The sequence below is a fragment of the Thunnus albacares genome, chromosome 17 (genome assembly GCF_914725855.1).
Source record: "Thunnus albacares chromosome 17, fThuAlb1.1, whole genome shotgun sequence".
NCBI classification, from domain to species: domain Eukaryota; kingdom Metazoa; phylum Chordata; class Actinopteri; order Scombriformes; family Scombridae; genus Thunnus; species Thunnus albacares.
This window is the reverse complement of record NC_058122.1, coordinates 29,051,328-29,289,816: the sequence shown is the minus strand read 5'-3', so window position 1 is coordinate 29,289,816 and position 238,489 is coordinate 29,051,328. Positions and strand designations below refer to the sequence as shown.

The following is a 238,489-nucleotide window of genomic DNA, read 5'->3' as shown; positions in this document are numbered from 1 at the left end:
GCTCATTGAACTAACTCCTTCTGCTGATGAAGACCATGATATGTGGTTGACTGCTCTGGGAAAAGCTAGTAAGTAAAACTTGTTTTAAGATTATTTTGTCAAACCATTATTTCCACAAACTTTCTGTCTGGTTTGATTCTGTCCCCAACACTGAATCTGGACACACGGAAAATGTCTTTCAAATGAAAAAATCTCCAACAAGCAGCTTCTACACGATCTACACGTAAAAACACAAGCTAACGTTACTATAGCATGCTAAGCGACGGAGTCTAACAATAGCGCTGGCGTGTAATACAAGAAAGTTAAAAGTGTGCGTTGAGCGGGAATTTCCAGTGTGTCTGTGTGAAACGTTAAATGTAATATATGAGGCGGTCACGCATGTGCTATGTTGTGGATGCAGGTGAATGTGTGTGCGTCACACCATCCACAGAGAAAATCCACCAATAGGAAAAGCCTCTCCTGCTCAGTAGCACCTGTGTAACGCAGGCATTTAAATAGTGTGAATTAAATATCACAATCCTCAAACACACACACACACACACACACACATACACACTCATACACCTGGACGGATGCAGGGAGGACACAGGCGAATGCATCAGACTGAACAGGAACTGCTAAAAGATGTCCGGCCGATACGTCACAGGACACGTCACGCACGCACTAAAACAGCAGCACCACGAACAACGAAGCAACACACGTTCCCCATTAAAAAACCAAAAAGCAACGACATCACTGCAACACTTAGGTAACCAGGGCACGCCAGCGTCTTCAGGGTTTTAATACGTTTTCTGTCTCATTTGTTGTCTCGCTTGTTTGTTAGTTTTATAATGTTTTGGTCGATTTTTTCTTCTTTACTTTTTAATGTGTTCTCTTCATTTTTTAGAATCTTCCAGAAGAACAGTTGTGACAGCTTGGAGATGACAGCCGGCCTTGACCAAGATATCTCTACGGAGATCAGTGTGATGAGCCTTTTTGCGAGACTCTCAACAGACCGCTATGACCTACAAGGAGGAGCCGAGCTAGCAATACCGCTAGAGAGCTAATCTGCTCGCATATTTATGACTAGCTGTAGGTTTGACAATCCTGTTTTACAAGTTTTTATTGGAAAAAATGGTACAATGGACACATTTCGGTAGGAAATTATTATCGACAATTAGTATGAGCTGTGTCCTCTTCATTATCTGATATTTCTGATATTATGAGCGGCTGGAAGTCTTCAGATGGGCGACAGACCAAGTTCTGTGAGGAAAGATTCTGCAATAACACAGCTGTCATATACTGAAAACATATTTTGGAGGGAGGTTAGCTTGCTACGTGTCTGTTACTCTTATAATCATAGTTTTTATATTTTAAAAATTCTTGCATCCTTCAAATAACAATTTGGTTGATTGCCCACTTTACAGCAGTGTTTGTCTTTGCTGCTGAAAGTTTTGCTAATGTTAGCTAGCAGGGCTATCAAAAAGTATCGTCTGTCACCTTGCAGGTCGTAGCTGTCCGTCAAGAGTCTTCAGAGTCTTTTGGTGCAGTAACGTGAATCCTCGATCCTCATTGGCTATCTCAGGTGGGGGAGGCGGGACGAGTCGTCTTCCTCTTATCTAAACTGCATAGATTGACTGTCCATCTCCTCCCACCCTACTCCTACCCCACCGTCCTTCCCACCTTTCACCTGTCAGTCAAATGTCACATTTTCTGCCGCTGGCCGATTGAATTCAGCAGGAAAACCAGAGGCCCTCCCTCCCCCTGCTCTTTGGTTGGATGGGTGTGACAAGAAGGGGAGGTTGTTGTCATGGAAATCTGCCACATTGCGAGGACACCCCCCCCCCCCCCCCCCCCCCCAACCAATCAGCTATCTGTCAACTCAGCGAGTAGCATGTCATGCGCTTTCCTCACTGGTTTATAAACAGCATGTGGCAGGTTGGGCTTGCCGTTCTAAGCTAATTTTAATAGGCTGACTGAGGTGAATGACAGGAGTGAGCAAACCAATGAGAGGTGGTCTAAAGAGGCGGCTGAGCCAAAGGCGAGGGAGGCCCCTCCCTCCCAGAAACAAGGGGACAAAGTTGGTTCTAGAGCGCGAGGGTGCTTGTCCTGTGGGACAGCGTTACCAACAAAGCGTTCCGGAATCACTGGCAGCGTTCCGGAACGTTCCGGAGCCACCGACAGCGTTCCGGAACCTCCCTCTGTTCTCGTCTGCGCTCCGGAGCCCTTCGGTTCCGGAACGCAACGCTGCAGTTCTAGAGCTGCCGGAATATTCTGGCGGAGCTGTGGTCGGATGATTCCCAGCACGTTTATTAAGAATGTGTTCTTAAGAACCTCTTAACAGGAAATAAATGTAAGAAACTACCGAACAGGATTGGTTCTAGAGCGCTCGCCCCACAGAACTCCCACCCAGCAGCGGTCACCATCACTGTCCTCGGAGACTCCCGAAAAACGAAAGAAACGGTTAAAAAATAAGAAAAAAAGGCAAAACAAACAAACAAACAAACAAACATGTCATATTATAGGTCATAATTTTTTACAGGTAGCTAACCCATGTGTTGCTTCATATGTTCAATACATTTACATGTACATCTGTAATAAATAGTAGGTTTATTTGTACCCTCTTTTTGTATATGTTATGTATTTAAGTCAGCTATAATGTGATGGCGTTTTTATTGTGTTTTTTTTTTGTCTTTGTTTTTTGAACCCCACCCAACCCCGTGGTGTTTCCTCTTTTCTGTGATTGGATTGTTATCTCTTCCTAGCTGATTGGTTATCTGTCTTGCATTTGTGTTTCAAGTTTTTGTGTTGTTGTCGTCGTTGGTGTTTGTTTTCTCTGCTGGCTGTCGGTCGGTCGGTGTCAGTCGTCACAGCGGCAGGCGGCGGAGCGTCTTAGAAGCCCAGCGTGCCGCCGATGGTCGACGCCAGGACCACGCCCAGGATGACGCAGCAGATGATGATCATGATCTTCTTCTGCAGGGTGACAGGAGAGACGCACAGGTTGGTAAAGACAGAACAACAGAGCAGAGTTCATCTTATAATTTGACTGTAGTGTCTTAATGTGACCAGTATAGCATCTTTTTACACTTTTACTATGTAATTAGTCAAAAGAATTCAACATTTTGGGAAATACACTTACTGTATATAGTATAGGAAAATCATTTTACACAAAAAAACAAATAAAATAAAAGCAACTTATGCAAAACATTCTTTCTGATTGAGCAGGCATTGTCCAAATACTTGCAGTTTGTGTTTGCATAATTTAAATGTCTTCCATTAAAAAGTAATCTTTTGAACAATCTCTTTGTGATGTTTTCATACAAAAAAAAGAACAAAACAAAATATGTTTCATTTTCTGCTTCTTTTCTGCAACTTTCCAGATGTAATGTAAGATACCACATCTCCGTTGGCACAAAGAGATCTTTTCTTTTTATTTTATTAAAAAATGATTTCAAACTGTCGGACAGCTGTGGACTATAAAAGTATTTTTTGTAATTTTGGAGAAGTCTGTGTATGTGCTTGGTCCAACTAAAGCCCAACAAACTGTTATGCTCTCCATGATGTTTATGGACCAATCTTGGAGATGGAATATGGAAAGACACCCTTAACTTCAGCCAGCAGCATTTAACCAACAGCCAACAACTACTGTATTTTTCATTAAAGAGTGGCTTCATGGCTTTGTTTGGGTGGCAAGACAGAAATTCAATTAAAAGTGCAAATTAAAAATAAAATCAAGAGCAGAACCTAAGTAATCTGTCTGCAGGAATGATTAAATTGAGGGCGGTGTGTGCACGCTATATTTACACAAAGATTCAGAATTTCACTATTTAATGTGCCTTTAGCATCAGTTTCAATTATAACCCACAAGTCATTAACATTAGCATTAGCTTGGTGTCTTTTGCTCTCATTAGCGGCTAAAGTATTGTTTTTGTCAAAACTGATATGCCTCCTACAAAACGGGATGGACATAAGGAGATTTTTTTTTACAAAGAGTCAAGAGCTAAATAGTGTCAACAGCAGCTACATGTTTGTTAGCTTTCTTTACTTAAATAATTAACAGTGCTGCTAGCTAACCAGCTAATGTTAGCCCTGAGTTTAAAGCCTTTCCACTCACATTTTCTTGTTCAATATTGGTATTAAATTCAATATAGTGTTAACAAGTATCATTCAGTTATAGTTGTAGATAGTTACTGATAGGGAGGTGGTTTGACCATAAACATAGAAGCCAAAGCAAACGATTATTGCTAGCAACTTGGTTTAGTGTGAACATCAACATATGCATTGTGAAACTTTGCCTGAGTGCACACTAATTATTAAATTGAGAGCACAAATTAAGTGATCTTCTTAATAATAAACCTCCTGGGCTCCATAGGATTGTGGACCTTGTATCTAAATATCCAAATACGTATCAATTCGTCTGAGTGGAAGTGATAAAACACTTATTAATTCAAATATCAGAATAAGTGGTTCAACAAAGATGAACCTCACCCAAATTTTTACAGCAATGCTCTCTGGGAGTTGTATTTCTGGACACAGATCTTTGAATTTATTACCTTTATATTAAAATTTTAACATTTTGTTACCTTGCGAGCCTGGCTCTGGTATTTGACAGCCTTCTTGGTGTCGGAAACGGCTCGTTCCACGTAGTCGACGGAGTGTTCCACGTTGTACTCAATTCTGTCTATCATCTCTCCCTAAAAACCAACGTACATTGTAAAGTTCAACATCAAAACAATCACTACTACTTTCTAATAATTTTCTGGTTCTCCCGTCACGTACCTGGCTCTCGACCAGCATGGCCATGTCGACGAACATGTCGTGCAGCTCGCGGATGCTGTTTTCCAGCTTGATGATCTCGGTGTGTCGGGTCTCGATCTCGTTCAGGGCCTGCTTGGTCATCTGAGAGTCCATTTTGATCTGCAGGGGAGGACGGTTTATAACACAAACATTGTTTGACTCTGACAGTTTTGTCATACCCACCACTCTGCTGCTGAGATTTTTTTTCTCAAATTTTGCAGTTTTGTTTGATCAAAGTTAAACCGCCGTCGATTAAACTCGACACTTCCTGCAGGGTTTGTGCTATTTGAGCCTCTTTGCAGAAACTGTTGAGTTTCATTGATGGTAGCTTAACTGCCATCATAAAAAAAGCAAAATGGCAGGAAAATAAATAGCGAATAACGAATGAGAACTTTCTCATCTGTCCATTTCTGAACAGGCTTATAAAGGATTTTGGGAGTTGGTTTGAGTTGCTGATGATACCAAAGCCAGAATTTTAGAAAAGAAATACGCAAGTCCCCTTATTTAATAAATGCTTTATAATTCACTATAATGAAGTTGTTAGCAGATATAAGTGTTTATTAACGTATTAGTCAACAACTATAACTCCTTCTGTGGACAACCAGAAGTGTTTCTGTATAAACAGATAATAAATGAAAATATTGAAAACAGCTAATATTAGCCCTAATGATAGCTGTAATAATATAAAATGTCTTCATGGGAGTTAAATACTTAATAAACCCTTAAAAATGTCCATTATAGTGTGTTATAAGACATTTATTTAATTGTTATATACTGATTAGAAATACTTAATAGTAAAAACAAAAAGTCCAAATTTCCTAGTGGAATGCCTCCCATCTAAAAAAATTATATTTTAAAAAATTAACTACATTTCATAATTTTGTTATTCATGTAACCGAATTATATTTTTTCATACATTTTTACCTCCCTCCATCATAACCTGGTGCCAGGTATGTTTTTAGAATATTAAAACTGTCAGCCTTTAAAAACCCAACATGTTAATTTGTAATGTATATAATTGTAATTTTGAGAATAAAGTTGTAATTTAAAAAAAAAAATAAAAAATTCTAGAGCAAAGTTGTAAGTTTTTAATAAAATATTTTGGGAACAAAGTTGTAACCTTTTGAGTCAAAATATTTCAAGAACAAAGTAACTTTTAGATGAAAAAGAAAAAAGAAAAAGAAAAAAAGTATGTTCTTGTCAATGTAAACTCTTCATGTCATTATATTACTGAGGACATGACCTCGCTGTTCTCAATGGTTGCTACGGCCCTGGTTGCTGATTACCAAAAATAAATACGTCTTAAAGATTAAAACTCAGGTTCCTGTTCTGGTGTTTCTGGCTGAAAAGTCTTTTGCCCTTTGACGTCCAGTTTTTACTGGAAGTGTTGGGAAGTAACTGACTGACTTACCTGCTCACAGAGAGAATTAACACCAGATGTAAATCGTGTTTTTTCTGACCTCCACTGGTTGAAGTGTACTGGTCGGTACACTGTGACATCACAGGTGGGTGTGGTTTCAACCAGAGCAGCTCAGTGAAACATTTTGATTTTCAGCTCAGTGTTAAGTCACAGCACTGACCACAACATCAGGTCACATGACACTCGAGTCATGTGACCTCAGCTTTGGCCAGTGGCAGCGGCGCCCGCAAAATATGTGAGCCTTTAATTTGAAGGACCAGATCATAACGTGAGGTAACTCCTTCAAAATAAAAGCTCCTGTGGCGCAGCGGCTGGTGTCTCACTCCTCCTCCCATCATCCCCCCTTTGGTCATGTGACACTGGCCGTATTCACTTGATGTCTCAGCGCACCTCGTGGCCATTTTGCATCCCACTCATTAACAGATGCAGCATGGCGCAGGTTAAAGTGACCCGTGGCTACAGCCAAGGCTCAGGTGCGGTGCTTACATCATCGGTGAAGATGGCCAGCTTGCCACTCTCCAACATATCCTCCAGCTCCTCGTTGGTGGTGGTTCTTCCAGCTGCAGACAGAACAGACAAACACAGAGATGGTTTAGAGCTGAACACCTGAAGAGTCACCTGAGTCACATGGTACATCATGTGACCAGATTGGAGCTGATGTTGATGATGACACCGACATGGGTTCTTGTCCCTTTAGGATCTGTGGTTATTACATTACAATAATCTAAAATAGTACCCAGACTAGTGGAGGAGATGGACTGGGTGTGTGTGTGTGTGTACATGTATCCCTTATATCCCTTATGACTTCAGTTTACACAGTCACATGTGGGGACTCGCCTCCCTTTAGGGGACAAAACTCAAGTCCTCATAATGTAAATAATGAATTTTAGGGTGAAGACTTGGTTTAAAGGTAAGGGTAGGATAAGTCTCCAGGAAATGAATGTAAGTCAGTATAACGTCCTCTGAAGTGATGGAAACACGACTGTGTGTGTGTGTGATTTGAAGGTCAGCGCTCCACTGCCGAGAAATAAAACGCTGCACCGTCTCTGCAGTCGGTCTGCTGGTGTGTGTTTATCTGTCTGCATCAGCTCAATGTGTGTGTTTGTTTGTGTGTATTCTGCCTATTAGTCTAATTTGCTGTGTGTGTGTGTGTTACTACGATGTTTATCTGTCGACTGAGTCAACCTCGTTTATTATTTACAAGATGGACGAGTACAAACTGGAATCAGTTCAGACATTTTCTACCTGACAACCAGGAAGAAGACTGAACAGTTTGTTGTTTTGTATTAGATTCAGTTTGATGTTCTTCAGACTGAACAGGATGAAATCTGCTGGTAATGAATTCAACATGTCTCTAACCCTAAAAAAATGATGTTTATATACCTCTGACACCGCAGTTTGTAGGTGGAAGCAAAACATTAAGAAAGAAAGAAGAAAAAAAAACCTGCAATATGTCAAAGTTGTAATATTCAGAATAAAGAAAAGTCATAAGATTATGAAAACAAGTTGTAATATTTTTAGCTGCTTGGTGTTTGTATGTGGTGTGTTTGTGTACTCACTGATCTCCAGCTGTCTCTGGATGCGGTCCTTGCAGCGGTCGCGGTACTTGGACTGCGTGGTGTTGTACTCAGTCATCACCTCCACAAACTTGCGTGACAGCGTTGAGTGCTGCAGGACGACAAGACGGAGAGAAAACACAGAGAGAGAGAGAGAGAGAGAGAAGACGTTAAACTCTGTCATCTATCAAGAAGGAAGGAGACTGATGGAGAAGTGTCTTCATGTACAGTACAACTCGTTATAAAAAATGATGATTACACTGTGTATGAGTGTTCCTATTTAATCTAGATCATGATGAATTGTTCCTGTCTTGTACTGCAACTCTGCAACATCAGCAGACTCATGAGCTCAGGTTAAAGGAAGTCCAGTATTATATTTATAAAGAGGAAGATGTAGAAATTAAAACTCGTTGGAGAAAGGGTGAGACATGTCATCTGGGGGTCAGATGTCTCCTGGACAGGAGAACTGAAAACAGCCATGATGTTATCTATAAGTTTGTATTTGATAGATTAAGAAAAGAACTGCAACGCCCACTTAAGGTGTATAAAACCCTGTTATAGGTGTTTCTCCACTGGGAGCCTTTTTCTTTGTAACCTGTGAAAGAAAATTAAATAGTAGTTTATCATTTTATAAATCTTTTGTATAGATGTTACAAATGTTTTCAAACTAAAGAGTCAATGTTTGTTATCAACTGAATGTGATGTGATGTCATCATCATTTTGGGGACACATGTTGGTGAAGAAATCCTGCTCCTAGTCTAGTTGAACTCTTGAACCTGTTTCTATCTGAGGGTTGCTTGCTGACCTCTGGGGTTAACTAGAGATATCTTTGTCTTAAGTCTACTGTTTTAGAGACCATACTTGTTTGTAAGAAGGTGTAACGGTTTGTGGAAGTGTCCATTTAGGGACCAGACTGTTTGTAGCTTTGCTTCTGGAGACGTATAAAGCTGTCTCTTTAGAGAAAGGACCAGCTGAACAACAAGCTTTCTCTCCAACAATACAAGATGATTGTATTTTTGTTTGTGTTTGGACATTTGTATAATTGTTACTGATGATGTGATGGATTGTACAGCGTTTACAGCTTCAACAGGTAACAATGTTTAATGTTTTCTTTATGTCTCCATGTGCTTCTTTCCACAACAAACCTCATCCTGTGTGTTGTATTGTGAAATTTGTCTCTATTGTTTAATGGTCATTAAGAAGAAATTTATTTAACACAACTAATTTGCTTATTAAGAATTAAACAAACACAAAAAATCAATATAATAACCAGCAAACACACACACACATACGCAGAGTTCTCCCAAAATCCCAAAGCACTACACAACATGAAATTAAATTAATTAACAACTGCCAGACAGAATAAAATGATGTTGATAATATTGCTGATAAACTAAAAAAAAGGTAGAAGAAAGAATAAATAATTGAGAACAAAAATAGTAAAAAGAGATGAAGGTAAATAAGAGTCCAAAATAAGCAATATTTCAGGTAAACAAGCAAAGAACTGAGTGAGTCTGATGATGTTATGAATATAAAAGTCTCCTAATGACAAAAAGTTAAAGAAAATACATTAAAAACCAAAAAGCAAACAATAAAAAATGTCTCCTGTTGTTCAGATTAGACTCCCAGAAAACACATCTACAGAAATGACACATTTAAAGGATGAAACTGACATCAGCATGATGTGTAACAGGAAACAAAAGCTGTGAGACTGTTTTTAAAACAATTAATTGAGTCTGGAATTAGTTTCATTTATAATAAAATCAATACGAGTATTTAAATAGATCAACTGCTATCAAACATGATGTATTTATCTTTTATATTGATAAAAAATGGCTCCATGTGTAAATTATTAACGAGCTGATGTGTTTGTGTTGTTATCTGTTGTGTAAGCTGCAGTTCTCGTCTCCACCACCGAGAGGCAGCAGAGAGCGGAGCGGTGCTGAGGAGAGGCGAGGCAGCAGCCAATGACAGAGCAGAATACTGCAGGGTCACATCAGACAGAAACACTGACATGTGTGCATTTTTTTCTGTTCATGTGTGTCCAATCACACGCTGAAGCTCTGCACATGCTCAGTAGAGGAAAACAACTCAAAATCATTTTTTATAAAAAGAAGCTGTTTGATGTGTTTAATGTTGTCGGGACATTTGAGTTCCTTTGATGATTGATCTGTTGTATCAGTGATGAGATGAGCAGTGATAGTTTTAGATTAAAGTGATGAAATATCAGGTTTTAATTTGTGAAGACTGAATTAATCTTTAAACTGAGACAGAATTATTTTGCACAAAAAAGTACAAAAAACAAGAAATTAAAGTAGTAGTATCTACTGTATAAACTCTAAAGGTACAATTTTATTTAAATTAAAAAATATATATATAGTAAAATACTAAATGTCAAAAGTTGTTTCTTGTTACTAGATTGTGTTGTGATAATTGATTTAAAGGTTGAGTTTGGGGAATTTAACTTAATTTATATAAACAGTAAAATATAAAAAGGGGACAAAAAAGAAAAAACTGTTGGTATAAAAAAGTCGACACAGAAAAATAATAATTTTAAGAAAGTTGTTTTCAGCTGAGTTGTACGTCATCATGTTGTGTTGTGATAATAGATTTAAAGGTTGAGTTTCTTCTCCTGTAGCGGCTTTAAAATAAAAACTTTGGTCATGACTGAACATTTAAATGTTCATATTTTTATTGCAACATGATATAAAATAAAAAAATGAAACCTTCATGTAGTTGTTAACGAGCAGATATCGTGCAGTAAGATCCAACAAACAGGATCAGAGTCACACAGACAGACAGGAAGACCTGGACCAGACTCACCTGTGTCTTACGGATCCTGAGGTCCGCTGATGATCTGTTGAGACCTTCTTCCTGCTCGATGCTCTGCTCGATTGCTGCAGGAAGACACACAAACACACACAAACACACACACAAACAAACACACACACAAACACACACACACACACACAAACACACAAACACGATCAGTCACAGAGTCACAGTAAAACATCTGATGTTCATCCACAGAGTGATTATTTAATCTCAGATTGTTTTATTTTTATTCTCTTTTTTAGGAACATGAAGAAAATTGAAATCATCCGGTAAAAAAAACAACCTCAATCTTGAATCGTAGCTTCGCTTTCACCTCCCTCCTCTGCTTTCTATCTCAGTGTTTAACCTGCCTGCCGCCCACCTGCGTCTCCGAGGAGACGACAGATGAAGGTGAAACACAACAACATCTCATCATCGCACGGCTGAAGCTTTAATACTTTATTATTCAACCGGGGGGAGATGCAGGTTAATAATGTGAGCGGAGATTCTGGTCTCAGGACCCCTAAAGATCAGCGAGATCACTGCGCTGCTTCAGGAAGACGAGAGTCAGCAGGAAGGACGAAGACGACGCTTTATAAAGTAACAGGAACAACTTCCAGATGAGTTCTGGACAAAAAAAAAAGGGTCCCTGAACGCCTCCTAAAGATGCAAACCTTACCTACAGCTTTAAGTCCTGTAGACTGAGTGAGTAACAGCTCCAACATGAACAGACTGGGACTCTGTGGATGAAGGAATAAATCTCCATCAGCAGCCCAGCGAGAGATTTAAAATTCTACTTCCAGCCAATCAAAACTCTCTAAATTAGACTGAATGACTCCCTTTATAATAACGCTGCGTCCGTCTGAACTCTGACACGTCTGTCGGTACGACTGTGACCTCCTGACCTTTTCTGTGGCGTCGCCATCAGGACAAACTCAGACGGCGGTTATTCGGTCCGACGGCCTCAGACCGAGACGACGAGCGTCTCTGGAAGCTCGTTAAGAAAAGTGTGATATAAATAAAGATTATTAATAAAGTCGACGCTCGGCAGGTGACGTCCTGTGAGGTCAAAGTGAAGAAACTGCTGCTGCTAATGAACTCATCAGCTGGAACTGTGTGTGTGTGTGTGTGTTGGGTTTGGCTGCCATGGTAACGGGCTGCAGGTCTGTCCTGGTGCGTCACGTGACTCCATGATGTCGGCTTGTCTCCAGTGAGTGATGACATGAACTGAAACGCTTATATAATGTTTTCCACTGTGTATATGTGTGTGTGTGTGTGTGTGTGTGTGTGTGTGTGTTTCCTGGCTCGTGGCCCAGCTGCTCTCTGCTGGATCCACGATGACTCAGCAAAAATCACACAGCAGTGATGGTGTGTGTGTGTGTGTGTGACAGTGAGACGAAAACTGGGTGAGTAAGCAACAGATTGCGAGTCCTCATGTGTGTGTGTGTGTGTGTTTGTGTGTGTGTGTGTGTGTGTGTGTGTGTGTGTGTGTGTGTGTGTGTGTGTGTGTGTGTGTGTGTGTGTGTGTGTCTTCAGCATCTTTAGCTCCAAAAAAAACAAACTGATATTTGTTTGTTCTTACATAAAAATCTGTTTGTGAGACCAAGAAGAAGCAACATGCAGCGTCCTGTGTGATACATTTTAAAGGACACATATTTCCAGCTTTATATTTATATTCTGCGGCTCTGCTGGAATATCTTTACATGATTTACGATTAAAAACTCCTTATTTATCTTCTACTGGTCCTTTATGCCACCTGCTTCAGATGTTATCGTTCCATTAAATGGCTGTTATCAGTCGTCGCTACAATTACACTGATGGGAGAAAACACACGAGGGGGCACTGCGTCCTGGTGCCCCCTCGAGAAGCCGACTCTGCTTTAGTGTGAAAATGTTTTTACTAATCTGACAGATGGAAAAATGCTGACAGCAACATGTCGGCCTGTTTGAACCAATCAGACGTGGCGCTGTGACGTCGGCTGCAGGTCGTCAGACGTGTTTGTTCACGTTGAGACAGTCTCTATTAAAGTCGTGTGAATCAGCTGTTAGCAGTGTAACTGTCATACTGAAGAATCTCTGCAGTTACCGGCAGATTGTAAACGATGACATCATCAAAGAGGAAACCGTGTCACTGGGTGGTAAAGAGTTAATACAGAGATATTGATTATAGATACTTTAAATGAATCAATCAGTACGTCTTCTTATCTCCACAGATTAAACTCAGACATGGTGAAAACCACTTTTTTAAGAATGTAAACGCGCCCTCGGTACTGTGGGCGGAGCCTGTCTGCCCCCCCACCCCACCCCCCCACCACCACCCCTACAGTAGACACACTGCAGCTTGCGTGTGAGTGTGTGTGAGTGTGTGTGTGTGTGTGTGAGTGTGTGTGCGAGAGGACAATAACAGTCGTGCCTCGTGGGGATTCCAATTATAGCTTTATCTCCACCATCACCACTATTCTCAGACTGCATATGTACAGTGTGTGTGTGTGTGTGTGTGTGTGTGTGTGTGTGTGTGTTCACCCTTTCACACACGTGTATTAACATAATGTGTGTATGTACATGTGTCTGCAGGCCTGTTAGCGTGTGTGTGTGTGTGCGTGTGTGTGTGTGTGTGTGTAGTCCAACCTCTGGCTGTTCACATTAAAGCAGTGATGTCCTTGAACCCTCAGCATGAACCACCGCTGCTGCACGACTCTGTGTGTGTGTGTGTGTGTGTGTGTGTGTGTGTGTGTGTGTGTGTGTGTGTGTGTGTGTGTGCGTGACACTGTCGCAGCGATTACAGCTTGATAAATCACCGGGACTGTTTTTCTGAATATTTTTCTTGTTCTGAAGGTCGACGTGCGTTCTCGTCCCGTCACAGGAATACCGTAAATCCTCTAATAAAAGTCAGATCAAAAATAAACACCCTGAGGGAGGCGGAGTCACCTGCGCCGTGATGTCAAACTCACCGCCGCCGGCAGCGCTGTAGTGACGAGGACGGAGCGGCTACGTTACCCTCAGAGAGACGATTGTTTTTACCTACAATTTTGAATTTTTACATTATTACATCATAATTAAAGTATGAATTATTGCTGGCTGATCAATAGTTGTATTTATTTAAAGGTTGGTTGGTTTGCATTGTCTTTGTACAAGGCAGGATTAACGCTACACACATATTTACAAATATAAAAATATTTTAATTAGAATTAAAAAAATCAATTTGGTAATAAAATAGAACAAGCTACATAGAAAACAACCACATTTTATTGTTATTTTTAAAGTTTATATCTTTTTCTATCTATTCATTTTTTCCTCTTTTAACTGTCCAGACAGGTGTGAACAGTGAGTTTCATGGAGATCTGACTTGGATAAAATGTGGATCTATTAGACGTTCAGTCGTACTGTTGAAGATGAATCGTCAGTGAGACGCGTTCAGGTGCGTCGATGTTACCTTTTAATTTTGAGCGAACTTTATTGGCTGTCTTCTTGATGTCAGCTGTGAGGTCCTCCAGCTCCTGCTTGGTCTCTGGAAAAAAAAGGAAAAATAAAAACGAGTCAGTTAACAAGCTGGAAAAAACGTTTACCGTAAGTTCTCTAATAGAGGCCTTTATTTGAGGACAGGCTTCTATTAGAGACATCTTCACTTCCTGATGTGCGTTTCTCCATCAGTGCAGCTCAACGCTTCCTCCGAAATGATCAAAGTCGTTTAATTGATACTTTTCTGATCCTGACGGTGTGAAGAGTCGATGCAGTAAAATACAGAATAATTCACATTATTAGTCACTATAGTACAAATAAAAATATACAATCAGGTAAAATTAATCTATCGATTATTTCCTCGATTAATCATAAAATATCAACGGAGACATCAGACAAAACACAAAATATATTCAGTTTGCTGTAATTTATCACAAATAAAAGCTTCAAATCACATTTTAGAAGTTGAAACCAGCAAATTTTCAGTATTTCTGATTAAAAAAAATGACTAAAACAATTATCAGATAATCAAAAAAAGTTGCTGATTAATTTCCTGTTGATCAACTAAATGTTGCAGCTCATTAAAATAACAATATAACTACATCAAGCTCATAATACTTATGTACTTTTACTGTAGTAGGATTTTTCATGCAGGACTTTTACTTATAATGGAGTATTTTTACTTGCTGTATTAGTATTTTTACTGCAGTAAAGCATCTGTTTATTTCCTAATATTCAACAATCATAGATGGAAACCAACATTCACGTTTTCTTTTGACCATTTTCTGGTAATTCAGATAAATTTTAGCAACATTTTGCTGCATAAAAAACTAAAGGAGACGACGATGACTGGACTTTAACATGAAAATGAAATAAAAGCAGAGGAATGAGGACGATGTGGTGATTATAAATGAAGAAGAGGAGCGATGTGAGGTGCGTGTTTGATGATGATGGTGTGTGTGTGTGCAGGAACAAGTAACATCACATCATGTCAGCCATGTTGGAGGAGGAGGGGTGAGTGTGCTGCTGCAGTAGTGCAGCTCAGATTTACGAGCGCTGCAGTGCCATTCAGACGCTGCAATCAGCCTTTCTACCTCTGACTCACCCTGCTCTCTCTCTCCGTCTGACCGCCTCCTTCATCCTCTCTTCCCCTCACAGCACGCTCTGTTAGCATGCTAAAGCTCAGTCATGATACCACAACGACAATAACAAAAATAGATTTTATTCCAGGGAACACGAGTTAGTTGAGTTTTTTGTTTTAGTATTTTTTTAAATTTATATATATATTTTTTTGAAATTCTTGGGATTTTTGTCCCTTCATGTCACCATTATTTAAGAAAGTGTAGTTAAATACAACACAGTTTACTGGTCCTGGTTATATGATGTCTTCTGTGGCCTGATGATGTCATAGTGATGTCATCAGCAGTGGTGGAGGAAGTATAAGTACAAATGCAGCAATGTAAAAATACTCCATTACAAGTAAAAGTCCTGCATGAAAAATCCTCCTGCAGTAAAAGTACATAAGTATTATGAGCTTGATGTAGTTAAAGTATTGCAGTAAAAGTACATAAGTATTATGAGCTTGATGTAGTTAAAGTATTGCAGTAAAAGTACATAAGTATTATGAGCTTGATGTAGTTAAAGTATTGCAGTAAAAGTACATAAGTATTATGAGCTTGATGTAGTTAAAGTATTGCAGTAAAAGTACATAAGTATTATGAGCTTGATGTAGTTAAAGTATTGCAGTAAAAGTAGTGGTTTGGTCCCTCTGACTGATATATTATTATATATGACATCATTAGATTATTAATAGTGAAGCATCAGTGTTAGAGCAGCATGTTACTGTTGTAGCTGCTGGAGGTGGAGCTAGTTTACACTACTTTATATACAGTTAGCTAGTTTAGTCCAGTGGTTCCCAACCTAGGGGTCGGGGCCCTCCAAAGGGTCAGCAGATAAATCTGAGGGGTGGTGAGATGATTAATGGGAGAGGAAAGAAGAAAAAACAAAGTTCTGATACACAAATCTGTTTTCAGTTTTTGGACTTTTTCTCTAATCTTTGATTTTTGCTGAAATATTGGATCATTTGAACATTTATTGAAATGAAAGCATGTGAGAAGTTTAGAGGGAAAAATCACTATTTGGTGGAGCTGTTAACAACTCATAGACATGTGAAATGTGACCCCGACTACACACTGCTTTTTGTAAGACGTCAAAAGACAAAAAGGTTGGAAACCACTGGTTTCATCTTTAACAATGTGTTGTATTTTAAAAGCTTGTTATATTATCCATTGTGTCAAATCTTCATCTGAAAAGTAACTAAAGCTGTCAAATAAATGTAGTGGAGTAGAAAGTACAATATTTCCCTCTGAAATGTAGAAAGTAGCATCACATGGAAATACTCAAGTAAAGTACAAGTACCTCTAAATTGTACTTAAGTGCAGTACTTGAGTAAATGTACTGAGTTACTTTCCAGCACTGGTCATCATGTATGGAGAAAAATAATTTATAACAGAAAGTTTGTGTTACAGACTGTAGGTTTGGAGTCGACAGATGTTGAAAGACACTATTCAGGTGCATTATGGGAAATGTAGGATCCAGTGTTTTTGACCCAAACTACAGTTTAAAAATCAGAATCCCTCCATCTCTGCTTCATAGATGATCTTTGTGAGTCCTTCCTTCTTCCTTTTTTATTTTTATTTGACTAAACATGTAGCAGTGGTAGCTAGCATGTTCTCCCTCTTTGCTAAAATGAATCCACAGTGTTGTTTCCCCCAGCTCCGCCCAGCTAATTTGCATATTGATCACAATCACAGTGTGGGCATAACTGAGATAACGAGAACACAGTGTAACAGACTCGGATGTCTTTATCAGATACTGATCACATGATGACACCAGGTGGAGACGAAAGTCTCAGACTCTGTTCAGGTTGTTGATGTTCATCACAGCCAGACCTGATGATTTGATTGGTGGAACGCCTCCGTTAACCAATTAGCATTAATAAGCTGATAATGAACGATGCAATTCCACCTGATATCAACACACACACACACACACACACACACACACACACTCTCTCTCTCTCTCTCTCTCTCTCTGCTTAATGTGGGACTGACAGTGAGGCAGATTTAGTATTTGTGAGATTTATGAGTATTTTAAGTTTTGTAATTTCTAATTTTTTTAATTTTTTAATACTGATGTTATTTTCCTAATGCTAACATTACTTTTTATGTTGCTGACGTTACATTTTTATTGCTAACATTACTTCTTTTTAATACTGATGTAACGTTTCTAATGATAACATTAGTTTTTAAATGCTAACATTACTTTTTTCAGTGCTAATGTTACTTTTTTAATGCTAACATTACTTCTTTAACGCTAACTTTCCTTTGTTTGCTAACATTACTTTTTATAGTGCTAACATTAGTTTTTTAATGCTAACACTAAGTTTAGTAATGCTAACATTACTGTTTTGATGCTAACATTACTTCTTTAACGCTAACTTTCCTTTTTTGCTAACATTCCTTTTTTTAATGCTAACATAACTTTTTAATGGTAACATTACTTTTTAAAATGCTAATATTGTTTCTTTAATGCTACTTTTCCTTTTAACGCTAACATAACTTTTCTTCAATGCTAACATAACCTTTTAACGCTAACATTCCATCTTTAATGCTAACTTTCCTACATTTTGCTAACATTCCTTTTTTAATGCTAACATAACTTTTTTTTTTTTAAAAAATGCTAATGTAGCTTGGCGCTGCTAGCCTCAGCAGAGATGAGGAGCAGACTGCAGTATTTGTGTATTTTGTTTTATGTCTGTGAAGCACTTAAACTGCTAAACTTGTGCTATATAAATAAAGTTTATTATTATTATTATTACTATTACAGAGATCTGGTGACCTCACTTCTTTCACTCCAGCGTTTTGTCTATTTTTCCTCTTCCTGATGAAAATGGAAATCTTGTTTATTGACTTCTGTGAAACCATTGAAAGGTTTGGCTGCTGACATGATGAACAGCCGATGAGATAAAGAGTCAGAGAGAAATGAAATGAGGCCATGGATGTATAAAGAGAAGAGAAGAAGATGTATAAAGAGAAGAGAAGAAGAAGAAGTTCTCTTTATACATCCATGAATGAAGCGAGGATGAAGAGGAGAGTCTTCATGAATGGCTGTGGTTTGGAAGCAGAGCTACAGCTCTCACTACAACTCCCATCATGCATTATTCAGGCAGGAATACTGGGATGCATTTTGTATGACGGTCGGAGAGCGAGTCGACCCAGAACTGAGGAGGAGAAGAAGAAGAAGAAGAAGAGACAGCTTTTCAGCAGGAGGAGGAAGAAGAGTCTGAATGTCGAGACGTTTTCACACAGAAAGATTTGTTGCTTTTTTATCATAGTTTCATCTCATATTTTTAATTTAATCTCCTCTGAATTTCATTATTTTTCTCTTTAAATCTGATTTAATCTCGACTGATTTCTTTTAATCTGATGTCATTTCATGTTAATGTTTCATCACATTCTTTGTGTCTTTGAACATTTCAGCTTTAATTTTAGTTTTTCATGATCATATTTTGTATTTTGAAACTGTTTTTATGTGTGTGTGAATGAATCATTCGTATTTCCAACCTGCCTCAGATGTTGTTCTGAGGGATGATTAACATATTTTATTTACACATTCAGAAACAGACAGACGTCACTCACATGTCCTCAGTGGTTAACCTCCTCGTTAACTGGGCTTCATGCAGATTAAATACGTCAACCAGACGAGGACGGACTTCAGTTTCAGCATGCAACAGAAAAACACCACGACAAAGGAGGGAGAGGAGGTGAAAGAAAAGATGGAGAAAGAAAAGAGAGAGGAAGGAAGGAAGCGAAGGGGCGAGAGGAATAAAGACAAAGATAAAAGGAAAACATCGGAGAAAAAAACAAAAAGAAGAAATAAACATCATATGTCATGCAACAGAACAGAAAACATCATGCAGGAACGTCAAATCAAATCCTGACATCATGCAGAACAAACAGAAAACTGTCTGACAATAAAATCAAATGACAGACGACAACAGAGAAACTCCTCAGGTCTCAGATTCCAGTCTGAAGGATTATGATGTGGTGACACCTGACAAAAAAATACCATAAAAATAATCTTAAACCAAAACAGCGCAGAGAAAAACGTCCAAATGTGACGACTGTGGTGTCAAACTAATGTGATGTTATGAGGAGCGTTTTTTTCATCTTTAAGAGGATTTATGGACGTTTCATCCATGATGGACGTCAGAGATATTGTCGAAAAGTCTAAATCATACATCAGTGTGATGTTTGTTGTTGATTTGATCATCGGGCCGATATTGTGTAGTCTGACCCGACATTAGCGCCACTTCATGCCGATCCGATGAACTGCAGCTCATTTACATTTCTAGTCTCAGTAAATACCACGTTAAATTAAAAAACTGCAGTAATGCAAAATTTTGGCCCTGATGGTAAATTGTGAAAGATTTGATAAATATTCTCAGAACTTCTACTTTACTTTTTAAAATGCTGACATTACTTTCTAAATGCTAACATTACTTTTTTACGCTAACATTACTATTTCAAGCTAACATTACTTTTCTAAAGCTAACATTACTTTTTCAAGCTAACATTACTTTTCTAAAGCTAATGTTACTTTTTTAAGCTAACATTACTTTTTCAAGCTAACATTACTTTTTCAAGCTAACATTACTTCCATGCTAATGTTACTTTTTAAAAGCTAACATTACTTTTTTAAGCTAACATTACTTTTCTAAAGCTAACATTACTTCCACGCTAATGTTACTTTTCTAATGCTAATGTTACTTTTCTAAAGCTAACATTACTTCCACGCTAATGTTACTTTTCTAATGCTAATGTTACTTTTTAAAAGCTAACATTATTTTTAAAATGCTAATGTTACTTTTAAATGCTAATGTTAGTTACTGTTCATGCTCATGTTGTCTGGATGTAAACAGAACTTTTGTTTGTCAGTCCAGTGAATCCTGTGTGTTTACAACAGTCAATTATTTCCTAATTAATGTTGCTGTAATGTTTATGTTATGTATTCTTGGTTTCAGTTCACTGTCATACGCTCTCAAATCAACTCACAGATAAATATTCATTTGACAACAATAAAAGTTAATTTAAGACTGCAGTCAGCGAGTTCTCACATACAATGAAACTGTGGAGGATAAAAACACAATAAGGCTAAAAGCTTATTTCCATTGTGCTTCTCTCAAGGTGAAAAATAGCAGATGTTCAAGTCACATGAAATAACAAAAGTCCTCAGTCTGCTGCTTCAGAGATCCTGGACTCTGTGTCGCTAATTTAACTCTTTAATGTAAACTACTTGAGACTATAATGAAACACGTGTCTGTGCTGGTTTTAGAGTTTTATTGGTGTTTTGCGGTCTGTGAATCCTTCCTGCTGGAGCTTCAGTGACACTGAAGAAGGCTGCTGCTGACACATCATGTCACTAACGTACGAGCGGTTGTCACTGAATGAAATGTGGAATCTTCATTTAGTGCCAAGTATAGTGCAGTCTTAAAGGTCATTCATCACTACAGTCAAAACGATTTAGACACAACAGCCAACTGATTAAAGAGATATAAATAAATAGCAAAGTTTAACCATTTAACCTCATTTCAGCTTAACTTGGTACAAAATTACACAACAGAATATTTATGAAAACTCTAATTCATCAATTAAATATAATTATCGTAATATACGTATGTTTTGGTGAGTGAAGGTTAAAAAATTCTGCAAATTACTACGAAAGCTGAAATATGGCTGCAGATAAACATGTAAAAACACAGGTCTGCTCCTTTAAAGTGACCGTAAAGTGAGTTTTAAAGGCTTTAAACTTTTTGCAGCGTGGTGTTCCTGTCAGCTCAGACTCGGCTTCGGGCTTCAGCGGTGACATTGAGTCATTATTGCTGAGTCACGGTGTGTCGGGTCACACTCTCAAACTGGAGACTTTTTCACTGATCTGTCAGGAGGCTGCGACTGAAGAGACCGATGATGATGGACGTTTGCCAGCGGGCTCATCAGTGAGCCGTTAACAGGATTAGATTTCACTCCGAGGTTCAGGGTCGTGTTACTGGCAGAATATTCAACACTTTTATCTTTATTTATAGTCTGAAAGTGTCTCAGATCAGCGCACACGTCTCTACAATCACAGATCTGCATGTAATCTGGACGGTTCACCAACATCTGGCGTTACCATGGAGATTCTACCTTCAGGGTTGGATGTAAACAAATGTAAATATACAATAAAAGCAGGTTTGATCCCAACAAACACTGTAAGACAATAGTGACAAAAACAGATGTTACTTTGAGTGTTGTTGCAGTTTTGGAACCATTTTGATCATTTTTACTTTCTTTTTGTTTCTATTTTGACAATTTTGTTTTATCAATAAATCATAAACCACCAGCTGTTGTCATGTGTTCTCCAGATAAGCTGATAAGAGTTAGGGCCCTATTTTAAGGCCAGGCGCACGGTTCAAAGGGGTTGTCCTTAGTCTCCTCATTAATCATGGGTGTGTTTTCAGTGTAACATGCAATAAACCAATCAGAGTGTCGTCTCCCATTCCCTTTAGGAGCCAGGTGTGTTTACACCTTGGCGGATTGCTATTATGACGGCGCATTTGACAAGTAGTACGAAGGAAGCTTCTCTGCAGAGGAAACGGATCCATAACGAGCACACTGCTGCTCCTGGACCCTCCCGTGGCCCCAGACCACCAGTTTAAGGTCCTGTTCATTAATTTGTTAATTAGTTTTGTTTGGTTTCTTTAAAATCGTTTTGTTCAGTCATGGAGTATCAGGTCAAATCAGCAGGGTTTTAATTGCTGAAAGTATATAAACCTGATCACTGTACTCTCAAAAATGTTAAAGAATATTTGTTAAATATTGTTCAAAAATGAAATCATTAACTTTAATCATGTAAAGAATCATTAACATCTGCTAGAAGCTGTGCAGGTTTATTTCCTTCGTTAGTTGAATCATGTATTAATGTAGCAGGAAAGTCGATCTGTGTTTGATCCGTCTGATTAAATACCAACAATTTGCAGCAGGCGTTAAGATAAAGTTAAAGGAGCTGTGTGTAGTTTTTTTTGTCCTCTAGTGTTGCTGTGGAGACTGCAGCCTCGTAAACATGGACGTAAACAATACAGGAACCAAACTTTTAACAAAAATGTGCTTTGCAAATGTTTTATGAGGAAGGAAATGCTTCCAACACGTTTCTTAGACGTCAGTGATCAACGTTCACATCGAGGTTTTACGCTGGTAACATAAAAACATCAGTGCAGACTGAAGACTGCAGCAGGAAACTGATGCTGCGTCTCAAATTGCTTCACTTCTGTACTTACACTGAACATTTTGAGTGCATAAGTGCGTTCACACTGAGAATTATGGGAAATGCAGCGTACTGTGAGAACCCGGATGGTGCACTCAAAACGGTCAAAAAGTTGAGTGTGGAACTATGGACACTTCTCGCCCTCAATGGTCGCCATCTTGGCTACGTAGCAGAAGGGGAGGGACCACTTTTCAAACTGGAAATGACGGCCGAGGACGTTGTAACTACAGTGAACATCACCACATTATATAAATGTGAGTTATACATGTGTGTTTTAGCACTAAGCACCACTATACTGCTGTCAGATATAAACTGTCAGTATGTTTTTGGGTTAATTTAGCAGTCTGTAATGATTTGGTTGCGCGAATGCTAACGCTAGCTAATGCTAATTTGCGATCGTCATTTCCAGTAAGTGCACAGCAGCTGTGTTTGATTGGAGATGACACTACACCAGTGATATATAGTGCACACAGTGTACTACATGAAAGTGTACGAACAGAAGTATTTGGTTTGAGACGCTAGCTAACGTCTGAATGTTAGCGTCTTCTGTTCTCTCGGTGTGATCTGACTGAAGCAGACAGTTATAGTTATTAACGTTATTTATCATCTGTTTACTAAAACAATCTTGTTAAAGGAGTTTAAAGGTTTGATCAGAAATCTTCCTCTGATGTTTCAGAACTCATCCGATCACCGATGTTATTGTTGACATCATCAACACGTTTAACTCAGATTTCCTGACATACGGGATGAAAACACGCCGCAGGTCCGAGTTTCTGCTCTTCATCCAGGATTCTGTCACTTCCTGCCGGGACTTTTTCTGTTATGTTTGGACTCTTTGTGTATTTGGCCCTGGACTAACCCTGGTTAGCCCAGTTCTGCTCCCAGTGTCTTCCCCAGTTTATCTGCTCCCAGTCTGTCTCGTGAGTTGTGTCACTTGTCTGTTTACTTTAGTTCCTGTTTTATTTTGAAATATTTTCCCCTTGTGTCTAGTTTGGGATCACTCTGTGTATTTATAGTCCAGTTTTCAGTTTGGTCTTCGTCAAGTCGTCTGCTGTTTGTACCGCGTTTGTTCCCGTAGTTACCGTCAGTGTCTCCTGTGACTCTTTTTGAGTTCATTCATTAAATATTCTGCATCCTGCCTGCTGTCTCTTGCATTTGGATGCACCTGCTCCACAACAGTTCAACAGCAGTAAAAACACTTTTATTTGCGCTTCGTTCCTTTTCCAGACGTGAGCGACACACATCGTTTCCAGTGAGATGATGACAAAGTCTTCAGGATGAAGGTTAGTTAGCAACTGTGGAAGCAACTAGTGATGGAAATCTCTCAAGACTATATATACTTATACTCGGGTTGTGCCCGAATACAAATACGTTATTCAGCAGAGCACAAATAGTGGGGTATTTATACGAATATGTGTTCCATACATATATTTCAAAAATTATTTGTTTTCAGGAAGAAAAATAAACCACCAGCGTGCAGGTCGGTTACATCACTATCTCAGTGTCTCTCCTCTGCTCCGCTGTGACGTCTATCCACTTATATACAAATACAAATACTGGACTCTCTGCACATCCCTAACTTATACTATATATATATATATATGTGTGTATATGTGTGTGTGTGTGTGCGTGTGTGTGTGCGTGTGTGTGTACGTGTGTGTGTGTGCGTGTGTGTGTGTGCGTGTGAGAGTCTTACTTTCGTCAGGGTTGGGTGCGGCCAGGATGGCGCTGTGCTGCTTCTTGACCTGCTCCACATCCTCCGACAGCTTTTCTATACAGCCTCTGATCTCCTCAACCTGGAACACACACACACACACACAGGAAACGCATCACAGTGATGTCATCACAGGAAACACACAGGCAGAGTATCTGAGTGCTGATTTCAAACAAACACAAGGTGACGGATGAAGCTTCTCCCCTCAGGTGGAGATCAGCAGATCTCTGTCGGTCGATAACCGTCAACCGGCGGCGTCAAGGTCACCGTTCTCCCACAACACACACACAACACACACACAACACACACACAACACACACTCAACACACACACAACACACACACAACACACACACAACACACACTCAACACACACACAACACACACACAACACACACACAACACACACTCAACACACACACAACACACACACAACACACACACAACACACACTCAACACACACTCAACACACACACAACACACACACAACACACACTCAACACACACTCAACACACACACAACACACACTCAACACACACACAACACACACACAACACACACACAACACACACTCAACACACACTCAACACACACACAACACACACTCAACACACACTCAACACACACACAACACACACTCAACACACACTCAACACACACACAACACACACACAACACACACTCAACACACACACAACACACACACAACACACACTCAACACACACACAACACACACACAACACACACACAACACACACTCAACACACACACAACACACACTCAACACACACTCTTCATCTTCTATCCATCAAATCATTTAAACCTCCTCAATTAAAGTTTATCAGGCTGCTGAACTTTATTAATGTGTCCAGTTATTGTTTCTGCTATAAAGAGTTAAAATGTTTAACTTATAATCTTTAGTGAATCCTTATTTATTTCAGAATATCTTAATTATTAGTTCAGCCTGGTTCATCTTCTTTATCTTATTAAACCCTGGTAAGAATAATAATAATATGACATAAATAAATACAGATATGTGTGTTTTTATATATAAATATAAGTTTCTCCTTCATCAAATTAATTTTCTCTCGTTAACGAGTCAGCGTTAAACTGCTCACGTTTACTTCATGTCTAATTATTTTATTTCTTCTTTTCTTTTTTTATGATCTTTGTCAGCTGATTGGTCTGTTTTGTTTTGTTCTCATATTTAACGATGAAAACTTAATAAAAGGAACAATCGAACGCTTTCATGTGTCTGAACTTTGATTCTTTGTATCAGTGATGTCACATTATTTGATCTTTTATTATCACACTGCAGCTTTCTTTTGCTTTTATATTGTGAATTATCCTGTCTGGATGTTAGATGACATTATATTTAGTGATTTATGTGTTTGGTCTCTGATTGGCTGATGTCAGTCAAGTAACTTTTTATTATTATTTTATTCTAATAAGACTGTTTGTTGAAATAAATACATTAGAGTTATGAGTTTGAAGCTTCTCCAATTTTTTTCCATTTTCTTTTAAAAATCTGTACAAACAAAAAAAAACACTCAACCAGAAGACATGGAGACGCTGTGTGTGTGTGTGTGTGTGTGTGTGTGTGTGTGTGTGTGTGTGTGTGTGTGTGTGTGTGCGTGTGTGTGTGTGTGTGTAGAAGCATAAAGAGGATTCACATACACTAATCAATGAGATAATTAATTTCTATTCAGTTTAAATTGTCCAATTATCAGCAGCAGGTGGCTGTAAATGATACTTTCATTCACAGGATTATATAGATTATTATATTTATTATTCTAAAGAATCATTTCCAACCACTATAGACAACAATGGGAAACATATATCAGGATGGCCACCATGATGTTTTCACTGTAATATGAGATGAAACTGGGTTTTATTCTCCATTATGTGTTTCTGAGTGATACTGAATGAGACTTCAGCTCCGTTCTTGGTGCTTGACAGTAACAGAACATATAATAAATTCAACAGGCCGTCAGTCTCTTTATACAACAAACAAACTGCCTGTAAACCTTCAACAGCAGCTGCATCCGTCCATGTAAAAGTCTGATCACCATAAATTTGAATCGAGGACTTTCTTCCTCTTTAACGGGCTCGTTTCAAGGTTAATGCAGCTTCCTATAATTTATAACGAGCTCATCAAGATTCAGTCCGGCTCCGATGGAGGCTGTAAACTTTGCTGTCTGAGTAAAAACGGTTTGACAGGTTTGTCCTAAAACCTGCGACACTCCCCCAACTCCCCCAACTCCCCCAACTCCCCGAACTCCCCGAACTCCCCAAGGACGCCGGCGTCCTCGGCTGACGTTACTGAGTAGTAGTGACTCTTTAAAGCAGCAGTGAAGATACTGGTGACCAGACGCATCCATTGGTACCAGAAAAACTGGTCTGGCCATTTTCAAAGGGGCCCTTTGACTTCTCAGCTCCAGGTATCTGAATGAAAATGGTTGCTATGGTTACCCTCGAGTCTCCTCTTTATGCTGATCCTGTGCAGTATTTGCATGCAGTATAAACGGCGTATCTGGATATTTCTGCATACTGGGGAACTGCATAACTGTATTCATGTGTGATGATGTTTGTCCCCATGGTAACCGTTTCATTGTAGTGAGACCGTTTGTTTGAAACTTGACCTCACTGTATAAAATGACCTATAGTGACCTCTAGGATGATCACAGCTTCATGAACCTTTACAACCACAAACTAGAGACCGATGGTGTTCAGAGGATGTTAGACTGTCCAGGTTTACTGACAATAAGGAGGTTTCTGAGCAATTTCCAGAACCATCCACCATCCAATTGCCAAAAAGTGCAGAAATCTCCAAACGTGAAAAGTTTTCAACATTTTCACAGCATGAATTTTTCTGGTGTTCCTCTTGGTGTCTTGGTGTCTTAATGTGGTATTCTGGAGGGAATTTTTGACAATTTTTTTATCAATTCTCAAGTGGTCAATAATGGTTCAATTTTGCACCAAAACAGCCTCATGAAACTTTACAACCACAAACTAGAGACTGATGGTGTTCAGAGGATGTTTGGCTTTAGGTTTATTTACAGTAAACGGTCTCTCCATCCTTACAGAAATCTACAAATGTCGAAAGTTTTTGAAACCAAATCACAGCATGAAGTTTCCTATGATGTTTCTTGAGATCCTGGTGTGTTCATGTCATATTTTTGGGGATTCTTGACCATTTTTATTAATTCTCAAGTGATCAAAAATGGTTAACCAACAACTTATGAGACGTAACTGATCACGTGAATGTCCATCATATACTTCCATCATAATGTTCTGAGCCTTTATACCAGTGGTCCCCAACCCCTGGGCCGCGGACCGCTACCGGTCCGTAGGTCATCTGGTACCGGTCCTGATCTGTGTGACGGAGCAGACTGGACATAAGCGACATGTTACCACTAGACGAGACGTCATCAGGGCTCCCACTGATTCAGCGTTATGTCCAGTTGTATTTTTCATGCTTTTTATATTTGTTTTTTGTGGTGTATCTTATTTTGAAGGCATGTTTAAACGTTACCATAGCGACCAGAGAGTGTTAGGGGGGCAGAGAGGATCATGTTATGTTGTTGGACGCTGCTAATAAAGTTGCGTACGAGTACACAGTGGATTCAGCTTTATTATTATATTTAGAAAATATCACAGTTTTTATGCCGGTTGTATCATTTTAGTTTGATGTATTTATCCGCCGCAGCTCAGAGTCCAGTCTGACATTAAACGGGTCCGTGGCGTCTGCTTTATACACTCTAAACCTTCAACATCTGGATTTATGAGGAGAAAACCTCGACACACACTGCTGAGCTGCATCTCACATGAATCTTCAGGTTCCAGCTGTCAGAAGATGAATCATCACTTCTCTGTTGGAGATACTGTTGACCTGCTGACCCCCCCTGAAGACCCTCCCCCAAAAGAGACAAACATGGCTCTGTGGTGGGGGGGGGGGGGGGTCAGAGGTTAAAGTATAACTCTGGTGATATTCTGGGTCACATGTTCCTTCATCACCATGAACACACTGTAGTTTATTTTGGCTCAGTCTCACACACATCGTCCTCACTAGAGAACCAAATGTAGATTCATCCGCCGCTGAAAATAGTCCCCAACAAATGCTCTGTTTCCTGTTTGTTGGTTAAAAACTGCAGCAGCCGAAATAAAACTAAACATTTGACTTTCTTTGTTTCTAAATACTTGCAGGTGATTTTTCACTGGTTTTCTTATTATTATTATTTATGATGAGAGAGATGTTTCTATATAAAAGTTCACTGGCAAAATTGTCAAATCAAAAGTATTTAGTGAACAAATTTCAGACAATTCTGCTAAATGTTTCACTAAAGTTAAACACCAAGAAATGAGCTGATGATGAGACAACAAACCAACAGCTGGTCCAGTTTTTAATCATGTAAATAATAAAACTTCCTGTCTCCTGCTGCAGGCTACATGTCTGTAACTATGTATCAGCATGTTGACCTTTTACTGCCGTTCTTTAGGTTTTTTATAGACTTTACAAAAGAGATCAAAGATGTAAAAAAAATAATGTAACAGGTTGAATCTGAATCTTATTAAGAATGTTTGAATTTTTGTGTTGTTTTTAAACTTTAGTGATATTTTGTGTTTTTTAATGAGATGCTCTAAAAAAATGTCCTTTATGTAAAAGGACATGATGGTTTAAAACATCCATCTGAACGTCACAGTGCCTGATGTTACAGGTTAATAGATATAATATAATATAATATAATATAATATAATATAATATAATATAACAGTCTGTTAAATTCATGGTCTGTAATATAATCATGTGATGAAGTTCAAAAGATCAAACATTCATGAGAAATAATTAATGATGTGTTTAAAACTAAAACATTATGTTTAAAATTAGTAAAAACTCAAAATAGTTCAAATAGTTCAAATGTTTAATTCATTGTGTTCTTTATTGTTAAAGTCGTGTAAACGTTCTCTGTCACTTTTCAGCTTCGTCATCTGTGTTTTGTTACGTTTCAGGTGTTTGTGTTGTGAGTGAGTTCAGGTAAAGTGTGTTTGGAGTCTTCGTTTGTTAACTGAGTAAAAGCTGCAGCGACTGCGAGCGCGTCCGCCATTTTGTGTCTTCTGTGAATTCACTTGTACACATATGTAAATGTGTTTTGCACACTTGTTTGTATGTTGTGAATTTTTAGCAATTTTTGTGAGTTTACTGAGTCACATGACCTGCTGCATCGTCCCATCACCTCGTCTACACATGTAACATCTTTCTGTGATTGCAGCTGTTTTCCAGCGCTGCTACTGGTTGGAACTGGTCTGCATGCAGCTGTGTGTGTGTGTGTGAGTGTTTTCATGTCTCACCTGTTCGAAGAACTCATCCATGAAGTGGTCCCTGTCGACCTGCACCACCTCTTCATCATCATCGCTGTCCTTAGCCTGCAGACACACAGACGGAGAGATTCTGTCAAACAACACGACACCGAGGAGTCAAAGCGTCTCAGCGTTTGATGGATGAAGACAGACGGACGGAGACGTCATCACTCATTTACACTAAAATCACATTTTAAAAGCCAACAAACACTTTTACAGTTTGATGTTTCTCTGATGATATGAACCAGTCAGTGTTAGAAACATGTTTTAACTTCCTCCTGATGTCCTGATGTTCAGTGGTTCTGTGGTGAACCACAGATGAAGCTGAGAGGACGACCAACCTCCATCCTCAGATCATCCATTCACATAAACAAGAATAAACAACAGTCAGTCTCTCATAAAACCTTTAAAAGGTTTGATATAAAACAAACAGGGAAGCGTTTCTTGTATCTGACGGTGATGTGACAACAAACAGGTGGTTTTAATGCACAAGTAAACAATCAAAGTCCACAAAAACAATGAAAAGACCTTTAATTTAAAAACAAGTCAGCGTTTTAATCTCACTTTTAATCTTTTGTGCTTTGAGTATTTTATTCATATTGTACTGGTGCAGACAGACAGACAGACAGACAGACAGGTGTGATTAGTGAGGTCAGCAGGTGAGTCAGACTGAACGAGTCGCTCAATGACAGTAAACGGTTTCCAATTACACTGATTGGATTTCTGTTGCCGTTGAGACGAGTGTGTGTTCACATCTGATATGTTGATTGCAGATAATGAAAAACTCCTCGACTGTCTGTGATGTCGTTTCTAACAGACCAGTTCAGCAAAACTGGGAGAAAAAGAATACAACAAACACTACTGGTTTCCACAGGCTGAACACCTGATGGAGACAGACAGGTAGAGACAGACAGGCAGAGGAATAAAAACAGAACATAAGACGGGTAGAAAGAGATAAATAAAGGCTAACATCTCCTCCTCTCATCCCCATTACAACTCATATAAAACAAAAGCTAACAGGCTAACAGGCTAATGGCCTCTTTTCTCATCTCCAAACAAATATATATATTGAGGCCACATTTTATTACATCAAGTGCTCAAAATACTGTTTTTTATACCATCCTATTATACAGTATAACAATATAATAGGATGTCGTTCCAATAAAGGAACACAGCAGAGATTTAAAAGCACAGGTGGAGCTAATAAAGTTCACCATGAAAACGGTCTAAACACTTTTATTTTAGTGTTCTTCCAACTTTGTATCAACAGTTTCAACATGACCCCCCTGTTGACCTGGAGGTTATAATTAATATCATGATTGTAGAATCTTAATTAGCAGCTTTGTCGGATGATAAAAGCTTCACATACAGTCTGTCACGATGTTTCATCTCAGCATGTCATCTACAGTGTGACTGCATGTCTGTCTTTAGCCATAAATCTGGCCGTTTTCAGTGTGTGTTTGTCCTTCCCTCCGTCTCTGTTTCTGTTTTTGTTTCTGTCTCCTCTGCAGAGTCAGTGTGACGCAGGGTGGGGGGGGTGGAGGAGGGGTGGAGGAGGCATGATAGCTGCAGTCTGACCAGAAAGATGCAGAACAGGAGCCACAGACGGAGAGAAAGAGATGGATGCTACTCCATGCTAACCGGCTAGCTGCTATGCTAACCTTCATTGCAGTTTGACCTGGAAGAGGCTGAACGGACGCCTCAGTTAGATCTGGTTCACGTTTACGAGCAAACTGAGAGGCAGCAGCCAGCGGAGGAAATACTGATTGATCATATTCTTCAAAACATGGTGAAATTTATACAAACAGCAAAGAGAAGATGTTAGCATGCTGCTATGCTAGCTCCCACAGTTTATTTCCTGTCCTGCCTGTTTTTCACCTCATCACACGAGTAAATTTCACCTGGTGAAATCTAGTCTGCACCATAACTTGTGAACAAGACCCAGAAAAATAAAAAAAAACTTAAAAATTCTCTTTTCTAATCCTGTCGCTCATGTTTCACTCACACCTGACCTCTGACCCGACGTCCACATACATGAGCATCCACAGCTGGACCCTACAGCTCATCCATGTAAAACATATTTTGGTTGTTGAGATTTAAAAAAACACCAAAGAAAGAATTCACTTCCTGAAAAAAAAGAAGTAATTTAATGGCCCATTAATCTGAATGGAGATGATCTAAAATACATTCTTCCCTTCACGCTCTGAAAACACACAGATTAAGTGTGAAGCAGGCGAACTGCAGGCGTGCACGTACAGTAACCTGGTGTCATGAATAATGTGGAGGGGATCTGAACGAGGAGCCACAGTGTTTTTCCAGCTCAGCTGTGCAGAAAATTCACCTTCGTAGACGTTGATTGGCTCCTGGACTGATCTGAGAGCAGCCATGTTCCTCTCAGCAGGTCAAATAAAAGCTAAACAAACGTTATAAAACTGCAGATATAAATAGCAGCCGGTGACGCCATGACGCTGCAGGAGGAGCTCCGGACCCCATCTGCACCGCTGCTGCAGCTGAGCAGCTAGCACCTGAGGCATCATGGGAGCTGTAGTTCAGCTGTAGGTATGTTTCAAGCCTCCTACAGTATTTCAAATTGTAGTTTACCTGTAAATACAGCTGCAAACCAGCAGCAAAAAAATAAAATAAAATAGAAAATAAAAAAATAAAATATACTTGTAGTCAGGATTTGAGATGAAAAGTGGATTTTAGAGAAACACATAAACAAATCTGAAGCTTTTTTCTCTTTAGAAACTTCAGTAACACAGTATTTAAAATGTGTTTGTTTATAACTGGATGTTATCGTGTCTGTTCATTGGTCGACTTCTCTGCAGCTCTCAGAGATCCGATCAGATCAATACAGACAGAAATAGACAGATATCAGCCTCACTGTTGTTTATGTGTGACAGCTCCGTCCTCTGAGCTACTACACACAAACTACACACATCTAACTACACACAAACTACACACATGTAACTACACACAAACTACACACATCTAACTACACACAAACTACACACATGTAACTACACACAAACTACACACATCTAACTACACACACCTAACTACACACATCTAACTACACACAAACTACACACATGTAACTACACACAAACTACACACATCTAACTACACACACCTAACTACACACACCTAACTACACACATCTAACTACACACACCTAACTACACACATCTAACTACACACATCTAACTACACACAAACTACACACATCTAACTACACACACCTAACTACACACATCTAACTACACACAAACTACACACATCTAACTACACACACCTAACTACACACATCTAACTACACACAAACTACACACATCTAACTACACACAAACTACACACATCTAACTACACACACCTAACTACACACATCTAACTACACACAAACTACACACATCTAACTACACACATCTAACTACACACATCTAACTACACACAAACTACACACATCTAACTACACACACCTAACTACACACATCTAACTACACACAAACTACACACATCTAACTACACACATCTAACTACACACACCTAACTACACACATCTAACTACACACACCTAACTACACACATCGAACTACACACAAACTACACACATCTAACTACACACAAACTACACACATCTAACTACACACATCTAACTACACACACCTAACTACACACATCTAACTACACACAATCTACACACATCTAACTACACACACCTAACTACACACATCTAACTACACACAAACTACACACATCTAACTACACACAAACTACACACATCCAACTACACACAAACTACACACATCCAACTACACACAAACTACACACAAACTACACACATCTAACTACACACAAACTACACACATCTAACTACACACAAACTACACACATGTAACTACACACAAACTACACACATCTAACTACACACAAACTACACACAAACTACACACATCCAACTACACACATCTAACTACACACATCTAACTACACACAAACTACACACATCTAACTACACACATCTAACTACACACATCTAACTACACACAAACTACACACATCTAACTACACACATCTAACTACACACATCTAACTACACACATCTAACTACACACAAACTACACACATCTAACTACACACATCTAACTACACACAAACTACACACATCTAACTACACACATCTAACTACACACATCTAACTACACACAAACTACACACATCTAACTACACACATCTAACTACACACATCTAACTACACACAAACTACACACATCTAACTACACACATCTAACTACACACATCTAACTACACACAAACTACACACATCTAACTACACACATCTAACTACACACAAACTACACACATCTAACTACACACATCTAACTACACATCTAACTACACACATCTAACTACACACAAACTACACACATCTAACTACACACAAACTACACACATCTAACTACACACAAACTACACAAATCTAACTACACACATCTAACTACACACAAACTACACACATCTAACTACACACATCTAACTACACACAAACTACACACATCTAACTACACACATCTAACTACACATCTAACTACACACATCTAACTACACACAAACTACACACATCTAACTACACACAAACTACACACATCTAACTACACACAAACTACACACATCTAACTACACACAAACTACACAAATCTAACTACACACATCTAACTACACACATCTAACTACACACATCTAACTACACACATCTAACTACACACAGTATCACACTGTAAATATTCTGTACAGACTACGATCAGCTAAACATGAAATGTAATTAGGTTGTTGTTGTTGTTTTATTGTTATTTTTGTTGGGATTTTGAAGGGATCTGTTGTTGTTTATTTTAATTTTAATCTACAATAACATGTGAGATAAATGATAAATGTAAAGGAGTAAAAAGTTCAACATTTCCCTTCTTGAAGTAGCTTGAAATGGAAACACAAGTAGCTCATATTTGTTCTTATAATGTTTACAGTTCTGTACGTTGTTGTTTCCACTGCGGTGCTTCATGTACAGACAGCACTGATACTGATACCATCAATCACAATATGTATAATCAATAATAAAATCATTCAGTTAAATGTGTTTATTTTCAGGACTGAAGCAGCTTCATGTTCACATGAAACTGGTGTTTCTGTGGAGTCTGTTTGATGTTCAGGCTGCAACTATCAATGATTTCCATTTATCAATGAACCACTAAGTCTGTGATAAATGTCTCACCAACCGTCCAAAACATAAATAAATTCAATTACTGTCATGTAAAACAAAGAAAAACAGCAAATCCTTGTATTTGAGACATTACATAAAAAACAATTAAAACACAAAAATCCAACTTATGATCATGTTCAGTTTCATTGAACCTGCTGATGATGTTTGTTAACGTGATGTTTGAATCGTATTATCAGGAGAATATGAACAGCAGTGCAGCTCAGAGCAAAAACAAAGAAGCTTTAAATGGTTTTAATTCTTCTTCAGGTGTTAATATGAAACGTTTCATAAACGACCTCCAGGTGAGTCTCTGGGTCTCAGCTGGACTAAAATCCTCTCTGTCCTGCTCAGGTGTCTCCACCTGGATCCGGAGTCTCCCACAGAGACCGATGGCAGCCTGTCCTGCCAACAGCGCATGTGTGTGTGTGTGTGTGTGTGTGTGTGTGTGTGTGATGCTAATGATGTCATGCTCACAGTCCAACAATGCCAGAAAATTCCACCATCCCTCACACACACACACACACACACACACACACACACACACACACACACACACACACACTGGAGAGTAACTAAGTACAGTTTAGAGGTACTTGTACTTTACTTGAGTATTTCCATGTGATGCTACTTTCTACATTTCAGAGGGAAATATTGTACTTTCTACTCCACTACATTTATTTGACAGCTTTAGTTACTTTTCAGATGAAGATTTGACACAATGGATAATATAACAAGCTTTTAAAATACAACACATTGTTAAAGATGAAACCAGTGGTTTCCAACCTTTTTGTCTTTTGACGTCTTACAAAAAGCAGTGTGTAGTCGGGGTCACATTTCACATGTCTATGAGTTGTTAACAGCTCCACCAAATAGTGATTTTTCCCTCTAAACTTCTCACATGCTTTCATTTCAATAAATGTTCAAATGATCCTATATTTCAGCAAAAATCAAAGATTAGAGAAAAAGTCCAAAAACTGAAAACAGATTTGTGTATCAGAACTTTGTTTTTTCTTCTTTCCTCTCCCATTAATCATCTCACCACCCCTCAGATTTATCTGCTGACCCTTTGGAGGGGCCCGACCCCTAGGTTGGGAACCTCTGGACTAAACTAGCTAACTGTATATAAAGTAGTGTAAACTAGCTCCACCTCCAGCAGCTACAACAGTAACATGCTGCTCTAACACTGATGCTTCCACTACGTTTCGCTGCCGTCTGAGCTCACGATGGTTCAACTTTTACAACTTCCTGCCGCGTGACCATGGCAACCAAAGAAACTACAGCGAGGGGAACGATTCAAGACCTGGTTTTACAGGTATCTGAGGGTCTAGCAGGGTCCAACAGTCACCTGACAGGTCTCCCCTCTCCACCTCTGCTGCAGATGAACTCTCAGATGAACAGATGGCGTTCTGTACGTTTTGCCGCTGAGGCTCATGGGAGATGGAAACAAGAACATGTCTGCTGGCAGCAGATAAGCTCCGTGACAAAGAGACGCCTCCGCTGACCAATCAGCTGCTGCCATCAACAACAACACACAGCGAACCGCCGCTCGGTCTGTCATCTGTCATCATCGGCGGACGCGTCTCTAAAGCGTTCGCCACCTCTGGAGCGAAGCAGGGGCTGATGGGAAACAACAAAAAACTCCTCTTTACGTCCTCTCTGCCTCTGTGTTCAATCATTTCACTGTGTTACACTGTGTCCTTTATCAGGTCGTGACCTTTGAACTCTTCTGTTTAGTCCACATTAATCAGACTTTTACTGCAGGAACCTTAAAGGACCAGTTCAGTGTTTCCAGTGTTTCCAGTTCAACCAGCAGCCAGCAGTATGAACAGGAGGAATAATTACAGCTTTAATGTTCATTTGATGACTGACTGTTGTTCTCAGACAGACTCGTAAATATAAAATAGATAAAATATGCGGATGTGTGTGTTTGAGGAGGAAGAGGAGGGAGGAAGCAGCAGTGTGTGTTTGAACGTGCAGACATCCTCCCTGAAGGCGTCTCTCTGCTCCTCCCGGTGGAAATCTTCCACTGAGGTTTTGTTTTTTTGCGTGTGTGTCGATGTGACAGCCGAGGACTCAGTGACCCTCAGAGAACAAACGCAGAGAAGAAGAAGAAGATGATGATGATGATGATGATGATGATACTGTCGCCGCGATACGATACGATAGTTTGATCTGTAACGACTATCAGGTCCTGATTTGAGGAAGAATCATCATATCTTTTGATAATTGTAATAATAATTGTTGTAATTGTAGCGTAAATAGTTAAAAGTGTAAAGAAACAAGATTTCAGCTCAGCAGAGTCGACTTCTTCTTCTTCTTCTTCTTCGTCTTCCTCAGCGTGAGACGGAGGGCGGGCCTGACTAATATCTGAACACTGTTACATAACAGCAGAGGCTGAGAGCCCATCTCTTCATCCAACGATCTGAAGACGAGATGGAGAGATAAACTGAGGAGGAGGAGGAGGAGGAGGAGGAGGGAGAAGAGGAAGAGGCTGCTGCTGTCTCTTAACAAAAGAAGAAAAAACACGACCGCAGAGGAAGACGAGGAGGAGGAAGAGGAGAGATGAAGACTTCCATTAACAACCACTCAGACTGTCTGCAGTGGAAAAGCATCAATAAATATGATTCTATATTATTAGAAATGATTCAATAAATACAATATAAACGTTTTTATTTTTATTTTTTATATCTATTTTGTGTTTTAAATTTATACATTTATTTTTATTAGTATTTTGTTATTATTGTATTTATGATGTCATCAGCATTCAACAACTACAGGCAAAGAATTATGGGAGATGTAGTAGAACTTTAATACTAATAACATGAAAACAAATTCATAATTATAAAACATTTATAATATAAAATCAAATATTAATAAAAATAATAAAATACAACATACAATTAAAAACAAAACAAATAAAATAAAGACTATAAAATCTAAATGAAATTAAAAAACTAAAATGATTCAATAAAATACAAATAACATGTAAATACAAAACAACATTTGAAATGAAATAAGTCTGATTCACGACTCAATAAATCAACAACAAATCTATTTAATTCTATTTATATGAAAAAAATGATACAAATATAAAAAATAAAATAAAAATTAACGGTTAAAACTGAAATAAATATAAAATAATAAAATAAAAAGAGCATGAATCAATACATAGATAATGTGCTGTAGTCGTCTGTAGCTGCCGTTAACACATCTGTATGACATCAACCGGCCGACGTCGTTTGACCACGAATCATTTACAGTGTAAACGCCAACGTGTCCTGATGCGTCTCCGACGGCAACGTAACAGCAAAACACATCATCAGCACCAACGACACATGACTTTAGAATAAATGAGTGTATTAGTTATTAAAAACATTTATGTTTTCTTGGCAGCAAATCAAATGTGATGTCATCACTGTGGGCGGAGCTCTTTGACCTTGAAGTCTGAACACAAGTGGTCAGCTGACGCCTCGGAGACGCCTGGCGGTGTGAACGGCGACGAGTTTAGATCACGAAACACATTTAAAACCAACAGCCTCAGTGTGTGTGTGTGTGTGTGTGTGTGTGTGTGTGTGTGTGTGTGTGTAGCAGGTTTACAGTGTTGCATGTAAATCCACCAACACACACACACACACACACACACACACACACACACACACTAATCAGTTCCTCCTCCAGCAGCTGTAAAAACATCCATCAGTGTGAGAGCCTGATACCAATATGGCCGCCACGCTCACACACACACACACACACACACACACACACACACACACACACACACACACACACACAGAGTTTGATTAACTAGCCGTTGCAGTGTGATTGATCTGATGCAGTTTGATTGATTATCTGTTGATGGTTGATCTGATCAATAAGAGGTCGGTGTGATTCTTCACATACAGGCAGGAAACTGATAATCAGAATATTACAATATTTATTATTGATATAGTTTGATGTTATTACGATTTAAACATTATTTCTAATAATAACCAGAGAAATAAACAAAACAACAAACTACAAAATCAACGTCTAGTATAAATATAGAGAAACATCTTAAAGTACGTTAACTACAGTATTAAATATTGTATTTGAGTAAATGTGGAGAGTTTTGATGACTAGACTGAATATATGAAATCAATAACTGTGGATCAGTTATTGATCAGAGCAGGTTGAAGCCCTGAGTTTTGACTTGCAGGCAGCGTTTCTACACACGTTCACCTTCTGAACTTTGATCACATTTAAACATCAGAACAGAAATAAATAAAAGACGAATATGAAGCCTTTAAGTTTGTTTAAGTGTTTGACACTTTTTACGATGACGATTACATCATTTAATCAATTATCTGTTTATTTAGCTAATTGAGCTGTTTAGCTAACGTGTGGACCAACAGAACTGATAAAGAAACAACAAACGACACGAACGACGTCTCGTCCTCACAGCTGAACGACGTCTGGAGGAAATTTGGAAACGAGGTCAGGAGGTCAGAGACGGAGGAGACGAGTATGACATGAACTTATTATTAATTATAATAAACAGAGAGCTGATGATGATAAAAAAAGCATTTTCTGTTGGTTTAGTTCATTTAAGAACACATACGTGTACACGTGTGTGTGTGTGTGTGTGTGTTTATGACCAAATTAATCTGATTAACGCGACTGAGTGAACAGTGACGCCCTGCAGCCTCAACAGAGAGAGAGGAAGGAGGATGAAGAAGAGGAGGAAACCGAGAGAGGAAGGAAGGAGGATGAAGAGGACGAGCGAGAGGAGAGAAATGGTGGATGATGAGGATGAGGAGGTGGGGGAGGGGAGGAGGAGGAAGGCGGGGGGGGATGGGTGGTGATGGAGAGAGCAGGACGGGGGGAGGGGAGAGAAACGACCGCACTGCACTGTAAAAAATCACTGCTGCACCAACTGACACTGAAAAACACTACAAATACATGAAAAACACTGTTTATATTTATGATAATTATTATGAGCAGCTGTGTTTTATGTTTTAGTCTTCAGCCTGTTGAAATAAACTACATTTTGCTGCTAATATTTATGCATTTTTACTTAAATAAAGGATCCGAACCGTCTGTTGCTCAAACGTAAACTCATACTTTTGATTTTCTCCAAAAACACAATATTGGTTTATAAATCTGACTGATTTTATGTTATTTTTACCTCCAGAAGAAGACGACTGTTTGTTTCTTTTAATTTGCTCGTAGCAGTTTTGCAAAAATGTCAGAAAACAAACAAATAAATAAACAGAAAACAACAGAAAAAGAAAAAAAACACACAGAGGAAGAGATTTAACGGAGTGATTTTTTACAGCGTGTTTGATGGACTGCAGGTTAAATTTACCCCGTTACCCAAATCTCATCACATGACCAGGTCAACGCTCCATCCATCTATCACTCCATCATCCATCCCTCCATCCATCCATCTTGATCTTTTATTCACTTCCTTTTCCTTCCTTTCCTGTCTTTTCTTTCCCTCCCTCCATCCTGACATCTTTCCTTATTTCCTTTCTTTTCATTTTTATTAATTTCCTTCTTATTTGCCTTCTTTCTTTTCTGTCATGTCCTCTCCTTTTATCCTTTTATCCTTTTATCCTTTTATCCTTTTCCTTTTCTTTCCTTTCTTTTTTGTCCTTGTCTTTTATTTTCTCCTTTCCTTCCCTTTCAGTCCTTTCCATCTTTTCCTTTTATTATTATTCCCGTCCTTCCTTTTCTTTCTTTCTTTATTTTCTCTTGTTCTTTCTCTCTTTTTTCCTTCCCTTTCCTTTCTTGTCCTCACTTGCCTTTTTCATTTCCCTTTTTTATTTATTTCCATTTCCTTTCTTTTTATTCCTTTAATTTATTTTATATTTCCGTACATCTTTCCTTACTTCCTGACCCTCCCTTCCTTTTCTCTCTCGTGTCACGCAGACTTAAATCAGGACGTTGACCTCAGGTGTCAGAGTGTGTTCGGATGCCAGCAGAGTGTGTGTGTGTGTTTATTTGCATGCATGAATACACACTCTGTTTGTGTGTGCTTGCGTGTGTGTATGTGTGTGTGTGTGTGTGTATGTTGTAAATCATGCCAGCAGCGAGCTGTGTTACCCACAATCCACTGGGATCTCTGGCTCTACCCAGAGTCCATCTGTGCTCTCTGTGACTGGTTAAACAACATTTTCTACTTTTCAGGAATATTCTGTCAGATTCTGCTTTAAATACGTCCACAACAAAAAAAAATAAAATAAACGTGTTCAGCAACAGACGCTCAGATTTCAGACACTCTTATCAGCACATAAACGCACCATAACTCTGCTGTAGAGCTTCTAGTCTGAAAATCCAACATTATACAGATGAATGATGATGAATGAACTGTCCCACTGTTATTACAGACACCTGAACTAACCACAGACACTAGGGCTTATGGGTAATGCTGTTTGTACAGATATGTACTCTGAATTTTTAGTTATTTAAATCATTAAAAATGTCAGGAAGCAGCAGTTTCTTCTAATTAACAACTCTGTAATTCAACCACCAGCTGTGTTAATTAACCAAACTTCCTTCCTGACCACAGAGAGAGAGAGTAGACACACAGTAGAAACACAGTAGTGACACAGTAGTGACACAGTAGACAGACACTAGAGTCGTCTGTCTTCTTTCTTTGCTTCTATAAATACACAGTCAGACGGCTGTCGACTTGTTGTCCTCTGCTGAGGAGACGCCAGAGGGACACACGGAGGAAATAAAGAGACAGAGGAGATAAGAAAAGGAAGAAAAGGGGCTTTTATAGCAGGGGGGGGGTGGGGGGGGGGGGGTTAATGGAGGGAGGAGGGGTTGATGGAGGTGACAGAGGAGGAGGAGGAGGCAGATAAATATTTGAGCAAAGAGGAGAAAAGAAAAGAGGAAGAGGAGGGAAGACAAGATGGAGGAGATGAGAGAGAAGCAAAGGAGGAGAATGATGAAAGGAACAACAAGATGGAGGAGAAAAAGGAGAAAGAAGGAGAAGATAAGAGTCTGCTATTAAAAACATGAACTAATGTAATCTCTGCCTGACTGTGTTTGTTCTAATGAATGAAGCTACATCTCTGTATCTGACTACAGCGGCGGGTCAGAGGTCAGAGGTCAGAGGTCAGAGGTCAGAGTGGATGGTGGATGTTGAATCCCGTGTGTGTTCAGGTTTAGATATGAAAGCTGTTTTTCTTGCTGTAATCATTCATACTGACCAGTAGAAGATCCTTCATGATGACCTCACAATGTAAATCCACAGTCTGAAGCTAATATGAAGCTTCAGCATCCAAATGAGTCAAATCAAGTAGATATCTTTCAACGTTACAGTCTTTTTAGTGCCAAAGTTCCTCTTTTTGTTACTATACTTCCACCTGCAGCTCAACAGGGAAACACTGTCCGAGGAAACACAAAGAGGGAATTTGATGCTAAAAAGACTGTAAATGTGTCAGATATCCACTTGATATGACTTTCACTGTTCATATGGACGCCTGACTGCTGGTTTAACACACTGGAGAGATCACAATAACCTGAACCAAGAGTCTTCTGTTGCAAGATCAGATATTTTGGCAAAAAAACACAAATTTCTAATCAACATTTTACTGATATGTACGGATGCCAGTTGAGAGACGAGAGTTAAGTTCCTGAAGAGTTGCAGAAGAAGCTCTTTTATCTAATTCAGTCAATAGTGAATACTGAGAGCAGAGCTGTTTACACACTTTAGTTGTATGAACTTACATAAATGAGGTCGTTGTAACCTGATATCTTTACATGATTTCCAGTTAAAAACTCCTTATTTATCTTCTACTGGTCCTTTATGCAGCCCCTCAGTTCAGCCTCTGTCTCTAACAGGCCGTTTTAGCTCCTGTCTCTTTAAGGCCCCGCCTCCTGATGAGCCCACTCTGTTCTGATTGGTCAGCTTCAGGAAGCTTCCTCCGGCTCCGGAGGCTACGTAAACAAACTATAGTAGCAGGATTTCACTTCTTTTTCTCTTATGAGAGTGGACAACGTGACCAACACATGGAAACACCTTAGCAACCACCTTAGCAACCAAAGCTACAGAACAGATGGCCGTTTATGAGCATGTGCAACAAGACAACGTCAGCTCGTTAGCAAGGTTGATAAAAAATGAGGCAACCAAAGAGTTGAGAGCAGATTGAAGTCTTGACTTTTGACTTGCAGGCAACAGAAACCACTAAAAGCAGAATATGAACCCTTAAAGAGGAGTAGCCGAGTGTGAGAGCTGCATGATACGTTATATATACATTATATATATACTGAGAAGTTGTTTATACAGGATGTCCTCATAAAAGGAAGGAACGCAGCAGAAACAAACCTCTTTAAAGACGAGCGTCTTTGTTTTGGAAATAAAATCAATTTCATCTTTTGTTTCAGTTTAACAATTAATACTGAAGCATCAGTGTGTCAGCAGCGTTTTACTGTTGTAGCTGCCTCCTCTTCCTCCTCCTCCTCCTCCTCCTCCTCCTCCTCCTGTGAGAGATGAAGGACAGCACTGAGGCACTCTGGGTAATCTAACCGTTTTCCCAGGATGCAATGAGTCATGGAATCAATAGATAATCTTCTTCTTTTAGTCGGGTGGCGGCTGGTAGGCGGCCTGAGAAAGAGAGAGAAAGAGTGTGTGTGTGTGTGTGTGTGTGTGTGTGTGTGTGTGTCTGTGTGTGTGTGTGTGTGTGTGTGTGTGTGTGTGTGTGTGTGTGTGTGTCCTCATACCAGCACACTCCCTGTGGTTTGGAAACCTCGTAACCTACCGGCTCCTCTCTGCTCCTACATGAGGTTTTTCTTCTGAACCAATCAGGTTAAAGTCAAACGTTTTACCTGCACTGAGGTGAAGCTGTCAGCTGATTTATAAAACATCATGTTAAAAAGAAAGAATCTGGTTTCTGTAATTAGGATTCAAGGAGCAGAGAAACTCTACAGAACGTCTTCTTACGTCATTCCTTCATAAAATATTTAGTTAACTGGAAAAAGTAGAAAAATCTGCTGGTTCAGAGAGTATTTGAATCAGTTTTCAGAACAAATCATCTTGTTTAAATGTTTTGTTGTAAATATATTAGTGTCTGTATCTTGAAACAAGACAGAAGAAGACAGTTTGCAGCTCTAGAATCAACAACAATGTTGAAATAATCTGAGCTACACTGTTTTAAGACAAATATCTGGCTCCCCATTGGTTCACATAGCATGTTGTTCATTTCTCACATATTTGAGGAGGTCATGTGACCTCATAATATTTCATTATTATATCATATTCATTACTGTTAATGATCACTAAACCATCAGCTTTTTAAAATGTATTTAACAACATGAATTCAAACCTTTAATCCTAATCTGTCATATAATCTGTTTTAAATACTATAATTCAGAATAATCAGCTTGTTCCACAGTATTAACTGGTAAACTGGACTGTAGATGAAGAGATGTTGTATTAACATGTTTTGACAGCTTCTGTTCTGTTATCATGTTGTTATAAACAACAGTCACCATGACTGTTATAGCACTACGGTACATTAAGTATAACGCTGTACGTTCACAAGCTGCTGATCACAAGCAACAAACACAAGCAGTCAACCGACACAACGCCACACATTCGTACTTCCTATGTAGGCAGGAAGTTAAAAGACAAAATAAGTGAGTCAGAGCGCTTCCTTGTTGCTGAAATGCGTAAGATCAATACACCGAATGACAGGATATCATCTCTATGCATCCGGACACACCAACATGACGTGGAGTTCCCCAAGGCTCTATCCTGGGTCCTCCTGATTTTTCATTTTTAATTGTCTAGCATTTCTTTCTCTCATTTTTTAAAAATCTTTTTTTATTTCTATGATTTTATGAAGAACACTTTGAAGTGTATCTGTGTATGAAATGTGCTGTAAAATGCCATTTTTCAGGAAATTTGAATATGAAGTTGTAAAAATGTGGTAAAACATTGAGCTCACTCAGCAGGAACCAGTCGTCCACTAACACAACCTAACAACAAATAAAATAAGAGACCATGTGTTTCACCAGCTTTAGAAGCTGCTAAATTCCACCGGCAGCACGCTTGACAAGGCTTCAATAAAGTATTGATCAAGTATTGATGAAGCACACCAATAAGCATCAAGGCTGCACTTCACAATCAGGGCTCCTCCACTGAGTATTGATTGGTGAACGTGGTTATATCTGTGATTTATTTAAAGCTATAAACCTGTTTAGTTTGCATTGTTTAGTGTTTTGGTTTTCTTGTAATGTTCTTCATAATGATGTTCTAGAGAAGATAAAAGGTTGAAATTTGACACAAACATTTTCCTCCAATGTTGTATAATTAAAATGTTGCTATATTTTCCAAAATGCATTTATGTCATATCTACTAAAGTGGGTAAAGTGATTTTATCAGCTTTGACCCTTCATGATGATCATAATGACACCAAACAAACCCTAAAAAAACCCCCCCAAATATTCATTTAACTTACTACTTAAATCCTCATTTAACTAATTATTCATTTCATTTGAATGCTGAAAAAGCAGCAGACAGAAACAGTGAAGATGAATTAAACTCGAGTGTGTGTCTGTTTCTAACAGAGAGCAAATGGCTAATTAACAAGATGAAGCTGTATTGGTTTATTGACTAACAGGATCTCTGCACACAAAACACACACACACACACACACACACACACACACACAAAAGACACAGCATATAAAAACACAGCAATACACAAAGATGCACAAAAACATGCCTGTTCTACACTTGTGGGCTCAGATATATTGATAATTAGTTGATATTTGCATGAATGAAAAATGATAAACAAGTTCAGCAACTCCTCTAAAACTGTAACGAGTCACTGTTACCTCACAATACAAGACGTTTAAAGATGTCTTTAAGACATTTAAAGATGCCTTTAAGGAAATTTTACCTAGAATTTTTCACTATTTTCTGACATTTTATAGAACGATTGATGACAATATGACGTGTGGAGTTCCTCAAGGCTCCATCTTGAGTCCTCTGTTTGTTTTTAATTTTTATAATGTTGCATTTCTCTTTTGGTTTTTCTCATTCGAATTGTTTTAAAAACAGTTTCCAAGCTTTTAACTCATATTTTAGTGTTTTATACTGTATTTCCTGTTTTTTTTTATGCAATACGCACTTTGAATTGCATTTGTGTATAAAATTAACTGTACAAATACCTAAAATGTTTGTCAGGGTTAGGGTTAGGGTTATAAACATGAAATGGTGAAAATGTGGAGAAACACTAATTGTTAAAGTTAAAGAAATGGTTAAAGGTTAAAGAAGAGAATATTTACTTTATTTCAAATCACTGGTTATTACTGTAACCATGACGACACAAACCTAACCAGGCTGTTTTTGTGCCTAAACCAAACTAAATCTTAATCATATCATAAAACGTTTATTTTTCAGCAGTCGATCCTAAGGATCATCAAAGCATATTTCAGGATTTTAGGATACTTTAGTATATTTTAAGGATCTGGGCATATTTTAATGGCTTGTATCAGCTAAATGTGAACGTAAATCCTCCTCAGACTGCTGAAAATTGACATCCTGATTGCCAAAATACACAGATTCACTAGATTCAGACTGTAACTCCTTCTTAGTGTAGCAAAGCTTCAGCTAGCAGCGTCTCGTGCTCAGCCGCACTGAGCATCACTTTTACCAGTTAAAACGTCACTAATTCGTTCTGTGAGCAGAGTCAGAAGCACCGAGAGGAATCCCGGTCGACAAGTCGCTATGTGAGGAAGAACGAGTGTTGCTGCTGGAGCCCGTTACACGAAAACAAGAGCGAGAAAGATGCATCATGAGATCATTTGTGAGGGAAGAAGCTCCACTCTGTTACACCGCCGAACAATCAGAGTGTTTTCTGTAGTTCCAACATCTGCAACAGAGTGAGACATCTTCGCTTCAGTTTCAGGAATCAATCAGTCGTCTTGAATCAGAACCTTGTTACTTGTGAAAAGTCATAAAGTTGCACTTGTTATATAAATATCAAATCACACTCAATATGGGTAGATAATCAATAGAAAAGGAATCAAATCAGGGCCAGAAAAAGTTGATCAAACATCCCTAATTTTGTTGTAATTAATGCAAGATTTATTGTTCTTGACAGATAAGCGTTATTATTGACGCTACCACTAGAGGTCACTGTCAAGACAAAACATAAACATTGTGAAGTGAGTCAACTTCCTGTTGTTTTAGGCTCAGACTCTGTGTTTCTCGTTATCACTCCCTCGTCGCTGCATCAACACAGTCGCCAGAATAAAACGTTGACTATGTACGTTTCAACACGTGTAAAACGTATCATATCAACATTTCTACAAACGTAGCATATTAACATTTCTACCCGTTGAATAATGATGTTTTATGGTGTGACAACGCTGTGGTTCAGGTCTGGTTAGGTTTCGGTCAGGGTTAGGGGGAAAGATCATGGTTTGGGTTAAAATAAAAATAAAATAAAAACAGCTGATGTCTCACTAAGAAAAGCTGGTTTTCTCGCCAGAAAAACGGCTGCAAATGTCCCGACGTCTCCTTAAAACACCAAGAAACCAACAAAGAAACCAAGAAACTTACTAACCATCCACCTGCTCCTCCTCCTCCTCCTATACAGGAAACATCAACTCATGTAGATCACATGTGAACAACGTCACTTTAGAAATGTTAATATGCTTCGTATTTCACTGTTGTTGAAACGTAGATATTCAACATTTCTGTGGTTTGCAGAAATGTACAGTAACAACATTTTATTCTGGCGAGCAGGCTGGCTGCATTCAGGCCTGGATGAAGTCAGGTGATGAAGATAAATGACTCACTTCCTGTCTACCTGCTCTGCCTCTCTCTCTCTCTCTCTGTCCGTCTCTTGTGTTGAAACGTGTGCATAAAGTGTTAAATGTTCATTCATCTGAGCCTCTAAACAGGCCTCACCTCGCTAACTGGGTCACCTGATTTCCACTCCATTAACTCATTCATCCTCCGCTCCTCTTCGCTCTTCTTTCATTTCTCTGGCCTCCATCTGTCTGTAGAACAAAGATGAACTCGGCATCCAACTTGGCATCTGTTTTATTATAAAAGAGGTTTTGAAAAAAAAAAACACGCAAGCTGCTCTCAGATGCAACAAAGAACGAGCTTCGGCCAAAGAAGAGCGGGAACTGCTTTTATTTATTTATGTTTGAAATGACGTCAACGTCAACATCTGTCAAATCCTTCATTAAATCTTTCTAAATTAAATTTTATATTTGCAAATAATTAAAGGTTAAACAACTAAACTCAAAATATAAATATCAAAAATATATTATTATTATTGTTGTAAAAAAATATGGTGATGAAATATTCTTTCTATTTTCAAGATAAAGTCACTTGTGTTTAATATTATTTTATATTATTTAAATTATTATCATGGATTATCATTATTATTATTATTATTATTGTTGTTATGATTTTATTATTGGAGGTTTTTTCAACCCTAGAACATTTTAAGACTCTGTTGGATGTTTTATGTTGTGAACGCTCCTGTTTTTCTTCCTGTATTTGTATTATTATTCTTTTTGTATTTGATGTCATTTGTCTTGTGTTTGTGTTTTATTTATGTTTGGTATAAGATTATTGGTTTTACACTTTTTACACTTTTGTTATATGACTTGTTTTTGTTTTGTATTTGCAGAGTAAATTAAAGTTATTTATCTACATTATTATTGAAAACATTTGATTTCTATTGGAAGCAGATTTTTTTTTTCTTCCTGTTTCAAAAAATAAGGTTTTTAAGAATCTGTTATAAAAACAACACAAAATAATTTAGAATATGGAGATTATAAAATGTTTTTTTAATCTAATTTGTGTTTTCAGTTTGGTGGAGAAAGCAGCGAGTGACCAAACGTCCTTCAGGATCAATTTACTGTGTTCCTGAAACATTCAGTCGTCCTGATTCCACTTCCTGTTTCCCCAGAGAGAGCGAACATGTTATCATGAGTGTGTGCGTGTGTGTTTTCAGGCTGCACATGACAGTGACCCAAATCTGAGTTTTCTATATGACACAGATTGCATTTGGCTTAAAGAAAGAAGTGAATCTGACGTTAAAATTATAATTTCATCAGGGTTTTTTTTTTGCATAAACTCTGATCTGATTTGGTGCGTTGTGACCTCAGAGGTGCAGTGTGACCTCAAAGGTGCAGTGTGACCTCATTGTGCAATATATGGGAATTCATGCAGTGATCTGCCCTCTTTTTCAGCCAATAGGAGAGCTGCTGCTTCACTGTGTTTGATCATTTTAACTGCAATGTGTGTTTATGTTCTGAAGTAACATTTTGCACAAAAAATGTCTAACTGGAAATTTCCAGTTAGTAAATTTTAATTAAACCGTCCTTTGTTGTCAAACTCAACATGTTTTTCTCTCCCTCACTTTTTGTCTGTGAAATGGTTATAAATATATACGGTCCAAGTTCAAGTCAGAGTCCTAAGTCGTTCATTATAAGTCCAAGTCAAGTCTCAAGCACGTTTAAATAAATCCAAATCAAGTCTTGTCTCACTGAAGGGAAATCAGTCCAAGTAGAGTCTCAAGTCATTTAAAAGTCCAGTCATATAAAGCATCATCTGAAACACGTCCAATTCAGTTAAAATCTGAGTCAAGTCTCGATTCAATCAGAAACAAATCCAGGTCCCGTCTCAGTTCCAAAGACTAATTCAAGTCTCAGGTGATTCATAATAAGTCAAGTCTTGAGTAATTGAAGGCATCCAAGTCTAATGAGTACTTTCACTTTAATTAAATTTGAACGCAGTATTTTTTCTTGTGATGAAGTATTTTTATATTGAGGTATCTTAATTTAAAATTAGTACTTCGTCCACCAGTCGTGTTGTTTCATTTCCTTCACAGTCGTGTTTTTCCTTGAACTCTGCGTGTGAGGTAACGGTAGCACACAGCTCGGCTTCCTGTCAGACATGAGCTGCAGGAACCTATTTAAAGGAAGGACATACTCCGAGGCTGAGGGAAGTCAGGCACAGTTAGTGCTTCTTGGTTCAGCCATCTTCTAACCTTTTAATGCCTTAATTCAATTCAATAACTGTCTGTAATGACTTTGGCTCAGGACTATTTATGCTGCACTTCTTCCACTGGATCTGATACAGAACAGTAGAGAAGCAGAGGTTTCAAACCCAAACATTCACCTGTTTATCTACTCAGTGTTTGTTTCTCAAGCAAAAAGAGTCTCTACTTAATACACAATGTGATGCAAAATATATGTGAAATTACATTAAGTAGTGCAGCTGCACCTGTTGAGAATCCTCCATATAAAAATTAATACAGTTGAATCAAGGTGTGAATGAGTATAAACACCGACAACATGAAATGTTCTATTATACACAGATGTTAAGTGCTGTAATAGTAAATCTTTTCTCATTTCAAGTATGAATGAAGGCTGCATTTCAAAATAAAACACATAACAGAGAGCTTTTGAAAAAAAATGTGCATCCTAAAATAAAGTGGATCGATCAGATTGTTTATTTGGATATAGTTGCTCAGAAGATTTGAGCTTATATGAGACAAAAAACCGGTTTTGAACCGCTGAAGGGAAGTAGCTTGATTAAAAGCTGTGTTTTCGTTTCTCTTTTTAGAGCACGCCACTCGCTGTACAGCTCTGATCATGATTCTATAATTATGAAGTACAAAACAACTCATGCAGGGCTTTGAGGGTTTAATCAACACTCACGCTCAATATTTTCAGTAGTTATTTGACTGTTACGTACGTCATTTAGCCATTTCCAGTTCGGCTGTATGCAATTTGAAAAACTGCATAAAGGACTTTTACTTGTAATGGAGTATTTTTACGTCGCTGTATTGGCACATTTTACTGCAGTAAAGGATGTGAATACGTCTTCCATCTCTTTAGATAAGTGACAAATAATAAATTAAACTGAAAGTAACAATGGAAACTGATGCTTTACCTTTTACCACTGCAGTTTTAGCTAATAAAATTATTTCTGCCTGGACACCAAAACCTTCTTTAATAACCATTTTCTGACCTATTAAAACAGTTTAGCTAAATATCAAAAGTGTTGATTAAAACTGCAAATTTTGTATTTCTCAAAAAACATTCTGGTGTCTTAAAAGACTACAAACATGTCCGTCCATCATTCAAGATCATTAAAACAAATGTAATGCTGTTTAATAAGGAGATGAGATGATTAAGTGAATCTTTTCCATCCCGACATGACGGACGTGACTCAGACGATGACGGCGGGCTTGTTTTCCCATCAGACCTGTGACATCAGCATGACATCACCACCGCACCTGTCACTCTGCGGCCGCACCGAAACCGAGACGAGGACAAATCTGATTAACCCCGCTGAAAAACCCACCTCGCTTTCCCAGTACCTGTCAGACGGGACAAGCTGTTATCTGACTGGTCGAGCTCATCAATTAATATCTTGGCGTTGAATGACAGGAAATAAATCAGCATCAGAGGTTCAGTGGATGAGAAGAGGAGGAGGAGGAGGAGGATGTTTGCTGCTCTTACGAGGGTGCTCGCTGAGCTGTGGTGGGGGGAGGGGCATATCTATAATACATGAGGACACACACACACACACACACACACACACACACACACACACACACACACACACATACACACACACACACACACACACGAGGCGAGTGACGATTTCAGGGCCATTAAATGGAGATGCTGCTATAAATCACATGACCAGCCTCCTACTGGCCAATCTGCCCACACACACAGATATAACACACACACACACATAAAACACACCCACACACACACACATATATAACACACACACACACACACACACACAGGATTGTCTTCAGTCAGCAGATATTGTCCAATATTACGTAGGAGGTGTGTGTGTGTGTTCTTATATTTCTGTCTTTATGAGGACCTGTTGTTAGCGGGGACATTGTGCGTTTTGGGGACATTTTTGTTACGTGAGAACATTTCTGGAAAACAACATGACAACATTTGTGAGGACATTTCCAAAAAGCAAGGACAAATTTGGAAAGGTTAGGACATTTTGAGAAAGTGAGACCATTTTTCACATTTTTTAATTTGGGGACATTTTGGTAAAAGGTGAGGGTATTTTGGTGAAAGTGACAACGTTTTTGAAAAGCAACATCATATTTGTAAAGCAAAGACATTTTTGGAAATTAAAGATATTTTTCAAAGCTGAGAACATTTTGGGAAAGTAAGGACATGTTTGTGTTTTGGAATTTGAGGAAAATTTGAACTGGGGGACAGTTTTTGGACAGTGAAGATATTTCTTGAAAGTGGAGACATCTTTCAAAATGTAGGACATTTTGAAAGCTCTCAGAATGTGGACTGTTGGGACGTGAGGACATTTTTAGTAACTATAACGTGGTATTATTCATTATTCATGTCTTATAGCTGTGTTGCAACGCAAACATCTAATCAGCCAATAACTTGGCAGCAACTCAATGCATTTAGGCTTGTAGACATAGTCAAGACAATCTGCTGAAGTTCAAACCAAGCATCAGAATGGGGGAGAAAGGTGATTTTGAATGTGGCATGGTTGTTGGTGCCAGACAGGCTGGTCTGAGTATTTCAGAAACTGCTGATCTACTGGGATTTTAACGCACAACCATCTCTAGAGTTTACAGAGAATGGTCCAGAAAAGAGAAAATATCCAGCAAAAATGCCTTGTTGATGGCCGAGGTCAGAGGAGAACGGCAACAGTAACTCAAATAACCACTCATTACAACCAACTTATGCAGAAGAGCATCTCTGAACGCACAACGCGTTGAACCTTGAAGCAGATGGACTACAGCAGAAGAAGACCACACCAGGCGCCACTTCTGTCAGCTAAGAACAGCAAACTGAAGCTACAGTTCACATGGAGTCACTAAAATTGAACAATAGAAGATTGGAAAAACATTTTTCTGGTTTGATGAGTCTCGATTTCTGCTGCGACATTCAGTTTGTCGGGTCCGACTTTGGTGTAAACAACATGAAAGCCTGGATCCGTCCTGCCTTGTATCAATGGTTCAGGGCTGCTGCTGCTGCTGGTGGTTTAGTGGTGTGGGGGATGTTTTCTTGGCAAACTTTGGGCCTGTTAGTACCTATTGAGCATCATTTTAACGCCACAGCCTACCAGAGTATTGTTGCTGACCATGTCCATCCCTTTATAACCACATTATACCCATCTTCTAATGGCTGCTTCCAGCAGGATAAGGCACCATGTCACAAAGCTCAAATCATCTCAAACTGGTTTCTTGATCTGTGGAAACTACGTGATGTTATCATGTCAATATGGACCAAAACCTCGGAGGAATGTTTCCAGCACCTTGTTGAATCTTTGCCACAAAGAATTAAGGCAGTTCTGAGGGCAAAAGGAGGTCTATATATTGTCTGGTCCTCACTGCTTCAAAGACTGGTTTGAGGGTGAAGACTTCAGGGTTTTAGGGTTTAGGTAAAAATTGTTTTTTTGGTTTCTTTGGGACTCAGGCATGTATTCTAACCATGAGAGTCCTCACAAGAACAGAAATACAAACGTGTGTTTGTGTGTGTGGACTAATAGGACGAGGAAGTGGTTAATCTAATCTGACCACAATCGAATCTAAATCAACTGTATCTCACTTCTGGCAGAGTGAAAGCATGTGAGCCAGACTGAAAACCATCAACCAGAAACATGTTGAGGTTTAAACAGCAGCTGCAGAAACACCACACGGTGGATTTAATGGAAACAGGGATATAAAACATCCTAATGAAGCTGAAGCAGATGCAGAACACGAGAGAATATATCAGTAGAGAATAACGTCAGGATGTGAAAGTGACCTCATGTGTGCCGGCAGTAATGGAGGGTTTGCCCTTGTCTTGGCTGAAGGATGGCCACAGGCACACACACACACTACAGACCTTCAGACTGATGAGCTAGCTATCATTAGCATTCAGCCTGTAGCCAGAAACATAGTTTCAAAGTGAACACCAAACGTTAATTTTATATTCTGTCATTTAAATGTAAAGATGTTTAAACATTACAAATATAGTCTGACGTCATAACACTGTTCATATAGTCCTGATGTGTCCAAACGTCAACGAGGGGAAAGTCAAAGATCTGCAGGTGATTCACTGAAGGAGAACTGAACAGCGAGTGGGTGGAGACTTGGTTTGGGACCCTGGTTTACTCCGTTCATCTTATTTTCTGTCAGAAAACATCCTGAACTTTCTGTGAGAGTCACAAGCTGCGTCCCAAATCCAGACTGCACACTCAGTCTCAGCAGGTTTTTGAGGCTTTTGTGTGTTCACACTAAAAAAAACTGACAAGATAAAGTATTTTCAAAGCCGTCACACATGACAAAACACATGCTGTGTCCCAAATACTGCTTTCTAATTCTATACACTATGTAGCAGCACTATGTACTACTGATCACAGTACAGTGTTATTGCAGACTGAGAGCATGAACAAAGAATAATAACAGTGGAGACAAAATCCATTAATATGAAATATATTTACGACATCACTAATGCTCAGAATCTTATATTCCTTGAACACTCACATTTGTCATTTTACCTTTTTTTTGATGACTCATGTCTTGCTAACAAGAAAATAGTAAACATGGCAACTGCAAAGTTAGGGACTCAGCACAGGATGCTAACAGAAGCTAACGAGCTAACATGGTGGAAAAAAATTATTAACTTACTAATAATTAATCTTTTTCCAAGGTTTCAGATAGTTTAGTTTAAATGCTCAACAGTAATATAAAGTTTATAGAAATGGTGGTAAACTGGCTAAAACACTGAGATATTGCTTTCTGCTTTAGTGTGAAGAACAAAATATTTCAACCAAAAAAAAAAAAACAACAAAGAAGAAAGAAAAAGCTCAGTGCAACTTTAATTTTAAAAAGTCAAACTGCACCAGCTTGGAGTAACTTTAATTTGAAAGTGTTAGACAGCAGGAAGTGTCAGACCGCTGCTGTCAAGGTGCCCTTGAGCAAGTCACTACTGAGTGGGACGAGATGACAGCAGCAGGTGTGTGTGTGTGTGTGTGAGAGAGTACAGGTATTCCTGATATTATGGGGACATAAATCTGTTCACACATTGTGGGGACTCGCTTCCCTTCTGGGGACAAAACTCAAGTCCCCGTAATGTAAATCATTAATTTTAGATTGAAGACTCTGTTTAACCTGATAAACAACACTTTAGCCTTGGTAGCATTATTTTCACTCATTCTGACTTTTTGGTTGTAAAATAGAAAGAGTCACGTTTTTCAGCTCGTGCACAAAAATGGAGGTGCCTGGTAAGAGGCTGAGGTAAGTCTCCAGGAAATTAATGTAAGTCAGTGTGATGTCCTCTGAAGTATGTGTGTGTGTGTGTGTGTGTGTGTGTGTGTGTGTGTGTGTGTGTGTGTGTGTGTTCTGGGTAAACAAACACTAAACCAAACACACACCCACCTGGTGCTTCCAGGAGGACAAAACAAACCACACCGGCTGTCAGGCACAAACACACACACCCTATTCTATTCTATTCTATTCTATTCTATTCTATTCTACTCTATTCTATTATGCATTTGTTTGCATTGCGGTGACGGCGTCTTCTAGCTACCGTAGTAAATATGACGGTACCAAAATGAGGTAATCAGGTGACATTATTTTAGAGCGACAAAGTCCACGTAGGTCAACAAAACATCAGACTGTAAAGGATCCAAACCAACAGTGAACTAGTATTGTGTGTGTATCGGAAGCCTGATAGATCTTACTCCTCTATCTAGATCTATTCGTGAGGACCAGTTTAACTTTTAGAACTTTAGACATTTTTACATTGTGAGGACATTTTTTGTTGGTCCTCACTTTGGGACAGACCGTCAACAGGCAGGTTGAGGGTTCAGACTTGGTTTTAAAGTTACGGTTGGTGTTTGTATTTGGTTGTGATGGTTGAGGTTGGTATCAGTGTCAGTGAAAGTCCTCACAAATATAGACGAGCTTGCAGTGACACATGGCTTTTTAAAAAAAATCATCCATCAAGAGTGAATGATGTCCCTGCTTACCCCTTTGCCCTCCCTCACAGCCTTCTGTTATAATCAATAAGATTGGAATTGGATATGGTGCCACACACACACACACACACACACACACACACACACACACACAGTTTATCACCCGGCAGTCTTCTCCCTCTCTTTCTATTTTGTCTCTCCATTGGCAAAATAAAAAATATACGACTGCAATTAAAGGTTATTTCCTCAATTAATTGATTAATTATTCGGTCAATAAAATGTCAGAAAACAGAGAAGAATATCCACCACAGTTTCCTAGAATTTAACAACAGTCCAAAACACAATAACACTCAGTTAACTGGCACATAAAAAGCAGTAAGTCCTCACAAATGAGACGCTGTAACCAGCTAACTGAAACAATTAATCGATTAACAAAATGATTGCTAGAAAAATAGATTATTTTTTTCTGTCATCGACTAATCGTTGCAGCTCTAACTTTTTAAAAAATAATGTTTACTAAGAACAGACAAAATATGCAAAACATCCAACATGTCATCATCAGCAGATCACCAGCACTGGTAAATATTCACATGTGAGCTGCTAACAGAGAATTTTTGGCATTTTTGTGTAAAAATTGTTGTGAAATAATCGATTATTAAGGCTGTAACTAACAATTATTTTCGTTATTTTCTCAATTAGTTGATGGATTAATGGTCCAAAACCTTCAAATATCCAGTTTACAGCAGACTGTCACATTTGAGGAGCTAAAACCAGAAAATTTGGGGCATTTTTGCTTAAAAAATGTGCTGAATAATTTTCAGGTAATGGATTCATCGTTGCAGCTCTTCCACATTTATGTAAACTTTTCAACCAAAAAGAATCACAGAGCCTCCGTTACTCGTGACAAGAATCAGAAAATAAATGTTTTTTCTGATCCAATTTTTTCAAAAAAATTATGAAAATCAGATTTACAGACAGACCTGAACTCACTCGTGTTGCATTTAAAGACTAAAGATAGAGATTTTGCAGTAATAATCATGTTAAAGGAGCATTTCTGAGTATTATTTGCAGCCTGCAGTGTCACCGTAGTGTTAATAATACGACTCCACACACACTCACAGCGTTCGATCAGACTCGTGTGCAGTCGGAGCTGCTCGGCGGTGAAGCAGCAGCAGCAGCGATGAGGAGGAGGAGGAGGAGGAGGAGGAGGAGGTGGAGGAGGAGGAGGAGGAGGAGGAGGCAGCGTCACTGTGATGTGGACGATTACATAAAAATATAATTATTACTACCGAGCTGCCGCCGCCGCCACCGCATGATACAGCAGCATCTGTTACCGGCAGGATTACATGAGCGAGACGTTCTCCAGGCCGGATTTCACTCCTCCATCCAACATGGTGGACGGGAGGATGGATTCATTCATGACCAGAAAATAAAAAACAAAAAAAAAAAAGAGAGAAGAGGATGCTCTTCATGCTCTGGTTTCTGTTTCACACTGAGGAAAGACAGAATAAATGTCTGCAGAGGAGGAAGAGATGAGAGAGGAAGGATAGAAAAATGTGGGATGAAAGGATGAAGGATGGGAAGTAGAAGGATTGAGGAGAGGAAACTGAAATAAGAGATGAAATAAAGGATGGGGGAAAAGGAGAGGGAGAGGATGGATGGAGGGTGGGGAGAAGGAGGAAACGAAGGGATAGAAGACGGAGTAGATGGATAGAGGAAATAAGAAGATGAAAAAGAGGGAAATAGAAGGAAGTGGACGAGGAAACGATGGTGGAACGATGGAGATATGGAGGAAAAGAAGTGGTGAAAGGATGGATGGATGGAAGGAGGGAAGTAGTCAAGTTTCCATCCAAATGTTGCTCAAATTTTAACCAAATTTCGAGAAAATTGTGTGAATATCAGCAGATAAACTGATCCTCCAGTCGCTGCCGATAAACCGTCGCAGAAGAAGAAGAAGAAACAACGAGATGACGTCATTAAAAGAGTCAAAGCTCAAACGATGGAAAACATGATGGAAATATGACGTTTCTGTTAGTCTCATGTATTGATGTGAGGAAGGTTACAGTCTCCTCCTCATCATCATCATCATCATCGCTCCACACAGATCTGATGTCTTCAGCTCCTCAGTGACGTTTAGGTCACATGATTCACGCACGTCGTCATTTATTCACTCAGTCTGTTCGCAACAGTTCAACTACTTTTATTCAGACGACAGAAAACTCTTTTTAAATATATTTACACTTTTTTTTTCAAATTTCAGATGTTTCCACTCAAAATTTGAAAATGGATGGATGGATGATGGATGGATGGATGATGGATGGATGGATGGATGGATGGATGGATGGATGGATGGATGGATAGATGATGGATGATGGATGGATAGATGATGGATGGAAGGATAGATGGATAGATGATGGATGGATGGATGGATGGATGGATGATAGATGATGGATGGATGGATGGATGGATGGATGGATGGATGGAAGAATGGATGGATGGATGGATGGATGGATGGATGGATGGATGGATGGATAGATGATGGATGGATGGATGGATGGATAGATGATGGATGGATGGATGGATGGATGGATGGATAGAAGATGGATGGATGGATGGATGGATAGATGATGGATGGATGGATGGATGGATAGATGATGGATGGATAGATGATGGATGGATGGATGGATAGATGATGGATGGATGGATGGATGGACGGATGGACGGATGGATGGATGGATGGAAGAATGGATGGATGGATGGATGATGGATGGATGGATGGATAGATGGATGGATGATGGATGGAAGAATGGATGGATGGATGGATGATGGATGGATGGATGGATAGATGGATGGATGATGGATGGATGATGGATGGATGATGGATGGATGGATGGATGGATGGATGGATGGAAGAATGGATGGATGGATGGATGATGGATGGATGGATGGATGGATGGATGGATGGATGGATGGATGGATGGAAGAATGGATGGATGGATGGAAGAAGGAGGAGGAAAGAAGAGATAAAGATGGAGGAATGTATGATGGAAGTATGGAGGGATGGGAAGAAGAAATATAAGAGAACATGGGAAACACTGATGATGGGAAGGATATTGGAGGGATGAAGCGAGGAAAGGATGGAGGATGGGGTGATGGTAGGATGATGGAGGGATGTAAAAAGAGGGCAGGCAGCTGAAATAAGAGATAGAATTAGAAAAATGAGGCAGTGGAGATGGAAGGATGAAAGGATGCATAGATGGGGGAAAAATAGAAGTGAAGAATAGGAAACAGTGATGATGGAGGGATATATGGATGGAGGGAAGAGGAAGAAAGACAAGAAAAGTGAAATAAAGGATGGAGATAGAAGAGAAAAAAGGCAGTGAAGATGGATTGATGGATGGGTAAAAGGAGAAAAAGGATAAAGGGGAGGAAGTGAGGAATGATGGAGGGATGAGGATGACAAGAAGAAGAGGATGATGGAAGGATGAAGATATTTGGGGTGAAAGGAGGAAGGGCATTGAGGATGGGATGATGGACGGATGATGGACGGATGAGGATGGCAGAAAAGAGAAAGGAAACAAGATGGGAGGAAAGTTGAAATAAGATGAAAAAGGAGGGATGGAAACAAAAAGTGATGAAAGGAAGGATGGATGGATGAAGAATGGAGGACAGATGCAGGAAAAAAGGATAAAGAGTGATGGAAGGAGGGATGGAGACATGAAGCGATGATAAAGGGGGGGAGGAAGTGATGGAAGGAAAAAAGGTGTAAAGATGGAAATAAGAAGAGAGGGATGGATGGAGGGATGGAGGGATGGCGAGGGAGGAAGGAGTGGAGGATGGAGGGATGGCGGGATGACGGAGGGGTGGAGAAGGAGGAGAAGAAGGAGGAAAGATGGATGGACAGCAGTGCGGTAAACTCCCGGCGCTGCTGAGCCTGTCACTTTTTTAATGCAAATTAGCTGCACACACACACACACACCATTCAACTGCTGAATTATTGATCAGGTATTGATCAGCTTCTGACCAACCCCCAAAATATATCTGTAACACACACAGACAGACAGACACACACACACACACACACACACACACACACACACACACACACACACTGAGGAAACAGCTGCAAAAAAAAAACAATTAAATAAAAATAAAACAAGAAATGATATATTAAATATGAATATTAGATTAATAGATTTGTTTATTGATTGATATATTGATATATTGATGTATTAATAGACACAGTGTTTCAGGTTGTATCAGATGTTCTCAGTTCGTCTCTCCCTGACGCGAACCCGGTTGAACCCGGGTGGTGGCGGCGGCGGAGGCGCGTGGGGTTGCTGCAGAGTTTGAGCAGCTGATGTGACCCTCCCCTCCTCCCCCACCAAAAAATCCCCCCCTCCCCCCCTCCCCCCCCCTCCACCCATCCCAAAAAATCCCACCACAACCCGCCCAGTATCAGCTGTTCGCTCGAAGACATAAAGAAGCAGCGCCGCATCGCTCCGCATACCGCACGCGTAAAAACCTCCAGTCTCACCCGGTGCAGAGCCACAGTCATAAAATGGGTGAGGCTTTGGTACAATGAAGGGACCCCCGCCCCCCCCCCCCCCCCCCAACTCCCCCTCCTCCCTCCACTATCACCCACTCAGGAGGCGGAGGAGCGGCAGGAAACGCGGAAAAGGAGCAGATAAAGCTGCATCCTGATTCATCCATCCAGCCGCGTATCGATCCTCTCTCCGCCTGATCGGGACTGATGCTCCCACATTCACGCGGCTCTCTATCAGGGAGGAGGCGCGCGCTGGCTGCAGGATGCGGCCTTGGAAAAAAAAAAATCACTGCATTTAGGTCCGCGGCTCATTTCAGTGTCAGCTCTCCTCCTCCTCCTCCTCCTCCTCCTCCTCTCCATCAGGTCATCCAGGCACGCATGCATGGGCATGCACGGCCAAATTAGCATGGATGGCAGCGTTTTCATTTATTATTTTTTTAAAGCCTAACCCTCTTTCCCATCATGCATGCAGCGCTGCATGAGGAAAGAAAAACGCGATGGAAAACCTGAGCAGGGCCTCTGCGTCTAAACCTGCCGAGACGCGCTCAAATATCCGTCATAAAGGCGCAAAATAAAGAAAATAAAAATGTGTCCGGACTGTTACCGTGACCTCCAGCCGGTGCTCACCGCACCACAAACCAAACATCCCCTCATACTCGTGAAAAATCAATCAAATGTCTAAGAAAAGCCTCAATTTCAGGCTCACACAACTCTGACTGCAGCTACTTTCACATCACTCTGTATTCACAGCATGAAGAGCTCAGAGCTGCAGCCAAACCTCCGCTGCAGACTCCGCCGCTACACCAGCAGCGCAAATGTGTCTTTTAACAGGTTCACCGCCCCGCTTCTCTGCGCTCCGCTCGCATCCGGATGCAGCGCAGGAAAGGCGGCAAGGCCGTGAGGCTGCGGCTGCTACAGCAGGAGGTTAGAGGAGAGGAGGAGAGGAAGAGGTGGGAACATGGAGGGTAACATGGATGGAAATAAAGAGGAAAATTTCAGCTTACACTTCGCAGTTCCGCCGTACGGTCCTTCATGGTGTCGCCGCGCCGATCTGGCTGCTATAAAACGGAGAATCGGCCCTGGTCCGGGAGGGGAGGGGGGGAGGTGTCCAACGCCGCGTCGCTCGTCGTTTTGCGCTCCGAGAATCCCAAACCAGATTTTTTTTCCTATTTGTCCTCCTCTTCGTTTTTAACCTCTTCTTCAGTTCCCCTGAAAAGCGGAGACAGAGATGGAGGGAGGAACAGCGCGGTGTGACGCGTCTCCGCCTTCTGCTGCTGCTGCTTCTGTGAGGTATTTTTTTATCCGTGCGGTGACGGTGCGATCAAACCCTCCTCCTCTGGGTTTTTATGTTTTTTTTTTTTTTTTTTTTTTAAAAATCGTGCCTCTCTGCCGCTCTGGCTCAGGCTGCCCCCCCTTTCGGTCCGCGGCTTCCTCCTCTTCCTCCTCGGTGCGGTCGCAGTGTGGCCCCGCAGCGCGCAAAGCAGCAGCAGCAGCCCGGCAGGAAACCGACCGAGAGAGAGAGAGAGAGAGAGAGAGAGAGAGAGAGAGAGAGAGAGAGAGAGTGGAGGGGGGAGGAGGAGGGAGTGTGGTACTGATGCTGCAGAAAAGAGAGAGGAGGGAAGGAGAGGGGGGGCGATGCGGAGGGGATGGAGAGCCAGCGCGCAGGCGCCAACTCCCCCTCCCTCCTTCCTCCCTCTACCTGCTGCTGCTGCTGCCTCGCCCCTCCCCCCCTCCTCTCCTCTCCACCGCCCTTTTCCCTCCCCCCTCCTCCCCTCTCCTCCCCCCTCCTCCCCCCTCCTCCCTCTCTCCGCAGCAGCAGGGAGGTGTGCCTGGTTTCAGGTGAATGAAAGAAGGGGGGGGGGGGGTTGTTATATGAGGAGCATATTATTTCTTATATCACTCAGAGTTTATTATTAGGTTCAAATAAGGAGGTTTCTCACATTTTCTTTTTCAATAGATGGACTTTGACCGATTATGATCAGATGTCTTCATTCATCTGTTGCACAAGTCTGAAGAGTAAAATCAGCAGTGGAAAGGAACTAAATACATTTACTCAAGAAGTATTTTAGATACTTGTGCTTTCCATTTTATGCGATACTTCCACTCCTCTCTTGTATAATCTATCAAATGGACCCTACTTGGTTAGAAAGCTTAATGAACTAACTAGCAGACTAGATTAGACCACACATATCTGTTTTTATTGAACTATAGCTCCTGGACTATGAAGCTAAGTGTTTTAGCATTGTCAATTCACTTACATGAAACAGTTAGCATTAGCTTTGCTATGCTACAGGTTTGAGCTACTTATCAACTCTGTGATTAATACAGATGTTGGTGGTGCACCCCCGTCTGCTAGTTAGCTTAACACAGTAGCTTTCAAACCATATGAGGCTAATTTTAATTCTCAATCTAGCTAAAAAGCAAAGAAAAGTGCAGTGCACTGTTTTCCCATGGGGGAGATGATAGGAAGTGTTGTGAAGTCAGCTTGGCAAGAAAGCCACACATCTCTCTCCTATATATGATTGGGCAGACAATTATCATGTAATTAATGTCCTTGCTTAGCCACACTGGACTGCAAGCCAGTAACAAGTAGAGACAATAAAGGATCTGAGTACTTCTTCCACCACTGAGAAGAACTAATTTGTAATGAAATCTGGATAAGTACTAAAAAACATGGCTGATTGAGTGGCTGCTTTACTCCAACAGAAAATATTTGCCCTCTGGACGAGTTCAACAGTTACAGAGACGTTTAACTGGGAAAATTAAGCTGCATGTAACAATACAAAAGAAAAAGACACTCCAGTAAAGAGTATTAATCCCACAGTCGACGAGGATCAAAGAAGATTAGAAAAGATATGAAAACATGGAAGCAGATGCAAAGAAATACTATATCTATCAATCAATCAATCAATCAGTCAAGTTTATTTGTCACATTTAATCATAGGAGGAACAATTAGTGAAATGTAATCCAATCAGTTCTCTCAATTTGTGCATTAAAAAGAGTTTAAATAAAATATAAATGGTAATAAATAAACATATCTATATGAACAGAGAGATGATGAACAAAAACAAGACTCTTCTTCTTCTCGTTTCTTACTTGATGTACCGTTTACCTTGGAGGCCAGAGGATACTAGCACATGGCCCCCCGGAGGAGGACAGTCTTTCCACTGCCTCATTCAGCATCTTGGAGGAGACAGACCTTGGTGACGGGCCTATCTAACCATCTTTATCTTGATCTTGACCTGGCGCACCATGACCCAGGATTTTCCGGGGGTGGCGGGTGGAGCAGTCTTAGGCAGTGCCCTCATTTAGGATCCTAGTGGCCTGAGTGTAGAAGCTCTTCCTGAGCCTCTCAGTCCGGTACTTTCTTCCTGACCGCAGCAGGGAGAAAAGGCCGTTATCCAGGTGGTTGTGATCTTTAATGTTTCTCCCAGAGAGTGCCGCCTATTGTATGTTCAGTCAAACGAACCAGTCAGGCCTTGCAGTCCTGTTTGGTGCCCCATCAGGACACTCTTGATGGTGCAGGAGTAGAAATTCCTCAATATTTGAGAGGATACCCGGAATTTCCTCAAGCGTCTGAGGTAAAACAGTCTCTGCTTTGCCGTCCTCACCACTGAGTGAGTATGCAGCACCCACGTCAGGCCCTCGTGATGTGGACACCGAGGTACTTGGAGCTGTCCATCCTCTCCACTGAGGACCTGTTGATATTAAGAGGGGGCGTAAATCCTTCCCTGCTTCTTCCCAAAGTCCACTATCAGCTCCTTAGTCTTGATGACATTCAGGAGTAGGTTGTTGTCCTGACACCGGCGGGTCAGGTCCTCTCCATCCTTCTGGTGGGCCTGCGATCAGGTCCACCGCAGCTGTGTCTTCAGCAAGCTTTACAATGGTGTTGGAGTCGAAAGTGGCTACAGAGTCACGTGTGTACAGGAAGTACAACAGGGGGCTCAAAACACAGCCCTGGTTGTGCTCTGGGTGTTGACGAAGAGGGTAGAGGAGGTGTGTCCATCTACTGTCACCACCTGGGGTCTGCCTGTCAGGAAGTCAAGGATCCATATGCACAGTGAGGTGTTTAATCCTAGATCCTTGAGCTTTGTGGTGAGCCTGGAGGGAAATATAGTTTGAGGGCCTGCCCACTGATACCGTCTGGTCCTGCTGTTTTCTTGGTGTTCACGCTTGAAAGCCCTCCTGTCATCATGCACAGAAAGGGTGATAGATGTGAAAGGTGTACCCATCCATCCATTAACCTCTGATTCTGTTGATGCTGTTTTTATATTTCTACAGGCTTCGAAAAAGTACATCTTTATGTTTTTTAAACTGTCTAACTTCCATCAGACTAACCTTACAGTAAAATCAAAACTGGCCTAAAACTACAGACCAGTCTAAAGTATTTTTGTGAAACTGGCTCCAAGTCCTTGTTTCCCAAAAGCAGCATAAAGGAAAATTCCAGTATATTCCGTATTGTCCCATGGCTCTATGAGTAATGCTAACTTTTCACTCTCAACGTTATTGTAGAGATTTGGGGAAACAGGGACTCGCACAAATAATGTATAGTATAAAAAGAAAATGGTATAAGAATCATATTAGGATTATTGCGAAAATGTCCCACCAGACAGAAGACATGAACTGAATATGTGAGGAGAGAAGAGAAACTGGCCGATCAATTGTTTTGAATTTATTTGTTTCAGTTTAGTTTAAACATCATTTAACATCAAACATCACTTAACAAAGAACATCATTATTAATGATAAAAGTACAAATTTAAAAATGTCCAAAAACAGTAAAAACTTGTACAAAACATGTGGCAATACTTTATTTTACATTTTATTATAATTTTATATGAATTTTCTTGGAAATCTCATGTAATCTGCAGGTATTTAATGGTTATTTTTTGAGACATTTCATAGATAGGGTGATGCCCTTTGGAGCCATTTTTTAAAGAGTTAATTGATTGAATTGGTCATTATATTTGGGTTCATAGTTGTTAATTGAGAAAATTATTAATGAATTAGAGTCTTACCAGCGAAACCAACTTTATGCAATTACAACTCTTTATATGACAGAAAAAAAACATACTTTTCAGTGTGTAGTAGTAGTTGTAGGGTAAAGTCCCTGCATGTTTTTAAGGCAGACAGCACAAGCCTCAAATAACAGACCAGCTCTTTCTTCAACCCCCAGGAATGCTGGCCAATAAAATATATAAGCGAAAGTCCCAAACTCCTCACTGACAAAACCATCTAAACAACCTCCTGCAAACAGAAAGGATCAGATAGATTGTCACCAAAACCAGACCACTGACCCAAACGCCAGCAAGATGGGAAGACCAGTTCACACCATACCATTTGGATAAAAGACCCCCACTACTAGTTATCATAACTCACCTCTAAGAGCCAGTCACACACAGAGACGAGCTGCCACCAACTTGAATCCTGCTGTGGTTTCAGGACTGGAGTGACCAACCCAAGAACTGATCACTTGGCAATCTAGCATAAGGCACAAGACATGCTGCACAATATGCCATGCTCCATTCACACACAAACACACACACACACACGCACACACACACGCACACACCCTAAAATGGCATGGACCCCTGCCCAGAGGACCCACTTACAGATGTAGTCTTAGATCTTCTCTCAGATCTGGGACAATTGTAGTGTGTTGATATGTGTGTATATCATATGTGTGTCGTTATGTGCTTTAGTTAGACTTTTATTCCACTGCCTTTAAGCCAAGAAATGTAACACTAACATAATCCCATCATCCATGATAACACTATCATGTTTAGTACCGTTCTGCTTGTTTCACTCTCAGAACACTGAAGATACTATCCAAATTGCAAAATTAGGAATTATGCAATTGTTAAATTGTAAATACTTTGATTAATGGAGTAACTGGATTCAGGAACTGTACCCGCCTGTCCATGAACAGGAGGGGACTGACTTTGGTCCCCCAGAACTCTGCAACCTCTGGGACTGGCCAGGATGCACCTTCTGGGCAGGCAGACTGAAACTTTAAAACAGTGTCTTATCTGAGACTCTGGGCTTTTTAGGCTTTTGGGCTGCTTGATGCTGGTTGCTGGTTCTTCTTGCTTTCTGCCATGCTGGTGGAAAGCTTGCAGTTTGCTAGTCTGAAGATGTGACTCAGAGCAACAGGAGGTGAAACCTCAGAATGAAGAGTCATGAGTTGAGGGTCAAGCCTAGGAGAGCATGAACCAGGAGCTCTCTTCCAATGGAAACTTTTCAAGTCTGGACCGGCCGACTCACTCATCATCACAAGATCCAGACTCCAGCTCCTCACCCCCAGCACAACGGACTCCATTCTCTACAAGAAACCACCAGAGGGAGCAAGTAAGTATTCCTACAAAACCTTCATCAACTTGCTTAAACCCTGGTGACTCCATGATTTGTAATTTCAATTAGCAATTCAGAACTAAGCTGTTGTACCGTTGATTTGACTCACTGCTTCTGAGGTAACAGTCATCTCATCTGTTTATCAGGTCTCTCATACCAACTACAAAAATACACAACTCTGCATCATGCATTCAACTCATTCACTAGCCATAGCTTTGTGTACCAGTTTCCCTCTTGTGTCTTGTTTGTAAAATGTTGTAGTGTTTAGTACTTGTAGCTGTAGTATTAGTAATAAATGTGTATTGTAGCCCAGGCTCTAAAATGACACCCTGTAATATTAGAATTATCCCTTTAAAATAATTCATCTTAATTGAGAAGTTAATAATTCATTGGAAAGTCGTTAAAATCCTTGAAAACAATTCATTTTATTTAGAAACAAACAAATAATTAATTTAGGGTGATTATATACATTAAGAAAATAATAATACGAAGAACTATTAAAAAGTGTTGGCATAAAAATAACATTTGGAGTAAATATCATTCAAATAACTCATATAAATGACTACATCTGTTGTTGTTGTTTAAAATCATGAAACTATGTGCATAAAGGGAGAAACACAGCCAACATTGTATTTTCCAAGCAGCAGTGAAGGGCTCAGTATGACAAGATCCCCAAATAACAAATCAATGAACCCCACTAGTCCCAGGTGATCGGCTGCAGTTCCGCTTCCTGTTATAACTTCCTGTTTTAAAAAACAACCTATGCTGGCTACCTCGAGTGCTGATGGGACATAGAGAAAATAAAATCTTTTGCCATCCGTTTGGTAAGAACTAAAAATGATCTTCTGAACGAAGTAATATTAATTCTAGATGATGTTAAACAGCTGCTGACCGCCATACTGTTGCATTTAAGATTGTAAAGCAGCGTGAGAGGCCAGATGATTTCGCGGGTCTGCCGAGGTGAAATGCTGTAAACCTCGTTCATACTTTGACTCAGCGGTCAGGTTTTTGGTGATACCATAAAGAAAAAGGGGACGCAGCCAGTACTTCCTGCTGGACTCCTGCAAGGCTTCAGATCCCTAGACCCAGAGATTCCCAGTGTGAACTGGGTGGCGAGCCGAACCGAACCACTGGTATTGAACCTGAGATGCGTGCAGGGTTCCTTGGTTTCTCCTTTCTCACAGACCGTGCGGTAGGACTAAAATAGACAGTGATACACTGACATTTGGTCGGAAAAAGGGCCCCAATGCAATAAGGACTAACTTTGGGAACAAAGGGTATCTTCTGTTTTATTTTGCCGGCTTTATTATTTTAGTTTGTTATTTTTCATACATTGTTCTTTCCAAAAAAAGCTGTTGTATTACATGTTGACCTTCAGCTTTAAATAACAAGTGGCCACAAACATACAAACCATTGCAGTCTGTGTCATTATTGATGTTCAAAATATTGGCTCTTAAAAGCTTAGTGTCTTCCGTTACTGGTCCAGTTATTACTATTGACTATTACTTACCTGTGCTCTGTGCACTTGTTTGTGTTTTCTTGTGCTTGCATCTCAGTCACTTAACCTTAAAAGACCTAAACCCTTGCAGAATCATAATTAAGATTAATAACTCATAATTCAAATTGACCTGTCTTGTATGGCCAACAAGGAGGATAATTTCCATGTTATTTTATCTACTCTAATATGAGTTATGTTACTGGACAAATAATTTTATGTTGGAGTTGTGCACAATAATAACTCATAATTCTCCCATATAATCATAAAGATATCTGAGTGCACAAAGTCCAGTAGTGTGTCAAATTTATTAGCATAGCATGATTTATTAGCATACTAGGTTGTTTCTTAAAAACACAATAATAAGTGAGAATCTATCAACAATCTCAGTAACACTTTATTTTACAGCACCCTTAAACTCCTGCTAATAGAGAGAATAGAGCTTTTAATAAAGAATCTAATATGCTAATATTTAGTTTGACACACAAATCTACACAATGAAAACTAAAAAAACTATTTTCAGTCAGTTGAAGAACTCTCAAGGGTCTAATTTATTAATAATTTTATTTATTTTTATTAGCAAATTAACAACTATGAGCCCAAATATAATGAGTGGGCACCTACCAGCTAAACCATTTTAACACTCTGTGTTTTTGTTTTTTTTTAAATAATTAATTTGCACCAAATGGCACCACTTTTTATGTAAAAGGTCCTTAAAGTTACCCGTGAAATACCTGCAAATTACTCAGAACATTTCCAGGAAATTAGCATAAAGTTAAGGGATCTGTAAAATGAAGCACTACCCAACAGAGTCACTCCTTAATCTACAATCATTTCAAAGAGTGTTGTCAGTTGTCAGCTCTTCAGCTTAAGAAGGTTTATAAAACTGCATTTACGCTCATATAAGACTTTGTGGTGTATTTTCATTAAAAGTCATTGGTGTGCTTAAAGACAATATTAAGCTGTGCAGATTGATTTTCTAAGTTTATAAGCGATAAGGGCTAGTGTGATACAATTTGTATTGGTGTAGTTATAATCTCATGAACCATATTTAATCACACTGTACGTATAGAGGCACGGTAGAAGAATCATAATCATACACTGGAGAAATTTGAGTGTGTTTGTATTACATGTCACTTTGCTTGGGTCTGCTAAAGTCTTCACCTTTCAAACATACTCTCTGGAGGAGATCAAGAAATAAGGGTGTAAAATGACTAGAATAACTTATAAAAAAATAAAAAAGGCCAGAAGACAACTTGGCAATAAGGGTGTAAAATGATTCCCAATACTTATATAAAAATTGGATATAATCAGGTAGAATTGAATATGCCAGTACATATCCTCGAACACCTCAAAACCTGTTTTTTAAGAGTTTTGACCAACAACGAGTGACGGAGATAAAAGTAACATAATAATTGGTCAAAAATTAGGGAGGGTGGATGATAAGGTGTGACCTAAGCCGACCCAAGGACATAAAAACAATGAACCCCAAAGAAAAAACCTTTGGAGCGATTTGGTTCTTTGTAAAAGTGCTACTTGCTCCCCTTTTTTGCCGGCATTAAAGAACACTTTGCTGCTTGGACCTCTGACTCCCTTTTTATTTTCAAGAGAGAGTTTTTTGCTCTGGTACCTTTTTCTGTAACAATTTGATACAAAAACTTAAAGTAGAATCCTACAGTGGCAAATGTGCTGCAACTTGATGAAGATGTTTTCTTAATTTACTATTTACTATTTGCATGTCTTTCTTAAATTGCAGTGTATTTGCCCCTGTGAGCCACCGTATAATTCTGGTTTATGTCAACTTGATATGTTTCACATAAAAGTGTTTATTGTGACTCTGTGTTTCATATAAACTGTATGAAATAATCTATGAATATATGTATATGATTATTTATATTTAAACAATGATCCCTGATGAGCCTTTGATTAAAAAAAAAAAAAGCATCACTGCAGGGAAGCAGCGAAGGAGCCGTCGACACACAAATACACACGTTAAATGATTCTGTTCAGCGTGTCAGAGGTCAAAGGTCAGAGGTCAGCAGGATGGATTATCACCCTGTTAACTCGGATTTATTTCACCACAGTGGCTCAATGAAGGACAAAGTGTTGTTGATAACTTTATTCAAAAATGAAAAACAAACACAACAAGACACAACACACATTTATCATCATGCATAAAATTATTTGTTTAATTTTCTATAATAACTTTATTTTATAGCTTTTTGTTTCCTAAAATAAAATAAATCTAATAATAATTATAACAAAATAAAATCTATGGACAGGAAACATTTTTCATTGTAAAAAAAAAAACAGGAATCTGATCATGTGTTTATTTTATTTTATTATATTATATTTATTATTTATTTTATTCTTTATTGTTCATGTATATATTATTTCTTTCTATATGTTGTCAAAACATATTGAAAACAATTTTAATACATTTTAAAAAGGAAGTTCTGCATCTTCTGTATCTGATCTCTGTGTGTGTGTGTGTGTGTGTGTGTGCAGGTATTCCTCATGTTATGGGGACTCGTCTCCCTTATGAGGCCAAAAAGCAAAAGTCCCTTTAACATAAATCATTAATTTTGGGGTGAAAACTTGGTTTAAAGTTATATTAAGGTTGGGGGTAAGGGTTATATGAAGGTAACATTAGGGTTTTATTAAGGTTAGGATAAATCTCCAGGAAATTAAGTCAATGTAATGTCCTCTGAAGTGATTGAAACGTGACTGTGTGCGTGCACGTGTGTGTGCATGCGTGTGTGTGTGTGTGTGTCTGTGTGGCAGCAGTGATATATGAGACCGGCTGCTATTAAACGCAGCCTTGAGATTTTAAAATGGAGTTTTAATGGTTGAGATGACCTGCAGGTTGGCTGGACGCCCAGAGGAAACTCCACGTCTCTCTCCTTCTTTACATTCTAAAATCATTATTAAAATCTTTTTTTTTTGCTCGAGATGGAAAAATGACCTCTTAAACAACATTGAAATGATCTTTCTGTGTTGTGAACAGATCGGCGTTGATGAGGAGGAGGGATTCTCTGGAGCTCTTTGAAACGCTCTTGAAGGAAATGAGAGATCCTGTCCATCAATAATGCACCATGTCTGCTCCGTCCGTGAACATTTAACAGTCAGAATTATTATCAGACATTTTGTAAGAGCAGATGTCTCTTTTATTTAGGTTTTAAACTCTTATGTCTTCTCATTACTCTGTCAAATAGAAAAAGTTGAGACAGGATGAATGTCACAGGAGGAGAATATGCCGGATGACATTTCAACCACAGACAGGGACATTCAGCAGGACAACACTGTTATTGTGTCTCTCTCAAAGAGAAGTCTCGTTCTGAAATCTTGCAAGAATTGAGTTGTTGTCAAAATCAGCTAAATATCAAAGCTAAATATTCAGCCATGACTTTGAACGTCTTTTAGATAAGGCTAAGCTGTGCTCTCTGTTCTACGACACAACAGACTCCTCCCGGCATTCCTCTCTCCAACTCTCTCTCACGTTTCCACCGTTGTCTTCCTGCAACAACTCTCACGGGATTTCAGAATGAGACTTCTCCTTGAGCGAGACAGAATAGCGAGACACAATAGCAAAAAGTCCAGATCAAGCGAAAGGTAAAGACAAACATTTTATCTCTCAGACACTTTTATAATAATCTGAGCCTGTCAGTGGCAAAAACACTTTTAGTAGACGTATATGAACAGGTGCTATTGCCCCAAAGGATGAAATTACAGCCCGTTTCTCTGCTGCAGCGCTCTCATTCAGTACTGGACCAGTTTCATTAGTCACTTAGACACAAAATGGTGGGAAAATAGGGTTCAGGTTAAATAAATACTGAAGTTTCCCCTTAACACTGTTACTGCTATTATTATTAGATGCAGAGTAAGGGTCTCTGTTTGTTAAATTAATAAATTGTTAAATTGCCAATATGTCTTATGTGTTACTTCAAACTTCAATCACCCAATCCACCAAACACCAAACAAGAGTCAATGGCAGAATAAGCTGTTTGGCATTGGCAGAGGAGATTTGGCAAATTTTTCATGAGCGCAACCCACATACTCAGCTCTGCTGCTCATCACACAAATTGTGGCACCATTTAAAATGGAAATAAACAGGCTTTCCAATGGTATAAGATTTATTTCCTTACTTTTTGTGCTAAGTTTATACATATAGTCGTCCCAAGTTTAATCTTTTTTTCAATCTCCTACTAAAGCAGAGATCCATTGATTAAATGAACGAGGGGAACAGATCATTCTGTATGTTTCAATGAACTTATACCTCAGCAGTTTCTCATCTTCACACACAATGTCATTTATAAACCAAACATCATGATCAAATACATTCTTCCAAAGTATTGGTTTCCCTTCAGTCAATATTTCAGAGTTTAACCACCTGCTGTGGGATGGCGTCCCATTCTTCAACCAGCATTTGTCGCAATTCAGCCAACGTAGTTGTGTTGGTCACTCTGGCACAAACAGCACGCCCAAGCTGATCCCACAAGTGTTCAATGGGGTTGAGGTCAGGACTGCTGGCAGGCCGTTCCATCCTCTCCACTCCCAAATTCTGGAGATAGTCTGATAAACCCCGCTCTGTGGGGGCGAGTGTTGTCATCTTGGAGGATAGAGTTCAGTCCCAGACTGTGGAGATATGGGAGATACGGCCACTGGTTGCAGAATCTCATCTTGATATCTCTCTGCATTGAAATTGCCTCCAGTGATGAGAAGCCTCGTTTTTCCATTGAGGGAGATGCCGCCCCACACCATCACACTGCCTCCACCAACAGATGTTACTCTATCGGTGCAGCAACCAGCACAGCGTTCTCCGGGTCTTCTCGACACTCTGACACTATGATCCAACTGCCGTAGGCAGAATCTGGACTCATCGCTGAACATAACGTTCATCCACATGTTCAGGTTCCAGCGCAAACGGGCCTGACGGTGAAGGGCGGTCATGGCAGGCCTCCTGGCAGCCCTATGAGACTGGAGATTGGCTGCGTGCAGTCTGTTCCAGATTGTCTGGGCAGAAAGCCGTCGGCCATATCGTCCTGCAAACCTTGACTGCAAATCTGTAGAAGACAGCCTACGATACCTCAGTGCTGACAGGGTGAGGAAACGGTCTTCTTGGGGTGTCGTCTTCTTGGGACACCAACTTTGCGGCCTGTCTCTGACATCCTCCGTTATACGGAACTTGGCCTTCACTTTGGAGATGGTACTAGGGCTCACTCCAAATAATGCTGCAACTTGGTTTTTTGGAACACCAGCTTGAAGTTGCCCTATCGCACGGGCCCTATCCAGATCAGTCAGACATGGCTTGCTGATTCTTGGAACAGACACCTACTGACCACTGTAGCAGGGCCCATGCTCACAGGTGCTGCCTGGAGGTACCAGAAGCTCAAAACAAGAGTCAATAGCAACAGCAAAATAAACTGTTTGGCATTGGCAGAGAAGATTTGGCAAATTTTTCATGGGCGTAACCCACATACTCAGCTCTGCTGCTCATCTCACAAATGAATGTTCCTTACAAATGTGACGCCATTTAAAAGGGAAATAAACAGGCTTTCCAACAGCATAAGATTTATTGCCAAGAAGCATTGTCACAACAAAGAAATAATCTACCAAATTGAGGATGAGACTGAAGCACTGACCTGCGTCCTTTAAAAACATGAATACATTTATTCACAAAGTGTAAATGAGCTGGTTTCATCTGTTTTGAAACTATGGATGGTAACTTACATGAATATCAGTCTTCATTCAAGTATAATTTTTGAACAAAGGAGGCTTTCAAAGAGCAACATAGAGCCTCTAAATTTAATAGTTTTAACCCACCATGTTCATAATTATTAAGATTTTTTTGGTTTGTTACTCCAAATAAACTCAAAACTCTTCTGTGCAGTTGGGAGGGACATAAAAAGTTAATAAATTGCGGTACAGCCAAGAAATTAACTAGGGAAATTTTCCCAAAGAGTGTTTATGTTTTTCCCTTCTTATCTATCTTTCTCAACTTATTATTGTGATTCACTGTACAAAAGGTCTTCTACGTCCTCTGGAATCACAATACTTAAAACATTAAGTGGCCCATCGAGATCCAGATAATCAGTAATTTACATGACATTTTATAATTTGTACCTTTCAGCCCCCCAATCCTAAGAATTTTACATTTTTCATAATTGGGTTTCAAACCAGAAGACTGTGAAAAAACTTCCAAAAGTTCAAGAAGAGTTCAAGAAGGTTTTGGAAACTAGTGTCATCTGCATACAGTGACTTTTTTTTTTTTTGCACATTCCCAACTTCAAGCCCCTCTGTGTCCACGTTAGACTTCATTTTAATGCAACTAATTATCTTAGCAATTATAAATGAATATGGTGACAAAGGGCATCCTTCTTTAACTAGACATACAACCATTATTAATAATCCTACAGCTAGTGTCATTAAATAATAATCTAACCCAATTAATTACGGCTTTACCAAAATTTTTAAAAAGCATAAACTTTTAAAAATAAAATCTAAACAAACCTTATCAAAGGTTTTCTCCAAATCAGCAATAAAAAATTAACCCAGTTTTGTTATTCAACTCATAATTTTCAATAATCTCCAACAACTGTCTGATATTATTATCAATAACAACCCTGCAGAAATCCTGATTGATCTTGATGAGTAATGTTTTACATTTAGCATTAGCAAACATTTAGCAAGTATCGTAGCATCATAACATTGGATTGTTAGTGGTCCTGGGTTCCTGCTTGAGTAAGAAGAACATAAGACCTTTTTTCTGACAATCAGACAAATACTCAGCAGCATAATAAGAGAAGTTAAAACGACAACGCAGTAGTTCTTTAACCAAATCAAAGAACTTTTGATAGACCTCAGTGAGTATTCCACCAACTCCAAAAGACATTACAGCAGAAAAAAGTTCTATCTCTGTAATCAAACCCTCACATGGCTCATTCTGCAGATTACTTAACGAAAAAAGGTTTTGAGAGCTGAGCAGAGGTGATGACTGAAATGAAAATATCTTGACAAAATAATTTTCTATCTCATTTAAATATCTTTATAATGATTTCTATGTTGAAGGCTCCAGAAAAGTTTCCAACATTTTCCCCTTTTCTGCTCTGTTCTTTTCCACTCTGCCCTTTTATAATCATAACATCTCAACAGTCGATTTTCCACTCAATAATATAATTCTTTTTTCATTTAATTTTAAAATCGTGTAGCTAATCTCTATCAGCTGAATTATCAATATTTAGAATCAGCTGCTCAACCTCTGCTGTTGAAGTTTGTTCTTTCAACTTCATTTGTTTTTGTTTTTTTTCTAAGAAGACTAAGTGATTGCATGTCCTCTAAAACTACATTTGGATGCTTCCCAGACTAATGAAGGATTTGCTGAACCAGTATTGTGGCCAAAAAATCATTAATGAATCTTAGTCTAGCCAACAAATTCCTCATCTTGGAGAGGATTAAATAAACCAATATCCTGGTCCACATACATTTTCAAATACTGAAAGATTTAATCCAACAGAGTTATAGTCAGACTGTAATTTATGTTCTATTGATACACCAATTACTTTGGATGTAAGAGAAAAAGAGATGAAAAAGAATCAATTCTACTCGCCTGGGTTTGCCTTCTCCAAGTGTATCTTATCAAATTTTGACTTTTAAATCTCCAAATATCAACTAAATCTAAAACATTCATAAGATTATAAATCTTCATGAGGGCATGCGGGTGAGAGTTAATTGGAGGACTTCCTTTTAGAGTAATGTTAAAGTCGCCCATCGTAATAATTTCCCCCATTTATATCCTGCAACTTATTAAATATTTCATCAAAAAATGTGTAGTCATCTGTATTAGCTCCACACAAGCTCAAAATGCACAGATTTTCTCCTTGAATAATTACATTAAAAGTAACCATCCTATACTGAATCTGTGCTTGTGGAACACAACTGAAAATTAAATTGCTTCTTGAAAAGAATTATCGCAGCTTTTGAATTTTTCTGAGTGTCATCAGGGTCATCTGTGAGCCCGATGAAGGCCACAACGCTGAAATGTTTTGGTCTAACAATAAAATTGTTCTATATACTACAAGTGATGCAGGAGTTTTGACCTCTTTCAATCTTTTTCCCTCCTCTGTGCACCTTGGAAGTAGGCAAAGTTGTGCCAGAAACCCCAACTCTGCTTCCTTTATGCAGCCCCTCAGTTCAGCCTCTGTCTGAAACAGGCCGTTTTAGCTCCTGTCTCTTTAAGGCCCCGCCTCCTGATGAGCCCACTCTGTTCTGGTTGGTCAGCTTCAGGAAGCGTCCTCCGGAGACTATGTAAATAAACTATAGAAGCAGGATTTCACCTCTTTTTCTCCTTCTTTACTCCAAATGTCAACTTCTCAAATCCATCCGTACATGTTGGAGCTGAATCACATCTGAAATATGAGACACATGGAAACACCTTAGCAACCACCTTAGCAACCAAGGCTACATAACAGGCGGCCGTTTATGAGCATGAGCAATGAGCCAACGTCAGCTCATCAGGAAGGTAGAAAAAAACATTGCAAACAAAGCGTTCAGAGCAAGTTGAAGCCCTGAGTTTTGACTTGCAGGCAGCATTTCTACATACGTTCACCTCCAGTTTTGGAACTTTGACCACGTTTAACATCCGACACCATAACAAGATATAAATAACAGAAAAGTACTAAAAGCTGAATATGAACCCTTTTAATGCTGATTAGAAGGAAAGAAAAACAAAGTCAGTACACATCTTAATTTACAAGAGAAAAATGTAATTTTACTACAATAAGACAACAATATTTCAAGAATAAAGTGATAATATTTAAATAAAAAAGTCTTAAGTTTTAATCTATGGGGGAAAAGTTGCAATAATGCAACAAAAAGGTTGTGAAATTTTCAAGCATTTAAAGGAAAAAGTGTTAATTTTATGAAAAAGTAAAAATTATTTCAATACAGTTGGAATATTTTGACAAAATAATTTGTAATACAATGAGAATATTTTTTTTGTAAAAACATGTGGCCCTCAAAAAAGAAATCATAACATTTCAAGATAAAGTGGAGAAAATAAAGTTGTAATTTTTCATGAAAAAAGTGATGATGTTTTGAGAATTAAATATCATGAATCTACGCGGAAAAATTACAAATATTTCAAGTCATAATATTTTCAGAAAAAAGTCAAAATATTACTAGATTTAAGTCTTAATACTATAAAAAAAAGTCATAATATTTTGAGAAAAACTGAAAAAAGTCCTTTTTTTAAGAATTAAAATTGCAATATTCTGAGAAAGAGATGCTCTTAGAATTACATCATAATATGTTATGGAAAGAAAAAACAAAACATTTTTTGAATACCATCTTAATACTGCAAGAAAATGGTTGTAAAATTTTGAGAGTAAAGTTGCAATTTTGTCCCTTAAAAAAATAAGAAAAGTTAATGTTTCAAGAAAAAATATGAATATCAGGAGAATTAAGTTGAAACTGTACAAGACAAAAGCTGCAATATTTCAATAAAATGTTGTAAAGTTCTGAGAACATTTTTATATATAATATAAATAAAAGCAGATCATTTATTTTAAGGAAAAAGTCAAAATATTTGTAGAATAAAGTATTAATACAACAAAACAAAGAAAGAAATGGTAACATTTTGAAAAAAATCCTAATTTTACGAGAGCAGTCGTGTGTGTGTGTGTGTGTGTGTGTGTGTGTGTGTGTGTGTGTGTGTGTACAGGTATTCCTCACGTTGTGGGGACTCGCCTCCCTTATGGGAACAAAAAGCAAGTTCCTTTAACATAAAATCATTAATTTTTGGGGTGAAGACTTGATTTAAAGTTAAGGTTAGTTTAGAGTTATGTAAAGGTTAGGGTAAGGGTTATATTAAGGTTAGTTTAGGGTTATGTTAAGGTTAAGGTTAGGCATGTGGTCCTCTGAAAGTGATAGAAACATGACTGTGTGTTTGTGCAGGAAGCTGACGAACAAACTGACTCAGCAGAAGTTGCACACGGTTGTCAAGACTTCTGCTCTCAAAGAAAAAGAAAAAATATACAAAAAATGTTACAAACAAATAATTAGGAAATAAAAAACATAATAACCAAAATAGCCTAAAGTAAATTACATTGCAAACAAATAATTACAAAAACAAAACAAGATCATTTAAAATGTATTACGGGAAAATAAATAAACAATCTAATGTAATAAAAGAAAAACAATTTTCTTTCTTTTTTCTTTTGTCTTTAAATTATATAAAAAACTAAAATGTAATAATAGCAGAAACATATATAGATATAATATCTAAATTATATATAATAATAATTATTATTGTTGTCTTGTTTCTGTCTTTCTCTCAGTTCTCTGCTTCTTTCTTTCACCTTTTCCAGAATCTTAGTATCATCAATATTTGTCTTTTGCATTTCCTGTACGGGAAATGTCGTCTTCCTCCTTTTCCTTATCATCCCTCCATCCTCTCTCTGTCTGTTGTCTCTTCCTCCCCCTGCAGGTCAACTCGGACTCTGCAGCTGCAGCTGATGGACAGTTTCACCTTCAGCCTGAGGTTGAAGGGCAGGAGGAAAGATGTGTGTGTGTGTGTGTGTGTGTGTGTGTGTGTGTGTGTGAGTGAGTGTGTGTGTGTGTGTGTGTGTGTGTGTGTGTGTGATTTATGAGGCGTTTGGTGCATCAAAGTGTCAGATTTGTGTTTGAAATCATAGGATTTTCTGTTTTCAGTGAAGGTTTTTACTTCTTCTGTCTGCACACACACACACACACACACACACACACACACACACACAGACACACACTCACTCACACACACACACACACACACTGCTGTAGGTTATCATAGATGACAGTGATGGCCCTGTTTGTCTCCGCGGCGACGTTATGAGATTAAATGATGCCTCGGTGATAACACTGATGTATTTGGCTGCACACACACACACACACACACACACACACCAGAGGCAGACGAGCTTTTCCATTTTGGGATTAGGAAAATGTCGCCCCGTGAGCCAAAACAAGAAGAACAAGATCCACAAAGCACCTGTTACCACGTCAATACGACTCCATGATGTTTAGTTTCCATCAGAAACACGTAGTGAACACGACTCCGTCATATTATCATCTTATAAAGTAGTTGTTGCTAACTTGTTAGCAAACAGTTGTTTATTTCCACATCCAGCAGTTACGGAGCAACATTATCATTCATGTGGAGTCGTGTTTCTGTCCACCTGGTGAATGTAAGTCCAATATTCACTCTCTTTTAGCTCTGTTTTTGTTCTCCACCAACTCCTGAGGGAAATATCTGGCTCTTTAGCTGCTAAATGCTCCACTATGTTCACCAGCTAGTCTACAGCTAACTGTGTCTGTTTGCCGTTTGCTGCTGAGCAGGTAGTGTACAGCGACTTTTTACAGCTTTTTCTCTGTAAACAGCTGCCTGCTGCGGCCCAAAACGACGCTATGAGAGCACTGAGAGTGAACCAGAACAGTTAAGTTGCAGCCGGACAGATAAACAATGAGCTGAAACTCACTATAAAGCTCCGTAAAGCCGAGAGGAGCTGCAGAGTCTCTGATGATTCTCTGTAGGTTCATCACTACGAGCCACAACCAACACTGTCACTGTATAGATCAGACTGTGGAGCAACAGAAATATATGTAATTATAGAAATATGTGTTATAGACGCTTTAAAGTGAAACGTTGGGACAAAGTTGAACTTACAGTGACTTTATTTCTTCACTTTAAAGGACGAGTTCACAATTTTTTACGTCTATCTTAAAACAACAGTCCAGATGAACATGTTTTAAACACGTTTTAAACATGTTTTTCTTGCTGTAATCATTCCTCTTTATATCTTGATAATTCACATCCAGCACTTTGTATAAGAACCGTGTTCAATAAGACAAACAGTATATTTATAAGTGTCCATGTTTTTATCACTTTCCTCACAGCAACATTAGAAACAGAACCAGTCGACCTTCAGTTCGTCGCTGCAGGATAATCTGATGTCGAGCCGCAGCTTCACTCAGACTGATCAATTGATCTGCTGATTAACTGATTATCCTCCGTTGATAAAGTGGAAGATAAAGACACACTTCAGTGTTTCAGTCACTCAGCTGAGAGGTGGATTAATGTAAACACGAACAACAATCCCAAAATCCCAAAATCCTAAAATCCCACATTCAACGACCAAAACTATGACAAAAAATATTAACTGACTATTGATTAAATAAAAATTGACCTTCAGCACCACAACACTCATCACATGGACACTGTGTGTTTTATCTTTTTGGGTTTATTCATCAAATAACAGCAACATTAAAAAAAAAAAAAAGTAAATAAATGTTAATAGGGTTAGTGATAACTACAAAATAAATGAAATGAGAGACAAACAATATTCAAAAGAGGTAAAAAAAAAAAAGTTAAATAACAATAATAATAATAAATTGTAATAATATTAATAAGGAAAGCCTTCAAGGGTTTTATCAAATATAAAATAAGAACCAGATGCTTTTGTAGGAAGAAGAGAATTAAACTGAAAACTAAAAGAATTTTCCATAAAAAAAATTAAAAAACATACGTAGTTTGTTCAGATTTGTTACTTATATGAAAAATTAAAACAGTGAAAAACATAAAAACATGAGAATTTAAATTAGAACCAAATTAAATTGTTATTTCACACTGAAAGAATAAATGTTTCATCAGCACATAAAGAAAAAGACTCAACATTTATATCAGAAGATCTTTACCTCTCAGTTCGTTTGTTTAATGTGACGAATATGTTTATTTCTTTATTTCTTGTCATACATGTTGATGCCAGTGAAAAGCAGAGCAGATGTTTCCTCCACTGAAACAGAAGTGACTCTTAATCGTCTTTAAAGGGAATCAGGAAGTTGTTATAAAAAGCTTAGTATGAGGTCATCAAAAATAGACAAAGTGTTGACGTTATAGTTTTATAATCAATATTCCATAAGAATGTGGATGAAGCAAAACTTCCAGGCAAGAAGGAATCAAAGTTCGTTGGTGAATAATTAGATAATAAACTGAGCGAGAGAGACTAATGTTTATCAAAAAATATGATTGTGGATGAAAAAACCAGATGAACATCATTTTAGACGATTAATTAAAAAGTCTACAATGAAATGTAAAACTTCAACACCTCCACCTGGTTTAACTTTGTGAGTTAAACCAGTCACCTGGACAACGTAAGTAAACACTGCCTGTAACCATGGTAACCGCACACAACAAAGATGGAGCCTCAAAATGTTCCAGTAATGTACAGAGAACTGACACACACACATATATATATACAATATACAATCTCATATACAGTCAGTATAAACAAAGTCAACAGTTTATGTGTTATAGTGACTGTAAAGGCAGAAGCATAATGCTGATATGTGCCTCCAGAAATATAAAAAATAATAATAAAATAAAAATCATTCACACTTGAAACCCTCAAAAAGAGCTTTATAAACCTTTATTTTGAAAAGCAAAAGTGAGTTAAACATTCTTAAATGTATATTAACATTGTTCCATAATTAAACCCTGTAACTTAACTTACTGTACATTAAAATGACAAACATCATATTCTCTCTCCTTTGTACACAGTCTTTAATCGACTTTGTTTTAGTTTTGAACATTATTTGCATTATTTTATAATATAGTAAATCATTAAATTGAATTAAACAGTGGATTAGTATGATCATAATAACCAGGCTTATTAATAATACATACAGCTTGTATAAGTGAGCAGTGAATTATATACAAGGCCTTATAATTTAATATATTCCTACATTCATACAGGATTGCTGTTGACATTTTTCCTTTAATATAGTTAATATATTGTTTCCATGTTCATTTATGATCAATCACATTTTCCTCAAAAACTCTTTTAAGTTCAACATCACAGAGTTTTAATTCATCCGTCGATTTCTTTTCTTTATATTGAGAGACAATTTATTTACATCAAACCAAGTTTTGAGGATTTTCATCTTTCAGTAAAAAAAACCAAAATAAAGCAAAATAAATTTGTAGCGTCTGCAAACATCACAAACATTGAAAATATAATAAAGCATAAAGATGTTTTGGACCAATCACTGATCCCTGAGGTTCTCCAGTGACCTTCCTAAATCCTCACACAGCGTCTATTTCCCAGTAGCCTTCCAGTCAATAACTGGCTGTGATCTATAGTATCAGAAACCTTCTGCAGATCAATATAAACACCAACAGAACGTTCATCATTTTCATCTCCATTACTGCAAAAAATCCATACCGGTGTTCACTCAATAATTCATATTTATCAATGAAGAGATTCAGTAGTTTCACAAATGATTTCTCTAATATTTGTGAAAATGAAGGAAGAAGTGATACCGATGGATAATTATCCATGTGGTGTTTATCTCCATTTATAAATATCGGCATTATCTTTGCTGATTTCATATTATTAGGACAAATATCTATGTGTCTTATAATACAATCAATTAGCATGTCAATAGAGTTTATATCAGTTTATATGATTAATTGTGCTGTTATTTATTTATATTTTCCCCTTTTCTCTTCTTGTTTTTCTTTAGTCTGAACTCTGTCATTGTGTTTCTCTTCGTTTATCTTCCTGCTCGAGCGTCTGTTCACAATTAAACTTTTGAATTCAAAAGTTTAATTGACGAAAACTTAAATGTCTCCAGTTTCTGTAGTTTTTTGTCTAAAATGAATCAGATTTAGAGTTTCATATGTCAGAGTTAACGCTGGAATGATTCAACGTCAAAATAAAGTCTGCAAATGATCAGAAACATGAAACTGTTGCATCTTTTTCTCCTAAATTAATTTTTTTTTTTTAAAAGTGACACAAATCAAAACATCTGGTCCGCAGACCGCCGACAGCCAGAGGACAGAGATCAATATTGTATTTTTTTAAATGTGCAAACAAACCAATAAATTAATAGACACATGAATAAAGAAGACATAACCATTAAGAATGTCACTGAGGAAAACTAGACTTCTGTTTCTGTGACTAAAACTAACAAAACAATGACGTAACGTGAAAATACTTTCCGGACAGCGGATGACGTCACGTCGTCTTTATAAACTATGAAATGTTTTCTGTCTCCAGGATGAATAAAAACAACTCAGAGAGACGCTTCTTTTACTCTCTAAATGTGTTCAGGACGTCTGTCAGATTCATCTCTATTCATTTATGTAAATCTCTTCTTCCTCCTCATCTGTCTCTTCTCCATCACTTCCTTCCTCTCCGTCTCTCCTCATCATTCATAAACAACACTGCAGCCTTTTATCCTGATGTGTTTACTGACTTCAACAGAGGAAGAAATCCGGAGGTGTAAAGAATAAACGTCAGGATTCACTTTCAGAAACTAAAAAAAGAAGCTTCAGTTTGGTTGAAGGAAGAAAAAAAGATGATAACTTGAACACATTCAGACACTTGAGACGCTGCTCTCCTGTCACATGTTACCTGCTGAGTTTTAGAGGCAGTTTGTTGTAAAAGAAAATCATGAAACTCATATTTTGTAGGAACTGAGAAAAGGAAGCCGCCCAGTACAACCACAGTCTGATCCTGCTGGTCCGGGGACGGATGAACCGACGACCTTCCAGTTACCAGTTTGTTTCTCTAACCTTCAGGCCACCGCTGCCTTTGTTTAAGATTGTTTGTTTTGTTCATGCTTAATATCTTTTCAGTTGTATCATTTTGTTTTTTGTTTTCAATCCAGTTGACACTTTAGATTTGGGTGCAAGTTGTTGAGCGTAACCCAAACTGATCAACTGTTTATTAATTATAATTACAGGCTGGAAGAGTCAATAACATTTACATCCAGTGATTCAGCATTGACTAAATATTTAGTAAACAAACTCTGTGACAGTTTTCTGTTTTAGAAAGTTTGTCTGTGTTTTGGTTCATTTTGTAAAAAGAAAAATTACAAGAAGAGTTTAATGAAACACGAAAGTATAGTTTACATTTTACATCATTTCAAGTGTTAAATGTAAAACATATTCAGATAACTTTGTTTCACCAACAGAAACACAAAGATGTTGAATTTACTGTCATGGAAAACTGGAAAACTTCCGCACTTATCAAAAATCAAAAATGCTGCCATTTAATTTTCTGTCAATCAACTAATCAGCGAGTCGTTCCAGCTGTGGAGTCCTGCCATGTAAACATCTGGCCCACAGACTGCTGGCAGATTATTTACATCTCAAAGAACAGTCAGATGTAAATCATGATGTGACACCGAGCGTTGATCCAGCTTTCTGAACCTCGGGAGTGTCTGTTTCTGCTAACAGATCGCTTCATTGAATGGAATGTGCCGACCTCCGGTGATGGCGGTGTGACAGACGCTCGCCACATGCTCTCACGAAATTTCTGACCCTTAAATAAATCTTAACTCCTCTGGGAGCATTAAAAAAAAACCTGATAGAATATTTCGGGGTCTATTATAAACCACTGCGGAGATGAGCTGTGCCAAAAAAACAGACAAGAGGGAAATTAGACGCCCCGCTGGTTACATGATCTGTGCAAACTAGCAATCTGGCTCTAATGGCTTCTCTTGTGGAACACAGCCGACAATATTTGAGAAAACCCAGGAAGCGATGCGAGAGGCCGTCGGATGCCTGAAGACTGAGAGTTTGACCCCTCATGATGAAGTGGTGGAGGGGGATAGCTGGCGTTAAAGCCGACCAGCTGAACCCGTATCGATACTACAAGACAAATTCAGAACAAAAGGTAAAAGATCTGGAAAGAAATGTAAAATCAGTTTCTGAGGAGAGTGAAGACCTGAAAAACTGATCCTGCTGCTCCAACCTTCACCTTACCGGCCTCCCGGAGAATGTAGAAGGGAAAGACGTGGATACCTGAGGTCTAGAACGGGGGGCTCCAGCGGCCCACTATATCCTTCAAACCTAGGATCCCCACCATCCCCGACCCATAATCATGAAGTTTCAGCGATGAGGTCCGAGTGATGAAAGCTGCACACAAGCGAAAGGTGAAGTCATGTATGGAAACAAACAACTTCTCTCTGGAAGGAACACAGGAAGGAAAAGCTACGCCGCCGTAAAACAAAAGCTCCGCTCGGAGGTCGTCTGGTACGGCCTGAACCTTCCTGCTCCGCGTCAACTATGATGGTAAGAACTTCAAATTCCAAAATCCCCCAAGAAGGAACTCGAGAGGAGAGAAATATATAATAATATGGACTTTTTTTAGTTTATTTTTTTCCTTTTGCATTGTTTGTTTTCTCAGTGTTAACCTTTTGTTAAAGAGGAAAAGATCATTGTTCTTCATTTCTTATTTTCTTCAACTGAAAGATGATGTATTTTTCATGATTGGAACTTTATATAATATAATATAATATAATATAATATAATATAATATAATATAATATAATATAATATAATATAATATAATATAATATAATATAATATCCACTGAGAACTATTATTTCCATTCAAATGATTAATGGAAAAGAAAAAATAGAATAATGGAAACTTTGTTTATATCTGTAAACGGCTCATTTCAATTTCAATTAAGTGCTTTTCCTTTCTGTTATTCAGAAATTATTAAATTATTATATTATTAAATTGTCTATAGTTTAGTTTAATTTATTTGCACATTTATATAAAAATACAGTAAGAATTTTAAAAGTTTGAACATTGTGCAGGAGATGCTGGAAGCCAGAAATGTCTTATGAAGATTCCTCGCCTACATAAATATCAATAGTCATACTTAAAAAAGAAAAAAGATAAAAACAATTATGTGTATCATCATCATCATATTGTATCATCAAAGTTTCAAGACGAATCAGTGATACAAAATTGACAGAAATGTACAAATTACACAGAAGTTCATGTTTATAAGTTGTGACGCGTTACAATGATGTGATAACAATCACAGCATAAACAGCTTGTTTGTTACTGTAAAGGTCAGAGACGAAGGACGGTGAGGTGCGGTGAACTATTTATAATTGTATTAATGTTTATTAAAATGTTTATTAAATATTAATATTTCATTTCTGTTTTTACTGCTCCTTCAACGAGGATCAGTAAGAGCCAAAGAAGCATTAAAGGCAGTCAGAGTAGCAGGGAAGAGATTTATGTTTATTAAGTTTAATACTTGTACAATGTTTTTGAAAACATTTCATTTTTTTTAATCTTGTCTGTTATATATATATATATATTGTTATATATTTTATATATATATATATATATATATATATATATATATATATATATATATATATATATTGTATATTTTTTTGTTTTGTTTTTGTTTTGTTTTACTTTTACATGTGTAAAAATATAGAAACCAATAAATATATTCATGCAAAAAAGATCACTTCATTAATAATTCATAAAACAAAAATATTTCCTGTTCTCTGTTATGATGAAACCTCCAAGTAAAAATAATTTCCTCTCTGAAGACGTCAGTAGCGTCCAGCTGTGACATTTAAAAAGCAATGTTTTGACTGTCAAACCATGTTCAGTAAATTACATTTCAGGTCAGTATTTTTGTCAGACAGCAAATAATATGTATATTTTATTGTTTTCATAAACGTATCCTCTTTACTATTTTTGAATGACCTCTAATTGTCTTAAATTGAATCACATGATGCAACTTTGAATGTCATACTTTTAGATTTTTATGATAATCATCATTTGCATTTAATATTGAGGAAATAAGATAACACTAGTTTATATAAAAGCCAACTTTGAAATCTAAGTAAGTAATGATTTTTTGGAATAACTTCTGTTGAGGAAACATGGTTTATTTTCATAACTAAAATCTCCATCTGACATTGATGACATTATGTATAAGAAACAGAAAAAAATACACTTTAAGGTATTCAAAATGATCATTTAACATGTCCAGTTTTTTTTTTTAAAAAGGACACATATTCTGCATATTTCCAGCTCTATATTTATATTCTGGGGCTCTACTGGAATATCTTTACATGATTTCCAGTTAAAAACTCCTTATTGATCTTCTACTGGTCCTTTATGCAGCCCCTCAGTTCAGCCTCTGTCTGAAACAGACTCTTCCCTGATCTGCCATCCCAGTACCATCCCAGTGCCATCCCAGTACCATCCCATTATCATCCCAATACCATCCCAACACCAACCCAATACCATCCCAGTACCATCCCAGTACCATCCCAATACCATCCCAACACCATCCCAATACCATCCCAGTACCATCCCAATACCATCCCAGTACCATCCTTATACCATCCCAATACCATCCCAATACCATCCCAGTACCATCCCAGTACCATCCTAATACCATCCCAGTACCACCCAATACCATCCCAGTACCATCCCATTACCATCCTAATACCATCCCAACACCAACCCAATACCATCCCAGTACCATCCCAATACCATCCCAGTACCATCCCATTACCATCCCAACACCATCCCAACACCAACCCAATACCATTCCAGTACCATCCCAATATCATCCCAATACCATCCCAGTACCACCCAATACCATCCCAGTACCACCCAATACCATCCCAGTACCACCCAATACCATACCAAAATCATCCCAGTACCAGGGTGCTTTTCTCTAAAACTATGGTACAACCTCCTAACGCTGATATTCTCATCAAAGGTGAAAAAATTGACATAGTTACTGATTTTAAATATCTTGGTGTGACACTGGATCCAAATTTGAACTTAAAGAAACATGTTAAATGGTTTAAACCTTGAAGTTCAACTTAGCAAATTTTAGACATATTAGAAACTGTCTCTCTTTGGACGCTGCAGATATTTACAGCAAATAATATGTATATTTATCGTTTTCATAAACATATCCTCTTTACTGTTTTTGAATGACCTCTAATTGTCAGCTATGATTCTTTCCCATATGTCTTATTGCATCACATGTTGGGGGCAGGCTGGAGAAACAGCCATAAAACCTCTTGAGTCCTAATACAAACAAACTATAAAAATTCAATGCGTTTCCATCACTGTAGGGTTCTGGAGAAATACAAGTTACTGAGCTTTGACAATGTTAGATTATTCTCAAATTTGTGCCTAGTTTATAAAATGTTAAATGTTTTGTCCTCCACTATGTGACTTTGTGTTCACTCGCTCAGTAAGTTCTATTAGATCCTCCAGAATATCCTCTATAGATTGAACCATTTCATCTCACTGCATCTTGACACTCAGCTTTCTCTGTGAAAACCACAACTCAGTGGAACGTCCTACCTGATGATATGAAGAGCTGCAGTTCCATCAAGACCAAATTATAAAGTCTACTAAAGACCAATCAGCTGTGTGACCACTGAGTCTGTTCTGTGTGTTTTTTGTATGTTTTGTTTGTTTTTTTGTTTTTCTTGTTTTACTTTGTACTGTTTGTTGTTGTGCTGTTGTATGTTTTGATTGTTGGGGACTACGGATGTACATTAGCTTCAAGCTAACTCTGGTGCATCTTTAATGTTTAAAACTGCACACTGTCCCGATCAATAAATCAAATCAAACTAAGTACTGAGTAAAGGATCTAAATATTTATGTCGATGTGATATTTCAGTTTTTCCTCTTTAATAAATTTGCAAAAGTTTCCAAAATTCTGTCGTCACTTTTTCATTATGGGGTTTTATTGAGTGTAGACTGATGAGGGTAAAATGAATTTAAATGATTTTAGCATAAAGCTGCAACATAACAAAATGTGAAAAAAGTGAAGAGTCTGAATACTTTCTGAATGCACTGTGTGTATACATGTGTGTGTATATACACATATGTATTGTGTATTTGATTATTCTGCACCTTTCAAGGTTGTAATGTCCCAGAATCCCTTGGATGTTTGAGTTTCCCAGCAGCATCTAAACACATCAGAGCGGCATGTGTTTCATGTTAATTCCTGTTATGTAACTTCACTCTGAAGGTGTAGCTGCAGGTGCAGAGAGAGTCAGGAACAGACACGCTCTCTCTCAACCTGATATTTTTTACCTGCGAAAGCCTGCAGGAGTTCACCTGAAACACAGACTTCCTCTTCATGTGTCGGTGCCGCCTGTAGCGACACGTCAACGTCAGGCTTCATTCAGCTGCTGTCGACTTCATATAGAATCTATAGGACGACTTCCTCAAACGCAGGATTCACTGACTCACACATCACTGTCATCAGCTTCTCCACAGATGGATCCCTGCTGCACGAACTAATGTTGAGGTTTTACCAACCAAAACTCTCCTGACCAAAATATACTTCTGCATCCAGCAGTGGAAGAAGTTTCAGATCCTTTCCTGCGGTAAAAATACCAATACAGCAACGTACAAATACTCCATTACAAGTAAAAGTCCTGCATGAAAAATCCTACTACAGTAAAAGTACATAAGTATTATGAGCTTGATGTAGTTAAAGTATTGCAGTAAAAGTACATAAGTATTATGAGCTTGATGTAGTTAAAGTATTGCAGTAAAAGTACATAAGTATTATGAGCTTGATGTAGTTAAAGTATTGCAGTAAAAGTACATAAGTATTATGAGCTTGATGTAGTTAAAGTATTGCAGTAAAAGTACATAAGTATTATGAGCTTGATGTAGTTAAAGTATTGCAGTAAAAGTACATAAGTATTATGAGCTTGATGTAGTTAAAGTATTGCAGTAAAAGTACATAAGTATTATGAGCTTGATGTAGTTAAAGTATTGCAGTAAAAGTAGTGGTTTGGTCCCTCTGACTGATATATTATTATATATGACATCATTCGATTATTAATAGTGAAGCATCAGTGTTAGAGCAGCATGTTACTGTTGTAGCTGCTGGAGGTGGAGCTAGTTTACACTACTTTATATACAGTTAGCTAGTTTAGTCCAGTGGTTCCCAACCTAGGGGTCGGGCCCCTCCAAAGGGTCAGCAGATAAATCTGAGGGGTGGTGAGATGATTAATGGGAGAGGAAAGAAGAAAAAACAAAGTTCTGATACACAAATCTGTTTTCAGTTTTTTGGACTTTTTCTCTAATCTTTGATTTTTGCTGAAATATTGGATCATTTGAACATTTATTGAAATGAAAGCATGTGAGAAGTTTAGAGGGAAAAATCACTATTTGGTGGAGCTGTTAACAACTCATAGACATGTGAAATGTGACCCCGACTACACACTGCTTTTTGTAAGACGTCAAAAGCCAAAAAGGTTGGAAACCACTGGTTTCATCTTTAACAATGTGTTGTATTTTAAAAGCTTGTTATATTATCCATTGTGTCAAATCTTCATCTGAAAAGTAACTAAAGCTGTTAAATAAATGTAGTGGAGTAGAAAGTACAATATTTCCCTCTGAAATGTAGAAAGTAGCATCACATGGAAATACTCAAGTAAAGTACAAATACCTCAAAACTGTACTTTAATGCAGTACTTGAGTAAATGTACTTTCCACCACAGCAAATTAAAATTTCACCAGATGAAAAGTCAGAGGATCAAAGTTATTATAATTCATCCTGATGGGAACATGAATGATGATAATAAAAATAATAAACTTCATTTTTATTGCACCTTTTAAATCAGTGTTACAAAATGTTTCACAAAGGCAGAACAAAATTAAAACTACGCAGCAACACAATTAAATGACATCCAGCAAATGAAAGTACAGAGAATAAAACAGGATAAAATACTAAAAATAAAATAAAATAAGATTAAAAAAACAGTAAAATAAACAAATAAAACATATTGTGGAATTGGAAACATAAAACTCTGAGCGAAGATTAATAAAAGGCTTTTTTTTTTTCAAATATATTTGAAGTGTTAAGAAGTGATTTAAAGACGTCTCTGAGTCTGCGCCTTCAGATGTTCAGACAGGAAGTTCAGAGCCGTGGAGTCCTGGTCTCCTTCAGTCCTGGATCAGGACTTAGGAAGAACCAGAAGGATCCTGACTGAAGATCTGAGGCTCTGTGCTTTAAAGGACGAGTTCACAACGTTTCCAGTTTATCTTAAACCAACAGTCAGGAGCCCAAATGAACATTAAAGCTGTTTTTCTTGCTGTAATCATTCCTCCTGTTCATACTGACCATTAGAAGATCCCTTCATAATGACCTTACAATGGAAGTGATGGAGGACAAAATCCACAGTCTGAAGCTAATATGAAGCTTCAGCGTCCAAATGAGTCAAATCAAGTAGATATCTTTCAACGTTACAGTCTTTTTAGTGCCAAAGTTCCTCTTTTTGTTACTATACTTCCACCTGCAGCTCAACAGGGAAACACTGTCCGAGGAAACACAAAGAGGAGAATTTGATGCTAAAAAGACTGTAAATGTGTCAGATATCCACTTGATGTGACTAACTCAGACTGCTGAAGACTCATATAAGCTTCACAGAGACGTTTAAATGCATTGAAAACACATTTGAAGGATCTTTAAATATCCAGTATGAACAGGAGGAATGATTACAGACACCTGACCGCTGGTTTAACTGGAAACACTGGGGAACCGTCAGTTAAACTCTGATGTTTTTGATCCCTTTGTGGATTTTGTTGTTCTGTAATAACGTCAGCAGGTTTCCTCCTTTGCTTCTGTCATAATTACTCCAACACTTGAACATGAACATGTTTTGGTGATCTGGAGGATCATCTCCATAAACTTTGTATTAACATTTCAGCCAAAGCTGTAAATTATTTTTTATAAACACCAAATGTCAAAAAAAAAAACCTAAAAAATAATGTTTGTACCATGATGGTTTTTATTTCAGGAAAACTCATCAAAAGCAACATAACAGACGATGTTTTGGGTCTTTTACTAAAACGACTGATCCAGTCGTTTTTAATGGGAGGACAGTGTGCAGATGGTTGAATGCTCCAGAAAAAAACTAGTAAGTGAACCTTGAGAAAAGCTGCTGATTTAACTGCTGTGTAACCTGGTTTTGGTTCGTGTTCCCTGCAGGTCTGAATGTTGGTATTTTTTGCTCACCTGCGTACAGACTGAATCCTCTCTGACAGCAGGAAGAAGCTTCGGTTTCTTCATCCAGACTCGACTCGGCTCGCAGCCTGTCAGCACAAAGTGTTCTTATCGACCCGCAAGGAATAAATCAAGGTGAAATAAATATGCCGGCGCTTTGATGGGTTTCACTTCAGCAAAAAACAAAACAGCAGAAACACTCATGAAGCGACGATAAATCTGCAACATGATGAGACATTAAAGCGACAGAGCAGACATAAACTAATCTGGAGCCGGCAGCAGTTTGTATAAACTGAGTAAACAGTGCGAGCAGCTTTCGGGTGTGAACATGTCGACGGCGTTGGTGAGACGCTAAAAACAGCATCATGTGGGAAACTCGACTTTGAAAACTTGTTATTGATTTTGTCTCGATGCCCAGTTTCTCCTCGACAGACTCAAACTTCTACTTTTAGAACATTTACAGCTTTCAGTTCAGAAAGATTCATTCATTCATCTACTAACAAGTATTATGATTTAACCGCAGTGACACTATGAGGCTTTTTAAGACATGAAACTAAATATTTATTATGAGCTGATTTTAAAGAAGTACAGAGCTGCTGCAACCATGACAAACAAAACATGTTCAGTTTCTCGTTATAAGGTGAAATGTTTTCTTCATGTTACTGATGTATTTTCATGCTATTAGAAACTAGATTATTACATTTTTACAAGAAAAAAATCTTGTTGTGTTAGAAAAAATCTCATTATAACAACATCGTACGGAGGCCCTGAGAGGTCCCAGACAGACTACTTCTGACTAGAACAACAAATGTGGATTCATCCGCCACTGAAAATAATCCCCAACAGATGCACTATTTCCTCCTGTTTGTTTGCGAGCAGCTGCTTTGGGAGACAATTTTTTAAACATGAAACTAAATATTTGAGCTGTTTTTTTATTTGAGCTGCCACCATGACACAAGAAAATGCTCAGTTCCTCGTTATAATGTGGACATGTTTTCATTTTAATTAGATATTTTACATGTTATTATTTTCACAAAACTTTATTGTCATTTCACAAAACTAACAAATCTCATTATGACGACATTGTACGGAGGCCCTGAAGGTCACAGAGGGATTTTTTTTTCTAACTATTTCTCACACTGGACACCAAATGTTGAAAATAGTTCCAAACAAATGCATCATTTCTCCTGTTTGTCTGTTGAAAACAATCCATCTGTTTGTTTTAACATGAAACTACATATTTGTGTGTTGTTTTTTAAAATGCAACCAGCATCTGACAAGTTGGAAAATAACCCGAGAACTCAGCACGTATGCGAACATGAAACTTGCTGAGGCAGATCTAACGAAGCAGCAGCCTTCAGTGTCTCTGATCCCCACCTGTTCCTAAATACCTGAGATCTGCCAAAACTGTCAACTCATTCAAATCAGGCCTCAAAACATTATTGTTTACTGCATATTTCTAGTAAATTAGATATGTACCATCTTGTCAGTCTTTAATTACCTTTCTGCTTGTTTGTTTTCATTGTTTTTTAATTGCAATCTTAATCTTTTTGTCTCTTTAATGTCTTATTTTCAATGTATTTTTGTGCCCTTGTAAAGCACTCGGATTGCATTGTGCCTGCATGTTGCTACATAAATAAAAAGGCCTAGAAAATACCCTGCCACCCCAGTTCTGAACAATCTAATTCAACTCATATATTTATATATATATATATATATATATATGAGATGTTGTGTCTGGTTGAAAATTTACAAGAGTGAACCTCTGATGTCGGAGTGTAAGTGAATGCAGCGAGAGCTGCAGCTAGCTGTCCCTGCAGCTAGCTGTCCCTGCAGCTCTGGACTGCTGATGGCTTCTTTCCTGCTAAAACGTGTGTCGAGTTGCCGACTTCCACTCATAGAAATAGAGAACGGCTGCAGACGGGTAGCGGTGGAGGAGGAGTAGTTTGGTTGAAGCGTGTTTTGTTTAGTAATAGTAGCCTCGTGTTTGATTGTCTGAGGGATCCCAAATATTCACGGCTGTTTACGAGTGTCTCCGGATCGCCTGCAGCTACCGACTATCTCTGAAACTGCTCATTCAGCAGACAAACATGTCGAAATTTCGGATGAGTCATGCAAGTGCAACATACAAAAGCTGCCAGTGTAAAAAAAAAAAAGCAGTAAATCAGTCCCTGCAGGCCCCGAACAAGAAGCCACATTAGTCAGCAATGCAGCGACAGTTCATTCAAAGCTTTTACCTCCGAGTTCACACTTTCACCACATTTTCACATCCAAGCTCAGAGAAAATGATTTTTTGCCGTTTAATCAGCGTCACTGGATAAACTCTGGACATCCTGGATGGTTGGATGAGTGTTGGGTTCATGTTTAATTATTTAAAAAACTGTTCTGGTCACATTTAGGCCACGTGACGGACATATGTTCAATGTAAACTATGAAAAAATGGAAAAATTAAACAGTTGATTGATGTCAACTTTAGATATTTCTATGCAGTGCTTCACTCATGTGCCACAATAATGTTTTTGAGTTCAAATATCTTCATTTGGGGGATTTTTTCCAAGCAAATATTGATATATTTGATTAATATTTCTCTGGATCCGCCCCAGGAAACCTGCCTGTTTATTCTTTTTAACATTAAACACAATTATTTTTCAGAAAACGCTTGTATGTGTGCTTGGACCAACAGCAGAAGAGGGTGGGAAGATTAGACAAAGGGAGAGTTTGTGCTTTAATAAATCTGAAAATAACTCAGATGAATTCTTGCATTTTATGAGCTGATTGTCTTTCAAACACAAACAAACAGTTTCATTACAACAATCTGTAATAAATCATCAGTCTTCATAGATGAACCTCAGTGAAGGAGCTTTAACTTTATCCACGTTCATGACCTCACAGTATGAAGCCTCGCGCTCTTTTCCTCCACTCAACCCGACCTCTTAAAAACAAGCGTTCCTACAGGAAGGGCTGGTATCCAAGGCAGAGACAATAAAATCTCTGTAGGAGCAGCCTATAGGATTAGCCACAGTGTATACAGGCCTATAAGGGCACACATGCCTCGTAAAAACCGAGCCAGGGCCCCTCTGCTGCTGCTTGTCTCATCCACGTCAGCCAGAAAACCTCAGCGCTGAAAAGCACGACTCAAGGTCAGCTCAGCGAGTCGGCTTTCTCTCTCAAAGGAAGATAAAACTACTGAGCGTCCCTGTGGGGAAGCAGCAGAGAGTAAAAAACGCAGCAGGAACAACATGTAAACACACAAAACTCTCTGATTCGACAGCAGATGAATGAAAACTGAAGATATGTGGGACGAAACTGCAGCAAAGGAAATAAAACAGAATATAAAAACAGAGACTGAATGTTTGTCTCATGAACAAACTGAAATCACAAAAAACTCTGGTTAACAGCAAAATCTAACTGACATTATACGGAAGCCCATTTAAGCCAAGTTAAAAAAAATGGATGGAATATTTTTTAAAAGTCAAAATTATAACATTTTAAATAAAAAACATTACTTTTAATGTTGGAATTATAGTAAAATTATAATTATGGCTTTATCATATTTTTTTTACTTATAATTTAACTTAAAGTCAGAATTTTTATTTATGTCATAATTTGGACTCAAAACATCATAAATTTTTATCTTATAAGGTTATAAATTAAACTCAAAATCGCATCATTGTAAGTTTTTGGTCATCATTTTTACTTTTTCTCTCAAAATGCCATAATTTTGACTTTAAGAGATATAATCTCACAATTTGGATTCACAACATGCTAATTTTTACTCATTTTTTCAATTTGGACACAAAATGTAATAATCTGGATTTATCTCATAATTTTGCCATCATCATTTTTTTAAATCTTTTACACGTAATTTTGACATTTTGTCTCCATTTGGACTCAAAATATTATAATATTAAAATAATCATTTTAATTTTGACTTATCTCAGAACTTTATGAAATTGTGATGGTGACTTAATAATTTATCATCTTGACTCAAGATTTGGATTTAAAACATCATATTTCTGACTCTGTAAATCATAATTTTGACTCATTTTCTGAATTTGTCATAATTTATTCTTTATAAGTTGTCATTCTGACTGATCTTGTAATTTGTACTCACACAGAATGCCATAAATTTGAATCAACTTTTGGTCTCATTTTGGATTCAAAACTTAATAACTCAAAGTTATATTCATAAAGTCAAAATAATTACCTCATAATCTGGACTAAAAACACAATTTTGAATTAATGATTGATCATTTTGATTTATTGTCTCATAATTTGTACTGAAATATCATAATTTTGATTTCATGAGTCATTATTTTGATGTATTTCTCTATTTTTTAACCAAAAAATCATGTTTTGTGGTGTTTAGTATCTAGATTTGATCATTAGAAAAGGGTCACACCACTTATTTTACACATAAAACTGTTTAGTGCAAACAGTTTAAAATGTCTGTGAGAGGAAATAACCCTGATGACGTCATAGTGATGTCATCAGGGTTGTTAACATTTGTGGAGTTGTGGAGTTTGAAAGACGAGGCTGTTTACCTAATAAAAGACACAATCCAAGTGCATTATGGGAAATGTCGGATACTCATTTTGACTTGAAAAGTCAGAATTTTGGCTCGTTTTTTGATCCTGATATAAGAGAGTCTGAAAAATCTGATGCTAGTGATGTTTTTACATGAACACATAATATAAATTGATAAGGAACTGTGACCAACATATGTACTGATTGGGACGTAACCTTTATCTATACTGTATATAAATGATCTTGGTCAATTTATTGATCTAACTCTACAACTGTTGACTTAAAAAAAACCTTCATTATATCTTAAATGTTGACTTAAAGGCCTTAAAGTGAACTGAGGTTCATCCTACCAGTGTGTCGGTTTGGTTGCTGGCAGAAAAAGGCTTCCATACATATCAGTACCAGTACTATACCAGTATGTGTTTGATCTCATAACACACCAAAAACACAAATATGAACACTGTTATATAACCATCAGGCTACAAAATCGCTTTATTTTAATCCTTAAAAGCCCTTTTCATCCAGGACATATACTCACTTTAAGAGGTAATGAAACTAAATTCGATCCTTGTTGTCTGATTCTTTCAATCTGCTCACAGTCATGATTTTATGGATTTAAACAGTTTATTTGTTATATTTGAAGGGTCAGTTCTATATAAACTCACAAAGGTCAAATTGAAGCATCAAATTCTGTAAAGTAAGGGATCTTTTGTTCATGTTAAGGGGTAACCGTGTAGTAGAAGTGATGATGAAGACGGATTTGACTGTGTGTTTATCTCCTACTGATGAAATCACTGATGCGTGCAAGCTACAAGAAACAAGGAGGAAACGATCAAAACCACTTCCCCACTATTCAGTCTGTGCATGGGCATGTACTGTAAACAGAGACTGGTGACATAACAGCGTCGCATTCACATGTTACATTCACACCACAGGCCTGCAAACGGAAACTTAAAAAAAAAAAAAAACAACCGCCAGACATCCAGCCAGTCAGCGGGCGGCTGCTGGAGCTCCAGGCCGCCTGCGGGCTCCACACAGGCGGCTATAGAGGGACCAGAGGAGGCGGGGAGGGGGGCGTGTGGCCCGACCAGGTGCTGCTCGGCTTCCTTCAGCTCGTCACAACAAAGGACGGAGATGATCGACCACGCCGCTGACTCCGCCCCCCCTCCTGACGTTACGGGTTCGGGGTTTTTCCCATTACCGTAGTACCCGGAGGAAACGCGCATATTTTTTTAGGGGGAGTGTCCCTCTGCTGCGGCATGCGCTCAATGAGAGCCGGGGAGGGCCGCTGCTCTGCGGACACAAAGCAGAGCTGCGCCCCCTCCTCCCCGCTGCTGACACGCTGTGATGTTTTCAGTGATGTAATGCTGAATTAAAGGCACGATGAGTCAGGATTTTACTCCCCAAACACAGACATCACCAGAGCTGGAGGGTAACCAAGTACATTCACTCAAATACTGTACTTATGTGTCATTTTGAGGTACTTGTACTTTACTTGAGTATTTCCATGTGATGCTACTTTCTACATTTCAGAGGGAAATATTGTACTTTCTACTCCACTACATTTATTTGACAGCTTTAGTTACTTTTCAGATGAAGATTTGACACAATGGATAATATAACAAGCTTTTAAAATACAACACATTGTTAAAGATGAAACCAGTGGTTTCCAACCTTTTTGGCTTTTGACGTCTTACAAAAAGCAGTGTGTAGTCGGGGTCACATTTCACATGTCTATGAGTTGTTAACAGCTCCACCAAATAGTGATTTTTCCCTCTAAACTTCTCACATGCTTTCATTTCAATAAATGTTCAAATGATCCAATATTTCAGCAAAAATCAAAGATTAGAGAAAAAGTCCAAAAACTGAAAACAGATTTGTGTATCAGAACTTTGTTTTTTCTTCTTTCCTCTCCCATTAATCATCTCACCACCCCTCAGATTTATCTGCTGACCCTTTGGAGGGCCCCGACCCCTAGGTTGGGAACCACTGGACTAAACTAGCTAACTGTATATAAAGTAGTGTAAACTAGCTCCACCTCCAGCAGCTACAACAGTAACATGCTGCTCTAACACTGATGCTTCACTATTAATAATCTAATGATGTCATATATAATAATATATCAGTCAGAGGGACCAAACCACTACTTTTACTGCAATACTTTAACTACATCAAGCTCATAATACTTATGTACTTTTACTGTAGTAAGATTTTTCATGCAGGACTTTTACTTGTAATGGAGTATTTGTACGTTACTCTCTTGGTATTTTTACTGCAGTAAAGAATCTGAATAGTTTTGTGTTTTGGTTCAGTGGATTAAAGAAAAACAACAGTAAATTTACATTTATTTACATATATTTTAACAGCAATAGTAGGATTTCAGGAAACGTTGTCAGTTATCTTGATGAAACAGTTTACTGTGATATTTTTACCCACAATAACAGCAGCATGAACATTTGATACCATCCTCATGATTTTATCATATGTTATATACAGCACCAGTCAAAAGTTTGGACACTTTCTCTCATTCCAGGGAACGTGACAGTGTGTCCGAACCTTTGACATGTCAGCTGGTTTTCTATAATGTGATTAATTGAAGGGAGTTTGCACCATGTAAAGAACAACATGAGCTAAAGCAGGTCTTGTTTTAAAGAAGAACTTTGTGTCACAGTCTAGTTTTAAGAGCTTTTATTTTAAATGTTTAGTGTTCACTCAAGACATATTCTTAATAAAGTTGTGTTTAATGAAACTACCGCAATCTAAAGACAAATGCAGTATTATGGCAGCATAGGATTACTGGTTGCACCGGATTTAACGGGAACTGGATGCAACAGACATATTTTTGAGGTGTCAGTTTGGGCCCAACGGCAAACTCCTACGCCCTAACAGGTTGATCCAGCTATGATCCTGCTGCAGGCCTGCAGGCTAACCTCATTATGCTAATACACTTATAGACGGGTAATAAATCAAAGAAAAACCAACATAAAGTGTCGTAGTGAGGTGTAGGGCCGCCACGTGCTGCCAGAACAGATTAAAATGCTCCTTATCATTGATTCTACAGATTGATTGAACTCTAGTGGAGGGATGAACTTCATTCTTCATAAAGATCTTCCTCATGTGGTGTTGTGATGATGGTGGTGGAGAACGCTGTCTAACACGTCAGCTGGGTTGAGATCTGGTGACTGTGAAGGTCAAACCATCCTAGAAGAGACCACTCTCACCAGGATAGACATGTTTCATCACACGATAAAGCTGATCACTCACAACTACTTTGTATTGATTAGCGGTGACCCTTCACCTCTAAGGAGACAAGTGGACCCAAACCATGCCAGCATAACCGAGCCCACAGAACCCCTCACTGTAGGGGTCCAGCACTCAGACCTGGACCACGTCTTGGTGAACGCCACACATGCAGTCGTCCACTTGTCAAGAAGAATATGGTGACAGTATTTCCACGTCTCTGTAGACCAGCGTCTGTGGTTTTTGCACCACTGAACTCTCAAATGTGCATTCATCTCTGTAATGAGGGGTTTATGCGCTGCAGCCTACTATAATATCCCTCTCTGTGTAATTGTCGACAGACTGTTCTTGCTGACACAGTCACCTGAGGAAGAGTTGCTCCTCTATCTTTCCTTACATATCGCACTAATGCACGAGCATCACCGTCATCAAACGTGTGCTGTCGATCACAATTTCTGACCCTGTTTACTGTCGTCTTTCCCATAGATCTAAATACAGATGTCACTTTAGTCGCTGTTCTTATTGAAACACAGCTGAGCTGCCATCCGCCACAACAATCAACAGTCACTCAGATATTTTCCTTTTGACATCTTGATACAAATCAGAATCAACTGGACCTGCTCAGTGTTTTTATAATTATTCCATGCAGTGCAGCTGTGTGGAAGCATCTGCATTCATTATGTTTATCTACTCATTTATTCAGGTTTTTCCTTTAATTTTTCATCCGTTTATATTTTTTATAATAATAATATATAAATGTCAGTGTGTAATGTGTTGGTTGTGGCTCATAGTGATGAACCTACAGAGAATTATCAGAGACTCTGCAGCTCCTCTCGGCTTTACGGAGCTTTATAGTGAGTTTCAGCTCATTGTTTATCTGTCCGGCTGCAACTTTACTGTTCTGGTTCACTCTCAGCGTCTCATAGCGTCGTTTTCAGAGATAAAAAGCTGTAAAAAGCTGCTGTACACTACCTGCTCAGCACCAAACAGACACAGTTAGCTGTAGACTAGCTGGTGAACATAGTGGAGCATTTAGCAGCTAAAGAGCCAGATATTTCCCTCAGGAGTTGGTAGAGAGTAAAAACAGAACTAAAAGAGAGTAAATATTGGACCAGGTTGCAACAAGGCTTCATTCTGGAATACTGGAGTATCAGGTGATGGACATCTAAAATACTTCAGAAAGTTTCCCTTGAATGTCTGTAATATTTTGTGACTCAGAGCTGTAAAGAAGAATAACAAACATAGCAGCTACTGAAACCTTTAACTTCTCAAAATGCTGCAAAATCAACCTCAGCAGACATGATGGTGAGCTAACGTTAGCTCACCAATGTCACCTACTTTGTTAGCATTTGATAATAACATATCCAATTAGGCTGCATTGATGTCATACTGCAGTTACAGTATTTCTGAAATGTAAACAGCCTTCATGTCAACATTCAAGTCATAATTACAATGATTTTTTTCTGAAATCTCTTATATATCAAACTTGGCCCTTAATAATTTGGAAGCACCAAAATTCCTAATATTTCCTAGTACTAGTGTTCCTAATATTTTGTCCCCCTCATGTATGTTAATGGGGTGACCAAAATAGTAGTTATAAGTTTTGTAAAAGTGGAGTTTTAGAGTATTAGAGTTGTTGTGTTGGATGGCATAAGACAACACAGTTGTTCCTAATAAAGTGCTCGCTGAGTGTATGTTTATAGTTTATAGTGTGATATCGTCAATAACGGGTATTAAATTGCATTATGTGGTATTAAAAAGGTCTTAAATTTAACTCAATGAACCTGCAGAAACCTTGCATAAGCAACAGATGCACTGATGATGCCTCATGGGAGTTGTAGTTCTTCAATGCTGTAATTAGTCTCCTGAGTTTCCTGATATGGTTGGAAAAGAAATTCAGACGGTGATGAGTGTTTGGAAAACCCTGCAGACACATACCATTTAGTTATACTGCTAATAGATATGAATTTAAGGATTTATATAATAAATATTATGCTAGTTTGTCTTTATCGTTCATTAAAAACCTTGAGGAAACTGAGACTTGATCTAAATCTAAATAAGTGGAGCTGAGGATGGTTTTTGTTCTAGTTTCAGACGTTACATAAGAGTCATTTACTGTGTGTGTTTGTACTTTGCAGGACTAACAGGAGAAACAGGAGAAAAGACACAGACTGTCTCATTTACAATGCAAACGTCTGTGACACAGACCGCCGGCTCTGTAACATCTGAACAACTCTGAGTGCTTTGAATTATTCAGATCACAACAAATCACACAGGAGGATTTGTCAATTACATGCAGACTTGATGGTTTGTTGTCGGGTTTCTCAGTTTCTAATGTGTCATCACAGCGACGCGTCACGTCTGTAGCTGTAAATGTTAATAAAATAAACAGATTCTAGTCCAGACGTTCTTCTATAACATCAGAGACAAACACAAAGATAAAGTAAGTTTCATGCTGGTAGACAATGTAAAAACATATTCTGATTAACTGCTGATCTATAAAGCATTAAATGATTTATTCATGCTAATAGTTACAGTTTATAATCCTTCATAACGTGGTAATGATAGAGCTGAAACAATTAGTGGATCAATCCATTAGTGGAGTTGATAATATTTTAATTTTTTTGTTGATTTTTAAAGCTCTCACTCGCTTCTCTGTTTTGTGAAAGTATTGAATATCTTTGAGTTTCAGACATAACAAGATTGAGCTTAAGGACACTGCCATGGACATTTTTCACTATTTTCTGATATTTTATTGACCAAAAGATTAATTAATAAATCAAAAAGATTAACTACCAACAATTAAAATACAGATCAAAGATTTCAGAATGACTGCTCTATCTATCTATCTATCTATCTATCTATCTATCTATCTATCTATCTATCTATCTATCTATCTATCTATCTGTCTATCAACCAAACAATGAATCATTCATTTGGAGCTTAAAGGGGAAAAAATCAGTAAAAATGTGATTGTAAATTAAAGTTTTTCTGTCATAAGTCAAAAAAGGACAGAAAGACAAAAACAAGCAAACAATGGAGGCTAAAACCCAGCAGTTTATTTGAAGTGTTACTGGCTGTCAGGTTGTGTAATGACTGGTGTTATTTTCCATATAATATACAGTACAGTTGTTAGTCTGAGGTCCGCTGGTTTAGCAGAACTGCAGTTATCGCAGTAATGTGCGGCCACAGTGTGTAATTTTTAAGGTATTTTGGAGTAATAACACGGTTCTCACTCCGTCCTGACTGATGTTATTTTCTGAAGCCAAAATGGCGTGGCTGACTGCAAGGGCGCGAGCGTGCACGGCGCGCGCGGGACAAGACATGTGGGCGGGAAAATGCTGCTGCGCCTCTACTCGCGTCTTTCCGGCCGCCTCCGAAGGGGCTGAACACGCGCGGTGCGCCGAGGCAGAGAGAGCAGCAGCAGCCGGAGGAGCCGAGCCCGACCGCCGCCGGAGCAGCCAGCGACCCGGGGGCCGATTTTTACCCAGTTTAGCGTCGGGGAGGCAGGGCAGGGGGGTGGGCTGGGGGCTCGGGCACAGAAGAATGAGAGAGCAGAAAACATGAACGGGGCCGTGTACATTTCGTTTTTCCAGGGCCAGCTGGAGTCCGTGCTGGAGCAAGTAGTGCAGCTCGCCGTTCAGGAAATAAGCAAGTCGGTGGGCTCCAGCCTGAACGCCCTGCTGCTGGAGACGGCCGTGAAGGAGCAAGAGATCCACCGGCTCAGGCTCCAGCTGCAGTCACGGGAGAACCGGGGCCGAGGCGGCGCCGCGGACGGCGGAGGGTCCGCTGCGCCCGGTAAAAACAAGGCTGGCGAGAGGGCGGACAGCGGCAGGACAAAGCCCGAGCAGCAGCAACAGCTCCAGCTACACGCCCCCGGAGGGCAGGGCATCGAGCCCGGCGTACCTACCGACACACGCCGCCTGGAGCAGCGAGGACGAGTCGTGGGTAGGCACCCGTTATACAACACACACACACTCACATTCACGCAAAGGCACGCAAACAAGCAGTTGTCCGGGGCACTCCTCCCTCTGTCTCAGCCTCTAACAGCACGCTAACGCTGGGTTGCGTAACTCTGCCGTTTTAAGGGTTTATGAGTAAACTGAGCAGCAGAGAGAAAGTGAGGCCTGCAGGTGATAAAAACCAAAGATTCATGAGCTTCTCTGACATGTTCAGCAGCACAAAGAAGCTTCAGTCTGAAGATACCGGAGAGAAAAAAACTGCAACATGCAGGCAGGAGCAGAGCCTGAAGTGGGTCAGGACAACTTTTAATTGGGCTTGAATTGGAGATTGTAGAGAGGAATCAGGACTGAGCAGACAGGCCTATTTTTTACATAAATACCATGTGTGGGTGTCAGATGTGTTTACGCTGAAGCCTTTTGACAGAACAGGTTTATGAGGAGAAGAGGCTGGTTGAGCAACACAGGTAGAAGAGAAAGACACTGCAAAGTTCAAAAAAACCCAACAAGGCCTCAATTCCAGAAGCTTGTAGATCATAAAATAAGATTTACAGCCTTCCTTGACATGTCCTCCTCAGGAATGGAGGGGCGGAGGTGGTTACTGAGGTGGTGAGTGGTGGGGAGGGGGGGGCACCAGGACAAAGAGGCAACAGACTGCAGGAGACAGGGGAGGGAAAGCAACCTCGTGGTTGACAGGATGGTGGAGGGACACACGGAGACGCGGACCTCAGCGGAGGTTGAATCACTGTTTTCATTGGAGGAGAAAAAAGGCCTCCGAGGCGCGAAAAAAGGGAGAGGACAAAGATGTAGCACGGCCGCTGAATATTTAGATATTCACTAAAGTGTATTTCATTGATTTCACGGGGGGTCAAGTCAGATTTATCACCAAGAGAGGCGCACAACAAATTCTAGCAGGGGCCCAGAGAGAGAGAGGCCTCCAGCAGTCCACATCAGAGCTGGTTCAGGTCATCAGGTCGGAGAGGGAGTCTCTTCTCTTTAACAGGGTATCAAATGAAGGGAAAGCAAAAAAGAGCACAAAGGTCACGAGATGGATTCACATGTGCGGCGTCACAGCTGGGCATCGATGGGAATGTTTTCACGCCGGGGTGCCCGTCAGCAGCAGACGCAGTTTGGTACCAAAAACATTGTCTCAACACAAGAACGCTGGTTGTCCAGATAAATAAAATACAGATAAAATGTGAGAGAGTTCAAATGAAATCAGGAATGATCTGCTGCCACCGATCGCTGGTGTGAAGGTTCGTCTTCCAGCTCAACACCGAAACCGTCCGCAGCGTCGTCAGTCCAGTAACTTTCTCCTCATAAAAACATCTAAATCAGTCAGTTTCCCTCCAAACATCAAATGCTGCTGATAATAAAAGCTGGTTTTTCATTCACAGTAACTTTGATTAAATAAATAAATGTTTTTTCTACAAAATCCTTTTTTAAATGAATCAAAAAGCAGAAAAGTTCAATAATAACTGAACATAAATCATCAATAAAATTAGAAACGATCAAAACTAATCTGAACGTTTGTCTTTGATTCTGTAGAAACGTTCTGACAACCAAACAAGAAGATGGAAATAACAATTTATTGATTTTTATTTCTTCATCAAGATGAATTTTATCTTTTAATCAACAAATCTAATCAGTGCTGCAGCAGAGAACGATATATAATAATCAATTAAACCTTTCAAGTTCTCATTTCTAAGAAAAAAAAAAACAAATATTCAGTTTTCGGCCTTTTAATGTGAAGATTTGATGCTTTTTCTTCGTCGTCAGACAGTAAACAGAATCTTTTTGTGTTTTCATTTCAATGAATCTTTTGATTCTGACAGTTTATGAACAAAAGGATTGATTATCTAATGAGAATAGAGAATGAATTAATACTGATCACATTCATCATCACTTTTAAAGCTGTGAATATTAGTGAAAACGGTGAAGATGTTCCTCTCGTCCACATGTGTTGAAATACAACTCGGCTGGTATTTTTACGAGCTCATCAGTCCCAACGGCTCGTATATATTTGTCAGCCCCCAGTGCGACAATATGGCTTCCCCATTCAGGATCCCTGCTGTAAAAACACACGCAGCTCCAACATGGCGGACGCTTGTCATAAAGACGTCGCTGCCCAAAACACTCAAAGGACGTCTTTCACTCGTCTTTCAGTCAGAGGAACTGGTTCTCTTTGAGTTTTAGTGTCTCCGGTTCGACACTCAGCGGCTGATTCACACATGATCTGCTTTTATTGTTATTGTTTTATTGTTTTCACATTTATTTAAATTGTGTTAAAGCAGATAAAACACAAACATACTGAAGTGAAACCAGTTCATCAGTCGATCAGGAGATAAAACAATCAATGACTCGTTTCAGCTTCTTTTATTGTGAAGATTTGCTGCTTTTTTTTTGGTCATAAATGCTTTTAAACTGAAAATCTTTGGATTTTAATCAGTAACGAGACATTTGAAGTCGTCACGTTTTGCATTTTTTTATTATTTTAATAAACAAAACGATGAATCAATAATGAAAATAATCATTAATCAGAGCTTTAAATCAATAAACTGAAGATTATCAGACAACGTTAAACTGTAATCACCATGTTTCACTATTTTATATCTTATTGATAAAAACATTTATTATTCTTATTGATTCATCTGCGTTTTATTTTCTCAGGTTGTTTTATTTAAAAAAGAAGGAAAATTAATCAGCAACGACGAATTAATCAGCAACAATGTTGATAATCAATTCATAAGATTGAACAGCTTCTGATGTTTGCTGCATGTTTTTATCACTATTTTTGTGTTTTTTTTGGATAAAAGAAGCCGTTTTTCACTTGTTTTGATGTTTTAAAGATGAAACATCAGTAATGATTCAGTTTACTGATATAAAAGAGGAGAAACAGAAAATGTTTTCTTGATAAAACAATGAAGTGATGATCAGATTATTGATGATTGATCGTTTGATGGACATCTTCTAGCATCTTTATAGAAAGTGTAGATGTTGGTATTTAGAGTTCTGGCGGCCTGAAGGTGACAAAGCTGATCCGGATGAAACTAATCCATCAACTGGGAGCGTCGGAAACCAGCAGACACATTCAGACTGGCTGTTTGTTTGGGTGTGTTTCAGCTGCACACGCACACACGCACATGCACGCACATGCACGCACGCACACACACACACACGTCTCCACATGCACCGACACGTGAGAAAGAAAACCCGTCGGCGAGCTGATGCGAGGACGCCGCTGCTGCTGCTGCTGCTGCACTCTCTCTCGCATGCATGCACACATCTGCATGCACACAGCTGACACGCAAATCTTCCTCCTCTCTCTCTCTCTCTCTCTCTCGCCCTCCCTCTCTCTCTCTCTCTCTCTCTCTCTCTATCCACCTCCCCTCCCTCCCCGAAAAACCAGGCCACCGCCGCCGTGACACGCCACGACCAGGACAGATAGTGACATCACGGCGGCGATGGCGAATCACGTCCGACTCTCTCTGTGAGTCCTGATCTGAGCCGGATTTTTTCATTCTCGCTCACAACAACACAGTCGGGTCGTGTCAGTGACACTCAGCGAGGTAATGAGGCCATGGCTCCCGACACGCTGAGGTCAAAGGTCGCGGCGCTTTGTGGGGCCTCTCTCGTTATCTAAAGTAGGCTACGCTTTCACGCCGACGTCGACGACTCGCTGCGGAGAGACACACAAAGGATGAAGATGATCTGCAGCAGCAGGACGGACATGAAGCTTTATTACCGACTCATCTGATAAAAAAACGATTAATCGATTAGTTGATGGACAGAAAATTAATCAGCAGCTGTTTTGATAATTAATAGAGAAGATAATTAACAGATTAATCCATACTGAAGATAAACGTTAGTCTGTAAAACGTCATAAAACACTGAAAAGAGCGGAAGGAGACGTCTTCATATTTCTGCATATATCATATATGACGTTAGAGAGGCTGCAGGATGTGAATATTTCTTCTTAAAAAGTGACTTTAAACGATCAATTGATAACAGTTCCGCTGATTTGATAAATCGTCGCAGCTGTAAAAATGTTTAGAGATGGTTTTTTAAGGAGTCCGATGTGTTTTTTTTTTTTTTGGTTATTTCAGGCGAACAGCAGCAGCAGGTGTGTTGTGTCTGCGGAGGAGGACGGAGGTGATTTATAAGCGTCCAGCTGCCTGCGGTCTGAACGCTCCTAAACTGTCCGCCGCTCAGATTTATATCAGCCCGAAACTGCGGCGATCACGGAGAGTCTGAGAGGAGAAGAAGAAGAAGAAGAAGAGCCTGTGGAGATTTATGCTGCTCATGTTTAATCTCTTCCCCGCGTTTAAGAAGAACAGTGTTTAGATTCGGATAAGAGTTTCTGTGGCGTTTTTATGGTTTTTTTATGAACTCTGTGTGCATCTGACGATTTAAGGATCAGAACATAAACTGACCTCCTCCTCCTCCTCCTCCTCCTCCTCCTCCTCCTCCTCCTCCTCCTCGTCTCTGCTGGGGTTTAGTTTCAGCAGCTTGTAGATTAATCACCTCCACTCTGAAGCTGAAAGAATCAATCAGTAATCAATCACTTCATTACATTTTCAATCCTACTCACAGTTTCTCCTTTTCTTTCTTATGTGATATTAAACATTTAAAGATGTTTCTTCAGTTTAAACTATTTTCTGATATTTTATATCATTTTCAGCTTTTATTTGTCTTATGTGACAGTTAACTGATCAGTTTTTGGTCGACTAAAGCAGCAACTATGAATATTTTCATTATCCGTTAATATTCAGATCATTTTCCAGGTTAATCCAGTCATTGATTTGTTTATTAAAATGTCAGATTATACTTAAAAAAATCGTCTTCATATTTCTTGTTTTGTCCAATCAGCAGCAGAGATTCACACTAAAATGAGAACAGCTGGTCCACCTTAGAGGTCAGTCCACCTTAAGTGAGCCTGGTCTGGTTAGGCTAACCCACTGTTGCTAACTTCAGAGCTAACACCCTTCACTGTTTCAGCAGACTCACTGACGACTTCCTGTTTACCTTTTCTGTCCTTTTTCTGCCGCTTGCTCGACTACACACTCACTACGCACACGCATTACACACTCGTTACGCACAACGTTACGCACATGCATTACACACTCGTTACGCACAACGTTGCGCACACACATTACACACTTGTTACGCACACGCATTACGCACACGCATTACACACTCGTTACGCACACGCATTACACACTTGTTACGCACACGCATTACACACTCGTTACGCACACGCATTACGCACTTGCTACGCACACACATTACACACGCATTACACACTTGTTACGCACACGCATTACACACTCGTTACGCACACGCATCACACACTCACTATGCACACACATTACGCACGCATTACACACTCGTTACGCACACCGCTACGCACACGCATTACACACTCGCTACGCACATGCATTACACACTCGTTACGCACACCGCTACGCACACGCATTACACACTCACTATGCACACGCATTACGCACTCACTACGCACACACATTACGCACTCACTACGCACACGCATTACACACTTGTTACGCACACGCATTACACACTCGCTACGCACACGCATTACACACTCACTACACACACGCATTACACACTTGTTACGCACACGCATTACACACTCGCTACGCACACGCATTACACACTCGCTACGCACACGCATTACACACTTGTTACGCACACGCATTACACACTTGTTACACACACGCATTACACACTCGCTACGCACACGCATTACACACTCACTACGCACACGCATTACACACTCGCTACTCACACGCATTACGCACACGCATTACACACTCACTACTCACACGCATTACACACTCGCTACTCACACGCATTACGCACTCGCTACTCACACGCATTACGCACTCGCTACTCACACGCATTACGCACACGCATTACACACTTGCGGCGCACACGCATTACACACTTGCTGCGCACACGCATTACACACTCGCTGCGCACACGCATTACACACTTGCTGCGCACACGCATTACACACTCACTACGCACACGCATTACACACTCGCTGCGCACACGCATTACACACTTGCTGCGCACACGCATTACACACTCACTACTCACACGCATTACGCACTCGCTACTCACACGCATTACGCACACGCATTACACACTTGCTGCGCACACGCATTACACACTTGCTGCGCACACGCATTACACACTCGCTGCGCACACGCATTACACACTTGCTGCGCACACGCATTACACACTCGCTACGCACATGCATTACACACTCGCTGCGCACACGCATTACACACTTGCTACGCACACGCATTAAGCACTCGCTACTCACACGCATTACGCACACGCATTACGCACTCGCTACTCACACGCATTACACACTCACTACGCACACGCATTACACACTCACTACGCACACGCTCGCTACGCACATGCATTACACACTCACTACGCACACGCATTACAAACTCGCTACGCACACGCATTACACACTCACTACGCACATGCATTACACACTCACTACGCACACGCTCGCTACGCACATGCATTACACACTCACTACGCACACGCATTACAAACTCGCTACGCACACGCATTACACACTCACTACGCACATGCATTACACACTCACTACGCACACGCATTACACACTCACTACGCACATGCATTACGCACTCGTTACGCACATGCATTATGCACACGCATTACACACTCACTACGCACACGCATTACGCACACGCACTACACACTCACTACGCACACGCATTACACACTCACTACGCACACACATTACACATTTGTTACGCACACGCATTACAAACTCGCTACGCACACGCATTACACACTCGTTACGCACACCGCTACGCACACGCATTACACACTCGCTACGCACACGCATTACGCACTCACTACGCACACGCATTACACACTCACTACGCACACGCATCACACACTCGTTACGCACATGCATTACGCACTCGCTACTCACACGCATTATGCACACGCATTACACACTCACTACGCACACGCATTACGCACACGCACTACACACTCACTACGCACACGCATTACACACTCACTACGCACACACATTACACATTTGTTACGCACACGCATTACAAACTCGCTACGCACACGCATTACACACTCGTTACGCACACCGCTACGCACACGCATTACACACTCGCTACGCACACGCATTACGCACTCACTACGCACACGCATTACACACTCGCTACGCACACGCATTACACACTCACTACGCACACGCATTACACACTCACTACGCACACGCATCACACACTCGTTACGCACATGCATTACGCACTCGCTACTCACACGCATTATGCACACGCATTACACACTCACTACGCACACGCATTACGCACACGCACTACACACTCACTACGCACACGCATTACACACTCACTACGCACACACATTACACATTTGTTACGCACACGCATTACAAACTCGCTACGCACACGCATTACACACTCGTTACGCACACCGCTACGCACACGCATTACACACTCGCTACGCACACGCATTACGCACTCACTACGCACACGCACTACACACTCACTACGCACACGCATTACACACTCACTACGCACACGCTCGTTACGCACACGCATCACACATTTGTTACGCACACGCATCACACATTTGTTACGCACACGCATCACACACTCACTACGCACACACATTACACACTTGTTACGCACACGCATTACAAACTCGCTACGCACACGCATTACACACTCGTTACGCACACCGCTACGCACACGCATTACACACTCGCTACGCACACGCATTACGCACTCACTACGCACACGCATTACACACTCGCTACGCACACGCATTACGCACTCACTACGCACACGCATTACACACTCGTTACGCACACGCATTACACACTCGTTACGCACACGCATTACACACTCACTACGCACACACATTACACACTCGCTACGCACACACATTACACACTCGCTACGCACACGCATTACACACTCGCTACGCACACGCATTACGCACTCGTTACGCACACGCATTACACACTCGCTACGCACACGCATTACGCACTCACTACGCACACACATTACACACTCGCTACGCACACACATTACACACTCACTACGCACACGCATTACACACTCGTTACGCACACACATTACACACTCACTACGCACACACATTACACACTCGCTACGCACACGCATTACACACTCGTTACGCACACGCATTACACACTCACTACGCACACACATTACACACTCGCTACGCACACGCATTACGCACTCACTACGCACACACATTACACACTCGTTACGCACACACATTACACACTCACTACGCACACACATTACACACTCGCTACGCACACGCATTACACACTCACTACGCACACGCATTACACACTCGTTACGCACACGCATTACACACTCGCTACGCACACGTATTACACACTCGCTACGCACACACATTACACACGCATTACACACTTGTTACGCACACGCATTACACACTCGCTACGCACACGCATTACACACTCACTACGCACACGCATTACACACTCGTTACGCACACGCATCACACATTTGTTACGCACACGCATCACACACTCACTACGCACACACATTACACACGCATTACACACTTGTTACGCACACGCATTACAAACTCGCTACGCACACGCATTACACACTCACTACGCACACGCATTACACACTCGCTACGCACACGCATTACGCACTCGCTACGCACACGCATTACACACTCACTACGCACACGCATTACGCACTCACTACGCACACGCATTACACACTCACTACGCACACGCATTACGCACTCACTACGCACACGCATTACACACTCACTACGCACACGCATTACACACTCACTACGCACACGCATTACACACTCGTTACGCACACGCATCACACATTTGTTACGCACACGCATCACACACTCACTACGCACACACATTACACACGCATTACACACTTGTTACGCACACGCATTACAAACTCGCTACGCACACGCATTACACACTCGTTACGCACACCGCTACGCACACGCATTACACACTCACTACGCACACGCATTACGCACTCACTACGCACACGCATTACACACTCGCTACGCACACGCATTACGCACTCACTACGCACACGCATTACACACTCACTACGCACACGCATTACACACTCGCTACGCACACGCATTACACACTCACTACGCACACGCATTACACACTCACTACGCACACGCATTACACACTCGCTACGCACACGCATTACACACTCGTTACGCACACGCATTACACACTCACTACGCACACGCATTACACACTCACTACGCACACGCATTACACACTCACTACGCACACGCATTACGCACTCACTACACACACGCATTACGCACTCACTACGCACACGCATTACGCACTCACTACGCACACGCATTACGCACTCACTACGCACACGCATTACGCACTCACTACGCACACGCATTACACACTCGTTACGCACACGCATTACACACTCACTACGCACACGCATTACGCACTCACTACGCACACGCATTACACACTCACTACGCACACGCATTACGCACTCACTACGCACACGCATTACACACTCACTACGCACACGCATTACACACTCACTACGCACACGCATTACACACTCGTTACGCACACGCATCACACACTCACTACGCACACACATTACACACGCATTACACACTCACTACGCACACGCATTACGCACTCACTACGCACACGCATTACACACTCACTACGCACACTCACTACGCACACACATTACACACGCATTACACACTCGTTACGCACACGCATCACACATTTGTTACGCACACGCATCACACACTCACTACGCACACACATTACACACGCATTACACACTTGTTACGCACACGCATTACAAACTCGCTACGCACACGCATTACACACTCGTTACGCACACCGCTACGCACACGCATTACACACTCGCTACGCACACGCATTACACTCATTACGCACACCGCTACGCACACGCATTACACACTCACTACGCACACGCATTACACACTCACTACGCACACACATTACACACTCGCTACGCACACGCACTACACACTCGCTACGCACACGCATTACGCACACGCTACGCACACGCATTACACACTCACTACGCACACACATTACACACTCGCTACGCACACGCACTACACACTCGCTACGCACACGCATTACGCACTCGCTACGCACACGCATTACACACTCACTACGCACACACATTACACACTCGCTACGCACACGCACTACACACTCGCTACGCACACGCATTACGCACTCGCTACGCACACGCATTACACACTCGCTACGCACACGCATTACGCACTCGCTACGCACACGCATTACGCACTCGCTACGCACACGCATTACACACTCACTACGCACACGCACTACACACTCGCTACGCACACGCACTACGCACTCGCTACGCACACGCATTACGCACTCGCTACGCACACGCATTACACACTCGTTACGCACACGCATTACACACTCGTTACGCACACGCATTACACACTTACTACGCACACACATTACGCACTCGCTACGCACACGCATTACACACTCGCTACGCACACACATTACGCACTCGCTACGGACACGCATTACACACTCACTACACACACTCATTACACACTCACTACGCACACGCATTACACACTCGCTACGCACACGTATTAAGTGGGTTCATGAGGAAACATCAAAGCTGGACGGAGCCCAGTAACCCGGGTAACGCCCGTTGTTGTTGTTGTTGTTGTTGTTGTTTTTCAGCTCTTTTACATGAAGGATGTGATTGTTGGTCTTTGTGGTATTTGTCCCGCCCCTCCTCCACTGTGATTGGACGGCTGGGTGAAAAGTGACAAACGCTTTTTCCCAAAGTTGAACATTTTTCAACTTTTGGCGACCAGAAAAAAACGTGAAAACGCTCGGCGCAGAATAGACGCTCGGCGCCTCGTCACGCTGCTGGCGGTTGCAGCAGAGTGTAAATATGCGGCGCTTCCGTTGCAAATAATTAAAAAAATACGCAGGTCTCAGGAAAGAACGCTTTGATGGACAACATCCTGTTAGTGTGAACCCGATGTGAAGCCACATCACAGTTCGCTGGTCTGTCATGAACGTCGCTCGTAGGAATAATGACAGCGAGGAGAAACGCACCGGCAGCGCTTGTTCAAAGAAAACTGGAGGATGAAGGTGCAGATTGTTCTCTGCTCTGAGTTATTCAGCAGCAGACACTTTGCAGCAAGTGCTTGAAGTTTGACAGTGTGATGTCTGTTGTCATGAAATGCATCAATTACAGAAGATCCAGGAGCTTACAGCGCCGCCAGCTCTGTGCCTCTTTGGAGGAAATTGACTCAGCATGTGCTGCTGTTCTGCTCTTCACAGAGGTACGGTGGCTCCGCAGGGGAAATGTGTTGAAGAGGAGGTTTTTTAAGTAAAGACCTTCAGCTCCTCACTGCAGCTTTTTTGAAAATGTCATATGAACAAATCTGAGGTTATGGAAAGCTCGCCCCAGCTCTGAGAAAAAAACCCTGCAGTTTCCCAGCATGCATGTGTGTTGTGGAGGAGGGCACACAGCATTCAGCGGTGAGAAATATGTTGATGCCATTGAAAAGCTACAGCAGGAATTTGACCAGCGGTTTTTGCAGACTTTTAAGACACACAGTGCCACTTTCCAAATTTTGTGCAGACCCCCTTCCTTCTCCTCCGATGTGTAAAACGCCCCCAGTGTGCTACAAACGGAGCTCGTTGACCTGCAGCGCAGTTCTGAGCTGGAAGCCAAGTCGAGAGAGCAGCAAATGAAAAGCAGACATGCTTGGACCATTTCTGAGAGAATTATCCCTCCCAGTCCTTCCCAGAGCTTTCCACAGTCTTCAAGCCGACCATGTGCTGTTTTGGAAAGCACATATCTCTCTGAGTGAAACTATTCTCCACCATGAACTTCAATAAATCAAAGTTCAGGTCCAGACTTGGTGATGTCCATCTTCAAGCCGCCGCCCTCAGAGTGAATGTGGCTCAGCAGTCTGAGGAGAAGCTGTAGGCCGAGACTGAGTGTAAATAATTAATGTTGAGAAGCACCAAACAGTTGAACCTTTTCTTTTTTGTATGATGTAGATGGCTCCCTGACTCCTCCTCCCTGACTGATGCCCCACACGCCATATGGTCACATGACCATCTGGGACATACATGTGAACATGTGTTCATATGCAGCAGGAGTCTGACCGGCTGTTTGCATGTTTCTCAGCTCGTTTCTTATTTATATCTGGAGGAAGTTTTATTAGTTTATTTTAAGGAACATGTGATGGGGCGTTTTTTGTGCCCTAAGTAGTGACTGCCAGGCAGTAAATCGTTTTTTTTTTCCCCCTTCACGTTGGGGAATTCCCGTCAGTTTATTGCTTCTCATGAGAAGTGTAATTAGTTGTGATGCTGGAGTTTCTGTTTCCTGCTTTCGTTTGTTGTTGCTTTGTGTGAGTTTGGAAATGCTGATTAATGTAGTGATGAGCAGCGATGTTGTTGTCAAAATATCTGATTCAAGTCACCAGAAACACAAGTTAATGCAGGTTTGTGGTTTCATGACTGCTTATGTTCACAAATCTGTGAAATTGTGTAAAATAATATCATAGAAATAGTTTTTAATCCAAAGTCACTCAACAAAAAATGTGTAAATTAAACCTAAACATGGAATTTTTGAAGGATAGTAAACTTAAGAGCTGCAACGTCATAAAATAGTTTAAAATGTCTGTTTGTCATTTCCCACAGCTCAAAGTGATGCATTCAAATGTCTTGCTGTGTTTATTTTCACATAGTATGTCAAATATTCACATTAAAGAACCTCGAAACCGAGAATTTTTTTGGCATTTTTGCTTTAAAAAAGAGCAAAAACAGCTAAAAGAGAGTGAATATTGGACTTACATTCACCAGGTGGACAGAAACACGACTCCACATGAATAATAATGTTGCTCCGTAACTGCTGGATGTGGAAATAAGCAACTGTTTGCTAACAAGTTCAACATATCAACTTAAATCTGATGGTACGTCAGAGTTTTGTTCACTACGTGTTTCTGATGGAAACTAAACATCAGTGAATGCAGGTTTAAGTGAAGCTCATAAACTGGCAGCTGAAGCATCCAGTTTGTTAGTCTGTGAATAAAAACCACATTGTTCTGTACGTCAACAACATTTTTATTATTTTCCAAATGAAACATGTTCTCATTCAGGATCTTTGTGGCCTCGTTGCAGCAGCAGTAAACCTTCTCAGAGCTGCAGCTTTGTCTGACAGACCTCGTTAAGTCAGATGTTGCACTCTGCCCTCCTGAGGACTCTCAGTTGTAGTTTGGAGGGTTTTAATTGAAGTGTATGATGACAGGTAGGTGTGGTGTGACTGACAGGAGTTTGGCAGCTGAGCAGAGAAAGTTCTGGAGGACGATCAGATACCTGAAACTGGTCCGTCCAGGTGACTTGTTCCCCAAAAGACTCAGGTGTAGTCCACATCATCTGATGGATCAGTCCAGTCTGAACTCTGACAGGTTCTCCATCCTGCATCATGTGGTCCTGGTCTTCAGTGGTGGAAAGTAACTAAGCACATTTACTCAAGTACTGTACTTAAGTACAGTTTAGAGGTATTTGTACTTTACTTGAGTATTTCCATGTGATGCTACTTTCTACATTTCAGAGGGAAATATTGTACTTTCTACTCCACTACATTTATTTGACAGCTTTAGTTACTTTTCAGATGAAGATTTGACACAATGGATAATATAACAAGCTTTTAAAATACAACACATTGTTAAAGATGAAACCAGTGGTTTCCAACCTTTTTGGCTTTTGACGTCTTATAAAAAGCAGTGTGTAGTCGGGGTCACATTTCACATGTCTATGAGTTGTTAACAGCTCCACCAAATAGTGATTTTTCCCTCTAAACTTCTCACATGCTTTCATTTCAATAAATGTTCAAATGATCCAATATTTCAGCAAAAATCAAAGATTAGAGAAAAAGTCCAAAAACTGAAAACAGATTTGTGTATCAGAACTTAGTTTTTTCTTCTTTCCTCTCCCATTAATCATCTCACCACCCCTCAGATTTATCTGCTGACCCTTTGGAGGGGCCCGACCCCTAGGTTGGGAACCACTGGACTAAACTAGCTAACTGTATATAAAGTAGTGTAAACTAGCTCCACCTCCAGCAGCTACAACAGTAACATGCTGCTCTAACACTGATGCTTCACTATTAATAATCTAATGATGTCATATATAATAATATATCAGTCAGAGGGACCAAACCACTACTTTTACTGCAATACTTTAACTACATCAAGCTCATAATACTTATGTACTTTTACTGCAATACTTTAACTACATCAAGCTCATAATACTTATGTACTTTTACTGCAATACTTAAACTACATCAAGCTCATAATACTTATGTACTTTTACTGCAGTAGATGTAACTTCTTCCGTCTGAACCTGGTGACTCTGTGTGTGTTTGGGTGTTGGAGGATGAGGTGAATTGTTGGTGAGATGAAGAGCTGTGATGTGTTTGATGATTATTGAAGCTCTTTGTGGCTCAAACTCAGCAAACTGTTGCCAAGTGTAGAAAAGATTAGTTGTGTTTGTTGCTCCGAGCGTTGAACGGAGAATCAGTCACATCCCAAAAACACAAGAAAGTAAAAAACCAACAGCAGCTCAGAGCAAATGTGGAGAAACAGCAGCTGTGCTGCCAGCTGGAAGCTTTGTTTCAGTCTTTAAGAGAAGTTTCTCTGCATGGTTCAGATTAAATCATCATGTAGAGCGAGTGGACAAATTAACAGAAGCAAGGCCATAAACGATGTAATATCCTGCAGTGACTTCACCTCGCTGTTGCATTTCAAACAAAACAAGAAAACGTTTCAAACAACAGAAGCTGTTTGTTGGTTCAGTTTGTTCAAATCAAACTCCAGCTGCAACCATTAATCAATTGATTGATTAGACAATGAGCAGAAAGTTAATCGGCATCTATTTTGATAATTTGCAAACATTTGCTGAAATGTGATGATTTAATGTTGTTGTTTGTCATAAAATATGACAGAAAACTGAATATTTTTGGTTTTGGGCTGTTTGAAGACTTCAGCTTGAGGTATTGTTTACATTACATTAACAATTAACTGATCAATTGAAAAAATTATCGATAATGAGAAGTTACAGCCTGAGTGTGAACTAAACAACCAAAGTGAAATATATTTTTTATATTTTATGTTATATTATTTATAGTATTTTTATTTCATTTTAGCTTTTAGCTACATGTGACGTGTGTCTGTGTTTTGTCTATTATCCACTTTTTAAACAAATTTGAACAAACAAGGTGAAGTACGTCGTTCATGATGAGCCATGGAGGAAAAAATAACTCATTTGTGCTCTTGATTTAATAATTTGTGTTCTTAAGACGAACTTTCATCACTGTGTCGTCTGAGATCCTTTAAAGGGCCCGTTGTGCTTCTTGTGTTTTTCTGTTATTTATATCCTGTTCTGGTGTCGGGTGTTGAACGTGGTCAAAGATCAGAAATTTGAGGTGAACGAACTGACGTCGGGTCATCACACGTGCTGATTAACGGCGGTCCGTTCTGTGGCCTTGGTCGCTAGGGTGGTTGCTAAGGTGTTTCCATGTGTTGCTCACATTGTCTACTCTCATATTTCAGATCTAGAGCTGTGTATCATCACTGCCTTCCTGATTTGATTTGATTCAGATTCACAACATCCCAATTTGATGATATTGTCACTCTGATTGGATATCGATTAGGTTTGAGATGTTTCAGTTACAAACACCAACTTTGTTTGGATATGAAAGAGAGGAACCTTCTGACCCGGTGCATTATTAAAAATATTAATGTTTACATTAAGAATCGACACCAAAGCAGTTACATTAATATAGTCTTTATTTAACATGAGCAACACACCACAGCAGTCAACACAATATGGTGCAACTCTGCAGACTCTACAGTCAGTGAGTATTGAGTGACCAGATAAAAATAGTAGCGGTGCTTTCTTTAGTGCAGAGGGTGTGGTGCAGAGATGGGTCGCATCATGTGGACACAAGTGTGTTCTTACTTTTAGTTGGTGTGTCAGGATTATATCTGTATTTGTGTTTTGTACGGTCGCAGGTGATCAGTCAGTGTGTTCGTTTCAACACGGTAAATGTAGTGAACAGACACAACAAAGTCTGAACAGCAGTCTGGCAGAGAGAGAACAACCCTGAATAGGTAAACAAATCCAGTATAAACCAGACAGCGTCGGAAATGAACAAGGGGGCAGTGGTAAAAATGCCCCAAGAAATCTCAGAATGCCCCTAAAAACTGTGATTGAGGGGCAAAAATTGTCCCCAAGAGTTTAAAAAAATAACTTTAGATTAACCAATTCAGGCCAATATCCTAATCCTACATTAAGCCATCATTTTATCTTTATTCAATTCATTTAATTTCCGTCTCTAACAGACAAACAGTGCTGTTGTTCACTTTACGCTGCTGCAATGGGCCTCGTTAAAAAAGCAACTCAAACCCTGCCAACACCACTGCAGCAAATGAGACAGCAAAGAACGGCTGCTTCTACAGTTGAAAAATGGAAAATAGACTGACATGGTGTTAAAGACGAGAATAAGACGACTCTCCTCTTCTGTAACACAGCCTGGACCGCTAAAAGCTAATTGTGACTTTGTTAAAGGAAGTGAACAAGTTAATAAGAATTCAGCTCATCATCAACAAACAAACAAGCATCATTGATTTGCTTATGGTAAATAACTTTAACGCTAACACTGGAGACTTTAAAATGTCTTTGGTCTGGCACGTTAGCTAACACATTAGCAAGTTGGCAAGCTAACGTTAACGTTGCAGCCTACGTGTGGGTCCTGCTGGCTGGTTTTGTGATCAGTGCTGTTGACTAACGTGCACTAAGTGAAGTATTTTAAGCTGTTGAGTCCCAAATCTAGAAATATTTCTAGTTTCTAGTTTAACGGATGATGCAGAGCTGGAGAGTCGAGTCTATCACATCGTCAGCGGGATAAATTTGGAGATGAAATAAAGTGTGCTAATAAAAACTCAACGAAAGTTATTTCCACAACTGCATCAATAAAGAAGGAATATTACACTAATTTGGGCTCTTTTGACAGTACTTGTAGCTACTAGTCTGTAATTTAGTGAAACACCTGAGGCTGTGGCATGCAAAGCATTAAACCCACAATAATGAAATCATTGAAGTTAGACTGGTTTTGACTTGTAGGAGATCAGCAGCTGTGTGTGCAGATGTGCAATGACAGATAGAGTTGGGGACTGCACACATCGCCTTCATTCCTGAACACTTCAGGTGGCAGGTTGCAGATCCAGGAAGGTTTCCAGCATCTCCGGCGTGCTGCTGTTCACCAGGTCACCACGTCAGTCACCAGCTGATGTGCAGGCAGCTCCGGTATCCTTTGCTTTTCTCTTTGAGCTTGTGGCTTGTTGTAGTACTATTATGAGAAAATGACCACATTCGCAGCATTGTCCGTTACGATGGCTCGGTGTTTGTTTGTAAGATAACAGTTTCAGGTGAGCAGTAATAGTCAGGTACGAATCTGTCGCTCTGGATGTCCAGCTGTGTCCAGTTAGTGCGACTCTGTCAGATTGTCTATCTGATTGTGTATTTGGAGATTTGTGATATTTCCACAATATTTCACGTCCTTTTTGCATATCTTACATATTTGGTCATTTATTACATACGTGGCTTTAGTGCAGCTCTTCTCTGTCGTCATAGTTTTTAAATCTGAAATGCAACCAGACATCTGCCTTTTGGCTCTGTAGTAAAGTAAGTGAGATATAAGAGAATAAAACTTGTTATCAGATGTAATAAATCAGAATCTGTAGATAACACAATAAAAACATAATAAAGTGAGTCAGGCTGAAGTGTTTGACCAGATGACACTGACTCAGTTTGATCTTTATTTCCCTTCATTAACGCTCATAATGAGGCTTATTAAGGGGGAATTCCAGTTGGTCCTTTGATCTGCTCTCAGATCAGCTTGGCTCTTATCTGTGATTAATGGAGTCAGATCAGAGAGCAGATAAAAACACACAGAGCTGGTTTGTTCTGCACTGACGCCTCTCACACTTCACACAGCTCTGCACTCTCACTGTTACTGTGCAGACAAAGATAGAAATCTGAGGATCCGTAAAACGTCTGTTATAAGAGACAAAGACCGAAGCTACAACTGTAAACTCACCAGAATATCAGCAACGATCCGCCCGAACCTGGAAACATAGAAAGACCAGACGTCTGACATTTAACTATGAGTTTCACACAGCAGTGACAGGAACGGATCAATTCATTACTAATCTTTTTCCTCTATTTGATCCCTTTTTCTTTTAGTATCTATAGATCATGAGCAGACACGCACGTATGGAAACATGGTGCCGCACGGCCAAGACAAGATAATAATAATAATAATAATAATAATAAAAATAATAACAGTACTACTAATAGTCGTAATAATAATTATAATATTAATACTTAATTTAAAAACAATTCCAAACCAAGTTACAGCAGCAGAGTCATTGTTTCAGCTTGGTTCTTCATTTTAAAGATCTGTTAATTAAAATTATTTAAATGAAACCAGGTGTCTGCAGGTTAAATTACATCATTTTTAAAACTTTTTTAAAGGTTCAAATATAAAGAATATTATATATAATATAATTATAATTAATAGAATATAATTAATACAGAGTGCTTGGATTCTCTTTAAATATGACAGGTAAATGTAAAGTGAGTTGGTTTTATTTATAATAGATAAGTAGATTTGGAGACATGCAGGTCCTCCTTGGACCGCCACTCCGGGATCATCCAGGTCTCCTTCCCAGAGTCTGAAGGTGGGATTCGTTGTTGATCATCACTTATGCAGCAATAATGTTCAGATTCTGCTTTCTAGGTGGTTTATCAGGCCACCGATGGAAGGACCGGCAATCTACAATTAGCAGAAAATAAAAATAACCCCAATCAAACCCCCAATGTCTTCAAACAGCAGAGGATCTATTAAAATGCCTTCATTGAAAATGGCACGTTCAAATGTTTCAGAGTTTAAAACCAGACTGATGCAAAACAGTAGAGTTTGGCAAAGTGTTCACTGCTCCCTTACAAAGGCATGCTGGCTGCAGTCTGCTTGAAATGCCGTTACAGCGAAGGCATTTTAATACACTGGAACACAGCCGTGGATTCTCCTGGAATCCAAAACCAAAGAACGCCTTCGATCTCAGACACAACACACCTTTATGATCTAATCTGGGAAAAACAAACACAAAAACATTCTTGTCCTCTCTTCTTCCCCTCCTCTTCCTCATGCATCTGAGGGTCTCAATCCTGATGGGAACCTAAAGTTAAAGAGATGTTAGGGGTTGGCGCCAGATTGCTGTTACTAGTAACCAACAGTATCATAGTAACATAAACTAATGGTGACACACCTGCTTGGAGACTTTTATCAGCTGTGTAAGATGTGACAACATGTCGGCCTGGAGGTTCCTGCAGGTCGAACAGAAGGTGAAGACGTTTAAGCTCCGCCCTCCTCTGTTTGGAGCCAGCCGGAGATAATAAACCAGTGACTACAGTACTGGTCAGTACTGAGTAGATGGGAAATACCAACTGTGAATGATCGTATATGTAATAAATAATAAATCTTCATCTTCAGGTCAGTTTCAGGGTGGATCACGCCACAGCAGCCGTCAGGGGGAGCAAATGTGTTTACACGTCAAATGACACAACAAGTCAAACTGCATATACATTAATTTCTTAAAAACACACCAACATGTAAAAGTAAAATGATCAAACCGTCATAACCGCGTTTCTGTTGGCACCTGCTTGTTCTGCAGCCGTCACTGGTTAAAAACCAGTCCCCTCTCTATCCAGCTCTCTGAATGAAACATAAAAACAGCAAGAATTATAACATGATGAGGGATTTGATAAAGCAGCAGAACACTTCCTCTTTAAAACTTCTTCATTTTAACTTGATGAACCTGCAGAAACTCGTGAATTCAGCCGCTGCAGATTAGTATTAACTGTGTACTTATTAGTCAGATATGACAAATGTGGACGTCTGCGTCGCCATCTGCACCGAGACATAACGCCGTCTGTCGCTCTGTAACACACACACACACACACACACACACTCACAGTGACTGACAGTCAGCAGCTCATTGGTCTGTTTGTTTGTCAGTGAGAGGGAATTAACGGTTTCATTATTTATTATTTTTAAAAGAGGAAAGTGGGTCATCCTGTGTCTGCAGGTCACATGACAGCATGACAGAAAGGTCACATGTTTTATTGGAGGCCGGTGGACAGATGGACGTGCTGGATGGTTTTTACTTGTCACTGAGTTTCTTTGATAAAAACATTTTTGTCTTTTTTGCACGTGATGTTCAGTGATGCGTTCATGGACTGGAGGATGTTTGGGGAAAACGCAGCTGTACATTTATGAGTCCACTTGGCAGAGAGCGTTTGTTGATGAGGAAATGTTTGTTGGTTTTTATTTTATATGTTTAGATCAGAGGGAACTGACGTCTCCGCCGGTCCAGTTTCAAGTAGTAATAATAGAGTTTTAGGACAGATGTGTGTATGAATGTATGGAGGATCAGTGATGTCATAACAATATTGGGGAAAAAAAAGCTGCAATGTGTAGTTGTCAACTATTAAATTAATTACCAACTATTTTGTTAATCAATTAATTGTTTTGAGTCATTTTTTAAGATAAAAAGTCCAAATTCTGTGATTGCAGTTTGTTAAATGTGAATATTTTCTGGTTTCTTTCGTCTCTGACAGTAAACTGAAGATCTGTGAATTGTGGACAAAACGAGACATTTGATGACGTCGTCTTTGGGGAAACACTGATCAGCATTTTTTTTTTTAACATTTTGACATTTTAAAGACAACTGATCGATTTAATTAATTAATGAAAATAATTGTTGCTCTAGAAAAAAAAGTGAATATAAATTTTCACTCCTGTTATTTTTCTTTCTTCCATGTTTCACTTTGATTTGTTTTTTTTTTTGTTGATTTGTATTTATTTCTCTCTCATTGTCAATTCCTACCTTTTTACTTTCTAACATTGTTAATTTGTTTTTAATCGATATATGCATGTATTCTTCTTTTAGGCGTTTCATTAAACATTAAAAGCATCAAGACAAAGTGCAAAAGAAACAAACCATCAAAGGACAATTAAATACAATATACAAATACAACAGTTTATTAAAGAGAACAGAACATAAAAACAAGCTAAAATAGAAAATAAGAATAAAGTTTACAGTGCAGTGGAAGAAATCAATTATTTGATTTAATAAAAGGCATTTGATTATATTATTATTATATTATTGCTGTTTGATTTTAGTTGCATTTATTGTTGATTCTCCTTCAATGCGTTTTCCGCATATAAAAATAAAATGATTAAGATGATGAAATGTGCACAAAAGATATGAGGCTGATGGGTTCAGTAGTATGTGAGGTTAGTTGCAGACACACACACAGGACCAAAGGCATGAAGCCCTCCAGGCAGAGATGGTTATGAGGCGTTAACTCTACAATAGAGGCTTTCAGACTCTGACACACTGAGCGGTTATTTACATTTAGTCAAACAGTCTCTATTAACGGTCTGCAGACAACTGTCACTGATCACTTTGATACTGAAGAAAACCTCAATGTGATGATTCTCAGGTTCAAGTTCTGCAGGTTTATTGTTGCTGGACATGAGAGATACTGATATCCTCAGGAAGTGTCAGTGTTAAAGCGTATATAACATATTTCTATAATAACATATATTTCTGTTGCTCCACAGTCTGATCTATACAGTGACAGTGTTGGTTGTGGCTCGTAGTGATGAACCTACAGAGAATTATCAGAGACTCTGCAGCTCCTCTCGGCTTTACGGAGCTTTATAGTGAGTTTCAGCTCATTGTTTATCTGTCCGGCTGCAACTTTTACAGTCCTGGTTCACTCTCAGCGTCTCATAGCGTCGTTTTCAGAGAGAAAAAGCTGTAAAAGTTACTGTACACAGTTAGCTGTAGACTAGCTGGTGAACATAGTGGAGCATTTAGCAGCTAAAGAGCCAGATATTTCCCTCAGGAGTTGGTAGAGAGTAAAAACAGAACTAAAAGAGAGTGAATATTGGACTTACATTCACCAGGTGGACAGAAACACGACTCCAAATGAATGATAATGTTGCTCCGTAACTGCTGGATGTGGAAATAAGCAACTGTTTGCTAACAAGTTCAACATATCAACTTAAAGCTGATGTCAGTGTTGTTTTCACTAGTTGTTTCTGCTGAAAGAAAGCCAAGGGGGGAGGTTGGGCAGGGGAGGGGGAGGGGGGGGGGGTTTCTTTGGCTTTGTCCTGCTGAATGTCCATATGTACAGACCAGATCCTGTCATTTCCCTCAGGGTTACAATGAGTTAAATTATTTCATTCCCCACCTCCCCCTGTGACGTTCATCCTGTCAGGATAAGGCTTTAGTGTCTCTGAGTGTCTCTGAAGTGTAATATCCACAGGAAGACGTTCAAATAAAACAAACATGCTGCTGTTTGTACGTTGTGAACTTTATCTACAAAGGTTGTTTCACTGTGGAAATAAAATCAATGAATCAGTCGATAAAACACTGAAGTTTTCTTCATGTATTCGACTCTAAAACTGTTTTTGTCCAGAAACGTTTCAACATAAAGACAATAATGGACTCCCAGATGTCCACACAGATGATTATATGATACTGATGATGATGATCTTCTCTCCTGCAGACCAGCTGAAGTCGGTCATGGAGCAGGTCCTGGACTTCGCTGTGTGCGAGCTGACAAAGATCGTGGAGGCTTCGTTTGATGACCTCCTGCTGGAGATCACCAAGATGGAGAAAGAGCAGCACGTCCTGGAGGAGAGACTGGACAAGAGCTCCGAGAGAGGAGGAGGAGGAGGAGGAGGAAGTGCGGGAGGAGGAGGAGGAGGTGGTGGAGGAGAGAAGGGGAGAGGGGGAGGAGGAGGAGGAGGAGCCGGGGGGAGGCGGAGGGGGTCGGAGAACGACTCGGTGTCACCCAGCGGCTCTGAGGACGCCCGAGAGGAGCTCACTGAAGTCACAGAGTCCAAGAAGACACCAGATAGAGACGGTGAGTGCAATTAATCAATCAATAATCAATATGTTTATATCAACAGCTTTTAGTCGTTGATTTAGTCGTTGGTTTCCTCAAAAAAGGCCTCAAAGTGTTTAAAAGTCTTTCATTTCATTCATGAAGGTCTTTAATATTAATATGTATCCTGCTGAAGGCACAAATGTTAGTTAAAAGATGTTTTTAATGTAATTTTAGCAAAAACTGGCGGGAAAATCCCTGATTCTGTTGTTGCAGACCTCTGACCTCCATCGTCATTAGTCATTAGTCATTAGTTATAATATATATTATATTGTTATATACTGACAGGAAGTAATGACACAAATGTGACATAAATTTAAATAAACAGACATTTATTTCACATTGCATCTGCTAAATAATTCCAGGATTTATCATCACTAATGGTTTTTATTAATGTCTTTCATAACATTTTAACATAAAACAGGCACTAAATGTGTAAATGTTCTCTGTGGTATTAAAATGTCTTTAAAAAGTCTTAAATTTAACTTGGTGAAGCTGCAGAAACGGTGTAATATGTTTCTGCTTCTTCTGCTTCCCCCAAATGGAAAAAAAAAAAAAAAAAATCCAAACTTCTCGCTCAAAGAACAACATTTTATTCCTGAACGCCACACGCTTGTCTAAAAAGTTCAGGTACGTTGGAATCAGAGGAACTAATGTGAGAAACTAAGCTGTTTGTGTTTCCATCTGAGGAACCAGGTAGATCCTGCAGATGAGACCCAGGAGGAGTTCGTTCTGTTGTTCTTTGTGTTTCCTGCTGATGAGCTGGATGTGATGAATGAATGAGCGTCTGTTTCCACAGTAAATCATCTGCTGAGTGTTTGATGTTTTTTTTATTTCTATAAAACAAAATGACACAAAATATTTCACTCACTGGCTTTGTTTTCGCCACCGCTGCTCCCTCTTCATTCACTCTCTAGCTCGCTCCACCACCGCCGCTCTCTCGCTCTCCTTCCTAAAAATGAGTCAGGAAGCCGACAATAAAGCCTAACTTTACTTTTACTATTAACAAAAGAAGAGAAACGTCCTCCCTTCGTACTTCCCTGAAAACCCTTCGCGGGTTGTCGTAGTCCAGAAGGTTTGGGAAGCTGACGACTGATTTTTCCTAAAATAAGTTTTGGTTCTTTTCAAAGCTTTTTTGTCACCTCCTTCAACTTGTTCCTCACATTGATTCTCTTCACTTCTCAGTTTATATTGTCCTCTCACCTCTAAACACACCGTTTTCTCCAACGCTGATCATGTCTGATTAGACTGAAGAGAATTTTGAAGACTTGTACGTCACACTGACATCATTTCCTAAACAACTCGGCTGGTTTTAGTCCCTGAAGGCTGAACGTGCTTGTTTTAGCTTGAGTCTCTTATTTTAGTCTTTTATTGCCACACATGTGTGTTCGGGTCCAAGTTATATGTGCAGGTCTCAGTCTGCCCCCCCCTCCACCCCCCCTGGACTCTGTGACCCATCTCCATGTTGGCTGATTTGTTCGTCTGTCAGCAGCTTTCAGTCCAAAACTCTGTTTGTTTCAGAAACAATAAAGTTAAAGTTGGGCGTCTGTGGCTCAGGAGGTCGAGCGGGTCGTCCACTAATCGCAGGGTTGGTGGTTCGATCCCCGGCTCTTCCTGTCCATAATGTAAATGCTAAATGAGCTTTTATATAGAGCTTTTATATAGCACATTTCTAGTCTACTGACCACTTAAAGCGCTTTACAACACACGCCAACATTCACACACACACACACACACACAGCAGTTACAATTTAGGGTTCAGTATCTTGGCCTATGACGCTTCGACAGGCGGACTGGAGGAGCCTTCTGATTGGTGGACGACTCGCTCTACCTCCTGAGGCACAGCCGCCCCAACCCGCCCAACCATAAGGAAACAAACAAAAGCCATGTCCCCAATCGGGGGAAAAATCTGATTTTTGGGTCAGTGGTTAAGGTTAGGGTCAGTGTGTGTGTGTGTGTGTGTGTGTGAATGAGAGGCTTAAAGTGTTTTGTCAGTTAAGGTAGAAAAGTGCAGCCTATTTACTAATTGTGAATCTGCCCCCCCTCAGACCCGGACCGCCCCCCCGTCCTGTCGGTCTCTCAGGACTGGGTTCCCATCTTGGACAAGGTCTTCGGTCAGAAGTGGTGCAGCGACGTCTGGCAGATCAAAGAGCTCGGGGGAGATGGGGGAGGAGGAGGAGGAGGAGGAGGAGGAGGAGGTAGCGGTGGGCGGAGCCTCAGTGAGGGAGGGGTACAGCAGGTGCAGCCTCTTCCTGCCCCTTCAGTGACCCTGGAGCCCTCCCCTTCCTCCCCCCAGCAGGACCCCCGCTGGATGCCGCTGGAGGACATGGAGGTGTTCTCCCCCGACGAAGAGGACAGCCACAGGAACGCCGGGGGAGGGGCCAAGACTGCTGGGTCCGGACTCTCACCTGGACCCCCCCACAGCCCCACAGGTGAGGAGCATCTCCTGAGCTGCTCCAACACACGTTTAAAACACTAAATGCTTTTATTCCAGACATGTTTTAATGTCCTTCATCGCGTCCAGCACAGATTCGTTTATAATTTCAGTTATTATTCAGAAATAACATCATTTTGATTCAGATTAATACTCGTCCTCCTTCTTTGAGTCATAACTCAAATCTGAACACAGATGTGAAACACATTTTTAGTTTCAGTGTGACTGACACTTCCTGAGGATATTATGATCTCTGATGCATCACAAATAAACCTCCATAAACCTCAGCTTGGAAATAAGAGAATAAATAAATAACAGAACCTGCCTTTTCTTCACTATGACAGTGATCAGTGATCACTGCTAACAGCTGATTCACACGACTTTAATGGAAACTGTTTGACTGAATGTGAACAAAAAACGGGGTTTAAGTTGTTAAACACATGATCCGTACTTTCAGCTGCTAGAGGTCTCTCGTTTAAAACAATAACCAAACACAGAGTGCGATGATGTCGTGAAGTGTAGCGTGGGATCATGGGAGTTGTTGTCTTTGTTAAACAACCAGCTTCTCCCAGTTAGGATTCCTCCACCACATTGTTCGGGATGTTTTTACTGGGAGTCAAATTATCCACAGAGGTCTCCTCCTCTCCAGAACAAACAGACTCGGTGATTAAAACCTTTTTTAAAAACACTGAATAAAGCTGTTTCACGTTAAAAAAATCAGTGTTTCACCGACACAGGACGTCCGGAGGGGCTGTTAGCTGAGCTGCTGCTAACGTTTGCTCAGTTTGTTTCTCTGATAACTGAAGATCCAGACGTCTGATGACTAAAATCCTTCATCCGGTTAAAAGATATAGTTAAAAATGACCAAAATCTAAGAAGTTTATCATAAAAATGTGGCTTAAAACTGAATAAAACTCAATTTATGACAGTTTCTGGTGAACAACCACAACACTAACGCATGCGCACAAAGAGGATCATCATCTTGTGTGTGTTTACTCTTTCGCCATATGACGCCATTGACAGGCAACCAAATTAAACCAACTGTTGTTGGAAACATTTGGCATAATGTAAGTACACAACTCATCAAAATATGTAACATAGGTCTAATTTAGACATTTTAATGCAGAATAGTTACATGATATAGCTTCTTAAGCTTAAAGGACGAGTTCACCATGTTTCAAGTGTCTTAAACCAACAGTCAGGAGCCCAAATCAACATTAAAGCTGTTTTTCTTGCTGTAATCATTCCTCCTGTTCATACTGACCATTAGAAGATCCCTTCATAATGACCTTACAATGTAAAAATGTATTTCAAAGTTTATCTGAAGCTAATATGAAGCTTCAGCGTCCAAATGAGTCAAATCAAGTAGATATCTTTCAACGTTACTATACTTCCACCTGCAGCTCAACAGGGAAACACTGTCCGAGGAAACACAAAGAGGGAATTTGATGCTAAAAAGACTGTAAATGTGTCCACTTGATATGACTAACTCAGACTGCTGAAGCTGAATAGAAGCTTCACACAGACTTTAAATGACTGTGTGGACACACTGTGGATTTTGGCCTCCATCACTTCCATTGAAAGCACATTTGAAGGATCTTTTAATGTATGAACAGGAGGAATGATTACAGACACCTGACTGCTGCTTATAGACATGATGGAAACACTGTGAAAAACATGAATATTTTTTTCTTTTGTCTAACTCGTCAACTTTAATTCTCTGCTTGTCTTGTTTTTTATATATTTTATTGGTTTTGTCGTCACTGCAGGACAGCAGGAGACCTTAAACTGAGCCAGACCTGCAGCTGCTAGTGATTAACGTTGCTGCGCTGTTTTTCCTGCTAAAAAATAAATAAAATGAACTTTTGAATGTATAAACTTGAGTTATGTTGTGATGGCATTTTTCACTTTTTTTTGACATTTTAAAGACAAAAACTATTAATAAAGAAAACAATCAGCAGAATAATCGATAATGAAAATCATCGTTCGTTGCAGCTTAAGTTCAGATTCTACTTTGTTTTGCCTGCAGGAAGCTAACGCTAACTAGCAGCAGTCTGTAGGAACCAGTCTGGTCATTAAACTGGACGTCTGAGCTTTGTTCAGTTGTGCTGCTTGTAGCTGTGTGAGATGATGATGATGATGATGATGATGATGATGATGATGATGATAATGATGATGATGATGATGATGATGATAATGATGATGATGATGATGATGATCCTGCAGCTGCAGCAGCTCTTTAAAAAATAAAATCTGAAGTTTCAGTTCTGTTTTTTGCAGTAAAATGTTCTTTTTGTTTATCTGTAGTGGAAACATTGAGCCTCCTGCTGCAGCTTCATCTCATCACTGTTTGCTGTTTAGTTTCTCTGCGCTGCCCTCTACTGGACACATGATGTCATTATCAATCAGTGTATTGATCTTAAACTTCATCCTCACACACATTGAAACTATTCTCCTTTTTTTTCTCCTTTATTTTTCATTAACAAAAAATACTCTTTGAAAATAACAACAGAAACACAAATACAGTACATACAATAATTTAACCTTCATTTAATCAGGAAGTCTCTTTGTGAAGAGATAATAGTCAAATAAAAATCTGTCCCTTTAATAATGAGTCATATTAAACACGTTAAAGATAAATAAACAACAGGCTCAAAACTCTGTTGAGGAACAAACAAAGAAACATCATTCATCAATCAGACACAACATTTAGTTCATATCTGAGGAGATTTTAATGAACTTGAAGTTTGTTGAGTTTTCTGCTCACAGAAGGTTTTTCTCAGTTAGTTTGTCGTCGTGTCGGCAGCAACGATCAATTGATTAGAAAACAGGAAATTGAAAAAAATGTTTTATTAGTCATCAATAATAGACATGCTGCTGACATGCAGCATTTCAAATGTGAGAATTTGATGCTTTTCTTTGTCAGATTTGACAGTAAACCGAATGTCTTTGACTTTTGTTTAGAGCTCCAACTAATGATTGTTTTCATTATTGATTAATAGTTTTGTCTTTAAAATGTCAGAAAACAGTGAAAAGATCCCAAAGTGACCAAAATATTCAGTTAGTCGTTAAAATCCTCACATTAGAGAATCTGAAACCTGCAAATCTTTTGACATTTTTTCTTGACTGAAACTATTATTTAATTATCTAATTAATTATCTGATTGATTTGATCAATATTATGTCGATCGACTGATGATTGCAGCTCTGGTTCTGTTTGTCAGACGCCTCGTTTACTGCTGCAGTCAAAACAATCAATCAAGACAAGAATTTATCACATAGAACTCATGTGATAAATTATATTTCACCCAATGTGCAACATCATGTATATTTGCATATATTTATATATTTTTAGTTCTCTGATCTTTATTTGCAGTCGTAAATATTTATTTTCTTCTCTAATTGGAGCTTAAAGAATCCTCAGTAATCAGCAGATTAATCAATTATCAAAATAGTTGGCAACTAATTGATTGATTGACGAATCATTGGAGCTCGTCTTGTTCTGACTCTCCGTCTCTCTCTCTCCCTCTGTACAGGAAGTTCAGGTCGGCGTTCGTCGGCGTCCATGTTGCATCGCCTCCTGACGCTGCCGTCTCAGCTGCTGGAGGACGACGACGAGGCCGCCGCCACCGCCAAGGAAACGCTCGCCGCTCTGGCGATCGACGCGGCCAACGAACGCCGCGACAGCGTCGAACCAGCCGGCCAGACCTCGCTGTCACCCCTGGCGACGAGGGAGGAGGAGGAAGAAGAGGAGGAAGAAGAGGAGGGGGAGGAGGAAGAGAAAGGGAGGAAGGTAACGGAAATAAAGAACATATAAAAAATAATAAAAAGAAGCCGATCAGATCTGATCATCAGCAGCTTTTGGGGTCATTGATCCTGTACACAGACATGTCAGCATTTACTGTATAAACGAGGATGTATTGATTGTTTCCTGTTGATTGATTGAAGGATTGATCAGGTTTCTGTGTGTGTGTGTGTGTGTGTGCAGAAGAAGAGGCGGAGGGTTTGGTCGGAGTGTGAGGAGTGCGGTCGGAGGTTCAGTCGAGTGTTGCTCCTCAAAGCTCACCGTCAGACTCACGCCGCCGACAACGCCGCCGCCGACACCGCCGCCTCGCCCTCGTCCCCGCCCAGCAGCGCCTCGGCGTTACGCTGTTCAGAGTGCGGGAAGAGGTTCTCCTCGGCGACCCGCCTCCACAGCCACATCCGGACCCAGCACCCCGCCAGCAGGTCCTGAACCTGGGCCCGGGGACGGAGAGGCTCACCTGGGGCTGAACTGGAAACATCGGAGGACACAAACAGACTTAACAGAGCTTCAACAGAGTCCAACGATCCACAGAACCGACACAGACCAGAACCACAGACACGCCGAGTCCACGACATGTTGCCTGGAAACGGTTTTCTCAAGATTTTTTTTTTTTTTTCTAGAAATGCAGATAAACTCCTGTCAGCTGAAGGAATCAAATGTTTCACCAAACACACGGTACACTGACCCATCACCCGGGATAGACCGACCAGAACAGGAAGTCCAGTCTGAGCTGCAGCTAATGATCGTCTTCATTAATGATCAATCTGCAGATCATTGAACAGTTAATTATCGGTAGAGTCAGATTCTGGAGAAAGATTGTTCAACACACTTTTTTTCAGTGAATATCTCCCCACAGTGCGCAACACTACTCCAGCCAATCAGCAGGCGGCGTTTGTGCACAGGAGGGGGGGGGGGGGGGAGTGATCATGACAGATGGGAGGACTGGTGATGGGAGACGCTGTGACCAGTATCATCAGACAGACGGTCTCACAGAGTCTGTTTCAGTAATCTGAGCAAACATCCTGCTGTATGACTGTTGTCAACTTATTATTAACCTTATCAATTAATCAATAACTACAAACACTGTGGAGCCGAGACGCAAACTCTAAATGTTCAGTCGGCTGGTGGAGCTGCGGAGTGACGACAGACTGTTGTGATGAAAAGTCAGAAGCGACTCGACAGCAGAAGCGTCGCTCTGGAGTCCTCCATATTTCTCTTTTGGTTGTTGCCATGGCAATGCGCATCCATGAGTTTTGGGGGGGGGGGGCAGAGCTTCTGAAGGAGCATGAAGGGAAGGGGTGTAGTTCAATCTTTCTCCAGAATGATGGACTCTGCCTTTAATCACAGTTTTCCAACAACGAGATGATTTTTACCGATTTTGTGCAAAGGTTTCATATTATAAGTGTGAACACAAAGTGTTTCACAGAACAAGATTAAAAACAATGTTCAATTTTTATAATATAATCCTGAAAACATTACATCTAGAAGCTTTACATTAAAAGATTTACAGCACATAAAAGCTCAATTTAAAACAGATAAATCTTTAAATTCTGATAGTAGCTGATAATCAAACATCGGTCTATCCCTCCTCGTTGGTGCTCGTCGGACAGAACCAATCGGAGCGTCTCTCTGGATGAAGGTCACATGACTCGACTCTCACGACGTCTGTATTCTGGATCAAAAAGAAAAAAAAAAACCATCCAGGACCAGAAATTGATCGGTTCGGGTTCTGATTGATGGTTCTGTGTTCAATCAGGTTCCTCGTTGATCAGAAACACGATAATGAATTTCTTATCGAATCTTTTATGTCTCCTCATTTTTAGACATTAATTAACGTTAATTTTCATACGTAACAAAATTCAACTAAACAGTTCAATTAATTTTTGTTTGTGACCAACATTTTATTAGTTTTTCACACAAGCATATAGTACATATATATGCAGTATATACAGTATATATAGTAATATATATATATATGTATATATACAGTACAGTATGTATACAACTGAAGTAAACTAAGAAAAAACAGTTAATTTACACCTCTTGTGATTTCACTTATCATAAAGAGCATAAACAGTCACAGTTTATAACATACATTTAACAAACAGGATGTAAATAAATCATTAAGAGTGTTTAAAGGGCCGGTACGTATAAAACTACTCAGTAAAAATGCGTCAGAGTTCTAAAATTGCTCTTATTTTTTGTAAAAACAATCAATATTCTTCTAATCTTCCTCATGTTCATATTATAAACATCTATATACATGATGAGAAAGTGCAATTATTGGTAACACTTGACTTAAAGTCCCTTTTATTTATCGTTTATAATCAGTCTAGAAACATTTGATAAGTAATAACACACAATCATGAAGTTATGAGCAGATACAAGGACGTTTTTTATTTTATAATTTTTATTAACGTACAATATTTGTCAACAACTTCTCCTATTAAGACATATTTTGTATTAGTACAACAGTTTTTCTATATTGTCATTCATTCTCTGTTTAAATAAAACTTTATTTATATTGCACATTTCATATAAAAAAATATGAAGACAGAAACAGGATGTTAGCAAAGGTTTCAAAGTAAAAGCAACTTTAAAAAGTTTTAAGTTTTGTTTTAAAAATATATTAACAGATAATTGTGTATGTATATATATATATATAACACTTATATCTGTTTTAAAGTATTTATTAACTGTTAATATACTGATTATTAATGATAAATAAGGAAACTTACAATTAAGTGTTATTATTTTACTTAAACTGTGAAAACCAGAGTTTTGATGAGTTTTAAAAATAAAATATATAAACGTTAAATTAAAATTATTCTAAATATTTAAACTTTTTTTTAAAGATGTGGGTTTTTAATGTTTTGTATTTTTCTTTACTCAGAGCTTCCACGTCAAGAGTTTTAGGATCATTTTTTACGACCATTTCTTTGCCGTTTTATACGTACCAGCTTTTTTTTTTTTAAATTATATTGAGAGAAAAACAGATTCGATAAGAGATTCAGAACAAAGTGAACAGATCTGCACTCCAAGAGGATAAAACAGGAAACTAAAACACATGAATGGAAATAAAACTGAACCCAGAAACAGGAAGTGATGAGGAGGCGTCACATCGGAGACGACGAAGGGAAAAAAAAAAAAACATGTTAAAAAAAAAAACGCACACAAACATTCTCCTCTTCTTCTTCTCCTCCTGTAAAATATTTTAAAAAACCCTCCTCATCAACAGGAAGCGACCTCCAGCTGCTGCAGGTGAGTTTCTGTCCCGGCAGGTGAATATTATTTTTTTGCAATAAGCTCATCGCCTCAGCAGTCGGACTCAGACTCAGTCGTTTCCTGTTTCCTGTTTCCCACCGTGTTGGATCTGTACAGCGTTGTTGGACGTCACTCGTGCAGGAAGAAGTGACCTTTCATTTTTCTACCTGTTTGTTTTTAAAGTGCCCTTTATTGTTTTTTTTAACAAACAGACTTTTTCTCTCTTTTTTTTTTTCTTCAATTTTTTGGATTTTTGTGCATTTTGTTGTCATATTTTACATTTTTCGGACGACTTTTGAGGATTCTTCTCTCGTTATTCGTACAGGAAAACAAACAAACGAAAAGATAAACTTCGTCGGTGTGCGTCAGTGGCATCGTTTGTTTGGACTCGTTGAATGTGAATCTCAGCAGTTTGTATCCTTTTTTTTTTGTTGTACAGTTTTTACGTTTCAGACAGAAACTGATGATGAAAAAGAGAAAAGAGGAAGGTTTTTAACTCTGCGACGGTTTATTCCTCCGTTTTTTCTTCCTCTTCCTTCCTTCCTTCCTTCTTTCCTTCATCTCGCCCTCGTAGTTGGTCCAGTTTTCACTCTTGTCATGTTTCAGAAACCTCACGTCAACACACAGATACCTCCTGAAAACAAAACACGACGACCACATGCGTTTTCTGCTGGAAATTTTTATTTTTTATTTTTTATTTTTTTTACAGTTTTTCTGGCTGCAACTAAACGATTGTTTCCTTTTTCTTCTATTAATCAAATATTTATGGAAGCACATTTCTGTCAGCAAAAGAAAAGAATGGATGAAATACCAGTAATAATAGTAATCCTAAATTATGAGGTACTAAATACAAATTGTGACTGAATATCTCAACATTATGCAAACTGGATCTAATTATTACAATTATTACGACAAAGAGCTTGAAATTATAGGGTAGTTTTTTTTTGTTTTTTGGTTTTTTTTTTTTTTTACAAAATATGTGATTTATTATGATTGTAACTCAAAATTTTGACTCACTAAATCATAACGTAACATATTAAGTCAAGATTTTGATTCACAAATTCAAAAATTTTGATAAAAGAATATCTTTTATTATTTCTAACTTTCTGTCCTTTCTTTTTTTTGGCAGAAATGAGCTTCCGTATGTAAATCTATCAGATATAAATAAGAGTCAAAATGTACAAAATAATGTCACATATATCCATCTTTATTTCAGAGAGAGTCTTAAGTGATGTTTTTAATCAAAAAAAAACAAACAAATGATACAAAACAGAGAAAAGCAGCAAATAGAAAATCATATTTAAAGAGTAACTACACACCGACTGTTGGGGGGGCGTGGCCTCGTGGCGGTGTAGCGTGTGACAGGAGAGGTCCCGGACGGTCGACCCACGAAATGGCAAATTTTTTATTTTTTTTTTGTAAATGTGGTGTCAATATTAACACCAGCATTGATATGTTTCATCACAGTCATTTACTTTAGTTTACAGCTCTAAAGACACATTGAAGTGTGCAAATACCTGTTTATGGTTTTTCAACTTTATAATAACGTCATAATATCTGACTAATCGATTAATCAGCAACTTGTTTTAAAACTTGAAGAATAATTTGATGCAGCAGCGTTCAGAGCTTGTTGTTTTTTCACAAGTCTGAAATTTTGGACTTTTACCTGAAAACTGTCATGAGGAAAAAGATTTAAAAAAAAAAAAAAAAAAAAAAGGGATCCAAAAAGGGCCGGAAGACTTTTTGGCGTTATATTTTACAGGATTTTACACAAATTCAGTCTTTTTTTGCAACAAAGTGAGACGTGAAGAAAAAGCAGTTTTTAAAGTAATCCTGAAGACTTTTTGGTAAACTCGTCTGAGCTGCAGGACCAAACAGACGCTCGGCTCAAACGTTTTGTGTTGCTGATGAACGAGGTAAAAAATTCCTGAACGTCTCACGACGCTGGATTTAAATACTCGCTCTGCCCAACAGGAAGTCCTACTCACATCCCCACATTCATGAACCACATTCATTTGTCACACTGAATCTGTCAATTTCATGGTTTTTTTTTTTTTTTTTTTTTTGCAATTTTTTTTTTTAACCCAAATCCCAGAGATAAATTGTTGCTATGGAAGCTAATTCCTGACAAAATTTTAAAAATTCTGAATGTTACACTTAAACATTTCAACATTATCTTACATCATGGACAGACATGTTTAAAATTTTGAAATTATATCACATCTGATTATCACTATCACTCAAATTTAAGACTTGTGTGCAGAAGTTTAGCTCTGACATTTTCACTTAATTACACAAAATTACCATTTTGTGCTCTAAAATTTGTTTATTAATTTATTAACATCCTCAAATTACTCAATTTATTTACTTAAATTAATAATTATTGTTATAGAAGCACTATAATTATCAGACAAAACCTGAAGAAGAAAAATGAACTTTAACGCCTACGTTTGGTGATGGCTTTGATGTCCACGTTCGTATGAAGTTTAAGTAACGTTGAAGATAAAAATGTGTTATATTTCAAAGTAAAGTCCAAGATCAAATTCAAACTGGTCCATAGTGAGAATCAAGAGTTTTTAATTGAATGATTCCTCCATTTTCACATGTCCGTTCCCCTTGAAAGGCTCCATAGTTCAACACGGGCTGTAACGGTTGTAGCCTCCAGGCTGAAGGAAGGGATGGAGGGATGATGATGATGATGATGGAGGAGGATGGACGGATCAGATAAACGATGATATTTTCATGTATTAATATTGTTTCTGCTCTGCGATGCTTCAGCACGAACAATCAGTTTCCATCGTTTTTGATGCTTTTTAAATGTTTTAAACTTTTTTCTAGCGAAACGTGATTCTGTTTTTACTTGTTTGAACAAAAAAAATGTTTGTCTCTTAAGCAATATGAAGCCCAAACTCTGCTGAGTTTGGTTTGTTGTTGTTTTTTTAATATAAGAACTGTAGAAGAAGAGCGCACGTTCAGAACTTTTGGTGAATTTTACAACATAAGACGATGCTGTGCAACAAACATCAGACTACCATCAGAAAATATCAGGAATTCAGCAAATGAAAACTTGAAATGGGTTTGATTTCAGCGGATTTATAAACCAAGGTGTCCGCAGTAAAAACTCGCTATAATTTGATGACAATTAATAACTAATAACTTACTGTTTAATTTCTTTCTTTGCCTCTGAACGCTGCTTAAATAACTTCAGCTTGTTGTCTGCTGGGCCTAACATCTGAATTACACAACCGCTTTTCCACAAACGCCGAGCATCTTTGTTTTATTCGTTTTTCGTTGCACTTTCAGTCTCAACACGTATTCACATACCTCATTCAAGTGTTTTTTTGTTTTTTTTTCCTCTTTCCACACAGACCTCATTACCTCAGTAGATGTACGGCGTTGATATTTGACTACATTACGTGTATTTTTCTATTTTCTAGTTTGTTTTCATTTTGGATGCGTCTCAGATTTTTTTTTAAAAAACAGAGGCTGAAGCTGTCGGGTAAAAATAAAAACCACATGACTGCAAACACAGAAACTTCTCAGGTTTTAAAGGTTTGATTTTTACTCCCATGTTGCTTTTGCACGGAGCAGTAAAAGTCCTTAAAGTTTTAATCTTAACAAGAATTGAAGTTGTGTGCAGAAGATTTGAAAAAATACCGTCTTTCAGGACTTTCTGCACTTTTAAATTATAATTCTGGTTTAAACAGGTTTATAAGGACTCAGCAGGATGCACTGATATATGGAAGTCCATTTCTGCCAAGACAATTAAAAAAACTGAAAAGTTTGGAATTAAAATACTGATGGTAACAAAATTATGACATAAAAAAGCAAAAAGTCAGAATTCAGAGAATTTTTAAAGTAGTAAGTCAAAATTATAAGATGGTAAGTCAGACAAATTACTTACTACCATCATAATTTTGACTGTGTACGAGGTCTTGGACGTCGTAAATGATACGATTATGTTTTTTGGTCCATTAGCAGCCATTCTGAAACTTCAAATCACATGATCATCTGCAGCAGATGCAGTCGTCATGAAACTGTAGATGTTCAAATTTCAATTTTTTTCCGCAACATTATAAGGATTTCTCTTCAATTTTTGGCTTAAAAGTTGAAATTGAAAGTATTCCAAGTAATAAAAATCAGCGTTGATGCTTCAGTAGCTGATTTTTTTTTGTTTTTGGACCCATCATTTATTCTCTTGTGCATAAAGGTTTGCAAAGATTTATGTTAAACAGTTTTTTGATCACTACTACTGTCATCAATGTCAAGAATGAACTTTCATAATTTTCATAATTGTTTTTCTTTTCTTGGCAGAAGTGGACTTCCATACTGATCTGAAAGCAGCTGACGGCTGATCATTCAGATTATTTAAAAATTAGAAAAATAATTTTTTGACATTAGAAAGTTAATTTCTAAATTCTGTTCTTTTCTTTTTTTAAATTTTAAATCAAACGCTCCAACAATCAGCTGATTTCAGGTGTTTTTCTTCTGCTGTCTGATGCTCCAGCTTCTATATATATTTTTTTGTCTTTTTTTTAATTTTTAAATATAAAACGCACAAAAATGTCTGCAAACATTCACCTCCACTACTGCAGTTATGTGGTTTTGACAGGACAGCAGCTGCTTCACTGCACTGTGTACAGATTAGAGAGAGAACGCTCAGAGCCGCTGTCAGAGGGAAAAAACCTCGTATCTCCGCATCTTCTACTGCTGATTGAAGTGAACGCTGCGTTTAAACGTGTTGACGTGTTTTTAAGAAAGCCGAATATTAGATACCGCGGTGATTATGAGGTTTCCCCCCCCTGACAGCAGCAGCAGCATCATGTTAACCAATCACTGTTCCTCCTGTCCTTGTTTACAAAGCCATAAGAGAGAGAAATGCATTTGGTTGGAAATAAACAAAAGGGAAGGAAAGTTTATATAAAAACCATGATGTCAGAAAACCTCCAAAATCTTTTATTTATTGTACATAAGGATGCTTTACTGTTGCTGCTCTAGAAAGACATTTAGTTTTGTTTAAAATATAAATCAATTCTAATCCTCTTCTGAAATTATTCTGTATTTTTTAAAAAGCAATTCTTTAGTAATGAAAAAGCTGATAAGAATATCGATAAAATATTACACAATACTCATCCCTAATTGCACAACACAGGGACCTAATGAATGAATAAATAAATAATATCAATTTATGACTTTTGTATTACATAACTACAAGATATTTTCTGTAAATTATGAGATATTGAGTCAATAATTATGTGGTAAAGAGGGAAAAAAATTTAGATTTTTCAGACTTTCTCAGAATTATGACTCAGTGTCTCATATTGTCTCATTAATATGAGATCTCCATCTCATAATTGTGAGAAATGTTATGATGTCTTTTCTCATAATTATGAGATTGTCATATAAGTTATAATTATGGGGAAAAAATGAAATTCACTTAATCAAGAATTATGTCATAATTACAAAAACAAGATTTCATAATTTTGAGTAAACTATCAATAAGTATCAATACCGATGATCATGAAACAAATCTGCACTTCATCACGACCTTACAACTTGTCAAATTATTTTTTATTACTTTAACAATAATTTCCACCAGATGCATTTCTCTCCAAATGTTATTTAATTAATTAAAGGAGGACGTTCAAGAAATCAGTTAATATTTTATTGTGTCAAACGTCATATCATTTGTAGCACTGAGGCGCATTCAAGTGTACATATCACATCTTGATTCCTGTTTATTCTTATTTTATTTGATGGCAGTTTTCTGAAAAGTGGTTGCGTGGTTCCCATGTGGAGAGAATTTTAGTCCAGTTCAGTCTCTTTGTCTAAACAGGAGGCTGTGAAGGAGTGAAAAAGAGTAAAAGAAGGGAATCAAATCTGCAGTAAAAAAAAAGCCAAGAGAGTCACTGGGAGCCTGGAGGGACCTTAGCGTTAAAAAAAAAAAAAATCCTAAAGCGTTCATTAAAGAAACCCTTTATGGTCAGTTTGTAGAAGTACAGCTGGAGCTTCTTAAACTTCATGCAGGAGTTCCTCAGGGAACGATCTGAGGTCCTCATAATGTTTGATGCAAAAGTGAGAATGAGGGGATGAAAGGGATGTTTAAGTGTTTTTTAAGTTTTATTATTTTAAATTGTTTTACTTTAAAGCAGACTGTTTGTAATGACATAGCGAAACGTGATCGATGTTAAAATCTAGAAGGGTTTTTTTTTTTTTTAAATTTTATTTTGAAAAGCTATTTCTACTCCTTCTATAATCCTGATGAACTGACTTGCTTGTGTTTGTCAAAGGAGGTTCATCTCAGTGTTTTTTGGATTTAATGCAATACTTTTGATAAAAAAAAAAAAAAAAAATGTGCCCAGTTTTGTAAATCAGCACTCTACAAACCAAATCAGAGTTTCCCATTTAATAATAAAATTTACAAAAGTGCTGGAGTTCAGTGACTGAGAGGGTTGGGACAGATCGACCTCAGCCAGGAAATGGAAAGATTTTTTTTTTCCTGACGACATGTGAGTTGTCCGTCAGTCAATGTGAATTAACTCAAAACTGATATGACCTTTGACCTTTTTTGTGACCAATGTCAGTTTTGAGTGAATTATTGCCAACTTTTCGCCAGTGAAGTCGACTTTTTCACTGATGTGTTTGGCTGTATTACCTTGTGCCCCGTGTTGATCACAGCAGCACCGTCTGAATGTCATTTTACGCCAAGTTACAACTGTCTGCCATGATGATGTGATGATGAAGGCGATGGTGATGGTGTTTTTTTTGTTTTTTTTGTTTGTTTTTATTTTATTACCTGTTTTAGTCAATGAGAGCGGGTACTTTTTAGTGTTAAAATTCAAAACAAAACCAATAAATGTTCACAATTACCCATCTGGGCCTGTCGAGTCTTTTTTACCGTCTGCAGATGGAACAAACTGTTAAAGGAACATTTAGACATTTTGGAAAACCGTCTGGTTTTTTCATGTTTTTCATGCTCATGTTCATATCTAATAGTAACAAGCTTTCATGAAAAAAAAAAGTGTTTGAAAGCATCCAAAGAAACTTCTCAAAGCACTTCTGCAGCGTTCCCCTTTGTCCATCTGTTGGATCAATTTTTCAATTGTGTCTTAAAACGACAGTCACTGAAACCTGTTTTTCTTGCTGTAATCATTCCTCCTGTTCATACTGACCATTAGAAGATCCCTTCATAATGACCTTACAATGGAAGTGATGGAGGACAAAATCCACAGTCCTCCTTCTGTGCAAAAAAATGTATTTAAAAGTTTATCTGAAGCTAATATGAAGCTTCAGTGTCCAAATGAGTCAAATCAAGTAGATATCTTTCAACGTTACAGTCTTTTTAGTGCCAAAGTTCCTCTTTTTGTTACTATACTTCCACCTGCAGCTCAACAGGGAAACACTGTCCGAGGAAACACAAAGAGGGAATTTGCATAATGTTAGCATGCTAACATTTGCTAATTAGCTCCATGGATGTATTATAAGAGCTGGATCCTGGACCAAAATGGCGCCCATTCAGTCTAATAAAAATTGCTCAGCTGGCACAGATGGCAAAAAAGTTTCTAGCTTCCGCGTTGTGAATATACGCAGTAGTGTTTCCTCCGCTGGCACCCTTAATACCTTATTTTATTAAAGTGCAACTTCTCCCCCAGGTTTGAGCCCAACTCCACCCACTGCATGATAATAATAATAATAATAATAATAATAATAATAATAATAATGAGAGGAAGACAAACAGTGTGACGACATTTAAACAAGCCAGAACTCATTTTCAATAAACTTGTCTGTGTTTCACTTAGTTTATTTTTTTAGCTTCAGCAGCACTGACCTGCTGGAGGAACAGAACTACAGGATGAAATGCAGAGAGGATTCCCACAGACAGTCACAGACGGAGAGATTTCCTCCAGCAGGTCGGCGCTGCCGTTAGCTGCTGAAGCTAAAACTGTTTGGATCAGTATATATTTGAAAATGAGTGCAGGCGTTTTCATAGACTCACACTTCAGGCTGAGGCCGTTAACATTCTACCATCACATTTTATGACGTAGACAACTTCCAAACGGTCGACTCTACGTCAGCATCGGCCTTTTCAACACACAAATATGTCATTTCTGACGCTAAGGGTCTCTCAATCATAACGATCCCAGTAAGGATTCCTTCAGTGTTCATCATTGAGGATGTTTTTACTAGGAGCTGAATTATCTGCAGAGAAACCGGTAAAAACACTGAATAAAGCAGTTTCACGTTAAAAATCAGTGTTCATCCGGACAGCCGGGAGGGGCTGTTACCTGTTCTGATGCTAACGTTTGCTCAGCTTGTTTCTCTGATGACTTAAGATCCGGACGTCCGATGACTAAAATCCTTCATCTGGTTGAAAGATATAGCTAAAAACGACCAATATCTAAAAAGTTTATCATAAAAATGTGCTTAAAATTGGATAAAATGTCAATTTATGACAGTTTCTGACGGACAACTAACGCATTCACAAAGGGGATATGACGCCATTGACAGGTGACCAAATGAAATGGACCATTACCTTGATTAAAATGACAGATTTCTCTGGGTTTGAACATTGTTGGAAACATTTGGAAAATATAACATAGGTAGTCAATTTTAGACGTTTTAATGCAGAAAAGGTACATATCACAGCTTTCAGGGCTGATTTTAAACAGCAGATGGCAGGTTGAGCCATTTTCAATCCATGAAATACTGATTTTTCCATCAGTTTGGTGTCAGTATCAATATTAACAGCAGCATTGATGTGTTTCATCGCAGTACAGTCATATCATTTAGTTTACAGCTCAAAACACGTTTAAATCTGCAGTACCTCTTTAATATCATTGTTTTTTTATTGACGGCGTGACGTCAGTGAATTGCCACTTGACCGCGTTGACCCGGCGCAGCAGGGCGCGTGCTGCTCGCTCGTTCATTCATTCATTCATCCATTCATCATACTACAGCGGGCGCGTGGAGCCAAAACACAAAACAAGAACGAGGTGATGATGATGATGATGATGATGATGATGCTGTAACAATGTGGCGAGCGCGTGCCCGCTTGAATCGGTACCGCGCGCGACACTGAAAGCTGTACCACCTACTACCGTTGCCGTAGTTACCGTGCACGAGCGGCCAGCGGGCAGGAGGGAGGGAAGGAAGGAGGGAATACGGAGAGGGGAGAGGATCGAGAGAGAAGGGAGGAAGGAGGGAGGGAGGGAAGGACGGTAAGGAGGAGGGGAGGAAGCAGGGAGCGGATCAGGCAGCGGTAGAGGGGAGGAGAGGCGGAGAGGCGGCGGGTTGTTCTGCCGAGGAGGACGTGGCGGGTCCGGCGGAGTTAGCTACAAGTGACGGGCAGCGGAGCCATGAACCGGACCACCCGCAGGTAACGTACCGCTCTCCCGCCGCTGTTACCCGCCTGCTCGGCTGTGTGTGCCGCTGTTCTCCGCTCAGTTTCCTGCTTTCTGTGCACTGCCTCTCTGACAGACACCGTGTCGCCGTCGGCCGCACAGATTTCATAATTTGACACAGTTTAGGTCTTTTGTTTCGCAGCTGTCAGCCGCTCCCCGCTGCGCGCAGTCAGCCTGCTAAATGCAGAAAAAGTGCAGCAGACAGCGGGGGAGGCGAGCCGACCGCTGCCGTCCTCTCCTCCCCGCTCCACTCTCACTTTCTCCCCCATGCTAACATCGGCTAGCCCCGCTAGTTAGCTTAGCGGGCTGTTAGTGTGATAAACAAGATGGCCACTGGCTAGCTCTGCTAGCTAGCTAGACATGGCACCTTGCCCTGTCTTTGTATGCCCGAAAAGCGGCTTTAAATGCATTTCTCTCCTCTGTCATGTAGAGTTTTCACTTCGGCCGCGAGAATCTCCGAAACTTAAAGTTCCTGCGCACAAACCGGAGCATGTATTGACACCGAGGCATCCTCTGAAGGGAAATCAGCGCCAGATTCTTGCAGGCAGTTTGTGCAGAGGTTGCGTGGCGAGTTGAAAAGGCTACCTGAGTGTTTGAGGAGACAGGTAACCACAGCTGGAGAGACTTTTCACTCACAGAGCTGCAGTCTGAGCCGAGCGGGCAGAGAGGAGGCTGGAGCTGGCAGATCCGGATCAACTCCAGCCGCTGTTGGGTTTTTGTAAAAGTGCAGACTTGTCGTACTTTGACGTTAACGGCTGCCAGAGCTGATACCAGCCGGCCTGCCTCCGAACTTTTCTGCTTGTGTGTGCGGGGAGGCCGCTGCAGCTCCCAACCAGAGCAGGAGTAGTACTAGTCAGAAAGAAGTACTCAGGTCCTTTACTAGAGTAAAAGTATCGACACAACAATGTAAAAGTACTTCATTACAAGTAAAACTCCTGCATGTAAAATCCTACTACAGTAAAAGTATTATGAGCTTGATGTAGTTAAAGTATTGCAGTAAAAGTACATAAGTATTATGAGCTTGATGTAGTTAAAGTATTGCAGTAAAAGTACATAAGTATTATGAGCTTGATGTAGTTAAAGTATTGCAGTAAAAGTACATAAGTATTATGAGCTTGATGTAGTTCAAGTATTGCAGTAAAAGTAGTGGTTTGGTCCCTCTGACTGATATATTATTATATATGACATCATTAGATTATTAATAGTGAAGCATCAGTGTTAGAGCAGCATGTTACTGTTGTAGCTGCTGGAGGTGGAGCTAGTTTACACTACTTTATATACAGTTAGCTAGTTTAGTCCAGTGGTTCCCAACCTAGGGGTCGGGCCCCTCCAAAGGGTCAGCAGATAAATCTGAGGGGTGGTGAGATGATTAATGGGAGAGGAAAGAAGAAAAAACAAAGTTCTGATACACAAATCTGTTTTCAGTTTTCCGACTTTTTCTCTAATCTTTGATTTTTGCTGAAATATTGGATCATTTGAACATTTATTGAAATGAAAGCATGTGAGAAGTTTAGAGGGAAAAATCACTATTTGGTGGAGCTGTTAACAACTCATAGACATGTGAAATGTGACCCCGACTACACACTGCTTTTTGTAAGACGTCAAAAGCCAAAAAGGTTGGAAACCACTGGTTTCATCTTTAACAATGTGTTGTATTTTAAAAGCTTGTTATATTATCCATTGTGTCAAATCTTCATCTGAAAAGTAACTAAAGCTGTCAAATAAATGTAGTGGAGTAGAAAGTACAATATTTCCCTCTGAAATGTAGAAAGTAGCATCACATGGAAATACTCAAGTAAAGTACAAGTACCTCTAAACTGTACTTTAACGCAGTACTTGAGTAAATGTACTATTTGGTGGAGCTGTTAACAACTCATAGACATGTGAAACGTGACCCCGACTACTAGAGGTCAACTGATAGTGGTTTTTAAAGGCTGATATAACAACCATAGTTAAGAGCAGGAAAAAGCCAAAAGCCATTTAACTGGCTCCCCCTCCCCCCCCATGAGAAAATGGAAATGAAGCATCTTTGACTTTATTAGAAACTGAATAACTGTCAAACTGAACATCTAAGTCAAAATAATAAATACCTAAAACCTGCTCATCCTCCCAAAGTCAAGGCGAAGCCACTAACCATGTTAGGATTATATCTTCATGTCATCCGTACTCGTTAGCCCGCTTCTTTATCAATACTCTCACTACTTCTTTTTCATTACTAAAGAATTGTTGTTTTTTTTAGTTATAATATTTTTTTAAAAAAGAATAAATAGTGAACAGGATTAGAATTGATTTATGTTTTAAATACTGTTAAACTCAACAATATCTCACGGGAAACAAATCTAACATGTCAGTAAAATAAATAATATTTCTGACATCAAAATAGTGAAGTTTAGAAAGAATGAAGACATCAGTCAGTATCAGTCCTTCCTCCTCCTCCTCCTCCTCCTCCTCCTGCTGCTGTGATTCACTGCTGGCAGAGAGGAGGAGCTGCTTTGTCTCAGCCAGCAGCAAGTTTACAAGAATTTGCCAAATTTTAAGATTAGTGGCAAAGATAAACAGTTAGACTACATGCAGACAACTTTCATTTTAGCGTGTTGGTAACACTTCACTATTAGTTTAACCAGTGTGATGCGGTTGTGTACAACATACCGACGGTGGATGAGAGACTGTGGACAAAGCAGATGAAAACGTTCATTCAACTTAGGCACTTTGAAGAAACTCTCAGGTGCTGCGTCTGAGCCGTATAATGGCAGGAAAACCCCGATTACCTCGACTTTGTGTATACAGTCTCCGTGCAAAACTGTGATGTACGTCCCCGAGTGACTGGAGGCTGCCCAGCCATCGGCCACCATCAGAGCCAAGTCCCACCAGTTCCCATAATTTATCAAATGTCCTGCTGGAACAGATTAATCAACCAAACCAATGAATCGGTCAGGGAGTAGTTAGGGATGCAGGATGTTATCAGCACGTCATCGGTATCAGGACGATAAAAGCTCCAAAATAAAATATCGGCATCATATTTGCTGCATATCGCAAATTCTGCCGATTATGAGAGGCCGATATGTCGCCTTCCCCTCCGCCGCCTGACTGCTTCCCTTGACGGACTGTTTGACCCTGACAGTCCTGGTGCTTCCTCTGCAGGCTGCACTTCACTCCGCTGCCCATCAGACCAGCTTGGATCCAGTTGGTTCCAAACGGAAAGCCGGGGCTAAAATTAGCTGGGAGGCTAGCTGGTAGCTAGCTTCCCTTCGGTCATGCTGCAGCTGATGCTCCGCTAGCCTCTCAGCTAACGTTAGCCTCGGCGCTCCACGTGGATCCAACCGGAGCACTGAGCCCCGGTTCGTTATTCAGGTTAAAGTGGGAAGAAGCAGCTGAGTGAAGTGCAGCCTGTGGAGGAAACACCGGGACCGTCAGGGAGAAACAGTCCGTCGAGGAACTGCTACGTTCAGCTGTGCAGATAGGAAACACTTCAGCTGACTGGATGTACCACTCTGTTTGGGAAAAAAAGATCTTCCTTTTGGTTTATAACAGCGGTTGGCAACCAGCGTATTAGCTGCATTAGCGCCACCTTTTGCTCCAGAGTGTGGACCAGAGATTAAATCCTACACATTAATCCTGTCTGTCTAATAAACTCAGTGAAAACTCTACTGCTGCTCCCACTTGGCAGGTTCATTAAAGTTTTAATGCTGAACTCCAGTCTTCCTCAGTTCTTCCTTCATATATTGTCTTTCTTGATCTTACATCTATGCTTGCACGCATAATGGCCTCCTCAGCCAGCTAGAAAAAAATATGAGCATATATCGGTATCGGCAATCAGCCACAATGAGTTGGAAATATCGGATATCGGCAAAAAATCCAATATCGTGCATCCCTAGTAGTACTTGTTGTTTTTGCAATGCTCATTTAAAACTGACATGGACTTATAAGAAACCAAAATACAGTTTAAGTAGTGACACCACATTTAAAGGACCAGTGTGTAGGATTTAGTGGCAGCTAGCGGTGAGGTTGCAGCCAACTGAATACCTCCAAGTGTGTAGGAGAACCTACGGTGGCCACAAAACTTGTGAAAAATCTGAAAAGCCCTCTCTAAGAGCCAGTGTATGGTTTGTCCGATCTGGGCTACTGTAGAAACATGGCGGGCACCGTGGAAAAGGATCCGCTCCCTCCGTAGCTTTAAAGGGCTCATTTTAAGTGACAAAATCACAATGATTCTTATTATCAGGTGATTATACACTAATTAAAACATACTTGTGAATATTATGTTCCATTTCTGCCAAGTCCATTCTGCTAGATGCCGATAAATTCTACACAGAGAAAATCTTCTAAAACCAAACCTGTTAAACATACTTTATAATCATCCAATCAGAAGAAGTATGGGTGGACATTTTACTAAAAATATAGATGTTAAATGAACAATAATATATGTAATTTGTCCTCAATTTTAACCTAAATCACTAACAAAAAGCTTCTTTTCTCCTCAGGGAGATTATTGAACTGACTGAGCTGATGTTAATGTACATGATGCTCACAGGATCTTTTTATTTGTGGTTAAATTCTGCGTTACATAACGTTACAGCTGTTTCCTATCAGATAATTTGCTTGTCATTTTGGTTTTGTACCAAAGATCAACATCTTTCCTTAAATACACAAGCAGTTAACGAGCACTGAGAATGACAAACATGTTTTGAAAAAACTACAAATACATGAATCATACAAATATAAAGATTTCACCTCTCTGTAGTCATGCAAAATGTCCTAATTAAAGATATTTAATCTGATTATCTGATGTGTCCACAATCCTGTTTTAAAGCCAAATCATCTCATATATTTCTGTTTTGAACTGGGACTCAGATTCTGCTTTTCTGACCTGATCACGTACATTGTTCCTTAATCTGACGCTTCATTTATGCGTGAAGTCTTTCCTAAGTTGTTAGTAACTACTAACACATTCATAAAAAATCCCCTTCTCACCCCCCTCCCTCCCATGGGGGGGGGGGGGGGGTGGTGTGTCTCTACCAGAGGCCTGCTGGGAGTTTGTATCTTAGCTGTTCCTAGGACTGCGTTCTGCTGGACAGAGACCTCAGATGTTGTACCTGGAATCTACTGGAGCCACTCTCCCAGTATGTGGGTCACAGCCCCCAGTGCTCCCATTACCACTAAAACCACTGTTGCCTTCACTCCCCACATCTTTTCTAGCTCCTCTTTTATACACACACACACACACACACACACATATATATATATATATTAGTATAGTGATTTACTAAATCAGGCACCATTAAAACCATTAAAAGAAATGTCTTATCTAGTAAACTCTTTAGTAATGAACTGATCCGTCACTGATAAAAGAGTTAAAAGTTGTTAAATGTCGTCTGAAGACAAACATCCAAACATGAACTCAGAACATAAATTACAGGCTGGAACTGGAGAAATGATGATTTTAAATCAGAACTAGGGACGTCAGTTTCGGTTCATTTTGCTTTTTACAGACCGACGGCCGTTAACTGGTAACTAACCGCTTCATTTTTAAGAAAAGTTGTGATGTAGCTTTCGTTTGTCAGAGCTAATGTTAGCTTGACTTTGAACTCGTCAACTTCTCCTCAACATCTTTTTCAATGCGTTTAGTCACAGTAGCTCTTGATGGCACACAAACATAAATAATAATTGAATGTAACACGACCCCCCTTTCCCAACAGCTGTTTTTGGAAAAATTACGTAACTTTTTGAATATAACTTATATTGTAGTATAGGTACATACTCATACACTTTCCTACCAGGCTCTTGGAAGCAGCAGTTAGCATTTATAAGATGCCTGGTTGTCTTTTTGAGCTCCTTATCATCTGTCACAGTGGTATTTGGCAGCTTGACATATTCTGTTTCTGCAGTAGAGCTGTCGGAAGACGCTTTGGACTCATTTTCACTCATCATTCATTTATTTTTCTGTAGCAGAAAACACATCACACGATCCTTCAGAAACTCCTGCAGGTTAAACACTAACGAAACACTTTTAGTGCTGACTGACTCTAATACACTCACTATACGCTATCCTAGCAACATTAATGCTACAAACAACCCATAAAGCAACACTCGGTGTAGAAGTCGGTCTTACACTGCTTCTTTATCCATTCAAAAAGAAGATCTGATGTTATGAATGTGTAATTGTTTAGCCGTTAGCGTTAACCTATAGACATGCGTAATCAGTCAAAAATATTCCTGGCAGTGAACCAATTAACAGTTAACTGACATCACCTTTGACAGTTTTTGATATTCAATGACATAAACACATTTAGTCGGTGCCAAAAATGTTGTGAGGTTTAAAAGTGTTGACTGAGGTAAACTCCTCTCAGCAGCACAAAGTATGAGCATAAAGTTGAATCAACACTTTTCTAAAACTCAACAGTATAACCTTGGTGAAGAGAGCTGTTGGATTTAGAACTGCAACAAACAATTATTTTCACTGGTGAAAAAATGTCTTGTTTTGTCCACAACCCAAAGATATTTAGTTTACTGTTATAGAGGACTGAAGAAACCAGAAAATATTCACATTTAAGAAGCTGGAATCAGAGAATTTTGACGTTTTCGTCTTAAAAAATGACTCAAAACGATTAATTGGTCATCAAAATAGGTGATGATTAATAGTTGACACCTAATCAATGAGTCATTGCAGCTCTAGTTGGATTAGACTGTGTTACTTTGAGCTAATACTGAATGTATATTAGTAATCTTTAAATCTGATGTGTTGACCAGAATCTCTACTGTTAAGTATTTTCACAGCAAACAACAGACTACACTGACATTTTATTCAGTATGTTTACATTCACACAGTGAACCAAGTAACACAGCTGTGTGTCCGTTACCTTGTAATAACACAGTTATTATAAATCTGTTGTCATGCAGGCGTAGTGTCACGTTTCCATAAGCTTAGTTACTCAATCTACTGTCACGTATGACAAAGACAATTATGTTTGAGAAGCTGCGTCCATGCAAAATGTAATTAAAGATATTTAATCAGATCTTCTGACATGTTCACAATCCCGTTTCAAAGCCAAATCATCTCACATTTATGTTTTGAATTCCCAAAAATCAGGACACAGGAATCTCAGACGTCTTCAAACCCAGATCCTGCATCTCTGAACTGATAGTTCCTCAATTAATCATTTTGTCTATAAATGTCAGAAAATAGTGAAAATTGCTGGTTATAATTTCTTAGAACTCAAGGTGACGTCTGATCAACAATCCACAGATACTTTAGATTTACATTTAGTGTCACGTATTACAGAAAAATTCAGATTCTCAGCTTTGAGAAGCTGAAGTTAAGGCTGTGCCGTATGCCGATAACAATACACATCACAATATGTCACTTTCTGTGAAGTAATTATTAATTCATGAATAATAATACCACATGTAAGGTGCTCCACTGTACTTTGTGACAAATAAATAACTGAATGAATGAATCATGTTGCAATTGTTTTGTCGTTTTATGTAAAGCACGTTGTGTTTCATCTCAACATTAATTTAACGTTACATCCTTCCCGGGACGACGGAGATCCACTCTGCATGGTGGGTTAAAAACTCATTTGAAGAGTTGTGTCTCTGAGATCGTGTGAAGAACATAGACTCACTTATCAGAGTTACCTTAGTGCATCAGCTGTGGACAGATATGTGCAGAGTGTTCATGATATCAACCATCATCATCATCATCTCTGCCAACAACCGTGGGTGCTTCTCATTAAGCTAACTTATGGATCCGTCAAATGCACCTGGAGGAGTCCAGAGCGAGGAAGCGCAGGTGTATCCTTTACCGAAGACGGCAACGCCCCTTTGATCCAGTGTGTTTATTGATTGGTCAGCTGATTTAATGTAGTTTTATTAATAGACATGATTGTAATACAGCACATCAGGAAAACTACCGTCACCAACAGCAGCTTTTCATATTTATTCATAAAGTAAAAATACTGAATCATGAATCCGTCTTCTTTTCTGTTTCACGCATACGTCTCGGCTCCTTCAGGAAAACATGACGTCACCCAGCTGCGTCTCCTATAAAATCACCCCGAGCCTGAAAAGGACGTCAGACTGTCAAAAACGAAATAAGCAACGTCTTACATGAAATATTCTGCAGGCTGCAGCTGTTTTTATTGCTCCTTTTGTTGAAATAACAAGAGAGCATAATATGAAACGATAGAACAACGTCTATGGTTTAATATTATTCCACAGTCTCTGCTGCAACCAGCAAATATTTAGCATTTTTCCAAAAAATTACTAAAACGATTATTTGATTATCAATACACAGTAGTTGCTGATTTATCTTCTTTTGATTGATTTATGGACTAATGTTTTCACTTTCCTGCTGTCTCTGCTGAACAAACATGCAACGTGAGAATATTTCTGCCTTTTCATTGTTTTTTAAAAACTACATTTTTGCCTGAAAAATGACTGAATTGATTAATTGATTATCAAAATAGTTAGTGATTAATTTTTTTTGTCGCTGCTCAGTCTGTTTGTGATGTCACCCGTCTCTCTGCAGGCTGGTCCCAGTCAGGTGTAGGTGGTGACGTCAGCAGAACGTGTCGTCATTGGATCCCCAGAGGAGACACTCAGGGACACGCCCCCTACCAGCTGGCTCCTCCTCTCTCAGGACAGGTAGATTTTCAACCTCGGCAGCGGAGGGGGGAGCGGGAGGAAGGACAGCAGGAGGAGGAGGAGGAGGAGGAGGAGGAAGAGGAGGAAGGTGGAGTTGATAACCTCAGCAATACTTCAGGTGTTGAATCAGAGTGAGGTGAGGAGGAGTAGCTCAGCCCCTCACCATGACAGACTTAGAGACTGAGTGTTTGAGTCTCGGGTTGCCCCCCGAGTGCACCCCTGCCCCCCCGCCGCTGGACACCTCCCTGCAGGTGGACTGCGGCCCAGGGCCCGCCGCCTCGGCCCCGGCACTGGCTCTCCTATCCTCTGACTGCCCCACGCCGACGCTCAGCTCGCTAGCGGCGGAGATCGCCGAGCCGCTGGTGATGCTGCCGTGTGTGAAGAGCGAACCGGAGGACGGGGACCTGGAGCCCATCCGGACCGTCGACCTGTCGGAGATCCAGCCGCTGTCCACCGCTGAGCTGGGCCAGGACCAGATCAAGATGGAGATCAGCGGCCTGGACTACATAAAGTCTGAGCATCACGGTCACCACGGCAACCACCACCTGGGCCCGTTCCACCATACCGATGTCACAGAGCTGGACTACAAGTCGCACTACGAGCCCAGCTCAGTGTTTGACTATATCTCCCAGGTAAAACCAGACCGCTCACACCTGTTCACACCTGTTCACACCTGTTCACACCTGTTCTTGTTCACCTGTCCTGTTTCTTTGTCTGACAGTAAATTGAAAATCTTGAGATTTTGGAATTTTGCTCACCGCAAGCTCTGAGAAACTGTGAATGCCTTTTTGTCCCCCCAAAAGCTTTAAGCATATTATAGACTAATCATTGCAGCCCCAGAATAAAAATAATGAATGTTCATTAATGTCAGAGAGCTGCGGAGGTGTGTTGGGTTGGTTCAGAGTGGATCCTCGATCTCTGCAGCACGCCTCTAGTTTTAATCAACTGAACTGATGTTTGTTTTTGATGCTCATCAGTTATCAGTCATCGTGTGTCGAGCTGAACCAACTGTCAACCTCAATAATATCACAACCCGCCCCAAAACAACTCTCACACACTCAGTTCAATAAAAAGTAGGAAACTCGCCCAATCCGATGACGTTGAACGCTGTTGTCCTCTTTTGAATAAAGTTTATTGGAATTGTCACTGGACACCTACCGGGTTTCGATGCTTATGTTCAGTGTGCAGTAGTGTGAGTTAAGACAACGTACGAGATGAGTCTGTCAGGGGGGTGATGGAGGGTGTCAGTGTGAAAATAACAGTTAGTTGCAGCTCTAATTGGAACCACTTTTTACTAAAATATGAAAACGGTGTATACCAATATCTGCAAACTCACACATGGCTAGATGTAACAGAGGAAAAATGATTTGTTTTTTTGTGATTTGGCTGGACTCACCCTTTTTAATGATAATCTTTGATGATGTCACTCTCCTCGTCCACCTGTCTGGATGCGTTCTCCTGTAGAGATCCAGTCTGAGCTCAGTGTGTCTCCAGATCTTAAGATCATTAACTGACGGCTGCAAATCCTGTTAAACAGACACCAGCTTACCAGGCTTAGGTGGTGTTATGGTGTTAAGGTATTCCACAGTATCAAGGTTTGATTTTCAGTACTGTCAAAGACAGAGGAGTCTATCCTGTTCCTATTAAATAGTTCTGGTGATTTTCTCTATTTTTCTTCATGTCAACAAATCTCATGTTTGGATCCAAACCAACAATGAACTGATCTACTAACAAGTGTTGTGTGTATCAAAGCCTGATATATCTGATTCCTCCGTTGTTGTCTAAAAACTATTAAAAACCATCAGTGAGGCACAAAGCTGCACTGGGTGACATGTTCCTTCATGATGAAGAGTTTGGGTACTACATTGTAAATGTCTCAAAAGAACTTCAGGACAAAGTCAGAGGTTGTGATCCAGCACAACAAGCTATTGAAGCTGTAAATAGAACCATGTTTCCACACATGCTTTCTAAACTAACTAACGTGACCAAACTCTTAACGATGAAGGAACATGTCAACCAGTGTAGCGGTGTGACTCACTGACGTGTGTTTAATAGTTTTTGGACGACTGATTTGGGTCTTTGTCTCTTGTGTATTTATCTGATTGAGTTGATGAAAGAACCTGGTTGGAGCTTCCTCCCTGACTGCAGCTGTTTGCTTGTTGCAGGTGACGGACACGCTGGAGTACATCAAGTCAGACCACCACGTGGACCTGCAGTGTTACTACACCACGGAGCTGGGCTCCCTGAAGTCTGAGTACCCAGAATGCAACGCCATCTCTGGCCACCTGCAGCACAACGGCCTGGAGTCCATCCACATGGCCGAGCTCCGCACCGAGCTCAACAAGCTGCGGCCCGACGCCCTGCTGATGGACGGCATAGGCAAACTGGACCCTGAGTTTGGAGGCGGGACACTCTACGAGCTGCAGCCAGCCGCGGAGGGGAAGATGTCTGCTGATGTGACGGCGGCCGGGCAGGGAGGCGGGAGTCTGGTCATCACAACCAAAACACAAAACCCAACGGCGAGGAAACCTCGCAACATGCAGGGTGAGAAGCCTTTCTCTTGCACACAGTGTGGGAAGAACTTCAGCACGCTTGGAAACCTCAAAACACACCAACGCATCCACACAGGCGAGCGGCCTTACACCTGCTCACAGTGCGGCAAGAGCTTCGGCCAGGCCGGCAACCTCAAACGGCACCAGCTGATCCACACCGGCCAGAAGCCGTACGTGTGTGCACACTGCCCCAAAGGCTTCACCAAGGCCGATGACCTGCGATCTCACCAGCGGCTGCACACGGGTGAGCGGCCGTTCATCTGCGTCACCTGCGGGAAGAGCTTCGGCCAGTCGAAGGAGCTGAAAGCTCACCAGCTGAGCCACACGGGCGAGCGGCCGTTCTGCTGCCAGCACTGCGGCAAGAGCTTCACCAAGGAGACGAGCTACCACAACCACGTGCAGATCCACACAGGTGAGAAGCCGTTCACCTGCTCGCAGTGTGGCAAGACTTTCAGCAACTCCGGCGTGTTAAAAACCCACGAGAAGATCCATACGGGTGAGCGACCGTTTGGCTGCACGCAGTGCGGCAAGAGCTTCGGCCGCCTCGGCCACCTGAAGGCTCACCAGCAGATCCACACGGGGGAGCGGCCGTACGCCTGCCCCCATTGCGGGAAGACTTTCAGCCAGTCGGGTCACCTTAAAGCACATGAGCAAATCCACAAACGAGAGCGAGCGGACACGGCGAGCACCAGCAGCAACGGCGGCAGCAGCAGCAGCAGCAGCAGCAGCAGCAGCGTGGGCAGTGACAGTAGCTAAAACAGACTCAACACCCTTTAACCTCCTGGAACAACAAAGTATTATTCCTCTTTTCTATAAATACTATATATGAATTTTTTTCCTTATGAATTTTTTCTTACATTTTCATACCTTTTGTGCTCTTTTGCATATATACATATATATATATATATATGTATATATATATGTATGTATATATATATATATATGTGTGTGTATGTATATATATGGGGACTCTGACTGATTTGCTCTTATGCAAGTGTCTGTGTGTGTGTGCATGTCTGTCTGTGTGTGTGTGTGTGTGTGTGTGTGTGTGTGCGTGCGCGCGTGTGTGTCGGGGGGGCTTGTAGATAATTTGTCTGTACTGTCGTGAGTGTCGAGCTGAGTCGCAGTACTTCTCTGATACAGAGCACAAATACTTCAGGACCAAGTTTGAGTATTTCATATTTTTGTAAAGAATCAGACCAGCAGCTCCGGACCGACTGGGGCCCCGTCTCCTGATCGATCCCACAATTTTACAAACGCTCTTAAATTTAAACTCGAGTTTCCCAAAGCAGTGAGTGCACGAGCAGTGTGACGATCACACATTTAACCCTCCATACAGAATGTATTAAAAATACACAAACAAAGTATAAATGTTGTAAACAACACAAAGAAATGTTTATATATAAGAAAGTAAACAATCGATTAAAGTTATAATCCTGAAGATTTCAGTCTGTGGTTACTGTGGCAACAGCAGAATACAACAAGAGCCAAACAAACGTACTTTTGTTGATGTGCTTTTGATCGCAATCAGTGTTTCCTCTGGCTGCTTCACAATAAAAGCCACCTTGTGTTTCTTCACCAGTTGAAGTCTTAATGTGAAGCAGCAGCAGAAGGAAGTGTTGTGTGAGCGTTAGCTTAATACAGCTGTTATACAGATGCAGGAGAGAGAACAGTAAACACTGAGGCTGATATCTACGGGATTCATTTACAAATGGTAACATTTGATTACATGTTGCATTGTTTCCTGATATTTGAATTAGGACTGTGCGATATGACAATATATACTGTGTGACGATAGAAAATTGTCTTTCGTTTCATATTATGCTCTATCTTTTGTTTGTTTGTTGTGTTGCAAATCACACTCTTTACGGCAATATTTTTGTCATTTGGAAGACGTTTTGCAGTCTTTGGCACGGCACGGATGCAGGCGGTAAATTTGTATGAAGGCAACACAAACAAACATGGAGGAGAGTGAATGTGATGCAGAACGGGGTAACCCCAAGACGAAACAAGGAGCTCGTACCTAAAAGAGGGTCTCCTTCTGTTGCAGGGACGTAGTTTAGGTATGAAAAGTCTGACACAGACCAGAAAACTGCCTACGCAAGACAGAAGCAGAAAATGTGCTTTTTCTCAATTGTTTTTGTCTCTAAAATGTCAGAAAGTAGTGAAAAATGTTTGTTACAATTTCCCAGAGTCACAGGAGATGTCTAGAGAGACTCTTCTTTTGTTCATTATCGATTATTTTCTCTACTAGTTTGGTCCATCAAATGTCAGAAAATGGTCAGTGTTTCCCAAAGACGACATCCTCAAATGTCTTGTTTTGTCCACAACCTACTGTCAGGGGGCTAAAGAAACCAGAAAACTCATGACTCATGGTTGTAGCTTTAGTTTAAACCCCCAAATATTCAGTTAAATATCTTGTAAGACAAAGCATTAAATCATCACATTTGAGAAGCTGAAACAGGAAGACGATTTATCTATTATCAAAATAGATTCTGATAAATTTTCTGTTGATCAACTAATCAATTTATCATTGAAACTCTTAATTTTAATCCAGCCCAGGAATGGAGAACTCCACCACTAACAAAGACAACAAAAAGTCCAGCTTCGTAAATGTGAATATTTTCTGGTTTCTTTAGTCTCCATGACAGTAAACTGTATATCTTTGGGTTGTGGACAAAACAAGACATTTGAGGACGTCATCGTGGACTTTGGGAAAAACACTGGTCCACATCTTTTACCATTTTCTGAATGAGAAAATAGATTAATCGATAATGAAAATAATCCTTAGTTGCAACCTTAAATCATCTATAAAACGGCCGTTCAAGCTCACAGTGACGTTTTCAGATGTCTTGTTTAGTCCAAAATCCAAAGATATTCAGTTTACTGTCATGTTGGACACAAAAGCTTCAAATCCTCACATTTGAAAAGCTGCGAGCAACAAATTTTGGGCATTTTTGCTTAATGCAATGGTCAACTAATCAATTAACCAACTAATTGTTGCAGCTCTACCTGCATCAGACATTTGAAGATGACATTTTATGGACCAAACATTTAATCGATTAATCAAGAAAATAATGGACAAATTAATTGATAATGAAAATAATCGTTAGTTGCAGCTCAATATTGAGCAGCTACTGCAGAAGCAGACCATAAGTGTTCAAATCAAAAACAGGGTTTGAGGTTATAAAAATTATAACTCTAACAAAGAACGTCAATGTTCATGATAAAAGTGGAGATTTAAAAATAAAGAAAAACTAGAGTGAAACATGTTTTTAGTTCCTCCCGCAGCTTCAGAACCTCGAGTCACTCGTTCACCTATAATTCTCTCTCCAAGCGTCTGAAGTTACAATGCTTTTGGGAAACAGATTTGACGGTTACGTTCGCCTTAAGATGCTTTCGGGATGCGGGGTCCTGGTTCAGACTCTGCAGTAAAGAGTACTTTTCAGTCTTTTGCCAACCAGTGTGAGGACTTTCCTTTGAGCCAGTTTACTAGTGTTTTACTTACAGCTGTGGCTGCTCGCAGGTCTGTTACTGTATTGTTAAGAATCTGGTGTTATTCTGTAGGGATGTCCCGATCTGATTGCAGAGGTCAGTACTGGGGCCGATCAAGGCATATTTAAACTGATCAGTAACAGCTATATTGAGCAAGAACCTAAGTCCAATCCTTTGTTTTACATCAGCTGTCACACAAGTGTTAGAAACAGTTTGTGGCAGGACGCAGATGCAGTATGGAAATATTTTAATTTGGAAAACCAAAGCAGTCCAACATCCACTTGTAATGTCTGCAATGTGAGCATTTTGTGAGGCAGTAGTAACAGAGCTGCGTTCAATACTATCTACTATCACGTAAAAAATAAACATTTAACAGAATACAAGTTCATTCAGGTAAGTCAGGCAAAGGCTGCTTTTAAAAGGAGGAAGAAGTTTCCTCGAGACAGCAACAAGGCTAAAATGATGAGAGAGGGTAACTGATTCATGGTTTCAGTTGACCAGGCCTTCACTGCAATAGAGAATGCAGGTTTTCGCAGTCTTCTGGAGCTTTTGGAGCCACGGTAGGCTCTACCCTCTCCACACTACATTTCAGACACTGCTGGATGCAGGCAGTTTTTTCTTAATGCATTGCAGAGCTATTCAATCGTCAAGCATATACATTGGATTGATTTTAATCATTTTAATGTACTTGAAGTGCGCATTGTGCAACTGTATTATTTAGGGAAATAAGTTTTGGATTGGGACTTTGGGAAACGATTAAATGACTGATTGGGGCAAAAAAAACTTGATCGGGACATCCCTATTTTGATATTTTTTTATTGATCAGTATTGTTTGATCAGGCCACACCACAGTGATTTTTTTTTTTCTTTTTTCTTGAGATGATAATCAGCTGAGACGACATTCCTTCGGTTTTATATCAGAATTAAAATCATTCCAGCGTCTTCACGTCACAATCTGCCGACTCAGTTTTAAGTATCAGGACCAAACACATCAGCACAATTAACTCCCCTCCTACCCCCCGCAACCCCCCACCCCCGTCCAGATCGCTCACTGTGTATAAATCTTCTATTGATAATGTCATTCCTAAAAAAAAAAAAAAAAAAATTAAAAAAAATAAAAATAAAAATAAAATTAAAAAACAAACAGCAGCAAAAAAGACGAAACGTGATGCAGCATCTTGTACTGGAAAATGACTTATTAAAGAAACTAATGGCACCTCCTGGTCTGGTTTGTTTGTTTTGTGGATTTCTTGTTTCTTGTGTTTTAAGGACTCTCACCCCCTGGGTTTGGCCTGTCAGGCTTCATACAGGCTAAGACAGCATGTATGAAGCCTGCCCCTCTTCTCATTTCTCAGTTTGTACATCCTCGATTCCTTTCCTCGCCTCCTCTCCTTGCGTCTTAGTCCCTCCCACCTGAGATGCGAACGGAGGAGGCAAGGAGGAGACACAAGGAGAGAGGAGTCAAGGAAACAGACAAAAATGAGACATCCTCGCTTCAGAGCCGTCATGTCAATTACATATAACATGCTGCAGAGCTGCATCAGCTGTCCATTGTTTTGTTACAGCCTGCTGCTATATTTTATGATGTCTGACGGATGAGCATAAGTGTTCATGACAACTTATATATTTACTTTTAATTCAAATTACAACATGGCATAATATGACAAGAATGCACAGTTGTCATATTGTTATATTTTATTTAACGCGCACGTACACGCACACACACACATATATCCTTTATATATTTTATTGTGTGAAGCACTACAAATGGTTTGTATATTCCAGCTGTGTGTAATGCCTCTTCTATACGTCACGGGTGTCGAAAAACTTCTGCAAAGGATACATCTGTGTATCCTTGCTTATAGCTCCTCCGGCAAGCCTCCTCTCTCCTTGCTCCTCTCTCCGCGAGATGCATTGTAGGAATTGAGACACCCTTAAACATGGCGCGCTGAGATCGATTTCCAGGTCACAAGCAGGAGGACGGAGGAGACGAGGAGGCACAAAATAGAGAAATGAGAAGAGCCCCTGACATGCTGGTTTAGGTCGTTGGCACCGGATGGAACCTGAAGAGGAAACCTGCAGACAGTACTCAGGGCAAAAAAACATACTTCAACCTCCTCTGCATGTTTTCTGATTAAAAAAAAAAACATTCAATGTGTTTTTTTAAGTTAATATTTAAACACACGAAAACCAATAATAAGGCAGTAAAGCAAATTGAACATTATCAAGGACACTAAACTTGATTTTAAGTGGGGTTATTGCATTAGGAATACAACACAAGTTTACAAGTTGGCATTTAAATTTTTCCTACTTTGATTTTTCTCTTATGCCACTATTATAGAAAAGCACAAAAAAATTCTGTGTTTTAGATGGAAGATACAAATTTCACAAAAAAAAATGCAGATGAAGTAGATTGTTTTAAGTGTATATATGTATATTGAGTTATTTTTATTTGATTGTCAGCCCTCCAGTATGAGAGAGCTGGATCTCAGTAACAACAACGTGCAGGATTCAGGAGTGAAACTGCTGCAGAATTCAGATGAGCGTTTAGAAACTGAATAACGTCCACACACAGATGACCTTCATCTTTGACCAACAAAACTATCTTAGCTTTCATTGTCAGTGTAAATATGTTCAGTTCCATTGCTGTTATGGCAGTGTCGCTCTATTTAAAAACTCATTATTCCAATCCTTCATTTCTACCTGAAATTACTCAGCTTTTATTTATACAGATTTACATGGTTAAAATATTTATTGTGTCTGGTTGTTGCCAGTTTTTTACTTTGTAATATTTTCTAATGTCAGACATTGATTGTGTCCATTTTCACAAAGGTCGATTGAACATGTAAACAGCAACATTGGAGATAAATCCATGTTAGATTTTCCAAATAAATAAATAAACTAAATCTATCCAACAATCATGAAACAGAATCAGAACTCACCTGTGATGAACTTAAAATAAAAATCTAAAAAAAACACAAAAAGAGAGCATGATACAGTCACGATATTTGGTACACAGCCGACAGCATGTGAAAAATAGTAAGTGCAAACATTCTCTACAAACTGAGGAGCTTCAGTTTGTAGCTGAAGGTAATGGAGTTGCTTGACCTAATCCTGAGTCTGTTCCGCTGCACTTCAAACCTGTTTTTGACTCCATGACTTCATTACAGACATATGTCATTATGTTAGCATTTGAAAAACTAATGTGAAAAGCAAAAAAAGTAATTTTAGCATTTTAAAAGGTTATGTTAGCATTAAAGAAGTAATGTTAGCATTAAAAAAGTAAGTTAGGACAACATTCAAAAAGTAAAGTAACGAAGCCTGATCCAATGAATCTGTATTTTCAGATAGTCAGCAGCATGAATCCATGGACCCAACCTGCCTTGTGTCACTAGTCTAGGCTGCTGCTGGTGTAGTAGGCCTCTTAACACCAATCAATTATCAAAGTATTGTTGCCGATCATGTGACTTCCTTTATGGCCACGATTTACCATCTTATAATGGCTACTCCCAGCATGATAATGCACCATGTCACAAAGCAGAAGTCTCAAACTGGTTTCATAAACATGACGAGGAGTCCAGTGTACTTCAGTGGCCTCTCCAGTAATCAGAACTGAATCCAATAGAACAGCTTTGAGATGTGGTACAACCGGAGAGTTGCAGCATGAATGTGCAGAAATGATGTGATGCAATCATGTCAACATGGACCAGAGTCTCAAAGGAGTGTGTCCAACATTTTGTGGAATCCATGACACTGAGGAAGCAAAGGGACTTGTGTGGCTTTGTGGCACTCTACCACACGCTTATAATAACTGGGTTCAAATTTGAGCCAGTTTGGGTCAATATACCAGCAACACAATACAGTACTGGGTTAATTTTGTGTTGAGCCAGTGTTAGTGTCCTTTCTTTATTTTACTGTTGGTGTTATTTACCCAAACTAGAGTTTGTTTTAATCCACTCTTTTTAAACTGACATGTCATGGTCTGTCATTGATTGATTATTTGATTTATATGGTGTTCCTAACAATTGGTATTATACTTAATAATGCAAAACATCTGTTACTTGTCACTACGCTTCACTACCTGTCACTACCTGTTGCTACCTGTTGCTACACATCACTACCTTTTACTACCTGTTGATACCTGTGTTGTTGTGGTTGCAGGGCTTTGTGGTGATTAGAGGGAACCAGAACTTCACTCCAGTTGGGGGGCAGAAGGTGGTGAAAGGAATCGGCACATAGCTGATCAGAGTTTAACATGAGCTACTTTCTTTATCTCACAGACTGCTGTTTTCAGTCAGTCACACCAAACCTCCAAAGGGTCAGCAGATAAATCTGTAGGGTCATGAGATGATTAATGGGAGAGTAAAGAAGAAAAAACAAAGTTTTTGCTGAAATATTGGATCATTTGAACATTTATTGACATGAAAGCATGTGAGAAGTTTAGAGGGAAAAAATCACTATTTGGTGGAGCTGTTTACAACTCATTGACATCTGAAATGTGACCCCAACTACACACTGTTTAATGTAAGACATCAAAAGCCAAAAACGTAGGAAACCACTGGTTTCATCTTCAACAATGTGTTGTATTTTAAAAGCTTTTTATATTATCCATTGCCTCAAATCTTCACCTGAAAAGTAACTAAAGCTGTCAAATAAATGTAGTGGAGTAGAAAGTACAATATTTCCCTCTGAAATATAGTGGAGTGGAAGTATAAAGTAGCATCACATGGAAATACTCAAGTAAAGTACAAGTTCCTCAGAACAGTACTTTAGTACAGTACTTGAGTAAATGTACTGAGTTACTTTCCACCACTGTAGAAACTACAGGCTTATGGGATAAAGTGTGACCACATTTTCTCCAGTAAAAACTTTAAAGACGTGTTTTACTTTGAGACACTTTTCCTCAGAAACACTCAGACACTTTTAGTTGGTTTTAGTCGAGTTTTATTCCTTGAAACAACAGACAGAATGTTTGTTTGTACAGCTGCAAACAAAGTTTTCTTCTCAGAGATTCATGATCTTTGCACTGATCGTGGTTTAAATGACAGCAGAAGATGAATGTGAAGTGACAGAAGAGCTTCGGAGCTCTGATTCAGACTAAAGGCAGGGGATAGGTTGAGATTAGGCTCCGCCCCCGGCCAGACAGTTGATTGGTCTCAGATGGTCTCTTCAGTCACCTCTGTAATGACTTTTGTGGTGGTGGCGGAGGAGGAAGAGGAGGAAAAGGAGGACATTGAAGATCTAGAAGAGCTTTGTGTTAGCAAAGCTGCAACAAACAATGATTATTCTATTGATTGTTTTCTCAATTAGTCATTTTGTCTGTAAAGCATCAGAAAATATAATTACCCAGAGTCAGGGTGATGTCAAGAGAGAATCTTGTTTCGTTGGACCAACAGTCCAAACTAAAGGCCTAAACGCACTAAAAATTATTATTTGATGAGCCTCATAAAGCTTTTGATGCACATTCGGCCATTTAAAACAAGGTATACTTCAAAACACACACATCAGACACTTTCAGTGCATTTGGGCCTTAAAGCTGCAACTTATGAGTATTTTCACTATTGATTAATTTGTCTATTATTTCCTTGATTAATCAAGTAGTTGTTTGGTCCATAAAATGTCAGAAAATGGTGAAAAATGTCGAACCAGTGTTTCCAAATGTCTCAAATACATATTTCCCATATTTCCCCAATATTCAATTCTGAATATAATTCCAGAACTTGAAATCTTTTTGAATCTAATTTGAGCCCAGCTTTTATTTTACAACAGACTAATTATTTAATAACGTTGCAGAGGATGTTGTAAGTTGACAGTTTGAGGTGTTTTTCCAACAGGTTCAGATCCACCTGCTGCAGTTCTGACAGCAGCCAGCAGAGGGAGCCACGTGGCTGGTTGTAACTCTGACTCTCCTGCTGCTGTAAAGGTCAACTTTTTGCTTTTTAGCTGAGTGAAAAATAGATGTCTTTGTGTTTTTATCTTAAGAGTCAGGTAGAGCTTTAAGATACAAATATTAAGCTTTTGAAACATAGATGTCATGTAACTGCTTGTATTCTAGTTTATTTCCCACTTGTTTCTACTTTGGTGAAGATTTTATGGTGTTCCTCTTGTTTTGAAAAGAGGGATGATGGGTATGGACTATATTTTTGTCTCTTCTGGTTACACATTGTAGTTACAGAATAAAAACATTTGTACTTAATTTGATTATATTTAATTTGCAGGCAGGTTTTGTTTTATTGTTGTTTCAAAAACAAAAACTCAATGACAGCAGTCCTGCATCTGAACCAGCACGGAACACCACATGACATCAATGGAAGGTTTCAGATGCAAAAAAGGATCAGTTAATCACAAATCTAAAAGATGAAAGTTCATTGGGTGTTATGGATATTTTTACTCTTATGTTTATTGTCTTTAGATTATGTTATATTGTTTTATGTTATACTATCTTACAGCTAAGTGAACAATATAATGTAATATCAGTCTGTTGTCTGATTCTCATGTGAACATGTTTCACTGCTGGTTCTCCAGGTGTGGATCAGCTAATTAAAGCAAGCTGAGATTTGGCCTTTAACCTCTACTCCTCAGTAAACAGAGGCAGAGAAGAAAACTCCCTAAAGAAGAAACATAGATAAAATTATGAATGTACAGTAGGAACATTGTGCATTAATTAAACAGCAAACAAGAAACATTCATAAGACAGGAACACAGATATAACATAACCACACAATAAACAATGAATAAATAAAAACAGTTACAAGAATCCTAAAAAAGATAATGACACTTTAAAATCTCCAAAGTGAATGTAAGACTCAAGTTTGAGGGCAATTGGCAGTTCAAAAGGTGCGTATCACCTGAAACCAGTTCTGCCAACATTAATGCATATAGTGGTGTATATATATTTGCTTCTTCCCCGGAGTCTTTTGTGCTTTCTCATCTCACAGGAAACCCTGGGTTCTGGGCCGAGCCTTCGCGGTCCTTCACAGTCCTGATGGCATCCTTCCCTGGCTATTGATGCTTATACTTAATGTTATTGTTATGATTGTTGTTCTTCTGTCCCCCCTCCCCCTTTCCCTCTCTCTTTCTCTCTCTCAACCCAACCGGTCAAAGCAGATGGCTGCCCACCAAGAGCCGGGTTCTGCCTGAGGTTTCTACCCGTTAAAGGGGAGTTTTTCCTTACCGCTGTCGCCAAGTGCTGCTCATGGGGGAATTGTTGGGTCTCTGTAAATTAAAGAGTACTGTCTTGACCTGCTCTATGTGAAAAGTGCCTTGAGATGACTTTTGTTGTGATATGGCGCTATATAAATAAAAATTGATAGATTGATTGATATATGAGGAATATCTAAGGTTCAGTAGTTACTGGATCGTGTTCTGTAGATTTAAGTGAGAGGAGAGATTTGAGGTAGTTTGGAAGCTTTATAGATGCATAACATGAGATGGTTATTTCCTCTTGGCTGTAAGGAAGTCCATTCAACAATGTGATACAAAGAACAATGATGAGTTGAAATTTGTCATTTGTGATAAAACACTGTGATAAACAAATCGTAACTGCTGATGTGTTGATGGGGCAACGTGATGATACAGAATATCTCAATTTTCAAGGATTTTTAAAGTCAAATGTTGAAAATGAATCTTGAATGATATTTTGCAGTCAAGCCAATTTCTTAAGTATTAAGAATACATTTTTAAGAATTAATTCATTTTCATTTCCTTTTTCATTACTTCCAAAAGTTATTCCATGTTTCCCTAAAGCAAATATATTGATGTTGTACTGACAGAAAGAAGCAGAATACAGGCAGAGTAAACAGATATATATAGGCAGAGATTACTAAAGATTTGTGAATTGTCCTAAAAGCAGATAAGTGGTGGGAACCCGAACCTGGGCCCGCCATGACGTCTCCAGCCACAAAACAACCCCAAAGGAGAGGAAGAATGGTCCTGGCATCTGTCCTGACCTCACCACCTTCGCTGAATACCCTGAGGTTCTTGAGCCACCACCACCAACAAGAGTGGGGAGGTCCAGGGAGGGGCACCAGAAGACCACTTTCACCCCCTGTAGCACCTCCAGTGCAGATCAGCCCAGGACAAGGACCACCATATGTGCACACTAGAAGCAAGACACAAGCTGTCTCTTATCCCACAGATCCAGAGGGAGATGAGGAACAGGAGATGGGTGGTATCTTCCCCATGGTGGAGGGTGTTCTCCCTCCTAATGACAGAGACGCCAACAATGTGATCCTCCAAACATAAAGTGTGTTCAGACCATGGACACACAGAGACATGGTACGAGTGGGTGAAGAACTGCCAAACCCACTAGAAGATGCAAACAGTGGTCTCACAAGACCTGCAACAACCAAGATGACACAAGGGGAAAGACATCTGAAATCCGTCTTCATCCGACATCCGAGTCTGCTGCCGGAGATACAGTCTGAAGTAAAGAGACATTGTATTGATTATGATAGAGGAATATTGGCAGCTATGCAGAGATATGCCGTACATTCCGGAAGAAGATTCAGAGACAATGAAAAGAAAAAGATCAAGTGCCAGACAGCACAAAGCTTCAGACAGCCCAGCTGGCCATGTCCCAAAGTCAGTCACAAGGAGTGATGACAATATTAATCAATCAATCAATCACTTTTTATTTATATAGCGCCAAATCACAGCAAAAGTCATCTCAGGGCACTTTTCAGGTCGAGACCATACTCTTTAATTTACAGAGACCCAACAATTTCCCCATGAGCAGCACCTGGCTACAGCGGTAAGTAAAAACTCCCCTTTAACAGGCAGAACCAGACTCTAGGTTAGGTTGAGAGAGAGAAAGAAAGAGGAGGGAAGGAGAGGGGGATGGGGATTGGGGAGAATCATAACAATAACAATTACAGCAGCAATAGCAATAGCAATGGCAATAGCTGGGGAAGGATGCCTGTCCCTAAAAGATGCAGAAAAACTAGTTCACGCATTTGTTACCTCTAGGCTGGATTATTGCAATTCCTTATTATCAGGCTGCCCTAACAAGTCTCTAAAGACTCTCCAGCTGGTCCAGAACGCAGCTGCACGTATATTGACTAAAACTAGAAAAAGAGATCACATTTCTCCCATTTTAGCTTCACTACATTGGCTTCCTGTAAAATCTAGAATAGAATTTAAAATCCTTCTCCTAACCTACAAAGCCCTTAATGGTCAGGCACCATCATATCTTGAAGAGCTCATAATACCGTATTACCCCACTAGAACACTGCGTTCCCAGTATGCAGGCTTACTGGTGGTCCCTACAGTCTTTAAAAGTAGAATGGGAGGCAGAGCCTTCAGCTATCAGGCTCCTCTTCTTTGGAACCATCTACCGGATTCAGTCCGGGGTGCAGACACCCTCTCTATGTTTAAGAGTAGGCTTAAAACTTTCCTTTTTGATAAAGCTTATAGTTAGGGCCGACCAGGCTCGCCTTGGATCAGCCCTTAGTTATGCTGCTATAGGCCTAGACTACTGGGGGACTTCCCATGATGCACTGAGCTCCTCTCTCCTCCTCCTCCTCTCCATCTGTATGCATTCATGTAACATCAATGCATGTCACTAACTTTGCTTCTTCCCCGGAGTTTTTTGTGCTTTCTCATCTCACAGGAAAACCTGACTCCCGGGCCAAACCTTCGCGGTTCTTCACAGTCCTGATGGCATCCTTCCCTGTCTGTTGATGCTTGTGCTTGTTGTTGTTTGTTGTTGTCATTGTTTTTCTGCTGTCCCCCCTCCCCCTTCCCCTCTCTCTTTCTCTCTCTCAACCCAAAAAAGCAGATGGCCGCCCACCAAGAGCCGGGGTCTGCTTGAGGTTTCTACCCGTTAAAGGGGAGTTTTTCCTTACCGCTGTCGCCAAGTGCTTGCTCATGGGGGAACTGTTGGGTCTCTGTAAATTAAAGAGTACGGTCTTGACCTGCTCTATGTGAAAAGTGCCTTGAGATGACTTCTGTTGTGATATGGCGCTATATAAATAAAGATTGATTGATTGATTGATTGAACAGGACTGCAGAGGACCGCAAAGGTTCGGCCTGCAACCCAGGGTTTCCTTGCGAGATGAAAAAGCACAAAAAACTCTGGGGAAGAAGCCAAGTTAGTAACATGCATTGATGTTACATGAATGCATACAGATGGAGAGGAGGGGAAGGAGAGAGGAGCTCAGTGCATTATGTTAAGTCCCCCGGCAGTCTAGGCCTATAGCAGCATAACTAAGGGCTGATCCAAGGTGAGCCTGCTCGGCCCTAACTATAAGCTTTATCAAAAAGGAAAGTTTTAAGCCTACTTTTAAACGTAGAGAAGGTGTCTGCCCCCCAGACTGAATCTGGAAGATGGTTCCACAGGAGAGGAGCTCATAAAGTCATTACTACTGAGAGCTATAGGAATACATGGATCAATAGAGTTATGACTCTTTGTCAGCCTGGCCAAAGTGCTGAAAAGGAACCTAGGGCAGTTTTTATTCTCTTATATTAATGCTGAGTAATAGGCGACTCTGGCATTATAGAGGGCCTTCCTATATGTTTTCAGACTATCTTGCCAGACTAAGCAAGACTCTTCCACTTTGGTGGAATGCCAGATCCTTTCAAAATATACAGTCACATCCATGACCGTGGCAGGGGACGAGGCTACAGGCGAGGAGGACGGGGCAGAGGCAGCAGGAACAGCAAGCAGACAAAACCCAGAAGACAAAGAAGAAGGTGGAGACTGACAGTGTGCGCGGTCGGGGAAAGGTCAGGACCTAGAAAATCAGAGACATAGTGAGAACACAGACACTCACACAAACACAGATACAAGCACAATGGGGTCAAGAGGCCATTAAAACAGAAAAAAAGAGAGTAGCTAATGGTAACATCATAATGGTAACAAAAACACTGACAAACCAAGTTTTGAAGTGTTTTTACATGAAGCCTACAAAGCTATGCCCACACTCAGTACAGATTTCAGGCAAAAAAGTTATTTTTACTTATTACTTAGTCAGAGACAACAGAATAAGTAAGTAAGAGATGTGATTTGACTCCAGCTCCAAAAAGTGAGCAGGAGAACACTGGTAACAGTGGGAGCTAGTGGTGATATTGTCAGAGAATGGTTCACTGTTCCTTTACCAGTACAGACAAGGATGGAAAAAGATTCAATCACTTTTGTCATCATGTTGTCCAGTAAACCTACATGAAAGAGTTCTGATGTGTAATTTGGTCATAGTGCACAGACAAGAGAGTGACAGTTGGCAAATTCACAGGTTTATGTCATGTTATACAGCTTGTGAAATATGATCCTAGAATAATGAGCTAACCAAATGAAGCAAGCACACTATGTGGAGCTGTTCGTGGACGTATCAGCATCCACAGATCAAAACACTGGTGTAAAAAGGGTTATGCTATAGTAACACAACATGAAACATTGAAAGCAGAACCACTCCCCACACACTTCTCTGCACAAGCAGCAGAATTGAAAGCATTAACAGAGGCATGCAAATTGGTAAAAGGGAAACAGTCACTATCTATGCAGATAGTAGATATACTTTTGTGGAAAAACAGCAGATTTGCCGGACGCTGTACTGTTACCAGAACAACTGGCAATATGCAAATGTGAGGCACACACAAATAACACAGACTCTGTCTCAATAGGAAATGCAAGAGTAGATGAAGTGGCAAAGCGCGCAACATAACCACAGGTACTGGACCAGCTAAAGACAGCTCCCTGTCACAGAGGAATGTACTGATGAAATGCTGAGGTATTGTGCAAACTTTTCCTCTGTTTTTAGTGTAATCGACACACATGTGAAAGGAAAGGCCAGGCAACCTACACAACCTTGAGCCAGAGACTGGGTTGTGATAAAGGCTTTCAGAAAAAACGTTGGAACCAGGCCAGATGGCAGGGAGTGTACCAGGTTCTCCTTACCACCGTCTCAGCAGTAAAGGTCGCAGCCACGTGGGTGCACGCCACTGCAAACAGGTGGTATATATATATATATATATATATATATATATATATATATATATATATATAGCTTGGTTCAGCTTTAATTATTCAAATCATATTATGATGTGTTGTAAGAATATTTCATTTACATAAATTGTTTGTCCTTGTTTCAACCTTGAAGATGGCCTAGTAGCCTGCAACCTACTAACATTTTAGGCTACATAATGTTTTAATAAATATGTCAACTATGAAATAGCCATTCTTCTAATAATCATTTCCTGTCCCGATCCAGCCAATTATAAACTGTTCTGATGCATTCTTGGTTTTCAATCTAACTAATCCAGACTAGTGCAGGTGGCTGTTTAGGTGGTGTAGAAATGCAGGAAATGTGTTTTAATTTACATTTTTCTCTGGGGGAGGAAACCCAATAATAATAATGATTCGGTGGACTTTAAAACTGTTGGCATCATATTTAGAGATACATGTCCTTCTTATTGTGTTTCAGGTTGTAATGGAAAAATACAATATGTATACTTAAAACCAATATGTTATACTTATTCTGATAGTGTTCTACTTATACTTGCACTTTGGTGATGTTCTATGATCCTGTGTATGGTGAAACTACTTTGCAGAGATAACAGTGGCAAGCAGCACCTGTCCATTGACAGGACAATGGCGGACCATGGGCATGTAGAGATAGGAAAAGGAGTCCAACTGCACTATTGAGAGAACAGTAGTGAACTGTGTGTGTAGAGATAACTGAAGAGGAGGCTGGCTGTATCTGAGTATAATAATGGACTGTTCAGAGCACAACTTTGTACTTTACCTAAGACAGCTCTCTGTATCTGTTACTAGTATTGTACCTGCTCACAAAAACCCAGAAAGACATCATCCTCTGGTTTGTGAGTCTTTCATTACGGAAACTGCCACCACCAGGTTTTGGCATCAGGATGACTTCCCGTGTTTTGTCTGCCTTCTTCTTCATCTCTTTGGTTTCATCTGTCGCTGCTGTCGATCCCACCGGCCTCAAACTGCGGATCACCAACAGAGCTCTGGATGTTTGTAAGATCTGCACACAGATTCAACACTGATCATCTGTCAGAAACATTTAAACTCTTATAGACTAAATATCTGCAGAGTGTCTTTACCTGCCTTCTAATGAACAGAAACTGATCAGCTCTTCCAAACATTTAGTCAAATATGATAATTCTGCAGTCAAAACAGTCTAAACAGTCTGAAGATAAAAACTTTATAAAACATCTTAAAAACGATCTATTAGAGCTTTAAAAGTTTCAGCATGATGTAGAAATAACATGATCTGATTTATTTAAACTCTTTAAAACTGATCAAACCTTTAACTCTTCATCAGAACACTTTTCAGGGGAACATCAATGTTTGTAGAAAATTTCAATCCAGCTGACAGATGATGAGACATTTCAGTCTGAACCAAAGTGGTGGACTGGCCACTAACATCTAAAACAGAAAAGGCCAACAGTTCACCCTGAGATGGCAGCGGACACAAAACTGATGAACTAAGTTAACGTCAAAAAGTCCACTAGTACCTGTATAACAGCCCTGTCTGTCTGTCTGTCTGTCTGTCTGTAGTTGTGTCCTGCTGTTCAGACATCAGTTGTGCCTAAAATCAACAACATGTTGGAGGAACTCACCATGACAGAAATGCTGTATGAACTTCAGAATGCTCACAACGAAGAGATCTTCAACATCAACTACAGTCTGAGTGGCAATGTCATGGTGACTTCCTGCTGCCTCGACGTACCCTTTAAAGTAAGACACGAACACATTAAACTTTAAATGTCTTACACTGATCCTAAATATGAACAAAACAAAACAAAACTCTTACAGTGAAATAGTTCAGGTTTCTAAAGACTCTAAAGATTTTTTTTAACAATTCTCACACTGTGACATAAAAAAAACCAAATAGACGGGAAGTGAGGGAGTGACTGAGTTTAACAACAACCTGAGAAAAAGCGTCATCTGGAGACGTTTTAATATCAGAGATGAAGATTAGTTTAGTTAGTAACCTGTCATTACCTGTGTTGTTGTGGTTGCAGGGTTTTGTGGTGATTGGAGGGAACCTGAACTTCACTCCAGCTGGGGAACAGAGGATGGTGGAAAGAATTGGCAGATAAATTATCAGAGTTTAACATGAGCTACTTCCTGTATCTTACAAACTTTGCTGTTCAAAGTCAAACCAAACCTATGATTACCGTTAAATTTAACAAATCACATTTAAAGACAGAAACAGCAGGTTGGTGATGATCCTGTTAGCTTTCACTTTCTCTCTCATGTAATCGCTGATTTTAGATTTGACGCTTGTGCAGTTGTGATACTTCTGTACCTGCATTAGTACTGTTACAACAAGGTAAAAGTACTATTACACATCACATCCCACTGCAGCTTTTTACTCTTACAACTTGTTATTCTGATTCTTTCTCTACAATAAAACGCTTCAGCATCACTAACTCATGTTTTTATTTAGAACAGAACTTTTCATTGTAGAGTTTTTCAGGTACTATATAGTGGAAACTTTTACACACTCAAATCAAATGGTGGAGGGTAAATATAGTGCACTATACAGAAAATAGGGAGATTTTAGACACTATGACACAGTCAGATCTCACTCTTCATCATCATCCTCTTCATTGGGAGAGAATTCACTCTAGGGAAACTCCATCACCTGAGAGACAGACGGTATCTTCATCAAGCTGTTTTTATTCACATTTTCAATTTGTGCATGAAAAACTAGAAAATCAAAAAATATCGAAAAAAGTTTCAATGCTTGCCTGAGGAGGAAAAGGTGTTGTATCAATTAAAGTGTGATGAGGACAGACTTAGTGAAGAAATGATGAAGTACTCAGATACTTTACTCAAGTAAAAGTACCAAGAAAGCTATGTAAAAATACTCCATTACAAGTAAAAGTCCTGCATGAAAAATCCTACTACAGTAAAAGTACATAAGTATTATGAGCTTGATGTAGTTAAAGTATTGCAGTAAAAGTACATAAGTATTATGAGCTTGATGTAGTTAAAGTATTGCAGTAAAAGTGCGTAAGTATTATGAGCTTGATGTAGTTAAAGTATTGCAGTAAAAGTACATAAGTATTATGAGCTTGATGTAGTTAAAGTATTGCAGTAAAAGTGCGTAAGTATTATGAGCTTGATGTAGTTAAAGTATTGCAGTAAAAGTAGTGGTTTGGTCCCTCTGACTGATATATTATTATATATGACATCATTAGATTATTAATAGTGAAGCATCAGTGTTAGAGCAGCATGTTACTGTTGTAGCTGCTGGAGGTGGAGCTAGTTCACACTACTTTATATACAGTTAGCTAGTTTAGTCCAGTGGTTCCCAACCTAGGGGTTGGGCCCCTCCAAAGGGTCAGCAGATAAATCTGAGGGGTGGTGAGATGATTAATGGGAGAGGAAAGAAGAAAAAACAAAGTTCTGATACACAAATGTGTTTTCAGTTTTTGGACTTTTTCTCTAATCTTTGATTTTTGCTGAAATATTGGATCATTTGAACATTTATTGAAATGAAAGCATGTGAGAAGTTTAGAGGGAAAAATCACTATTTGGTGGAGCTGTTAACAACTCATAGACATGTGAAATGTGACCCCGACTACACACTGCTTTTTGTAAGATGTCAAAAGCCAAAAAGGTTGGAAACCACTGGTTTCATCTTTAACAATGTGTTGTATTTTAAAAGCTTGTTATATTATCCATTGTGTCAAATCTTCATCTGAAAAGTAACTAAAGCTGTCAAATAAATGTAGTGGAGTAGAAAGTACAATATTTCCCTCTGAAATGTAGAAAGTAGCATCACATGGAAATACTCAAGTAAAGTATAAATACCTCAAAATAGTACTTTAGTACAGTACTTGAGTAAATGTACTGAGTTACTTTCCACCACTGTAGAAACTACAGGCCTATGAGATATAGTGTGACCACATTTTCTCCAGTAAGACACATGTTTTACTTTGAGACACTTTTCCTCAGAAACATACAGACACTGTTAGTTGATTTTAGTCGAGTTTTATTCCTTGAAACAACAGACAGAATGTTTGTTTGTACAGCTGCAAACAAAGTTTTCCTCTCACAGATTCATGATCTTTGTACTGATCGTGGTTTAAATGACGGCAGAAGATGAATGTGAAGTGACAGAAGAGCTTCGGAGCTCTGATTCAGACTAGAGGCAGGGGATAGGTTGAGATTAGGCTCCGCCCCCCAGCCAGACAGACAGGTGATTGGACTCAGATGGTCTCTTCGATCACCTCGGTAATGACTTTTGTGGTGGTGGTGGTGGTAGTGGTGGTGGCGGAGGAGGAAGAGGAGGAAGAGGAGGACATTGAAGATCTAGAAGAGGCAGAAAAGAGCGATGTGTTAGTAAAGCTGCAACTAATGATGATTATTCTATTGATTGTTTTCTCAATTAATCATTTTGTCTGTAAAACATCAGAAAATGGAGAAAAATGTCTGTTATAATTCCCCAGACTCAAGGGTGATGTCAAGGGAGAATATTGTTTCACTGGACCAACAGTCCAAACTAAAGGCCATTTAGCCATTTGGCCATTTAAAACAAGGCGTACTTCAAAACACACGTGTCAGACACTTTCAGTGTATTTGGGCCTTAAAGCTGCAACTTATGAGTATTTTCACTATCGATTAATTTGTCTATTATTTCCTCAATTCATCAATTAGTTGTTTGGTCCATAAAATGTCAGGAAATGGTGAAAAATGTCGACCAGTGTTTCCAAATGTCTCAAATACATATTTCCCATATTTCCCAATACAATATTTCCCTCTGACATGTAGTGGAGTGGAAGTATAAAGTAGCATCACATGGAAATACTCAAGCACAAGTACAAGTGCCTCAAAATAGTACTCAAGTACATCACTTGAGTAAATGTACTTTGTTACTTTTCACCACGGGTTGCATGTCTGTGTTCAGATTTGAGTTATGACCTCTCCCTGTGATGTTCATCTTGTCTGAATGAGGCTTTAGACGTGAGGAAAAGACGCCAAAGAGACATTTAAGACAAATGAGAAGCATCAGTGATTATTTAGCAGACAGAGTGAACAGATTCCTGGCGTGTCGGTCTGTAACTGTGATCTCGTCTTACCCAACTCCCTCTCCGTCCATCAGCCTCCTGTACTCGGCGATCTCCATCTCCAGCCTGGTCTTGATGTCCAGCAGCATCTGGTACTCCTGTCCCTGACGCTCCAGGTCGGCCCTCAGCTGCACCAGCTGCTCCTCCATGCTGCCCACCTCCATCTGGAAGCGGCTCATCTGCATGCCGTAGCGGTTCTGGATTTCAGCCAGGTTGGCTTCAAGAGACGCTTTCTGCAGGAGACAGACGGGTTAGAGACAGAGGTCGGAAACTGGACCGCTGGACAACTGGATGGATGTGATAATAAACAACGAGGTTTCCAGATACACAAAAATAATAATCAGGTGAAAGTGAAGAACACAAGAGGGACATTTCCACCCGAGTACGTTGTTGTAGACACCCAAGAGTCTTTTATTGTGTCTACTTGGACCCCAAGGAGTCATTATCAATCAATCAATCAATCAATTTTTATTTATATAGCGCCATATCACAACAAAAGTCATCTCAGGGCACTTATCACATAGAGCAGGTCTAGATCGTACTCTTTAATTTACAGAGACCCAACAATTCCCCCATGAGCAGCACTTGGTGTCAGTGGTAATGAAAAACTCCCCTTTAACGGGTAGAAACCTCAAGCAGAACCAGATTCTTGGTGGGCAGCCATCTGCTTTGACCGGTTGGGTTGAGAGAGAAAGAAAGAGGGGGGAGGGAGAGGAGGGAGGGGACAGAATAACAGCAATCATAACAATAACAATAACAGCAGCAACAGCCAGGGACAATTATCATTGTTGTTGTCTCTAGATGGACACTTTGGAGTCCATTATCATTTCTATGTGAACACCGGAGGGTCTTTAATTGTTTCTGCATAGACACCTAGGAGTCCATCAGGACCCCTGAGTTGGTTATTGTCTCTACATGGACATTAGTGTGTCTACTAGTGTCCCTACGTAGATACCTGGGAGTCCATGTGGACACCCGGGAGTCTGTTATTGTCTCAACATGGACACCCGATAATCAGTTTGTTTCTACGTGGATATTAGGGTGTCTTTGTCTCTACATAGACACCAGGAAGTCTTGTATTGTCTTGACGTGGACACCTGAGAGTCGGTTATTGTCTCTTGCCTCTAAATGGACACCTTGGGAGTCCATTGTTGTCTCTACCTGGACCACAAGGAGTCGTTATCGTTGTCGTCTCTACATGGACAGTTTAATGTATCTTTCTAAGTAATTTAGAACTGATTTAAAACCAAAATAAAATGTTTTTTAAAAAATAAACATACCTGATATACATGTAGCAACACAAAATATTTAAAGCCATGGATGCATTAATATTAACACACTACAGGTGTGTTTTATAAAAACTTGTGTTTTACAACACATTTACACATTTACTATTAAAAATCAGAGTGTTGGTGTTCGTACCATACTGATCTGTGACTGGAGCTCGATCTCCAGAGCCTGAAGCTGAGTCTTCACCTCCTTCACCTCCAACGTTGACGATTTCAGCGTCATCTCTGTGGTCGCCACCTCCTGATTGAGGACCTCCGTCTGAGAGGAGGAAGAGGAGGACGTCACTGAAACTCATCAAAGACAACCTGATCTGTAGATGTTCCTCTTTACACAGACTGTTGTATTTCTCACCTTTGCCTGGAACCACGACTCCAGCTCTCTGCTGTTCTTGGCGGTGACGGTTTCGTAGTGTTCTCTGATGTCCTCCATCACCTTGGTGAGGTCGTCCTGAGGAGCGGCGTCCACCTCTACGTTCACCTGGCCGCTCATCTGAGTTCTCATGGAAATCAGGTCCTGCAGGAGGAGGGAGGCAGCGCTCGGTCACGAAACAAGATCTCCAAGTTTATCAGGAGATTTTACGGCATGTCAGCAGATTTCATACGACTGAAATCTATTCTAATCAGTTTACTGTCATGACTTTACTCAACAGGAACAGAAAATATAGACTTTTTTAGGTTGTTCCAAACCAGTCAAGTTTTCCACTTTTAAAAACAAACAAGAGATAATTAAAAAACTTAACTAAACAAAAGATGGAGTTGACAGAAGTGTTCATTAGTGTTCCTGTAAAGAGGGCATCAGCGTACCTCCTCTTGGTTCTTCTTCATGGACACCAGCTCTTCCTTCAGGCTCTCGATCTGCATGCTCAGGTCGGTCTTGGCCATACCCAGGTCTCCCAGCAGCGTCTTCAGCCCGGCGATGTCGGCCTCCACCCCCTGACGCATTGACAGCTCGTTCTCAAACCTGCAGAGAGGTCACGGGATGGGATCAGATATGGGCCAATAGAATAAATAGTTAAATTTTGAGTTTGCAAAATGATTTCAAAGTCTGTGCTTGTATATCACAGTTTGTAAATCTGTGAAATTCAAATTTGTGAGTGTGTAGAACGTTACATCACAGAGCACTGTATAACAGATCCATATGTACATGTGCAATACTTCCATTGTTGGTTTTATGTTGAATGTCCAATATTCTGGGAATATGTAATATTACTTTACTGGTTTAATCAGTTGTGTTTGTTTTATTTGTCCTGTTTGTAAAGCTTGTTGTTATTGTTTTTATGTATGAATGATCGTAAGGATGCTGCTAAATATGTCGAGAGTTCTGACTTTACCACAAAAAGCAGGACAAAAATTTGTAATTATAAAAATTGTGCACAATTTTTATGCACAAACATTTTTCTTCAACTATAAATCTTTGCTAAACATTCACAAATGTCAGCATCTGCCAATTAATTCTGTTAATTAATGTGTATTGTATTAAATAAATAGAACAAGAAAGCTGCAGGTCGACAAGACGGCAAGACATAAAACTTTTCACATATACAACTAAAGACTTTGAAGTAATTTCTGAATATAATTTCAGAACTTGAAATCTTTTTGAATCTAATTTGAGCACATATTTTATTTTACAACAGACTAATTATTTAATAATGTTCAGAGGATGTTGTCAGTTGTCAGTTTGAGGTGTTTTTCCAACAGGTTCAGATCCACCTGCTGCAGTTCTGACAGCAGCCAGCAGAGGGAGCCACGCGGCTGGTTGTAACTCTCCTGCTGCTGTAAAGGTCAACTTTTTGCTTTTTAGCTGAGTGAAAAATACATGTCTCTCTGTTTTTATCTTAAGAGTCAGGTAGAGCTTTAAGATACAAATATTAAGCTTTTGAAACATAGATGTCATGTAACTGCTTGTATTCTAGTTTATTTCCCACTTGTTTCTACTTTGGTGAGGATTTTATGGTCTTCCTCTTGTTTTGAAAAGAGGGATGATGGGTATGGACTATATTTTTGTCTACTCTGTATACATGCTGTAGTTGCAGAATAAAAATGTTTTTACTTAATTGGATTATATGTAACTTCTCTAGCAGGTTTTGTTTTATTGTTGTTTCAAAAACAAAAACTCAAAGTGCAAAAAACAGAGACTAAAGGTCTGAAAGGATCACATGATCAATCAGCTGATTCTAATGATGCAAATCAACTATTTATTTTTTATATTCATTCAGAGAAAAAGAGGAAAGAAAGAAAGAAAGAAGAGTAAAGAAACAAGTTACTGACTTGATTCTGAAGTCGTCCTGAGCCAGCTTGGCGTTGTCAATGCTCAGTATGATTGTACCTTTGGCGATGATGGCGTCCTGGATCTGAAAACAAAAACAATAAAGTTTTTATAACCAGATCAGACAGATGACATCAGTCCTACATCTGAACCAGCACCAAACACTACATAACACCAGCGGAGGCTTTCAGATGCAAAAAAAGGATCAATTCATCACAAATCCAAAAGATGAAAGTTTGTTGGGTCAAAAGACCTCAAAGTACATCATCATTAATTTATATGTGTAAATACACAGATGTGTAAATACACAGATGTACTGTGAAAACATGAGACTAAAATGAGCTTTTTGTTTCTTACAAATAAAATAAGATCAAATGGAGCTTTATTCCTTCCACTTATGTGTCCAAGTATCTCGATATACATGGGAAATAAAGAAATATGCTATATGTGTTGTATAAAGATAATATACAAACAAAGTAAAGTATAATAGGATACGATAAAAGTAAAATAAATAAATAAATTCAAGGGACAGTACATGAGAGAAAGTGTAGAGTACAAATTTATTGACAAAAATGCTTTATGGTCGACCTACTTTTACAGAGACATAGATCCGATCACTGAGAGCCCCCCACCCCCCCCAGTCTACTCCACCCAATCAGATTCAAACATATTTCACACCCACATGACTCCAACCAATCACACAATTATTCTCAGCACTGATTAATTTGTCGATGATCTATTTATATTCAGGATTCCTTTACGAAGCTAAAATATCACCATAAAGTCAGCTGAGTCTTAATAAACTGATGAGAGTTTGTTCTGAGGGGCGCGGCAGCCTCACCTGGATCTCTAACACACAGGTGTCGTCCATCCAACACCTCTGAGTCCTGCTGTATCCTCACCGCCTCAATCTTCTTTGTTATCAGATAATCAGATGCAATAATTTTATTCTCAAGTTCACAAGTTAATAATGTCTTTTGTTTTTCATTGATAATTGAATTATAAGAAAACAACTCACAGTAACCCTTTCTGTAGTTATTTTTTTCTTCTAAAGTTCATTTATTTAGAAGCTGGATTTTATTTGGTTTTTTTGGTTTTTACTGAAAAAAATGTGAACAAAAGAAGAAGTTTTTTTGTTGTGCTGCTTCTTTTATTTCTTTCCTTTATTTATTTCTATTGTGTACGGAAGCCAAATGTTGCAATAATGTTTTTTTTTATTCTTGAGTTAATTGTCTCATCATTTATCTTGTGTTAATTATCTTGAGTTAATTCTTACAACCTTGGCTCTTTTTGGCTCCTGTAGTTTATTTTTTCCTGTATATAACATTTCTTTAATGGTTAGATTTTTGAAAAGTTTAATAAAAGGCATCAGGGCTGAGAATCCCTGGACCAGAGCTAACACTACAGACGACTCAGAACACCATTTCCCATGCTGCCCCTCTTCCTCACCTTTCCTTGCAGCTCTGCGATGGTGACTAAGAAGGCGCTGTAGTCTCTGGTGGAAGGGCCGACCTTGCTCTCCACAAACTGCCTGATCTTCATCTCCAGCTCGGCGTTGGCCTTCTCCAGCGCCGCCACCTTGGCCAGGTAGGTGGCCAGGCGGTCGTTCAGGTTCTGCATGGTGAACTTCCCGTTGCTGATGACGCTGTCTTCCATCACCGCTCCTCCGCCGAAGCCAGCCCCGAATCCTGCACCTCCACCAAAACCTGCACCTGCTCCGCCACCAAAGCCAAAGCTGCCGCCGCCGCTGGAAGAGAAGCTCCTGCTGGCCTGAGAGACCCTCACACCGCCACCTCCTGCTCCTCCCGCCATGCTGAATGAGCTCATGCCTCCACCGAGGGATGCTCGCCCCAGGCCACCACCAATCATGGAGCTCCGTGAGGACGAAGAGTACATCATGGTCGTCATGATGAGGAGAAGGTGTTTGTCTGTCTGTCTTCTCTGGCTGGAGGGAGCTGGAGAGGAGAGTGAGGAGCCACGGCTCAGTTTGCCCCTTTTAAAGGTGTTCAGGTGGGCTGAACTGCAGGTGAGGGGTGGGTTCACCACACCTCCACAGGTGGAATGTAACCAAGTTACTCCAGTACTGAACCTCAGTGTAATCTTGACATACTTGTATTTTACTTGAGTATTTCCATATTAATGATACTTAATACATCTATTTTACAACATTTCAGAGGGAAATAGAGTTACTGTTTGGTTTGGATTTTACATTAAACACTTTGACAAGATCAAACCAGAGTTTACAACCTTTTATAGAAGATCTCTATTGAGATCTTCTATAAAAGCAGTGTGTAGTCGGGGTCACATTTCACATGTCTATGAGTTGTTAACAGCTCCACCAAATAGTGATTTTTCCCTCTAAACTTCTCACATGCTTTCATTTCAATAAATGTTCAAATGATCCAATATTTCAGCAAAAATCAAAGATTAGAGAAAAAGTCCAAAAACTGAAAACAGATTTGTGTATCAGAACTTTGTTTTTTCTTCTTTCCTCTCCCATTAATCATCTCACCACCCCTCAGATTTATCTGCTGACCCTTTGGAGGGGCCCGACCCCTAGGTTGGGAACCACTGGACTAAACTAGCTAACTGTATATAAAGTAGTGTAAACTAGCTCCACCTCCAGCAGCTACAACAGTAACATGCTGCTCTAACACTGATGCTTCACTATTAATAATCTAATGATGTCATATATAATAATATATCAGTCAGAGGGACCAAACCACTACTTTTACTGCAATACTTTAACTACATCAAGCTCATAATACTTATGTACTTTTACTGCAATACTTTAACTACATCAAGCTCATAATACTTATGTACTTTTACTGCAATACTTTAACTACATCAAGCTCATAATACTTATGTACTTTTACTGCAATACTGAAGAGTGAGATCTGACTGTGTCATCGTGTCTGAAATCTCCCTATTTTCTGTATAGTGCACTATATTTACCCTCCACCATTTGATTTGAGTGTGTAAAACTTTCCTTACTTTTGGTAAATTTAGTTGATAATATTTACTTATATAAAGCTGAGAATACTTGTCAGCTTTATATAAGTAAAGCTCATTAAACTTTAATAAGAATGATTATGATTTAATGCAATACTTTAACTGGACTATTTTTACATTTTTGTAATTAATTGTACTCTTGCTTAAGTAAATAGTACTTCTTCCACTTCTGCACACTCACACGTCCCTCCAGGCTGTGTGATATAACGCCCAGTAAATCCTTGCACAGTATATCATGTTACTGCTGGCATTGCACTTTTCCTCTCAGCACAAAGAGCTCACAGTGGCTGAAACTCCTCCTGGCAGTCAGCTCTCACCTGTCTGACAGCGTCCTACTTCAGGTGCACGCTGTGGGAAGACGCCTCTGGCAGACAGAGAGAGTGTCAGTTTATTGTATCGTCATGGCGACCTGCAGCTTTCTTGTCATGTTGTTTAATTTCTGAGCTCTGCTGTGGTATGTTTGCATTGTTCTCTCGCTTTATTTACTGGCTTCTTAAAGAGTCACTACATGTCTCAGCCAGGCTGCCATATATTGATATTTTCATCTTGCATAAGAGCGGCGCTATATATGCAAAAAAAGTTTTATGCAATAGCCAGTTTTTGCTTGTATGTTCACACAGTTATTAATACACAATAAAATGTGGCAGAAGTTGGTTCAGAATTCCTCTGAGTCCCAGAATTCATGTTAAATCATGTTTTGACCAATCAAGAGGCTCTGCAGTAGGTATCAGGCTGTGCTGTCATAAGTCTACTGGGCCTCATGACAGGCAACACCATTCTCTAGCCCTGACCTCACGTATCTTTAACGCAGCCATAACATATATGTTTCTAATACCTATGAAAGTAGTGATGAACCTACAGAGAATTATCAGTGACTCTGCAGCTCCTCTCGGCTTTGCAAAGCTTTATAGTGAGTTTCAGCTCATTGTTTATCTGTCCGGCTGCAACTTTACTGTTCTGGTTCACTCTCAGCGCTCTCATAGCGTCGTTTTCAGAGAAAAAGCTGTAAAAAGCCACTGTACACTACCTGCTCAGCACCAAACTGGTGAACATAGTGGAGTGTTTAGCAGCTAAAGAGTCAGATATTTCCCTCAGGAGTTGGTAGAGAGCAAAAACAGAGCTAAAAAAGCTACTCTTTAATTTACAGAGACCCAACATTCCTCCATGAGCAGCGCTTGGTGACAGCCGCAAGGAAAAACTCCCAACAACAATAACAATAAAACAACAATAATAATAGAAATATGACTAAAAATAATAGCAGCAGCGATGAGGCGTCACACTGGACAGCAGTTGGTCCACAGCAGGTAGTGTACAGTGGCTTTTTACAGCTTTTTCTCTGAAAACGACGCTATGAGAGCGGAGGAGGAGGAGAGAGGAGCTCAGTGCATCATGGGAATTCCCCCGGCAGTCTAGGCCTATAGCAGCATAACTAAGGGTTGGTCCAAGGCGAGCCTGGTTGGCCCTAACTATAAGCTTTATCAAAAAGGAAAGTTTTAAGCCTACTCTTAAACATAGAGAGGGTGTCTGCACCCCGGACCGAATCTGGAAGATGGTTCCACAGGAGAGGAGCCTGATAGCTGAAGGCTCTGCCTCCCATTCTACTTTTAAAGACTGTAGGAACCACCAGTAAGCTGCATACTGGGAGCGCAGTGTTCTAGTGGGATAATACGGTACTATGAGCTCTTCAAGATATGATGGTGCCTGACCATTAAGGGCTTTGTAAGTTAGGAGAAGGATTTTAAATTCTATTCTAGATTTTACAGGAAGCTAAAATGGGAGAAACCTGATCTCTTTTCCTAGTTTTTGTCAGTACACGTGTAGTCTACAAACTAAATGTTCCAGTTTTAAACTTTTTATCAGCTGCTCCAACAACAAACTGACACCAGAATCATCTGCTCCTTCAAATCTATCTGACTTTCAGAAATCTGCATGAAATCCTCATGTTTCATTCTGAGCGGCGTGCAGACAGAGGGCCGACCAGGAGCCGCTAAAGACGGAGCGATCTGCCTACACAGGGCCGATGGTGATCCACCGCCCCACTGATCTCTGTTAGCTTTGTGCTAATGTTAAGTTTCTGTCTGAAATTCCACTTTCCTTCCTTTGATGACAGAATGAAACCAAATTGAGATTGTAACTCAAATGATTTCTAAGTGGATTTATAGATATTTACAGTAATACTGGTATCCAAAGAAAGTGCAAGTCAAACTGAGTCTAACAGTATTTGTATGATGATGTATGATGTCCGTGTGTTCAGATTTGACTGTGACTGTTGATGCTAACGGCCTGTATGGAGTATTAAGGGTTAATCTGTTCAGCTGGCGGCGGAGAGACTTCTGATGTGTGGAAAGAAAAGATGAGGAGCTGATTGATGGGAGACTGATCTGCTGTCACATGTATCAGCCTCAACCATGCAGCCAGAGAAGCACTTAACCCCGAAAGATGGGAATGATATGTGGGTGCATGTGTCTCTGCATGCATGCGTACAGGTATGTATGTATTAATAACTTATATATGGACTTTTATACCTGCAGGTAGAAGCTACATGATAGCTCTCCTCTCTGCTGTGTCTCTGCTTCAAACTGTCGACTCAGGTGTAATTTGGATTTGATGAAAATATTGCTGCGTCATTTTAATGGCAGCTCCAACTGACACGTCAGCAGGAAGAAGTTCAGGGTTCACTCTTTAGAATGTCCTATTTATTTATCCTATTTTCAGCCACGTTAGCAGCATGGCTCTATGGAATGTAATTTCAGTCTGTCCAACAAGTCTTCCACATTAAACTCCAGATCTGTGGTTTGATCATGTGACTCCAGAACGACACAGCAGCATTTTCTAATCTTGCGTCTCTATCAGCAGGAATCAGCAGGACGACATGATGTTTTATGATGTGACAGCGTTGTGGTTACGGTCTGGTTAGGTTTATGGAAAGATCATAGTTTGGATTAAAATTATCAATTTGTTAGAGATACATGTGGTGGGTTAAAATTAGGGCTGCTCGATTATGGCAAAAATCACAATTATTTAACATGATGCTTCCATTTTATTAAATGTTGTATAATCCACACAGATCATCATTGTGAAACAGAAACTGGCACAATAATCATTTTATCTCGATTATCTTGTTTTCATAATCATTGGAAGCCAAAATCGTAATTGAAAATAAAAATTGATTAATCGTCCAGCCCTAAAAGTTCCTCTCCTGTTTGGTCCTCATGAGAGACAGTTTCATCACCACGATTCTGACCTTCATGTCTTAAAGTAAAGACGGACGTTGTTTCTCTTCACTTAGCTTAGAGGTTCTTACATTAATATGGATTCCTGCAGTATCAGTACAGTTACTACAGTATTAGTGCTGTTACTACAGTATCAGTACAGTTACTACAGTATCAGTGCAGTTACTACAGTATCAGTGCATTTACTACAGTATTAGTGCAGTTACTACAGTATCAGTACAGTTACTACAGTATTAGTGCAGTTACTACAGTATCAGTACAGTTACTACAGTATTAGTGCAGTTACTACAGTATTAGTGCAGTTACTACAGTATCAGTACAGTTACTACAGTATTAGTGCAGTTACTACAGTATTAGTGCAGTTACTACAGTTTTAGTTCAGTTACTACAGTTTTAGTGCAGTTACTACAGTATCAGTACAGTTACTACAGTATTAGTGCAGTTACTACAGTATTAGTGCAGTTACTACAGTTTTAGTACAGTTACTACAGTTTTAGTGCAGTTACTACAGTATCAGTACAGTTACTACAGTATTAGTGCAGTTACTACAGTATTAGTGCAGTTACTACAGTTTTAGTACAGTTACTACAGTTTTAGTACAGTTACTACAGTATTAGTGCAGTTACTACAGTATTAGTGCAGTTACTACAGTTTTAGTACAGTTACTACAGTTTTAGTACAGTTACTACAGTATTAGTGCAGTTACTACAGTATTAGTGCAGTTACTACAGTTTTAGTACAGTTACTACAGTATTAGTACAGATACTACAGTATTAGTGCAGTTACTGCAGTATTAGTGCAGTTACTACAGTATCAGTACAGTTACTGCAGTAGTGGAACGTTTGCTGTGTACCAACACAACAGATGCTCTTAAACGCATTGAGAAGGTGAGAAATTCCACCAATTAACTTTTGACATTCGTCAGCTGTTCATTGAAAACCATCCAGGTGACCTCATGAAGCTGCAAAGAGGTAGAACGGGTACAAAAAGGTAGAAGCTGTTGATAACTCGTCAGCTCGTTTCTCCCCGTCGGCTTCAGGATCTCCTCTGGTGACTTTCTGACCTTCAATCTGTGGCCACACCTCAGCTCTGAAAGAAGCTTAAGCTCTGTAAACCTTCTGTCAATCCCCAACAATGAGGTTCAACTTTTCATCTTCTCTCCAAGTCATGACAGAAACCAACACTGAGATTTTAAGAACAAAGACAACAGTCGACATTTCTTTTTCTTTTGTGGAGTTAAATTCAAAACACACATTCAATAAATCACAACCTGTAAAAGCTTCTTAATATCACTCAACTGCGAAACAAGAATCCCTTAAAATAACATTATTACTCTTTTCTGATGGAGTCATCTGGGGTTTTGATCTGTTTTGCATTTGGTTCTGTTATGTTACTTTAGTTATTTACTTTGCTTTTACGCACCTTCACAACACTCACACACATATCTTCCACTCATGCATGACTTCACTGACTCCACACCCCCGTACTTTACATATTTAGTTAACTCTTTAACTTTGGTTTAATAAAATATCTTTCTGATAAAATTTAACACTGGTGTGTCTCCCTTTTGTTGTGGCCACTTGAGCCAGGTCATAGCAAAGGTCAAAGGTCATAAAACTCCTTAATTTATCCTCGAAAACAAACCAAAATCAAGATGTCACTGTGCTGATTGCACCAGATCAATCGTTGCAGACAGTCTTCCGTTTTGTTGGAATAGAAGTTGAGAACTTCTATTCACCTGGTTGTTAATTCTAGTTCTTCTAATGAACGTCTCACAGTGTCTGTGGTTTCTTGTATCAGCTGTGATTTAATCATTCTGTGTACAAGTATCAACAATATGATTCTTCTGATGCCTTTTTTCTGTCCACACTCCTCTGCAACAATGTGCAACGACAATAAAGGCATTCTATTCTATTCTATTCTATTCTATTCTATTCTATTCTATCGTCAGTAGAGAATTAGCTGAAGGCAAACTGTCAGGTGATAAAATTCATAGATTTACAGTCAGTTTGTAGATAACAGAGTTACATAACGTCAGGAGGTTTGACAGGCAGCCTGAGGCGGGAAGGGGCGGAAGATAAATGAAACTTTAAATGTCAGGCTGCATTCAGGGTCACTGAACTCACCATCTCATCATACACACCAAACCACCATCAGGCAAAAAAGTTGTAAAAAAGTTATTATCTTAAATATGTTGATGTTCCATCCTCAACTTTACCTGTTTCAAGTTTCTCTGCTTTCGGTCATTAATAGCTGTGGAGGAAAGTAACTAAGTACCTTTACTCAAGTACTGCACTTAAGTACTCTTTTGATGTGATGCTACTTTATACTTTCTACTCCACTACATTTATTTGACAGCTTATGTTACTTTTCAGATGAAGATTTGACACAATGGATAATATAACAAGCTTTTAAAATACAACACATTGTTAAAGATGAAACCAGTGGTTTCCAACCTTTTTACAAAAAGCAGTGTGTAGTCGGGGTCACATTTCACATGTCTATGAGTTGTTAACAGCTCCACCAAATAGTGATTTTTCCCTCTAAACTTCTCACATGCTTTCATTTCAATAAATGTTCAAATGATCCAATATTTCAGCAAAAATCAAAGATTAGAGAAAAAGTCCAAAAACTGAAAACAGATTTGTGTATCAGAACTTTGTTTTTTCTTCTTTCCTCTCCCATTAATCATCTCACCACCCCTCAGATTTATCTGCTGACCCTTTGGAGGGGCCCCGACCCCTAGGTTGGGAACCACTGGACTAAACTAGCTAACTGTATATAAAGTAGTGTAAACTAGCTCCACCTCCAGCAGCTACAACAGTAACATGCTGCTCTAACACTGATGCTTCACTATTAATAATCTAATGATGTCATATATAATAATATATCAGTCAGAGGGACCAAACCACTACTTTTACTGCAATACTTTAACTACATCAAGCTCATAATACTTATGTACTTTTACTGCAATACTTTAACTACATCAAGCTCATAATACTTATGTACTTTTACTGCAATACTTTAACTACATCAAGCTCATAATACTTATGTACTTTTACTGCAATACTTTAACTACATCAAGCTCATAATACTTATGTACTTTTACTGCAATACTGAAGAGTGAGATCTGACTTTGTCATCGTGTCTGAAATCTCCCTATTTTCTGTATAGTGCACTATATTTACCCTCCACCATTTGATTTGAGCGTGTAAAACTTTCCTTACTTTTGGTAAATTTAGTTGATAATATTTACTTATATAAAGCTGAGAATACTTGCCAGCTTTATATAACTACATCAAGCTCATAATACTACTCATTTACTTCTTCCTCTCTTTCCTGTCAGACAGAATGCAAAGATAATTTTAGAGGTGTTGCATATTCATACAAAGTCAATGCAAAGACACAAACTGACTCGAGCACACGTCCGGTGAATCAAGCAGTGAACTGAAAATGTTTCAGTTTAAGCAAAAAAATGTGCATCTATCGCAGGGCTTTATGAATCTGCTTTATGAGACTGCAGGGAAATAACAGAGAGAACCAGAGTTTGTGGTGAGTTCTGAGTTCAGTCAGAAAATGAACTGAACAAAAACACACAGAAACTCTCACACAGATACAGTCAGTGTGCGCTGTTTCTAGCTATTTAACTGCTAATGTACAGTAATGCACTGCAATGGATGAAGAATCACGCAGGTCCTTTGTATTCTTTGTCTGCTGATTTCAGTGTATCTCTGTATATCCTCATTCATTATCTTTAACTCAGTTGTTACAACCATCATTTAATCAGGTAATCTCACTGAGTTTACATACAAATTACGTTCCTGGTTTTGATCTTATTCAGGAAATGATTACATGGAACATGAGAAACCTGCTTATCATCTGTGTCCAGTATCTTGTATCTCTCCCACCTGGATCAGGGTTTTACAGGCCACAGTATCCAGGTTTCTATCGAGTATTCCACATAGCACATCCGATATGATGTTTACATGCACAACACATAACCACCAGGATGCTCCAAAAACCTGATCATAACCAGGATACTTTCGCAGGAGGGACCTGGTACCACTGACCAATCAGATCCCTGGAAACATCGAGTCATCACTCCTACAGGATCCTGACGATGTGACGAGTAATAAATATCAATAGATATGTCTATAGATCAGTTTACTGTTCTAGATTTTCACTTGTCACTCTGGGTTTAAAACAGTTTCTAACAAAAGGAGAGATATTTAATGACATTAAATACATAATGATGAGCGTAGCTGCATTTCAACGTAGTTTCTTTAATTCCTGGAATGATTCCTGACTGTGTCGATGCTTCTGTACTCTGATTATATCACTGCAGCTCAGAATAACATGAGGTGACTGTGATGATGACTGGAAATACATTCATGCTACAAATCTACAGGAGATTATTATAAAACAACACAATACAAAGGCTTCTGAAGTCTGACAACGCCAACCTGTGTGTTTTGTCTCCTCTCCTGCAGGTCTCATTATGTTTCATCAGACTGGATTTACACATGAATGCTTCTTTAGTTTTTCAGCTCATTCATCTGTACACATAAGCTGAACATCTGTTACACAAAACCACATGCAAAAAGGAAGCAAATCAAAAATGCTTTTTAAAAATTTTAACCCCCCAAAAATTGTGGACAAATGCCAACCTCACAGGTGCAGAAAGAGATAAGAGGAGTACTAATTTCCAATTTGTGCAGGTAAGATGAAGAGTGAGGCCCAGAGGGTTGATGAAGAACATGTCACCTGTGATGATTGGAGGAAATAAAACCCCCTGATCCCGGGCGTGAAGCAACCTGCAGAGCTGCCAAAACACTGAGAAAATATACGTTGCAGTGCAGGAGTTGTTATATAACAGAGGCAGAGTGAGAAGAAAAAGATGACAGAGGGAGTAAAACTAGAAAATGAATCGTATTGGTTGAAAGGAGGAGTACGACAGCAGAGCAGAGAGGAGTTCATGTCCCAGGAGAACCAGCAGGGGGCGACATCGCTACTCTTCTCAGTTTGTCTTAAATCAGTTTCTAAACCCTTCATTTCCTTCCTCATGCTGTTTGTCCACTTTAAAGATTCCCTCCGCTGAAAATCAAGTTTTTAACCTTGTTAACATGTCCAGGTGGTGTTTACCATGTGCTACAAGACATATCAGGAGCAAAATGAGCAGTCAGTGCCACGGCTGAGTGTTTCCACTTTGAAACTGCAGCGTACAAAGGACAGCCTCAAACACAGATTCACTCAGGCAGAATTTAATATGTCACAAATCTAAAGAACCAATCATTTATATTTAAAGATAATTATATGCAGAGTCTACCTCCTCAGGTTTTCCATGACAGCTGATTCCGATCTGCATGGAAGAGCAACCTGTCGAGTTGAAAAGCTGAGTTTCCGTCAGGAGAAAAACACAATAGTTTTCACGACGTTGACAGAAAGAGTGATGGACTGGCTGGCCTGGTCGCTTCTAGCTTGGCTAACAGACAGCTAATCCATCTTCTGCCTCTGAGACGTTGTAGTCGGCTCCACCAGTCCGCTGCCGCAGGGCCTCAGGATCTGCGGTCCACTGAGTGCCTCAGCATCAGTGGATGTGAGGCGGGCGAGTTGTTAATGTTCAGAAGTTCGGTTGGGCTGCACCTTCCTGGCCTAGCTGCACTGGTCGTGTTAGCTGCACACTTACTCACATTAAGCACTGCTGCGCACTGCCATAAATGAAGTTTATAGACTTATAAACAAAGTTCGGGAACCAAAGACCACGCCTTGTACGCAACCCATTTCCGCACCACAGGGTATTTAAACACACCATATCCGCTCCTCTTCCCTTTGTCTCAGCTTGCAAGTAAGGCCCAAGCACATCCTTGGAATTCCTCGGCATCACCCTCAACTCCATTACACTCCAAGCATCTCTAACCCTAACCCTACTGAGAAACTCCACCGCCTATCATACCTACATCCATCATGACCTGGATAACATAAAGAAATCCCATTCTCGCCTCTCCGGTTGAAGTCTCTTTGGGGGCTTCGTACAGATGCCAGATCATCGAGACAGCACCCCCACCCTGAGTCTCAACCCCCTGTTCCCACTTACCTCCCCGATGTCGACGCCTCTCCTCCTTTCATCTATCACTCTCCTATCCACTCCCTCCTTCCCCTCTTTCCCGCCTGCTCTTCTTTCTCCTCATCCCTCAACCCTCATCCCTTCGACCCCTACCTCCTCATCCCGCATCCCACGACCTCGACCCTCACCCCCCCGCATTTTTGTGGAAAAACCACATCGGACACAAATTAATTGTTATTCAAACCAGAGTATTTTTATGTCTTAAAACATGGCTGGAATGGATCTTTAACAACATCAGACCTGCAGAACATAATATAAATTGCAGTAGGAGTTAATCTGTAAAAAATCTGAAAAGTGTGTGTGTGTGTGTGTGTGTGTGTGTGTGTGTGTGTGTGTGTGTGTGTGTGTGTGTATGTGCAGTGCATCCACTAAAAAACAAATAAATCCAGACACACTATTTTATAAAAGTACAAAGGTTGGAGAGCTTTGGCTACATGATACTCTGGTTTTATTGTTTGGACAGTGAGAGTAAGTAATAAATATCTAATTAAGTACCTCATGATGAAAACCAGACTGGAGTATCATGTAACCACTTTAATAAAAATTTTCTAACATTTGTACACTGAAACATTGAAACACTGATCCTGGATTTATTTGGGAATTCATTCTCTGTTCATGGGCACCTATTGGCTACCTGAACATCGAGAGCACCTATTCTGTTAAATTATACGTACTTACTTACGTACTTAAATACTTACAAATTACTTACTTATTACTTAATTATTTAAAACTTACTTATCTACTCCTCACCTGCTTACGACTATCTTACTTTCATACCACTTAATTATTTACTACTTATATACTACTTACTAGATACTGCTGTTGCTTCTGTCTAAACAATAACACCAACATATCATGTAGCCACTTTAATAAACATTTTCTAACTTTTGTACTTTTATGAAACACTGAGCCTGGATTTCTTTGGGAATTAATTTCCTTTTCGTGGACACTGATTGGCTACCTGTGCATGAAGAGCACCTTTTCAAAATACCTACAAATTACTTATATTACTTACTACTTATTCAATTAATATTTACTTCTTACTGACTTACTTTTACTACATAATTACTTACTTACCTACTACTTAATCAGTTATTTATTACTTATTTCTACCTCAGATAGATCAAAATGTAGCTCTAAGTCCTGCCGGTAACCATGGCAACAGCACAACTCACAGTTTAAATAAAGACGCACACAGGTGAGTATTTATTAGGACTAAGGTTTTATTGTTTAGTGTTTTCTGGTCGACGTCATTGATCACTGGTCATTGACCGCCACAGTGTCTCAGCGAACCAGGTAGGAAGACGAGGACGAGGAGGACAACACTGTCCCACCGACCACCTTCTCCGTCACCGTCACCATCCGCTTAGTTGTGGACGAGGAGGACAAGGAACTGTCGGAACAATCAGAAAACATATCAGTCAGACTGACAGCTTAGGATTTGCTGCTTTTCTTTGTTTTATATCTGTAAACTGAATATCTTTGGACTGTTGGTCGAACAAAACAAGATGTTTGAAGACACTGATGATGAAAATAATTATTTAGATTTTTCATTTCTCAATTACCTACTTAGTAATTGCTTACTTACCTACTATTAATTTACCTACTTACTTACTTACTACTCGATTACTTAGTAATTACTTACTTACCTACTACTAATTTACTTACTAAGTACTTACTACTCGATTACTTAGTAATTACTTACTTACCTACTACTAATTTACCTACTAAGTACTTACTACTCGATTACTTACTTAGTAATTACTTACTTACTTACTACTAATTTACCTACTAAGTACTTACTACTCGATTACTTACTTAGTAATTACTTACTTACTTACTACTAATTTACCTACTAAGTACTTACTACTCGATTACTTACTTAGTAATTACTTACTTACCTACTACTAATTTACTTACTAAGTACTTACTTACTACTTGATTACCTACTTATTAATTACTCATTTTCTAATTACTACTTAACTACTCCCTTAGTTAGTAATTACGTATTTACTTACTTACTGAATGTTACTTCATTGCTTATTTCCTTTTTATTTACTTACTAATTACTTATTACTTACTGTTTAATTATGTAACTACTCCTTAATTCATTATTACTTACTTACTATTTAATGACTTAATGACTACTTAATCACTTATTTACTATTTACTTACTGAATGTACTAACTAAACATGTGTTACTTAATTTCTGTCTTTGTTTTTGTGCCATAAGTAATCAACTTAATAATATGAATCTAAACCAGGTCAATACAAACAATTGGGAATTTAAACTGTCCCAACAGTGATGAAGCCAAATATCCTAGAAAGTCAGTGCCCTGGTCTGATCCTCAGGTGTGATCACCTGAATCTAATTCTCCTGCTGAGTCTCACCTGCCGCTGGCCTCTCCATCCATCAGCCTCCTGTACTCGGCGATCTCCATCTCCAGCCTGCACTTAATGTCCAGCAGCATCTTGTACTCCATCCCCTGACGCTCCAGGTCGGCCCTCAGCTGTGTCAGCTGCTCCTCCAGGGACGACACCTGGGGGTCAAGAGGAAGAGTTACAGGTTACGATTAAACAGTCTGAGTGGAAATATCAAGTGTGACACACAGTTCAGATGTGTTTGTTCCTGTTTTTCTCACCTGCATCTGGAATCCAGAGATCTGCATGGCGAAGCGGCTCTGTGTTTCAGCCAGACTTCCCTCCAGTGACGCTTTCTGCAGAGGAAACACAAAAGTCAAGAACACATCTTCATTTTTCATCTTTTTCCAGTGGTACAAAAACTTGAGATATTGAGCAACCAGTCATGTCAACATTCATTTCACAGTGATTCATATTTTAAATTGTAATAAATTGTAATTCTATAGTTGTAATGGATGAATGTGTGGGTATTTATATGTTCTTGTGTGTTTTTAGATTTGTCTGCAGAATTGTTAGTGTGATAGATACCATTACATACTACTGTATGTAATGGTGCTGCATGTAAATTAATGTGTTTATTATCTGGTGAATATTCTGCGTACCTGCCCAGGGAGTGCAGACGGAAATGAGCTAATAGCTAAATCTGGCATGAAACATCTCTTCTCATTTTGAGATTAATGTTTTTTGTGCATTGTCCTTGTTTAATAAAGACTAATAATAATAATAATAATCTACACTAAGCTGCAGCAGCTGTTTTCTTTATTTCATACTGACTTTAATAAAAAGTTGCGAAGAAGATTGAGTGACTTTGTATTTTCAATATTCTACCTGGAATGAATTTTATGATCTGCTGAGGACTAAATTGTTCTGATTATGTAAACATATAAAATATAAATAAATAAAAGAAATTATAATAAAAAATATTTTAAAAATTTACAAAAATTACACAAAATAATATATAAAATGAAATAAAATAAATATAATTTATGTGTATGTATCAATTTTTTATTCATTTAATCATTTCAAAACACAATCTTTTTAACGTGATATCCTATTTCAATGTATTATTTTGTTGTTTTTCTTTGTTTTGTGTGTTGTGTTCACTGTTGTGTGTATTAAAAGCGTTATTATGTCATTATTTTCACTCTTTTGTACAGTTTTTGTCACTAATAAAACAGAAGAAAATGCTAACTTAATAAAAATACTTTCAGTGTTTACAAAAATCTTATAAAAATGCCTTTATTATTATTATTATTATTATTTTTACAATTTGTGGTGTTTTCCTTTAAACTTTGCAAATTGTCAAATAGTTTGAGATCTCAGTCTCTTTGTGACAGAGTTTACAGGGTTTATAAATATTTTTCTTTGCTGTCAATAGTTTCAAATCTATATATTCCAACTGTATTGTCTTGTACGTATCTAGTAGTACGTCGGTGCTATAAGAAGCAACATTGTATTATTTGAATATGTTGTGGTCCTATGACCATCTACCTTTATTACAAAATCTGTTCATGTATCATAATATCTTTAATTCCTCAGCTTTGTTTATTAGAAAAAAAGTTTTATCTATGATAATTTAGATTTTTTAAAAACTCTTCATAAGTGGATCAATTCTTGAGTTTTTGGATGAATTTGAAAACTGATGTATGATTAAATTTTGCTAATCTCATGCATCATTAAAATTTAATCATACCACTTCAGCTGCTGTGATTGACACATCTGTGTTTGTGTTGCCATGACGACTCACCATGCCCAACATGGACTGCAGCTCGATCTCCAGCGACTGCAGCGTCCGTTTGACCTCTGAGACCTCTGACTTGGACGTCTGCAGGCTGGTCGTCTGAGTGATCACCTCTTTGCTCAGAGCCTCTGTCTGCAACACACACACACACACACACAAACACACACACACACACACACACACAAACACAGGTTAAATCCATGATGAGTAAATGTGATCTCTGCAGCCACAGGAAGTGATGTCATGGCATTACCTTGGTCTGGAACCAGGCCTCTAGCTCTTTCTGGTTCTTGGCGGTGATGGACTCGTAGTGCTCTCTGATGTCAGCCATGATCTTGCTGAGGTCTTGTTGTGGTGCGGCGTCCACTTCCACGTTGACCTGACCACCGATCTGACTACGCAACACCAGCATCTCCTACAAACACACACACACACACACACACACAGCAACAAAAACATATATAAATGTGTTTGTTCATTAGGGTTCACATTAACTGACTACTTAGGAATAGCGGCTGTGGTCCTGCAGCCCCCAAAAGGGACATTTAGGATAATTTTTCACACAAGGGTCACGACTAATCACTTTTTGGACACTAAACCAATAAATCTGTCAGCAGATCCTGCAGCAGCAGTTCTATGTTGAGCATATAAAATAAAGTTTATAATGTAATGCTCCAACAACAAAGTGACATCACAAACATCTGCTCCATCAAATCTATCTGACGTGCAGAAATCTGAATTAAATCCTCATCCTCATCCTCATCCTCATCCAGCAACAGAACTGGACTCTATCTGGACCCAATTAGACTGAATATAATTTGGACCAGACCCGACTTGTGCCTCAGTTACCAGAAACCAACAGGAGCCTTGAAGTCCTTCCTCTGATATAGAATATAAGAAATACTCATACAGTAAGACTTTCATGAGGCAAATAAAACCATTTTGGTACTTCACTGACCTCCTTGTGGTTATTCTTGAGGAAGAGCAGCTCCTCCTTCAGGCCATTCAACTGCATGGTGAAGTCGTTCTTGCACATGTTCATGTCAGCCAGGACTCCCTTGAGCCCAGCGATGTCGGCTTCCACAGACTGACGCATGGTCAGCTCGTTCTCAAACCTGCAGCAGGAGGACATGGAGGCAGAGGATGAGTGACAGATACGATGCTCTGCTGCTTCTGTCAACATCATAGAATGACTCACAATAAAAACTACAGTAACTGAAGCAACACCAGCACCACACTGTTATTTATATCTATTAAGTTGATGATTTTACCATAGACTGTAAAAAAAAATATGGACATAGTCACTGTGATGTCACCCAGTGGTTTGTGGACTCCCGTTTTGAAGCCTCAAGTGTGGCGATTTGACTGTCGCCATCTTGGATTTTTGGAGCCAGAAGTGACCATATTTGGACAAGAGGGTGGAGCTGACCATAGTACTAATTGCTAGATTGATTAGAATTGTGCATTTACAGTCTGTGGTTAACTGAGATAATGCTAATGCTAATACTAATTTTCTCTAGTGAAAACAGGCTTAAAACCATTAAAACAAAATATACTTACCGGAAAAACTGAACATCCGACTCCTTAGAGGGTCTTTTAATACGCCCAAACACTGAACAAGACTTTTTTAGGCGACCAATATGTTACAATCAAGTTTTATGAATTGAAAACAAACTGAAATAGCGGCACGGTACGCCATGGTTACGTTACGTATTGACGATGTTGCTGCGGTAGCGGCTTGTCAATCACAACGCAGCCACGCCCCAAAGCATGCTTTATCGTCTATTTTACTCTAAATGGGACCATAATTTACAAAATGAACATCATGCTGTATTGAAGAAGACTTGAAACTAGTGATTAAGACCATAAACTCATTAGAAAAGTGTTCACTGAGGTAATAAATCAAGTGAGAAGTAGCGTCATTTTCTCATAGATTTCTATACAATCAGACTTCTTTTTGCAACCAGTGGAGTCGCCCCCTACTGGCCATTAGAAAGAATGCAGGTTTAAGGCACTTCTGCATTGGTTTCACTTTTCAGACCCAGAACTACCCGCTTGGATTTTACTTGATATGTGTGAACAAGAAATCTCTGCAATATTTGTGAGAGTTTGCAATTTGCTAAATTATTGCAACTTTTCCACATGAAATGGCCAAATCAACAGACTGCTTGTGATTAGGACCAATTGTTGCATTTCGTGTTGTGGTAACCATAGTCATCACTACTAGTGCAGACTGCAGCTTCTACTACTACCATTATGACTACTACTACTACTACTTCTACTCCTAATACAGTTTGTATTACTGTCACAAGCTAGCCTAGACAGGTAGGTAGCATTATCAGCCTTATTAAGCTGAATAAAGAGAGAGGTTTATTTTCATCGTCTGTGTTTAGTTGCTTTGGCATTGTTGCTCTTGCTAACAGGAGCTAACTGGCTAAATTTGGTAGTTTGGTAGCAGTTGTTGAACCTGCCAGCTTTGGCATGAAAAGTGGCATTATGAAATAAAACTTGACATGAAGTAAAATAGGGTTAGTCCTATGATTATTCATTTCATAATGTCCCTTATATTAAAAATAAAATTGAACATTTTCCTTTGATAAATTTCCTCATGAGTTTAATTTAAAAGTAGCGATATGATTTTACAGTGTTTGAGACTGTGGGTCATATTAAGTAGAACATCAATAAGCAGTGTCAGCTTTAATAAAGGTCACACTCATTCCTTTCAAACTAGAAACATTACGTAACAGATCTCTTTGATCTCTCTGATCAAGTTGAGGCCTATTTGTCTTTATTAGAAACTGATTCATGAGTAAGTGGAGCCCTGAAGGACGAACACAACAACATGCAAAGTCTTTATGTCTCCTGCAGCAGCCAGTCAGTCAACCCCTGTGTGACTCTATCACAGTGCAGCACTGTGAGACTTTCTGACTGCTGTCACCCTTGGTAAACCTCTCACACATGCATGTGACAGATCATGATCAGGTGGTTTGATCAGGTTTCCCAGTTAGCATATGGAAGTGGGCCACCTCAGGCAGTAATGTGGCCCTGCTGGCCATTTGTGGCCTGGACAAAATGGATGTGAGCCTGAAATGGCCCACATGTAAAAAAGCAAATATGGCCCAAATATCCCAAATCAAATTTAGGCCTTTTTTGGCAAAGATGCGGTCCTGTCAGGTATGTGTATTCTGGATGTGGGCCAGCTCTGGTTTATCTTAGCTTACTTGAGGTCTAGATCTGGGAAACAGGAAAACAGGAGCAGACCCCCCAACTGCCATCATTCCATGCGGCATGCCGAAAGTGTCGGATGTGGGCCAGACCTGGGCCACAACAATTTTGCTATCTGGGTTTACTGGGTTGTTTGATCAGGTTTGATCAGATCTAGTAAGAACTAGATCTGATCTATATATAGAGATCTATAATCAGATCAGTCTAATGCAGGACAGCGTCATCTAAACCACTTTGTGTTGATAGGTAGTAGTAATAGCTGGAAAACTAGCTATTACTACTACCACAGATAATACCACTGCAGCTACTACTACAACTACAGATACTACCACTGCACTTATTACTACTACTACTACAGATAATACCACTGCAGCTATTACTACTACTACTACAGATAATACCACTGCACTTATTACTACTACTACAGATAATACCACTGCAGCTATTACTACTACTACTACAGATAATACCACTGCACTTATTACTACTACTACTACAGATAATACCACTGCAGCTACTACTACAACTACAGATACTACCACTGCACTTATTACTACTACTACTACAGATAATACCACTGCAGCTATTACTACTACTACTACAGATAATACCACTGCACTTATTACTACTACTACAGATAATACCACTGCACTTATTACTACTACTACTACAGATAATACCACTGCAGCTATTACTACTACTACTACAGATAATACCACTGCACTTATTACTACTACTACAGATAATACCACTGTACTTATTATTACTACTACAGATAATACCACTGCAGCTATTATGACTACTACTACAGATAATACCACTGCAGCTATTATGACTACTACTACAGATAATACCACTGCAGCTATTATGACTACTACTACAGATAATACCACTGCAGCTATTATGACTACTACTACAGATAATACCACTGCAGCTATTATGACTACTACTACAGATAATACCACTGCAGCTATTACTACTACTACTACAGATAATACCACTGCAGCTATAACGACTACTGCTACAGATACTACCACTGCACTTATTACTACTATTACAGATAATACCACTGTACTTATTACTACTACTACAGATAATACCACTGCAGCTATTACTGCTATTACTACTACTACAGATACCACCACTGCACTTATTACTACTACTACAGATAATACCACTGCAGCTATAACGACTACTGCTACAGATACTACCACTGCACTTATTACTACTACTACAGATAATACCACTGCACTTATTACTACTACTACAGATAATACCACTGCAGCTATTACTGCTATTACTACTACTACAGATACCACCACTGCACTTATTACTACTACTACAGATAATACCACTGCACTTATTACTACTACTACAGATAATACCACTGCAGCTATACTACAGCTGCTGCAGGTGCTACTAGTACTACTACTACATTTACTCCTAAAACAGTTTCTACTAGTGCTACTACAGTCAATGCCTCTACAACCACTGCTACTACTCCTAACACTGCTTGCACAGCTTTTACTACTACAGCTACTACTACCACTATGGCTAATGATTCAACAGGTACTACAACTGTAGCCACTACCACTAAGGTTACTGTACAGTAATATGACTAGTTCTAGTGCACCACTACTACTACTACTAAATCTGAGTGTGAACTACATCATTTTATTATTTGTGTTTCCATTCAGTGTGTTTGTACTCACTTTGCCTTGAAGTCGTCTGCAGCCAGGCGAGCGTTGTCCATGCTGAGATGGATGGCGCCATTCACCCTGACAGCGGCCTCAATCTGGAGGCAGAGACACAGATCGATTACTACTTCATCAAAGTTCTCATCTCACTACAGACATACAGATGATATATTTGCCTTTCTAACACATTTCTGATGAACCTTACCTTGGCTGTGATGTCACCGATGGTGGTGAAGAAGGCGCTGTAGTCTCTGGCAGCGTAGGTGACTTTGCTCTCCATATACTGCCTGATCTTCAGCTCCAGCTCGGCGTTGGCCTTCTCCAGGGAATGCACCTTTGCCAGGTAGGAGGCCAGGCGGTCGTTCAGGTTCTGCATGGTGATCTTCTCGTTGCCGGACATGCTGAAGCTGGAGGAGGAGGAAGAGAAGCCACCGCCGAAGCCGATGCCCATGCCCATGCCCATGCCCATGCCGGATGAGGATGAGGAGATGCGGACCCCTGAGCCCCCTGCTCCTCCGTAGACACTCCCAGATCTCATGGACATACGGCCGCCGCCGCAGCCACCGATCATGGAGCCGCCGATCATGGAGCCGCTGGAGCCCCTTATGGACCTGGAGGAAGACTGTGAGACAAAGCTGCAGGACATGATGGAGGCTGTGTTTCTGCTGTGGCTGAGATGACACAGAGTGGAGAGTGAAGAGCTGCACGACTCTCGCCTCCTTTTTAAAGAACAAAAAGCTGGGTGTGATGGGGGATGGTCAGGGAAAACTATAACCTTCAAAGTTGTTACCTTGCGTGACACACATTGGTTATGTACCAGTGCCAGAGTGTAAGGTTTCCAGAAGCTGCAGGCGTAATGCGACCTTTGGATTACAATTAATAAGACGATAGTTATGTTAGCAAAGCTGTTGACAGAGGAAGGAAAAGTTCAAGTCAATCATAAAACTGAGGTAATTCACAATAAGTATACTGTAGGAAAGTTCTGTGGTTACAATGACAGCTTTTGTAAATGTCAGCTAATCTCAATGGAATGACAGGGCGTATGTGGATAATTATACTGTAATAGGTTACAGTTAATAATTCTTTGTAAAGTCACACATTCCTTTTGACAACTTTTGTTCTACACTACTGACATTTTGGAAAAAAGGAAACACTTTGTTTCACCACATGTAAATTTGTTTGTGTTCAGAGGGTCAAATCTGAAATGTATGGTAGGAACGGGTTGAGTCAAGTCAAGTATTTGCGTTGCCCAATATTGCAAAGTCACAAATTCACCTCAGGGGGCTTTACAATCTGTGCAGCAATACAACATCCTCTGTCCTTAGACTTAAACAACTTAAATGACTTAAACAAACAGGGTGACATAATTTATTATTTATTTATTTATTAAATGTTTATCTGTATTGGGACAAGTATAGCATGAACTTTTGCCGAATACCACATCGTTTATGGCCTGAGCTAGTTTGTAATGGACGTCCCTGGTTGAAATTGCACAAGACCCAACAATACATATACATACATTACAACACAAAACATACAAATCAGTACAAACACAACAACAATAACACACAAACAAACACACCATAAAAGCTTTGTTATAAATGGATTTACGATGTACAGAACTGTGCAAAAGTTAAAGTCACTTTTGTTTAGATTCTTCTCCATAATGCAGCAGCAGCAGGACAACGAGCCCGAACATCCAGCCAGAGTCATGAAAAACTATCTTCATCAACCAGAAGAACAAGGAGTCCTGCAACAGATGGTCTCTGATCTCAACATCATGGAGTCAGTCTGGGATTAACATGAAGAGAGAGAAGCAGCTGAGAAAAATTTAAATGGTTTCAAAACAGTATCCTGACTAAGAAATTATGAATTACTTTAACTATAGTTGAGATCCGAGGAAAATATGTTGATGGATTATGGCAGACTGGTATATGTAAAAGTTTAGTCAGGATACTGTTTTAAAACCATTTAAAAAAAATTTTTTATGACAGCACATAATGACACCTGTTGTCCTCCCAGGTCAAAATCAGCCTGAGAGGACAACAGGAGGGTTAAAGACAAAGCTGCTTACAGCAAATAGTGATTTACTTTCTGCTGTTTACTCAACTTTGGATCAAGTTAACTGATCAATAAAAACTATTCAAAACATCCTCACTTTACTTTTAGTGCCTAAAACCAGTGGTGGAAAGTAACTAGTACATTTATTTAAATATTGTATAATAATGGTATAATAATTTTGAGGTATTTGTACTTTACTTGAGTATTTCCATGTGATGCTGCTTTATACTTCCACTCCACTACAGTTCAGAGGGAAATATTGTACTTTCTACTCCACTACATTTATTTGACAGCTTTAGGTACTTTTCAGATGAAGATTTGACACAATGGATAATATAACAAGCTTTTAAAATACAACACATTGTTAAAGATGAAACCAGTGGTTTCCAACCTTTTTGGCTTTTGACGTCTTACAAAAAGCAGTGTGTAGTCGGGGTCACATTTCACATGTCTGTGAGTTGAGTTGAGCATATTGGTAACAAGTACAATAATAATATATGTAATAAAAATAACAACATCTTTATTTATATAGCACTTATCAAAACGAAGTTACAAAGTGCTTCACATAGAATCACATAAAAACTCACAGCAATAAAAGAATAAACAAAAACCACCATAAAAAAGCCAGCCTGACAATAATTATAAGCAGTAAAACACATAAAACATAATAAAACTAGATTCAAGTATAATCAGGTAAGGCGGAATGATAAAAGTTTGTTTAAAATGTTTTGAGCTTAGATGCAAAAGAAGCCTCAGACTCAGTCTGCCCTATTTCCTCGGGCAGCGTGTCCCAGATTGTTGGTGCGAGCAAGTTCATACAAGGATAAAACGTCTTAGATATAATGAGCAGTTAGACCGTTTAGTAACTTGTAAGTAATAACAGCAACCCTGTAATCTAAAATGTACTGTTAGCCAGTGTAAAACCCCGGTGATGTGCTCAAACCTGTTTACTCTGGATAAAAGCCGGGCAGCTGAGTTCTGTACTGTCTGCAGCCGGTCATGTAAAATGGTTTCTGTATCCAAAACTTAAAATAGATTGAATTCTGGCAATGTTCCTTAGCTGATAAAAGCATATGTGTACAAGTTTTGTAATGTGCTGCTCAATGTTTAAGTTAGAATCAAGCAAGATGCCACAATTTCTTGCAATGGGCTTAATGTATTCAGACCCAGTAGATGCAGTGTTTGAATCTTGGTATTACTGGAGCCAACGACAAGAATTTCTGTTTTAGTTGAGTTCAACTAAAGGACATTCTTCAAAGGCAAAAAGATGAGTTTTAAGTTTGGATTTAACCTCATTAAAGCAGTGAGAGTAATTACAAAAACACTGTCGACATGCACTTACATCATAGGCTCCGCAGTAGCCGACTCTGTCTTTAAAACAATGGATAAATTGTTTTGAGCATCACACAACCCACCTGCTGATCCTTTATTCCCCCCACTAATAATGTATTCAGTCTCTCCTCCATGTTGCACCTCATTGCGCCAACCCTGGCGATCAGGAAAATTGGAAAAATGTGTTGGTCACACCTGCATGCGCCATGCAGCAGGAGTTAAGACTTGAATGTGTGCTACATCCTCTGCAATCATGAAGAAACAAAGTCTACTTCATTGCTTCTATCATGTTTTTCCAGACAGACTTGCAACAAATGAGTACATAAATGTTGTGCAACACTTTGAACATCTGGAAAGAAGAAAACACTGATGAATCTGCCACACAAATAGGAGATGAATGATTTATTAGAAAGTTTTGGTGCAGACTCAGAGTCCACGGATGGCATGACAGAGACTGGAGCAGATCCTGGCAGAGCGCTTTGCAGGAGGCCATCTGAGCCTGACAATGAGGAAGAGGACTGTTTATGAATGAGAAGAGGCGCCACAGAAGGTCTCAAAACATGCAGTGATTGGATGAATGACATGAAGAAGGAAGAGAGAGGAGAGACTGGACCAGAGAGAAGGCGTGAATAATCCTGACTCAGTCTCAGCTACAGTAAACTTATAGTAACGTACTGTTTGGTACCAACAATATCAAATGTCTTGTCCTGGAAAAGTGTGTCTTTATTAACATCTGACAGAAGTTGTAAATCTGCATGTATGAAAGATACCCAATGAGCTGTCCTGGAAAAATGTGGAGGAACAAAGTTTAATTTGTTATTTTTATCACACAAACAGGAAGTGTTGTCAATTAATGTTTTTGGAGACAAGAAATCTTGAGACAGTCGGTTCTAGCGAGTAAATTTTATGAAAGCCATTCATGAAAATAATTTTTAAAAAATGTGGCAAACACAGGGATGTGTGGCCTGTGATGACAGGTGAATTAAGATGTAGACTTACTCTGTGTGAGGTTTGTGTGTCTATGCAGTGTTTAGGTTTTGCCTCCTTAAATCCACGAGCTGTCTGCCTTTTTTACTATTGCACCACAACCCAAAATGCCTTCAGTTGGTCATCTTACACATATCAGTGCCAGAGTTGCAGTACCTGGTTATTTGCTGAGGGGTTGTTAGCTGCAGTTTTAGACTAAAGTAGAGTAGCCTCCTGCCACAGCTCCACAGTTATATAAAACATATATCTATACATTTCAGTGTTTCTCCGGATTTAGATGCAAATGAAAAACTACATATTTTCATAGGAGGCATCCCAGGTTAATGGTTTCAACATATGAACACATTTCTGACCTGCTTTTAGTAGCTCTGCCCCTCTGAAAGAATTTGTCTGGTGGTTTACTTTGGCTTAGATGTAAGATAAAATAAAAAGCTGTCATTTCTCTGCCAGTATGTGTTTATATGTGTGTGTGTGTGTGTGTGTGTGTGTGCGCGCAGCCTCTCCCCATTCTAACCTTTGTCAAACCACACACACCCAGCTCAAACCCTGATCAACACTGCAAACAATGGACATTTCACAAACCACAAATAAAATAACAGTGAAACTGCTAACTCCGCTTGGTTTGGATTAATCAGAGCATCTTATAACTCACAAGTTCGTCAACCTGTTTCTCCACCCTAAATCTGACCTTTTAGCCCTCGGTTTCCTGCCAATGTGATACATGATTTTCTCTGCTTGATGACACAATGACGGCAGTGCTGCACAGGGTTCACACATCACTCACCTGGGCGTCTGACATCAGGTGATCCAGCTGTGCAGGTCCAGAGAGTCTTTCTGCCAGTTCAGCCCATGTCACAGCTCAGCTGGTGTACAGCACATCTATCATCAGGAGTGTCAACAGTACAGGAGGTGCACTTGTGTGAAATTCTTTGGCTGGAATGCTTCATTACAGGAACAGTAAATATATATATATATGACATATAAATATGAAAACAGAAGCAAAAAGCAAGAAAGGGTGCAAAAGCGATAAAGGTGCATATACAATCTTTACTTAGATATTGTGCACAGGTGGTTAGATTGCTCGTGTGTGTGTGGTTTGCATGCATGGGGTGGGGGTGGGGGTTGGGGTTGGGGGGGTGGGGGTAATGTCTTTGTGTGTTATTTATTAGAAGTCTCATCTGCTGAGGAAAAAAGCCTGCTGGTGCGTGTTTGAGATCATGGACTGTCGCTGTCTGATGCTGTTTGAAGCACGTCAGTTCATGACCTCTGCTAGATGGCGGGGTTGGGGACCATACTTTGACAACACAGCAGCAGCCCCAGCAGTAGCGGCTACAACATATACAGAAACTTTAATAAGTATCTCATACTTAGTCGATAAATAGATATGAACATAAGTGTAGTGACTGTCCTGTCAGCAATTATTAATCAAACCCATTGGCTTAAGTAGATGGGAAGACAAATGATCACCTTTGGTTCACTTTTAAAAAATGGTGTTGAATTGACATGTTCCATAAATTATTAAAAAAAAAAGAATTTAACTTAATGTTAGACTGAAAGGTTCATGGTTACATCATTTAATACTGTACAGTTTCTGTAGATGTACAGGAGGCCTGGGCAGGGAAAGGTCGGACTATACAAGTTATGCTTTTGGGACATTGTGAGGGTGAGTTATGAACTATTACTATTTATACTATTTAAACAAGAATTATTGGGCTATAAATGAAAGTTAAAATTGCAATAAAGTGACCTGCAAAATCAATTGACGACTCATCCTCAATGCTGTATCAGTGAGGTTGTTGCAGTGCGTCAGTCTGTGCAGAACTGCATCTTTCGTTCTCACACATGATGACTTCGTTCTATCGTTTTTCAATCTTTCGTAGGCAACCAATGACTACTTGACATTACTCTTGTGGGACAACAGCTGATGAAGCTTTGCAATGACTGCAGTCTGGGAGGAGAAACTGTCAAGACTCCGGTAGTGTAGTAGACTGTTATGCATGTGGAAATCCTTTTTTCAAGTGAAGCAATTACTTTTTATTATTTTTCCCCATTTTCAGATTGATCTAATGGCGTTCACATTGATCACGGTAACTGTGAACGAGCACCACGACTGGATGTTGACGGTGAGAGTAGAAGTACAGTATGAATCTCTGTATCAGTGACTGTGTAGGTCCTTCTTAACAGTAAACCTCCTTTTAAAATGTCACAGCTGAGGTATAAAAGGGTAATGATTAAAGCCTCTTAATCTTAAATGACTGAGTTGCATATTTTCAGTATCATAGATACATTGTGTTTGTGCCTAAAGCATCATGTGTTTCCACTTAAGGGCTTTCATGTGGAAGAAAGGCCACAGTGTGTGAAGGTGGGCATTCAGCACCCTCCCTCTGACTGTACAATACATCACTTAAACCATGACGTCAACCTCAAAGTCAAACAGTTTTTAAAAGAAGATCATGACCTGTTTTCACACAATATCATAGATGTTTGTGATATTTACTGCAACGGAACATTAACTTTGTTATGATTTTCCTGTGTAATCAAATGCTGGTCGTGTCAAAACATGGATCTTATCAGACTATGTATTCATCTTATCATCCTGATCAACTAATCAAAGTTCTCTTCAGTTTGCAGAGGAAATATTAGAGGCATTAAACACCACACAAGAGTCAGTGGAAAAGCTGAGGCTGGATGTCGCCGCTGCCCTTGATCATTATTAATCCCTTCATGTCTAAGCTCTTAGAAATGCAGGTCCTTTCATAAAAATGACAGCATACAGCCAGTGAGTTAATACTGTGTAATATAAGTTATTTTACTTTAGGGATATTTGTTGGAAGAAATTTGAGAATGAATGTTTGTGAATAAAGTCTCAGCAGCCTGTGTCATTACTGTGGAGGAGCAGGTTGACACAATGGTGTCATAGACTCTGTTACACTTCTGCTGTCCAGTCCTTGTGGTCATATGGTTTTGCTCATTGACTGTCTTGCATTATGAGTTAGCTTGTAGTGTTGTGTACTTATTTTTATATTCTTGAATATTCTTTGATGGGTTAATGTAAGCAGTTTTGTGTTTTCTGGGTTTTGGTTTGCTCTGTGGATCCTCTGTTCTGTTCAGCCCTGTTCAGTTTCTTCAGTCTTGCTCTGCTCAGCCAGTTTTTGCTTTTGCCTGCATGATCCCAGAATAAAGAACTTTTTCTTCAGTGCTGCTTTTGTCTACAGTCACTGCATTTGGGTTCACCTGCTCCACCACTTATGACACAATGGGTAATTAATTCAACATTGCAACATGTCAAGATGAAAAAGACAGTTTTTGCAGCTTTTAGACTTCCTCACAAGTATTAAGATTGCTTTGGTAATTACTGTGCAGTTGTATTTCATTATTACTAGGACTGATGTACAATGTGAATAAAGGAATAACACAACCTGGATTTATATGGTGCCTTTTGCATCTACACATCTCAGGTCTTACTTTCTATGGTCTACCACACTTCGTCGAAAACTGGAATTTTATGTCACGTATTAAGGTTGGACCCAAATGTAGACACAGCACCAGCAGGTAAGATGAATGAACAAAGTCCTTTATTGAAGAGACAGACAGAAATGGTGAGATGGAGGCTAGATGGTGTGAGGGGGAGGAATCCGGGGGGCAAGCTGAGCTGACTGGTGGGTCTGGTAGGCAGACAAGGAAGACAAACAGACAGGTAATCCTGCAGACACGGAGAACAGGTGTAAAGCGAGCTGGCAGGCAAGCAGACAAACTAACATGCAGGAAAAGCAGGCAGTAAATTAACTGGTGTCTGAGCTAGAAGCGCCACACCCTGAATAACATGACGATCCGGCCGAGATTTGTTGTCTGTGCAGTTTTCTTGTAGTGGAATAATGATGGCTTCATGACCGACAGGTGAGCTGATTTCAGAACGAGCAGCAGGTGTGGAGAGAGAGAGAAAGAGCCGACACACCTACATTACAAACACAGAGACAGACTGAGAGGAAGAGAATAGAACACCAGGAAGACACAACAGCTAGACTGGATCATGACAAAAGAACAGTTATATTAGCAGTAGCCACTAAATTAAGTAGACTTGCATGTATGTGATAACAAAGACGTAACACCTACTGAGGAAATTCTCTGTTTTTTAGATTTGCGGCGACCTCTATGTGAGGTGTTACAATTGTTCTCTTTTTATTTATTTTATGACATTCTGACCATTAAAATGCCTGTATTTATTATTGTTATTATTTCGTATTTCAATTTGTTGTAGTGTTTCTTCATAGACAATATTTTCACAGTATATTGTTATTGACTCCTCTCTAACTATTTAAAGAGTGTAATGTGTAATTAACATCACACATTACAACAATTAAATTACATACAGTATATAATCACTTTCATTCATACTTACTTTATTTAACGGTTATTCTGGACTCTGTTAATTTGTCTGTGTTGCTAACGTTTTCTGATATTTAGCAAAATTTATTAAAACTTAAAAATGTGTTGATTCCAGTACATTTCCTATGACTTTTTAACATTGCATTTAATCCTGTTATTATTTTGGATTCAATAACTGTTACACTGGTTTATTTACTTTTGAAATAATGCGTAAGAATGGCTTCCTTTCTATGTGGGGGTTACCTACATGAGTGAGTTTGGTGTGTGAATATCGTGAGTTGGGGCTTATTTGTGTTATCTGTGTGAGATTCATCACAGCAAGTGGAAAACCATTTTTTAACAGTTTTAACAAGTATATGTTTGGTATTTTTTCCAATAAATAACTCAGTTATTTATTCAGTAGTTAATCACTACAGCTTTTGCATTCTGTCTGTATCTATCTCAGCATCATAATATCTGCCAGATGACTTATTGCTTTCAATCAATGACATGAAGCCGTTCTTCCCTGAAGCTGCTTGTAAACTGGTTTTAACCTTTAGGGCTGTTGGATCTTCTCCAGCTTCTAAATCCAAACATGTCAAAGTTAAGGTCAAAGGTAAAGAATATTAACACACACAAGGACTGTAAAGTGTCAATCTCGAAGATCTCCGTTTTGCACTCTTTGGCGGCACCGTGTGGCATCAAGCTGTAATTGCAGGTGTATTTTTGGACCTCACTCAGCCTCACTCCCAGATATCCAAACAGTGTCGCTGTGCGACCTCACGCTAGCACAAGTGAACTGAAAAGCAAGTCTGTTGCGTGAGGTCCTGCTTCTCTCTCTGGCGCATCAACCACTGCTGAGTGATGGAAAACACGTCACTAACTGCTCTGCTTGTGATTTGAATGCATGGCGGGAAAGTCGCCACCGACACCCGGTTCATTTTGATCATAATACTGCGAATGCAAGAACTTTCATCGGGGGGTCATAGGCTTGATCACTATTCTGTTACTTCATTTGGTGATAGATAGTGACTTAACATTTATTTAAATGAAAATCTTAGAGATTATAACTTTAAGGAACAGATAAATGGATCTTCATGGGAGGTTTTTACCTCCAGTGATGACAGATGAGGCTCACACTCAATCAAAACGAGTTACTTTATTTACAGACAATAAAAAGACTAAACATCTTTCAGCAGTATTACAAACATGCAGTATAGATGCCTCTTGAGTGATTTTGTTCATTTTTAATTTCCTTCTTTTATATTCTGATGTTCGGTGGTTGAAAACCAATGAGTCCATCTTTACCTTTAATCAGTGCTAGCTTGCAGTTCCTCTAATGGCCACTAGATGCTGCCAGAAAACTCTTAACTGTATTGAAGTGAACGAAAAAACCTACATCTTCTCTCTGGAGATACAAGGTCAGAATATGTTTTTATGTTCTCATTTACAGCTGCTCAAATAATTAGTCAGTCAGCAACTATTTTGATGTGAAAATGTCAAATATTTGCTGCTTGCAAATTCTAAAATATGATGATCTGATTTAATTTTCTTTGTCATACATGACAGTAAACTGAAAATTGTTTTATTTTGGACCGTTGTCATCTGAAGATGTCACCTTTCACTCTAAGAAATCATAACTGGCATTATGAACACTGAGAGGCACCCCGTCCTTTCACTGAAAATGGAGAAAGTGTTCAGTGTGTTCAGTCTCCTAAAGAAACTAACAGACTTTTGAATGGGACAGCGAACCCTCTCACCCACCCACACAATCAGTCTCTTAGCCACACTTTTCAGTTACTCCCTGAGTTAGTCTTGGTTACTCATAGTGACTCAGTCACTCAGTCACTTTCTTAGTCAGTCATTCGCTCCTTACAAACTTTTGTAAATACACATTTGGACAGTCTGGTTACAACTTGCATTAGAGGGACATTAATTAGGGTTTTTAATGGAAAATGCCAATTTTAAAAAACAAACAGGCACTGATATTAGATGCAGTTATTTGGTTACAATAATGTGGTGAGCATTAGTACATGACAACGATTATAGATGTACTGTACCAAACCATCAGATTCTTAGATTACAGACATACACCCACTAAAGCTGTCCCATTGTTCTTTAACCATATCATTTTTCCAGTTCAATCGTCCCAGCATTTTTGACATGCAACAGTTAGAGGAGAATGTTGATATATTTCTGTCTTTATTTGTGTACAATGTTCAGACAGACTACACTACTTGTTTGAATATTTACATTTTAAATTACTTTTGAATGTTTAGCTTCCTGAATAATCTCCATGCTTTGTTCTATTACTTCATAATTGTGTACAAATGTTTAGCATCATTTATTTATAATGTTAATAAAGTGAGACATGATTTGAAAGAAACACTTTGAAGTTGTATAATTTGTCTTAACATTTGAAGTCACAATTCAAATGGCTGTTTATTCACTGTTGTAAATACTGTCTGAATAATTATGTCAAGTAACAAGGTTTGTGGAAAAAATATTGAAAATTTAAACTCACTGTTAGCAGTCAGTTAATTTAACACAGTGGTCCGAACTGATGTTTCTTCTGCGCTTATTTTATTGCTCTACTAGTGTCTTTGACAAACCAAATCTACTCAACAGTGACATGTTCCATCTTTGGTTAAAGCATGTCTCAGGTTAAAAAAATGAATATATTCCTGCACTACCTTCTAACCTTTGTATCCAGGCAGGCACGTGGCATGTTTGCAACAAGGTGGTTGACTAAAAACATATATACAACTAACTGCATCATTGTTTTATGTCCCAGAGAACCACATGCTAGAGGACGTGAATAAGTGTCATCGCTCTGCAGGAGAAAGATGTTGACGGTTTGGATCGCACTGCTGGGGCTATTCAAGGCCGTGCTGCCAGAGTTTTCCACCCGATCACCTCTGAAATGGATAATTATGAACCTGGAGTCTACACAGACAAGGTACTGGAGGCCACCAAGCTCCAAGCTCCTGCAAGTGATTTGACTAGTTGTTGAGTATTCAGATGTTGTTGTTGTTCATTGAAACTCACTGTAGTCCTCACTGTTAGTAGTCAGTTACACAATAGTGTGTCAAGCAGTATGTCGTACATTGTGCTGTTTACGGTAAAAATCTGTAAGTATGCCACTTGTGAAAAGTTCAAATTAACAGTAATACACAAGTTACTGTTAATTTACACTGCTTGTGACAGTGTTTTGCTGTAAAAGTAGAAAATAACAGTTTTATGCTCTATTTATAAAGGCACCTACAAACTGAATTTCAGCATGACACTGATTTCTGTTTCTGCAGTATAATGGTGAGTATAATGGCATATCCTGGGGTCGTGCGGTGTACGGGGCACAGGAAATTGCTCTTAAAAACAGTATCTTTTTCATTTTATAGTTCTTTACATAGGTCTAGAATGGCAAATTCTGGGGTTGTGCGGTGTATGGAACACAGAATCTTGCCTTTTTAGCAACTAGTTTTCTACAAAATCTTAATCTACAAATTAGGCTCTCTCAGATAGCATGCATTTCCTGGGGTCGTGCGGTGTATGGGGCATAGGAAATTGCCTTAAAAACCACTACTTTTGCTTAGTTTTTAGCTTGAAACCAGCAATTCCCGGGGTAGTGCGGTGTATGGAACACAGGCGACATAGGCTCCACAACCCGGTTTTAAAAGTCACAAGACCTAGGATCTTCAGACCTGACTGGCCAGGCTAGGTCAACCTAGCGGTGTTAACAAATAGCCTGCGGCAGTCAGGTGGTAAGTATGCAGCCCCCCTGTGTCCCGACTATAGGGCAGCACGCAGGGTGTGGTGGTCCAGGGCGGCAGGACCTTGACCTTTAAGGTTAAGACTTGAGACTTGCTTGTGACTTGCACATGTGTAACTTACTCCCACTTCTGATATTTGTGAACATGAACTACTTTCTCCCAAAGCCAAAAACCAGAGACGTAAGACTCAAATTTGTGATGCCATCCAGAATAAAGTCTGGAGCTGCTTCATATACAATGAATGTGAAACTAATTTTGTAGTAATTTTTTAATACCCAAATAAGCTTTATTCTATAGTAAACTTTCATATCTGAAACATAAAATGTAGCTGTATACAAGGCTTGGGCAATGTCTACAGAATTACTGTGTAAATCAAGCAGTAAAAGGTAATTTTATGATATATATATTCATATTAAACATCTTGAAATCTCATACATCTCAAATGGGGATCTGTATTGAATGGATTGCACAATATTGTAAAATGTCAGTAGAAAAACGTATATATTTATTCAGTGTCAGAGTTGATATAAAGGTACTTTTACATAGAACTTCTGGTTTTTGTACATTCAGAACTCCATATATTAATGTGAAATGTCTGTAGATATATTGGGGAGTTGCTTGCAATTACTGTCACATAATGTTTATATAAAGTAAACTCTATACATTAATGGTAAAAGCCTGTAAATATATTGGAGAGTTGATTTTAATTACTGTCAAAAATGTTTATATAATGTATAACCCATACATTTATGGGAAAAGCCTGTAAATATATTGGAGAGCTGCTTGAAATTACTGTTAAATAATGTTTATATAAAGTTAACCTCATACATTAATGGGGAAATGTATGTAGATATATTAGATAGTTGCTTTTAAATACTATCAAATAATGTTAGTAAAGTAATAATTATTAAAATTATGTTTTTGTAAACTATTATCACATGATCTTATTTTTTTGTACAGTATAAAACCAACATTTACCAGGGATCTACTGTAAATAGATTGAATAATCACATAAAATAAAACCTTAAAGCTCTCAAGATACCATTAATGGGTGTTAAAGGAGGGTAATTTGAATGTAATTTCACATAATTTTTCTGTGTTTACATCCAGAAATCTGTACTTTTAGGGGGAGTTCTCGTGGGTGGATTGGATAAGCCTATGAATTTACCAAAGATTACTGTATGAAAACAATTTAGATTAGATAATTTTGAGGTAGTTCTGCAATCTTCTGCAATCAAAGTAAATATCCGTATTTTTAAAATAAATCTCTGTAGAATAACTAAAGGTTTTTTACTGTTATTTGACGGTAAGTGTTTGGCAACTTTTGCTGCCAGACTTTTTACCTTTTTTTTTTTACGATTTTTTTTTACAGTGAAGACAAAACACGTATTTGATTAATCTGGAAAATAATCTGCACTTTAATCAATAATGAAAATAATCATTAGTTGAAGCCCTAGAGAGAAGTTTACATTCTACAATGAGCATGTTTGGGTTTTTTTTTACATGTAACATAAGTATGTTTTACGGTATTTGTAGACTCATTACACTTAAATAGAATTACTAAAACACTTCATCACAAATGTTTTCTCCCTGTCAGTGTAGCAAAAGCTGAAACATCATTTAGACATTAATGTGTACTGATTGTAAACACAGTTTTATGTAAGTGAACACCAAAACATGTGCATCCTTAAATTTAATGACATGTTAGAACATTTTCTACCCCGTTTAACATTTACAAAGTCTTTCTGAGGTTTTTTTCTTCTCCTCTCTCTCTCTGTTTTACCGCCCTCTGCAGTCCACAGAAGTGTACGACATCATCATCTTGTAAGTTTGCCTACAGCGCCACTGCTGGTCAAAAAAACGCCACTGCATCCTTCACTCTTAGACATTTTATCAGGTATTCACAAAACATCCTTTAAAAAAATGTATTTATTTATTTTCAAACATGAATGAGACAAGAAAGGAAGGAATCAAAGTATAAAATACACTGACACAATACCAGGATAGAGGTTTACTGCATGAAAGTTTATTGAAATAAATGAAAATATAAATGAACAGGATTAACTAGGCAGCACAAAGGTGCCGCTGCAGCAGAGAGGAGAGAGAGCGCTGAACAGACAGCTGCTTATAAGAGTCCAGCCTACAAGCCAGCACAGGTTTCTCCCTGCAGCTGCACCTGCGGACAGGAAACACCCACATAAAACAGGATGTAACACTGTCCCCTCGTAAAAATGGCACCCAAAATGTGACATTACTGCTAACTCTAACCCCATCTATTGATTAACCAAATTTGGATCCAAGCTGTGTTTTCATGAGTGTGGCAGTGACATGATAGTGACGGATGGTGATTGTTTGATGCTTTTTAATCAAAGAATACCAGCTTCACCTGTCTCCACTTTGTTTACCTTCGGTTAGGGTGCAGTACCTCGTTCGACCACACAGACCAACTCACATCTACCAGCTGTAACATCCCAGAGAGGCGCTGTTTCACTCATTTTAAAACCCAAGGAAAAGTAGTGAAAACAAATAAAAACATGTCTGTTATGTGACAAAACAAAATGAATCTTTTTTATTACAACAACACACTACAGCTTCCACTAAAATTGTGTTTTTTCTGCCTCTGTTTGTAGCTCAAGGGTGAGCGGACAGCACTGCAGTTTCTGTCTTCTGCCACCGGAGGGCAGCGTTCACCAACACAAGATCAACTGAACACCTGCAGCTCAGCTGATGTGTCACCACCTCTGATTTAAAATATACTGTCAGTTTATCATCGGTTAGTAAATGAAACAGGAGTATTCAGTCTGTTTAAATGTACATTTTGTCATTAGGCAGAAACTTTTATCCAAAACAATCCAAAGTGTCAGAGGACAGTGACTCAAAAAGAGCTGTTGTACACATTTCTGTAAAGTCTGTATTCAGTCTGAACTGTGGACTTTAGTTTAAGTTCATTTTTGTTTGTTACACTAACAACATCTAAGGCTTTTTCTTTCTTTTCTTTTTAAAAAAAAAACAACTTGTTTCATTGTGCTTTGAACAATTGAAACTAATGTAGCCTATATCATACCAACAGAGAAGGTGAATACAGCGATGAACTGAAAAATGGTATATAATAATACTAAATAAAATAATATATAGAATAACATGAAAAGGAAATGAATAAAGGGAGGAACTGATTGATCTAACCTGCAGATATCGAACAGTTCAGACTCAGACTGTATAACTATATTGAGTTTCCATGATTTGTTTATTTATGCACATAAATACCTTCATGTTTTTGATGTACACTAAAAAACAGGAGCATGTATTTTATTTTTCTAATTTTTCACTTTTATCATTTTTGTTTGAAGGTTTTTTTTCTGCTATTTTTGTCTTTATTCCTCTTTTCTATTTCAATCTTGTATCTATTTTTTCCTTCTGTCAGCTTTTCTTCTTCTATATTTACCTTCATTTTTTCCTTCTTTGTTTTTTCATTTTATGTGATTATTATTATTATTATTATTATTATTATTATTATTATATTGCTTTACTTTGCAGTTGTTGTGAAGACTCTGCCTGACATTGAATAAATATGTAAAATGGTTATTTCTTTATCTCACTTTCTTTTCTTTATTCCTCTTTTTCTATTTTATTTATTTTATTTTCCTTTTTTCTCTATTTGTTTTTTTAATCTTTTATTTTTTTCTTTTCCTTTTCCTCCCTTCTGTTTTTTATGTTCTTTCCCTTTTTTGTTTCTTTTCCTCTTTTTCTACTTTTCTACTTTCTAATTCTATATATGTTGTCATCATAGATGAATAATTGATAAATGCTGAGTCATTATTGTGGAGAAACTGTGTGAATAGCGATTTTACTATTTTCCTCCTTCATTTCATATCCAGCCTGGAAATGATGCAGATGAAAATATTTACTTTAGATTCTTTTCCTTAAATTGACTCTAATAATAAAATTAAACAGACAAGAAGCAGAAACAATGTCAGACTTCATTTTTATTGAAGCAGCTCAGACACTTTACAGGATCTGCTCGGTGGTGGTTTATATTTGTGGTTATTTTGGTGTCTAGTTGCTGCTGCTGCTGATCACGTTTCCAGACGAATCCACTTCCTGCACGATGGTCACCACCCGGGTGGTCTTTGTGGTGGTGATTTTGCTGAAAAACCAAAAAAAACATCAGCTTTGTTTTGTTTTTAATCTCTAATCTCTGTTTCTATTCCACATGTCTGATTAAACTTAAAAAAAACTGAACATTTTTATTCCATTTTATATATTTTTTTCTGTGTCTTGCATCTACAGCTCCTGATATAATCAGCAATTTATACTTATATGTATGAAAATAAATAATAGAAATAATAGAAGTTTATTTAAATTTTGACTAAATCTTTAAATTTAATTACAGCACATAAACTTAAGCTTCAGTTACACATTTCTCTTTATTATGAAAATCTGTTATTTTACTTTGGTGCACTTAATAAACAAAAATCAATCTGTGATTTTGTTACAGGATGTTGTGGCCTCTTGGGGTGCTGTTGGCTGATACTGATAATTATCAAGACTAAAAAGACAAGTGTACCCAAGTTCAGACTCCCAAAATGATAAATCAATATTAAGAGATGTTATAATAATGAATAAAAATGTGTAACCCTGAAGCTAAAGATTATTCAGGACCTTAAAGAATCAGTCTGGTGTTATTCTATATGTTTCTTATTCTACATAAAGTTTAGTTGGGAGTGAGTTTTAAAGTCTTAACTACCTCTCGGTCTCTCCGTCCAGCAGCCTCCTGTACTCGGCGATCTCCAGCTCCAGTCGGGTCTTGATGTCCAGCAGCTCGGCGAACAGGACCTTCTGCTTCTCCAGGTCACACCTCAGCTGGGCCAGCTGCTCCTCCAGAGCCGCCACCTGCCTCTGGTAACCTGCTAGCATGGCGGCGTAGCGGCTGTTGGTCTCCGCCAGACTCGCCTCCACAGCTCCTTTCTGTTGGGGAGGAGATGGTGAAGTCAACAACACGACCCCAGTCTTTACAGGTTTGATTTCTTTATTCGCCGCTTCAGTCGTTGACAATATTTTAGATTTGCGAGATTTTGAAATGAAGCAGTTAAACCTCTTCTGATTCAACATGTCAATGAGCTCAAATTAAGACTTTCAGAGTAAAAGTTTTAGTTTAAAATATTAAAAAATGAACCAAAATTATCAACAGAATGTGAAGAAATACTAAAATGAAACCTTCCCTGACTTTTACAGTTGCCTAAAACAGCCTGTAGACTGATTTCTATGTAAAGGACTCGGGAAGGTTTTGATGGGAAGAGTGCCTTGCCTCTCTCCAGTCCTCCTACAGCGCCAACACTAACTAACGTTAGCTTAGAAATGGAGTCCGCTAATGTCTGACCATGAGCTGGCTTTCTTCCTGTTGGACAGGGAAGCTGATTGTTGTGATATTGTGGTTTTAGCTCGCTAATGTTTGCACTGCTGTTCACTTAACGGCCACCGGTGTCACTAATGAGAAGGAATTTGTGATTCTTCCGTATTGCACCTTTAAAGGAAAATAGAGTAGAACAAATATTTCATAACAACCTTCTTCTTTCTAGTCTTGTAACCCATTAAAGCAGTGGTTCCCAACATGGGGGGTCAGGACCCTCTAAAGGGTCGCAAGATGAACAAATTAAGCAATAAATTTACAAACTTGTGGGTTTTTTTGTTTTTTTTTAAATAATTCTATAAAAGTTGTGCTCTTGTGAGATATTATTGACATATTCACAGTTTGAAATGTGAAAGTTGTCACGTAGTTGGCATGTAGTGTAAAGCGCAATAAGTAGTCAGTAAAACTAGAAAAGTGCTATATACTTGGTAATAAAGTCACAAAATGCAGCCAGAAAACTTCAAGAAATAACTACAAAATCTTTCAAAAAAATCTTCTGCCAAAAGTTGAGATAAATGTGTGTTCTGTGTTTTCTTACCTTGCTGATCTGAGCCTGCAGTTTGATCTCCAGAGTCTGGACGGTTCGTCGGATCTCTCCGATCTCAGACTTGGATGTCTGCAGAGTCTCGGTGCTCATCGCCACCTCTTTGTTCAGCTCAGCAGTCTGTGGAGTCACAAGTATTGATATTATTACTGTTATTGACTAAATATCAGCGTATCAGACAGTAGAGAAACGCAGAGATATCTGCTAAACAACTCGGGAAAGGAGAGAAAACGTAACATACGTTTTTTTTGGTTTAATATGAAGGAAAGTTGTGACGTCTCAACCCGCAAGTCTATCTTTAACTTTAGTGAGATATAATACATATCTCTATATCTTCCACTACTAGCTTACAGTTCTTCTAACAGCCACTAGATGCTGCTAGAAAACTCTTAACTGTATTGAAGTGAACAGGAAATCCCCTGACTTCTCTCTGGAAACATTGAGTCAGAATATGTTTTATATTCTCATTTAGAGCTGCAATGATTAGTCAATTAATCAATTATTCAATAAACAGAAAAATAATCAACTTTTTTCATAATTTCAAAAAAAATTTCAGACAGTAAACTGAATATTTTGGATTTCAGACTGATGGAACAAAACAAGACATTAATTAATGTGTTTTATGGTTTGAATCTGTTTGTTAGTTTGGTGAATATGTGGAATTGTGAGTTATGTGAATTAACACAAAATAAAACCAAACTAAACAAAAACATTTTGGTTCAAAGACAGATATATTCCAGGGTCTCAGTAAAGAGTTTCTGAGGCTCACCTTGGCTTGGAACCAGGTCTCCAGGTCTTTTTGGTTCTTGGCGGTGACGGTCTCGTAGTGTTCTCTGATTCCAGCCATGACGGTGGACAGATCCTCCTGAGGAGCGGCGTCCACCTCCACGTTCACCTGACCGCTCATCTGAGCGCGCAGAGTCAGCAGATCCTGCAGGACGACACCAGTTACACTTTTGTCTTTTTAAAGAAATATCTTTTCATTTTTCCTGCTGTCATTAGTCTCACCTCCTCGTGGTTCCTCTTCAGCTGGATGAGCTCCTCTCTCAAACCTTCCAGCTGCATCTCAAGGTCGGCGCGCCTCAGAGTCAGCTCGTCCAGGAGTCTCTTCAGCCCGCCGATGTCGGCCTCCACCGCCTGACGCATGGCCAGCTCATTATCATACCTGAAAACACACCAGAATGTTCTCAGAAAAAGTATTCTGACTGTTTCCTCCTGTCCTGATCCCTTTTATCTGAAGTTGAAGGAAATGAAGATTTTCACTTACTTGACTTTGAAGTCGTCAGTGGCGAGCTTGGCGTTGTCGATGGCGAGGACGAGGGCGGCGTTTCCACGAGAAGCACAGTTGATCTGAGCAGAGGAAAGAAGAAAAAATTGTAAATAATTTCAGTTTTGGTAAAAACCTTCATTAGCTGGGTCTTGTTTGCTTTCTTAAAGTTTGTTTAAACAAAAAAAATTAAAATTAAAGGATTAGATTATGCTTTTATTGTACTGTTTTATGTTTTCATTTTAAGATTTAACCTCTTAATGTACATATCAACAGGTTGATGTAATTCTGACTGTTTTCATTTATAAATGTAGTTTTGTAGCCCATAAATGTAATGTTAATGTTAATATGCAGTGGTGGGTGGGGCTTTGGGAACCCTAAAAGTCCCCTGATGTAAAAGTGTGGTGGTGTTAAAGATGTCAAACGTAAGACTTAAAAGCTAAAACTTAACTTAGAAACCTTATAAAAAAACTAAAAGTTGTAAAGCTGTAAAGCTAAAGTAAATTTGTAAATCGTCTTTTTCTGGCAAAATGACAAACTATTCACTGGTGTCAGTTTCTCTGTTTTCAAAATTCACTTGGAAAAATAGAAGAAACTTAAAATCTTAAACTTAAGAAATTTAAACTTAAAAGATAAAAATTAAAAATTAAAAAATAAAATGTTAGAAAATACCTAAACTAAAACACATAAAACACATAAGACAAAAAAAACTAACTATAAAACAAAAAGTTATAAAATTTAAAAACATAATAATTATAATATAATAATGATTATTACTATTAATAATAATGATAATAATATAATATAGAAAAAACAAAGACCAAAGACACACAGCAGGCAGTCTGCTTTGTTTCAGGTTACGTCACACAGGTGATATAACAGCCCACGCCCCCCCATCCTCCCCACCCACCCACCCCCCCCACCCCACCCCTCCCCTCCAGGTAATAGACAGGTTTCTTTGTTTCCACGTCCCTGCTCATGTTGAAACATGTTTTGCAATGCAAAGAACCTCTACAGCAAATATTCAGAGTACATATTTACACAGTCACTTCACAGACGAGAAGAAAACCAAACATATCTCAAGACAATTAATAACCTTCAGACGTGATCGCCTGTTTAATTCAAAAAATCTTAGAGGGATTTTTTTTAGCCAATATCAAACGTTAAAAGTTAAAAATCTTCACATGCAGAGATGATCTCAACCTGATTCAAAAACAATTCACCTTGTTTTTAAGATTTTGTAGAAATTAGTGTTTATACCTCGACAGAAGACACATTTCTGCAGGAGAATAAAGAAAAAACTAGAAAACTGATGCAAACAGGCTGAACTCACATTGTTTTTCACTTGTTTTAAGAATATAAACTCAAAACTTCTTTGGTTGAGATGGTTTCATAATAACATTTGACGTTTTTAAACAAAGCGTCTTTGAAAAGCACTCTAAATAAAATGTATTACTATAATTATCATTTTTATTAAAGCTGCAGGTTTGTTCTCACCTGTTCCTGCAGGTCTTTGATGCGGATCCTGTAGGCGGTGCAGTCGTGGGTTTCAGGTTTGGTTCTACTCTCCAGGAAGTTCCTGATCTTCACCTCCAGGTCGGCGTTGGCCTTCTCCAGGCTGCGCACCTTCTCCAGGTAGGAGGCCAGGCGGTCGTTCAGGTTCTGCATGGTGGCCTTCTCGCTGGCTGAGATGTCGATGACGTTGACGGCATCGGCCAGGTCAAAGCCAGCAGAGGAGGAGTAGGTGGAGGAGGCCTTGGAGACACGGACTCCGGATCCTCCAGCTCCTCCATACACGCTGCCGCCTCCCATGCCGCTCACCCGGCGGGAAGAGGAGGTGGAGGGCGCCATCAAGGTGGAGCTCCTCATGTAGCTGCTGCGGCTGGAGAAGGAGGACATGGCTAAGGGTCGGCTGATGGTCGGCTCTGAGCGGAGAGTGAAGAGCTGCTGGGACGGCGGCTCCTTTTATGCCTGTGATGAGGCAGGCGGTCGGTCAGGTTGGGAGGCCAAACATGCTCGCAGCATCGCCAGGGGCCCCCGACACCAAACAGGTCGGGGCTGAACAGGTGAGGTCCAGCTGGTCGGGTGGGTTCACACATGACACTTTTTCCAGTCCCTGTCCACCAGGGGAGACTCCCGGGGCCCCTGTCCCTCCAGATGTCGTCTCATAGGGGCCCGGCAGCTGCTTGGACAGGCTTCATCACCCGATGGACCGGTTCTGTCAGTCCAAACATCCAGTCACGCCTCCAGTGCCTCACAGGCCTGTCCACACCGAGGGGAGGAGGAGGAAGTCTCAGAGGTTTAGATTCAAACTCATTGATGTTTTTACACAAATATTTAAACGATGAAACATGAAACTATCACAAAAAGATACAAAACTCAGAGAGCAACCTGTCTGGCTCTCCTCAAAGATCAAATATTTGTTCAAGCTGCAAGCAAAGACTGACTTCTACCTCTAAGATTCACTAGTGGTCTTCATCATCATTTATTTGTACAAATAACAAGACACACAAAAACAATAATGCATTAAAGGAGTGAAAAGGGATTGTGTCTTTGAGATAAAACAATAAAACACATTCATGCTGTGTTTCCTTTGTTCAAACATCCACCTGCTGCTGTAAAGATGCAACTAACAAAATATATGAAACATTTGATGTCACAGTCACAACTTTTTATTTATTATGTTTGAGTTCAATTTACGCCTGAGTGTAAAACAGCAGCTTCAAAATGCATTTATTAGACTTCAAATATGACCAATCAGAATGAAACTGACCATAACTATGAGCTCATAAAAGTGCAACACAAACCGTAAATCAGACACCACGAAACTGTCTGATTCCAGTTATTTACAACTTCACCAAAACCAATAAATAACCAGAAACACTCAGGAGAGTGAAATGCAACCAAACCTGCACACATGGACGAATGCAACAAATACAAAGAGAGATTAAAGTCAAACAACAGAACTATTTATTCATATGTTGATTGACACAGAGAAAAAAAACACACCTGACACCAGAAAATAGTCAGAAACAGGTTGAACTGGCTTTTTTTTCACTTGTTTACAGAAAACAAGACTTTTAGGGCTCAATAAGAGACAACAATAACTCAATTACTTGAAGCTCAATTACTGAGTGTAGTTAATTACATACAGGCTGATATTTCTCATTATTACCAATCACCACTTCTTCATGTGACAGATCCGTTCATTGGCTTTATTTGCCCTAAATTGAGTCTTGCAGGCAGATCAAATTGGCCAAGATTACAGAAACACTGATGTAATGAATCCAAAGTCCCCCCACAAAACCAAACCCGCCTCAGGAAACAAACCAAACTATGTACACATGTCTGGAAAAATTACAAAATGTCACATTTTATTTATTCATTTAACATTTATCTCCTAATGTTATGGACTCTACCTTCAATTGTTTCTTTCATTTAATTAATCAATCCTCTTTCAATGAGTTTATTTCATTTATCCTTTTCTTTAGACAGATATTTTAAATTTTGTCTTGTGTTTTTTTGCCCTTAGTTCAGTCTCACAGGAGGATCAGACTGGCCAAGATTATAGAAACAACAAAAAGTTAATTTATTAGACTTTTGAAGGTGTCAGATTTGAAGGCTCAACCAGATAAAACCAGAGAAGACAGTCAGGTTTTTGGGTGAAATTTGATTGACAGTAAGATAAACCAATCAATCGGATCAGTGGATCAACTGCATTCTGGTGACAGAGCCTGTCAGTAAACACCACAGTGTTCAGAGCAGCAGGTGTGGTTGTGTTCAGTGTTTGATCATATTATTTAGATGAGATTTCAGTAGTTTTTCCTCCTGATGGTTAGTTCTAGTTTTAATCTACCAGTATTTAGCTGTTTGGTGAGAATTAGGAAACACTATGTGCACCTCAGGTTACACAGGTAGGCAGTAGGGATGTGCCCGAATGCAAATACATTATTCTGCAAAGCACAAATAGTGAGGTTTTTACGAATATTTGTTTCATACAAGTATTTTAAAAATTATTTGTTTGCGGTAAAAAAAAAAAACATGTCAAATACCAGCGCACAGGTCGGTTACATCACCATCTCAGTCTCTGTCCTCTGCTTGGCTGTTACGTGAGGGGAGTCACATCCACCTGCTACATGATGCACATTTCCAGAGTTGGGGGTGTTCTGCAGAGATAATGCTGAGCCTTCTGACATACGTTTCATGAACAATTTCTAAAATTAAAAGGCTAATAAAAACAAAAACAGGATTTTAAGCCTCTTTCCACCTTTATTCGAATACAAATACAATACAAATAATTTTGCTGCCTCAACAAATACAGATACAAATACAAATACTGGACTTTCTGCACATCCCTAGTAGGCAAGCAGGTGAAGGACCAGCATGCACCCGGGAGGGTCTGTGGTTTTTAACCAGAGCAGAGAGGCAGCAGGTGTTCTTTGTTCCTTTGTTTGCAGTTGATAAATAAACCTCAAGATAAACGATAAACTCTTTGTTTGCATTTCTTTTACCTGCGTACATCAAATCTCCCATGATGCATTAGTGGTCCTCTGATTCTCAGTTTGATTATGATCACTAACAAATGGTCACTACAATCTTATTTGTTCACATTTTTTCTATTTTCTCTATTATTCTATTCTCTATTTTCTTTTGTAAATCTAATTATTTCATCCATGAGTGTTAATTTCCTTGTTGTTTTATCTGCTCTCGTGTCTGTAAAGCATTTTGTAAACTTGCTTTTGAATAGAGCTTTATAAATAAAGATTATTATTATGCTGCCAGAGTCTAAACTCAACTATAAAACTGTTTAATGATGCTGTATGAGCAGATATTATGATGCAAGACAATATATTTTAGAAAAAAAATGAAATATTTTATTTTGTCAGTGAACATTTTACATTTTTGCAACTTTCTAGATAAGTTAATTAATATTTTCTCCTTATGTCTACAGAAAATATAATCCATGTTTTCTGCAAAACATATATGCTGTTGCAGTTTAGTTGTATATAACCCTCATTTCTAGTAGACAGGGTTGCCATGTGAGCACAATGTAAACTGAAACAACAAGGAGCTACTAAATCCAATAATGATGCACCTGATCTGACAGATGTCCTCAGGTCGAGTTTTAACTTCACTTTTATGTTGCAGGAATGTGAACTGATCACATCAGCCTGGACTGTCTGGCTTCAGGAAACTCAGCAAGGTTTATAAAATTAGATTTCATTCAGGTCAGTGGTGGAAGAAGTATTCAGATACTTTTCTGCAGTAAAAGTACCAATACAGCATGTAAAAATACTCCATTACAAGTAAAAGTCCTGCATAAAAAATCCTCCTACAGTAAAAGTACATAAGTATTATGAGCTTGATGTAGTTAAAGTATTGCAGTAAAAGTACATAAGTATTATGAGCTTGATGTAGTTAAAGTATTGCAGTAAAAGTACATAAGTATTATGAGCTTGATGTAGTTAAAGTATTGCAGTAAAAGTACATAAGTATTATGAGCTTGATGTAGTTAAAGTATTGCAGTAAAAGTACATAAGTATTATGAGCTTGATGTAGTTAAAGTATTGCAGTAAAAGTAGTGGTTTGGTCCCTCTGACTGATATATTATTATATATGACATCATTAGATTATTAATAGTGAAGCATCAGTGTTAGAGCAGCATGTTACTGTTGTAGCTGCTGGAGGTGGAGCTAGTTTACACTACTTTATATACAGTTAGCTAGTTTAGTCCAGTGGTTCCCAACCTAGGGGTCGGGCCCCTCCAAAGGGTCAGCAGATAAATCTGAGGGGTGGTGAGATGATTAATGGGAGAGGAAAGAAGAAAAAACAAAGTTCTGATACACAAATCTGTTTTCAGTTTTTGGACTTTTTCTCTAATCTTTGATTTTTGCTGAAATATTGGATCATTTGAACATTTATTGAAATGAAAGCATGTGAGAAGTTTAGAGGGAAAAATCACTATTTGGTGGAGCTGTTAACAACTCATAGACATGTGAAATGTGACCCCGACTACACACTGCTTTTTGTAAGACGTCAAAAGACAAAAAGGTTGGAAACCACTGGTTTCATCTTTAACAATGTGTTGTATTTTAAAAGCTTGTTATATTATCCATTGTGTCAAATCTTCATCTGAAAAGTAACTTTATTCAATTTAAGCTGTCAAATAAATGTAGTGGAGTAGAAAGTACAATATTTCCCTCTGAAATGTAGAAAGTAGCATCACATGGAAATACTCAAGTCAAGTACAAATACCTCCAGTACTTGTACTTGTACTTAAGTACAAGTACAAGTACTGGACTTCCTCTAACTTCTCTCATGATGTTTCAGCTTTTTCTACACTGAAAAGTTTTGTGATGAAATGCTGAATCTTATACTTTGATTTGACTATCAAAATAGTTGCATTTTTACTCATTTTCTGTCAATCGACTAATTGATTAGAACATGATCTCAGGACTGTTTGATACACATTCATACACACTCACACATAACATTCAGAAACACAGTAAAACACAGCCGTGTGTCAGTTCATCAGAGGTGTTTTATTTGTGGATTTCTGAGAACGGATGGCGGCATGTTGACAGATGTTTGGCGTCTCACTCTGTCTGCTGAGCTTCAGAGCTGTCCTCCTCGTCACTGATCTCCTTGGTGACGATCAGCACCTTGCGGGTCGTGCTGGAGGTTGGTGGGCTGCATGGAAAACATAGAAACAGTCCTGTTACCTTCCAGTCCTCTGCTGAACACAAAACAATGCTACTTACAGTCAGTGCTGCCAAACAGCGTCTTTTGTAATTACGAGTTTTGTAAATAGTGTTTGCATCAACATCCAAGTCACAATAACCACTGGGAAACTCAGATATATCCAACTTTGCACTTACTAAGGAAGTGCCTGAAAACCAAACAAACATGGATGCTTCACATGAGCCAAAAACCAACATTTAGTGTAATAAAACTCAAATGTAACTGATAAAGTGTTATATTGTCAGTACACAGTGTTGTAATCTTCACATGACCAACTCTGTAATCATAATAATCGTCTTGGTGATGTGAAAATGTTTAATGTTAAATGTAACATTCTTTAAAAGACTTTTAATTTTATTTATTTATGATTTCTGTCATTTTTAACAGGAGACCACAGGCAGTACACCTTTTCCCTAACTGTTTGTGCTAACTGTGCTACTTTTTGTCAGTCTATGGACTCATAAATGTTTGTATGTTATGTTGTTACGTTTCATTTATTTATTATTTTGCTGGTGGAGATGAACCTCCATAATGAATCTGCTGAAACAGAAGTTATTCATTTATTTTCACAAGATGTTTCTTGACCAGCTGATACCTGACATTTGATGGAATCCCAGTATCATCCCTGTTCGGACTGGTTTGACTGGTCCACTCACCTGAACAGCTCTCCATCCAGCAGCCTCCTGTACTCGGCGATCTCCATCTCCAGCCTGGTCTTCATGTCCAGCAGCAACTGGTACTCGTGTCGCTGCCGTTCCAGGTCGGCTCTCAGCTGGGCCAGCTGCTCCTCCAGAGCGCCCACCTGCCTCTGGTAGCCCGCCAGCATGTTGGCGTACCTGGCCTGGGTGTCGGCGAGGGTTCCTTCAAGAGACGCTTTCTGAAGTGGAGTGAAAACAGTATTTAAAGGAGATTTAGTCTCAGAAAATTTACAAGAAAAAAACCCAGAAATGTTAGAAACCCACCATGCTGAGCTGTGCTTGGAGCTCGATCTCCAGACCCTGCAGCGTGCGTTTGACCTCTGTGACCTCAGAGCGCGATGATTGGAGCGACTCGGTGCTCACAGCGACCTCCTTGTTGATCTCATCTGACTGTAGAACAACAAAATAAATAAATAAATAAATAAATAAAAAACCTCAGAAATCATGTCAAAGTGTGTTTTAAAATCCACAGGTATGCAGACGACACTCTACTGTTTGTTTGCTTGATTTCACACATTTCTTTGTTTTTATATTTCTGTACTATTTATTGTACTTTTTTATGTTATGTGAGGAAGGCCAGAGTGTTTTAAAATCAACATGTATTCAGACGCCACACTGTTTGTTCACTTTCTTTCACACATTTACTTGTTTTTATTAAATCAGTCAACTTATTAAACTTAATATATGCTTACTTTGTTTTTAATTTACCCTTTACTGACTAAATATATTATTTTTTATGTTTTTTATGCCTTCCTTTCTTGTTTTTAATGGGACAGGAATCTGCAGTGCTAGCCTGCAGATCCTCCAACAGCCACTAGATGTTGCTAGAAAATGCTTAACTATATTGAAGTGAATGGGAAAACCCCCGACTCTTTTGCTAATGTCATTTCTTCTACTTTGTTTCTCGGCAATGACTCAGACAATTGTGTCATTATTAAAAACATTTTAACTTAAAGAATTTCTGGGTGTGTTTGCTTTGCTTTTAATAAAGAGTTTCTGACATCAGAGGGTTTATAAAACTCACCTTGGCCTGGAACCAGGTTTCCAGGTCTCTGCGGTTCTTTGTGGCGACAGTCTCGTAGTGTTCTCTGATTCCAGCCATGACATTGGACAGATCCTGCTGAGGAGCGGCATCCACCTCCACGTTCACCTGACCGCTCATCTGAGAGCGCAGAGCCAGCAGGTCCTGCAGGACAAAAAATTAGTCAATCAACTAGTTTGAAAAGTTGTTTTATCAAGACACAATTATACATTTTTGTTTTTAAATTTAAATTCTTTGGGGTTTTCTGTCTGCTCTGTAACATCAGCTATTTGTAAACATGACTTTGGACTGGATTGGCGCTTTTTGGACGTATTGTAGACTAAATTGATAATAATAATAATAATAATAATAATAAGCATAGACTTACAGATAAATAAAATATGTTTTAACCCTAATCAAGATACTGTTTTCTCATTTTATCGTTATTTGTTTGCAGCGGCATGCCCACCTCCTCGTGGTTTTTCTTCAGATGGATCAGTTCCTCCCTCAGTGATTCGATCTGCATCTCCAGGTCAGACCTGCCCAGCGTCAGCTCGTCCAGGACCCTCTTCAGCCCAGCAATGTCAGCCTCCACGCCCTGACGCAATGCCAGCTCGTTCTCAAACCTGCACAACAACCAGCAGCATTAATCACATCAGCTGCTTCATCCAAAAACTGGAAACTGCTGGGACTTATCTACTAACTACAGTAAGATGAGAGGACGTTTTGTAGTTTGGGGGAGAGTATCACTAATTCTGAGGATTATTTATTTGTTCTGGTGGAGGTCAGAGTTGTAGCAGCGTTAGCAAACACAGAGATATGTTTGGGTGACACTTGTATGCTCTCATGTTAGAGCTCAAGTTGTTTGTGACATAAAAGTTCAGTGCTTGTTTACTCACTTGACCCTAAAGTCATCTGCAGCCAGTTTAGCGTTGTCAACGGCAAGATAGAGTGATCCGTTTGTACGGGTGGCATCAAGGATCTGAAACACAGAAGTAGTACAGAATGTACAGAATTTTATCCACTGGTCTCATCAGAGTATCTAAACTTAGTTTCTTGTACAGAGGCTCAAAGACAGTTTTAGTTTTTAATTGATGAGGATTTTTCAAAATTTCATCTGATCCAGGAACTCTATTCTTGACTAAAACTAGGAAGGAAAAAGAAACTTCATTTGGGTTGATTAGTTGCTGCCTGCTTTGCCCTGGTGTCCTATTTCAGTGTAGATAAGGTGTACAAAGGTACACAGGTACACAGGTACACAGGTACAAAGGTTCATCTGATTGAAAAACTATGCAAATAAAAGTCAAATTTCCCGTCATTGTTTCAGTGGTTTCTGTTCTCACATCATGCAAAACCAGCAGCATTTCACCTTCAGGTGGCCTCACTCTGATCTGGGTGTGGCTGCACCTGTATTCATCCTGCAAGAAAGCCTACATTATGTTTGTACTGCACACCTGGGTTTAGCCACGGGACTTTTCATGTCAGTGAGCTGCAGCTTGCTGAGGATGAAGCTTTTGTGTTGGGGAAGATTTATTTTCAGCTTTGTGTTCATACAAACAGAGCAGCTCAGATTCCAGCCAGCATTCTTGTCTGGATGTTTTCACATGATCTCAAGTTTCTGCTCTGTCTCTTGAGCCTCTGCTGTAACATAACATACAACCGAAACAAACCTGCATTCAGAATCAGAACTCAGACTCACCTGGTCTTGCAGGTCACAGATGACGGCCTTGTATGCGGTGCAGTCATGCCCCTCTGGTTTGGTCTTGCTCTCCAGGAACTGTCTGATCTTCAGCTCCAGCTCGGCGTTAGCATTCTCCAGGGTGCGCACCTTGTCCAAGTAGGAGGCCAAGCGGTCGTTCAGATTCTGCATGGTTGCCTTCTTGTTGTCAGAGATGTCGATGGCATCAGCCAGGTTGAAGCCACCGCTTCCAGAACCGGCAGCAGAAAAACCTGCACCAGCAGAGGAGAAGCTCCTGGGAGCACTCATGCTGGAGATGCGGACCCCGGAGCCTCCGGCGCCACCATACACACTGGGGGCCCTCATGGAGCCGAGGCGGTTTCCACTAGAGAAGCTGACAGAGCGAGTGTAGGAGGTCATGGTGGAGGAGGTGTGCCTGCTCTGGATGGAGAGGAGAGAATGCAGGAAAGGTTGAACTCGGCTCCTTTTATGCCACCTGAAAGTGAGGGAGGGTTTTGGTGGTCCAGCCCTCGCTGCTGCACGCCTCAGGCAAAAATCAGACACAGAGCCAGTAGGACGATGACAAACAGAGCAACTGCAGACGAATCACAGGAGGAATTTTAACTGTCTGCCTGTTGCACAACGATGCATCACCTCCAGAACCTCTGTTTGTTCTGCTATCAGTATCTCAACATATCTTTCAGGTGACTCAGTGATGTCGTTTGCTCAGCTGCTTCTCTGTGAAGCTGATGAGTTTTATTTTATCTAATCTGCATGAGATTGTTGAACATTTCAGTCTAAAGCCCCTCGACCCTCCTCTGTCTAACACCCACCTGGATTCCTCTCTGCACGTCCAAACCTGTCTGTCACTCCGTTTGGATTCTCCTCTCTCCTCTGTTATTGTGCAAGCAAACAATGAAATCCTTTGTGTCGGCTCTTAACTCAGGCTCTGTTTGCTGTCATAAAACAGGGCAGAAAATGAGCTGTCATTCACTTTACAGCAGGTTTACAGTTAATGTGAAGTTTGGTGACAAAATAAATGTTCAAATTCAGATCTAAAAATACCACACACTACTCCCTGAATTACCTGATAATTATTCTTAATTTAACAAGGTAGCATCTCATTTAGAACCCAAATCTTACTTGTGAAGCCAAGACAAGTATAACAATGAACTCTTACACAAGCACTATGCCACTTTGCACACACTAGTACCATGCATTTTATTCTAAGTATATATTTTATTCTGTCTAACCTATTTGTGCTGTGTGTTTTATTTTATTCTAGGAATAGGTACTGTATATCTTAGTCTGAGTTTTATACAGAACACTGTACGCTGAGCCACGTCTAAGACCATTTCTGTCGCAACAGGCAATAAAGTTTTCTGAATCTGAAAGTCCGGTTTGGAAAATTTTACATTTATTGGTTCTTATTTAAACAATGAATGTCAGTATCTGTTTTTTTTTTAAAGAAACCTGTGCACAAGAAAACATTTGTTCATTAATCTTTAAGGTTTTCCAGCAGATGTTGGAACCTGGCTGCAGAAATTTGCTCCCATTCAGCCTTGAGAGCCTTAGAGAGGTCCAACACTGATGTTGATGGTCAGGTCTGACCCGTAGTTCATCCTAAATGTGGTTGAGGTCAAATTCTTCCAGACAAAACTGGGAAAACCATTTCTTTATGGAGCTGCCTTTGTGTCATGTTGCAACAGGAAAGAGACAAACACAAACTGTTGCCACAAAATAGGAAAATACTAAACTGAACTTATTTATGCTACTCTTATCTGTTTTTGGCTAATTTGCATGTATGGGTGTGTGCACCAGTACTCTCTTCACAAAAGACATTCCCAACTGAAAAATAAAGTTGTTTTAATTTAAAATGAATTTGAACATTGTTGTCTATAATATTGTATGCTGGTGGTAGTAAAATCTCCCTTCACTGGACCTAAGAGGCAAAAAACAAACCAAGACCAAGACAAAGCACTGTCTACATACTTTTGGCCATAAAATGTACAATTAACAGAAATATATATATCAAGACTAAAAAATTTAGACAGTAATGAGTCAATTAAATATGTATATATAAAGCATAATAAAGCTAATTAGAAAATAACAAAAAATAAAGTATTTAAACACTTCATATCTTATGTTTCTTTTGAATAAATGTTCTTAAATGTATTTGGTGAATTTGGTGGCATTAAAGGCCCAGAAAATGATTCAGCAAATAATTTAATTTTTTTATTAAAAGTTTGGTGACGTAGTGACTCTCAGAGTTAGCTAGCTATTCTGTGTTCACATCATATGTGATGGATGGCAGAGCTGATATGTTAAGGACTTGCAAATGTTTATGTCAGTGGTAGGCAAACAGCAGCCTGTGGGCCAAATCTGGCCCTCCAGAAAATATTATTGGCCCCTCACAAAAGCTGATGTTTTGACTTCAATCATTTGCATTGAACCTTTTACATAATTCTTCACAAATCTACTCTAGGTATCAAAATAAACTCATGTAAATCCACTAAGAAGAAACTGGCCCATGGTTGAACCTAACTGCTGACCCCCTGGTTCACATAGTCAGACAATTTAAGTTGGTTTTACGATATTAAACTTGGTCACACTACATCCATTAAATTTTAATCTCAGCAAACAACAGATGTCTATGTTTGTTTGATTTTTGTCAAAGCGGATATGTCGGAGTTTCAATAAAAGTCTGAGTTTCACAGTCGTAGTCGACTTTGATATGAAAGCTATAAGCTGGAAACTGGTAATAATGTTAAGTCTGATACAACATGAACACGTCAGTTAACCAACTTCACTTAGCATGCTTACTAGCTTGGTTGCTAACAGGACACAAGATCACGCAGTTTATTGTAAACCATGTCTCTTTTTTCACAGTTGTAATATTTAGTCTATTTACTTGCATAATAATAACATCAAAACTGTACATTTATGATATTGCTGAGTAAACCATAGCTGTGTCCCAATTCAGAGGCTGCATATGAAGACCGAATCCATCACAGCGGTGTGACAAGGCTGTCCCATTTCTTTTCCTGAATTTGGGGGATCCAATGGCTGGATCCTTCTTGACCCAATCTATCCAAAGATTCATGGCACGAACTGGACTTGGGACAGCCAAGTATCCCAGAATGTATTTCACACAAACTGTCAGCGATTGCTCAGATTTTGAGCCAGGCTAAAAACTGTTGTAATTTTCGCTGTAGGACTGTTAATATGTCACTTAATTAAGTTTTAATGTTTTTTCAGGCGAGAAAGTAACCATGTTTCATCTTTAACAATGTGTTGTATTTTGAAAGCTTGTTATATTATCCATTGTGTCAAATCTTCATCTGAAAAGTAACTAAAGCTGTCAAATAAATGTAGTACCTAAAAATTGTAATTACAGTACTTTAAGTCACCACTGCTTATCACAACTGAATGCCAGCTCAGCAATGTCATCTATGTTTATAATCTGACGTTGTTGTCATTCTTCAGTAAGTGTTCGTGTAGCCTCGGGTGTTTTTAATCAAAGCTGATCAGACACTAAACTGCACAGAGAAGAGGAAAAGGACTCCTTTGTGCTTGGTGCCTTTAGTAAGCCTCATATTTATATAACAGTGAAACAACTTTACATTGCAAGGAACAGAGGACCTGCAGTATTTTCCCTGTCAGTCCTTAAGTAGACAAACATGGCTGCTGGCGTTTAAACAACCTGTCAGCAGCTGCTTTTCACTGGTGGTGAAAGACGCAGAGCATCGAGTTTGTTCAGGACTTTCCATCACCTGATGAAGAACGCGACATTCCCAGTGTATATCTTGTACAATACTCTTTGTAGCAGCCCTTGGTGTCAATTAACAGACGTTGAGTTCAGCTGGTATGATGACTTTTATTCTTCGAGTACCGTGAAACTAAAACACAAAAAAAAATATCAAAAACTTAATCTCCATACATCAAAAGCATACATGCAACTACAATAGTATTTAAAAACATTACATTTACCACGTTTAACACAGCATAACTATAATTCATTACTACAATTAAAAACACATGTTATATTTATTACATTTACTTAAAACCACACTACAAACGTTACAAAAAAAACCCCCTAATAACGATACCATGAACATAACACCTCAGACAACTGCACTCCATAAACAAAAACATACATTACATAACGTTGTCTCCCTGACCCCACAAACAGCATTACATTTTTAATGTAATTTACTCGGTTAAGAATGTGGCCACTCTTTAAACCTGTTTCACTCACTTAGAATACTTGTATGACTTGGTAGTAAACCTGTTTCAAACTGTGGAGTGACATCACTGATCTGAACTGTCACTCTAATAAAACCTGGTGTCAGAGGTGACACACAGGCTGAACATTCATACTTTCCCTGAAGAAGGCTGTAGGGGATATTTTTTAGTGCAGTCATCACTTTGTTCTTGTTTACTGGTTTACTGTTATTTACTCTGTGAGAAGTGGATGTTGCTGATTCTGCAGCGGTGTGACTGTTGTGTCCACTAAACTCTGTCAGGTGTAATTATTGTTTTCCGGTTTGTTCCATGGATGCATGACAACAAGTCCTCTACATTAAACTCTAGATATGTGGTTTGATCATGTGACTCCAGAGCAACACATAGGAGAGTTTTCTAATCTGACGCCCCTATCAGCAGTAATCAGCAGGACGACATCATCTGCCTGTGCTTTATAAACCGTCATACATCACTGTTAAACAATGATGATGTTTGATGAAGTGACAGCACTGTGGTTAAGGTCTGGTTAGATTTAAAGATGATGGTTTGGGTTAAAATGATTACTTTGTTAAGTTAGATCAGGGGTTCTCAACCTTTTGTAGCTTAAGGACCACTTCTTCCAACGACCACCTTCCCAAATACATAAAAAAGAAATAAAAAACATGACTAAAAAAGTCGTGGTTGGATGATTGAGATGATTGCCCGTTTTAACAGAGAGGGATACCAACTGGCAGCCAGTATCCAGAATGATCAGTTCCATGAGTTTAATTTCCAACACAGTGGATAGAGACGTGTTTTCTGAAGAAGAAAGTTAGCTAACTAACAGTGCATTATGCATTTTAATTTGACGTTTTGTATTTATGTGAATTCTTGAGCACATTTATATATAAAATAATTTGCTTTGTAAATGACAAAAAACAAGACTAGGTCAAAACCTGGTATATGGCTGGACCGACGGTTTATGAACAATGTGTGAAAATGTGGCCAGTTTATTACAGTGATAGTGTTAGTGTCTATAATGTGAATTCCTGGATATTAAATGTTCATTTGCAATTTTCTGTTGTGGTCCCAGTGTAATGAAGTAGCATCACATGACATGGTTCAGCTACGTTTGAGTCAAAAAAATATATATATAAAAAAGTTGTGATATTTGATTTGAAAGAGAACTGATGTTACTTGTAATTATAACTATTCTAATTATTATTAACTCCTCCTGCTCTTTCATCTGTTTTACTCTGTGGATGTCTCTCGTTTTTCACTCTGCACTGAGTGTTTTGTCAGAGTGATGGTTATTTGAGTGCTTTAACTGTGCGTTCTCCCTCACAGTGGAAATTATAAATGAAAGTTTTGACAGCATTTTGAGTGAAAATTCAGTCAGCTTATTTCCACCTGGTTACTGCAGTCACAGTCAAATCAAGCGCACCTGTAGAGCAGCCGCCCCACACTAAACTGATATAACAGCTACATGAGTCTCATGTTTTACCTGCAAGACTCGAGTTTTAATGCTGTTGTTCATCATTTGTGATGTGAAAACATCAGAGAAATACAAAGCTTGCATCCTGGTATTAGTTCAGTTATAAAATCCAAACGCAGCACAGTGCTGCCACAGTAGAGGCAAAGAAAGAGCAACAGCCAATGAGGAAACTCCAACACGGCCGGTCGACCAATGGTGAAACTTCATCACTCACTCACTCACTCATGGACCACCGTGGTTACAGGATTGGCCCCGCCGTTGTAGTCCAGCCCAAAAAATAATTTTCACTATTTGGCAGTACCACTGCCTCCATGGCCCACTAGATGGCGCGCTGAGGCCCACCTGTGGGCCGCCAGCCCACTAGTTGAGAATGGC

General features: G+C 39.3%; 7 protein-coding genes and 2 long non-coding RNA genes across 9 annotated transcripts; 3 read left to right on the top strand and 6 right to left on the bottom strand.

The window, feature by feature from the left end:
• Positions 1 to 2,691: 2,691 nt before the first annotated feature.
• Positions 2,692 to 61,694, bottom strand: stx1b (syntaxin 1B). Its single transcript, XM_044331810.1, has 10 exons — positions 61,207 to 61,694; positions 29,451 to 29,525; positions 24,082 to 24,181; positions 13,999 to 14,073; positions 10,576 to 10,649; positions 7,756 to 7,864; positions 6,683 to 6,756; positions 4,759 to 4,896; positions 4,563 to 4,673; positions 2,692 to 2,952 (listed from the first exon to the last, which is right to left on the bottom strand). Exons 1-10 carry the CDS (start codon positions 61,234 to 61,236, stop codon positions 2,872 to 2,874), a joined length of 867 nt encoding a protein of 288 aa, XP_044187745.1. The 5' UTR covers positions 61,237 to 61,694; the 3' UTR covers positions 2,692 to 2,871.
• Positions 61,695 to 66,862: 5,168 nt separating this feature from the next.
• Positions 66,863 to 67,963, top strand: LOC122967290. Its single transcript, XR_006398578.1, has 2 exons — positions 66,863 to 67,377; positions 67,467 to 67,963. It is a non-coding gene; the product is annotated as an uncharacterized LOC122967290 (long non-coding RNA).
• A 14,913-nt stretch (positions 67,964 to 82,876) lies between these two features.
• Positions 82,877 to 99,767, bottom strand: LOC122967551. The gene is made up of 3 exons (XR_006398634.1): positions 99,634 to 99,767; positions 95,952 to 95,958; positions 82,877 to 82,886 (listed from the first exon to the last, which is right to left on the bottom strand). It is a non-coding gene; the product is annotated as an uncharacterized LOC122967551 (long non-coding RNA).
• Positions 99,768 to 103,239: 3,472 nt separating this feature from the next.
• Positions 103,240 to 134,045, top strand: si:dkeyp-113d7.10 (zinc finger protein 503). The gene is made up of 6 exons (XM_044331372.1): positions 103,240 to 103,624; positions 126,500 to 126,646; positions 126,734 to 126,859; positions 128,929 to 129,312; positions 132,850 to 133,106; positions 133,302 to 134,045. The coding sequence occupies exons 1-6, from the start codon at positions 103,240 to 103,242 to the stop codon at positions 133,545 to 133,547; spliced, it is 1,545 nt and encodes a 514-aa protein (XP_044187307.1). The 3' UTR covers positions 133,548 to 134,045.
• An 11,551-nt stretch (positions 134,046 to 145,596) lies between these two features.
• On the top strand, positions 145,597 to 159,044 carry si:dkeyp-113d7.1 (uncharacterized protein LOC407709 homolog). The gene is made up of 3 exons (XM_044330670.1): positions 145,597 to 145,758; positions 154,311 to 155,058; positions 156,592 to 159,044. Exons 2-3 carry the CDS (start codon positions 154,591 to 154,593, stop codon positions 157,732 to 157,734), a joined length of 1,611 nt encoding a protein of 536 aa, XP_044186605.1. The 5' UTR covers positions 145,597 to 145,758; positions 154,311 to 154,590; the 3' UTR covers positions 157,735 to 159,044.
• Positions 159,045 to 176,424: 17,380 nt separating this feature from the next.
• Positions 176,425 to 183,024, bottom strand: LOC122967217 (keratin, type I cytoskeletal 13-like). The gene is made up of 7 exons (XM_044331744.1): positions 182,521 to 183,024; positions 181,074 to 181,156; positions 179,610 to 179,766; positions 179,158 to 179,319; positions 178,939 to 179,064; positions 177,529 to 177,749; positions 176,425 to 176,761 (listed from the first exon to the last, which is right to left on the bottom strand). Exons 1-7 carry the CDS (start codon positions 182,977 to 182,979, stop codon positions 176,659 to 176,661), a joined length of 1,311 nt encoding a protein of 436 aa, XP_044187679.1. The 5' UTR covers positions 182,980 to 183,024; the 3' UTR covers positions 176,425 to 176,658.
• Positions 183,025 to 195,827: 12,803 nt separating this feature from the next.
• LOC122967219 (keratin, type I cytoskeletal 13-like) lies at positions 195,828 to 203,213 on the bottom strand. The gene is made up of 7 exons (XM_044331746.1): positions 202,730 to 203,213; positions 202,540 to 202,622; positions 198,561 to 198,717; positions 197,856 to 198,017; positions 197,609 to 197,734; positions 196,083 to 196,157; positions 195,828 to 195,980 (listed from the first exon to the last, which is right to left on the bottom strand). Exons 1-7 carry the CDS (start codon positions 203,168 to 203,170, stop codon positions 195,828 to 195,830), a joined length of 1,197 nt encoding a protein of 398 aa, XP_044187681.1. The 5' UTR covers positions 203,171 to 203,213.
• A 15,791-nt stretch (positions 203,214 to 219,004) lies between these two features.
• On the bottom strand, positions 219,005 to 224,793 carry LOC122967218 (keratin, type I cytoskeletal 50 kDa-like). Its single transcript, XM_044331745.1, has 7 exons — positions 223,755 to 224,793; positions 222,258 to 222,340; positions 221,999 to 222,155; positions 221,760 to 221,921; positions 220,985 to 221,110; positions 219,784 to 220,004; positions 219,005 to 219,183 (listed from the first exon to the last, which is right to left on the bottom strand). Exons 1-7 carry the CDS (start codon positions 224,154 to 224,156, stop codon positions 219,093 to 219,095), a joined length of 1,242 nt encoding a protein of 413 aa, XP_044187680.1. The 5' UTR covers positions 224,157 to 224,793; the 3' UTR covers positions 219,005 to 219,092.
• A 3,987-nt stretch (positions 224,794 to 228,780) lies between these two features.
• On the bottom strand, positions 228,781 to 232,888 carry LOC122967736 (keratin, type I cytoskeletal 13-like). Its single transcript, XM_044332525.1, has 7 exons — positions 232,417 to 232,888; positions 231,617 to 231,699; positions 231,187 to 231,343; positions 230,721 to 230,882; positions 229,961 to 230,086; positions 229,655 to 229,875; positions 228,781 to 228,947 (listed from the first exon to the last, which is right to left on the bottom strand). Exons 1-7 carry the CDS (start codon positions 232,813 to 232,815, stop codon positions 228,854 to 228,856), a joined length of 1,242 nt encoding a protein of 413 aa, XP_044188460.1. The 5' UTR covers positions 232,816 to 232,888; the 3' UTR covers positions 228,781 to 228,853.
• Between the last annotated feature and the right edge of the window lie 5,601 nt (positions 232,889 to 238,489).

What these genes read in the sequence shown, in the direction of transcription:
- LOC122967218 (XM_044331745.1), bottom strand. Translation starts at nt 224,156, where the DNA reads ATGTCCTCCTTCTCCAGCCGCAGCAGCTACATGAGGAGCTCCACCTTG. An exon ending in TCAAAGACCTGCAGGAACAG is followed by an intron (nt 222,341 to 223,754) that starts GTGAGAACAAAC and finishes TCCTCTGCTCAG; the next exon opens with ATCAACTGTGCTTCTCGTGG. An exon ending in ACTGACGACTTCAAAGTCAA is followed by an intron (nt 222,156 to 222,257) that starts GTAAGTGAAAAT and finishes GTGTGTTTTCAG; the next exon opens with GTATGATAATGAGCTGGCCA.
- si:dkeyp-113d7.10 (XM_044331372.1), top strand. Translation starts at nt 103,240, where the DNA reads ATGAACGGGGCCGTGTACATTTCGTTTTTCCAGGGCCAGCTGGAGTCC. An exon ending in GGAGGAGAGACTGGACAAGA is followed by an intron (nt 126,647 to 126,733) that starts GCTCCGAGAGAG and finishes GAGGGGGAGGAG; the next exon opens with GAGGAGGAGGAGCCGGGGGG. An exon ending in AGGAAGAGAAAGGGAGGAAG is followed by an intron (nt 133,107 to 133,301) that starts GTAACGGAAATA and finishes GTGTGTGTGCAG; the next exon opens with AAGAAGAGGCGGAGGGTTTG.
- LOC122967217 (XM_044331744.1), bottom strand. Translation starts at nt 182,979, where the DNA reads ATGACGACCATGATGTACTCTTCGTCCTCACGGAGCTCCATGATTGGT. An exon ending in TGAAGAAGAACCAAGAGGAG is followed by an intron (nt 179,320 to 179,609) that starts GTACGCTGATGC and finishes CTCCTCCTGCAG; the next exon opens with GACCTGATTTCCATGAGAAC. An exon ending in TCCAGTCACAGATCAGTATG is followed by an intron (nt 177,750 to 178,938) that starts GTACGAACACCA and finishes TGTCTCCTGCAG; the next exon opens with AAAGCGTCTCTTGAAGCCAA.
- si:dkeyp-113d7.1 (XM_044330670.1), top strand. Translation starts at nt 154,591, where the DNA reads ATGACAGACTTAGAGACTGAGTGTTTGAGTCTCGGGTTGCCCCCCGAG. An exon ending in TGTTTGACTATATCTCCCAG is followed by an intron (nt 155,059 to 156,591) that starts GTAAAACCAGAC and finishes TGCTTGTTGCAG; the next exon opens with GTGACGGACACGCTGGAGTA.
- stx1b (XM_044331810.1), bottom strand. Translation starts at nt 61,236, where the DNA reads ATGAAGGACCGTACGGCGGAACTGCGAAGT. An exon ending in GTACGGCGGAACTGCGAAGT is followed by an intron (nt 29,526 to 61,206) that starts GTAAGCTGAAAT and finishes GTGTGTCTGCAG; the next exon opens with GCTAAGGACAGCGATGATGA. An exon ending in CCAGAGACAGCTGGAGATCA is followed by an intron (nt 6,757 to 7,755) that starts GTGAGTACACAA and finishes TTCTGTCTGCAG; the next exon opens with CTGGAAGAACCACCACCAAC.
- LOC122967736 (XM_044332525.1), bottom strand. Translation starts at nt 232,815, where the DNA reads ATGACCTCCTACACTCGCTCTGTCAGCTTCTCTAGTGGAAACCGCCTC. An exon ending in TGAAGAAAAACCACGAGGAG is followed by an intron (nt 230,883 to 231,186) that starts GTGGGCATGCCG and finishes TTTGTCCTGCAG; the next exon opens with GACCTGCTGGCTCTGCGCTC. An exon ending in TCCAAGCACAGCTCAGCATG is followed by an intron (nt 229,876 to 229,960) that starts GTGGGTTTCTAA and finishes ACTCCACTTCAG; the next exon opens with AAAGCGTCTCTTGAAGGAAC.
- LOC122967219 (XM_044331746.1), bottom strand. Translation starts at nt 203,170, where the DNA reads ATGTCCTGCAGCTTTGTCTCACAGTCTTCCTCCAGGTCCATAAGGGGC. An exon ending in GCAGACGACTTCAAGGCAAA is followed by an intron (nt 198,718 to 202,539) that starts GTGAGTACAAAC and finishes CTCCTGCTGCAG; the next exon opens with GTTTGAGAACGAGCTGACCA. An exon ending in TCAAGAATAACCACAAGGAG is followed by an intron (nt 198,018 to 198,560) that starts GTCAGTGAAGTA and finishes GTGTGTTTGTAG; the next exon opens with GAGATGCTGGTGTTGCGTAG.